Source organism: Muntiacus reevesi, chromosome X, assembly GCF_963930625.1.
Source record: "Muntiacus reevesi chromosome X, mMunRee1.1, whole genome shotgun sequence".
In the NCBI taxonomy this organism is placed as follows: Eukaryota; Metazoa; Chordata; class Mammalia; order Artiodactyla; family Cervidae; genus Muntiacus; species Muntiacus reevesi.
The window spans coordinates 50,394,415-50,682,772 of NC_089271.1; the positions used below are offsets into that span (position 1 = coordinate 50,394,415).

The 288,358-nt window shown below is 44.1% G+C and overlaps 6 protein-coding genes and 1 pseudogene across 23 annotated transcripts; 2 read left to right on the plus strand and 5 right to left on the minus strand.

Moving 5' to 3' along the window:
- Positions 1-47,199: 47,199 nt before the first annotated feature.
- On the minus strand, positions 47,200-48,026 carry LOC136153936 (small ribosomal subunit protein uS2 pseudogene; annotated as a pseudogene).
- A 1,233-nt stretch (positions 48,027-49,259) lies between these two features.
- Positions 49,260-126,067, plus strand: IQSEC2 (IQ motif and Sec7 domain ArfGEF 2). 6 transcript variants are annotated; one of them, XM_065915735.1, is made up of 15 exons: positions 49,260-50,200; positions 72,374-72,403; positions 106,611-106,872; positions 107,711-108,112; positions 110,480-111,375; positions 112,725-112,886; positions 113,543-113,665; positions 114,639-114,805; positions 117,288-117,427; positions 118,198-118,323; positions 120,146-120,245; positions 120,807-120,968; positions 122,559-122,732; positions 123,219-123,268; positions 123,868-126,067. In XM_065915735.1, the coding sequence occupies exons 1-15, from the start codon at positions 49,494-49,496 to the stop codon at positions 124,831-124,833; spliced, it is 4,467 nt and encodes a 1,488-aa protein (XP_065771807.1). In that variant the 5' UTR covers positions 49,260-49,493; the 3' UTR covers positions 124,834-126,067. The 6 variants fall into 6 exon arrangements, with proteins under 6 accessions (XP_065771807.1, XP_065771802.1, XP_065771803.1 ...); XM_065915730.1 differs by lacking the exon at positions 123,219-123,268 and adding an exon at positions 85,386-85,481 and having other exon boundaries at positions 123,868-124,020; XM_065915731.1 differs by lacking the exon at positions 123,219-123,268 and having other exon boundaries at positions 123,868-124,020.
- Positions 126,068-133,757: 7,690 nt separating this feature from the next.
- Positions 133,758-165,512, plus strand: KDM5C (lysine demethylase 5C). Of its 6 annotated transcripts, none has more exons than XM_065916926.1 (26): positions 133,758-134,385; positions 138,252-138,329; positions 140,573-140,695; positions 140,988-141,158; positions 141,548-141,679; positions 142,404-142,527; positions 142,634-142,815; positions 143,851-144,009; positions 145,785-145,904; positions 146,031-146,189; positions 146,821-147,002; positions 147,089-147,251; positions 153,199-153,318; positions 153,430-153,624; positions 157,886-158,067; positions 158,157-158,281; positions 158,409-158,556; positions 159,166-159,271; positions 160,211-160,569; positions 161,163-161,301; positions 161,775-161,954; positions 162,100-162,237; positions 162,421-163,020; positions 163,297-163,375; positions 163,512-163,711; positions 163,820-165,512. In XM_065916926.1, exons 1-26 carry the CDS (start codon positions 134,236-134,238, stop codon positions 164,177-164,179), a joined length of 4,674 nt encoding a protein of 1,557 aa, XP_065772998.1. In that variant the 5' UTR covers positions 133,758-134,235; the 3' UTR covers positions 164,180-165,512. The 6 variants fall into 6 exon arrangements, with proteins under 6 accessions (XP_065772998.1, XP_065773001.1, XP_065772997.1 ...); XM_065916925.1 differs by having other exon boundaries at positions 133,759-134,385; positions 141,545-141,679; XM_065916928.1 differs by having other exon boundaries at positions 133,761-134,385; positions 163,297-163,366.
- A 14,888-nt stretch (positions 165,513-180,400) lies between these two features.
- On the minus strand, positions 180,401-181,214 carry LOC136154088 (palmitoyltransferase ZDHHC3-like). Its single transcript, XM_065916322.1, has one exon. It carries the CDS (start codon positions 181,212-181,214, stop codon positions 180,432-180,434), a length of 783 nt encoding a protein of 260 aa, XP_065772394.1. The 3' UTR covers positions 180,401-180,431.
- A 31,931-nt stretch (positions 181,215-213,145) lies between these two features.
- Positions 213,146-236,728, minus strand: KANTR (KANTR integral membrane protein). Its single transcript, XM_065916337.1, has 3 exons — positions 236,524-236,728; positions 236,337-236,410; positions 213,146-216,892 (listed from the first exon to the last, which is right to left on the minus strand). Exon 3 carries the CDS (start codon positions 216,074-216,076, stop codon positions 215,846-215,848), a length of 231 nt encoding a protein of 76 aa, XP_065772409.1. The 5' UTR covers positions 216,077-216,892; positions 236,337-236,410; positions 236,524-236,728; the 3' UTR covers positions 213,146-215,845.
- A 4,672-nt stretch (positions 236,729-241,400) lies between these two features.
- Positions 241,401-248,409, minus strand: TSPYL2 (TSPY like 2). Its single transcript, XM_065915244.1, has 7 exons — positions 247,470-248,409; positions 246,146-246,223; positions 245,907-246,018; positions 245,680-245,825; positions 245,460-245,557; positions 244,381-245,123; positions 241,401-242,093 (listed from the first exon to the last, which is right to left on the minus strand). Exons 1-7 carry the CDS (start codon positions 248,268-248,270, stop codon positions 241,948-241,950), a joined length of 2,124 nt encoding a protein of 707 aa, XP_065771316.1. The 5' UTR covers positions 248,271-248,409; the 3' UTR covers positions 241,401-241,947.
- A 1,138-nt stretch (positions 248,410-249,547) lies between these two features.
- On the minus strand, positions 249,548-273,328 carry GPR173 (G protein-coupled receptor 173). 8 transcript variants are annotated; one of them, XM_065914835.1, is made up of 3 exons: positions 272,668-273,328; positions 272,022-272,109; positions 249,548-253,585 (listed from the first exon to the last, which is right to left on the minus strand). In XM_065914835.1, the coding sequence occupies exon 3, from the start codon at positions 253,486-253,488 to the stop codon at positions 252,367-252,369; it is 1,122 nt and encodes a 373-aa protein (XP_065770907.1). In that variant the 5' UTR covers positions 253,489-253,585; positions 272,022-272,109; positions 272,668-273,328; the 3' UTR covers positions 249,548-252,366. The 8 variants fall into 8 exon arrangements, with proteins under 8 accessions (XP_065770907.1, XP_065770904.1, XP_065770906.1 ...); XM_065914832.1 differs by lacking the exon at positions 272,022-272,109; XM_065914834.1 differs by lacking the exon at positions 272,022-272,109 and having other exon boundaries at positions 249,548-254,125.
- Between the last annotated feature and the right edge of the window lie 15,030 nt (positions 273,329-288,358).

A 288,358-nucleotide genomic window follows, 5' to 3' on the forward strand; every position in this document is an offset into this window, starting at 1 on the left:
TGGTTAGACTTCCTCTCCCTGCCCACCAGGCGGCAAGGACCTAATACTCTATTCATAGTTTTGAATCCAGTGTGAACAACACAAAGGAGACAGGAATATATAAGATTAACAAGTGGATGACATATTAGGAGAATATGTTTGTAGTATGTAAAACTGACAAAAGATTAATAACTAGAAAAAGAAGATAGTAAATCCCAGAGGAAAATGGGAAAAGGAAATGAAGAGTAATTAACAGAAGGAAAAACTTGAATTAACACAAGGGGAAACTTGAATACATTAAGAGATTTTCAACTCTGCAAATAGAGAAATGAAAATTAAAATAACATTGAGAAATCACTACAAGAATGGCAACATGGAGAAAGTGAGATATCATCAAAGCCCTGATGATGAGAGGAAAAGAAAACTGTGGGTGGAGTGTAAAATGGTACAGGTATTCCAGAGAGTAGTTTGGCAGTACCTCCTGTAGAGTATATGTATACCCTACAACCCAGCAATTGCATTCCTGAGTATATATTCCTGAGAATACTTAACACAGGTCACTAGGGAAATATAGTTGAGGTGGTTTGTTGCAGCATTGTTTATGCTTGCTTGCTTACTTAGTCACTCAGTCACATCCAACTCCTTGCAACCCATGGACTGTAGTCTGCCAGGCTCCTCTGTGCATGGGACTTCCCAGGCAAAAATACTAGAGTGGGTTGTCATTTCCTTCTCCAGAGGATCTTCCCAACCCAGGAATCGAACTGCGTCTGTTGTGTCTCCTGCATTGCAGGAGGACTCTACCACCAAGCTATCGAGGAAACCAGCATTGTTTATTGTAGTGAAGAATTGGAAGCAATCCAGGTAATCATCACCATGGGACTGAATAAGCAAACTGATATATTCACAGGATGGAATAAATAAAACAATGAAAAGAAAATTGTTGAATTTACATGTAGCCACATAGGTCTCTAAAACCTAGTGTTGAATGGAGAAGATAAAAAAGAGAATGAGGTTTATAGCACAAATTTACCATTTGTGTAAATGTAAAACAACACTATAATATCATGATGTGCATATATGTAAGTAGATCTATGGAAGATGAGTTGGAAGTGTGTATACATGACATACACTAGAGTCACTGAGGTGGGCAGGAGAGTGGGGGCAGGGGTGGGAAGTGACAGGGAAAAATAATACTACAATGAAATCAAGCAAAAGAGGGACCTTGAATGGACTGATGAAAATAATGCCATGGACTGAAGAACATGATTAACACAATCCTAAAGTTGACCACAAATAAATGAGAACAGACAGATGATTAGAGTTTGTCTTCAGTGGCATGTGATGATAGGATGATGTCCAGGGGTCAGAGCAGTGGGGCTTGCTTGCAGTGCCCATAGCATTTGGATTCAGTTGTCCCCACAGTGTGGCCTTAGCTATGGCATCTCCTGCCTGATTCTCCAGACTTCTGTGAGCTAGAAAAATGACCTGGCAATAAGTCCCTCTTCTGCTTAAGTTAACTAGAGGCAGCTTCTGTGACTTGCACTTAACAGTCCTGACTGATACATCACATTCTCTTGGAAGACATTCTCAAGTAACTTCCTAAGAAGGTAAATTTTGTGGTCTTGGCGTATCTGAAAATGTAGCGTTATTTTACCTTTATATTTGAATGATACTTTGCCTTTAGAATTCTGTATTAAAAAACAGTGCCTCTGAATTTTGTAAGTACTGCTTTTAGCATGCAGTGTTGTTAACTGGAAGTCGGGTTCTCAATTTTTGTTGACAACTTGTTTTCCCTAACTCTGGAAGCTTATGTTTTTTTCCTTCATACCTTTTTTTTTTTTGGAAAACACTTTTATACAAAACATTACAAAAATATTCTTTAAATTAACATTAATTTTAGAATCTACACATACTAATACAAATGCTCTAGTTTATTCATATGAATTGCCACACAGAATTCCACAGACATTCAGGTTGTTTATAGGTTTTTACTACTATAAATAATGCTGCAGTAAGCATTCTTGTATATGACTCTTCGTATACATGAAGAATTTACTAAGAAACATACTTAGAAGTGGGATTTCTGGGCTGCAGAGTATGCATAGCCTCTGTTTTACTTTGTGTGTGTGTGTATATTGTAACAACACAACATGAGATCAACCCTCTTGATAAATTTTGAGGTATATATTATTGTTGACTATAAGTACAGTATTGTATAACCACATCTCTAGAGCTTATTTCTCTTACTTGACTGAAACTTTTATGCCCATTGATTAATAATTTCCTGTTTACTCCCATCCCACCAGTCCCTGAAAACCATCATTCCACTCTTTGTTTTTATGCATTTGAGTATTTCTGATACTCATATAAGTAGAATTGTGCAGTATTTGTTTTTCTGTAATGGCTTATTTCACTTAGCATTATGTTCTCAAGGCTCATCTATGCTGTCACATATTTCAGATTTACCTTTTTAAGGTTGGATAGTATTCACTGTATGTATATGCACCATTTTCTTTATTGGCTTATCTGTCAATGGACATTTAGGTTGTTTCCATATCTTGGCTATTGTGAATAGTGCTACAGTGAATGCTGGAGTGCCAATATTTATTCAATATGTTGACTGAAGTTCTTTGGACAAATACCTGGTAGTGAGATTGCCGGATCATATAATAATTCTATTTTGAAATTTTTGAGGACTGTCCATACTGTTTCCCATAGTAGCTATACCATTTTGCATTCCCATCAGCAGTGTGCACGAGTTCCAATTTCTCCAACGACATTTGTTCCCTTTGATTTTGTTTTGTTTTTGATAATTTGGATGTGCTCCTTCTTCTTCTGTTTTTTGGAACTGTTTGAGATATATTGACTTGTTTTTTAAATATTGGTAGAAATCATCATTGGAGCCATGTTCTATGTTTTATATGTTGGGAGGTTTTTGATTACTGATTCAGTCTTCTCAATAGTTACAGATCTGTTCAGAATTTCTATTTCTTTAAGATCTAATCTTGGTAGGTTATATGTTTCTAGGAATTTATTCATTTTTTCTATGTTAAGCTATTTTTTGGCATATAATTGCTTATAATTGTCTTTTGATCTTTTTTATAAATTAATTAATTTATTTTAATTGGAGGCGAATTACTTTACAATATTGTAGTGGTCTTTGCCATACATTGACGTGAATCAGCCATTGGTGTACATATGTCCTCCATCCTGAACCCCCCCTCCTATCTCCCTCCCCATCCCATCCCTCAGGGTCATCCCAGTGCACCATCCCTGAGCGCCCTGTCTCATGCATCAAACCTGGACTGGTGATCTGTTTCACATATGGTAGTATACATGTTTCAATGCTATCTCTCAAATCATCCCACCCTCACCTTCTCCCACAGAATCCAAAATTCTTTACATCTGTGTCTCTTTTGCTGTCTCACATATAGGGTCATCATTAGTGTTTTGAAATATTGCAATGATAACCCCCAAAGTGTGTTTTTCCCCCGTCTGTTTTACTGGGCACCTGGTGGTTGGGCCTTTTCAACCTGAAGACTCATATGCCCCCTCCTCCAAGAAATCAGTTTTATTTCTTTGCAAATTTTCTCTCATCTATTTTCCCTATTCCCTTCCTAGATGTCCTGTTAGTTGGATTTTGGACCTCCTGGGTCATTTTCTTTGTCTTTTTATTTTCTCTCATATTTTCAGTGTCTTTCCTTTTTTGTTCTGCATTCTGAGATATTTTCATGACTTTATCTTCTATTGAACTTTTAAATTTTTGGCAGTCATTTAAAATTTCTAAGTACTCTTTCTTAGTCTCCAAAGATGCCTTTTTCATAGTATCTTTTTTAAAAATGGATGCAATATCTTCTCTGTTATGTGTGCTTAATAGAACTTTATTGGAATCTTGGGAATAACAGATTACAATTACCAGGCCAGAAAGGAAAACTAAATGGATACCAGATATTACCTCTTCAAAAGAATGTCACCTACACCCCTCAGGAGGGAGCCACTTATTGGATGTCCCTACCTGATACCACGTGTGGGAAAGATGATCCACCAACTGGATGATTTTTGGCCATATGCTCCCTACCTGGAGTCCAGATCTCCAGCTCTCACCTTGACATCAGAGAGAGGAGGTCATTGTTCTGTTCCCCACTCCCAGGTCAACTGTACTTCCTGTGCCAGCATAGCACTCCCCATATCCTTTTTCTTTATGGAACATTCTCACACCTACTTCCTGCAGTGGTGACCTGATCCATGTGGCCTATACAAGGCAGTCACAGTAGTCAGCAGCACATTTCACAGGATGGGTTGTTTTTAAAGTTAAATAACAATATATGTAGTGGAAATATTTGAGCCTAGTTCTTTTTTACCATCTTTCTTCCAACAGGAGCCAACAGCAATCCAAGCCTGAACAGTTCTTGATGGTTCATACTACATATCTTCTGTGAGCAAAGGCTATGCACACACATCTCTCAGGAACAAATAGTAATTTTCATGGATAGTCCAGTCGAAGCCCATGAATAGGATAAAAAAATAAACTCAGTAGAAGCATAATACTGTTAAAGTACACCCAAATTATGTCACTGCTCAGAACACTTAACATTTGTATCACAGTAGATAACATTTGCTGAGTGCTTACTCAGTACCAGGCTCTTGAATTACCTTCATTTCATAAAGAAGGAAAGTGAGTTTCCCAGGTGTCTATTGCACAGGGTCACAAAGCTAATAAATGGCAGACAGGAAATTGCACCAGGACTGTCTAACCACAGTCAACCCATGTAACTGCTACATAGTGCTGTCGTGGTTTCCAAAAGCCACATTCAGGTTAATAGTGATGGCACAATTTTCTGTCAGATCAGTGAGTGGACACCCAAGGTACCTTAGTCCAAAAAAGAGCCAATTCTGGCTCGTTAGCTCCTAAAGCTAATTGCTCTCCTTTTCTCTCTGGAAGCAGAAAGCAATTACCAGCTTTTATTTCTCAAATGTTTTTGTTTTACAGAAATCATAACGTTTCATTTCTAAATTTTTATTTTCATCAAAGTAATATTAATACTTTACATAGTTAAAAAATAAAGATCTCATAAAAAAACCCCAGCAATATCCTGTCCCACTCCTTCCTACTTCAAGTCCTGCTCCCTAGAGGTAACTACTTTACCAGTCTTTGGCTTTTCCTTCTGGCATTTACCACTCCAAACCTCTCTTCTCCCTTGTCATCTCCCATTCAAAGGCTGAAGAGGAAGATAATTTCTTAGCCTCCCCTGCAGCTAGAGAGGTGGCCATGTGTCCCAGTTATGGCCATGACATATTTGCTGGCGGCCTTTTAAAAGGCGCTTGTTTTCCTGAGACACACAATGTCCCCTTCTTTTTTCTGCCTTGAATATAATCGTGCTGCTTGAAGCTGTGACAGCAGTCTTGTGATCATGAAGGGATGAACATGAGAATGTAGACACCACACATTAAGTAAGAAAAAGTTAGAAAGAGCCTGGATCCTTGAGGGCATCATTGAGCAGCTGAACCCTGGCATGGCACTTCTGTTAATAATAAGTTGACTTCTTTAAAAATAAATAAATAGGAACTTTTCTGGTGGTCCAGTGGCTAAGACTCTGCACTCCCAATGCAGGGGGCCAGGAACTAGATTCCACATGTCCCAACTAAGAGTTCACATGCCATAGCTAAAGATCCCTCATGCTACAACTAAGATGTGGCATAGCCAAATAAATAAGTGAAAATACTAAAAAAAATTAATGTATTTGTTTAAGCCACTATAAGTTGGGTTTTTTGTTACTTGTAGCTGAAAGGATTTTTAACTGAATGACCACCATGTTTTTAAGGAAGGTACTTATGCTACTATTTTTTAAAAATTTAATTGGAAAAAAAAATTTAATTGGAGAATAATTGCTTTATAGTGTTATGTTGATTTCTGCCAAACAACAACTCAAATCAGCCATAATTACACATATATCCCCTCCCTTTTGAGCCTTCCTCCTCCACCCCCATCCTTCCCCTCTAGGTCATCACAGAACACCAGGCTAGGCTCCTTGTATTGTATGCTAATAGCAACTTCCTACTAGCTACCTATTTTACACACAATTATGTATATATTTCAATGCTACTCTCTTAATTTGTCCCACTCCTTCCCCCACTGTGTCCACAAGTCTGTTCTCTATGTCTGTGTCTCCATTGCTGCCCTGCAGATAGGTTCATCTGTACAATTTTTCTAGGTTCTATCTATATGCATTAATATATGGTATTTATATTTCTGAGTTACTTCACTCTGTATAACAGGCTCTAGGTTCATCCAACTCAGTTCAACTGATTCTAATTTGTTCCTTTTTATGGCTGAGTAGTAATCCATTGTATATACCACAACTTGTTTATCCATTCATCTATTGATGGGCATCTAAGTTGCTTCCATGTCCTGGCTATTGTAAATAGTGCTGCAATGAACATTGGGATACATGTGTCTTTTTCAATTATGGTTTTATCAGGGTATTTGCCCAGTAGTAGGATTGCTGGATCACATGGTAGTTTTATTCCTAGGTTTTTAAGAAATCTTCATACTCTTCTCCATAGTGGTTGTATCAACTTACACTCCTACCAACAGGGCAAGGGGGTTCTCTTTTCTCCACACCCTCTCCAGTACTTGTTTGTAGTTTTTTGATGATGGCCATTCTGACTGGTGTGAGGTGATACCTCATTGTAGTTTTGATTTCATTTCTCTAATAATATGCTACTATTTCTTAGCAATTTGAGACATCACCTCTTGACATCCCGTTATAGTAGAAAAGGATTTTATCCCTCTCCACACATACATTCATACTTTCCCTCCCTTCCAATGTGTTTGTATCCTGATTCCTAGTAAATCCATAGTTGCTACAGAGCCAAGAAATGTACTATAATTACCTGGATTATTTTGGCCTTTTTTGTGTTCCTATATTTAATTGCTTAGGTTTTTTGTTCACTTGAAAAGCTCCCAGCCTTAATATTTGCTACATCAGTTCATTCATAAATCTATTAGCATATTTCCCTAAACCTCTGAGTCCATAGATTTAAGATGAAACCAGTAAAACATTGATTGGTTGGGAGCCCATGGAAGGGGTAGGGTTTTGTCAAGTCTGCTATTAAATTTCTCCTTAAGGCGCCTGAATGGGGACCAACACAACCTATGTTGTGAAAGTAGGAGTCCATAAAGTGGAGGCTTTGCTCTGGGACTGTTTGATTTCTTTGGGGGACTCTCTGTATTCTGCTTGAGTGTACATGTTTGGCTCTTGTGCTTTCTACCCATGAGCACAGGGAAGGTGAGAGGGAGAGTGGGGGAGTCAACTATTCCAACACATACTTTCAATTCTCCCCTTAATGGGGGTCTTTGCACCTCACTCGCACTGTCAGGATAACTTTTCTGCACCAGAGTCTCACCAGAATTTTGCAAGATAGACCAACATTCTCTTCATGGATGCCCCCCCACCAACGTGTGGATTTTGCTTCACCTCTGCCTGCCCTGCTTTCTCACTGTCACTCTTCCAGCCCCTTTCTGCTTGCCAGAAACTTGTTACAATATCTCCTTGATTGATGGAAAATTCTCCAGTTTTCTTTGGAGATGTGGGTTTATACACTTAATTCCTTTACTCTTATTTTATGAGGTCTCAGAAGTTAGAGGAGACAAATGTGTTCCACCACCTTCTTGAACAGAAGTTAGAATCTGAATTTGTAAACTGTCTCAGATTATTTGAATATGCCCCCAAGTGGGTAGACCAACATTTGTGAAACACTGGCAATGAAAAAAGCCCAGGTTTGGAAATCTGATGGATTTGAGTTTGAATTCTGACTCACTGACCTCCTTACTCAAGTCATATTTGTGAGCCTCAATTTTCTCCTCTATAAAACAGGAATAATAATGTTTATCTGATAGAATTATGGGAAGATTTTCTTAGCTACAGTATGTAAAGCATCCAACACAAGGATTGGCAGGCAGACAGTAGGTGCTCAAAAAATGGGAGTGACCCCTTTTTAATGGGAGCAAGTGGGAAATGTAATTGGAAGGATTAGAATCAGGTTCCAGGAGGGCCTCAAGATGCCAGGACTTAACCGCATGACACTGAGGAGCCTTGGCAGGCTTGTGAGCAGGTGAGTAATTTGATCCCAAAGAATTCATCAGATTGTTCCCTTGGTCTGATGTGGAGAGAGAGGACGAAACCATTGGCCCAGCAGTTCTTGGGTTAAAATCTTTGTCTGCATCTGAGTTATTTGTAACCTGTTGTCATAGCAACAAGTTTGGGAATCGAGCCAGTGCTGCGAGCTCCTGACAGTAGGCAGGGGAGGGCAGTGGGAGAAGACGGAAGATTTGGACCTCGCTTTCCTCTGATTTGTCTGAAGCGTTCAGCTGGAGAAGATGATGAGCATCCTCTAGGGAGAATCATTGGATGTTAGAGACTCTCTTACCCAATCTCCTGATATTCCAGATGTGAAAATAGGCACAGAGAGGTCCAGAAGCTGGCTCAAGGCCACACAGTAAGTCAGCGATGGAGACAGGGCTAGACCTTTTAAAAAAGGATTCAGCGTCATAGAACTGAAGCATAACAAATCTCGACAAGACCTTTGAACACACTCCATCCACCGCTCCACCAACACACATATGCTTTTGTTATTTTTCATGTGGGAAACCTGGGACACAAAGTGGGTTAGAACTGACTCGGGGTCACACTGCAACTCAGGTGATGACTTGAGATCAGAACCCAGAGGCCTTGGTTTGAGTATTTCCTGAGGAAGTGGCATTCTGGGGTTCACTGTTCAGAGAAGTCCCTCACTCCTGACTGTCAAGATATGGCCTCCCAGGGTGAGAGTGACTTGACTGTCTTGGTTTTGTTTGTTTGTTTGTTTTCGATTTTTTGGCCACAACATGTAGCATGTGGCGATCTTAGTTCCCCAACCAGGGATCACATCTGTGCCCCCTGCAGTGGATGTGCAGAGTCCTAACCACTGGACCACCAGGGAAGTCACTGCCTTGGCTTTTCATGCCCTCAAATCCAACACACACGTGTTCAGGTCACATATCTCCTCCCCATATACATCTTGTAAGTAACTGTTTCCCCCTGCCAGTGGCAGTGATATTGCACAAATGGTAGCCCAGCCCCACCTCTGGAGCAAACACACCTGCCCCACAAATCTCCCCCTCCAAATCACCCACAGGACTTGGCACCTCCTGGACATTTTTTTTTTACTGCACTAGGTCTTCATTGCTGTCTCTAGTTACAGACAGCGGGGAACCACTCGTTGTGCTGGTGATGTGGTGTGTGGGCTTCTCATTGTGGTGGCTTCTCGTTGCAGAGAAGCTCTGGGCACGTAGGCTCAGGAGTTGTGGCACTCAGGCTTAGTTGCTCTGAGACACATGGGATCTTCCTGGACCAGGGATTGAACATGTGTCCCCTGCATTAGCAGGCAGATTCTTAACCACTGGACCACCAGGGAAGCCCTGGACATTCTTTTATGTGATTTACTCCTCACAATGGTCATTCTCTGTCTCTCAAAGTTTAGCAGGTGGGGACCTAAAGGACCAAAGGAAGATAAAGTGAGTGGTCCAAGGATACACAGTGAGTCTTAGCCTGAATCCCTCCCCCAGAAAGGTATTTCTGCCCTTGATATCCCACACTGAATTCTCAGCCATTAGAGTCCCTCCCACCATGATCTAATCACTCCCTGGCACATGTGCTATACGTTTCCTCTGTATTCTCTGCTTTATGTGCAGCCCAAACTCCCCTTCTCTCCTCATAGCCAGTCCCTCACCAAGTCCTGCTGATTCTTCCTTCTGTCTCCCAAATACTCCACCCTTTTTCCTCATCCTCTGCCACTGCCTTGATCCAGCCTCAACATCTCTCATATGAATGACCCCAAGTCTACTCCCTGGCCTCACTGCTTCCAGACTGGTTGTCTTTAACCTTCTATTCTGGACACCAGCAGTGAGAACGTATGGGTTTAGAAGTTAAAACATTGCTTCCTTCTGTGACACCCATCTCCACATACGGATAAAGTTCTAGCTCCTTTTTGGGCAATTAAGGCCACCCATAGCCCCCTGCCAAGCCTCTGGAGCCTCATCTCTTGCTACCATGGCCTCACACATTGTGCTCTGGCCACTGAACTAACAAGTGGGTGCTTCAATGTACCAGGCTCTCCCTTAGGTATCTTTACAGTGTCTTCTGCATGTAAGACAATGACTCTCCAAATCTAATGAACTCACCTCAAGTGTCACTTCATCCAAGTAGCCTGCCTTGATTCTCGAGCTGGATTGGATCCTGTCCTCTGGGCTCCCACAGCCCTTGGAGCTCCCCTCTCCCCTGCCCCGTGTGGAATTGATACCTGGGGTTTTCTTGCCTATGTGTCAGAAGCTCCACGAGGGCAGCTGACTCTGTCTCCGGCAAAGCCCAGAATCTGGCTGGTCCGAGTGGAATTGTCAGCAAATATTCATCGCATGCATTCAGGTGCATGAATGGTTGAATGATGAACAAAATTTGGGTTCAGCTCTGTGGTTGTTCAGTCCTTCCCCAAAGGGCTTGCATGTCACTCTTTTCTGGCCAATTCTTCTCTCATCTCCTGGGTGTTGTTGCTCTGGGATGGGGCGTGGCTTGGTTCATCAGCTGGTGCAGGGTGAGACCAAACCAGCCAAGTGATCAGGGAGGTGAGGTGTGGTGGGAGAGAAGGGGTGCAGTGCGGATAGAAAGTGAAGACACCCACTGAGATAGGTGCTATTATTTCCCCTCCCCCTTATAGGTAAGTACAGTGAGGCACAGGGAGACTTAGGTGACTTGCCAAAGCCACACGGCTAAGAACAGCAATGGTGAGACTCCAAGTCTGATGAAGTCCAAGTCACTTCCACATTGTTCCCAACATCCCCTTTAGACAACAGCTTTGCAGTAGTTAGTGGTGGAGTCATGCCTCAAACTGGCACCTTAGAGAAACAATTGTCAAGGCAGAAGAAAGAGAAGAAATCATACCCTGAACACCTACAGTGACCTTGGTACCACCAAGATGTATGGAGGAGGATGCAGAAGAAGGGTAGAGGAGATGGAGCATCAACACTGAGCTTCTATTACTTACTCGAGTCTCTATGTGTGTGTGTTTGTGTGTTAGTCGCTTAGTCGTGTCTGACTCTTTGCTACCCCATGCACTGTAGCCCACCAAGCTCCTCTGTTCATGGAATTCTCCAGGCAAGAATACTGGAGTGGGTTGCCATTCCCTTCTCCAGGGGATCTTCCCAAGGGATTGAACCCAGGTCTTGTGCGTTGCAGGCAGATGTTTTACCATCAGAGCCACCAGAGAAGCCCAAATCTCTCTATGCATAACCTCTTAACAGTCACAGCAGCCCCTTTATGTGAAAACTATTAATACCTTGGTTCATCTCTGAAGAACTTGAGGCTCCTAGAGAGGCAGTTACTTACATAAGTTTAGGCACCTAATCAACAGCAAGGGCAGGACTTGCATAGGAATGTCAGGCTCTACAGTGAGGGGAGATGAGAAAGTTGAGAAGCAAAGTGGATCATAGCTTCAGCAAGGGGCAAGATAAGAGTGATTGGATTGAAAGGGGCCTGGTTGGTAGAAGGGAGAGGTGGTTGAGGGCTGTGCTTTGAAAGTAAGGATGGAGTGTGGCCTTGGAGGGTCCGGAGCTAGAATACTGGGCCCAGACTGGGCACTTTCCATTAAAAAAATAAAAAATATATTTTTATATATTAATATATTAAAAATCACATAATATATAAAATATGTATTCTTTCTCTCACAACCTCTGCTCAGAAGTCCCCAAATAATAAAATGAATACCAGTCTCTCCAACAGTAATATATATTTTTTGATGAAAATATGGGGAAAAAACACATCCTACTGCTTGAACAAAACCAGTATTAGAATTTTGGTGCATTTAGGCTGTATTCTAGGCCTGAAAGACTTATTTGAGTCAGGCTGTATAGTCAATTATACTTTGCTATTTTTACACAAATGTTTCCCCATTAAAATTCTTTATAAACGTCATTCAAATGGCTACACAATATTCCACTGAATGGATATGCTTATGGAATTCCTTTCTGCATGGGTTTTGGCATTTCTTTCATTACTTTTCTTTCCTCCTTTAGAATTGTTTGATTTTTTTCTGTGTCTTAATTTGAGAAATAATATAAGAGAGATCATTGTTTGAGTGAAGTTAGGAAAAGCAAGGTAGGCTTGTTGGAAACAGTATTTGAGGGGAACGTTAGATTAAACACGCATAGGATAAAAACCTTAAATGACACATGAAGGTATACAGTGGAAAATAAGTCTCTTTCTCATCCCCACCCTCAGTTCCCCAGTTATATACTCGGCTCTCAACTGTTAGCACTTCCCTGTGTGTCCTTTGTGTGCATAGCTATGTTTTTATTTTTTAACAGCTTTATTGAGATACAATTTACACACTAGAAAATTTATCCGTTTAGTGTATAATTCAGTGACTTCTAGTATATCCAGAGTTTTGTAACCATCACCACAATCAATTTTAGAATAGTTTCATTCCCCCCCCCCAAAAAAAACCTATACCCATTTGCTGTCATCCCAAAGCCCCCATCTCCCAATCCCTAGGAAACCACTGTCTGTCTCTACAGATTTGCCTATTCTGAATGTTTCATATAAATAGGATCATGCAGGGACTTCCCTGATGGTCCAGTGGTTCAGAATTTGCTTTATAATACAGAAGATGCGGGTTCAGCCTCTAGTTAGGGAACTAAGATCCCACATGCCATGGGGCAATTAAGCTGCACATCACAACTAGAGAGCCCGTGAGCCACAACTACTGAGCTCGTGTGCTCTAGAGCCCATGCTCTGCAACAAGAGACGTCTGTGAGCTGCAACTGGAGAAAGCCTGTGAACCACAACAGAGTCCAAGCACCACAACAAAGACCCCCACATAGCTAAAATAAAATAAATAATTAAAATAAATGGGATCATACAGTATGTGGCCTTCTGCGACTATGCTAAGTCTTTCACTTAGCATAATGGTTTCAAGTTTCATCCATATTGTAATATGTATCCATACTTCATTCCTTTTTTTAAAAGAAGTATTTATTTGTCTGCATTGGGTCTGAGTTGTGGCACATAGGATCTTCGTTGCAACATGCAGGTCACTGCTGGCACACAAACTCTAGTTGTGGCTCATAAGCTCAGTAGTTGTGGTGCCCGGGCTTAGTCGGCCCATGGCATGTGGAATCTTAGTTTCCTGACCAGGGATTGAACCCACATCCCTTGCATTGCAAGGCAGATTCTTAACTGCTGGAACACCAGGGAAGTCCCAGCTTTAGGTTTACCCAAGAATTGAATGGAAAGTGCAAGAAAGTTTCCATATACCCCCTTACCCAAGCCAGTCTCCCTTATTATTAACATCTTGCATTAGTGTGATACATTTGTTACAATTGATGAACCAGTAATAATAACAATTTTTCTCTTTTTCCAGCTTTATTGACATATAATTGACTTATATGTTATTATTAACTAAGGTCCATAGTTTATATTAAGGTTCACTCTTGTGTTGTACATTCTAGGGGTTTTGAAAAATATATTATGACATGATCCACCACTACAATGTCATACAGAGTAGTTTCGTTACCCTAAAATTCCCTGTTCCACCCATTTACCCCTTTCTTCCTCTCCCTGAACCCCTGATCTCTTTACTGTCTCCATTCTTTTGCCTTCTCCAGAATGTCATATAATTGGGACCATGTGTAGTCTTTTCACATTGGCTTTTTTCCCTTAGTAATATGCATTTAAGGTTTCCCTGTGTCTTTTCATGGCTTGATAGCCCACTTCTTTTTATTGCTGAATGATATTTTGTTGTCTGGATGTACCACAGTTTATTTATTCACTCACATACTAAGGATATTTTGGTTGCTTCCAAGTTTTGTCAGATATGAATAAATAAATTTGCTATAAACATACATGTGCATGTTTTCGTGTGGACCTAATTATTCAGCTCATTTGAGTAAATACCAAGGAGTACAGTTGCTTAACTGTGTTAAAGCAGTGGACAGATGAGCCCCGTCCCACCCCAAGGTAAAGTAATAGGAGATTTCATTGCTTGGGCTGAAACTCCAAGGGAAGAATAGCAGGGCAGTGAAGACAGAAGACTGACCCCTGCCCAGACCACATATTTCTCATTCTCAAAGTCGGGAGACCTCCCCAACCACACATGTGCAGACAGGCTCCTTGGAGGTCAAAGGGAAGTGATGCTAACTGATGCTAAGCTACCCATTGGCCTCTTCAGTTGAATCCATCTTGGCTAAGAGATGCATGCACACACATGGGAGGACCCTGAGATATACCAAATAGGGGCTGTGAACCAGGCAAATCAAAATGATTGTCCAAAGGAAACCTGGAAGAAATGGCCCAAAAAACTAATTCAAACAGCGATGAGGGCTTGACTTAGGGACTCTACCTCTGAGTCTGCCCATGTGTCTATCTATGCATACTGTACTCTTTTTCTTCCTAATAAACACTTTACTTATTTCACTACTTTCTATCTTTGTGGGAATTCTTTTCTGCAAAGCTGAAGGGCCAGGGCCTGGTCACTGACCACTGGTCTAGTGGCTAGGATTTAGTGCTCTCACCACCATGACCCAGCCTCAGTCTCTGGCTGGGAAACTGAAGCCCTGTTTCAAGCTGCTGCAGACTGAGCCCACCTGAGATTAGTATGGTAAGAGTATGTTTAATTTTTTAAGAAACTGCAAAACTGTCTACCAAAGTGGCTGTACTATGTTGCATTCCCACCTGCAATGAATGAGCATTCCTGTCACTCTACCTCCTCACCAGCACTTGATGGTGTTATTTTGGATTCTAGCCATTCTCATAGGTCTATGATGGTATTTTATTGTTGTTTTAATTTGCATTTCCCTAATGACATAGATGTTGAACATCTTTTCATGTGCTTATTTGCAATGTGTACATCTTCTTCAGTTAAGTGTCTGTTGAGATCTTTTGCCCATTTGTAAATTGGATTGTTTTTCTTTCTTTTTTCTTTTGTCTTGAGTTCTTTGCATATTCTGATTACCAACCTTTTATTAAATACGTGTTGTTGTTTTTTTTAATTTACTTTTGCCTGTACTGGGTCTTTGTTGCTGCCTGAGCCTTTCTCTAGTTTCAATGAGCGAGGGCTACACTTCATTGCAGTGCATGGGCTTCTCATTGTGGGCTGTAGGGTGCTTGGGCTTCAGTGGTTGTGGTTCCCAGACTCTAGTGCACAGGCTCAATAGTTGTGGTGCATGGGTTTGGTTGCTCTGCAGCATGTGGGATCTTCCCAACCAAGGACTGAACCTGGGTCTCCTGCACTGGCAGCTGGATTCATCACCACTGACTCACCAAGGAAGCCCCCAGATATGTGTTTTGAAAATATTTTCATCTATTCTCTGACTTGTCTTTTCATTCTTTGTGTCTTCTACCGATGATGAAACTCAATTTATTGATTTATGTCTTCCATGGGTTGTGCATTTGGTGTTGTTTTTAGTCATTGCCAAACAATGACTAAATACTCCAGTACTCCAATACTTTGGCCACCTGATGTGAAGAGCCAACTCATTAAAAAAGACCCTGATGCTGGGAAAGATTGAAGGCAGAAAGAGAAGGGGATGACAGAGGATGAGATGGTTGGGTGACATCACCAACTCAATGGGCATGAGTTTGAGCAAATAGATGATGAAGGACAGGGAAGCCTGGGGGTTGCAAAGAGTCGGATACGACTGAGCAACTGAACAACAACAAAATTCAAGGTTGCATAGATTATCTTCTGTGTTATCTTCTAGGAATTCTATAGTTTTACGTCTTACACAAAGGCCTATAATCCATTTTGAGTTGACTTTTGTAAAGGGGTTAAATTCTTTGTCTAGATTACTGTTTTTGCATGTGGATATTCAGTTGTTTCAGCACTATTTGTTGAAAAGACTGTCCTTTCTCCATTGAATTGCTTTTGCTCCTTTGTCAAAGATTAGTTGACTTGGGACTTCCCTGGTGGTCCAGTGGCTAAGACTCTGTGACCCCAATGCAGGAGGCCCAGGTTTGATTGCTGGTCAGGGAACTAGATCCCACATGCCATAACTAAAAAAATCCCATGTGCCACAACTAAGACCCAGCACGGCCAAAGAAATAAAATAAATATTTTTTAAAAAGATTAGCTGACTGTATTTTTGTGGATCTATTTCTAGGCTCTGTATGCTGTTCCATTCATCTATTTGTCTATTATTTCACCAGTACCATATTTGTCTTGATTACTGTAAGTTTATATCAATAGGAAATCTCAAAGTCAGGTAGTGTCAGTCCTCAAACTTTCTTTTTTAATATTGTGTTGGCTATTCTGGGTTTTTCGCATTTACAGATGAACTTTAGAATTAGTTTTTCAGTATCCACAAAATAAGTTGGTGGGATTTTGCTTGGTATTGCATTGAATCTATAGATCAAGTTGGGGAGAACCGACGTCTTGATAATACTGTCTTTCTATCCATGTACATGGAATATGTCTCCATTTATCCTCTTTGATTTATCAGAGTTTTATAATTTTCCTTATATAGATCTTGTACATATTTTGTTAACTTTATACCTAAGTATTTAGTTTTTTGGTGCTAATGTAAGTGGTATTATGCTTTTTTTTTTAAATTCCAATTGTTCATTGCTGGCATATAAGAAAGCAATTGGCTTTTGTATAATAACCTTGTACCTTGCAGCCTTGCTCTAATTGTTTATTAGTTCCAGTCATCTTTTTGTTGATTCTTTGGGATTTTCTACATAGACAATTATGTCATCTGTGAACAAAGACAGTTTTATTTCTTCCTTCCCAATCTATATACCTTTTATTTCCTTTTCCTGCCTATAGCACTTGCAAGGACTTCCAATATGATGTTAAAAAGGAATAATAAGAGCAGAAATCCTTGCCTTGTTCCTGATCTTATAGGGAAAAAAGTCTAGTTTCTCACCATTAAGTATGATACTAGCTCTATTTTTTTGTAAGTTTTTCAACTTATGAATTGTTTCTCTTAAATTTTTATTTAGACTATTTCAGACTTAACAAGAGTTCCAAGAATAGTACAAAGAAAACTGCTGTATACTCAATCCAGATTCCTTAAACATTAACATTTTACTACACTTATCTTACTCTATTTTTCCCTCTGTCTCATATATATATTTTTTTTTTTCCTGTGGACTAATTCATAGTCACTTGCAGACGTGATGCCTCTTTACTCCAAAATACTTCACTGTTTTTCCAAAAACAAATTATCTTGCATAAACACAGAGCAATTATCAAAATCAGGAAATTCACATTGATACAATACTATTATAATCTACAGAACTCATTCGGAACTCACCAGTTTCCTCAAAAATGTCCTTTATGGCAAAAGAAAACTGAATCATGTGCATTCACTTGTCATATCTCTTTAGTCCCCTTTAACAGCAAAGAGTACTTCAGTCTTTGTGTCTTCTGACACTGACATTTTTGAAGATTTCAGGTTAGTTATTTTTAGACTATCCCTCAATTTTGTTTTTTCTGACATCCCCTCATGATTAGATTTTGTTATGCATTTTGGTAGGAATATCACAGAAGGGATGCTGTGTCCTTTTCAGTGCATTATAAAAGGAGGCACATGATGACTAGTTGTGTTTCTCCACTATAAAGTTACTATTTTCCCCTTTGTCATCAGTTAATATTTTTGGGGGAGATACATTGAGATTATATATATATATATATATCCTGATCTCAAACTTTCACCCATCAGTTTTAGATTTCATGGGTGATCCTTGAGGTTGCCAGATGGTGACTGTCCAGTGCCATCATTCTTTGGACTTGTTTTAGTTGGCTCTCCAGTGTAAGGGAGAGCTTTCCTTTCTCCTACGTTTATGTATCTATATCCTCATGGACCTGTGGTTGTCTATCATATTCAGTGGGTTAGTACCATTCTTTATTTTAATGTCCAAATGTCCCAGATTTGGCCAGCAGAAAGATGATTCCTATGTCTTTTTGGCAGGTCTCCATCTTTTCTTCAGCACTTCCTTATTTTCTGACACCACAAGATGCTCCAGGCTCATCTCGCACTTTCCCTGCCTCAGTCCTGGAATCAGTCATTTTCCCCAAGGAGACTTGATCCTTTTTAGTTGAGAATGGCATTTAGGAATGAAGATTTGAGCGTTAGGTATTATACCCATATTTTAAGAGTTTGGTTTTTCTATTGATGGGGAAAGAAGGCTGAATCTACACCAGTCAGTCAGTTAGTTGTTCCGTCATGTCCGACTCTTTGTGACCTCAGGAACTGCAGCACATGAGGCTTCCCTGTCCATCACCAACTCCCAGAGCTTGCTCAAATTCTTTTCCATTGAGTTGGTGATGCCATCCAACCATCTCATCCTCTGTCATCCTCTTCTCCTCCTGCCTTCAATCTTTCCCAGCATCAGGGTCTTTTCCAAGGAGTCAGTTCTTCCCATCAGGTGGCCAAAGTATTGGAGCTTCAGCTTCAGCATCAGTCCTTCCAATGAACATTCAGGACTGATTTCCTTTAGGATTGACTGGTTTGATCTCTTTGTAGTCCAAGGGACTCTCAAGAGTCTTCTCCAACACCATAGTTCAAAAGCATCAATTCTTCAGTGCTCAGCTTTCTTTATAGTCCAACTCTTACATCCATACACGACTACTGGAAAAACCATAGCTTTGACTAGATGGACATTTGTCAACCAAATAATATCTCAGCTTTTTAATATGTGGTCTAGGTTGGTTATAGCTTTTCTTCCAAGGAGCAAGTGTCTTTTAATTTCATGGCTGCAGTCACCATCTGCAATGATTTTGGAGCCCAAGAAAATAAAGTCTGCAGTGTTACCATTGTTTCCCCATCTATTTGCCATGAAGTGATGGGACCAGATGCTATGATCTTAGTTTTTTGAATGTTGAGTTTTAAGCCAACATTTTCACTCTCCTCTTTCACTTCCATCAAGAGACTCTTTAGTTCTTCTTCGCTTTCTGTCATAAGGATGGTGTCATCTGGATATCTGAGGTTATTGATCTTTCTCCTGCAATCTTGATTCCACCTTGTGCTTCATCCAGCACGGCATTTCGCATGATGTACTCTGCATTTAAGTTAAATAAGCAGGGTGACAACATACATCCTTGACATGTTCCTTTCCCAATTTGGAACCAATCCATTGTTTCATTTCTGGTTCTAACTATTGTTCTTGACCTGCATACAGATTCCTCAGGAGGCAGGTAAGGTGGTCTGGTATTCCCATCTCTTAAGAATTTTCCACAGTTTGTTGTGATCCATACAGTTAAAGGCTTTGGCATAAAACAGAAGTAGATGTTTTTCTGGAATTCTCTTGCTTTTTCGATGATCAAACAAATGTTTGATCTCTGGTTCCTCTGCCTTTTCTAAATCTAGCTTGAACTTCTCGAAGTTCTCAGTTCACATATTGTTGAAGCCTGGCTTGGAGAATTTTGAGCATTACTTTGATAGCGCGTGAGATGAGTGCAATTGTGCGGTAGTTTGAACATTCTTTGGCATTGCCTTTCTTTTGGAATTGGAATGAAAACTGACCTTTTCCAGTCTCATGGCCATTGCTGAATTTTCCAAATTTGCTGGTATATTGAGTGCAGCACTTTATCAGCATCATCTTTGAGGACCTAAAATAGGTCAACTGGAATTCTATCACCTCCACTAGCTTTGTTCTTAGAGATGCTTCCTAAAGCCTGCTTGGCTTCGCATTCCAGAATGTGTGGCTGTAGGTGAGTGATCATACCATCATGGTTATCTGGGTCATGAAGATCTTTTTTGTATAGTTCTTCTGTGTATTATTGCACCTCATTTTAATATCTTCTGCTTGTGTTAGGTGCATACCATTTCTGTCCTTTATTGCACCCATCTTTGCATGAAATGTTCCCTTGGTATCTCTAATTTTCTTGAAGAGATCTCTAGTCTTTCCCATTCTGTTGTTTTCCTCTATTTCTTTGCATTGATCACTGAGGAAGGCTTTCTTATCTCTCCTTGCTATTCTTTGGAGCTCTGCATTCAAATGGGTATATTTTTACTTTTCTCCTTTGCCTTTAGCTTCTCTTCTTTGCTCAGCTATTTGTAAGGCTTCCTCAGACAACCATTTTGCCTTTTTGCATTGCTTTTTCTTGGGGATGGTGTTGCTCACTGCCTCCTGTAAAATGTCATTAACCTCAATCCATAGTTCTTCAGGCACTCTTTCTATCAGATCTCATCCCTTGAATCTATTTGTCACTTCCAGTGTATAATCCTCAGGGATCTGATTTAGGTCATACCTGAATGGTCTAGTGGTTTTCCCTACTTTCTTCAATTTAAGTCTGAATTTGGCAATAAGGAGTTCATGATCTGAGTCACAGTCAGCTCCTGGTCTTGTTTTTGCTGATTGTATAGAGCTTCTCCATCTTTGACTGCAAAGAATATAATCAGTCTGATTTTGGTATTGACCATCTGGTGCTGTCCATGTGTAGAGTATTCTCTTGTGCTGTTGGAAGAGGGTGTTTGCTATGACCAGTGCGTTCTTTTGGCAAAACTCTGTTAGCCTTTGCCCTGCTTCATTTTGTACTCCAAGGCCAAACTTGCCTGTTACTCCAAATATCTCTTGACTTCCTAGTTTTGCATTCCAGCCCCTATGATGAAAAGGACATCTTCTTTGGATGTTAGTTCTAGAAGGTATTGTAGGTCTTCATAGAACCATTCAACTTCCACTTCTTCAGTATTACTGCTTGGGGCATAGACTTGGATTACTGTGATATTGAATGGGTTGCCTTGGAAACAAACAGAGATCATTCAGTCATTTTTGACACTGCACCCAAGAATTGCATTTCAGACTCTTTTGTTGACTATGAGGGCTACTCAATTTTTTCTAAGTGATTCTTGCCCACAGTAGTAGATATAATGGTCATTTGAATTAAATTCGCCCATTCCAGTCCATTTTAGTTCACTGATTCCTAAAATGTCGACGTTCACTCTTGCCATCTCCTGTTTGACCACTTCTAATTTACCTTGATTCATGGACCTAACATTCCAGGTTCCTATGCAATATTGTTGTTTACAGCATCGAACTTTACTTCCATCACCAGTTACATCCACACCTGGGCGTTGTTTTCGCTTTGATTCCGTCCCTTCATTTTTTCTGGAGTTATTTCTCCAACTCTTCTCCAGTAGCATATTGGCCACCTACTAACCTGGAGAGTTCATCTTTCAGTATCATATTTTTTGCCTTTTCATACTGTTCATGGGGTTGTCAAGGCAAAAGTACTGAAGTGGTTTGCCATTCCCTTCTTCAGTGGACCACGTGTTATCACCTCCTACTGCACTTAAAATAGAAATCCCCAAACAGCAATGTTCCCAACTTCTTGCCACAAACTACCTGCAAACTCATGAGATTCTAACCTGACCTATCCCTGCTCTTTCCCTTCTGTCACACTGGGAATGGTGTCATTTATCATGCTGACTGATCCTTCCACTGATGCTCTGTGCCCCATTCCCCACTCAGGAAAACCTTGATATTTCAGTTTCCTCTCTCCCTCTTTTATCTTTCATATCTCCCTCTCTATCAACTCATCCTTTAAACATGTTCAGGTCACTTATAACATAAAAAGAAATTGGCCTATTTACAATAGCATCAAAAGGAATAAAATACAGATGAATAAATTTAACCAATGAGACGGAAGACTTGCATGCTGAAAACTACAAAAGATTTGTCGTTTGTTGTTTAGTTGCTAAGTTGTGTCTGACTCTTTTGCAACCTCATGGACTGTAGCCTGCCAGGCTCCTCTGTCCATAGGATTTCCCAGACAAGAATACTAGAGTGGGTTGCCATTTTCTTCTCCAAGGGCTCTTGGACCCACGGGTATATAACCTGTGTCTCCTGCATTGGCAGATTCTATGCTGAAGGAAATTAAAGAAGACCTAAATAAATGGAAAGATATCCCATGTCCATGGATTGAAAGTTTTAACATTTTTAAGATGGCAATACTACCCAGAGCCATCTACATGTTGAGTTTAATTTCTATCAAAATCCCACTGACCTTTTCTTCAGAAAAAGAAAAGTTGAGCCTAATATTCATATAGAATTGCAAGGAACCTCACATAGCCAAAATAGCCTTGAAAGAGGAAAGCAAAGTTGGGGGACTCACATTCCTCAGTTTTGAAACTTACTACAGTAATTGAAACAGTGTGGTACTGGCATAAAGACAAACATATAGATCAATGGAATAGAACTTGGAGTCCAAAATAAACCCAAATACCTATGGTCAATTGATTTTCAACATGGATGCCAGCATCATTCAATGGGGCAAAGAACAGCCTCATCACAGTTGTTGTGGGATAACTGGTTAACCACATGCAAACCTTACACCATCTATAAAAATTAACTGAAAACAAATCAAATACCTAAATGTAAGAGCTAAAACAATAGAACTTCTATATGAAAACATAAGTGTAAATCTTTGTAAACTTTGATTTGGCCATTAAAAGCACAGTCAACAAAAGAAAAAAAAAGATGAATTGGACTTCATTAAAAAAAAACTTTTGTACATCAAGGAACACCATCAAGAAAGTGAAAAGATAACCTACAGAGTAGGAGAAACAGACAAAGGATTAATCTCAAAAATATACAAGCAACTCCTGAAGCTCAATTCCAGAAAAATAAACGACCCAATCAAAAAATGGGCCAAAGAACTAAACAGACATTTCTCCAAAGAAGACATACAGATGGCTAACAAACACATGAAAAGATGCTCAACATCACTCATCATCAGAGAAATGCAAATCAAAACCACAATGAGGTACCATTACACGCCAGTCAGGATGGCTGCTATCCAAAAGTCTACAAGCAATAAATGCTGGAGAGGGTGTGGAGAAAAGGGAACCCTCTTACACTGTTGGTGGGAATGCAAACTAGTACAGCCACTATGGAAAACAGTGTGGAGATTTCTTAAAAAACTGGAAATAGAACTGCCATATGACCCAGCAATACCACTTCTGGGCATACACACTGAGGAATCCAGATCTGAAAGAGACACGTGCACCCCAATGTTCATCGCAGCACTGTTTATAATAGCCAGGACATGGAAGCAACCTAGATGCCCATCAGCAGATGAATGGATAAGGAAGCTGTGGTACATATACACCATGGAATATTACTCAGCCGTTAAAAAGAATTCATTTGAATCAGTTCTAATGAGATGGATGAAACTGGAGCCCATTATACAGAGTGAAGTAAGTCAGAAAGATAAAGAACATTACAGTATACTAACACATATATACGGAATTTAGATAGATGGTGGCGATAACCCTATATGCAAAACAGAAAAAGAGACACAGAAATACAGAACAGACTTTTGAACTCTGGGGGAGAACGTGAGGGTGGGATGTTTTGAAAGAACAGCATATATATTATCTATGGTGAAACGGACCACCAGCCCAGGTGGGATACATGAGTCAGGTGCTCGGGCCTGGTGCACTGGGAGGACCCTGAGGAGTCGGGTGGGGAGGGAGGTGGGAGGGGGGATCGGGATGGGGAATACATGTAACTATATGGCTGATTCATGTCAATGTATGACAAAACCCACTGAAATGTTGTAAAGTGATTGGCCTCCAACTAATAAAATAATATTAAAAAAAAAAAATAAAATAAAAAAAAATAAAAAAGAAAAAAAAAAAAAAAAAAAAAAAAAAAAAAAAAAAAAAAAAAAAAAAAAAAAAGAGAAATTATTTTCAAATCATACATCTGATAAGGGACTTGTATCTAGAATACAGAAAGAATTTTTACAACTCAACAAAAACAGCACAATTGAAAAATGGGAAAAGGACTTGAGCAGAAATTTCTCCAAAGAAGATATACAAATGACCATGAAACTCATGGAAAAAAATGCCCACTATCAATCATCAGGGGAATGCAAATCAAAACTACAATGAGATACCACTTTACACCCACTAGGATGGCTCTAATAAAATAAAGGAAAATAAGTTCTGGCAAGGATTTAAAGAAACTGGAACTTTGTACATTGCTCATGGGAATGTAAAATGGTGTAGCTGCTGTGGAAATCAGTTTGGCACTTTTTCTAAGAATGGCATTGAAACATGTAAATTATCATATATCCAGGTTCGATGCATGATACAAGGTGCTCGGGACTGGTGCACTGGGATGACCCAGAGGGATGGGATGGGGAGGGAGGTGGGAGGGGGGTTCAGGATGGGGAACACATGTACACCCATGGTGGATTCATGTCAATGTATGGCAAAACCAATACAAAATTGCAAAGTAAAAAAAATAAATAAAACTGAGAAAAAAAAAAAAAAGGTCAAAAAAAAAAAAAAAAAAAAGAAGATAAACATAGAACATCCACATGACCCAGCAATTCCACTAAGGTATATATCCAATATAATTGAAAAAAGATATTTAAACAAATACTTGTATATAAATGTTCATAATAGTACTATTCACAATATCCAAAAGGTAGGAACAACCCAAATGTTCATAAACTGATGAATGGATAAAACAAAACGGTGGTATACCCATATGATGGAATATTATTTAATCATAAAAAGGAATGAAGTACCAATACATGCTACAGTGTGGATGAACCTTAAAAACATTATGTAAGTGAAAGAAGTCAGACACAATAGACCACATATTATATGATTCCAGTTACATGAAATGTCCAGTAAAGGTAAATTCTTATAGACAGCAGATTGTTTCCCAGGGTTGGGCACAAGGAGGGAATGGGGAGTGATTGGCTAATGGGTACATGGTTTCCATTTGGGATGATGAAAATATTGTGTAGATAGATAAAAGTAATAGTTGCACAACATCATCTATGTATTTTCACTGAATTGTACACTTTAAAATTGTTAGTTTTATGTTTTATACATTTTACCTCAATTTAAAATATAATTGCCTCCATTTTTTAAAAAAAGTTAAACATAAATTTACCATGTGACCCAGAAACTCTACTCTTAGGTATCTACCTAAAAGAAATGAAAACATATGTCTGCATGAAAAATTGTACTTGGATGTTCAAAGCATTATTTATAATAACCAAAAGGTGGAAAGAACCCAAATGTTCACCAACTGGTGAATGCATGAACAAAGTGATATATCCATACCATTTGGCAATAAAAATAAAAAATGAATCTTAAAAACCTTTTGCTCAAAACAAACAAAAAACCATTTTGCTCAATGAAAGAAGCCATACACACACACACAAAACCTCACATATTATGAGTCCATTACTATGAAATTTCCAAAAGTTGCAAATCTATAGAGACAGAAAGTAGATTAGTGGTTGCCTGGATCTGGGGGCATGGATGGAGAGTGACTATAAATGAGCATGAGGGATCTTTCTGGGGAGATAGAAATGTCCTAAAAGTAGACTGTAGTGATAAGTGTACAATTCTGTAAATATGCTAAAATTAATAGAATTATAGAATTAAAGCAGGTGAATTTTATGCTTTATACCCTAATAAAGCTGTTTTTAAAAACAACAACAACAACACAAGAACACTCTATCCAAGAGAAGTGGAATACATTTTCTACTCAAATACACATAGAACATTTCCCATGTTAAGTCGTATGTTAGGTCATAGAAAAATAATAATAAATTTAAGATGACTGAAGCATCATATCAAGCATCTTTTCCAACCACATGGTATGAAACTAGAGATCAATTACAAGGAAAAAAACTAGAAAATTCACAAATACATGGAGATTAAACAACATGCTACTTAACAACCAATGACTCAAAAGAGAAATTGAAAGATAAAATTATTCATTTATTTGACTGCACCAGGTCTTAACTGTGGCACATGGGATCTTCAAGCATTGTTGCAGCATGCAGGATCTCTTAGTTGCTGCATATGGGATCTTCAGTTGTGACATGTAGAATCTAGTTCTCTGACCAGGGATCAAACCCAGGACCCCTGCATTGGAAGTGTGGAATCTTAGCCACTGGACCACCAGGGAATTCCCTGAGATGCAGCAGTTCTAAAAAAGAAGTTCATAATGATGAACACCTACAATGAGAATGAAAATCTTAAATAAAAATTCTAACTTTACAATTCAAGGAATAGAAAAAGAATAAAATAAGCCCAAAGTTAATAGAAGGAAGGAAAGAAAGATCAGAGTGGAAATAAATGAAATAGAAAGAAAACAGAAAAGATCAATGAAACTAAGAGATTAAAAAAAAAGATAAAATAGACAAATCTACACATCTTCAACTAGACTTAAAAAGAAATAGAAGACCTAAATCAATAAAATTAGAAATGAAAAAGGAGTTGTTACTTATTTACCACGGACATGCATAGACTCATAAGAGAATACCACGAGCAATTAAATGTCAACAAATTGGGCAACCAAGAAGAAAAGGATAAATTCCTGGAAACATACAACTTACCAAGACTGAATCATGAAGAAATAGAAAATCTGAACAGACTAGTTACCAATAAGGTGGTTGAGTCAGTAATCAAAGCCCTTCCAACAAATAAAAGCCCTGAACCAGATGGCTCCACTGGTAAATTCTACCAAACGTTAAAAGAAGAATAAATGACAATCCTTCTCAAACTCTTCCCCAAAATAGGAGGAAACACTTCCAGTCTCATTTTATGAGGCTAGCATTACCCAGATACCAAAACCATGTAAGAGCACTAGAAGAAAAGAAAATTATAGGTCAATATCCTGTATTCAATACCACATTAAAAGGATAATACAACATGATCCAGTGGGATTTATTTCAGGGATGCCAGGATGATTATCCACAAGCCAATAAATGTGATACACTGCATTAACAAAATGAAGGATATAAATCATATGATTATCCTAATAGATGCAGAAAAAACCTTTGACAAAATTCAACATCCATTCATAAATAAAAACTTTCAACAAACTGAATATAGTGAGAGAATGTACCTCAGCATAATAAAGGTCATATATGGCAAGCTTCCCTGGTGGCTCAGATGGTAAAGAATCTGCCTGCAATGCAACAGACCCAGTTTCAATCCCTGGATCAAAAAGATCCCCTGGAGAAAGGGATGGCAACCCACTCCAGTATTCACGGAGAATTCCATAGACATCTGAGCCCTGAGGGCTACAGTCCATGGGGTCGCAAAGAATCAGACACGACTGAGTGACTAACGCGCATGGCCATACTGTCTAAAGCAATGTACAGATAACATCATACTCAATGGTGAAAAGCTGAAAGCTTATCTTCTAGGATGAAGAAGGAGATAAGCATGCCCACTTTCACTACTTTTGTTCCACATAGTACTAGAAGTTGTAGCCAGAGCAATTAGGCAAGAGAAAGAAATAAAAGGAATCTATATTGGAATGGAAGAATTAAAACTGCCTCTATTTGCAGATGACATAATATTATATATAGAAAATCCTGAACACTCCACAAAAAAATTAACCAACAAATTCAGTAAAGTCTCAGGATACAAAATCAATATACAAAAAAAAATCAATGTACAAAAAAATCAATTGCATTTCTACATACTAACAATGAACTATCAGAAAGAGAAATTAAGGGACTTTCATGGTGGTCCAGTGGTTAAGACTATGTGCTCCCATTGCATGGGGCCCAGGTTCAAGCCCTGGTCAGGGAACTAGATCCCACATGTCACAACTGAGACCCAGCACAAATAAATAGTTTTTTTTAAAGAAAGAGAAATTAAGAAAACAATCACATTTACAATTGCATCAAAAATAATAAAATACATAGGAATAAATTTAACCAAGGAAGTGAAAGATCAGTATCTTGAAAACTCTAAGACATTGATGAAAGAACTAGAAGACACACAAAAAATGGAAATATCCTCCATGTTCATGGATTGGAAGAATTAATATTAAAATGGTCATACTGTCTAAAGCAATGTACAGATTCAAAGCAGTCCTTATCAAAATTCCAATAAATTTTTTTCACAGAAACAAACCATACTAAAATTGTTGGAACCACAAAAGACCCCCAAATAGCCAAAGCAATCTTGAGAAAGAAAGACAAAGCTGGAAACATCATAGTTCCTAATTGCAAGCTATAGTAATCAAAACAGCATGTTATTAGACCCTAAAAGTACTCATTACAAGGAAGAAAAAAACTTTGTAACTATATGAAGTGATGGATGTTAACTAAACGTTTTGTGGTAATCATTTCACAATATTTGTATGTCAAGTCATTAGGTTGTACACCTTAAGCTTATACAATGCTGTATGTAAATTATATCTCAATTAAACTGGAAGAAAAACAGTATGTTATTGGCATGAAAGCAGACATGTTGATCAATGGAAGAGAATAGGGAGCCTAGAAATAAACCCATGCATATATTGGTCAATTTATTTGTGACAGAGGACTCAAGAATACACAATGGGGGAAGGATAATTTCTTCAATAAATGGTGCTGACAAAACAGGACAGACACATGCAAAGAATGAAACTGGACCCTTATCTTACAACAAACACAAGAATAAGCTAAAAATGAATTAACGACTTGAATGTTAGACCCAAAACCATATAACTCCTAGAAGAAAACGTAAGGTATAAGGTCCTTGACATTGGTCTTGGCAATGATTTTTTGGATTTGATACCAAAAGCAAAGGCAACAAAAGCAAAAACAAGCAAGTGAACTAAAAACTTCTGCACAGCAATGGAGTGAAAAGGCAGCCTACAGAATGGGTAAAATATTTGCAAGTAATATGTCTGATAAGAGTTAATATTTAAAATACAGAAAGAACTCATGCAACTCAATAGTGAAAAAACCCAAAGAGAAAGTGAAGTCACTCAGTCGTGTCTGACTCTTTGCAACCCCATGGACTGTAGCCTACCAGGTTCCTCCATCCATGGAATTTTCCAGGCAAGAATACTGGAGTGGGTTGCCATTTCAAACAATATGATTATAAAACAGGCAGAGGAACTGAATAGACATTTTCCCAAAGAAGACATAAAAATTGTCAACTGGTTAACAGGTACATGAAAGGTGCTCAGCATCACTAATCATCAGGAAAAGCATATCAAAACTACAGCTATAACTTTATACTTGTTAGAATGACTGTAATTAAAAAAAGACAAGAGATAACAAATGGCAGCAAAGATATGGAGAAAAAGGAATCCTTGTGCTCTGTTGCTGGAAATGTAAATTGGTGCAGCCACTATAGAAAACAGCATGTAGGTTCCTCAAAAAATTAAAACTAGAACTACACTATGATCCAACAATTCCATTTCTGTATATATATCCAAATGAAATGAAAACAGGATCTCAAAAGATATCAGCACTCCCATGTTCACCCAGCATTATTCATAAAAGCCAGGATATGGAAGCAACCTAAGTGTCCATCAATGAAAGAAAAAAATGTAATACACACACACACACACACACACACACACAAATGGAATATTATTCAGCCACAAAAAGAAGGAAATCCTACCATTTGCTACAACATGGATGAAACTTGAGGGCATTATATTAAGTGATATAAGCCAAAAAGAAAAAGAGAAATATTGCATGGTATTCCTTATATGTGGAATCTTTAGGAAAAAAGAGAGAGAGAGTTAAACTCATAGAAACAGACAGTAGAAAAGTGGTTGCCAAAGACTGGGAGTTGGTGGGGGGAATGGGGAGAGGTTGATAAAAAGGTAGAAACTTTCAGGTATATGATAAATAAGGTCTAAGAATCTAATGAGATTTGTGAGAATCTAACATGATGACTAGAGTTGATAACACTGTATTGTGTAATTGAAATTGGCTAAGAGAGTAGAACTTAAACGTTCTCACCACACACACAAAAAGGATAACAAGTGCCTCAGAGCCTAATCAGTGTATCTCTGTCTCTGTCAGGGGTGAACAGGTTGAGAACATTATTTATACTCCTGTCCATACTTCTTGTTCACTGTTTTCCTTTTTTTTATCTTTTTTCCTTTAGTTAGTTCAGTCGCACAGTCGTGTCTGACTCTTTGCGACCCCATGAATCGCAGCACCCAAACCCATGATCATCGAGTCAGTGATACCATCCAGCCACCTCCTTCTCCCTCCTGCCCCCAATCCTTCCCAGCAATAGGGTCTTTTCCAATGAGTCAACTCTTCACATGAGGTGGCCAAAGTATTGGAGTTTCAGCTCCAACATCAGTCTTTCCAATGAACACCCAGGACTGATTTTTAGGATGGACTGGTTGGATCTCTTTGCAGTCCAAGGGACTCTCAAGAGTCTTCTCCAACACCATAGTTCAAAAGCATCAATTCTTCGGCGCTCAGCTTTCTTCACCGTCCAAATCTCATATCCAAACATGACTACTGGAAAAACCATAGCCTTGACTAGACAGACCTTTGTTGGCAAAGTAATGTCTCTGCTTTTAAATATGCTATCCAGGTTGGTCATAACTTTCCTTCCAAGGAGTAAGCGTTTTTTAATTTCATGGCTGCAGTCACCATCTGCAGTGATTTTGGAGCCCAAAAAAATAAAGTCTGACACTGTTTCCACTGTCTCCCCATCTATTTCCCATGAAGTGATGGGACCAGATGCCATGATCTTAGTTTTCTGAATGTTGAGCTTTAAGCCAACTTTTCCACTCTCCTCTTTCACTTTCATCAAGAGGCTTTTCAGTTCCTCTTCACTTTCTGCCATAAGGGTGGTGTCATCTGCATATCTGAGGTTATTGATATTCCTTCCAGCAATCTTGATTCCAGCTCATGCTTCTTCCAGCCCAGCATTTCTCATAATGTACTCTACATATAGGTTAAATAATCAGGGTGACAATATACAGCCTTGACGTACTCCTTTTCCTATTTGGAACCAGTCTGTTGTTCCATGTCCAGTTCTAACTGTTGCTTCCTGACCTGCATACAGGTTTCTCAAGAGGCAGGTCAGGTGGTCTGGTATTCCCATCACTTAAGAATTTTCCACAGTTTATTGTGATCCAGACAGTCAGAGGCTTTGGCATAGTCAATAAAGCAGAAATAGATGTTTTTCTGGAACTCTCTTGCTTTTTCAATGATCCAGCGGATATTGGCAATTTGATTTCTAGTTCCACTGCCTTTTCTAAAACCAGCTTGAACATCTGGAAGTTCACGGTTCACGTATTGCTGAAGCCTGGCTTGGAGAATTTTGAGTATTACTTTACTAGCGTGTGAGATGAGTGCAATTATACCTCTTAACCCATTACATTTTGGCCTCCACTTCTTCCTTCTTAACCCATTGTAATTTGCCATCCACCCCCACCACGCCATGTTCTCTGCAAGGCTACCAGTGATCTTATTGCTAAATCTAGTGGTTGGTTTCCAGGCTTTGTTTTGTGTAATATTTGGCATGTTAACCATTCCTCCTATTTTGGAAGATGATTTGCCATTGGTTTCTCTGACACTACACTCTCCTGGTTCTACTTTTTACTCTGTGTCAGTGAATTGCTCCATCATCCAGCCAGTCACTTAAGTCATAAATCCAGGCTTCTTCCCTGACTCACTCTGTTAACTACCACATGAAATCCATTCACTAAACATGCTGATTTTTACCTCGTCAATATTCTCTTCTTCAGAATTCTATCAGGGGTTCATGGATCCTGGAAGCTTTCAGAGAATCCATGAATGCATATGCCGTATTGAAGGCAAAATTTGGTATGATTGTGTGTATTAGCATTTTTCTGGGGAGAATGTATAAGCCATAGCTTTCATTATATTCTCAGACAGGTCTGTGACTCAAAATAAAGTATAACACCATTGATCTAACTCCATCCATTTATTGATATTTTCATCACCTCCTCCCTCCTCCCCCCATCCCACCTACTCTGACCAGATATAGTTACTACAAAGACCCATTTCTCCATATAACAGTCTCTCTGCAAGACAGCAAAGAGATCAAACCAGTCAATCCTAAAGGAAATCAACCCTGATTATTCATTAGAAGGACTGATGCTGAAGCTGAAGCTCCAATACTTTGGCCACCTGATGTGAAGAGCCAACTCATTGGAAAAGACCCTGATGTTGGGAAAGATTGAAAGCAAAAGGGGAAGTGGGCAGCAGAGGATGAGATGGCTAGATAGCATCACCAACTCAGTGGACATGAGTTTGAGAAAACACCGGGAGATAGTGAAGGACAGGCAAGCCTGGTCCTTTGCTGCAGTCCATGGGGTCGCAAAGAGTCAGACACAACTGAGCGACTGAACAACAACTTTCTCGTAGGGCCATAAATAAGGAAGGGCTATTGCTGAGGACATGGACTGAGGCTAGCAGGGCTAGATGCATTCTGCCTCAGGAGGCTACTGTGTGGCACCATGGCCTGCTCCTCTCCCCTCTTTCTGCCAACAGATAATTTATTCTTTCATTTTCCTTCCTCTCCCATCTCTCCTTCTTCAACTTCTCCTTTTCTCTTTTCCTCATTCTCCTTCTCTGCTTCTTTTTCTTCCTCAGCTTCTCCTTCATGCTTTATTAACACATTAATTATAGGGTAATCAGACTTTGACCATGGAGCTTGAAACCTCTTAAAATCAAGATTAGAGGCAGCATTCACCTTGCTCATTGGCTCTTACTTGCAGAGTCTCCAGGACACCCTCCACAGAAGAGAAAAGGGGAGGGAATGGGCCTGAGCTTGGAGGTATGGAGTCAATAACTAGGGAAATCCCAGCCCCAAGTATAACCGTAATGAGTTAGAAGAAATACGTGAGTCAGGTCAAGAAATCATAGATCTTACAACTTTTTATTAAAACAAAGTTTGGAAGAAATTTTAAAAGGTATCTAACTCAATCTTCCTCCCTTGTCATCCTTCTTGATTCCTTTCTGTTCTTCACCCCATACATAACATCAACAAGATTTTTAGCTCTACCTTAAAATTTATTCCATTCCACTATTTTGTGTACTATAGCTTCTGGTACTGTAGCTATCTTGAAATTGGATAGTATCCTCCAACTTTCTTCTTCAATGTTGTTTTGGTGGACTAGATCTTTTCTTTTCCATATGAACTTTTGAATCACTTTGTCTATATCTAGAGAATAGTTTAGCAGGGTTTTGACTGAATCTATGTTGAATCTATAGATCAATTTGGGAAGAACTGATATTTTAACGATATTGAGACTTCCTATTCATGGGCTTCCCAGGTGGCTCAGTGATAGAGCATCCGCCTGCTATGCCGCAGATGTGGATTTGATCCCTGGGTCAGGAAGATCCTCTGGAAAAGGAAACGGCAACCCACTTCAGTATTCTTGCCTGGAGAATCTCATGGACAGAGAAGCCTAGTGGTCTACAGTCTATGGAGTTGCAAAAGAGTCAGACATGATTTAGAGACTAAACAACAACAACAACGACTCATGAACATGGACTATCTCTCCATTTATTTAGATATTCTTTGATTTCTTTCATTAGTGTTTTTTAATTTTCCACATTCAGATCCTGTACATATTTTTTTATATTTATACTTAATTCATTATTTTGCAGCTATTATAAATAGTACCATTTTCTTAAAATTTCAAACTCTAATTTTTACTACTGGCATATAAGAAAGCAGCTGATGTTTGTGTATTGACCTTGTATTCTGTATACACTCTTATTAGTTCCAGAAAAGGCTTTTTTTTTTTTTTTTTGTAGATTGTTCAGGATTTTCCATAATCCTCCAAATTTTCATAAATTGTATTTTTCACTTTCATTTAACTCAAAATATTTAAAATTTTCTCTTGAGACTTCTTCTTTGACACATATGTTATTTATAAGTATATTGTTTAATTTATAAACATTTGGGGATTTTCTGAAAATTTTTCTGTTACTGGTTTCTAGTTTAATTCCATTGTAGTCTGAGAACATATTTTGTATGATTTCTGTTCTTTTAAATTTGTTAAGATGTGTTTTATGGCCCAGAATATGGTCTATCTTGATGAGCATTTGTTGCAAACTTGAAAAAATGTATACTCTGCTGTTGTCAGGAGTACTCTGTAAGTGCCAATGAGATCAAGTTGACTGATACTGCTGTAAATTAATTAAAAAAAAAAGAATGGTTCACAGATTTAAAAAAAAAGAAACAAACCTGAATTTTACATTTTAAAAAATCCAGAAAGCTTAGTTAAAAATAAAATTATTTTTTAAATCTTACTTTTAAAAAAATAGGTAAAAATAGATCCAAAATCTTTACACTTATCTTTCTTCATCATCATTCTCCTAGCCTAAGCTATTATGGTCTCCTGCTTAGACCTTCTGACTGGTCTCATCACTAGCCTCCTAACTGGTCTACCTGTTTTCAGTTTTGCTCCCACTATAATCCATTTCCCACATATCAGACAGAATGATCATAGACATGTCAATCCCAACTCAAAACCCTCTAGTGGCTTGTCATTGTACCTGGAATAAACATCTTTGTATGGCTGGCATGGTCGTACACAGGCTTGCTTCAGAATTTCTCTCCTACTTCATTTAGTACCAATCAGACTTCTTCTGATTGGTAATCCCTTAAATACCCCAAGTTCATTCCCACTCTATGGCTTTCACCCTTGTGTTTCACCCTGCTTGGGAAGCCATGTCTCTGGATCTTCCTAAAATGATCATTTTCTTGTCATTCAATCTCGCCTCAACTTTCCCTCCTATGAGAGACTTTCCCTCACTAATCTTGTAGTCTATAAGCGACAATGTGGTCAAGTTGATTGATAGTGCTGTTTAGGTAAAAATATATCCCAAATCTGTCCAGAGACCTTTACTGACTATTTAATCTTGTTCCCCAGATCTACCCAGTCACATTACCTTTGTACAGTATTTTCAAAACACTTTTACTTTCTGAAATGATCCTGTTCCTATATTTGTTGGTTGTTTATATCTGTCATCCCTTCTCTAAAATGTGACCACCAGGAGAGCAGGGATCCTCTTCATCACTGAATTGTCAGCACCTAGAGCAGAGTTGGCACCTAAATATTTATTGAGTGTCTACACTTCTGTGTGAACATTCCCAGTCACTTGGAGCTGACTGCTTTGATCCAGAAAGCAGCCAATGCCTCTTTGAATGCTTTTTTTTGTGTGTGTTAGAAATTTCACCTTTCACTTGAGCTTAGCACTGCATTCTTGACCATATAAACAGATTAAAAGAGAAAAAATAACTTACAATCATTATGAAAGATGCTGAGACTTTGATAAAACTTAACACCTGTTAGTGACAAAAAAATGTTCTAAGCATGTTAGGAATAAAAGGGAACTTCCTTAAACCGATGAAAAGCATCCTCCAAAATTCCACAGGGAATATAATGGTTGAACACTGAAAATTTTCCCTTTAAGATAAGTAACAAGATAGGGATGCCCATTATCACTCCTTTTGTTCAGCACTAAATTGGAGATCCTGCACCATAAGGGAAGGAAGTGAAATAACAGGAATAGGGATTTGGAAGGAAGAAACAAAACTGTCATTTAAATCTATTTTCTAATATCTTTCACCACTGGTTCTCCTTCAGTTTTCTGGAGGCCCACAGACCAAAGCTGTCCCTTCTCCATGACAGTTCAGGTCTTCTTTCATCTCTGGGTCTCAGTCACCTTAACTAGAAAATGAAGGATTGGACGAGGTAATCCAAAAATCTCCTTGTGGTTCCATCTTCCCATAATTTTTTGAGCCCAAATAATCTCTCCTGCAGGCTAAACATCTCTGTTTTCCTTGGTAGTTCTTAATAGTGATGACCAGAGCCCTCCTTTCCTAGCAACACATTCCACTTTAAAAAAAAAATGTGGCTTCCAGAACTGGGGCAGAAGGTGAAGAAAGGATAGGGTATGAAAAGATTTGAGTAGAGGGAGTTAGACCAAAAACAGAGTTTAGACATGAAATGGTAGAGAGAGGCAGCAGAGGTTTCAATGGGCAGGAGTATCTGAGGGAGAGGTTGCCTGGTGGGTAAGAACTCCTTGACTTCGTCCCTGGGGTGAGAAGAGGGTCTCCTGCATGGTTTGGGGGAACAGTGATGGAAACTGAGTTTGTAGCTGGCTCCAAGCATTTGGTGGCTCTGCCAGTCCTTCCTTCCAGCTCTCCTACCCTGGGCTCCAGGACCTTCCCTCCCCATAGCTGAGATGGAGGGAGGGGGATTGACAAAAGCCAACGCAGGGTGGGAAGGGGGACTGCACAGAGCTAGGCCCCTGTCCAGGAGGCAGGAGCAGCCGCCACAGTAGGAGGGAGCAGCAAGCCAACAGCTGAGTGAGACAAGGCCTGGGTTATTTTTTTTTTCCAGTTTGTTGGCATGTGGGTGGATTTTTCTCCTTTTTTCTTCTCTCCTGCTCTCTGCCGTTTCCACAGAGATGTGGGAGTTTGCAAATTTGTCTCAGTGGAGGGGAGAGGCAAAAGCTGATTTGGGGGGTCCTTGTCAGGAACCAGGGAAGCAGAGAAGGACACTGCAATTCTGGTAGCAAGAAAACTAGAACCCATCCCCTGATGATATCACTGGGGCAAGGAAGGCTTCACTCTCTTTCCTTTCCCCCAAGGCTGCAGAGGGATGCATTCTCACCTCTGTTCAACTCTTTGCTCTCAAATCCATCCCACCTGGTGATTGCAAAAGGCTTTCTCTGATTCTTTCCTTGCTCTGCAATGCCAAATGCACTTTCCTCAGGTCCCTGAACAAACTATGGACACCCTGAGACTATTCCATCCAGAGGTTGCTTTCCTCTCCAGTATGGCTTGGGGTTGGGGGTGAGGGGCTGAGGAGCTTTCCTTTTCTTCTAGCTATACATGTAAAGGATTTAAAAAAAAAAAAAACCAAAACAGTACTTATAGCACATGCTAAGTGCCAAATGAGTATTTCAGGCTTTCAGAGGGGGAAGCTTTCTGTAAGAATTAAGGGGTGAGTAATTTACAGAAGTCTTCCTGGAGGATGCAGAGCAGAGACAAACTGACAGAGTAGGTAAGGGCATGCCAGGCAGAGGCACACAGCACGGAGCTGTGGGTCTGGACACCTAGATGCTGATCCTCGTTCTGCCATTTTGTAATGTGAAGTTGAAAAAGGAAGTTACTTCCCTTCTCTTCGGCCATCTATTCTCGTTGGGAAAACAGGCTGAATCTCTAAAAGCTCTGCAGATTTGTGGAGCTGAATCCTGATTCCTGGCCGTGGGGGTTATGAGCCATCTAATGAGATGATATGTATCCAGAGTGTGTTGAACACCATCAAGGGATTAGATGACAAACTGTACCATTTTGCCTGGGACTGAGAGGTTCCCTGGGAAGCAGAATTTCAGCGCTCAAACAAACTATCTTGAGCAAAGTGGGATAGTTGGTCACCCTAGCAAGGCACACATCCCCTACTTATTATTATCACTATCATTATCATTATTATTACCACTAGAGGGCAACATGCTCTTATGCCTCAGAGTATGTCTAAACCTCCACCGGCCCAAAACGTAAGCAAGTGTCCCGTCATTCCAGGACCGACCAATCCTCTCAGTCTTTCTCCTGTAGAGAACCCTGAGGAACAGAAAGATCTGTGTACCTTGAATTCCAGGAGCTTCCTTTTGGCCTTGCCAGCCCTACGTGGTCTGATTTTGCCAGCTGTGCCCAAACCCCGATCGGCACTCACTTGCCTAGTCTGCCCCACTATGGCAGAACTGCCTTTTTCTCAGGGGACTGGGGACATACAGGGATGCTGACACATAGCTTTGGTTTGTCTGAATGCAACAGGCACTTTCACAAGGATTTTCTGCTCTCATGCTTTGACTTTCCGGCAGTATATACATTCTACAAGGGCCTCCCAGGTGGCGCTAGTGGTAAAGAACCTGCCAGTCAATGCAGCGGAGGTAAAGAAACCTGGGTTTGATCCCACCCTTGGGTCGGGAAGATCCCCTAGAGGAGGGCATGGCAACCCACTCCAGTATTCTTGTCTGGAGAATTCCCATGGACAGAGGAGCCTGGTGGGCTACAGTCCATAGGGTCACAAAGAGTCAGACATGACTGAAGCTACTGATACATTCTACACGGCAGCATTGATACAGGAGCTGGCTTTCTCTTTCCCAAAGAGTTGATTTCTGTATTACCTTATTGCTGTCATCACATCAAATTGTAGTTATAATTTATCTATCTATATATCCCATTAGATGGTTGATTCATGTATTCAACAAACATAGATTGCTTATTGTTTACCTACCATGTCCCAGGCTTTTTGCCAGACTTGTGGTACAGTGGGTGGGGGGGGGGGCGCAAAACAGACGGAATATCTGCCCTTGTAGAGCTAACAGTCTAGAGAGGGAGGTGGGAGGGAAGCAAACAAAGAATCACACAAATCAATATGTAATTACACACTTGCTAAGTTCAAGGAAGGAGAAGGACTACCGAAAGCATATACCAGAGGGTTCTGCCTCATCTGGGAGTGAGAGAAGGAGCTGCTGATGGACTGACATTTGAACTGAGATCTGAAGAATGAATAGGCAGTAAGTAGGCAAAGGCAACTGAAAACAGCTTTCTATGGCAAAGGAACAGCAGGTGTGCAGGGCCTGAGAGGGGAAGAGCCCAGCTCCCAGGAGGAGTTGTTTGCTTCTTGAGGGCACAGCCTGCTTCTTGTTCATTTTTGCTATAGCTCCAAGCCTGGCATACAGAAATGCCAAATAAAATGTCCAGGGAATTGAACTGAATGAAATTTGGTCATGGAAATTATCATAGGTTGGAGGTCAAAAGACCTAACTTCTGATTCCAGCCCTCCTGGACATTTCGATTTTCCAACTGGTTACCGTGCACACATCATGTGCAAGGACCTGGGGTCAGACTGGTCTTGGGGAAAGGTAAACGAAACAAAAGTCTCTGCCCTTCAGCAGCATAGGGTTGGGTGAAGTGGCTGACAGATACAGAGGCTCCTTACACTCTCTGGGCCTCATTCTCTTTGGTTCTAAAATGAAAGGTTGGGGTTACAAAATCCCTCAGGCCCCTTCTAGCTTTAAAAGTCTTGTCCTGCTCTTCCTTGAATACCAGCCGGTTAGGGCAGTGGGAACAGTGGAGTGATTGCTTCCATTTCTCCTGCCTTCTAGGCTTCACAAAGAATAGGCATGGGGAAGTGCAGACTTGAACTCTAGTTTTGGACAGTTTTCCCTTTTACAAGAGTCTCAGGAGCAGTTAGGGTTCACTGCTTTTGGGGAAAATGTTTCAGAATTCCGTGAACCTTTGTTTCTTTCTTTCCCATCTCCTCTCCCCACCTGCCCCTCCCCAATCTTCTTGTCTACATCTAGAATTGTGTTTGCATATATTAGGGCTACAAAGAACCTTTAACGTCATCATATCCAACACTTCCATCCAGTGTTTACATTTCCTATGCAATAGACCCTTCAAGTGAGGCCGTCTGGCCACTATTTGAAGACTTCCACTGATGGTTAACTCACTCTTTCCACTAGGCTTCACCTATGAGACACCACTTCCCTCTGGGAATCTGTCTCCCTGTAATTTTCACCCATTGCTTCTGGCTATGTCCTTTGGGGCTAAGCAGAATAATTCCACTACATTGCCCCCTGACAGCCTATTGGGTATTCAAAGCCAGGAATCACATCTTCATAAGCCTGCTCTCCTCCAGGCCTAATATCATCTGTTCCTTCAAATACTCTTCATTGGTTCAAATCTCCTTAGCATCTGTAAACACAGTTTAGTTTATGTAAGATTTATATTCTGCCTACTTTAAAGAGGATATTAGGCAACTCATCAGTTACAACATGAAAGAAAGACAATTAGGGATAAAAATGGGGAATAAAACAGACCAGAGACCATGTAAAGGAAGCCTGAATAGATGTTGCCAGGTACCTAAAATGAACTGGATTATAATTGGACTCTGAATTTGGCTCGAAGTTTTATGGAAGCTAGGACAAAATTGGAAACACATTGGATTATGTGGTTTTATGTTCTGACAGAATCATGCTTACAAATCATCTTCAGAGAGAAAATTTTTCCTAAAACAAAACCCAGACTAGTCTATTAGGATTGCTTTCTGTGAGACTGTTCAAGACTGACAGGTACTTCACATACATCTTGGCCCCTTCCCCCACTAGTGGGAAAGGGGCCAGAAGGATAATTAATTAATTAGCAAAATGCTGTCTCAGTTTTAAGCACTGCTATCTCTTTAGGGATCTCCACAGGGATGAGTCTTCCTTTTCTGTTCCTTTTTCTTTCTTCTCTGTGCCTCACAGATCATCACTTTCCCACTGTCGTGCTCTTTACAGTCTTCAATCTCAAGACTCTTTGGAATAGCAGACCTCAGGAAATAGCCCAAGTAAGGAGTTATAACCTACTGATCACACAGCAATTATATGCAAATCATTTCTCTCTGGTCCTCAGCGATCTCATCTGAAAAATGAGTTAATCTCTAAGCTCCAGCTTAAACATTCTGCAGTATAAAACTGAAGGAAAAGACTGATGATTTAAAAAAATTTTTTTTTTAATTTTCCCATCTCATGTCTGGCAGCTAACAGCGTAGAAGATCTGCTCGTGGTAGAGCTATGAGAACCCAATAGGAAAAACCAATTTGAACAGATGCCACCTTCGAATCTGAGGAAAATATTTCATGGCTCTCATCATCATGATGAGTTCTTGTTGACTGGGTACTGGCAGTGGTTAGATGTGGTTTTCAGGGTTCTTTCTTGCTTTAGCTCTGCATTCCTTGGCAAAGCTGGCACTGGGGTAAGGAGAACTGGAGCAATCACACCAGGGATCGAGGCTTCTGGGAAATGACTCCGGAGGCAGCAGGCAGGAAAAGAAGGTAGTGCCACAGTCTCTGCTGAACGACAACAATGAGCCAATTAAAAAAAAAAAAAAACCCTTTTGGGCTTCCCTGGTGGTCCAGTGGTTAAGAATCTGCCTTGCAATGCAGGAAACATGGGTTAAATCCCTGGTCCCAGAAGATCCCATATGCCACAGAGCAACAAAGCCCGTGTGCCACAGCTACTGAGCCTGTGCTCTGGAGCCCTTAAACTACAACTTCTGAGGCCCATGCACACTAAAGACTGTGAGAGACAATGAGACTGTGAGAGACAATGAGAGAAGCCACCACTATGAGAAGCCTGCACACTGCAACTAGAGAAAGCCTGTGCACAGTAAGAAAGACTCAGCCAAAAACGAATAGATTAGTTTTAAAAAACTGTTTGTAGTGTGTAATATTCAGTACACATAACATCCATGTGGAACCCCTTCCCTCCTAGCCTGTTACTCTCCTGCTCAAAAAACTTTCCATGACTTTTCATTGCCTATAACAGAAGGTCCAAATGCTCTTGTTTGGCTTTGGAATCTTCTCCAAGAGGAATCAAGCCATGTCTTCTGATCTCCTCCTGTCTCTTACAACACATGTGCACGCACACACACTTGTGCTTCTATTTCTCTCTTCAATCAAATTATGCATGGTTCCCTAAACACAGTTTTCCTGACTCTGTTCCTTTCCTTCCATGGCACGGGACTCCAACAGGTGTTTCTCAGCTCTACCACCTCCACCTGTTGAAATCCTCAGCCCAGCTCAAATACATAAAGACCTCCCAATATCCTAGTCCTGGTGACTCCACTCTTGTGCTTTGCACATTGCATTTTGTTACTCCTTTTTGGGACATAGGATTGATTGTAGTTCTCTGACTAGACTGGGAGCTCCCTTAGGGCGCAGGCTATGTTTAATTCACCCAGAGCTCTCCATCATCCTTCCTTGCTTTGCCTTTCTCCAGAGCACCATCTGGGGTCATTTCCTGGGGCTGCCGTAACAAAGTACCACAAACCGGGTGGCTTGAAACAGCTGACATTTATTCTTTCTCAGTTCTGGGGACTAGAAGTCTGAAATGGGACTTCTTCATAGAGTGCAGGGCCATGCTCTCTACGAAGGCTGGAGGGAATAATCCTTCCATGCCTCTTCTAGCTTCTGGTGGTTGCCAACAATCCTTTGTGTTCCCTAGCGTGAAGACTCCAAGCTCTACCCTCATCTTCACATGATATTCTGTGTGTGTGTATCAACGTCCAAATTTCCCTCTTCTTTTAAGGACACCGGTCATTAGATGGAGTGAAAGTGAAAGTCGCTCAGTTCAGTTCAGTTCAGTTCAGTCGCTCAGTCGTGTCCGACTCTTTGTGACCCCGTGAATCGCAGCACGCCAGGCCTCCCTGTCCATCACCAACTCCCGGAATTTCCTCAAACTCATGCCCATCGAGTCGGTGATGCCATCCAGCCATCTCATCCTCTGTCGTCTCCTTCTCCTCCTGCCCCCAATCCCTCCCAGCATCAGGGTCTTTTCCAATGAGTCAACTCTTTTCATGAGGTGGCCAAAGTATTGATTGGAGTTTCAGCTTCAGCATCAGTCCTGACAATGAACACCCAGGACTAATCTCCTTTAGAATGGACTAGTTGGATCTCCCCTTGCAGTCCAAGGGACTCTCAAGAGTCTTCTCCAACACCACCGTTCAAAAGCATCAATTTTTCGGCTCTCAGCTTTCTTCACAGTCCAACTCTCACATCCATACATGGCCACTGGAAAAACCATAGCCTTGACCAGACGGACCTTTGTTGGCAAAGTAATGTTTCTGCTTTTTAATGTGCTGTCTAGGTTAGTCATAACTTTCCTTCCAATTAGTAAGCATCTTTTAATTTCATGGCTACAGTCACCATCTGCAGTGATTTTGGAGCCCAAAAAAATAAAGTCTGACACTGTTTCCACTGTCTCCCCATCTATTTGCCATGAAGTGATGGGACCAGATGCCATGATCTTAGTTTTCTGAATGTTGAGCTTTAAGCCAACTTTTTCACTCTCCTCTTTCACTTTCATCAAGAGGCTTTTCAGTTCCTCTTCACTTTCTGCCATAAGGGTGGTGTCATCTGCATATCTGAGGTTATTGATATTCCTTCCAGCAATCTTGATTCCAGCTTGTGCTTCTTCCAGCCCAGCGTTTCTCATGATGTACTCTGCATATAAGTTAAATAAGCAGGGTGACCATATACAGCCTTGACGTACTCCTTTTCCTATTTGGAACCAGTCTGTTGTTCCATGTCCAGTTCTAACTGTTGCTTCCTGACCTGCATACAGGTTTCTCAAGAGGCAGGTCAGCTGGTCTGGTATTCCCATCTCTTAAGAATTTTCCACAGTTTATTGTGATCCACACAGTCGAAGGCTTTGGCATAGTCAATAAAGCAGAAATAGATGTTTTTCTGGAACTCTCTTGCTTTTTCAATGATCCAGCGGATATTGGCAATTTGATCTCTGGTTCCTCTGCCTTTTCTAAAACCAGCTTGAACATCTGGAAGTTCACGGTTCACGTATTGCTGAAGCCTGGCTTGGAGAATTTTGAGCATTACTTTACTAGCGTGTGAGATGAGTGCAATTGTGCGGCAGTTTGAGCATTCTTTGGGATTGCCTTTCTTAGGGACCGGAATGAAAACTGACCTTTTCCAGTCCTGTGGCCACTGCTGAGTTTTCCAAATTTGCTCACATATTGAGTGCAGCACTTTCACAGCATCATCTTTCAGGATTTGAATAAGGTCAAACTAGAATTCCATCATATCCACTAGCTTTGTTCATAGTGATGCTTTCTAAGGCCCACTTGACTTCACATACCAGGATGTCTGGCTCTAGGTGAGTGATCACATCATTGTGATTATCTGGCTTGTGAAGATCTTTTTTATACAGTTCTTCTGTGTATTCTTGCCACCTCTTCCTAATATCTTCTGCTTCTGTTAGGTCCATACCATTTCTGTCCTTTATCAAACCCATCTTTGCCTGAAATGTTCCCTTGATATCTCTAATTTTCTTGAAGAGATCTCTAGCCTTTCCCATTCTGTTGTTTTCCTCTATTTCTTTGCATTGATCACTGAGGAAGGCTTTCTTATCTCTCCTGGCTATTCTTTGGAACTCTGCATTCAAATGGGACTATCTTTCCTTTTCTCCTTTGCTTTTCGCTTCTCTTCTTTTCACAGCTATTTGTAAGGCCTCCTCAGACAACCATTTTGCCTTTTTGCATTTGTTTTCCTTGGGGATGGTCTTGATCCCTGTCTCCTGTACAATGTCACGAACCTCCGTCCATAGTTCATCAGGCTCTCTGTCTATCAGATCTAGTCCCTTAAATCTATTTCTCACTTCCCATAAGGGATTTGATTTAGGTCATACCTGAATGGTCGCTCAGTCATGTCTAACTCTTTTCAACCCCATGGACTGTATTCCGTGGAATTCTCCAGGCCAGAATACTGGAGTGGGTGGCCTTTCCCTTCTCCAGGGGATCTTCCTAACCCATTAGACAAGACCCGTGCCAATAGAATATGACTTTACCTTAAGTACATCTGCAAAGATCCGAATTTCCAAAAAATATCACATTCACAGGGTGGACATCAAGTTTGGGGGCATACTATTCAACTCAGTACACCATCTGACATGCTCTATGTATTCTAGTTCTTTATTGTCTCTCTCCCCCAGTACAATGTCAGCTCTGAGGTTAGGAACTGTCATCTATTTGGTTCTTTGCTATATCCTCAGTGTCTAGAATACTGCTTGACACATAGACAATAAATATTTTGTGACTGAAACTTTGTACCCATCTGCCTGCTGCCTCACAATCTGAATGAGAGAAACAGGGACAGGAAAAAGGAACACAAGACAGGAATGCTCTGTAAATACTCTGTAAATATTTGCTGGAAATAGAAGTATTTGATACCTATATTAATTTAACTCTTATGGAGCACCTATTTTGTACAAGGTATGAAGGAAAGATACAGAGATGTGAAAAAGAAACATCTGAGCTTCCTGGCTATGCTTCTGTGTGACCCTGGGTGAGTCATTCAACCTCTGGGTTTCACTTTCCCCATCCATGACATGGAGGTAATAACATCATCCACCTCACAGGATTATCATGCAGATTGAGTTCGTGCATGTAGAGTACTTAGCACAGGGCCTGCCACATGGTAAGCACCATAGATGTGTTGTTTTTTTTAACTGTAGCTGCTGTTTGTTATATGCTAGACTCTGTGCAAAGTGTTTTTAAAAAGCAGTTTTTATCAAGATACAGTTCACATACCATAAGATTCTCCCTTTTATTTAATTTTTTTTTAAGATTCTCCCTTTTAAAATGTACAGTTCAATGATTTTGAATTAACAGGGTTGTGCAACCATCACCACCATCTAATTTTAGAAAATTTTCATTCTCCCTCCCCAAAACCCCATAGCAGTCACTCCTCTTTCCCCAACCCATGCCCTCGCCCTTAACAACCATTACTCTACTCTCTGTCTCTATGGATTTGCCTGTTCTGGAATTTTATCTAAATGGAATCATGCAATATGTGGACTTTTGTGTCTCTTTTAGCATAATTTAGCATAATGTAGCATAATGTTTTCAAGGTTCATCCATGTTTTAGCATGTATTAGTACTTCATCCCTCCTTTAAAAATTGAAGTATAGTTGATTTACAATATTATATAAGTTTCAGGTGTACAATATAGTGATTCACAATTTTTAAAGGTTAGCCTCAATTTATAGTTATTGTAAAAATTGGCTATATTCCCTGTGCCGTACAATATATCCTTATAGCTTATTTATTCTTAAAAAACTTTTTATTTTGTATTGGGAGTATAGCAATCAGGAGAAGGCAATGGCATCCCACTCCAGTACTCTTGCCTGGAAAATCCCATGGACAGAGGAGCCTGGTAGGCTGCAGTCCTTGAGGTCGCTGAGTCGGACACAACTGAGCGATTTCACTTTCACTTTTCACTTTCATGCATTGGAGAAGGAAATGGCAACCCACTCCAGTGTTCTTGCCTGGAGAATCCCAGGGACGGGGGAGCCTGGTGGACTGCCGTCTATGGGGTCGCACAGAGTCGGACACAACTGAAGTGACTTAGCAGCAGCAGCATAGCCAATCAATTATGTTACGATAGTTTCGGGTGGTTGACAAAGCAACTCAGCCATGGGGGAGAATGCGTATCCATTCTCCCCCAAATTGCTCTCCCTTTCAGACTGCCACATAACATTCAGAAGAGTTCCCTGTGCTATACAGTAGGTCCTTGTTGGTTATCCATTTTAACTATTGGCTTACTTATTTTATAGACAGTAGTCCCCCTACCCCTCTATTGTCTCTCTCCCCTTCCCTCTCCCCACTGGTAACCACTGATTTGTTTTCTGTAATTGTAAGTCTGTTTCTGTTTGGTCATACTCATTAGTTTGTTTTATTTTTTACATTCCACATATAAATGATATCATACAGTATTTGTCTTTCACTGTCTGACTTATTTCACTTAGCATAATACCCTCCAAGTCCATCCATATTGTTTTAAATGGCAAAATTTCGTTCTTTTTATGGATGCACAGTATTCCATCTTGTACATATACCACACCTTCTTTATCCATTCCTCTGTTAATATTGGCATGCATATATCTTTTTGAAGTAATGTTTTCATTTTCTTTGGATATATACCTAGGAGTAGAATTGCTGGCTCATATGGCAATTCTATTTTTAGGTTTTTGTGAGGAAACTCCATACTGCTTTCCACAATGGCTGAACCAATTTACATTCCTACCAACAGTGTACTAGGGTTCCCTTTTCTTCACATCCTCATCATCATTTGTTATTTGTGGTCTTTTGATGATAGACATTCTGGCAGACGTGAGGTGATATCTCACTGTGGTTTTGATTTGCATTTCTCTGATAATTAGTAATGTTGAGCATCTTTTCATGGGCCTGTTGGCCACCTGTACATCTTCTTTGGGAAAAAGTCTATTCAGCTCTTCTGCCCATTTTAAAAATCAGGTTGTTCTTTTTATATATAGAGAGAGAGAGTTGGATGAGCTGTTTATATATTTTGGAACTCCAGTCATTTTTATGGCTGAATAATATTCCTCCATGTGGATATACCACATTTTGTTTACCCATTCATCAACAGATGAACATTTAATTGTTTTCACTTTTGGGCTATTATGAATAATGCTCCTATGATCATTCATGTACAAGTTTTCATGTAAACATGTTTTCATTTCCCTTGGGTATATTCCTGGGAGTGGATTCCTGGGTCATATGGTAATCCTATATTTAATAATTTGAGAAACTTCCAAATGGTTTTCCAAAGCAACCACACCATTTTACATTTCCAGCAGTAACGACTGAGTGTTCCAATCATTTTACATGCTCAACCAACACTACTCCCTGTCTGTCCCTTTTATTTCAGTTATCATAGTGTATGTGAAGTGGTATCTGTATATGTGTGTTTTAAGAAACTAATGTTTATTTTTCAACAGCTTTATTTCCGTTTTCTGTTCAAGAGCCTGTGGAGAACAGCTTAATACTACCCAATGGTCGCTCTTACCAATTCACTGGCCTGAGCATTGGGATCAGTCTTCAGTGGTGGGTTGAGTGCTCCGATCTTTGGCAGAGAACTGCTCGATAGGTGCAGAGAGCACCAACATGCTTTCAGTCCAGCCTGTGACCTCGGGTTGAGTAGCAGTAAACTCAGGAACTAGAGCAGTCCATTCGGTCTGAAATTCCTTCTTGGTCACAGCCTTTCCATCAGTGACCTATTTATTCTTTTCGATCTCTACAGGGTCTCTGTAGAAACAGAGATCAGGTATGATGTCCCATGAGTGCTCATGGAAGATGGTGTCATGTATGCATTGTACTTCCCAGGACAGTATTCACATCAGACCCACGGAGTGGGCTCCGTTGTTGTTGCCTGGGGTGGCAATGTCCACCTGGAGCAGAGGAGAATCTGTGTCATGCAGAGCAATGGCGGGCAGCTTAACATAAGATGCCTCTGTGAGAGGCTGGTGGTCAGCTATGGGATCAGTGACCACTGGAAGTTATGGCTCATGGAAGGCTGCCTGGATTTCATTAACAAAAGATTCCAGGAGTGAAGAAGCCAGCCATAGGAGTGGCTCCAGTGGCAGCAGCAAACTTCAGTCCAGCTTGGTGGCCAGTATTCCTGGAGGATGTGACACTGACATCAGCTGGGTTTTCAATGGCACAAGTCACCAACAGAAACTTCTCTCAGGTTCTCTTCAGATTTATGATGTAGATGTTATCACCGCATTCTGTAGATGTACGGTTCCATTTGGAAGTCAAGGTTGGTGCCACCTAAGTGGGTTCCTGCTGCAAGGAATTTAAGGATATCCTCCTCCTTCATCAGTAGGGTGTTAAGGGCTCTGGACATTGTGAAAGTTTCCTTTTACATTAGGAAAAAAAGTTCACTGTGGTTTTTATCTCCATTCCCCTGATGGCTAATAATGTTGAGTATCTTTTCATGTGCTTAATGGTCATTTGTATATCTTTGAAGAAGTATCTATTCAAGTACTTTGCCCGTTTAAAAAAAATGGGTTGTCTTTTTGCTGTTGAACTGTAAGAGTTCTTTACATATTCAGATATATCATTTGCAAATATTTTCTTTCATTCTCTGCATTGTCTTTTCTGTGCCAAATGATTTTGCATGCTTTTCCCAAGACCACCCCCTGTGAGGTAGGTGTTACTGAGAGGGAAAAGGAAGTTCAGAGAGATGAGATTTAAATCCAGTTCTGTACGACTGTAAAACTCAAGTTTTCTCTTCTATCCCAGCCTGCTCACAAAGATGAATGAAGACATGTTTCTGGCTTTAAGGAGCTTGGTCTGGTAGAGGACATGCAACAAGAATAAAAACAAATGGGCTGTAAAGCAGAGGTCCACAAGTGTCACAAAAGAAGTGTGGAGGAAGTGAGCACTTCTGGCTGGGGAGATCAGGGCTGGCTTCAATGAAGTGGTGTTTGTCTTGCAGGATGGGTACAGTTTCATTGGATGGAGGTGATGGAGTAAATGGAGATGAGCATTTCCAAAGGAGAGTAGAAAATGAGGGCTGAATGAATGAATGGAACTTTGAGCCCAAGACTAGTTGTGATGGGGAGTCCCAGGGCTTGTTGAGGTGGGAGATCCTGGAGACTTCCCATGATATGGGCTAGAGAGAGGTCTCCAGAGATAGGAGGTCCAGGGGTTAGATGGGATAGGAACACTGACACTTGGGATTGGCAGACCCAGGGGATGGGGAGTCTGAGGGATTCCTGGACCTGGGGGCTGCCTGGGATGGAGGTTCCTGGAAGGTCTTAGATGAGGATCTTGGGCCTGTTGGAACCGAGGACGTTGGAACGGACTGGGATGGAGGGCTTCTTTAGGCTGCATTAAGCGAGGACCCTGGGACCGGTGAAAAGGAGAGATCTCCGGCAGCTTGTGATGGGGCTGGCCCGTGGGGCCCTTGGGGCAGGTCCAGCTTCGGGCGCCTGCGGCGGCTGCAGGTGGGACGCGCGGGGGCGGGCCGGGCGCGCGGGGTGGGGGCAGGGGCGGGGGGCGGGCCGGCGGCCGGGGCGGTCCCGCGCGGCCGCGCTGCGCAGTGACTCCGCAGCGGGCGGAGCGCCGCGGGCCGCGTCCTCGGGAGCCGTGGCGGCGGCGGCGGCGGCGGCGGCGGCGGCGGTAGCCTCAGCTCCTGCTCCCCGTGCCGCCGGCCCCAGCGCTGTCTCCCGGGCCCCCCCGGGCCCCCGGGCCCTCGAGCCCGGTGCGCGCCCTCGCGTCTCGCCGGCCCCCTCCCCCGGCTGGGCCCGGGGGAGGGTGGCGCCGTGAGCGAGCTGGGATCGGGCTCTCCTGCCCCTTCCCCTGCCCCTGGGCCGCCAGGATGGAGGCGGGGTCGGGTCCCCCGGGCGGCCCGGGATCCGAGAGCCCCAACCGGGCGGTGGAGTACCTGCTGGAGCTGAACAACATCATCGAGAGCCAGCAGCAGCTGCTGGAGACTCAGCGGCGGCGCATCGAAGAGCTGGAGGGCCAGCTGGACCAGCTCACCCAGGAGAACCGCGATCTGAGGGAGGAGAGCCAGCTGCACCGCGGGGAGCTGCACCGGGACCCCCACGGCGCGCGGGATAGCCCGAGCCGCGAGAGCCAGTACCAGAACCTGCGCGAGACCCAGTTCCACCACCGCGAGCTGCGGGAGAGCCAGTTCCACCAGGCGGCCCGGGACGTGGGCTACCCGAACCGGGACGGCGCCTACCAGAACCGGGAGGCTGTGTATCGGGACAAGGAGCGGGACGCCTCCTACCCACTCCAGGACACTGCTGCTTACTCTGCCCGCGAGCGCGACGTGGCCCAGTGCCACCTGCACCACGAGAACCCAGCCCTGAGCCGCGAGCGTGGCGGGAGGGAGGCTGGGCCGGCGCACCCGGGCCGCGAGAAGGAAGCCGGCTATTCGGCGGCGGTGGGCGTGGGGCCCCGGCCACCGCGGGAGCGGGGCCAGCTGAGCCGCGGCGCATCCAGGAGCTCCAGCCCCGGGGCCGGCGGCGGCCACAGCACCAGTACCAGCACCAGCCCGGCCACAACCCTCCAGAGAAAGTAAGGAACGCGTGTTTGTCTTCCCCGGTTCTTCCCCGCTAGTTCCCTCTTCAACTTGAACGGCTAGTAAAGTAAGAAGCCAGTGCCTGATTCCGTGTCTTCTCCTGTCCCAACCTGTCGGGAAAAGCTGGGCGCCCCCTCAGGCAGCCGATACCCCTTCTCTAGCTACCCCAGAGTGGGTTGGCCCGATGAGTGCAGGCATCCCTTATTTCTCAAAACCGTGGCCAGTGAGAGCTTGGAGCAGTCCTCACCCCATCCACTTCTTCACCCCCTCCCTGTATCCTTGCCAGAGGATGGCTTTTCATTTCTTTATTTATTCTATTTGGATGTGCCGGTTGGGATATTTATTGTCTGTCACGATGTCAGCTCACAGCCGCAGGGTAACGAAAGCCCTCCCCCCCCCACCCCCGGCCGCGACTCCCCCCACCATTCGGGTCTCCTCTGCAGGTCCTGAGCGCAGGCCTGATCTTTTCTCCTCTGGCAGCCTCAGCTCCATCCTTTCCCAGAGAGGCAGGTGGGGACCAGAATGGCAGCTAGAGGCTGAGACGTCCCTCTGAGGGGGAACTGCAGCACATCCTGGCCAGGGGAGCAAAGATGGAGGCCCGGCCCTTGGCTAGTTCCTCAAAGACCACCCCCTCTCCACCCTTAAGAAAAACACCGCCCAATTGAAGAGCATACCAGCAAAGGAAGTCTACAGATCTTCCCTCTTGTTGGATCAGTGCCAGTGTCTGTGCTGGGGTCGTGTGTCTGCTTATTTGGGACACCTTGGCAACATCTCTTGGGTTGGTGGGGCATGGGCTGGGTCCATTTCTCCATGCAGATATCATGGTGAGCTGGTTGGGATAAATGTCAAGCTGAAGGAGCCAAGGGTGTGCAGGATCACAGGGCAGCCTTAAAGGCTCCCTGATTTTTCTTCTGCTGGACTGGAAAGAATACTGAACTGGGAGTTAGAAAACCCAGGTTCCCCTTCCAGCTCTGCTGCAGATTGGCTTTGTGACCTTGACTGAGTCCCTTCCTCTCTCAGGGCATCAGTTCCCCTATATCTTTATAAAAGGCAGGATCTGCCTTGAATGCTCTTGAATGGCCCCTCCAGCTTAGATTTGATGGTTCTGTGACTAATCCAGTCACCACTACAGACCAAGTCTGAAGTCCTCTAGCAAATGGACAGCTTTCCTCCTCCTCTCACGGCTCAGCTGGTCCTACCATGTGCCACAACCAGCGGAGTGTCTCTTGGAGGCTGGGCTGGGGGTGGGGAAGCCTTCTGCCTCAGGAAATCTGCCGGGAGACAGCTCTCTGCAACTCCCCCGTGGTGAGGCAGCAGGCTGGGGTGCTGGGTTGAGATGGCTGGGCCCCAGGAGCAGCAGCTGCAGCTCAAGGACTCGGCTGGGCTTCACTGCAGTGCACCCTCAGCTGAGGTTTGGTGTGGGCTGCCCCAGAGGGAGACGGGCTCTTCTGCCTGGGGGAGGGGAGGGGGGACTGCTTGGAGCCCATTCCAGGAGGACTGACTGTGTGCAGCTTGGGGCCCCACACTGGAGGGAGGGGCCAGGTCAACCAAGCAAGACCCTTTCAGGAGAGGACCGTGGTAGGGTGAGGGCACAGGGAGACTAGATGGGCATTGTGGTCCCTGAGCCTGCCTGCGGAAGACTTCCAGAGTGGTCAAGCCTGTGACAGGGGAGGCAGCCTCGTTATGTGTGCTCCAGGTAGCAGAACCAGGAGCAATGGGAAAATTGGGGATAAATCAGGAAGAACTTTCCAACCTGGTCTGGTGATGCAGTGGACTGCCTCAAGGGGATCAGGAAGGGCTAGAGAAAACATAATTCCTGAACTGGTGGAAAGCCCTGTGAAATGACCAAGGCTTTCCCCAATTCTAGGATTCAGTTCCCCTCCTATTCTCCACCCTGCAGATGTGGGTTTGGAAGCCTGTTTGCTCTTGAGCTCTGGGCTTCTGCCATCTGGGCAGGCTTGCCTCTCAGTCCTTCCCTCTGTGTAGCCTCCAGGCTGTTCGTTGGATTTCACATTTTGTGAAACACATTTGTGTTTGTTGCTTCACATTTCCTAATGGGTTAATAAGGGAATTTTAGATGGTACTTCAAATTTCTCCTAACCATAAATATTTGCACATCCATTATTACCTCTTTTGGTCCTCGCAACAGACCCTGTGCAGTGAGCACTAGCAGCTCCATTTTAGAGATGGGGAAACTGAGGCTCCAAAAAATGAAGGGACCTTGCTCAAGGTTACACTGCCAGTTCTTAATAGAGCTAGGGCTATAACCCGAGTCCGCCTGTCTCCAAGGCCTGTTATTTTTCCACTGGAGCTTTCTGGAGCCTCAAGACCTGACCAGGTCACAAACTGGAAGAGGCCAAGAGAGTCTGAGGTCTCTGGAGGATTCGAGCAGGGGGAGATGGCTCTGGAATGAGTGATGAGAGAGGGAGTTGATGGGGGAGGGCAGAAGGCCTTGTCTCCCTCCTTTCCACTCTCCCTCCCTCCCTCTCGGCCAGGTGACAGGAGGGCCTGTTGATGCAGTAGCCGTTGTCGTCGCCACAGCTGCTGCAAGCTACTCCCCTGCCAGGCCTCCTCTGGGTTTGTAAGGAGTGGGTGAGAGGCTGCTGCTGGAAGCCAGGGCAGGCAGGGTGGGAGTTGAGCAGCAGAGGCTGCAGCACTGGGGGAGGCTAGGTAGAGCTGGTACAAGCGGGGTGCTCCTGGTCCCCCTGCTCCCTCTGGTGGAGAAAGAGGAGAGAGAGGGGCCTGGGCCCAGCATGGAAGGGCCCCTTGCCCAGGGGCATATTCAGTCCTCCCAGCTACCCTGTGCATATGTCACCACAACCCACGTTTTCCAGCCAAAGAAACCGAGGGCTCAGAGAAGTGAAGCAACACTCCAGAGGTCACAGAGCCACGAGGCAGACTCCCAAGCCTGGGAACTTGTCCTCTACTGCAGTTGATAGCAGCTGTTATGTCCACCCCCACCCATGTCATCCCCCCAGGATCCCCACACCCTCCCGCACTGTCTCTTCTGGACGGGTTCCCAGATGCCAGTCTGCCTTCTGCTGTGCTCTGGGTGTGGCCTTCCTAGTGCAGCATAGCGCATGAGAAGGCCCGACCTCCTTCTGGCCTCTGGGCCTTTGTATGTGAAGTCTTTGCTTGCTTTTGTTTGTCTGTCTGTTCAGCAGCTGCTGATATCCACCACGCTCAGGTCTTTCCCCCTGGAATTGCCACCCTTCCCCCCCACCCCCGTCATGATTAGAGAAGATCTCTGTTTTTGTTGTCGATCATGGCCTGGGCCCCCTTGCCATCCTGGCACCTGGAATGATTTACAGCCGTGCTGGGGGCCACTGCTGAATCCTCCACGCTGAAGAGAGCTGCATTTCCCACTCTTTTTGCCTGGGCCCAGCTCTGGCTTTGCCGTAGGCAGTGGTGGGCTGAAGCCTGTTTGGTGGTAACTCTCCATCCTCTGCCCCCCCCACCCTGCCCACCCAGCAAGCTGGCTTGCACTGGGGGACAGCAGACAGCAGGGCCAGCCTGGTGTTCTTGTCAGCCAGGGCAGTGCTGGTTTAGGCACTGCTGTGGCGTCTCCTGTGTGCAGTGGATTGACAATGTGCTCCCCGCAGGGGATGTGGATGCTGGGGGGGGAGGGAGGGAGCCCAGGGAGGGGTCCTAGGGAAGTCTGTCTCCTTTGGGGTCTTGGGCACTTTTCCCAGGGGGGGTCCTCTCCTTCTTCTCAGGAGGGAATACCATTTCTTTCCCCGCCACTGTGTTGGGAGCAATATAGTTGTGTGGGAGGCAATGATAATGTCGAATTGAATGAGAATTAGAGGAATCTTGCTTCTCTGTCTAGATCTGGGGCGAGAATGGGGCTGTTGTCATCCACAAACATTTCTTGGCTGTGTGCAGAGAGCAGGAGGGGCCTCCAGGCTGAGCAAACACCACATTCTCTGTTCTTGAGATCCCCCCACCCCCTCCCCTGGCCAAAGACACAGGGGACCAGACCTGACCCATCATAGTGCCGGTGCTTAGGACAAAATGAGTAGCACAGGCAGTGAGGAGTGGAGGCTAGGACCTGGGGCAGAGGGAGCTTTGAAGAGAGTGGATATCACCTGGTGTTGGGTGGATGGGTAAGGGGAAGAAGACCAAATCCAGGCTTGCCCTCTGCTACTCTTTCATCTGTCCCACCTCTGCCTCACATGGCCTCTGAATTTTCTGGGAGCACAGAAGAGGCCTGGGACATGGAGAAGGGGCCACACATGTGCTGAGTGAGCCTCAATTCCATGTGCCAGGCACCACCCTGTGTGGTTTTATGTAACAGTAGCCAACATTGTTTTAACCTGCATTTACTGTATGCCAAGCACTGTTTGTTCCAAGTGCTTTCCGTATATTAATTCATTTGATCACCACACGAATCCCTTGATGTATTATTGATAGATACTGTTATTAAGTCCACTTCACAGATGAGGAAATTGAGGCCCAGAAAGGTTGGATCACTTCCCCAAGGTCACTCAGTGCATATATGACAGAACTAAGAAGGAGCTAGGAGTCTGGGTGGCTGGACTCGAGAGTCTATCCACATCATTCTCACCCACCATTCCGTGCTGCTGCTTATCTCATTCACAGTCTGTGCCAGGTGGGTGTTCGTGTTATCCTCATTTTTCAGACAGGGAAATGGGAGATCAGAGAGGTACGGTGACCTCCCCAAGGTTACACAACTGCATGGGGCCCAGAACTATCTGGCTACTGAGTCTTTGGTCTACCATTGCCTCCTGCAGGTGAGCATGAAGATGGTTTAACATGTTCTGGCTGTAGCTCTGGGCTTCTACCCGCAGAGCTCCTGGGCTGCTTGAGTCAAGCTCCCTCTCCTGGTAGCCTCTTGGATTTTGACCACAGACTCCTAATCGATGCCCTCCTGCTCTTGTTCCCTTGGGCCCCTGATGAGGTAGTCAGACCAAGCTTTCTGTGGGGCTCCAGCAGTTTCCTGCTGTCCTGGCCTTTAGGAGAAGGTTTCAGACAGCTCTGCTTGCCATGCATGGGCCCTTTAGGATCTTACCTTTCTCCTCTCATCTTTTTATAGTCCCCCTCACACAGACTGTTACAGCCAGCCTGGCCTGTGTGCCCCATTGTCAGCGCACTCAGCCCCCTGAGAGCCTCTGAGTCTTTGTTATTATTATTTTGGCCACACCTGCAGCATGCAGGAGCTTAGTTCTCCAACCAGGGATAGAACCCGAGACTCCCCTGCATTGGAAGTGCAGAGTCTTAACCACTGGACCACCAGGGAAGTCCAAGCCTCTGGGTCTTTGCTCATGCTGTTCCCTTCTCCCGGGCTGTTCCATCCAGTGCCCAGGCTGCACTCCGCTGCTGTCACCTCTCCCACGTTTGTTCACTGATCTATCCCTGACCCTTGAAATGAGCACTTTGTCTTTCTTTATCTGTTTATTTGTTTATATCTTGTATCATCTCTACTAGCTTGAGAGCTCCTTCAGATTGAGATTTCATAGATATATATCACATGTATGTTGTGTCAGTCCCTCTGCTAGGTGTTGTGGGTATAACTGAAGGAGCTAGAAGCTTGGAAATGCATGGCGGACCACATAGTAGCTGCTCAGTAAATGCTGAGCAGACAAATGGATATCAGGTTAAGTCCTGGGACACTAACAGCCAGGGGTGGCTAAGGTGTTCTTCCTTTCAGGACTCCTGTAGAGAGAGATGACTCAACTCCAGAGTTCTCTTGGCTCCTGTGTGGCTTTTTCCTCACACTCCCTGGAGCTGTTTGGCCTCTGCCCTCTGTGTTCTTTCCCCTTACCAATTTCCCAGTTCATAGGATGTCGGGGTAGCGGAGTCAGATGAGACTTTAGAGACATTTAAGCCAATCTGCTCACCATTACCTGTCCTTCCCATACCATGGCTGTGTCATACCATGGTCTTCTCCCTCAATGTGAGACCTTCTGTCCTGAAAGGAGCAAAGAGGCCTGTATAGGACTATGTACCATCTGCCTCATCCAGTGCGAAGTTACTTATTTAGTCATCAAATCTTTATTGGGCTCTGACCCTGGGCTGGGCACAGTGTCTTAGAGTCAGGATAAGACAGACCTTCTAGCTCATTCTCTGCTATGTTCCCTGGCAGAAGAATCAACACTGGTCACAGGGAAGAATGGTGAGTAAATGACTTATTCCTCTTTTGCAGTAAGCCATTTAGGGCAAGATCATTTGCCAGTTACCCTCACTTCCTTGTAGTATTGGGTCTCTCTCCAGGCATCCATGTTGAAAAGCACTCATGCAAAGATGCCTGTTTTATTGTTTGGGTTTTTTTGGTTTGTTTTTAGGTTTTTGGTTTTTTTTTTGGCCACACCGTGTGGCATGTAGGATGTTAGTTCCTCAACCGGGGGTTGAATCCGTGCCCCCTGCATTGGGAAAACAGAGTCTTAGACACTGGACCATCAGGGAAGTCCCAGGGTGCCTGTTCTTAAGCACTTAAGAGCTGAAGTTCCCTGGGACCTTTGAATTTAGAAAATGTGGTGTTGTGGGAATGAGGACTTCACGTGACTTAAGGAAAGTCACTTAACTTTCAGAGCCTTCTTTTTCTCAAGTAGTAAATGGGGATAAAACTGTATTTTCTGATGGGTGAGATTCCCATTGCCCCTGGCCTCCTGCCCCACAAAAATGTACCAGAAAGTTTCCTGACTGTCTAGCACACTCAGCAAGGTCCTGATCAGGATGGAAAACTGAGGAATAAGGATGGAAAATAATATGTGAGCCTGCCCTGCCCTCTAGAGGTGGAGTGTTGCAAACAAAACAACCCAGCCAAGATTGTCTCATCATATCCTTTTCAAAACAAAGATGACCACCAAGGGCTACATGACAGATCAGGATGATTCCTCTAACATCTTAGAGGGAAATTTATCACAATCATCACCTGATATGTACCATTTTACTAATGTCAAATGTATTTGTAACTGTGATATATATGTGTATGTGTGTGTATATGTATATGTTTGTATGTATATATATATATATTTCACTAATGTCAAATGTATTTGTAGCTGTGATATATATGTGTATGTGTGTGTGTGTATGTGTGTGTGTATATATATATATTAAGGGATAATAAGACTGCATATCTGGATGAGGCTTGTAATTTCCTGATGGATTCCAGATGCAGTTTAGTGTATTCACCTGAAGAAAACCTATATTTTCCTCTATAGAACCACTTTAAAATTATTGTCATTGTATCTGTGCTAAAAAAATAGTGCATAATTTCTTCCTTCCCTCAAATTCCTTTATAAAACTGGGAGGCATCTGTCACAACTGTACACCTGCTATGCTAGGCAATTCATAAATGACCCATTTTGTGATTGTTGTGAGAATTCAGTGAGATGACAGATACAGAAGTGTTCAGCAAAGAGTGTGTGTTTACTCAGCCATAGGCATTTTTATTATTAATAATAATAACTTTGCAAAATTCTGTGCCATGGAAAGGCATGGGGAGAGGCCATGGGGGAGCTCACCACATTTCTGAGAGAAGGAGAGGGCCGTCCAGTGAATATTATACACCAGGGATATGCCACAGCTTGTGCTGTTGCAAGCAAGGGAATTCCATCATGGATAGTATACTCTTCTTGGCTTCAGGGAGCTCACAGTCGGGTGGAAAAGACAAGTGTAATGTGGGTCTTGTGTGCTATGCCAGAGGGGAACACAGGAGGCCATGGGTGCCCAAAAGGAGGGACATCTACCCAGACTGATGGAGAGGGTTTCCTGATGCCTGCTCTGAGGCTTGGAGGATGTGCAGGGGTTACCTGGGTGAAGCAGGATGGCATCTCAGTCAGTGGGAATTGGGAGCCAAAGGGTGGTTAAGGCAGAGGCCCAGCAGGGTATATGGAGGTGGGGAGGGGAGCACATTTACCAGGTCAGTACAACCTAGAGCCAAACTGGGAAGATCCAGAGAAGAGTCTGATGACTTGGCTGGCCCAGATCTGGAGGACACTTGAGTAGCAGCATGAGGAACTTTATTGTTAGGAATTGGGAGCCAACATGGAGTTCTAAGCTGAGGGAAGAGGTGTGTATTGCAGAGTATGGGGTGGCTGTTGAGAGCCGTGTTTTGAAGAGAGCTCTGCCAGATCTCTGCACTTTGAGAGGTAGACTAGAGGGCGTCCAGTGATAAGGCTGCTGTGACAGGCTAGATGAGAGGTGACAAGGCCTGAACTTGGGAACTTGGGTGGTAGGAGTAGAGATAATCTACTGGGGGAGAAAGACAGTGACAGCACCTTGATAAATGCTGTGACATAGGAGAGTTTAAGCCATTCATGACCAGCAGGGTTTTAATAATATCGGAATCACTCAGCTCAGGCTGTTCATTTTACAGATGAGAAGACTGAGGCTGACAGAGAGAGAAAGGACTTAATAGGAGGCCACTCCATGTGTGTGAGCAGAAGAGCTCTGATTAGAAATGCCACTCTAGTGTTAATGCCAGTGTTTAAAACATCATTCCTTAAATGTGCTATTTTCTGCCTTGAAATCCCGTGAAGGTGGTAGGGATCATTATCTTTGTCCCGCAGATGAGAAAGCCGGGCCTCCAGGGGGCTGGGTGATTTGTTTGGGGAGGAAGCAATAAAGATGATGCCATCACCTGAATAAAGGATCTCTTGCTTCAGTGGGAGACAGACCCTGTGCTCTGGTTCAGCCCCTCAGAAGTCAGATTGGTTAGATTTATAGCTGGGGTCTGTGGTTTCCTTCTAGAAGCACTAGGCCCAACCTTCTTTCTGATTTGGAAGTCCTCATTTAATGTGACTGAGGCAGCTCAGAGGCAGTTTCTGGCTTGGCAGCAAGGCCTGTAATCCCCCCTTCTCTGTTTTAATGGACTAGGATTGGCCTGTGTCACCACTGTGTCCCCATTGCCTTGGGCAGGGTATCTCTAGCCTTGGGGGCCTTGGTTTTGAGGCCCCCCCCCGGTATGAAACATAAAGAATGAGCTTTGGTTTGACAGAAAACATCAAAATTCTGTAAAACAATTATCCTTCAATTAAAAAATAAATAAAGTGGAAAAAAAAACCAAGAACGAGCTTTGGAGACAGGCGGACCTAAGTTTGAATCTCGGCTCTGCCCCAACCAACTGGGTTGGGGTCATTTCACCTTCTCTGACCTATAGTTTCCTCATATGGAAAATGAGATGACAATGCCCATCTCTCAGGATTGACCAAGATCATTTGAATGGCATTCCCTGATACTTGTATGTGCTCAATAAATAGTCATTTCCAGGGGAAGAAAACCAATGACATAATTCTCGATTATGCCAAAACATGCTCATATATACTTCATTTCATAATCATGATATTACTTAAGATTCTTCAGTTTTTATAGGAGATATGTCATCCAAATACCTGGAGAGCAAATCATTCAAATAGGACAACTTAAAGTTTAACAAAACTAAACCGAAACAAATCAAAAACAGTCATTTCCTTTTCCCTCATGAAATCTCCCATGGACAATGACTTGAAGAATTCAGTGCTTGGCAAAGGTTTGCTTCCCCTGAAAATGGCTGTATTTCCTCCTTCCTAATATGAGGCTGTCATGGCTCATTTTATCTTGCTTTCTGCCTCAGCTACCAGTTAATTTGAAGTACAACTCTAGCATCTTTGTTGATCTCTTTTTCTGAGTTCTTATTTTCTAGTTCAATTTTTATTCTTTCCTTATCTGTGTTATTAGAGTAAGCCACCTCAAATCCTTTATGACTCAGGCAGGTATAAATAACTAATGGTTGTAAACAGTTGAATGAATGGAAGACTGGCGAGGCTGGACTAGTGATGGTGGGATTTGAAGGAGACCAGAGGGTGGTGCAGGCTGGGGCAACTGAGAAGGCATCTGTAAAGGATGATTGTGATACTGTGAGGAGTTGAGGGGTTAGTTAGGAAAGAATCAGTCTTTCACTCACCTGTCTTGCTTCTGCTCTAGAAAGAAGCATAGATTTTGGAGAACAAGACCTCACATCACCTTGAGTCATCAACCTCACCACTTTGTATGGACTGTGTGGGAGACTGCAGTCCAAAGAAAGAAGAGGGACTTGTTTTTTAAAAATTAAATCAAAGCAGGACATATACACAATTTTAAAATTATATTTATTTATTCACAGCTGTGCTGGGTCTTCATTGCTTTGTAGGCTTTTCTCTAGTTGAGGCACGTGGGGGACTAGTTGTGGTGTGCAGATTTCTTATTGCAGTGGCTTCTCTTGCTGTGGAGCACAGGCTCTAGGGCTTCAGTAGTTGCCACACATGGACTCAGTAGTTCTGGCCCACAGGTTTAGTTGCCCTACAGCATGTGGAATCTTCCCAGATCAGGGATCGAACCCATGTCTCCTGTATTGGTAGATGGATTCTTTACCACTGAGCCATTAGAGAAGCCCCATATACGTAATTTTTAAAGGGCAGATAGTACACAAGGACATATATAGTAAAAAACCAATGTCTCCCTGTCCCCCACTTCCCAACCTCCTGAGTAGAAGTGTTAGTCACTCAGTCATGTCCAGCTCTTTGTGCCCCATGGACTATAGCCCTCCAGTCTCCTCTGTCCATGGACTTCTCCAGGCAAGGATACTGGAGTGGGTTGCCATTCCCTTCTCCAGAGGATCTTCCCGACCCAGGGACTGAACCTAGGTCTCTTGCATTGCAGGCAAATTCTTTACTGTTGAGTCACCAAGGACCCAACCCCCAGAGGTGACCACTTCTACCATTCAGGTTTTCTGGTGGTAACTTCATATCTCTAAATAAACATGCTTTGATGCTAATTTCTTCATTTATCAACTTCAAACATCATATCATCTACTGACTTCTTCCTTGGATGACATCACTGACTCGATGGACATGTGTTTGAGAAAGCTCTGGGAGTTGGTGATGGACAGGCAAGTCTGGTGTGCTGTAGTCCATGGGGTCACAAAGAGTCAGACATGACTGAACTACTATGACAAGTGAGGATTTAGCTTATTTACAACATCTGACTTTTATCTCCCCCTCCCAAACTTTAATAGTCATATTACTATTTTGGTCCTCTATTAGTTACCTTTGTAACTTTGTTAGGTACAATTTAGACTTATTTCTTGTTCCATCATTTTGCCACAGTATCTCTTGACCACTCAGTTTATAAGATAGACCTATTAGTGCCCCATTCTTCCCTCCATCTCTCCTCTATCTTTCTACCTCCCACTTTCTGTATTCTGTACTTTCACATCCAGCAAGATTGATTACATTTGCATTCTATTCTATAACAGTAATTATGTCTTCAGTGCTTTTCTGGACAGATGAACTTTAAAAGTTGACCACCAATACACTGTGTTTATGTGATTATCACTATGTCATATTATTCATTGCAGGGTCAAATAGTGTACTATAATTACACCTCACTTCTCATGGGTCCACTGTTCCAACTTCTGTACTCCTAGGAAAATTTTCCTAGCATCAAGATCAAATGAATTTTCCTTTCTTATGCGCTATGAATTGCTCGAAGTCGTGCCACTTTTTACATTGTTTCATATCTGGACTGGGATTTTCCACTTTATAAGTCTATTTATTTATGTGCTTACTTAAACTTACTGTTGTATGGGGTTCCTTGAAACCATAGGATAATCATAGCACATCTTCTGTGGACATTTTACTTGCAGATTTTTTAGGAGGTTTTTTTTTTTTTTAACTTCTTACTGAAATATATGTATACAGAAAAGTGCTCATATCACAAATGAATAGCTTGGTCAGTTTTTTTGCAAGCCAAGCCAGTGTAACCAACACTCAGCTCAAGGTCTGTTTTTCATTCATGCTACCTGGTACTCAGTGAGCCCTTTCAACTTGCTGCACCTTGTCTTTTCTTACATAATTTATTTGGTAGTTTTCTCCTCTTCATTTTCTCCATTTTCTCTTTCTGAAGTGTCTGTTAGTTGGATGTTGAACTTCCTGGATTGATCTTCTAGGCTGCTTACCTTTTCTCTCATAGTTTCTATTTTATAGTTTGCGAATGAGTTGATACAAAGCTGAGTGAGATGTCTGTGTATCCAACTGTCTTGTTCACTCCCCGACTTTATTTTAGGTGAGCCACCAGGAGCTGACAGCTGTAATGGGTGACCTCCAAATGCCAGAATGTAAAGCACTTTATTCTGGGAGCAACAACATGCCACTAGGTGCCTAAGTAATACCACAGAGTCTAATTCCTTTAACCAGGAGTTCTCTGATATTTTACCTAGGGATGAATGCCCAGCAGCTTGTGTTTTGGATCTGGGAGTTTGGGGGAGGGCATGGGGGAGGATTTCATGTATTTACCTTCAGTTTATGCCCCCATTTTCAGCCCCCAATCACACCTACTCTCCTTCATACCTACCATCTTCGAGTTTGGGTTCTCTCTGGGCCTCTGCTGGCCTGATTGACTCCCTCTCCGGCTGCAACCCCCTGAGTGGTGTTGCTGGCTCTCCTTCAACTATAAACACTCTCCTCTTTGTTTTTTGCTCCCAGAAATTTGTTGAAATCCCTCACCTATTGATATCACCTTCTTCCATCCTCTTCACTGTTATGATTTCATACCTTATTTTATTCCTTCTCATTCTTTTTAGCAGGGTCCTGACAGAAGAAAGAGATAAAGATTTATGCTTTTGAGGTGCAAACTAAGGCTAATGCGACTTTTAAATATGGTTGTTTTGCTTTCTCAATCCAGATTGAGATGGAAAATACTTAGTCAACCCCCAAAATACCCAACTCTGTAAGCCTCATTTTGGCATGTGTTGCCTCTGGCTCTAGACCTGTCATGAGCATTCCTGTGGCAGTCTCCTGAGCTCCTTTTCCTCAACCTCTGCCGTCTAGACCTTGCAGTCAAGAGAGCCCTCCACCAAGGGGCTGGAGATGTGGGTTCTGACCCCCACCCTGCCACTGCCTCCCTCTGAACCCCCAGGCCAGTCCCTCCACCTCTCAGGATGCCCTTACTGTGACTTAAGGGGGTCTGAGTCTGCTGTGAGCTGTGCTTTGGCAGGATTGGGTGGGTGCTTGGAGAACAGCCTGGCCTCCTTTGCTTAGGCAGTGGGAGCAGGTGGGCCAGCAATAGGCCCCAAATGCACAGGAGGGGGCTTTGAGGCTGAGCTGAGACTTCTGCAATAGCAGGCTGCTCTCACTGCCCTCCCTTCCACCCACTTTCTTTCCCATCATGGCTGAACCTCCGTCCTTCTGCCTCCAGCAGAGGGAAGGAAGAAGGGAGGGCTGGAGAGCCAGTTTCATTTTCATTCTCTCTCTCTTTTTGTCATAGTGCTAAGCTTCTTTGGGCTGCAGTACCTGTGCCTAACCCCACCTTCCCTTTTGGGTGCCCCCTTCCATCCTTGAAGTATTGTCTCTTTCAGAAGCACCCCCTGAATGCTCAATGTATGGAGGGGGTATCAGAGCCAGATGAGGGAGAGAGGCCAAGCTGGGGAAGACGAAGTGCTACCTAGCTCTGGCATGACAGAAGGAAGCCACAGCTGTAGCAATGAAAAGCACTGGTTTTGGAATCAGACAAACATAGACTTGAATCTCGACTCCACTACTTATTATTATTTGTGTGACTCTAGGTAAATCACATTACTGCTCTGAGCCCCAGTTTTCACACCTATACAATCAGAAGAATAATAATGAACTTGCACAGCTGTTATGAAGATAACACAAGTCCTGGGCCATTATAGGTGCTTAATAATCACTTTATCCTTTTTGGATTATTAGAAGGCAGAAATGCTAAAGACCAAATAAAGCCTGCTTCAGTGATTGAAAGGAGAGGGAGGTTAGAAAGGCAGCATTTGCCCTTGTCACTCCTTAGGCCGAGCCCCAGGGGCTCCCCTGCAATTATACAATGAAGTTCACACTCTTGTTCAGTGCTGTTTTTGTTGTAGTCTCTGCCTGTCTTTTTTTCTTTCTTTTTTTTGTCTTTTTTTCTTTAAAATAAAAAATGTAAAGTGATACTTGCCTCTTTATTTTCTGAAGAAGAAATTTGAATAGCGATAGGCAAATATTTCCTTTGAAGTACATAGCAATCTTTATCATCATCATCATTGTCATTTCAGGACTTTTCAGTGAGTAGTGGTAACAAATGACTAGAGGAAGAGTAATCATCAACAGAAAGATAACTGGCAACTGAAACACCATGGCTTTCATTTTGTTTCCACACCACCATTTTGGCCTGTGGATCACACGGATCCATCCAGTGTCATGTGGATCCATTGCTAAAAATGCTATCCAGCAAGGTTTCTGATTTGCCCTGAGGTTCATCTAATTGTTATTCTCTTTAAGTAATCTTACAAGATTTTCTTGCATATCACTATTATCTCCTCCATATGACTTCTATCCTTGCCTATTTGTCTTTTCTACGTCTGATTCCTGGCTCAGATTGCCCCTTAGAAAGGAGTCTTCCCTCCACCTGAACTATCTTTCAAAATGTTTTCACTTTGGCCTTCCACATCATCATGATTTAGATGACAGTTGAACTTGGAAGGCATCTTTGTCTCTCTGCTAGTGCTTTTCTACTTCCTGGCTGTGACAAGTTGGTTTTCACACCATTTGTGGTCTAGGAAAGCTCTCACGTGCTCCTTTGGGTCAGGCCACAGTCCCACTCATCTTTGTAACCACTCTGCTCCCTTCCTCACCCTGCATTCAAACTGTACCGAACTTGGCAAAGTGGACTGCTTTGTGGTTCCCTGCCTGTATTCTGGCTGTTCTCTTAGCTGAGAATACCTTATACCCATGTCTACATGGCGGATATCTACTCGACTATTGAGGAACATCTTCACTCTCTCACTGTTTCAGGCACTTGGAAACAGTGAACAAAACAGATTTCTGCCCTGCGGAGCTCACGTTCTAGTGTGTGAATGTAGGGGGTGGAGACAGAAAAGAAACAGACAAGAAGATACAAAACATGTCAAATAGTGGTAAGTGCTATGGAGAAAAATAAAGCTGGTCAGGAGGATGGGGGTGCAGAAGGCCCAGTCAGCCCTACTGTAGACAATCTTTGCATGCCCATTATTAAGCGACCTTTTCTCATTTGAGCATTTTCTAATGTTATTATGTATTCATTGCAACCACAATCCTTCCAACAACTTTATCAGTACTGTTATTATCTTTATCATATTGATAAACAAACTGTGTCTTAGAGATGTAAATCATATAGTTAGGAGGGGCAGAGCTAGGATTCAAACCTTGACCTGTCTGACCACAAAACCTGTACTCATAACCTCTAAGCCATTGTGCCCCCAGTAAGCCTTGCAACAACTCTCTGAGATTGGAATTAGTATACCTATTTTATAGTTGAGGAAGCTGAGGTTCAGAGAGGGGAATGGATTCACCCATGGTTGTACAGCAAATAAATAGATTTGAACCCAGATCTGTCTAAGACTCAAAGCTAGGCCCTTCTACCAACGTTGAGGCCTAGGGACCTATGGACTTGCCCGCTTCTGTTTATGTGGCCCATACAAGGTACCAGTTGAGGCCATTGGCCCTTTCCCCTTCTCTCACCACCTGTACCTCATCTGGAACCTTGAGATGTATATGGATATCCCAGCCCACATCTAAGCCCTGACTGTTTTCCTTTCCCATTGGCCACTCAATGGACCTGATGAACCTGAATAATAAGACCACACAATTCCTGCAACTCAGCTCAAGAAATATAGATGGAATTCTGGGTTCTGAGTACCTGAGTAAAGTCTAGAAGAAAAAGGCCAGAGATCCTAATGGGCATATTCCCTTGCCCCACAGACCGTTTACCTCACAGAAAGGGGCCTCTAAAGTGTGATATCCAGTGTAGTAACATCTGTTTCCCAGTACAGCTTATGATATTGCAATTTGTAATAAGCTGAACTCCATGATCCTCCTCCTTTGGCTTCCTGAACTAGGTCCTGCTTTGCAGTGGGGGCAGGGACTGGGCCTTCTGTGTCTCTGGTCAGTGAAGGCCAAAGCCTTCCTGGGTCCTCTTCACAATATTTTATTCATGAGTATCTCAGGATTCTTATCTTCATTTCTTAGTAAATTTAAAAAAGATTATACATTTAATGCATTCTTCCATTTGAAAATTTAGCAAAGTAGAGGAGAAAAACATCATCCATAATTACAACACACAGAGGCAGCTACTCTGAACATTTGATGTATTTCCCTTATTCTCTGCATTCTTTTCATATGGTTGAAATAATACAGCAGGTGCAATTTTTTCTTGCTTTGTTCATTTGAACATTTCCCCCATGTAATTGCATATTCTTTAGAAGCGTCATTTTTAATGGCAACCAATATACCATAATGTACTTAACCATCCTCTCAGTGCAGGGCATAGACACTGGGCCTGTTTTTTTCACTGGTTTAAATCATGCTGCAGTAGGCATCTTTGCACATAACAGTTTTTAGGGAACTTAGAGCTTTTAGGGAACTGGTCTTGTATAGGAACAATTGTATTCAGCTTATTTCCCTTTCTAGATGGTCCCTCTGGCTAGGTCTGATTCATACTTATAGTCATTCATTTATTCATTCATTCCATCCTCACATATTTACTGTGTACCCCTGTGGATCAGACCCTGGGAACTGGGGCACAGGCATGACTAAGACACGGCTCAGACTGCCAGGAGATCCCAGTATGCAAGGAGAGCCAGGCTTGGAAACGGACACTGTCAAAACAGTTCGATCAGGGCTGTGATAGAGTCAAGAAAAGGATCCTGTGGGAGAACAGAGGAGGGGTTCCTCATCCAGGAGGGGATATTAAGATAAGCTTCCTGGAGAAGGTCTTGCCTAAATGAGTCACGGAGGATGAATAAGAGTTGGCTGGAAGAAGAACGGGAACTTCCTGTTAAATACAACAAGTTGAATAAACTTATTTATCCGTGCTGCTTTCACAAATTCCACTGAAATATGAGTAAAGAAATAAAAAAGGTAGAAACATGAGGCCTGGGATGCTGACCAGAAGTAAACTATTCCACACAACGAGCCCCAGAAATGCTTGGGTATCAGAGGTACCATGAAACATGGAAAGTAGGATGAGGCATAGAACCAAAAACAGGGAGAATATTGAAAGACTGTGAACAGACCTTGTTGGCTCCTCCCCAACCCCATTCAGTCAGGGACACCCCCTGCCTCCACTGGCTCCATCTCTGCAGATGGAGGGTGATTCTTTGGCAAAATTGAAGTTATGAGCCTCTGGGCTTGGGGACACCAGGCACAGTGGAGGATGGGGTGAAACAGGGCTGCAAGCAAAGTGACCTGCACCCCCAAACAGTGGCACCCCAACCTCTTTCCATTTACCTACTTCAGGACACCAAAGTCAGGAGCACACAAGAGAAAAGGATTCTTCTCTGGGGAAACTGAAAGGCCTAGACAAAGGCCTCTTAAAGATGACATTTGGGATTCTTCCATCCAAAGAATAGGCTCTTAGTCCATTAACTCTGTAGTGAAGCCCATCACCTGGCCAGCTCCACCTACACACAGAGATTGTTAGTGTCATGGGAACTTATCACCAGGTCTCACCAGCTGAGGACCCTTAAAATAGGTATATTTCATTTTAATGTAAATTAAACCTTAATATAACTGACATTAAAAAAAAAAGGCTTAGGTAGCCAGAGATGATCAGGTAGTACAAAGCTATTTGAGGAAGACCATCAACCTGAAAGAATGACCCAAAAAGTAAACAAACCAAAAAAACTTGGAGCAGAGGTAATGAAGGGAGGAGAAGACACCTGGGAAATTTAAGATAACGAGAGCCAACTCAAAATTTCAGCCAAAGGATTAGAAAATAAAAGTTGAGGAAGTATCCTAGGAAGCAGGAAAACAGGACAAAGAGATGGACAACGGAAAAGATGAGAGCATGGGAAGATCAGCTGAGGAACTCCAACATCCAACAATAAGAGTTCTAGAAATAAATAGAGTATGGAGGAAACAGCAGGAAGGAAAGGATCAAAGAACTTGTCTCAGAGCCGAAGGAATGAAAATCCCACCGAGTAACCAGCAAAATAAATGCTAAAAAGACTCCCACCAAGGTACACTGCTGCACAATTTTGGAATAGCAGAGTAAAGAGAAGATTCTGAAAGTTTCCAAGGGACTCCAAGTGTCCCTTGGACAGCAAGGAGATCAAACTAGTCAATCCTAAAGGAAATCAACCCTGAATATTAATTGGAAGGACTGATGCTGAAACTCCAATACTTTGGCCACCTGATACAAAGAGCCAACTCATTGGAATAGACCCTGATGCTGGGAAAGATTGAGGGCAAAAGGAGAAAGGGGCAGCAGAGGGTGAGATGGTTCGATGATGTCACCAACTCAATGGACATGAGTTTGAGCTAATTCCAGGAGATGGTGAAGGACAGGGAAGCCTGGCATGCTGCAGCCCATGGGGTCACAAAGATTCCAACACGACTAAGCAACTGAACAGCAATAGCAACTAAAAACTTCCAGAGAAAAAACATATCATACACTAAGGATCAGGAAAAAGAATGGTATTGAACTTCTCAATAGCGGCACTGGAAGCTGGGAGACAATGGAGCAGCATTCTCAAAATTCTGAAGGACCATAATTTCCAACCTAGAAGCCTGTACAGAGTTGAATTATCAATCAAGGGTGAGAGCATAATAAAGACATTTTCAAACAGGAGATCTAAAGATTTTTATGTCCTAGGTCTCCTTTCTCAGGAAGCACTGGAGAGTGTGCTCCAGTAAAATGCAAGCATAAACTCAGAAAAAAAAGGCCAAGAAATTGAGGAAGCAGAAAATTAACACAGAAGAGAATTGAAGGGAATCCCAAAGTGATGGAGGAGATCTTAGGGCAACTTTGTGCAGGCCTGGAGAGCAATCAGTCTGGACCGCAGTGAGGACGATGTCTCAAAGGAAAAAAAAAGTGTGATGGATTATGGGATGTGTCAGATTACATTGAGAGGAGAAATGCACTTCTCACAGAGTTTGGGAAGAGTTGATTATACAACCAAAGAAAACTGGGCTTCCCAGGTGGCCCTAGTGGTAAAGAACCCCCCTGCCAATGCAGGAGACATAAGAAACTTGGGTTCAACCCCTGGGTTGGGAAGATCCCCTGGAGGAGGGCATGTCAATCCACTGCAGTCTTCTTGCCTGGAGAATCCAATGGACGGAGGATCCTGGCAGTCAACGGTCCATGGGGTCGCAAAGAGTCGGACATGACTGAAGCAACTTAGCACACATGCATGATTTGTGCTTGAGAGATGTTCCTTTGGCAGCCAGTGAGAGAAGGTGGTTGTCCATTGAAGAGACTTGCAATTAGGCAAGTTGATGTTTGGGAGTTGAGGTCGCTGTCTGTGCCAGGCCGGGTTCTTAGCTTTTAGAGATGCTTCTCTGGACCAGGGCACACCCCTTTCTTCTCAGGACGCTTCTGAGAGGAGCGCTGTACATAGTAGCTCCTCAAGTCTCCTTTAAAAATATGTACCTTCTCTTTGTGTCCAATCTCCTTTCTGTTGGACAACTGATCTTGTAGATATGTTGCCCAAATGCTGTGAAGAAACCATCTCTCTTTTTCAGGTAACTGCATATCTGGTTTCTGATGCATTTCTCATAGCTTTCAGAGGACAGCCTTGTTTATATAATTGTGGGTTGTTGGAAGAGAGGCACCTTATTTCTTCCCCAGGTACTTTTTATAGATGACTTGGAGGAGCAAGATGAGAGTCAGGGGATCCAAGAGACGAGAGCAGAAACCCCAGTATGGCATTTCAAAGGCTTATATTCTTTTCAGTTATTCTGCCCTGCTGTCCCTATACATCCCCCAAAGGTTCAAGACTGTCAATATTTTGCTATTTATTCTTCCATCTGCCTGATTGCCCCTTGTACCTGGAAGCAGCAAGGTCAAAATCCTTGGTCTCATTACATGCCTGAGTTTTAGGTTCAGTAGGGATTCCCTGGTGACTCAGATGGTCAAGAGTCTGCCTGTAATGTGGGAGACCTGGGTTTGATCCCTGGATCTGGAAGATCCCCTGGAGAAGGAAATGGCAACCCACTCCAGTATTCTTGCCTGGAAAATCCCATGGATGGAGGAACCTGGCAGGCTACAGTCCATGGGGTCACCAAGAATCAGACACGACTGAGCGACTTCACTTTCTTAAGGTTCAAAAAGTATGGTCACTATACTCATAGACTTCAGTCAGTTACTGTTTATTGAGCATCACTCTTGAGGATGGGAGTTAGTATAGCCAAGCCTTTTGAGAACTCTGGGGTCCAGGCCAGGCCCCCCTACTTGTGTGCTATGGGGCAACTCATTTCAAATTCTGTGAGTCTCAGTTTCATCATCTTAAAAGTGGATGAGTAATTCCCACTTTGCAGGATCAAAGGAGGCCATGTGTCAAAAGAGCCCGCCACCTTGCCTGGTACATAGTAGGTGCCCAGTGATTGTCCACATTTCAGTGCAGTTGACTATATATGTGGCTTATGCCCTAAAGTAGATTGAGGCAGGGGGCCAGTCTGTGAGCAACTTGAGGGCTTGTATTCCTGACTCGAGGCCTGGTATATAGTAGATTGAATATGTGTATGCTGGAGATTTTGGGGTGGAGTGGCAAGGAGACTAGCCTGCCCGGAGCAGAGGGTTCATATTAGGTAGAGACACTGAGGGGCTTAGCCTCCATTCTGTCGACAGTTGGGGAGTCATTGAATTAGGCCCATCCAACCCGATACCTGCAAAGGATTGAGCCAGGCCTCAGACGCAATCTTGTTGTGGCAGGGTGAGATGGAAGTTTTAATAAATGTGAAAAGGTGCTCCGTGGCCCTAATCCTCTGTCCCTTTAGGGGGCTGCAGAGGCTAAAGATTGGACCTACTGTTGTCTACTGTGCCAGGCTGAACCTCACAGCCACCCCACCCTCCTGCCCGCCTCCCTTCCCCTGTCATGTCATTTTACAAGTGAGAAAGCTGAGGCGGGACATCGGACAGTGCCTTCCCCGGGATTATATGGCTAGTAAGTAGCAGAACTGGAAGCACTGGCCTCACCCACTGTCTGTGCTCCTGCAACCAGATGCTTGCCTGCCCTACCTGCCGGTGGGTGCTCCATTCACTCTTCCAGCAGATACTCACGCTGAGCTCCATCTCCCTTCCCCACATGTCCCTCTCACTTTGCACTCAGTATAGATGGCTCTCCCCTGACTCGGGTCCTCACTATGGTTGCTTCTCGCTTTTGGTTCTTTCACCTGAGGACAGAGCCTGTGATGTGTTCATCTCTGTCTCCTCCGGGGTAGGGGTGGGGGTGGGGAGGGAGGGGAGAAAAGGAGGAAGAGGACAGACAGGGGACAAGGAAGTCACTTCACACACTCTCCCCACTTCTTCCTAGCACCCTGGTTCTTCTTCCTTCTCTACCCCACCCCTAATGACAGCCCCAGTGTCCCTCCCCTACACACACATACACACACACACACACACACACACACACACACACACACACCTTCTTTTAGGGAGGAATAGCCAGAGGGGTGTGGTTCTAATTTCACTCATTCTCTCAGTCCCCTCAAAGCTGTCCCCAATGCTATTCTCTTCTCTTGTCCTTCCTTTGCCTCTGAGGGGGCCTCACAATGAAGAAGGCAGACCAGTGTAGTAGAAAGGAGCCCAGCAGCTGACTCACTCACCCTCTCAGCCTCATTTTCTTCATCCGGAAAATAAGCAGGTTGGACCAGGCAATTGGCAAAGCCTTTTCTGTGTTGTTAATAATACCTGGCATTTGTCTGCTGGGTTCCAAAGGGCTTAATCATCCTACCAGCCCTGCGGGGATTGGCCTCATGTTACAAGTGGGGAGACTGAGGCTCAGATTCCAAGCAGGGAGGTAATTTGCCCAGGTCACAGGGCTGGTAAATGGCATAGCCAGTATCTGAGGCTCCATCTCTCTGGATTTAAACCTCGGACTCTGCCCCTGCCCGCAGCCACTCCAAGGAAGGCTCCTCACCATGACCCAGTAGGCTAGAACATTGTTGGTCTCTGGCACTTCCTTGACTTCACCTCCAACCGCTCTTCCCCTCACTCACTCCTTCCTTGCCACACATTCCTCCTCCTTATCCCAACAACTGGCCAGCCCCTCCTCCATCTCATGGCCTCTGCACTGGCTATTCTCTTTGCATGAAATGCCCCACCCCTCATTTTCATGATGCGTAGGAGGGGTCAAGGCCACTATGTAGAGCACAGGGAGGAAAGGAGTAGAGCATCTACTGACTGTTGTTGGTTTTTTTTCTCTGTTTCTCTTTCAGATCTGATGGTGAGAATTCCAGAACAGTCAGGTCAGTACCTCCTTTCTTTAGCAGTAGTTGGGAGATGGGGCAGGAACTGGGGTAGGGGCAGGGACTGGGGTGGGGGCCTCTGGTTTGTCACTTTGGGATCCATGGAAGGGTGGGCCAACTCCAGGGGTTTTGTCCCATTAGTATCAGGGGTGGGGATGGAATGGAGTGGGAGGGCCAGGGTGAATGTGGCAAGCATGCGGAGGGGATTGAAAACTCTTCCTTAGTCTTTCTGACCCTCACTGACTTGGGGGCTTGGCTGAACACTGGAGCGGCCCATGTGGGAAAGCTGGACCAGGGACCTTCTCCCTCTCTCCTCCCAGGAGAAGGGGACACAAGGGAAATGGAGCTTCCCTTGTCTGGCGTTTGTGCTGCACCCTGGCCTGCATTAGCCCTGAGTAGTGGGGTTTGGATGGACTTTTTGATGTGACACAATCTAGACATTAGAAATATACCTTATGGTAACCAGTGGACTTTTTTTTTTTGCACACTCGGTGAAAAAGGCTTAAAAGCATCACTGAGTTTTCAGGGTGTGATCAATCTGCCATTTGAGGAGGTGGGGGTCAAATTGGGATAGAGACAAGGACTATTAGTACATTTGCTTCACGCAAACACAAGTGTCAAGGATAGGGACCATGTGGGAATGATGGGGGACTCAGGATATGGCCCAGTTAGGCAGCATCCAGGCCAGAAGTGGGCCTCTGAAAGAAGATGGGTCCCAGCCGCAGAGGCATGAGACAGGTCACTCAGTTCCAGTCAGGGCTGAGACTAACATACATAGCACCTATGTGAAGAGAAGAATCCACTGAGTGGATCAGTTGGAGGAATGTTCCCTTTCCACTGGGCTCCTGCAGCCCCTCACCAGGGTTCCTGGCTCAGTGAGCAGAGCACAGGTTGAATTTCAGCCCCAACTCATGCCCTCTTGGTTGTAAAGCCTTGTGCAAGGCACAGCTTGTCCAACCATATGCAGCAGCCCAGGTTCTGGCATCCAGGCAGTGGATATGGGAGAGGCAGAGGATCCCAGCATTCAAATGGAGGTGCATTAATGAGACATGCTGTGTCCTAGCATCCCAAAAAGGGGGTACGGGGTGAACACACTGGTGTCCTGTGCCAAGGTAGAGGTTGTGGGATGGGAGCACACTTGGGCCAACAGGAAAGTGGGAAGTGTGATCGATGCAGTCAGGCCCAGTGTCCAGGCAAGGGGTATATGATGAGACACAATTAGTCCCAGCCTGCAGCCAAAGAATATGGCCCGAGCACAACCTGTCCTAGCATTTAGGAAGGCACTGGTCTAGCAAAGAACACTGATTCCAGTGCCCCACTGTGGGTTTGGAAGAAGACAACTTGGGCTGACTCTGAGCACAGGCCCCCAGGCATTCCCATTGATATGCCTTGTCAAGGAACCCTATGGAAGGCGTCTCTAGCTCTTCCCAGCATGGGTGTTCCGAGGACCTATAGCTCAGGGCATTTAATAGCATAATCATATATCATACGATAGTGTACGTTGGCCCTTTATGACTCACAGAAGTTGTCAGGGGCTTTCTTTCGTTTGATCCTCCCAGCGACACTGTAAGTGGAAGCTGGGTTGGCCTTATCATCATTCTTTTACAGTTGAGGAAACTGAGGCTCAGGCTGGTTATAGGTTTTGCCCACAGCTACGCAGCTAATTTATGGCTGAGCCACCACGGCAGGAGCTCTCAACAGCCTTGCAGATAATAATAGCCATCTCACCCTCATCCGAATATTAGTAGTCATAGCAGCTATCATTTGCTCCTCACCTACTAAGAACTCTGAACATGATCTTATTCAATGCTCACCACAGTCCCATTAGGCATGGATTGTTACAGATGAAGAAAATGAGGTTCCTCAAATGGTCAGCGTCTTGCCCAAGGAAATAAGAGCAATGGGGCAGGGCAGCATCACTCTGACTCACATTCTGGGCCGCCTGCTTCCAAAGCTGGCATTTATTTTACTAAGATGTGCTTCCTGACATCCACCCTGGACCTACAGCCAAGCAGACTACAGGGACCTTGAGGACTCAGCAACTGTGGAAGCAAGGGTTAAACTTGGACTGTGGAAGGGGCTGGCCTAGAATAGCACTTGTGGGGCAAAATCTTGTAAACATGGTGGGAAGATCCTTTAACTTGGAACCTGGGCTGGCTGGGGTCATCTGAGGATGCTCTCAGGCCCCATGTGGAAATTCTTGAGCTCACTTCAGTTAGGCATCAGGGAGAACTTCCTGGAGAAGACAGTGTCTGAGCTGGGTCATGGAGGACTGACACATGGACTTTGTGTAAGGAGGGCGTCCATGGAAAAGAAACCAGCAGGCATCAGAGGTGAGGGGGGCTGGGTGGGGCAGTCGGTCAGGCTAAAACAGATCTGGGCAGGAAAGGAGGTGTTAAAAGCTCCTTAACAAAGGACTAGTTTGGTTGGGGCTGGGTCACAGACACCTTCTGTCATCAGTGAGAGCCAGGGGAGGTTAGAGGAGGGAGGCTGGGATCTGCAACATAAGGGCAGCAACTGGATCTTGGCAAAGGGTTCCATTTATGGCCAGGTCGCCTTCTAGTTGTGTGACTTTGAACAGATATATTTCCCCCCAGGAGTCCCAGGGTCCTTCCTCATCTAATAAACATTGTGTATGTGTAGGGGAAACATTAGGAGGGTAGAAGAAAAACATCAAGGAGAGGAGTTAGACCTTGGCTGTTGTGAAAGGGGAACAGGAAGGAGTGAGTAGGGTCAGTGGATTGAAAACCCACTATGGTATGGCAGGGCCCCAGGCATGAGGGCTTTCAAGTATGGGGTGTCAGAGGAAGTGTGGAGTCTAATTAGAGCTGAACAGCTGGTGTTGTGAGAGGGATGTGGGCAGAAGAAGGTGCGTGGACTTCCTGTGGATCCATGAGAAGTTGTCAGACCTAGAGATACCTTAAATCCAGGTCCAGAAAGGGATGGGCAATGGCTCAAGGTCACAAACTAGTGCTCAGCAGAGCCTGCTTCCTAGCTGTGTGTTGTTTGCAAAGTCATTTACAGCTTCTCTGATCCTTACTTTCCTCATCTGTAAAATGAGGTCAATAATTCTGACTTCTTTGCGTTAATGAAAGAACTTAAAACAATGCTTAGCATAAAATGGTGGTACAACACATTGTAGCGCCCTTAGCCAACGCCTAACCCAATCCATTGTCATTTATGGGGTATTCAAGCTTGAGAAATGTGGAGCGTAGAACTTGAAAACAGAGGGACAGGAGGAGCTGATACCCCTGCTACCCAGAATGGGAGGGAGCCCAGGCCTAGAAGCACTGCCACTGCACTGAGGGTGAAGCTGGAACTTGGGGGCCCTGGGCACCAGGCTGGGGTTGCCAGGCACGCAAGGATGAGAGCCAGAGGAGGTGGCCTGTTGCTAGGGAAGGAGGGAGCGGGTGGGGGAGCTGTTGACACCCGCAGAGCCAGGGACGTCCCCATGGCAACGGAGCCACTGCTGTTGGGAGGAGAAGTGGGAGGAGGAGCCAGTGCTGGCTCTGTTCCCAGAGGAGGCCTCCCACTCTGGGCCTCAGTGCCCCCATCTATCCAACCGGAGCTTGGATTAGATAATTTCTAAAAGATTCTTCCTTGTTTTGACCTCCTGGCAATCTGGGGTGACTGAGACCTCACAGAGTTTCCATGGCTCCCCCACATGCCCAAGACACCACCAGACACCAGAGTGCCCCAGCTGCTTCCAAATCTTCCCTCCAGGCAGTCTCCGGTTCAGTGCAGCCTGGTCGCTGGCCCCACCCAGCTCTTTGTTGATACCACTTCCTTTGCCTGGAACCTTGTCGCTTACCGCCTGCTCAGTGCTCTCTGGTTCCGGTGGGCCCAACTCCAGCCCTGTGCACTCTGGGGAGCCTTCCCTGGCTGCCCTAGCCTGCCCAGACTGCTTGCTCCCTCCTGAGCTCCTTTGGCCACACAGGTCTATGCTTCTCCTGCTCTCCTTAGTAATTTGCTGCTGCATTGCTTTGAGCTGCTTCTGAGAGCTTGGGCTCCCCTTGACAGATTCAGATCTTTTCTGTAAGTTTATGGTGTCATATTGCGAATCCCCATTTTACATATGAGCCAGTGCTCTGAGAACTTATGTGGCTTGTCTGAGCTCCCCAGGTCCTATGTGGTGGAGCCAGGCTTGGAACTTAGCTCTGTGTAATTGCTGCTGCCCCAGACCCGAGGTAGGTTATGATTTATCAGCTGCAGCAGTGCTTACTAGGTGATAGCTAAAGTCTGTATATGCTGGCCACCATGCTGGGCACTTCACCTGTGTTTTCTCATTTCATCTTCACAATAATCTTATAGAGTTTATATTTTAGTCACTTTACAGGTGAGAAAACTAAGGCTTAGAAAGTTAAAATAATCTATCCCCCTCATAGAACTCAAATACAAATTCAGAGTTGTGGTCACCATTCTATACCAGAGTTAATCCAGTTGTATTCCAGAAGCACGTACAGAGCATTCCCTATGTACCAGTCTTGTGTTGGTTGATCCATGGTGGAGATGAAAGTGGGCTACAGACATAGATGAGCCAGCTCTGGCAAGTCAAAATGGGAGTTTGTTGATGAAAAGCCAGTTCTAAGGACAAGAGGCTGGAAGAGGTAGCACTTGACTCTGATAGTGGGATGGAGGAAGAGGGTAGGGGTGGGGAGGGAGATGGGTAATTTTCCCAAAGAACATACCTTTTCCCAAGAAGCTCACGAGGGGAAAGAAGAGGTAATGGGGTTCTCCCTCTCCTTCCTGTTTATGTTTCCCTGCCCCCTCTTGGCCCAGCCCCAGGAAGTGGGTGACCCCTAAGCTGGCTGCATGCCTGGTTGGCACCAAAATAAACTTGCCTTCTCTCTCTTCTCCTCCCCTTGTCTCCGTCCCCTCTGTCCTGGCTTTAATTAGCAGCCCTGGGGATGAGTCACTTGGCAGCTGGGGAGGGAGGCTGCTGAGAGCCCAGTTGAGCCTGAGTTCCTGGCCCTCACCTCACAGGCAACACTGCTGTGTTCTTGGTGTGGCTCCACGTCTGTGCGGGTGTGAGGAGTACAGGGACAGTGCTGCGTGCTGGCCAGTGTCCTTGTGTAGCAGGCTGTCTGTATAGAAGCAGATCTGGTTGCTGCTCGGTGTTCACTGAATGTCGATGTGTGTGTGTGCGGCTGTAGGACATATCTGTGGTCCCAAGTGTCAGGAAATGAGGGAGCTCTTGGGTAAACAAACACAAAAGCTTTGTAATTGTATTCACCCCTCCCTACCTAAGTGTTCTTTATGCGTTTTTGCTTATGCAGCCCTGCACTTATATCCCCAGTTTTCCCTTGTCTTAGTCTAGGTACACTTTGTTGCAGGAAACCGAAACCCACTCAAACATGCTCAAGAATAAGGGATGGGGAGGGGGAAGACTGTTGTGAGACTACATCTCACAGAATCTAAGAGCAGTAAATGACATATAGCCAGGCCTCATGCCAACTGGAAATGGGACCAAGAAGTCAAGGAGCAAGACTGTCCCCCCCCCACCCCCCTCTCTCTCTGCATCTTCTTGGCCCGTGCCTGTCTCTCTCCATCTTTCATGACTTGCCTGGTCCCTTTCATCTTTTTGTCACTGACTCCTCTCTCTGGAGTGCCTTCCTCTGCTCTCAGGTGACCTGATGTGGCCATCAACCTTGAAGTTATATGACCTTCCAGCTCTGGGGCCCACCCCCAGGTGACTGCAGAGTTTTTGTCCATCCTATGGTAAAATGAGGCAACAAGGGGTTGTAGATGTGAATGGATTCTCCTAGAGGTGGGTGAGTATGTGCCCGTACGTGCTCAGTTATGTCCAGCTCTTTGCAACCCCATGGACTGTAGCCTGCCAGGCTCCTCTGTCCATGGGATTTTACAGGCAGGAATACTGGAGTGGGTTTCTATTCCCTTCTCCAGGGGATCTTCCTGACCCAGGGATCAAACCCGAATTTCCTATGTCTCCTGCATTGGCAGGCAGATTCTTTACCACTGAGCCACCTGGGAAGCCCAGGAGTGGGTGAGGGTAGAGGTCAAATACTAAGGACTTGGTGTTTCTTCTATAGTGCCCACAGCTTTTATGTGTTCACAAGCGAGATCAGAGCCTGGGGAGCAATCTACTCAGAGGCCCACAATTGTCAGCTTGCTCATCCATCAAGGTTGTGGTTCATACTGTAATGCAAGTCGACCTTTGCTCACTATGCTTTCAAGTTCCACGCTCTTGAATCATAACATGCTATTTTATCTAAAAATTTCCCCTTATTTTGTGCCAAAACAGCCTTTAAGTGCATGGTGGGTATTACCATCACTCCCAGTGTACGGTGATTTTCATAGCCTCAGAATAACTGGCATAATACTACTACATAATAATGATACAACTGTTCTCAAGTTCTTCGTTGTTTCAGAAATTTTCACATTTTATTAGTACAGCAACTGAATTTATAGTTATCTGAAGTATATAACTACAAGCACACATTATCAATATTATCAGCTTGATGCTTGAGCTTTCTTTTCTATTAATACAAACCCTGCTGTTTTTACATTAATTACAGAGGGAATTAATGACCCCTTAGACAGGTTTTCACCTATGAGTAAGAAGTTTGGAACCAGCTGTGTGCATAATGATTGTTCTCCAGAAGCAGGCGCAATTCCCATGGCTCTGACCTCGGCCCTGGCCTCCCCCATCCTCTGGCTGAGACTGGAGGCTGCCCCCTACTTCCTTGGGGAGTGCCTACTTCAGGTCTGGCACAAATCAGGTGCTCTTGTTATTTTTAATAAAAATGATAGTTTTCTTATTGTTAAAGCTATCTTCCACACATAGATGGTAAACCTGAGTGGGAGAGATCATCCCAGGCTCAGGACAAAGCCTCTTTCAATCTAACAAATGCTTTGATTTAGAAAATGTGTACTATGTATCAGGCACTGTTAGGGAGCGTTCCACACACCTTTATCTTTAATCTTCCTGGCAGCTCTCCCAAGCAGGGGTGATTGGATCCACTTTACAGGGGGGGAAACTAAAATCTTGAGAGGTAAGATGACTTGCCCGACGTCATCCATCCATCTACCTATCCATCCATCTATCCATTTAGTCATTCATTCACTCAAAGATAGTTTCTGGAGTACCTACAACATGCTAGTTTAGTTTTGCATACAACATGTGTGAAACTAAATGCAGTTGATACAGTGATGCATAGTAGAATCCTGCTGTGAGAAAACTCACCCTCTGGTAGGAAAACAGAGAAGGAGACAGACAATTAACAGAGGAAGTGGGAGACTCTCAGAAGTATACCCAACCCAGCCTGAGGGTCAAAGAGTATTCTCCAAACTGACCTCTAAACTGAGACTTGGTGGATGAGTTGAAGTTAGCCTGGTTTTTCCAGTAGTCATGTATGGATGTGAGAGTTGGACTATAAAGACAGCTGAGTGCCAAAGAATTGATGCTTTTGAACTATGGTGTTGGAGAAGACTCTTGAGAGTCCCTTGGACTGCAAGGAGATCAAACCAGTCAATCTTAAAGGAAATCAACCCTAAATATTCATTGGAAGGACTGATGCTGAAGCTCCAATACTTTGTCCTCCTGATGTGAAGAATTAACTCATTGGAAAAGACCCTGATGCTGGAAAAGATTGAAGACAGGAGGAAAAGGGGATGACAGAGGATAAGATGGTTGGATAGCATCACCAACTCGATGGACATGAGTTTGAGCAGGCCCCAGGAGTTGGTGATGGACAGGGAGGCCTGGCTTGCTGCAGTCCATGGGGTCGCAGAGTCGGACACAACTGAGCGACTGAACTGGTGCAAGATGGAGGTGGGGTGAGGTGAGGAGCATTTTGCAGGCAGAACAAAAAAGTGTGCCAGGGCTGTGGGAGCAGTATTTGGTACCTGCATTTGTGAAGAACTATAGCTGTATCTGTGGAATCCCCAGGTGGCTCAAGTGGTAGAGAATCTACCTGCCAATGCAGGTGACGCAGGCTCAATTCGATTCCTGGGTCAGGAAGATGCTCTGGAGGAGGAAATGGCAACCCACTCAAGTATTCTTGCCTGGGAAGTCCCATGGACAGAGGAGCCTGGAGGCTTACAGTCTGTGGGGTCACAAAGAATTGGACATGACTTAGCAACTGAGCACATAGCTGTATCTGTAGTGGGATGGGGCTATCGTGAGAAATAGTTTGAAAAGGGGGTAGAAGGTATATTGGTAGACTGGGGCCGGGACCCTGGTCAGTCAGACCCAGAGCCAAGGAGCTTCAGGACCCAGAAGTAGAGTTTCCATGATTCCCTGCCTGCCTCTTCCCAGCACCAGCCTGGGTGGGCCTGTCCAGTGCCAGCAGCAGGCCAGGATTCCAGTGGCCACAGTGCCCTCTAGTGTCCAACAGCCTGTCTTGCAGTTTCCACCTCTGTGGTTTGTCTGTCTCCCAACACCAGCTGACCTTTATGACTAGGTGCCCTGTGCCGGATGCTGGGAACACTGTGATGAATAAGACATGGCCCCTGTCCCCACCAAGCTCCTGGCCAGAAGGGGAAACAGCATGTGAACAGACAGCGCTGGAGAAACACAGGGTGGGAAGGACACAGGGGAGTCAGGTTCCCAGAGGGCACCACTTCTGAGCAGACTCCATCTCTCACGAGGTGGAGAGATGGCAGTGGGGGCAGGGTGGTGGGGAAGAGTCTTCTGAGCAGAGACAAAGGTGAGGGCAGAGAGCAGAGTGTGGCAGACAGTTGCAGGCACTTTTGTCTGGGTGGAGCACAGGTTGAAGGTATGAGGGGAGGCTGAGACCACCTGGAGGTGGAGTGGGGGCAGCTCACAGAAGGTCCTGGGATGCCTGGCAGGCAGTTAGTGAATGGAATCATATAAGGAGTTTCCCTGCCCTTTTGGGATCACAGACTCATCTGAGGATCTGATAAAAGCAATGTTCTCCCAAGAAATGCACTCATACTCATGTTTTTCATACAACTTAAGGGACTTCAGAGACACTCTGCACTCCAGGCCTATCCACGAACCACAGGTTTCGAAATTCCTTTTAGTATAAATACTGAAACTTTATCATGGCCTCTGGACTCTGCGTGATTGGTCCCCCGCCTATATCCCTAATCTCCCCTTTGCTTTTTTCCAGTCAACCATCTTGGCCTCCTTGAAGTTCCTGGAAATACCACCTCAGGTCCTTTGCCCAGGTTGTTCCTCTTCCTGGAACACTCTCCCCCTAACACCTCCAATTTTGCCCAGTTTAATTCCACTAGTGGTTGAATAATGTCTGTCTCTTCTCATTTGGATATGAGCTCCATGAGATCAGGACATTGACTACCCTTAGTCACTACCATATCCGTTCCCCTGCCCGTGCCCTGTGATTGGGTTAGGCTCCTCACCCTTAATTCCTTTCCTTCAATCCCTAGAGGATTATCACATGAGATGCACCAACAGGCTCTGATATGTCTGAATTCTAAGAGTGGCCCAAATGAAAAGGTATCTTCCTAGAAATCTTCTCCTGCCTGAAACAAACAGGTTTCCCAAGAGTCTCCCCTACCTCCCTGGCAGAAGGACCATGCTCTCTCAGGCTCCAACTGAGACTTTTCAGCATGTGCCTATCTGTCTCACTGAAACTTCACAAAAACCTGTGAGAATGGAGTTGCCACTCACCTTTTACAGATGAACAAACCAAGCCTCAGAGGGGTTACCCAGTGGAAAAGTAGTAGAGCTGGGATTTGTACCTAGCTCTGCCAGGCACCAAAGTGTAAGCTCTTTGCCTCACCAGAGAGAGGAAGGGGCTTGCCCAAGGTCACACAGCATTGGCCTTAGGGCCAGAACTAGAATTTGTGTTTCTTGACTTCTGCCAGGCCAAGATGAATGTTTGGGCCACAGGTGCCACTTTTAAGACAGTAACTGCACATGGGCACAAGGTGTGGCTGCCACAGGGGCCAAGAGAGTTGCTGAGGGAGAGAGAGAGAGAAAAAAAAAGCAGGGGCTGAGACCAGAGCCTAAGGACCATGGGGCTTTAGGGGGTGGGCTAAGGAAGAAGAGGCCACGAAGGGCCCATGGATGCCAACTTTGTGGTGGTCCAGAGGGCCAATCTCTCTCAGCAGCTTTGGCTTTCTTGAGAGGAACCAGCTGCCCCAGCAGGAAGGCAGGAAGACTGGCCTGTGGCCTGTCAGCTCCTATTCCTTCTAGATCACTGGCCCCCTGGCCCCTCCCAGGGCCGCCTTCTGCTCAGAACAGCCAGGGGCCTGGGCTCTGGGGCTATGAAAGGACAGGAGCCCCCTGAGTTGGATCTGGGATACTCTTCAGGAACCTCACACCCTTCAAATCCTCCAAATTCTCTCCTTTCTCCAGCCCCCACATAAGGAGGAGAGAGAGGTTTACTGTGGTAGGTCAGTGGGGAGTCAGGCTACCTGGATTCTAGTCTGACAGGCAGTATGAACTTTAGTAAGACTATTCCCTTCTCCAGGCCTCAATTTCCCCCTCTGTAAAGTCAGGAGGGGCAATTTCTTTAGAACAACCTCTAGATTGTGAATGGCATTTCTTCTGATTTTTGTTTTTCTGTCCAGGGACCATTTCTCTTAGCCAGTCCAGAAAACAATGCAGAAGCAAGTGCGAGCTTATTGCAGTGATCAAGAATATTGGCTCAGGCCTCATCTTGATTTCCCAAAATGGGTGATTTGAATTTTACTTGATCTGGAACATCCTAGCATAACCACCACACAGAGTCTCTTTAAGTCTGTGGAAGATGAGAATGTTTGTGAAAAGCTTCTTTGGAAAGGTTTCCGTATTCACAGGGCAACTGTATGGCCAAGGGGATGGAGCCCTGATTTGGGAATGGCGAAAACAGGTCCTGACCTTGGGGTTCCGCTACTTACTAGCTCTATTACCTGTGCCGAGTTACTTAAATGTTTCTGCATCTCATTTTTCTCTTCAGGAAAATAGAGCTAATGACGTATACTTGACAGGGTGCTTGGGGAGATTCCAACAGAGGTGCATGTGGTGAGACCAGCCTGAGGTTTGGCCCAGGGGAGTCTCTTCAAGCTCTCAAAGCTGCTTCCTCTTACTAGGAGTTCCCAGCCCTCCTGGGGGAGCAGGGGAAGGAGCAAAGTTTCCAGTTGCAGTCTGGCCCCGAGCCCAGCCGGCCTGGCCCCGCCTCCTTGGTTCCTCCTTCTAGGGAAGGGCTGGGGAGGAGGGGGTGGTGACACAGTGGAGGCACCGCCCTGGCCAGGGGGCCTGCCCTCGGGACAGGTCCAGACCCATGGAGCCCCCCGAGAGGAGTAGCAGGTAGGAACCTGGCCCCCAGCCTCAGCCCTGCAGCCTGACCCCCTTCCTTCCTGCCCAGGCCTGGACCTGGTCCCTGGGCTGCTGATTCAGCAGCCTCCTGGCTTCCTGGTTCCTGGCTCCCCTCTTGGACTCTTGGAGGCCTTTGGCTTGGGGAGGGAGGCAGCTCGAGTGGGTGAGCGCAGGGGCATTTGGGTGCCCAGCTCTGTGAGGACCCTGGAGCCCTGAGCAGCACAGTCTGTGACCCAGGAGGAGTGTGATTGGTGGCTGTCCAGGCGCCTAGCCTGGCGCTGTGGAGCCGTCTGTAGCAGCTGAGACTGATACCAACATTCCAGCAGCCTGTGGGTCTCTGAGTCTCAGATTTAATGAGTCAAGGACTTGGGCCGGTAACTGGCACCTAAATGGTCCTTGAGAAACAGTCATTCTGCTGATGATTATTCCAGAGACTCTGGAAGAAGAGTATTGGATTCCAGGATTCTCTGTAAGGTTCTAAGATTTAGGCATCCTCTAATTTGCAGCAAGCGAGATAGTGGGCAGCTGGCCTGGCCTGCAGCTGCATCTCCTGGCCTTTACTTGGGCTTCTTGAATGGCCAGGCCCTGACTAAAACCAGCCTTCAAGGGCTCGTGGGGGACAGGGGCTGGCTGACTGGGGACTCACTCCTAGCATCTGCCCTGCACTGGGGAGGCCAGGGACCGGGCCCTTGGCCTCACTACCCTGCTGTCTCTCCTCCTCCTTCCCATTCTCTGGACTTTTCATCTTGGGAAGCAGGAGGCAGAGGGGCCTTTGGACCCCGCTCTAGGGGTGGGGGACAGCGCTGGGGGGCGGGGCTTGGGCCCTGCCCCAGGCTGGGGGTGCAGCACTGGCCTTGGAAGCAAAGAACCACCCTGTCCCCTGGCTCGCTGGGCCCCATCCTCCCACTCAGTCCTATCCTGTCACCAGGACCACTGAGACCTTGTCAGCTCTCCTCCGCCCTCACCTCTCCTGTCCTTTGCTCTGGCACTCTGCCTCTCCCCCGTCTTCTTTCTGTGTCTTTTGTCTCGCCCTTTCACTGTCTTCATCCTCTGTCTCTCTCCTTTTCTGTCTCACCCTTTTCTTGTCTCTTTCAGTTTCTCTCTGTCTCTTACCCTCTCCTCCTCCAGTGTCTCCCACACCCTCCCCCACCCTGCCCCAGCCTGGGTTCTTCACCCTCTTTGGACCCAGAGCCTCTTTTCTCCCCATCCTTCGCTCCCTTCTTGTGAGGGATCTTCTATAAGGGGGAATAACCCCCTCCCCACACACCTTTTCCCTTTCTCTTTCATCCACCCGTCCCCCTCCCCTCTTCCATCCCCGTGTGGCATCTGGTGTGAGGAGGGCCCCCTCCCCCTTCCCCACTGTGGTGTCCCAGTGTCTCCGTGGCTGAGGTCCCCACGGAGTCACCTGGAACACAGGAGGCCCAGCCCAGCTCTTTCGTCTCTGCTGCCCCCTGTTGTCGTTGTGTTCTGTTTGTGGTTCGAGTGCCGTCCTCTCTTTCTTGACTTTGTGGTTTTTTCTTTTTTTCTTCCTTCCTTCCTTCCTTCCCTCCCTCCCTCCCTGCCTCCTACCCCTCCTCTTCCAACCCCTATCCTCCACCACCCATTCCTCCCAGTCTTCCCCTTTCCCGTACCCCACTCACTTTCACCTCCTTGTCCCCATTCCCCACCCTGCCTCTCCCCTCCTTCCCTGTCTCTCTCTGTATCTCTTTCTCTCTGTCTCTCGCTGTCTCTCAGGTCCACAGCGTCTCATACTCTACACCAGTATTGCTGTCCTACTCAGGTCCTTGACTCCATGAAGCTTACCCCCTCAGGCAGGCTGGCAGAGAGCAGGTAAGAGCTAGACCCACCCTTCCCCCAATCCCTCACCCCTCCAGACAAATATGAATATCATTGCCAGCCCCTCCCCCATCTTCCTCTAGCCCCTGGAGTGATTGTGGAATGGGTGTCTGAGCGGATGAGGAGAGTGACTGGGGGACCAGGCCAGGAGACCAAAGAGGACATTCACAGCCTGTTTGTAGCTTGTCCTTCCTTAAAAATCCTTTTCTAGATACTTTCCCCCCAAAGTGGGAGTGGTTGGTCCTAGAATATGTAATATTTGAGCTGTTTTGTAGGATGAGTAAGAGTCTGCCAGTTGGATAGGATTGGTTAGGGTGTTTAGGCAGAGAAAACCATCTGCCTACACTTTTGTGGAAGGAGATTGTTTCCAAGATAATTTGAAATAAGTACATTTTACATTTTCTGATTATAATGTATAAAATGAAATCTTAATAGCAATGGCAAAAAAGGCTAGGTCCATTTGAAAGTTTAAAAATACTTGTGTTAAAGAGGAAACAAGAATGGAACTTATGGACTATTTAGAGTAAATGTCAATTGAGAATATTATAGAACAAAACCTATGGGATATGACCAAGGGGTTCCCAGAAGAAAGTTTGTAGTCTTAAATGCTTTTATTAGAGAACAAGACAGCTTAAATGAACTAGCTATTCCAATCAAGACTCTATAAAAAGGGCAACCAAAAGAAAGTAGAATTAAATAATTACTATAGATAAAACCAAAAATTGGGCTTCTCTCATGGTCCAGTGGTTAAGAATCAACCTTGTAATGCAAGGGACACTGGTTCAATCTCTGGTCCAGGAAGATCCCACATGCCGTGGGGCATCTAAGCCTGTGTGTAGCAATTACTGAAGCCTGAACGCCCTAGAGTCTGTGCTCTGCAAAAAGAGAAGCCATAGCAATGAGAAGCCCATACACCACAACTAGAGAGTAGCCTCCACTCGCCGCAACTAGAGAAAGCCTTTGCACAGCAACGGTGACCCAGTGCAGCCAAAATAAACAAATATATATTTTTAAGAAGACAGAAATTAATAAATAGAAAACAAAAGGTTTGATAAACTAAGAGATGTTTTTTGAAAAGACCAATAAACTAGACAGACCATGCTCTGGCAGATATGATTGAGAAAAAGGCAAAAAAAACATGACGTATGATGAAGGGGATTTAACCACAGATTCAGAAAATATTAAAAAAGTCATGAGAAAGTGCTTTGTATAGTTTTATACCAAAAAATGTGAAAATCTAGATGAAACAAGTGGTTTTCTAGGAAAATATAAATTACCAAAATCACTTAAGGAGTGGCAGAAAACCTGAATAGAATAGAACTGTGTAGAAGAAATTTAAAATATGGTCAAAGTTTTCTCCTCAGACATGGTAGTTCAGGTATGATGGAGGTTCTATCCAATCTTGATGATGCTAATAGGAAAAGATGGACAGCTTCCTATTTCATTCTACAAGGCTAGTATCACTGGACACGTTTAAAAAAAAAAAAGAAAACTATATAGCCTAACTTCACATATTAATAGAGAAACACATATTTTTAAATTACAGATTCTCCAACTGAACCCATCAGTGTATTAAAAGAAGGCTGTATCATGACAGGTGAAGGTCTGTCCCAGGAGTGCAGGGGTTGTTCAACATCAGGAAAGCTGTTATTATAATTGATTATACTAAATAGCTATACAATCTTTTCTTTTTACTCTGTCTACATAAATGCTGAAAAAATAATCTGACAAAATTACCCATCCATTCTTGATTTAAAAACCCTTAGTGCCTTAGTTATCTCTTGCTGCATTAGGACAATTTGTTAAACAACAATAGATAACTAGTACAGTAAGCAAGGAATGAGTGAAAACCTCCTTCACTTGGTAAGAATTTTTATCAGAGACCAAAATCAATCATCAAATGTAACAATGAAGTGCTAGATAAATTTCTATTCAATTCAAGAACAAAATAAGGATGACTCCTATCATTGTCACTAACCAATATTTCTCTGGAAGTTTTAATCATTGGGATTAAAAAAAAGAAGTGGTATAAATATCAGAAAGAGAATTAGCATTACTGGAAGATGATATGGTTGTCTACTTAGATAATCAAAGAGAATAAAAGGAAAAATTATTAGAACTAATAAGAAAATTCAGTAGATGGGTAGATACAAGATAAATATACGCCCAAACCATTAGCTTCTCTGAATACCATCAATAACTAATTAGAAGACATAATAGAAAAAGATTCCATTCACAATAGCAAAGAAAAAATAAAATTCCCACAAATTTATAAGAAATTTAAAATACTTCTTTGTAGAAAACTATAAAATTTCATCAAAGACTGTAAGGCTTGAATAAATTGAGAGTCATATCCTATTCTTGGATGGGAAGAATTCAATATGGTTTAAAATGACATTCCCCCTCCCCCCAATTTGATCAAAAGGTTCAATGTATTTCTCATTAAAATTTTAGTGATATTTTCTTTGGGGATTGGGCAATTGGATTTTAAAATTCATTTGGAAGAGTAAATGCCCATGAATTACTAAGAAAATTTTGAAAAAGAAGAACAATGAGGGGGGACTTGCCCTATTAGATTAAAAACTTACCATAAATATACAGAAATTAAAAATATATCATAAATAGAGGAATACATAAATTGAACAAAACAGAGAATTTAGAAACAAACTCATGTATTCATATGAGAATTCAATTTATGACAAAGAATACATTTCAAATCAGTGGGAAGTCAGTAAGTGTGATAGGATTTGGAAAAAATCCTACCATTTGGAAAAAATTTAAGGAACTTCCCTGGTGGTCCAGTAGTTAAGACCCCACACTTCCAGTGCAGGGGGCATGGGTTCAATCCCCGGTCTGGAAACTAGAATCCTGTCCTGCCGCACAGCATGGACAAAATTATAGAAGAAAAAAAATTTAAGTTAAATCCCTACCTTGCACAAAAACAAATGCAAAAATTAAAGCTGTAAAAGTATCAGAGCAAAATCCAGAATATTTTTATAATAGAGTGGAGAAGTCTTCCTGAGCAGGACTTAAAAACTCAGGAGCCATAAAGTTAAGAGCAATAATTTCAGCTACAATTAAAGTTAAGAACTTCTGTGTGGAAAAGATACTATACACAAAGTTAAAACAGAAATAACAGGCTTGAGGATAGTATTTGCTACATAGATATTAGGCAAGGGTTAATAACACTGTATCTATATCATCTCCTGGAAATCAATAAGAAAAGGTGCACAACTCATTTAAAGTGGAGAAACAATGTGATTTGACAATTCAGAGCAGTAGACAGCTAATGAATGAGAAAGGATGTTGAAGCTTACAAGTAACTAAAGAAATGTAACTAAAACAACAACAAAGTATAACTTTCAAGTACCAAAATTTAGAAGATTAAAAGTGTTGAAAAGAAACAATTGTGTATTCTTTGACTAGAGTACAAATTGTTTCCATTTTCTTGTGGGACCAATTTGTTACATGCCCCCAGAAACAAATTTACATATACTTCCAAGCTGAGAACTATGTATGTTTCAGAGCTAGATTTGTCTAGAGTTTCACTATTAGATAGACCCCAAGGTGGCCAGCTAGAGGCCTTTTCTAAATACCCCAACCCCAACTGCAAACAGAAGCCACACTGTGCAGCTCTTTATCACATGCCCTTTTGTAGGATAGCATTCTCAGCCAACTCTTAATGAAAAGGTTGCATGATGTATGCTTCTTAGATGAAGACAGGATTATGTGAGTAGGAATAATCTTTATTTTTAGCTGGTCTATAAAAATGTTAAAGCTACGAAAATAACTTTTATCTACATTTTAAACAAAATGTGCATTCTTTGCCCAGCAATTCATCTTTTAGAAATCCTTCAAAACTACTTTCAGATATATGCAAAGATGTTCAATGCAGCATTGTTTATAATAGCAAACAATTAAAATAACCTACCTGTCCATCAGTAGGATTTCTTTCATGATCCACCCATACTCTGTAGTAGATCAAAAGAAAATGATATATCTCTATATACTCACCTGAAAAGACCTCCAAGACTGATTATTCTATGAAAAAGCAATTTGCAGAACAGAGCTTATAGTATGATCCATTTTTGTAAGGAAAAGAAAACCCTCATAACAACAATGAAATAATGTTATACATACCCTGTCACAATTTTAAAATTACTGGCCTTTTTTCTTGGTCCCAATTCCTTGCCTTTACTAACTTGTTTCCTTCTTCCTCCATACCTTTCCCCTGTATCCACCTGTTCAGATGTTATTTTTCCTTTTAATAACTTGCTCAAATGCCACCTCATTCATTCAGCAAGCATTTGTCCTGCATGCTCTCAGGCCTTGTACTGAACCTTGGTGAGACATGGGGATGAGTTGTGTCTGATCCTACAGTCAGGGAGCTCAAGTCTAGAAGGGAGAGAGACCCATAGACAATGATAGGTTCAGAGTGCTGCCAGAGGAGGGGTACCTCACCTCACCTGTCCCCTACAGGAGTGGATGTGTACTAAGTCTTGAAAGAGTAATAGCTTTCCTTTATCCCCCAATCCTGCCAGAAATGGTTGCCTACGTTTTGCCTCTTCTAAGTAGCATGACCTAATGGAATATAGTTGGGTCAGTACCTTTATTCAAGTCCAAATTCTGCTACTTACCATCTTGACTCTCAGCAAGCCTCTGAGCTTTTATTTCCTCATCTGTGCAATGAGGATAATGCCTATTTACCTCTCAGGGCTGGTTTTAGGATTGGAGATGGTACATGTAAAACTCCTGGATGACTATCAACTCTTGAAGAGCAGGGGCTACCCATGTCTTGTTTTCCTCATAGACAGTGTGTAGCCTTGGATTGGATTGGATTAAAAGCTGTACATGTCTAGGGATGGTTCTGGGCAAAGGATGGACCTGACTATAGTGGGGTTTTGAGATGAGGAGGCTGAATGTAGTACATGGAAAGGGACTGGGGTTGCACTATAAAAGATGAGACCAGGGAATTCGTCCAGTGATAAGGACTTGGTGTTTTCACTGCTAGGGCTTGGGTTCAGTTCCTGGTCAAAGAACTAAGATCCTGCAAGCCATGTGGCATGTCCAAAAGAAAAAGAAAGAAGGAAAAAGAAGAGACAGAGCCAGGTCTCTGCTCTTGGCATAAAGGTGACACAGGAGGGAAAATAAATGTAGATGGCCCTGGGGAATGGAGCCCAGGCAGGGCATTCTGGCCCTAATTCATGGTCCTATTCTGCTACTGATGCCATCTCACAGTCTGGGCAGGGAAGCATGGTGGACCAATACTTGCAATGGTCTCAAATTTCAGTTCCACCTCTGGCACCCACTAACTGGGTGACTTTAAACAACCGACTTTACATCTCTGAGCCTAGTTCCTTATCTGTCAAAAAGAACCACCAGCATCATGGGGTTTATTTATTGAGGGGTAGAAGAGATCATAAATAGAATTCACCTTGTTCAGGGCCTGGCACATAATGAGTGCTCAAAAAAAAAAGTGTAGCTATCATTAATGTTCATTTCAATAGACACTTAGGGAATTCTGCTGTGGCCAGGGCCTATGCTGGGTAATGGTTCTTGCCTTCCACAAATTCCCAGTCAGCTGGGGAGACTGAGGAGGGCTATGACAAAGGAGAGCACAGGGTGGGAGGTACTGTGGAGTGGCTTCCACAGCAGTGAGAGATCTAGCCCTACCTAGGGCTGGTGCAGGTCATCTCAGCCTAAGAGCTGAGTCTTAGAGGATGACTCAGAGGCAGCCAGGGGAAAGGGTGAAGAGTGCCAGAATATTCCAGGCAGAAGGAATAGCATATGCACAAGAACCTGAATGCTGTTGGGTAGAGCCAGAGGTTTAAGAGCCTGGGTTGCACGGGTCCCAATGGCTTCAGGTGGCCTGGGAACCTCCTGAAATTGAATGCAAAATGTTGTGTTTATCTGGTTGTGTGGATTTGCTGTTGGGGAGATGGTTCCTGGCTTTCATTAAATGCATAAAGAGTTTTGTGTTCCTCCAGAAAAAGTTAAGAACCACTGTTGCTAGTGATGAAGTGTCATGTGAATGGATACTAATAGAAAAATTTGGTAAAATTTGTGTTTTAGAAACATCACATTAAGAGTCAGTATGAAAAATGGATCATATGCATGGAGGCCAGCTAGAAGGCCTAAACTGGGGTGTTGGCATTGAAGAAATGACTTGGAGCAGTGCTACTGTGTTGCTTTACTCCAATGGACACTGTTCGCAAAGAAGCATTTTAATTTCACCTTATGGAATCTAAATCCTTTGAGAGTTATTAATGAGATAGACCCAACAGCAGGTGAGAGAAAGGGAGAAGGCAAAGATGAGTCAGTGTTAGCAGAGGGCCCCAGAGACGTGAATCCAGGGTAATAGTGCAGGAGGCAAAGGGAACCTCTATTAATGCTCGCCCAGCACCCAAAGTCCACGGTCTCAGATATAATTGAATTGCCAACTACTGTCCTGGTTCTTGGAGATCCTGAGTGACACTGGAGACACTTATTTCTCTATGCATATTGGAGAGGAATTACTTCTGGTTTGTGAGTCACGTATTTATTTTCCTGAAGAAAGTAGTGTTTGAGCCAATCATCCAATGTCTGTAAAGATTTTGAGTGATAGAGATAGGAGAAGATGCTCTGAGAGTGAATGCCGACACCTAGAGGTGAGAAATAGTAAGGCTGTACACTGAGGTAGAAATTAGATATACCTCAGACAGCCGTTTGTGGAGTCCAGGCTCCTTTGTCATGGTAGGCAGCTGGAGAGCTACGAGCAGCTCTTGAAGAGGGAAGGTAACATGATCAAGTTAGCATTTTAGAAGGAAGGGAAACCAGGGAGGAGACTGTTCCAGTAATCCAAAAGAGGTAAGCTAAGGTAGGGCTTCCTGGGTAGCTCAGCTGGTGAAGAAACTGCCTGCAATGCAGGAGACCCTGGTTCAATTCCTAGGTTGGAAAGTTCCCCTGGACACTCCAGTATTCCTGGGCTTCCCTGGTGGCTCAGAGGGTAAAGAATCTGCCTGCAATGTGGGAGACCTGGGTTCGATCCCCGGGTTGGAAAGATCCCCTGAAGGAGGAAATGGCGACCCACTCCAATATTCTTGCCTGGAGAATCCCATGGACAGAGGAGCCTGGCAGGCTACAGTCATGGGGTCGCAAAAGGTCGGATACCACTGAGTGACTAAGCACAGCACAAGCACAACCAGCTAAGGCAGTGGCCATGTGGAGGGAGCAGAGGAAGTGGATTTGAGAGATGATTGGGAGGAAGAGAGAACTGGAGTCAGAGGCTGAACAGATAGTGGGGGTGGAGATAACCAAGATTGGAGTTCACGGTGAGCTGCCCGTGCTCAGGCCTGGCAGTGGATTCATTTATTTAAAAAAAAAAATTAAAAAAAAAATATTTATTGAGTGCTAGACAGTGTGTTGGGCATTAGAGATATAGCAGTAAACAAAACAGATGCCTGCCCTGATGGATCTTACAGTGGATGAGACAGATAATAAATAAGCAACTAAATATATATTAATAGCTTGTGTCTGGTGCCACACCTATCTGGGGAATGATGTTTCAGTGAGTGCAAAAGCCCTGAGGCAGGAGTGGGCTTGTTATGTTTGAGGGATGGCAGGGAGACCATTATGATTGGAGAAAGAGTGAGTGAGGGGCAAGAGGAGTCGATGATGAGTTATCAAGAGCCAGATCATGTGTAGTCTTTTAGAGCTATTTAGGGGGGTAGAATCAGCAGGACTTGGTGGCTGACTTGCTGAAGGGCTTCCCTGACAGTTCAGTTGGTAAAGAATCTGCTTGCAATGCAGCAGACCCTGGTTTGATTCCTGGGTCGAGAAGATTCCCTGGAGAAGGGATAGGCTTCCCACTCCAGTCTTCTTGGGCTTGCCTTGTGGCTCAGTTGGTAAAGAATCTGCCTGCAATGTGGGAGACCTGGGTTCAATCCCTGGGTTGGGAAGATCCCTTGGAGAAGGGAAAGGCTACCCACTCCAGTATTCTGGCCTAGAGAATTCCATAGACTGTATAGTCAATGAGGTCGCAAAGAGTCAGACACGATTGAGTGACTTTCACTTCACTTGCTAAAGGAACGGGAAGAATCTAGGCTTGGGCCACTGGATGGTGGCGCCCCTTCACGAAGGTGGGAAATGCAAGAGGATAGGTTTGCAGTGGTAAGATGCTGAGTGAGAGGTCCCTGTGAGCTCTGAAGGCCCTAAGGACCACCTTGGTGGAGCTTCCAGTAAGCATTAGGCTTGGTGGGTCTGGGACCCAGGAGAGAGGTCCATGCTAGAGAGAGACAGATGTGGGGGTCCTCAGCCATACCTGAAATTATGGAATGGAATGAGATCCCTGGACAGTGAGTGTGGAGTGAAAGAGAAGAGGACCAGAGCAGAACTGGAGAAGAGGTACCAACATATAAGGAATGGGGAGAGGAAGAGGAGCTGGGGGTGGTCCTGAGAAGTAGGAGGAAAACCAGCAGGGAGTGGGCTCATGGAAGCAGAGGAAGGGAAGAGCCGTCTGCGCACAGGAGGGGCTTGTTAAGAGTGGCAAATGTTATAGCTGGGAGAAGTAAGATGAGGGTGGGAGAAAGTCTATTGGCTTTAACCAGTGGGAGGTCCTGGGCGACCTTACTAAGAAGAGTTTCTGTGGCTCGGTGGGCACATGAGGCAGATTGCAGTGGGTTGAAGAACCCGTGGGAGGTATTGAAGTGGAGATGGCCAGTGTAGACGAATTTCTCAAGAAGCTTAGCTGTGAAGGGGAGAGAGGGACAGTGATTGCTTGAGGGAGATGTGGGGGCAGATAGAGGGTTTTTATTCCCAGATGGGAGAGACTTGAGCTTCTATAAATGTTGGTAGGAAGGAGGCAACAGAGAGGGAGAGGTTGAAATACTGGAGGGAGAGGGGATGATTGTTATGGAGGAGGTAGCAGGGGTGGGCTCCAGAGCCTGGGTGGAGAGACTAGCCTTAAATAGTATAGGTGTCCTCTCTTTCCCACAGGGAAGGAAAGCAGAGATAATGGTGGTGGGGGGAATACAAGGGCATTGAGGGGATTGGTGAAAGAAATGCCTTGGAAAAGTTCAAAGCAACAACATGGAGAGCATGGATGCTGGAGCTAGGAAGAAGCAAAGAATATTTCTGGTTGGAAGTCAGGGAGGACTTCCTGCAAGAAGCAGCAATTGAGCTGGGTTGTGAAGTTCAGGTAGGATTTCAATGGGCAAAGCTCTGTGCAGGAGGAAGAAACAGAGTCAGCAAAAGCATAGAGGCATGAAAAGGCTGCTTCATGCTGACAGAATAACGGACAAGCTAGTTTCATGAAGGCTGGCTGGAGTGAGCAGGATAACATTGATGCCACTGATGCTGATGGTCACAATAATAGTTACCATGTGTGAGGCACCTACCCTGTGGCAGGTGCTTTACATACTTGAATTCACTTACTCCCACCATAACCTACAGAATAGGTGTTTCCTCATTTTGCAGATAAGAAAAGTAAGTCCTAGAGAGGTGAAGAAATGGACTCAAGGTTACCTAGATAGTAGATGGTGGGGCTGATACTTAAACCCTGGTCTGTCTAATTCTAAAGCCTATGCTTCTTCCACCTGACAGGAAAGGCCAGGTGAGGCCATAGGGTGGGGAGCTTTGAATGTCAGGTTGAGGAATCTGAACTTTATGCAGGAAGCAAAGGGGAGCCGAGGTGGGTGTCTGAGCAGGAGATTCACACCTAAAGGTGGGATATAGGAAGCCTAAAGTGGTCCAGGAGAGTAGAGAAAGAAAATCAGGAGATGACTGCAGTGTCAGGTGAAGGGTAGCAGGGGCCTGGCTCGGATAGGAGGGGAGCGAGCTGGGGGACTGGAAGATCATTTGTTACTCGTGATAGCCTTGAGAAGTGTGGAGTTTCTGTCTCCTTTTATAGATGAGGAATGGGAGACTCTGAAAGGAGGAGCTGTTTGCCCAGGACTGGAGCCCTGGCTCATGTGGTTTTGCTGACTCAGTGAGTCTGTGGAACAATGTGTCAGAGGGAGCTCTGAGTATGAGGAGGGTGTGTGTGTGTGTGTGTGTGTGTGTGTGTGTGTGTACGCGCATGCGGGCACCCGTGCACCCTTGTCTGTCACGTGGACAGCAGTGCCTTCCCTTTGCCTATCCTCTTTCCTTCCCATGTCTTCCTGATCCTCCAGTACCCTGGATTCCATATTTCCTTCATCCCCCAAGCCAAGGGGTCTGGGAGTGGAGTAAGACTGTTTCATTCACTATCCTTAGGAGATCTGTCAGCCTTTTCACTCCCAAGACACCTGGTCCTGCCCCAGCTCCCCTGCCTGTCCATCCACCCCATGAAACTGTAGTCCAACTCCAGTGACTGGTCCCTGGTACTGTTCTGCAAGACCCGAGAAACATGTGCTTGTTCCTGCAATGATTCCTCCTACCACTGTGGTGCTTCTGTGTGAGTGCAAAGGGCTACCTTGTTAATTAGGTTCAGTTCCTGAACAGTTCATCACCATCACCATGTTCCTATTGCTCTTGTTTGCCAGGCACTTGACATGTATTCCAGTCCTTGCAACAATCCTGTAAGGTTGGCACCATAAGTCCCATTTTTACAGATGAGGAAACCAAGGCTCCAAGAGGGGCATTAACATGCCTGGGGCCACAGCCTAGAAGCACTTGTAGAGCTGGTCTCAGAACCCAGGTCTGTTTGCTTCCAAAGCTGTGGACTTCACACAGTTCATTTCTAAGCATCTCCCACATTCCAAACCCTGAAGCCTTCAGGAGATACAAATCATTGTCCTTCAAGGGCAGGATGGATTTCTGGAGATAGTACCAAGTCCACCCAAAGGACGTGCTGGGCAGAGTCTGAGACTTGGAGCTCCAAGAACTTCCAAGTTTAAATCCTGACTCTACCACTAATCCAGCTGTGTGACTTTGAGCAGTTATCTAATCTCTCAACTTCAATTCCTTCATCTTTAAAGTGTTGCAGAGTTGTTGCAGGGGTTAAATGAGATGATGCATGCAAAGTGCCAGCACAGAGCTGGTTGCTACTATTTATATTAAAATGAAGGTTGGGCACCAGTCTGATCAGAAAGGGAGTTTACTTACTCTGGGTGTAACCTTAAGTTGGAACCCAGCCTGAGTGTGGGGAGGGCCAGTCCCAGAGGGGGACTAGCAACAGGCTCCTCGGAGACTGAGATGGGTGTGGCCCTGTTGGTCACACTGGCCTTCCCATTTCCAACCCCCATCCTAGCCCCACCTCCCTGGTTCCAGTCCTTCTTGTATCTCCCCTGCTCTGCAAACTAATGCCTCTGCCTCTCTCTGTCACCCGCCGCCTGTGGCCTCTACCCTGCCCTTCCTGGCCCCAGGGAAGAGGAGGAGGAGGAGGAGACTGAGGAAGAGGAAGAGGAAGACGCTCATCAGTTCTGCTGTCCGGCCTCCGAGTGCAGTAGTCCCTCCTCTCGGTAACTGAGAGGACAAGGGTCATTTTCTATGCAGAAGCAAAAGCCTTAACCAGCCCCCACCCCCGCGATCCCCCATGGGACCCCGTCCCTGCTTCAGGAACCAGATGGGCAAGCATCCTGCCCCATCTTTGCCCACTCCCTTCTTGGAATTCCCACCCCTGCTGCTGTCTCCCCTGGACTCCAGCCCCCGAATTATAAAGGCTGGAGCCCTTGGTCTGACTAAAATGTGGGAGCAGCAGAGCTTGGAGCTTGAAACCTGGACCCTCCCGTACCCGCACCCCACTTCCCAGGCACCCTGGAGCCTGCCACTCCTGGAGAGGTCTCCAAATGACATCCCAAGGACCTACCTCTGTCCTCTGTGAGCACAAACAGAGATGCAGGGTGCCTAGGGCTTAGAGGACCAGAAGGGGTTGGGACCCAGCCTGCTCGTTCCCTCGCTGTGGCCATTGCTGCCATCTCTTCTGCTTGACGGTCTCATCCTGTGCCCCCTGCTGCTCCCATAGTGCTCTGTAAATGTGATCAGGAGGAAAAGGCCTTTCAGAGTGCGTGTCGCTGTGTACAAAAGAATTTCCATCAATAAAAGCTGATCTCTTCTCTCTGTCTGATGTATATTCCACCCTACCCCACTTCCCTCTTCCCATCTCCACTAGGGCCTTACCCTGTTTCCTATCCAGGGCTGGGAACAGGGACTCGAAAGAGAGTAGGGTTTGATTCCTGGTATTGTCAACACCCAGAAAGCACTCAATAAATGAATGAATGGTGTGGTGCTCTTGCCATGGGCAAGCCTAGAGCCTTCTTCAGCCTGAGGTGGCATGAGCTGGTCAACTTGGGACACGTGACTTGGCCTCTCTGCTACCCAGTTTCCCCATGTGTAAAAGGAGGAGGGGGAGTTGGACCAGAGGATCTCCAAGGGCTCCTCCAGCTCTGACATTCTATGAATCTGAGGTGGTACAATTTTAAAAAACTATGATTACATGAATTTAAGAGAGGGTAATTCAGTGACACATTCCATCCAATTCTGTGGTTTCTATTTCTATGATGCTGTGATTTGGGGATTCTACAATACGGTGGTTTTAAGATTTCATGATTCTACCATTTAAAAAATTCTGATGGTATGCTTTTAACATTCTGTGATGTTACGAGTCCTTGATTTTGTACTTTCAAGGTTCCGATTCTACAGCTTTAGGGATCTCGGAGTCTGAGGGAAAGCCACTGCCTCCAGATGCAATGACCCTAAATATTTCCTGCACCTGCCAGAGGCTGGTTCTAAGAATCCCCAGAGGCTGTTGGCAGGAAGGCAGAAGGTGCCGTCTGTGAGCTGTAGGACCTGCACCTTGCGTGATGAGTCTGTGTTAGGAGCAAAGTCAGGAGACTCCCAAGTGGGCTCGTTGCCCCTGCTTTCCCTTTCTGAGCCTTGCTTTTTTTTTTTTTTTTTTTTTGCATTAGACAAATCTGAGTTTACCTTATGGTTCTGCCACTTACTCTCTATATAACCTTGGGCAAATATTTTCTTCTCCTTGAGCTTCATTTTCTTCCTGAGTATAGTGAGAATAGATCTACCTCTGTGGGTTGTCATGAAGATTAGCAAGAAGAAACACAAGGAGCTCAGCATAGGGTCTAATGCATGGTTGGCAACTGCACAGTGATTGGTGGCTCCTATTTTGATTAAGGCCCAGGTGAGAGTCTCTCCTCTCCTTTCTTTCCCTCCTCCCTTCAACATACCCTTCACATGCTCCAGTAGTTTTCCAGAGGCTCCCCTCACTCTTCACTCATTGCTTAACTGACTTAGGCACTCAACTCAGCTCCTCATTCACTCATTCAAATTCTCATTTATTTCTCCCCTCCCCCTGTCCCTTCCTGTCTCCTTTATTTACTCTTCCAGAAGACATTGCTCAAATACCTACTGTGTGCAAGGCTTCAAGCTAAATACCATGAGAGACAGAAAGTAAGACAGTGACTGTGTTCTGCATAAGTTCTCCATCTCTCAGGGGAGATGCAAATTCCTTTGGGAAAGTAGGCAGGGTACTTTGCTGAAGGGCGGAAGTGATTGAGCAGATATGGCTTCAATAATGAGCAAAATATGTTCCTGGCCCAAAGAAGAGGGAGATGTCAGGATCATTTGGGGGTGGTGGTGTCCAAGGATTACTGGCAGAAGAGGGGCAAGAATGGGAAGGGTTTGAATAGATGGTTTGAGAGGTGAGGAGGCATTAGGGAGTCAGGTACAGCATGGACCAAAACCTGGTGGAGAGCTCCAGGGTTGTATTGGGGAATGGTATGTAGATTGCTCTGTTCAAGCTGGGTGTGTGAGTCTAGGTCACCTTTGGCTGTGGAGGGAGAGAACATTTTACCCTTCATTTGATTGGAGATGAAAGTTGGGGGGCACAGGGGCTCAACTGAAGATCAGATGGGTATCATGGGAGATATGGGGGTGTAGACTCCTGTGTAGGCAACTGAAGTTGGTGAGGGCCTATGGTATGGGAATGGGGAAGTTTTCTATCAGTTGTGAGGGAAATGTGTGTGCCTGTGCACATGTATGCATGAGGCCAGCAGGTGAAAGAAGAATGAGAGGTTGTACACTGTTGTGTATCTGAGGAAATGTGATTGTATGAGGCTGGGTGTGAGGGATTCTGGGTGTGTGAGGTCGGTTGTGTGAGATGGCAAATTTCTGTGCCTGGCAGTCTCTCTGTGTGTCCCGGGTGGAGATAATCATAAGAATATGTGTCAGTGGCTTTTGAGCATGTGGAGCTGTGACTTTCAGGGTGGCAGTTGTCAAGCTAGATGGTCACACACACATAACTGCCAGCTCTGGTCTTAGGGGACCAAGGTAGCTGCTGGCCTGAGCATAGGGAGGGTCCACAGCAGTAAATCAGACCAGGCCACCGCCCATGGGAAACAGGAACAGTGTAGGCAATGAACACTTCAACAGAGAATCTCAAGTTAGCCAGTGACAAGGACGGCCTATGACATGAGTGTGCACAAAACATAAAGGGATGTTATCTGATGGGGAGTGGGAGTGAGTCAGAACCAACTTCCTAGGAGGTCTGGCCTGCTCAGGGCGCCACAAAATGAGATGAGCTCAGCCAGATCAGTGAAGGTTGCAGGTGGAGGAGAGAGGGAGGACACCATGGACAGAAGCTAAAAGACTGGGCACAGGTGTGGCACTATGGATCAGCTTGCCATAGCCTGGGAAGTGCAAGAGGCCTGCTGTTGCCAACATCTAGGAGCTTCAAGGGGCTGGGTGTGGGGTGGGGACTAGACGGATTCAGCTAAAAAGCTGCAAGTGGGACACTGGCCTTGAAGATAGGGAATTGGGGTTCTCATCCTGTGTGACCCTGAGCAAGCAAGTCACTTTGACTTTGTGAGCCTTAATTTGGATCTCTGGAATTAGATGGTTCAAAAAGTCCATGCCGGATCTGAGCATCTTCTACCCTTGGCCAGGCAAACCAGTGAGTCATTGCTCTCAAAGGCAGGCACTTCTTCCATTTAACCTCAGTCTTTTCTGCTTTCTCCTGGGTCACTTTCTCACTCAAACACTCCACAAATATTTACTCAGCGTCTGGCCTTCTGTGTGCCACTGTGTGAAGGCACACAGTGAGAGGAGCTGGAGAATGGCTCCAGAGGGACTGCTCGGTGCTGAGTTGGTGGGTACAGGCATGAGCGATGATTTGATTCCTGGATCCTGCACTGCTGAACATTGAGACTTTGGGCAAATTACTTCATCTTTCTGCATCTCAGTTTCTTCATCTGTATTATCCCCTTCAAGGGAAACAACCCAGACCTTGCAGAGTTGCTGGGCCTAGCTAAAAGTAGGTCCTTAGTAAATGACAGCTATTATTTTTAGGACTGCAAAGGAAGCAGAGCTGAGATTCAAACCTGATCTCTGTGCTCCCAAGCCTACGTTGCCCGCTGGGTACTCAACGAGCCCTTGCAATGGCTTCCCCCTTCCCTGTGAGTCACTGTACCAAGCCGGGCTGGCCTCAGGTTTGGAGTCTCCATGGCGCTGGGATTGGGCAGCAGAAACAGCTTGCTGAAAAGCTGTCAGGGGAGAGGGAGGTGACAGCAGTCCCTCCGCCCCTCTGCCCCCAGGCCCTGCTGGGTCTGGTCTCCTTGCCCAGTCTTCCTCCAGAGCCCAACGCTTTCTAGGTGTGCTGACCTCCTTGTCATGTTTTCTTGTCTCTAACTTCTGGTCCCCCGCTTCAGCCCAAGTTGTCATGGGGATAGTCCTCAGCATCCCTAGCTTCCTCTTACCCTCATCTTATGGTATCCATAGCAACAGCCCCCATTCATTTCCATGGCAACTGCATCCTGATTCCATCCCCTGCTGGCTGCCTGGCTCTGGGCAGTGCCAATAAAGGGAAGGAGGGAGAGAGACCTCCCATTAGGGGCAGCAGCCGGAGTGGGTCAGTGCCCCTGCCATGGGCATGCTACCCCGAATCCCTATAGCCCATCCTGCCCCACTTCTCCCCATCATAGTGCCTTGGCTCCCAGGGTCCTTCACACCTCATCTCTACCAGCTCCTCCTAGGCAAGGCTCTATTCCATAGCTCCCCCACTCCACCCACTCCAGGAAGTCTTCAAGGCAGTAGGGGAACTAGCACAGGCTCTGGGCTTTGAATTCCTATTCTGCCACTTGCTAGTCCTGAGACCTTTGGCTTAACTTTTCCCCTTGGAGCCTTCTCCTCACCTGCAAAATCGAAATCCTAATTCTTCTTTCCCATTTGCCATGCAGTTAAAATACGTGCAGAAAATGCCTGACACAGGAAAGGTGCACTCTAAGTGAGAGTTTACTTTTATTCTGCTTAACCCCTGGCCCCCTCCCCAGCAAGAAAAATTTCTCCTGAGCTCCCCCAGCACTTCCTTCGTTCCCTAGTCCTGAGAACTTGCAGCTTAATACTGTGGTTGTTTGTGTAATGCACAGGTATATGTGTGTGTGTGTGTGTTTTCTTTGCTCCTGCTCCTGGCTGGGAGGAGTCTGGGGAGAGGTAGGTCTCCCAGGGCCTTTCTGAAGTCCAGGAATCCAAAAAGGGAATAGCATTTTGAACTCCACGAAGATGAGAAACTGAGGTGCATAGAGATAGAGACACACCCAGGCTCACACAGCGGATGGATGGCCATCAGGACCTGAACCTAAGTCCACCCAGCTTGTTACTGCACAACATGTTCTGTGTGTGTGTGTGTGTGTGTGCATGCGTGCGTGTGCATGTGCATGTGTGTGTGTGAGCGAGAAACAAGAGAGAATATGAGTCTATATAAGAGAGATTTTTCCACATTATTAGCATGTTCCTTGGTGTTCTAGGGGTTCTGAGTTAAGAGATCCCATGTCCCCAGGTCCCACTCCTTCAGCAATGTGTATGATGCCTTCAATCTCTGTTCTTTTTAGGAGGCTGTGTTGACAGCCTGACCTCCCTGTCACTATTACCTTTGCAACCAAAGCAGAAGAGAGAGCTCTCGAGGGGAGAACTGCCACTGAGTTGAAAGCCAGGGGCAGTGCGGGACCCGAAGTAGGGAGAGGCAACAAGATGTCATGAGAAGGCAGCCTGGGCTCTGGATTTGCATCCTGTGTGACCTCTAGCAAGTTTATGTGACCTCTTGCCTCAGTGTTCTCCTCTATAAAATGGGACTACTGGTGCCTGCCTCAGTAAATTGTAAGCCTTCAAGGGGCTTCCCAGGTGGCACTAGTGGTAAAGAACCCACCTGCCAATGCAGGAGACATATGAGATGCAGGTTTGATCCCTGGGTCAGGAAGATCCCCTGGAGGAGGACATGGCAACCCACCCCAGTATTCTTGCTTGGGAAATCCCATGGACAGAGGAGCCTGGTGGGCTACAGCCCATGGAGTTGCAAAGAGCTGGATACGACTAAGCACACACCCACACAATGAGCCAATTAATGCCCTTGCTCTAGGGATAGAGTTGACTATAGGGCCCTATGGCAGCACAGAAGAGGGGCCTGTAAGCCATCCTGTGTGAAGGGTTCAGGAAGACATTGAAGTTCACACCTTAGCTAAATGTTGAAGAGTGAGCAGGAGGTCGCCAGGTTGGGGTAAAGGGGCAGAGGGTGTATGAGGCAGAGGTCTGGTCAGGAGACCCATCCATGGTTATGGTGAGGTGAGGAAGCTAGAGGTTATCCTATGGATGATGATTCCTGTAAAACATAAGTTAGATCATGGTCCTTCTCTGCTTATCGCAATCATAGCAAACACCAATGTCTTTATCGTGGGTTCAGTGCCCTTCACAATTTGGCTCCCATTACCTCTCTGATCTCATCTCCCCTTGCTGACTCTGCTCTAGCTACACTGGCCTCCTGGCTGTTCCTCAAACATGCCAGGTACAGTTCTACCTCAGGGCCTTTGCACTGGCTCTACCCTCTGTATGGACTGCTCTTGCCTCATATAACCACACAGCTCACTCCCTCACTTCTCTGATTATATGCCATTTATTCAAAAAGCCCTTCTCTGACTACCACATCTAAAACAGCACCTTTTATCACCCTGCTGTATTTTCCTTCCTAGCACTTCTCCCTGCCTGAAATGATAGTATATATTTATAGTCTTCTTCTCCCACTAGAATGTCACCTCCCTGAGGGAACAAAACTCACACGTCTTGCTCATGATTATATTTCCAGCACCTAGCACTGTTCCTAGCATGTAGAAAGGGCTCAATTGTCATTTGTTGAGTGAGTTATGAGAAGCCATGGAAGGGTTTTAGTGGGGGAGCAGCATGGTCAGATTTCTACTTTGGAAAGCTCTCTCTAGCCACAGAATGGAGAATGGATTGGGAAGAGGAGACTGGAGTTGAGGTCAGAGTTCAGGTGAGAGGATTTATTAGCCCAGCCACCAGAGCTCATTCACTGGCTTCCTCCCTCCAGAAGCTTTTACTGAGCACCTACTCTGTTCCAGGCCTTGTGCTCTGTCCTAGCAGGGAGATTACCAAACTCTCTTCCTGTGCTGGGATTCTGGGAGTCAGGAACACAAATAGCTGTCACGCTTTGCCAAAGCTAACCTGCTACATAAAAAGAAGGATAGACATGTGCTGTGTGTGGGAGCCCTGAACAGGATCAGCCATCATTTCTGGCTGGAGGCGGGCTTCAGAAGGGCTTCTTAGTGGTGGCATATGACCTGACTCTTGATGGACTCTTGATGGTATGTGTGGGGGGTTCTCAGATTGCAGATGGCAGAAGATGATAGGGACAGCATTCCAGGTGGAAAGTACTGTATGAGCAGTTGGGAAGGTGGAAAAGACAGTGGGAGTATTGGGGAGAAACAGGATTTGGGCAAGGTTGGAGGGAAGAGTGGATGGGGTAGGGGGCTGGTAGCCAACTCTGCAGTGTGGCTTAATGTTTAAGAGTGTGAACTCTGGAGTCAGACTGCCTAGATTTGAATCCTGGCTCTATCATTAATAACTGTGTGACCATAGATATGTTATTAACCTTTCTGGGCCTCAGTTTCTTTATGTGTAAAATGAAGATGATTAATAATACCTACCTCATAGGGTTGTTTTGAAGAGTAAGCAAGTTATTAAATGTGAAGCAGTAAGAATAGTAGCCTTGGTGGCTCAGATGGTAAAGAATTTACCTGCAATGTGGGAGACCTGGGTTCGATCCCTGGTTGGGGAAGATCTCCTGGAGGAGGAAATGGCAACCCACTCCAGGATACTTGCCTGGAGAATCCCATGGAGAGAGGAGCCTGGTAGGCTACAGTCCATAGCTTTGCAAAGAGTCAGACATGACTGAGTGACTAAGCACAAGAATAGTGTCTTACTAAACAACAGAGGATAAGATGGTTGGATGGCATCACTGACTCAATGGACATGAGTTTGAGCAAACTCTGGGAGATAGTGAAGGACAGGCTTCCCTGCAGTCCATGGGATTGCAAAAAGTTGGACACAACTGAGTGACGGAACAACAACAAAACATTAGCTACTGTGTCTTGGAGAAGCCTCAAATGCCACAACAAGGACTTGGGCTATCTCTCTCTGTCTCTCTCTCTTTTTAATTGGAGGAATGCAAGTGGGAACCATGGATGGTTCGTAACAAAGGAGCCAGTTGATTAAAACTGGGAGGCATGTGCTAGGAGGGGAGAGGTTTGAGAGGCTGGTGGGTGGGATCCTGCAGTCCTGAGGGGGAGAGAGGTGCATCTTAGATGCCTGGGGGGCACTGGGCTGGGTCTGACCCTTGAAGGGGGGCTTCAAAGGCCCCAGAGGCCCAGGAGGAGAGATCATTTGGAGTTCAGGGAAGCCGCTCAGTCTGTTTCCACCTTACTCCTTACAGTGTTGCAGATTAACAGTTGGGAGGGTCGGGGATGAGCAGTGGGCAGGAGCCCTCATTAGTCCTGAGCCAGCACCAATGTACCCCACTGCCCCCAGCCCCTAAGCCCCCAGCCCAAAGTGCTCTTCTGTCAGGCTGGCAAGCCCATTGTAGCTCAAACTCCTGAAATGGCTGGGAGCCTCCCTACACCCACCCCAGCTTGCCCCCCATTCTGGTCCTGTGCCCTGCCCTCTGTCAGGTAGGGGCCAGAGAGTGGTCCCTTAACCCTTTCACTGGCCAAAAACTCCAGTGCCTACCCTAACCAGACCACTCTCTGGGCCTCAGTCACACCCATTCCCCCCCACAACCCCCTCCATACCTCTCCCTGCCTGTCCCCCCTCCCAAACCCCCTCCATTGTTCCCATCTCTGTGGCTCCTCACCGTGCCTGCCTGGGCTCAGGGCTCTGGGCTCTGTCGCCACCTGAGTTCCCTGGCAGCCTGGTTGCCATGGCACCATGGGAGCAGGTCTGGCAGAACAACAGCTCTGGGTAACCAGGGCGGGCAAGACCCAGTGCCCTGCTCCTACCACTCTTCGCCCTTGTTCCCCTCCCCCGAGCTGAGCAGAGGAGGCCATGAGGAGAAAAAGGAAGCTGCCCCGCAGGGCAGCTCTTTACCTGTGAGAATGCTGGTGGGAGGCACCTCCCACTGTCACTGAGCCTTCAGCCTGGCAGCCAGGGGACACTGAGAACTGGCCAGGCCTGGAGCCCAGGCCTCTGGGGGCAGAGGTGGGGCTGTCGGGGGCAGGGCTGGGTAAGCAGGGGAGAGCCTGGGTGTGTGGGGTGTAGGAGTAGGCTCAGGTCTAGGGACAGAGCTGATCTGGGATGGTGCTGGGGATCGGGCTGGGAGGGGAAGAGGTCTGGGGGGGGGTGGGGATATAAGGGAACTGGTCCCTCAGGGGAGGGGGGACTTGGGGACAGAGCTGTTAGGGGCTAAGATGATTAGAAAAAGGAACTTGAGGGGTAGAAGTGGAAGGAAACGGGTCCGAGGATAAGGCTGTGAGGGGACCTGGCCTTGAAGGGACCAGGCTGTAAGGGTAGAGTAGGGCTTGGGACAAGACAGTGAGAAGACCTGACTGGAGGGAAAGGAGTCTGAAAGGATGGAGCTATGAAGGGGTGGGGGTCCGTGAGGGGGGAGAGGGCATTTGAGGATGGAGCTGTGAGGGGACAGGGCTGAAGGGGAGGGGACGGGGCTGAAGGGGAAGGGATAGGACTATGAGGGGAATAAGAAGACAACTTTGGGGGTAGGGCTCTCCTCTGGCCTTTAAGTATTGGGGTCTCTGTTTCTGTGAGGAGGCTGGGGAGGATGGTGCTGTGGGAAGGGATCTGGTCCACCTACTCTCAGTCTGGCCCAGCAGGCCTGTCTCCTGTTCCCACATCCTGGCTCATCTTATCTCATCCCCACAGTGTGGAGGGTGATGCCCCAGGCAGTGACCTGAGCACAGCGGTTGATAGTCCTGGGAGCCAACCCCCCTACCGGCTGAGCCAGCTTCCCCCCACCAGCAGCCACATGGGGGGCCCCCCTGCTGGGGTGGGCCTTCCCTGGGCTCAGCGGGCGCGCCTCCAGCCAGCCAGTGTTGCCCTGAGGAAGCAGGAGGAGGAGGAGATAAAGCGCTCAAAGGCCCTGTCGGACAGCTATGAACTCTCCACAGACCTGCAGGACAAGAAGGTACCCAAGAGATGGCTCTGGTTGGGAATGGGGGTGCCGGTGGAGATGGGGGGGTGAGAGGACCAAGGGAGAAATTGGAATGTGGTGATCGAAGGTGGTATCCAGGGAGGGATGGTGAGACTGGAATGGAAGAAGAACCCTTCACCTGACTGGAACCTCACTGACCCATTCACCATCCATGCACTGAGTCTTGTATTCACTCAGCAAACATTTAGTGAGCTCCATGCTGGGCTGGAGATGTGTAGATAAAAGACCAAGTCCTCAATAATCTCAGTATAAGGGGAGAAGCACACATGTAAGTTGACAAATTCAGAACACTGTTTTCCAGTACATCACATGTATGACACAAGATATTGTTTAACCAAAAGGGGGGCACAAAATACTATGTACAGAAGTAAAAAAATTGGAAGGACATATCCCAAAATGTAATTGTGATTATGCCTAGGTGTTGGAAGTTTAGGTGAAGCAACTTTCTTTCCTTCCTTCCCTTCCTTCCTCCTTCCCTTTTTCCCTTCCTTCCTCTGTCTCTCTCTTCTCTTTCTCCTTCTTGCCTTCAATTTATGTCTTCCTTTCTTTCTTGTTTTAGCTCCTCTGTTTCTTTTCGTTTTTAATAGTGAACATCAACTTTTTGTAAATAAAAAAGAAAACTACAATTCAGTCCTGTGTGACATGTGCTATCTGATATTAAAGTGAGAACACCACACAGACCCCAGCCTGTTGCATCCAGGCAGCCGTAAGCAGTTAGCTATGACTCGGTCGGTGGTGTGGCTGAGGCCCAGGGAGATGAGGAGGCTGTCGTGAATTTCTGACTTTGTTCCCCTCCACCCTCCCCTGCCAGGTGGAAATGCTGGAGAGGAAGTATGGGGGCTCCTTCCTAAGCCGCAGGGCCGCCAGGACCATCCAGACGGCCTTCCGCCAGTACCGCATGAACAAGAACTTTGAGCGGCTCCGCAGCTCAGCTTCAGAGAGTCGCATGTCCCGCCGCATCATCCTTTCCAACATGCGGATGCAGTTCTCCTTTGAGGAATATGAGAAGGCACAGAACCCCGCGTACTTCGAGGGCAAGCCTGCCTCGCTGGACGAGGGTGCCATGGCTGGGGCCCGGAGCCACCGGCTTGAACGGGGGCTCCCATATGGCGGCTCCTGTGGAGGGGGCATCGATGGTGGGGGAAGCTCCGTCACCACATCTGGAGAGTTTTCTAACGACATCACGGAGCTTGAGGACTCCTTCTCCAAACAGGTCAGCATCCCTGAAAAGGGCCTTTCCTGTCCCTCTCCAAGCTCTGGCTACTACTACAACCTTTTACCTGTACTTCAAAGAAGTTGCCCAACAAGTTGTTGTTTTGATAACAACAAATAGCTACCATCTGAGTAGGGACTGTGAGGGTGATGAGAAAGGATTGGCAAGAGAAAAAATATATTGTTCAAACAAGCAAGTTCTCACTCTAGAACATGAGCCACTATCAGATTAAGGCCTAACTAACAGCTCCCACTCTATATCAGCCTTCGAGACTAGGGGTGCTATCCTGGTTTTACAGAGGAGGAAACTGAGACTCCACAACCCTGAGAGGTGATGTAACTTTTCCAAATTGGATTGGGACTCAGCTCTGTCTGGTCCCAAAACTTTCCCTTATACCACACGATCGAGGACCAGGCTCTGTGCTGGGTGCTGTGGGGGAGACAGATGAACTGGCCAGGATTCTTTTTCTCAAGGATCTCCCCAAGCAAGCAGGAAAAAGCAGGCACATGTGCACAGGACTGTTTCCTGAAAGAGTGTGCTCAGAGCCATGAGAAGAGATCCCATATAGTGCTGTGGGAACCCAGAGGAGGGAAAGGAAATTTTCGGGGAGGACGAGAGCAGGCTTCTTTGAGAAAACAGCACTGGAGCTGGGCCTTAGCAGGCAGCGAAGAGTTAGCAAGTTAGAGATAGTCAGAAGGGTGTTGCTTGCATAAGCATTGCATCAGCAAAAGCAGGGAAGTGTGGGAATGTAAGCAGCAGTGATAGTGGTGGGAGATCATTCTAGGCTTGGAGTGTGTCAGCACAGCTGATCAGGTGCAAATCCCAGTTCTGCCATTTCCCAACTATGTGACCGTGGGCAAATTGTTTAACTCCACTGAAACGTGATCAATAACGTGAAGATAAAACCATCTTTTTAGAGCTGTTTGGAAGGTTGAGTTCAACTCGGTAATATATCTGAAAGCACCTAGTATATGGCATTTGCTAAGTACATGTTAGTTTCCTTCCTAAAACCAAAAAGATATTTGGTAAAAATTGTTGAATGAATGAATGAAAGTGTATAAGAGAAGAAATCATTCTGCTCTAACCTCTGTGATCTGGCCCTGCCCTAAGCTTGGTCATGCTTCCCTGGAGTTAGTGATGGAGTTGGGAGAGGAGGCAGGTAGAAGACAGGAAAGAAGTATTAAAGGGAAGATCTAAATCACTCCTTTATGCATTCATATGACACATTTAATTGAACATCTCTTCTGTGTCAATCAGTCTGTCAAGCTGAGCTAAAAAGAGAGAAACCCAGCCTGGACCCATCCCTTAAGTACTGGCCTCATAATCTGGTGGGGAGATTGAGGAACCAGGCCTGGGCCTACCTCTCAGTGCTATTCAAGTCTAATGGGGAGGTATCTATTGCTGCATAACAAAGGATCCCAAAATTTAGTAGCTTAAAACTGAATGTAAAGACTGAGCTTAAACAATAGTTATTATCCCATATAGTTTCTGAGGGCCAGGAATCTTGGGGTGGCTTGACTGGTGGCTCTCACATAGGGTCTGTCATGAGGCTGTGATCAAGTTATAGGGTGGAACTGTAGTCTCTAAAGGCTTGACTGGGGTTGATGGGTCTGCTTCCAAGCTCACTCATTTGGCTGTTGGCAGGAGGATTCAGGGCTTTACCACATGGGCCTCTCTACAGGACTGCTCACAATGTGAGCAGAACGAGGGATCTGAGAAAGGGAGCACAAGCGAATCAGAGTACTCAGGATAGAAGCTGCAGTCTTTCTTAACCTAATCTCAGAAGTGACATCCCATCACATTTGCCAGATGCTACCGGTCCCACAGACCAACCCTGGGACACTATGGTACATGAGGGCGTGAATAGCAGGAGGCGTGGATCATTAGGGACCAGTTGGGAGGCTAGATACCAGAGTGAGGCCAGCTTCGGTCCAGATTCTCAAGGCTAAATATCATGAATTTCCTAAGAGAGAACCAGACAGAGGGCTCCGGGAGCCCAGAGGCAGCTGGGATTTTGGTTTACCCTAAGGAAAGGCAGAGGCAGGAATGTGGCTTGGGAGCAGTGAGGAGGCGGCATTTGGCTTGGGTCTATATGGACATGAAGAAGGTATTGGGATATCTGAGAAGGGAACTTGTGGGCATAAGTTCCAGCTCCTGTGAGCTCACAGTGGTTCCCTGGGAGTTATGTCCTGCAGAGAATCTGGGGAGGTGGGGGAGGGGAAGTCCTTTTATGGCTGCCTCACCAGGAAGAGTCCCCCACTTTTTCTTTCCCTCCCTTCCTTGTTCCCACCCTTTCACCATCCCACTGCCCTTCATCTTTCCCTCCTTTTTCTCCTTTCCCCTCCTCCCCCTCCCCCTCCACCTCAGGTAAAGTCTCTGGCTGAATCCATTGATGAGGCCTTGAATTGCCACCCATCGGGGCCCATGTCTGAGGAACCAGGGTCAGCCCAGCTGGAGAAGCGAGAGTCAAAGGAACAGCAAGAGGACAGCTCGGCCACATCCTTCAGTGACCTTCCCCTCTACTTGGATGACCCAGTTCCCCCACCATCCCCTGAACGACTGCCTAGCACAGAGCCCCCTGCCCAGGGCAGGCCTGAGTTCTGGGCACCAGCCCCTCTCCCTCCAGTTCCTCCACCAGTGCCAGCAGGGTCCCGGGAAGATGGTAGCCGTGAGGAAGGCACTCGCAGGGGTCCTGGGTGCTTGGAATGTCGGGATTTCCGGCTGCGGGCTGCCCACCTGCCCTTGCTTACCATTGAACCTCCCAGTGACAGCTCCGTGGACCTGAGTGACCGCTCAGATCGCGGCTCTGTCCACCGTCAGCTCGTGTATGAGGCTGATGGCTGCAGCCCCCATGGGACCCTGAAGCACAAGGGGCCACCAGGCAGGGCCCCAATCCCACACCGCCACTACCCGGCCCCAGAGGGCCCAGCCCCAGCCCCGCCAGGGCCCCTACCACCAGCCCCCAACAGTGGCACTGGGCCCAGTGGTGTGGCTGGGGGTCGGAGGTTGGGGAAGTGCGAGGCAGCAGGCGAGAACTCTGATGGTGGCGATAACGAGAGCCTTGAGAGCTCCAGCAATTCCAACGAGACCATCAACTGCAGCTCTGGCTCCTCTTCGCGGGACAGCCTGAGGGAGCCTCCAGCCACCGGCCTGTGCAAGCAGACCTACCAGCGGGAGACCAGGCACAGCTGGGACTCGCCAGCCTTCAACAACGATGTGGTACAGAGGCGGCACTACCGAATTGGCCTCAACCTGTTCAATAAGTACGTGTTCCCATTCCCACCTTGTTGCCCCTACCGACCCTGCTGCAGGCACTTAGACTCCTGGAGGCAGTGATCCTGCTGCTGCCATCCTTCCACTTTGTGGATGGCGTTTCTCTCTAGCTGTTCAGGGAAAAGAATTGGCAACAGGGTGACAAGAATGGAAAGCTGCCCCCACACCCATGAAAGGCAGTTGTGGTCCTGGTTCTGCTTCTGACTGTGTCGTCTTGGGCGAGATGCTTTCCTCTCTGGCCCTAGTTCTGTCTATATAGGATGGATTCTGAACCTTGGGTCTCCCACCTTCCCTTTTTGGTTAGGCTATCCCTTTGGGATAGCCGATGTTGTATATGAAGAACCCTGCTCTCAGAAACTGGAGACTTGGGCCAGACTCACTGGGTAGCCCTGAGCAAGGTGTGTCCCTTCCTTGAGCTTCAGTGTTTCTATCAATAAACTAGCAGTATATGGATGTTTGAGATGTTGGGGGCAGGGTGCTGTGCTGGACTAGTCAGTGACCAGGACTGAGTTCTTTCTAGGTACCTAGTCTTCTGCCAGGTGCTCAGCAGTGAAATACAAGTGTGACACTTGATTAGAAAACAAATGCCTTATATCTTTATAGCCTATTAGACATGGCCATCTGTATTTAGTTCTCATGATAACTCAGCAAGGTGGGTAGTCGTGTCCCTATTTTATAGAGAAGGAACTGAGGCTTGGAGAACTAAAGGGAATTGTCACAATTCATGCATGGTAAGTAATGGATCTGAGACTCCATCTGTGGCACCAAAGTCTCCCAAATTCTAGCCTCATGAGGCCCTAAGGCTCTGGGGTTCTGAATATGGGATAGCTCAGACCCAGATATGGAAAGTAGGGAGCAACTGATCTATAGAAACACTCACAGAGGCTTGGTGGTGCCTGCCTGAGTGGGATGTGGAAAAAGTAATCTTTTTACTGCTTTCCTACTCCGAGGGTCTGTGATGCGGAGAGAAGGACTTAGCCTGGAACTCAGGCCTTCTCCTAGGACTCCTCAGTGCCTGTGGAGAATATCAAAGCTCCTGGCACAAAACAGGCTCTCATCAGATCTTAATTTTCTTTCAACTGTAATGTGGTTCCAGTGAAGGAGGGAGTTGAGTTGAAGATACCTTGGAATTTTTGAATCTCTGTGAAATGGGAAACTGGCTTCTTTCCCTTGGGCCTCAGTTTTCTTATGTGTACCATGAAGGAGTGGACCACATGAAGGGAGTGGACCTTCTTGGCTCTCTGAGGCCATGGTTGGGCCCAAAATTAGTTCAAGATATAAGGCAGGGGGCAGAGTTCCAGGAGGATTGTCATCTCATCTCCCTCCCCTCTTTCTGCAGGAAGCCAGAGAAGGGTATCCAGTATCTGATTGAGCGGGGCTTCCTGTCAGACACGCCGGTGGGAGTGGCTCACTTCATCCTGGAACGGAAAGGCCTGAGCCGGCAGATGATAGGGGAATTCCTAGGGAACCGGCAGAAGCAGTTCAACAGAGATGTGTTGGAGTGAGGACCCCAGGCTGGGACAGACTAGGCCAGGGGTTCTTGGAAAAGGAGGGCAGGAGGGAGATAAACTGTGCAAAACAGGATGAATAGACCTCCTGCTCCCATACCTCTCCACCCTAAAGAGATCTGATCTCTCTTGGTGTTAGTCCTAAAATCTCTGGGTGGCCCCAGGCAAGACATGCTTGTCCTATGACCTGCTTTGAGCCTCAGTTTTCCCATCCCTGATATCAGTGGGTTGATGGAACAGACCCTTAGCAACCATGTGTCTTGCCTGAATTTTCTGGGATGGGTTCCATTTCAAACATTCTATCCTCGTCTGGGCTTCCCTGGTGGCTCATCTGGTAAAGAATCTGCCTGCGATGCGGGAGACCTGGGTTTGATCCTTGGGTTGGGAAGATCCCCTGGAGAAGGGGACAGCTACCCACTCCAGTATTCTGGCCTGGACAATTCCATGGATGTACACTCCATGGGGTTGCAAAGAGTCAGACATGACTGAGCAACTTCCACTTTCATCTTCATAAGTATTTGCTTGGGCCACAGGTTCAGATTTTGGAAGTCTATCAGTGGGGGATTTGGTTCATTGGAGCAGGTCAGGGTGGGTCAGAGGTTCTTTGCAGAGGAATTGAGAGTGCCACACCCCCTTCTCTGCTCCTCAGCTGTGTGGTGGATGAAATGGACTTCTCCTCCATGGATTTGGATGATGCGCTCCGGAAGTTCCAGTCCCACATCCGGGTTCAGGGTGAGGCCCAGAAAGTGGAACGACTCATCGAAGCCTTCAGGTGTGCCCACTTCCCAGTACTAAAGCTGCCTTTCTCTGCTTTGGGGGGCAGTGTAGGATGGGTCTATGAGTCATCTCTCTGAGCCTCATACTTTCTGAACTAGAAATTGGAAGTTATAAATTCTATATTGCAAGGCAGTTGTGACGATTAGAGGTAATGTACCTAAAGTATCCAGCTTAGCATCTGGGACATGGGCATCTAATAAGTGACAACAGCATCAGCAACAACAACTCATGTTCCCTGAGCTGATACCATACTCATCAGGTGTTGATTGGATTACTGAGTTGGACACTTTACATGATTATTTCAGTGAACATTCCCAACAACCTGGTGAGGTAGGTGCTTCTCTTATTAATCTCATTTTGCAGATGAGAAATCAGAAGTTTAGAGAGGCTGAGTAACTTGTCCAGAGTCATATGGTGAATAAGCAGTGGAACCAGAATTTCAACTCGTGTGTCTGATTCCATGACCCATGCTCTTAACTGTTATCTTCCTCCTTGAATGCTGCAGGGATCAGGCATCAGACCTGGTTATAAGCCCTGACTGTACCATTTGGGGGTATTTAGAAGAGAAATAGAAGAGTTACTGGGAACTTGTTTTCTGACATGGGAGGATTTGTTTTGTAGTCAGAAAGATCTAGATTTTCACCCTGGTTTCACCATTTATCAGCTCTATTATCCTAGACACTGAAGGCCACTTTGGACTTCAGTCATTTCATCTGTAAAATGGGGCTGCAAAACTATGATGGGATTACAGAAGATGACATACATAAATCCCCTGGCAAAGCTCCGTGAAAGGTAGCTGTTGTGATTTTTACATGCTAATCTTGAGGAAAGTCTGAAGAAAGAGGAGAGACCCAAAGGGTTTGGGAGTATGTCTTGGAGGAGAGAATTGGTGGTGCCAGATGGGAGGATGGTGGGTAGGCGGAGATTACTGGTGCCTGACCCTGGTCCTGACCCCTCCTGCCTTGCAGCCAGCGGTACTGTGTGTGTAACCCAGCCCTCGTGCGCCAGTTCCGGAATCCAGACACCATTTTCATCCTTGCTTTTGCCATCATCCTCCTCAATACTGACATGTACAGTCCCAGTGTCAAGGCTGAACGCAAGATGAAACTAGATGACTTCATCAAGAACCTGAGAGGTACCCCAGAGCTTCCCATCAGCTTTTCCTGTCTTTTACCTGGGAAGGGAAAGTGGGCCAGGTGGCAGGGGTGGGAAGGAAGAGGGAGATCACATCTACTCCCTGAAAATTTAACCTCACTTTCTGCCAAGGCTAGATGGTCCCACAGCATTTACTTGTTAAATCACTCAAATGGTCATTTGTCTGTCCATTCATCCCCACACTGAATATTGACTAAACAGGAGGCTCTGAACGGGAGGTAAAATCCATGACTTTTATGGAACTTACACTAATTCACTCGTTGCTCCCTGTTTCCCTCTCTTGTTTGCCCATAAAGACTTATTTATTTTAGGTACCCTTTCCTCCACTCATACATTCATTTATTCATTCATCAATCAGCCAGCCAGGCAGTTGACACTGAGTGCCTCATGTGTGCCAGTCCCTATGATAGGTGCTAAGGACCGTGGAGGGGCATCTGCCACAGTCCCTGCCCCAAGAGGGCTCCCAGTTTGTGCGCGAGAGATTGACTTTTAGTACCAGATACCCAGCACAAGACAGAAAATGAACTGTGATGTCAGACAGGCCAGAAGTATATTCAGAGCTCAGGGAAGAGAGATAATATGACCAGTGATAGAGGAGGCTTACCTAGCAGTAAGAATAACAGAGACACAGAAGTAGGAAAACAAAGTTGCTTGGAGAACAATCGAGAGGAGGTGGACAATCTAGTTAGGAAGGTCAGTTAGAACCTGTTTCCAGGGGCCTTGACGTGCCAGATGAAAGGTGTCCCCTTGACTTTTTTTCTTGGTTTATTGTATTGATGTCAAGCCCTGCCTCTCACCAAAGAGCAGCCTACTAGAAATGGCACAGATGTTAGGATTATTTAAACAAAAAGGAAAGAGGGAAGTATAATTGAGGAAAAACAAATAGACAAGACAGATTTGCTAACTGTCAGGGGTTTGCATCATTGGGCTCTTAAGCTGTCTGACTGCTGAGGTAAAAAGGCGGTGTGATGAAGGCTGTTTGTTTAGTACCTGGTGTCCAAGGAGGAGGCTTGGCATTTCCTAAGGAGAAAACATTTTCTTTAGCAGAAGGTTTTTGTCAGAGGAGTGAGTGGGTTTTGCTCAGCAGACAATCAGAAGGATGGTCGACTTCAAAGGAGGGAGTAAGACAGACCAAAGGCCATCTGGAGCTGTCTCCCAGGATCCTGCCATTAGTCATTCATTCGTTCGTTCACTCATTTCATCCATTCTCCCTTCTCCCCTCCTTGTCTGTGTGTATGTATATATATGTGTATATGTACATGTGTATATGTATATATGTATACACATGTACATATTTTATATGTGTACATATATATTATATATGTACAATATATATTTTATATGTACATATATTGTATATGTGTATATCTTCACCCTCCAATTATTAAATAAGCAAACGAAATGAAATTCCTGTTCATTCCAAAAATTTTAGAAATATAGAAGTTATTAAAAATTTTAACCATCCAAAATTCTGTCCCCTAGAGGCAACCATGGTTGATATTTTGGTGTATTCTAGTCTTTTTTTTCCTATGCACATGTAACTATGGGCTCCCCCAGTGGCTCAGTGGTAAAGAATTCGCCTGTAATGCAGGAGATGCGGGTTTGATTACTGAGTTGGGAAGATCATCTGGAGAAGGAAATGGCAACACACTCCAGTATTCTTGCCTGGAGAACCCCACGGACAGAGGAACCTGGTGGGCTACAGTCCATGGGGTTGTGAAAGAATGAGACACAACTTAGAGACTAAACAGTAACAGCAACAACAATTCATGAAAATGGATTATCTCTCCATTTATTTGACTTAGTGACTAAACAACAGCAACAAGTGTAACTATACAGTTAAGATCAGGTTGTACAAGCAATTTATTATCTTGCTTTTTTTTCACTTGCTATAGGAATTTTCTTATGATTTTTTTATAAATATCAAATTTTTAACATCTATAAATTATTTTATGAAATGGATATATTCAGCTTTTTCAGTATTCCTTGGCTGTTAGAACTTAGATTGTTTGAAATTTTTATCATAAGCTGCACTTATACACATATCTTTGCACATATTTCTGAGTAATTCCTTACAGTGGGTTCCTAGAAGAGGAATCACTGAATAGTGAGGCTTGCCAAATTACCTTCCAAACAGTTATGTTAGTATATATGCCCACTTCCATGAACTCTTACTCATACTGGATATTATCATTTAACATTATTTTTGTTAGTTAGAAAGGCCAAAAAAAGTGTCATTGTTTTAATCACACTGTGCTCTGAGTTGTTAGACAAAATTCCCGTCCTGGGGAAGAAAGCAACTGACTCTTCTGGCCTTATCCTGGCCAAGGGACGGAGGGTAACTGTTCCCTCCAGTCCTGGCCATTGTTACGGCCCACGCCTGGGTGTGGAGGGTTGTGGAAAATCCCTGCCACCCACTCCCCACATGTATACTATATATTCCTGTGTATTCCCTCCACCAGGGGTTGACAATGGTGAAGACATCCCCCGAGACCTCCTAGTGGGTATTTACCAGCGCATCCAGGGACGCGAACTGCGGACCAACGATGACCATGTGTCCCAAGTGCAGGCCGTGGAGCGCATGATTGTAGGCAAGAAACCGGTAAGTGCCTTGGGAGGCTGAAGAAGGGACAGGGTTGGGGAGGTGAGTCCATGCCCCTCTGAGCCCCAGGCTCCCCTCAGCTGCTGAATGGAGGGGGTGGTGATGCATTCCTCAGGAGTGATGGGCAGCTTGAGTGGAATGCTCTGTGGGAATGGATCTGGCGCATGGCAAGGCACATCGTGGATGCTGTGTAAATATTAACATGCTTCTCACCTCTGGTTTGGCTGGTCCATCCCAAGTGAGCAGCCAAGATAATAGCTGATGACTGAAGTCACCAACACACTCTAGTCTTTTAGTCAACAAACATTTACAGATGCCTTTCCACTGAGCCTAGCATTTCAGTTGGCACTGGGGACACAGGTACAAACAAGATATGGTCTCTGTCCTTGGAAGCACAGACCAAGGTGGGGAGATGTCAGACAAAAACTCAATACCTCCACCTTATAGTTAGGTTAATTTAAGGGGAGCACATGGGAGGGAGAGGTCATTTTCAGCCCAGTGAGATTAGGAATGGCTTCTTGGAAAAGAAAACACTGGAACTGGGGTTTGGAGGAGGGGTGGAATGTGGCCATAGGGAGCTGAGCAAGGAAAGCATTCCAGACAGAGGGAGCTACAGGGACAAAGATAAGCCTAGGCTTAGTTGCTTAGATTCCTTGTATCAGAGTGACAGTGATATATACCAGAAGTGAACTTACTCTTGCAGTTAATGTTAAGATGCCTGAAGCTGGTGGGCTGGCCTTGCAGACACCTATTTCTTCATGCCTATCTAGGTCCTATCTCTTCCTCACCGTCGACTGGTTTGCTGCTGCCAGCTCTATGAGGTGCCAGATCCAAACCGCCCACAGAGGCTAGGGTTGCATCAGCGGGAGGTCTTCCTCTTCAACGACCTCCTTGTGGTATGCGCATTGAGGGGAGGAGAAGGAGGGAAGTGGTGAGCTTGGACTCTGGGTGGGGTATAAACCATTAACATTGGTGGGTGGAGACATGGTGGGTAAGTAGCTCTGCCATGTGATCTGGGTGCCTCTGCCCCTCCTTTACCTCACCATTTGGAGGATCCATTTGGAGGTAGTGACAGCCACAGGGGGACAGAAAAGGTGAGGACCAGGGCAGATAACAGGCTTACAATCTGGGAAGTGGTAGAAAAAGTCCACGCCCACCTTAATAACCCAGTAGGTTGACTGGAGGAAGTGAACCTGTGACCCTGAAGTCGGTCTGAAACCTTCTGGTGGTTGGGATGCTTGAAGTAATTCTTAAAACCGAGCTCATCACCAGTGTAGACATACGTCTTTTAGAACTGGGACTCTTAGGACTCTGCAGATGGGAAGGGAAATTCAGGGTCCTGTCCAACCTCTTATCCCAGGCAAGAGTCAGATTCCCGCATGGTCCTCTGTTTGCGTGAGTGCGGCACAGAAGGCTGCCTTCCTCCAAGGGAGCCAGTTTTCTGTTCGGACAGCTCTGACTGCTAGAATCTGTCTCCCAATGGGTTTCCTCCAATAATCTTCACTCGACCCTTGGGATCCCAGAGAATGAGTGTTCTCCCTCTGCTCTGAGACAGCTCCTCAGGGGTTTGAAGACAGTGACCTGTCCTCCCTTCGTGTTCTCTCCTTTAGAACAGGTTTCTCAACCTTGGGACTGTGACATCTGGGGTGGATGTGGGATAACTCTATTGTGAGAACTCTCCTGTGCATTGTAGCATGTTTAGCGGCACCCCTGGTTTCTATCTACTAGATAGCAGTAGCACTCAAACTAAAAATGTCCTCTAGGGGGCAAAGTCACCTCTAGTTGAGTATTGCTGCTTTTGATAAAGCTCCTCCAGTGCCCTCTCTGAGCTTTTATTTCCTCTTCTGTGAAGTGGAGCTAATCCCCAGCTCAGGGTTGTCATGGGGGTGAAATAACACGTCAGATGTGGACTAGCCTAACCCAGAGGAGGGCCTCGCCCACATAGGTATTGAGTAAATGTTTCACCATCCATTGTGCACTGACACCTGTGGGTGCCCAGCCCCATACTAGGCACTGGGTTCCCAGAGATGAGGGAGACTCAGTCCTTGTTCTCTCACAATCCAAAGGGCTAAAAAGATGCTTTGCATAAGTGTGTACCGTAACCATCCTGAAATCAAATAATGTGCTTTTAAATGCCACTTGCAGATGGTCTGAGATGTTTCCAATCCATGTTAGCTGAGTCTAGAACACTCGAGTACTTGATAAAGACCTTGGGTTGTTAAGAAGACTCATTAACTCTACACATTGGTTTATTGTAGATTTCCAATGTGCATTGGGTCTGGCCCAGGTGGGCAAGATAGACTCCTCTTGGTGTTTCCAGTCCAGCAGTCACACACTCATAGCACTTTCCTCAAGCCTAATGGTGAAAGGCACTGAACCAGCACTCTAGACGCTCAGAAAATGGTGGGAGGGGGACTCTATGTGTGGTATTAGAAGAGGCTTCCTGGGGGGAGCAGCATTCAGTTAGTTCCTATAAAAATCGTGAATGCCTGTTGCGCATCATCATTACATCAGGAAATTGCATTTCTCTCCCGTCTCTCCTGTTCTGCTCCACCAAGCTTCAGTTCTCCCCAACTTGTGGGTATGTGTGTTTGTGTGTATATGTCTGTTAGTGGTGGTGGTGGTGGGGTAGGGGGTAGGCAGTAACAAGCAATAGATGCCATGGGAAATTCCCCACCCCAAACCCTGCCTCTTGTCTTTTTCCCACCCCTGCCAAAGGTCACCAAAATTTTCCAGAAGAAGAAGATCTTGGTGACATACAGTTTCCGTCAGTCCTTTCCCCTCGTGGAAATGCACATGCAGCTCTTCCAGAATTCATGTGAGTCCCTTCTTGGATCCCAGCATCCCAAGAGTCTTTGCCATGGCCGTCATGCTCATCCTTCCTCCACACCAGCCTCCAGTTTTGGGACTCCTTTACAACAGGGCTGAGGTCTCCAAAGCACTTCCTTGGTCCCAGGATGGAAGGCAGGGCAGGGTGGAGTATGACTTGGGTCTGTGCCCTGGGGAGCTCATAATCTGGCAGAGAACTGCAGCATGTATGTTTTCTGATGGGCTAAAGTGATGGTGATCATACCACGCATTGAAGGACTAAGCCAGAGGAGCTTTGATGGGTGGCTTCTGGGCATCGGAAGCAATGTGAGTAGAGTCAGAGAGGTGAAGGAAGGGGTTCTAGAGAACAGCCAGAGTTCAGCCTGCCTTTTCATCCTGGGGCATAGGCAATACCATGACTACCAGGAGTCTGGGGGCTTTGGAACAAAGGGGGCTCACTGATGATGCCCATGCAGAGAAGAGGCTGGGTCAGAGATGGACATGAGAAAAGTTATTTCACATATGAGCCACCTTGCCTCAGACAGGTGCCTGACCTTCCCCTTCCCAACAGATTACCAGTTTGGGATCAAGTTGCTGTCTGCAGTACCTGGTGGGGAGCGCAAAGTCCTCATCATCTTCAATGCCCCCAGCCTCCAGGACCGACTGCGCTTCACATCTGACCTCCGAGAATCCATCGCTGAGGTGCAGGAGATGGAGAAATACCGTGTGGAGTGTGAGTAACCCAGCCACATCTCCTTCCCCTACTAATACAGTGCCTTGCAGACACTAAGAATCCTGTCCTCTGAGAAACTCAGAGTTGGGGGTTAGCTTGTCCAAACTTCCTACCCTCATTCCAGGAACCCTTCAGCCTCTGCTTGAATACCTTCAGTGACAAGAGGCTCATTACCTCTCAACCTCATTAGTATTTCAAGCCCTAATTATGAGCCAGCACTTCCTTCTATTGAAAGGCAGCAGGGAGAAGAAGCAGGGTATTGGAGGTAGGACTCTAGTTTCAGATGCCAGGTATGCTACTTATTATCTGGGTAAACTAGGGAAAGGTACCTGACTCTCTGAGCCCCAGTTTCTTCATACATGAAATTGGGGTGGTGAAATTTTCACAGAGTTGTAATGATTCAATGAGATAAGGTGGAGAATGTGTCCTACATGTTCACAGGACATGAGTGTTGAATATCGTTAGTGTCCAACTGATGTTACTGCCCTTCCCAGCCTCTCCTTTCCTCTTCCCACATTCTCGTTCCTGAACTGAGTCCTGATGACCCATTCTCCTGGCCTCCAGGGGCCACATCAAGTCATTCTGATCATATATAATAGAAAATAGTGATTGCATCTCATTCCTCCCAATGCCCTCTAAGTTCTTTTCTCCAGGTTAAGTAACATGGTGTTAACTAGAAAGGCAGGCAGATAGACAGAGAGACAGAAAAAGAGATGTGGACTGTTCCTCAGTGAGGCCTTCACAGTTCTGGGGTCTGCTGTGCTCTTCAGCAAGGCAGGGTCATTCATTTAGCTCACCATATCCTTGAGATCCTGGGGATATTCAGAGAGAGGGTGAGCATGCCAGGAGGAGGGATGGGTGATCGATAGAAGTCTCTGTGACCTCCGCAGGGAGGTGGGAGTGTAAGGCTGGAGAACATGAGCTCTGGACTCAGGCAGACCTGCTTCCAGAATGTCAGCTCCCCCACTTCCAGACTTGCCCTGGGCAAGCTCTGTGACTTCTCAGATTCTCAGTTTCTTCCTCTGGAAACTGTGGCTGCTAATACTTAACCTCTGAACTGGTATAAGGATTGAGAGAGACTGAGTAAGCATAGCACCCAACACATGGCTGACACATAATAGAGAATTTTATTTCCGTTGGTTTCCTACTCCTGTCCTTGAAGGAGCCCTCTGCTCTGAAGCAAGGTATCTGAGAATGGAGCGGGCTCTGGAATGAGTGCCCTTCGCCATAGGCTCGAAGGGCCTTCCTGCCCCTCCTGGGAACAAAGCAGCCACTGTAAAGCTCTGTTTTGAAAGGTAGGGGTGGTTTGGGAGACCAGACAGGGGAGGGAGAAGCAAGGGGAGAGGAGCCAGAGGAGCAGGCGCTAAGAGGGACAAGGGAAGACTGAGCCAGAGGAAATTGTGCAAGACGGGCTGGGCGCTGCAGCACTTAGGAGATGTAGCTGAGGTGTGGCTGTCCAGGGGGCGAAGCAGGAGACCTGAGGACAGAGCAGGTGAGGAAGGGGAAGGCCCACAGAAGGCTGGGGTCAGTCAGGTGGCTTCTCACTCCTGTCCCTGACCTTTGCCCCCTGTCTCCCCCACTGCCACCCAGCGGAGCTGGAAAAGCAGAAAGGTATGATGCGGCCTAACACCTCACAGCCCGGAGGGGCCAAGGACTCGGTGAACGGCACACTGGCCCGAAGCAGCCTGGAGGACACTTATGGGGCAGGCGATGGGCTCAAACGGGGTGCACTCAGCAGTTCCCTGCGAGACCTCTCAGATGCAGGCAAGTCTCCCGGGGCCCCTGCCCTGGCTGGGGAGCCGTGGGACTGGGTGTCCTCTTCGCTTCCTATCACTGACTGCCAGCCTTCCTTGCACTCACCACACATGCACGCATCCTGCCTTCATCCAGAGTCCTAGGTGCCATGCCGCAGGGGACCTGGGAGCTGGGTCAGCACAGGCGGAGCCCAGAGTTTGGGCCAGGGAGTGCGAATGGGGCCACTCAGCCCCTGTCTTTCGCTGCTCCACTTCTCCTCTCTTTCCTCTTCTGTCTCTCAGGCACCACCTTTCCTCCTCCTCCTCCATCTTTTCCTCCTCTCGCTCCTCCTTCTCTACCTCTCCTCCTCCCGACCTCCCCCTCTCCAACGGGGGAAAGGGAATAGGGGTGTCTGTCCCTGGGAGGGGCCCAGACCTGGTGCCCAGCTCTGGAGCCCAGCCGGGTGGGGAGGGGGGGTTGCTGCTCTGACGCTGGGCTCCTTGCTTGTGGGCGCAGGGAAGCGGGGGCGGCGTAACAGCGTGGGATCGCTGGACAGCACCATCGAAGTAAGTGCCAGCTCCTGCCCCACTCTCTGCATGAGCCCTGCCCTGCCACCCTGGCGCCCCAGAGGAGGAGGGGACCTGTTGCTTCCCCCTCTTCCCTGCCGGGAACCCTGCGGCTGCCTCTCCCAGCCAACCACTCTCTCAATCTGTCCTCAACTCTCTCTGTCCTCACTCTGCCTGTCTCTCAGTCTGTCTTCCACTCTCCCGAGCCCCCTCTCAACCCCAGGGCCGATTCCAAGTAGTGATGCTCTTGGAGTTGGGCCGAGAGAAGCTCTTACTTCCAAGTCCTGCTCTTTGAGCCTGACCAAGTCACTCTGTCTCTCTGGGCCTAACATGCTCCCTGCCTGCAAAATGGGGATGAGGAGAAGGTACTGCTAAATCTTCCTCTCCCAGCTGAAGCTCAGATGAGATAGTGGATGTGACAGCAGAGCTCTGCAAGCTGGGGGCGCTCCATGTACAAGTACAGGACCATGACTTGGTTTCCATTATGCTGTGGAGGGGGGTCCTATCTCCCCAGCCCCCAGGGACCAGGGGGGTGGGGCTTAGGGTTGGGGGTTTAGGACATCTAGACCGGCCTGACTTCCACCCCTCCCCCCTTCCAGGGGTCTGTTATTAGCAGTCCACGCCCTCACCAGAGGATGCCACCTCCACCCCCACCCCCGCCGCCAGAGGAGTACAAGAGCCAGAGGCCCGTCTCCAACTCCTCATCCTTCCTGGGCTCCCTATTTGGAAGCAAGCGGGGCAAGGGGCCCTTCCAGATGCCACCGCCACCAACAGGCCAGGCCTCTGCCTCCTCTTCATCTGCTTCTTCCACCCACCACCACCACCACCACCACCACCACGGTCACAGCCATGGTGGCCTGGGGGTGCTGCCTGATGGGCAGTCCAAGCTCCAGGCCCTGCATGCCCAGTATTGCCAAGGACCAGGCCCGGCCCCGCCACCCTACCTGCCACCCCAGCAACCCCCTCTCCCCCCACCGCCTCAGCAGCCCCCACCCCTGCCGCAGCTGGGCTCCATTCCACCACCTCCCGCTTCAGCTCCTCCTGTGGGGCCGCATCGCCACTTCCATGCCCATGGCCCAGTCCCAGGCCCCCAGCACTATACCTTGGGCCGGCCAGGCAGAGCTCCCAGGCGGGGGGCCGGAGGACACCCTCAGTTTGCTCCACATGGCCGCCACCCCCTGCACCAACCCACCTCCCCCTTGCCCCTGTACAGTCCTGCCCCCCAGCACCCTCCAGCCCACAAACAGGGCCCCAAGCACTTCATCTTCAGCCACCACCCACAGATGATGCCAGCAGCGGGGGCCGCTGGGGGGCCTGGATCTCGGCCACCAGGGGGCTCCTACTCCCACCCCCACCACCCCCAGTCACCATTGTCACCGCACTCACCCATCCCACCCCACCCCTCCTACCCACCCCTGCCCCCACCCTCACCCCACACCCCACACTCGCCCCTGCCACCCACCTCCCCCCATGGCCCACTGCACGCCTCTGGGCCCCCCGGCACGGCCAACCCACCCACTGCAAACCCCAAGGCCAAGCCAAGCCGGATCAGCACCGTGGTCTGATGAATGGAGTGTGTGAGCTGGGGACTGGGAAGGTCTGGGGAAATCTGCAGGAGAGGGACCTCTCTGCTTCCTCAGTTTTTCCAAAATATACATGCACATAGAAATGTCCTCCTCCCCACTTCTTCCCTGCCTCGGGACCCCTTCTCTAACCCCCAACAGTCTCCTTGGGGTTTCCTTCCAGATTTGAGACTCCTTGCCACTTGCAGCCTGTATGCAGGGCTCTTGAGCTCTGGGGAGTGGTGAGGACCTTTCAGAGATCCTCGTCCTCTTTTTCCCTCTCTTCACCCTCCCACCTCCCTTTCCCCAGAGGTCTAGTTGGGTGGCCTCAGACCTCTGGGCCAGTGTGAGCTCCCTGTCAGCTCTGGCTGGTAGGGATGGGCAGATGTTGAGAGCAATGAGGGTGAAGGCTTCCCCAGGGCACCTCTGGCCAAGTGGGGCTAGGAGGGGGCTCTGCAGTGTTGTGGCCAAACCCCAGCTGGCTCAGCCCTCTCTCTGACCTCAGGGCCTGGCCACACACTTCCAGGTGTCTCTCCACCTGCTGGAGGATGTGGGGTGTCAGTGCACTTGCTGAGTGGGCCCCCACATATGCTGGTCCCCAGGTGGAGCAGTGCTTCCTCTTTGTAACTGATCTCTGCTCTCTGTCTAGTGGGCCCCAGCCCAGACCTCTTCAGCTTCAGGACCTTGCCTTTCCTTGCAACGTTCTTATCCTGATCAAAGTCCAGACAGGTTTGGGGCGGGGGTGCTGAGGTCTGGGATGAGAAGGGCGCAGCCCTCCCTCACCCATATTGCATGCCCCCCATTCCCTCACACCTACCCCACCTACAGCTGAAGACAGTGCACTTTACAGATACTGCCCACACACACCCCGCTGGGGCAGGGCACCCAGCATCAGCCCTGGGGAGAGGGGCTCTCAGAGGGCCACCATGAGCCCGAGATGTCCTTCCTGAGGCAGAGATTGAAGCCATCAGAGTGGGGGCTGGGAGCCAGGATGCCTGAGTCCTTCTGTCCGTCAAACTCTGCTGCCTCTCCAGCCCCTTTACAGCCCTGTTTATTTATTATAAATATATTTTTTACAAGCCCCAGCTCCTCTTCTTGCCCCGCATATCCAGCTCCTTTCTCAGCTCCTGCCTCCTCTCCCCTCTCCACCATGGGCTGCAGTACAAACAGACAGACAGACCCTGGCTGTATGAAGGGCCAGGGACCCCAGGGTTTGGGGGTGGGGGAGGGCAGCAGTGGGAGGGGCTGTATGGAGAGGACCTGGGGTTTAGGCATTGTCTTTTCTCCTTGTATATAAGAATGTATATTTGATGCCTCATAAAAGACCTTGTGCTCACCTCCCGCCTCTGCCTCCTACTTGTGTCCCCTCCCCCATGGTGGAGCCCCTGGGAGAGAGGCCTTAGCCCAGGGAGGTGAGGCGCTGATGGTAGAAGCTCAGGCCACTGGGTGGGTGAGAGGCTTTGGTTGGGTGGGAGGTAGGCGGTGAGGGAGGTTTTCCTGTTTGTTTCATTAACAGTTTGCATAACAGAGTGGCAAGGGTCTGGGCTTTGGAGTTGATACAGTTCAAACGATAAGCCATTGCCGCATGGGGCTGTGATGATGGCCTGAGGTAATGAGTGTCCGGCAGCCGGCATCGAGTAGGTGCTCAGCAAGTTAGTTCTCTTCCCTTCCTTTCACAGGTTGGATACTTCCTCTATGCCCATGACATCTATTCTCACCCTTCCTGGGACTGGCCTGGCTTTGCTCTGGAGCCTTCCTCCCTTCTCCACAGCGGGCTGCATTTCTGTCCTTGAGGGTGTGGGTGGAGGGTTACCTGGGTCAGGAAGCCAAGGCTAGATACATTCATTATAAGAACTCCGTGTATGTACTTGGGATGTTAGATGACAAATAGCAGGGCTCCCTTTAGTTTACCGAGGAGGGGTCAGGCCCAGAGAAGGGGAGGGTCTTTCCCAAGTCCGGATGGAGGATCCTGATTTCTAGTCCAGGCTCTTTTCCAGTCCCCAAAGCTGCCTCCCTATGAAATGGACATGTTTCCAGCACCACTGATCATGTCCTGGGGCTCAGCAGAGCCTAGGAAGAATGGGGGATGCTGGCTCTTGGTTAGGGTCGGCAAGGTCCCTGGAAGCAGCAGTCAATAAATATTTGGGGGACTTTCTTAGAGTGTGAAATGGCCACTAAGGGGGAGCAGTTTGGATGACCCCACATTTTCTTTTTGAGGCCTTATTTCCCCCACCTTATGGATGTCCCCACTCTTGAGTAGCTGAGATCAGTGTCTTTGTTTTCTTCCTCACATGCACATTTATACAAAAACAGCAGCTGGAGCCATCTAAGCATTTGGTACAGAATCAAATCCAATCAGACTTTTTTCGTTTCTTTTCTGGTGGACCAGGCTGGACTACCTTTGATTGTTCCCACTTCTCCCACCTTCAGCTTGATGCTCGTTTTTGTCCTCCCATAGCTCAGCTTTTAGCGGTCAGTCAGATTTGACTGTTGCCTTTGATGAAATAGGGATAATAATCTTGCAGGGCAATTGTTAATAGATGGGAGTGAAATGCCTGCCCCTTTGCCAGACACACAGTCAACTACTCTCGGCTGCCTACAGAAAAAAGTGCAAACCCCTTGCCTTGACTTTGGAACTCTCTGTAATCCACTCATTTCTCGTCTACACTTTGGTCATCCACTCACCATTTCCTGAAAAGACCTGTATGTAATTTCCAAACTCAGTATTTTACCTGGGCCTTCTCCCTGAAAGATGTACTCCCCCCACATCCCTGATGAAGGTTTTCTCACTCTTATGAGATGGTCTTAAAGAACCCATGCCTCACAAAGTATGCCCTTGATCACATTTTCTGGGATCCCTCACATCAGTATCTATATTCTCCACTAGACCATAACTGGCACAGGCGTGACGCTGATCTGAATCACCTCTGTCCAGAGCATTCCCCAGCACAGTGCTTGTCATAGCACAGATGACACTAAACTTTTTGTTGATTTGAATGAATAGTTCTTTCTAAGCTAAATGTTAAAGTATCTTTGCATTGGTTGATTTATTGATTGATGCGACCTGCAAGCTTTCAGGCCCCTCTGGAACCTCCTCGTGCTTCTCTCAGCTCTCTCCTATCTTCTCCTCCTCCTCCCTTCCTCCCCGCAGTCCCAGCACTGGGCTGTCCCTGCCCCACCCTCACCCTCACCCTGGAAGCTCACCATCCAGACTTTGGCTCCTCACCTCCCCACTTCCCTGAGGACCTGAAGACAAGGAGTTAATTGGCCATCCTCAAACATTTTACTGCCAGTCTTTTTGGAGATGTGGATGAGGAGGGATGACACATAACAAAAGACAAAGGTCCTAGAATCTCATGGAGTTCATGTCTTTACCCTAGACCAGTGGTAGCCTATAAGTCTTTCTGTGATGATGATAGAACTGTCCTATACCTGTGCTGTTCACTATGGTAACCCCTAGCCACATGTGGCTTCTGAGCACTTGAAATACGGCTAGTTGCAACTGAGGAACTGAATTTTAAAAAATACAAACAGCCACATGTGGATACTGGCTACCATATTGGACAGTGCAGGACAAGACTTTCAGAAGTAGACAGCCTGGGGGGATAATGCCAATACAACATAAGTGTGGGCCCAGAAGGAAGTACAGAATGTGTGGGGGTGCAAAGAAAGGGAAAACTCAACTTGGGGCAGGGGAGAGGGGTCAGGTGAGCATTTCTGGAACTGTTCCTTTAGCTAAGTCTTGAAAGGTGAGTAGGAATAAGCCCAGGAAAGAAAGGCATTTGCCAGAGGGAGCAGCATATGCCTGGAGGTGTGTGAGTATGTTAATGTTAGTGGAATGATGAGAAAGGAATGGGAGAGGACAGCCCAGGTGGTGGGCATGGCACATCCCAAAGGAGAGGTGGGCAGTCCCCATATCCTCTGTTGCCAACAGATTTTCTCACCCAGGCCTTGGGAGCTAAAGAAAGACCAGGTGACATGTTGGGCTACATAGCATCTCTGTTATAAAGCTATTATTTTTCCCTTTGTAAATAATGAATGATTATATTGAGGGGAGATGCATTAACATTATGTATTTGTCTTGTTACTCCTCAAACTTTCACCCACCAGTTTTAGTATTCACTGATGATTCTTGAGGTGGCCAAATGGTGACTGTCCAATGCCATCATTCTTTGAACTTCTATTAGTTGGCTCTCCAGTGTAAGGGAGAGCTTTCCCTTTTCCTACATTTATGTATCTATAGTCTCATGGACTCATGGTTGTCTATCATTTCGGTGAGTTATAACACATTAATGTCATTCTTTATCTCGATGTTCAAAATGTCCCATATTTAGCCTGCAGGAAGACGACTCCTGTGTCCTTTTGACAGCTCTCCATCTTTCCTGAGCACTTCCTTATTTTCTGGTACCACAAGATGCTCCAGACTCATCTTATATTTTCCCTGACCCAGTCTTGGAATCAACCACTTTTTCCAAGGAGCTCTGGTTCTTTTTGGTTGAGAATGGCATTTAGAAACCAAGATTTGGGCACTAGGTGTTATATTAATAGCTTTGTTTTCAGGATTTGCTTTTTTATTTGGGAAAACTTTGAGCATCTATTGATGATTTTCTAACTCCATCATTCTTTGAAGGAAAAGTTTTTCCCTTTCCCTCATTTTATTTATTTATATCAGTATGGAGTCATGGATTTTTATTTTACTCGAGTTATAAACCACTACTATCATAATTCATTTGGCATTATCATTGTTTTGAATGTATCATTTTTATTGTTATGCATATATATTGAGCACATAATATACATCTCCCTCTCTATCTATAAATCTCCACGAACTCACACAGAGACCTTGATATCTTTTTTTTTTTTTTAGACCTTGATATCTTAAGGAGGCTCTTTTAATAACCTAGGATAGAAACAGTCAATGGCTCTCTTGGGGAGTAGAAGATTAGAAAAAGGCATGGGGAAGAGGGGATAAATTTCAGAGCTACTTAGGATTTAGAACTTGCAGCTCATACCTACTTTAGAATAGGAAGGGACCCTGTTTTAAAATCAAGAAAATGATGCACAAAGTCACTATGCAGTTCATCCAGAAAACATGGATGGAGTGAGTGTGGTCAAGAACAGAGCCAAGCATTCCAATCACTGCTCTGTACCAGTTCCATACCAGACCCTCTCTCCCAGGTGCATGGTTGAGGTCAACCCAACCCCCAGTTCAGGGTGAGTTCCCTGCCACTTCTCAGTTCTTAACTCTGCAGGGCCCAGACTCAGGCTGGTCCCAAGCAAGATCCAAAGATTGAGAAAGGATCCCATTTCCTGAGCACCTGTTTTGCGAGGGGCACCATTTGAGACTTTTACAGGCAGAATTGCATAACAGTCAGACAGACTTGGACAGTTTGTACTCTGCTACTTACTAGGCATGTAACTGGGTTAAGTTTACACTACTCTGAATTTCAACCTCCTCATCTGTTATATAGGGATAACAATACCTATTTCATACTGGCCTTTGAGCAATGGCAGTTATCATGATCTCTAATCTTCATAACCACCTTGTGTGGAAGGGATTATATAGTCTCATTGGACAAATGAGAAAATCGAGGTTCAGGGAGGTGAGGTACATGGTAGATCTCAGTGGGTGAACGTCAACTGCAGGAAAGCAGAGACCATGTCTGTCTTGGTCACCATTATATTCCCAAGGCCCAGAAAAGTACCTGGTGCATAGTAGGAATTTGATGTGTTCATGAATGAATGAATTGGGACTGACTGGGCTTCAAAGAGTCTATGCAGTTTCCATTTGCCCTTCCAGGATGGTGGGTGGTGTCTGGGCTAAGAACCTTAGAGAAGACTTTGGGAAGGGTAGGCTGTGCTGAGACCCCAAACCTGGTAACCTGACTCCTAATTTGTGCTCTTTGCCCTTCACTGAGCAGCCTCAAGATAGAAAGGCCAAACTTCTTTCAACCTAGGATTTGGCATATTCTTTTATCTTCTTTGTTCTCATCACCTTCTCCTGCCTAGTTCTACTATGGTGGGAGCAAATGACAAGAACATTTGACCAAGAGTCAGCAACTTCCTGTGTAACAATGGGCAAGTTGTTTAATCTGTCTGGAACTTGGTTCCTCATCTACAGGTTGGGTAAATTGATCTACATCTTTCCCAAGACTGTTGCAAAGATTAGGGGAAGTAATTGGTATGAAAGAGCTATGTGGGCTGTTAAATGCTTACACATGTGAGAGACTAGTGATTTTTTTTTTTTTTAAACTGTTATTAGCATTACCTTGCCTAGCTTTGTTTCCTGTCCATACAGTTGTCTAGCTGGGTCACTCACCTGTGTTTCTGGTGGAGAAGGGTTGAGGTTTCCCTGATACCTAGAAAGCTAGAAAGGAGATGTCACTTACTATATGTATTACTTGGGACAAGTTTCCTCACAAGGCAAGTAGGGGATAAAGATTCCAAGCATTCAAGGCAATCTAAGGGTTCAAGTGATAAAAAATCTGAAATCACTAGGCACAGTGCCTGGCACAAAGGAGATTCTTAATGAGTTTTAACATACTGTTTGTTGACTCTCAGGAGTGAAAATAACAGTTAACAGATACTGAAGGCCTTCTATATGCTAGGTAGTATACAACAATCCTTCAAGGTAGGTATTATCATCCCCATACAACATCACTCAGTTTCAGAACCTGGGACTTACCTAAGGCCACATAACTAGAAAATGGCAGAGCTGGTGGGACTAGAAGTCAGGCCTCTCTGACTACAGGGTGTGAGTTCCTACCAGTGTTCCCCACTCCTTTAGAGAGGATGCCCTTAGCTCAGCAGGCAGAATGAATATACTTAACTGGGACATGGTATGTGATTGCTGCTGCTGCTGCTGCTGCTGCTAAGTCACTTCAGTCGTGTCCGACTGTGCAACCCCATAGATGGCAGCCCATCAGGCTCCCCTGTCCCTGGGATTCTCCAGGCAAGAACACTGGAGTGGGCTGCCATTCCCTTCTCCAATGCATGAAAGGAAAAGTGAAAGTGAAGTCGCTCAGTTGTGTCCGACTCTTAGCGAACCCATGGACTGCAGCCTACCAGGCTCCTCCATCCATGGGATTTTCCAGGCAACACTACTGGAGTGGGGTGCCATTGCCTTCTCTGGATATGTGATTAGAAACTGTTAACTGAAGGAATGACACTCTCCATCCCCTTCAAACATACTCAAGCTTACAGCAGATGCTTAATATATCCAGGAAATGTTTGCCAAGAGTATATATTATTTTTAGTGAATATATATTAAGGCTGCTCAAAAATATACATTTATTTTTCTGTTTACTCAGCATTTATTTACTGCTTACCATGCCAGGTGCTAAGGATGTATAAGATCACAAGGTCCCTACCCTTAAGGAATTCACAGTCTGATGGAGGAACACAAAATAAGCACTTAAGCAGCATGTGGTGAAGGTGAAAGTTGCTCAGTCATGTCCCACTCTTTGCAACCCCATGGACCATGGAATTCTCCAGGCCCAATACAAGAATGGGTAGCCTTTCCCTTCTCCAGGGGATCTTCCCAACCCAGGGATCTGAACCCAGGTCTCCCACACTGCAGGGGGATTCTTTACCAGCTGAGCCACCAGGGAAGCCCAAGAATACTGGAGTGGGTAGCCTATCCCTTCTTCAGGGGACCTTCCCAACCAGGAATCCAACCAGGGTCTCCTTCATTGCAGGCGGATTCTTTACCAACTGAGCTATCAGGTAAGCCCAATCAGCATGTAGAGAAGTATTCTAAAATGTGCACAGTAGGTTTTTGAACTATTTATGCGTTAGGCCTACAACTGATGAGTAACTTAGAGCTCCTCAAATGCAGTAGATGCCTGATCTATGGGCAAAGTATTGGTTTGATAGTCAAAGCATTGCAATACACCTATTCAGAAACTGCTTACAAACATGCACACAATAGGAGCAGAGGTACACATGGTAGATACTCAAATATAAGGAGGGGGCTATACACAATAAATACAATCCATGCACACAAATACATAAGTACACTGTAGGCTCACAAGTGGGCACAGAGTAGGTACTTCAAATGGTGGGCACTGGTAGGTGATATATATGCTGTTGTTAAAATCCGACAGTTAAAATATATATACACTCAGGCTTATTTTGTTAGGGGTGCATGCCACAAATGAAAGTGGAAGTCACTCAGTCGTGTCCGACTCTCTGCGACCCCATGGACTATACAATCCATGAAATTCTCTAGGCCAGAATACTGGAGTGGGTATCCTTTCCCTTCTCCAGGGGATCTTCCTAACCCAGGGATCAAACCCAAGTCTCCCGCATTGTAGGCGAATTCTTTACCAGTTGAGTCACAAGGGAAGCCCACATGCCACAAATAAGGACACGAAAAAAGTGTTCATTAAAATGCTGACTGACAATAACTCTTTGGAGTTAAGGATGGAAGCCCCATCTCTGAGAGGCCTCTACACGAAAACTTGGACAAAATAAATACTTCCTTCCTCTCCTTGGGGCCCAGGGTTCTAAAAATCCGCAATCCTCGAGAAGGGAGCAGCATCCCGGCTTCCTTTTTTCAAAGCCCCAGAGGTGTCAGAACCTAGACCTGGGAGCTATGTATGTTTCTCGTAATCTGCGGGCCTGCAAAAAGGTCCCTTGCAATCACGGACTCGAAGCCGCCTTCTGTGGCCCACACCGGAAAGACCCGGGAGGAGAGAATGTTGGGGCGGGGCTCGCGCCAGAGTTGAGGTCATCGAGTGGGTGCCAGTTCAGACCCACCACCACCCACCAACGCCAACTCCTCTTCCGGTCTCCCTCCGTAACGCGCATGCGCAGCACTGGCCTTTAAACGTGCACCGCCGGTCCGTCCGGAAAGAGGGATCGGTTTGCTAATTTCAACTTTGTTCCTCCGCCGCTGAGGCGGACTATTTGCTCTCAGTCTGGGAAGCAGTTTTAAGTTCCCGCTTCCTGATAAGGGGATCCACGCCTGCCGATTCAGCTCAGTCCCCACGGGATGATGGCTTCCTAGGGCTTGGCCTCACGCAAGGCATACGAGGCTCAGAGGGACATCCCGCGGAGGGATCCGGTTTGTTGTGGTGAAGGGAGGGGGGGAGACGGTGAGAAACCAAGATGGCGGCGGCGGCACTAAAGGCCGCGGCGGTTGGGAGGTAACTGTGGTGGTGAAGGCTGCGGTAGTTGGGAGGCAGCGGCAGAGTTTGGAACGAACGGAGCGGGTCGAAGAGGCGATAGAGTAGTGTCAGCCTGAGCCTCTCAGAGCGCGGCAGCTACACGTCCCCTGGGCCCTCGGCGGGCGGCGGCCGCCCCGCTTAGGGCCTAGTCTCCGAGCAGTGCCTCGGCTTCGTACAGCGGCGTCCGCCATGAGTCCTTAAGGGCGGTCCGAGCCCTCCAGTCCTAGGGCGCACCATGGAGCCGGGGTCTGACGACTTCCTACCGCCGCCGGAGTGCCCGGTGTTCGAGCCTAGCTGGGCGGAGTTCCGAGACCCTCTTGGCTACATTGCGAAAATCAGGCCCATCGCCGAGAAGTCGGGCATTTGCAAGATCCGCCCACCCGCGGTAAGGCCCTGGGCCGGTTGTCGCCGGGGATGAAGAACTAGGGTAGCGGGCGGAGAGGTCCAGATCAGAGGGCAGCTCGAGGTGTGGGGATATGGGGTGGCTGGCACTGTTGTGGATGCGGCGCGGGTCGGAGAAAGGGTGCTGGGGGCAAGGGGTCTTTCGTGGTGGCCCTAAGTCGGAGACCCACTCCCACTCCGCCCTTCAGAATCACTCTTAGTAAGATTCAAGAAAGGGATGCCTAGTGGCCCCGGGGAGAGTTCACAGAGAGGCACTCCAAACATCTCTTGGTTACCCCGAACCACCTAGGTCAAGGCTGCTCTAAAGGTCTTTTTTCCCATTTACTGGCATCACTTCTCTTAAGGCACGCAGTGTGGTGTAATGGAAAGATCACAGCTCTGAAGGGAGTTAAACCTTCAGAACTCCACTCTGCAGTTTACCAGCTGTGTGACCTTGGTCAAGTAACGTGATTTCTCTGAGCCTGTGAAATGGGTTCCATGAATGGTTATTTCGAGAATTGGATTAAACTAGGTAGCGTCTGTGTGTAGTAGGTACTAGGTAAGTGGTAATTATTGTGACTGCGAAAGTGTTTGATGTGGTCATTGGTTTGCTTCTATGTGGGTTGACTCATATTTACTCATAGCCTGCCAGGCCAATACATTTATGATAATATTCTGGGCTGGTAGACCAGTCAGGAAATCAGTCTCACAGGGAATGCTCTGTCTGGCTCCCCTGAGATGGGTTCAGTGAATTGTCCTCTTTTCCTAGTTGAAGGCAATATCTGGGCCTTTTCTGCCCATCACTACCCAGGCTTGACTTCTATAAAGAGTCTTGGACCAGTCAGCTTGGTGTGGGGTATGAGTCCTTCTTAGAAGATTTCTCCTCTGATCTGTCCCAGGATGTAGGAGGTGCCAGATGATACGATATTCTTGAACCCTCAGAAACAGAATGGTTGGATGGATGGAAGTATGCCTCCTTTGGAACCCTTGATTCCCAGAGGTCAGAGACAAAGGGCGGTGTATCTTTACTCCTAGGCCTGGCTTCAGGCCAGGAGAAGTCCCCCAAGCGCTAGGATACGTTGCCACCTTGCTAGCATCAAAGGGACATGATGATATATGTTGTTCAGTCACCACTTGGGATTCAAAGGGCAGGAATTGAGTTTGGGTGTTTTTGAACGGGTGTCTCCTGGCTGAAACCAAGTGAGAAACCTCGCTGCCACCTGAGGAGGGCATCACAGGCCTCCTTATTTAACTTGGTGCTTTCTGGTGCTCAGCCATAGATCTAGGCTGGTTTCAAACGGATCCTTTGGGAGGTGTTGGGTAAGCTGATTTCTTCCTTATTGGAGCCTGGCCACATATCTCTGAGGTATCCTTGTCCATGGTGGGGGAGTGGCAGTGGGTAGTGAGAGGTCAGAAAGGCCAGCAGAAAGGAGAAGCTGAAGTCCTGGGCAGCCTCAGGGAGGCATTCCCTGAAGTGACTTGGCAGGCTTGTGGGAAAGAGGCATATCTGACATACGGGGTAGTTGAGCCTTGAGTTTTCTATCCTGTTTTTCTGTCTTGGACTTCTCAGGGCAGACTGGCGTTGTGCAGGTATTGTTACCCTTCCTTGGGACACCAGGAGTAGGAAATGTGACATGGTGACATGTCGTGTGTGTGTGTGTGTGTGTGTGTGTATGTGTGTGTGTGTTTGTCTGTCTCCTGCAGGGGGCCTTCCTTTGTTAGGCTTCTCTTCCCTACCCCAATACTGTACTTCCCTCTAACCCAGGAGATCTGGCTCTCTCTGGTTTTATTCGGTTTTCCCCTCCTGTAGAGCTGCTCCTAGGCCTCCTAGCGGGACTTCTGGCTGGAATTTAAAGCACTCACCCAAGTGGTGCTTGGACCCAGAGTTGGAACGTTTGTAGGGGTGGGTGCTTGGAAATTGGAGGTTTGCCTAAGGAAGGGCAGGGGAAGGGTAATTTGGATTCTGAGTTGCTAGGCGAGTGGCTGCCACTCTTGAAGAAGATGAGTGCAAGGAGAGTGTTGGTATTCTGGAGTATACCCAGGGGAGCTTGGAAGGGCCTTGCTTCCTGCTTCAGGTGGCCAACCATTTTATCACCATCTTGCCAATACTGACATACTGAGTATTTGACACATGAGAATATGGGACTGAAGGCAGGATGAGGGAGCTTGTAGGTCCCAGGGAGAGCCAGGCAGGGGAGACCACTGAACCTTCCTCAGCTATCTGTTGTATGTACAGCTTTTGCTCTAGGATTTCAGTTCTGCCATTGTCAGGTTGCTTGATGTTGCACTTATTCTTATCTCGAACTTGATTTAGGAGGAAAGAAGGGTGCCTGGAGTTCTGGGTTTGAGCACCTTCCTACCTGGGTTACCTGCGCTGAGGGGAATGCCCTACTGATGGGAGGCAAGGGAGCATGGGGAGCCTGTCTGAACTTGAGCCATATCTTTTTAGTTTGAGTTTTTTTGTTGTTAGTTTTGTTTGTTTTTGCCCCTACATTGAGTCCCATGTGTTTGCTACCTGCTTTGCAGGGGGTGGGGTTGGGGATTATGTATGCATGTAAGTATGAGTCCTGTGGCCCCTTTTCTAAAAGTGTGTGTACAGAAGAGGCCAGCAGCTTTTTCTTCTCTTTAACTGCCCCTCCCCTTTCCCATGTGTATGCATGTGTGGGTGAATACTGTTATCCTGGTGTAGTGTAAAGAGCCTTGGACCAGAGGTCAGAAGACAGGGGTTCTGGTCTTGACTTTACCAGTAACTCAGCATGTTATTTTGGAGAAATCACATTTCTTTTCTGGGCCTCATTTTCCCCATTGGTTAAATGAAGGCACTGGTCTAGGTTACTCCAGGTTCTTTTCACCATCCCAGCAGGAGGCAGGGTTCTAAGAAGGACTGCTGGGAGGGTGGAGGGAGGAAGGAGCATGGGGAGGAGGTTCTTCACAGCTGCCCTTTGGGCAGGACACAACAAGCTCCAACTTGGCAGATCAGTCTCCTTTACTTTTGTTATCTTTCCTAACTTCTCTCCTCCTCCCTAAATCCTCCCAATCTTTGCTACCACAGTCAGTGGTACATTTCAGCACTTAGGACACCCTTCCCTCCTTCCTACTTCTTCCCCTGCCTCTTCCTGGTACTGGGCAGGTGTTTGAGAGAGGACACATAGGAAGCCTTTCTGACCAGGTGAGTATTGCAAATTCTTGCTCCTTGCTCTTCCCTGCAGTGTCTATCTCACTGAGAGAACAAACATTAAAGGCTCAAACCTTGAAATAGCCCAAATTGGAGCTGAGCTACTCTGTATATGTATTGGGTAGTGAGGTCACTCTTAGATGTCAAGTCTTAATGATGATTCCTTTGAAAAGAAAACCAGTTTAATTTTTCATATCAGTCTTATGAGGAAACCAGGACAAGAGTTCATATTGCCACCTTACAGTTAAGGAAACAGATTCAGAAAGGTAAAAATCCCGTAACTAGTAAGTAGTAGAGCTAAAATGTGAACCCACGTCTTCTGACTTCGGATCCTGTATGCTTTCCAGTACAGCACATGCCTAAGGGATATGTGCATAGCATAGGGAGAGTTTGAAGTCAGCTGTTTTGGACCTCATTTTTCTATTTCTTAAAATTGTACCACTGTACTGTTGGGAGGGAATCAGGAGACATTTCCCAGGGTATGTGCATGGGATGTTGAGTATGGACTTGAGGCACTTCTAAAGCTCTGTTGTGAGTTGTGTTTGTATGGGTTGGGTGTTTGCCAGGTTAAAAGTTCTGGGGTGGCTAGAGGTCTGGGAAGCCGTGAATGGGGTGCTGAGTTGCTTTTGGTGCCCAGACTGGTCTTGCAGTATGCTGGAATAACCCAACTCCCTTTCTCCTCCTTACCCACTCAGGACTGGCAGCCACCCTTTGCTGTTGAAGTGGACAACTTCAGGTTTACTCCCCGAATCCAGAGACTGAATGAACTAGAGGTAAGAAGACCAACAGCTGGTGGTGGGGTTGGGAGAATGGATACCTGAGCTCTGATCCTACTTCCCTCCTACCTTCTCTGGCTGAGGTACTTTACCTAACTAGGCCTTTATTCTATCTTCTGTGAAGTTGCCTGGAGGGCATGGAGAAGCTTTAGAGCTCTGAATATAAACCAGAGCAAGGGCTTTTAGTCTCCCAGATCTGATAACCCCAAGGCTGGGGATTGTGCTTTTCCCACAAACATTTGGTACTTCTGAAACTCCCCTGTCAACCAACCCACCCTACTTAGGTCAGCAAAAGAGAAATATGGGGCTAACTGAGACCCTTTCTTGCTTGGCCAGCTGAATATATCCTCACCTGTCCAATCCATCTACAGCCCTGTTCTTCCTACCTTCCTTCCATGGTGCTTGGTAAGGTGGGAGGTGAGGTGGATGGGCAGGAACAACAAAAGAACTGGTCTCTGTGGAAGCTGGAATGGTTACAAACTTGGACAGAAGGTCAGGCAAGTAGGCTTTTCCCTCTCCGTTTTGTTCTGTACAGGAAATCTAGACCCTTCACATGGATAAGGTGAGGTTCTCCATGAAAGACTTGAGAATGCCCTAGAGCAATGAGAGTAGATGCCCTTAAGCCAGTTCCAAGTAAAATCCTGGAGTTTCCCTTGGAAGATGTAGATTAGAAGTATGCTATACTCCTCTCCCTCATTTTTATGTATTTTCAAGCCTTAATAGGTGTCTAAGGGTATGGGGCTGACGATTAGGCCCAACCAGATACCCGTAACCTAAAAGGTTACTTGTCTTCTAGACTGCAGATCCTCAGCCTTGGCACTATTGACAATTTGGGCCAGGTAATTTATTGTCATGGAGGGCTGTCCTGTGCATTGTAGGATGTCTTGTCAGCCTATTAGATACTAGAACATATTACCCTCTCCCAGTTATGGCAACCGAAAAATGTCTCTAGACATTACTTAAATGTCCTCTGGAAGGCAAAATTGCCACTTATTGAGAATCACTGTTCTAGAGTCAGTCTAGGTACTCTTCTGGTCAGGGCAAAAATCATCTTTTGTATGTGATACAAGTTCCTTAGAGAAATGGATCTGACCAGGTCTGTTGTTGTATAGGTAGGGCAAGGTGTAGCCTACCGTAGGATAGAGGCAGGTTTTCTAGAGAGAGAGCTGGCATATGGCGGGCGGGGGTCAGGCATGAGGCCAAGGTTGGAAAGCTAAGGGGTTGAAGTGGAAGGGTTAGGGTTCCTGGCCCCTTAGGGATTCTCATAGCAAGGGAACCATAGGATATTCCTTTCTGTGGATAAACTACTTTTCCTCATCTATGAAAGAACTGTCCCTGTTTCCGCCTAATGGGATCAGAGCAAGATAATGAATGGTAAGGACTTAACCTAATTCTCCCTAAAACTAGGCCCTCTGACTAGGGTGAGGTAGTTAAAGACTTGGGGTGCCCTTCCTGGATCACACATTTCAGGAACGCATGGCACATGCCTTGTTCCTAGGATCTTTTGCCCACATTGGGTCCTGATTAGGTCGGGTGCCAGTGCTGCTTTGGTACACCATCTCAGTTCTTTAGGCCATTTTGTCTTTAGTATGCACTCTTACCCTTTGGCCACCATGGAACAAATTTCATGGTGCATGTGAAAAGGTGAATGTTCTCTTTTGGAGGCTTCATTCTCTGAAACATGCCTAGAGTTTAGATATAATTCTGTAGTTTCCAGAGGGCATTCACTGTTCCTCTCATAAGTCTACTCTTCTGGGGTGAGTGGACTGGGCAGTTATTTTATTTCCCTCCTAATCAGAAAACAGGGGTCCAGAGAGTAGAAGTGATTTACTCAAGACCATACAGCAGATTATTAGCAGAAGAAGAGCAAAAACTTATTTGACACTCAGATTTCTTGGTACCTGCTGTATGACTTGAGGAAGCAGAGGCTCTGTAAGAGGTGATGATACTCACACAGCCCTGTCAAGGAGACTGAGAAAGAATATATGTAAAGCTTTGGCTGTTGTGACTCAGCCTGCTCTGTTTTGGGACCTTGGGCTTCTCCTGTTGACTGGAAGGTGGCAAAGATAACAGAGGTGGGTGAGGTGCTACCTAGAGTTGAGGATCCAGTTCACTGGGAGAGGCCTGCTGCTCTGTAGATGAAGTGGGCTGCTCTGTATCCCTTCTCCTGCCCTAAGATTAGGCCAGAAGATGGTCAGGTAGAGGGGGAGGCCAGCCTCTCTGAGCCATTTCTTCTCCAGGCCCAGACGAGAGTGAAACTGAACTACTTGGATCAGATTGCCAAATTCTGGGAAATCCAGGGCTCTTCCTTAAAGATTCCCAATGTAGAACGGCGGATCTTGGACCTCTACAGCCTCAGCAAAGTAAGAACAGGTTTTTCTCAAACCCCTCCCCACCCCACGCCTTAATATCCTTGGTATTCTGGGGGCCACCTTGGTTTGGATATTGGATCTCTAGGCTATGGTGGAAGGGGCACAGCCTGGTAGCATACAAGCTGTCATCAGAACTTCTTGGCATCCCTTGGCTACAGTTTGAGTCTGAGTGGTGGAGGTAGGAGGGGGTAGCCTCCAGTGAAGTAAGGGGCTGAAGTTGTCCTCATTGTTCTTTCTATACCTACACATAGCAAATCACGTCCCTTCCTGCTTGTCCTTACAGATCGTGGTGGAGGAAGGTGGCTATGAAGCCATCTGCAAGGACCGTCGATGGGCTCGGGTGGCCCAGCGCCTCAACTACCCACCAGGCAAAAACATTGGCTCCCTGCTGCGCTCCCACTATGAACGCATCGTTTACCCCTATGAGATGTACCAGTCTGGAGCCAACCTGGTGGTAAGGATGCCAAGCCAAGGTGGGAGTAGGCTTTCCTCTGCCAGATGCAGATTTCCACACTTGCTCTTAATGGAACTGGTTCAGTAGAGTGGACTGGACACCTGGAGAGGTCTGGAAAGAGATGAAGTCTGGTTGTTGGAGAGATTTTTGGAAGGTATAAGCAAAAGCATGTTTAAGATATTAGGATGGTATAAGCAAAAGCATGAGAAGAATTCCCGGAGTGTGTGCTGGTGTCAGTGGTAAAGACCAGTTAGGCAGGGCCTGTTGGCAGGGGAGAGGGGATGAAACCACAACTTTAGTTGCCATTGTGGGGAGGGTAGAGGGAAGTCCTTGCTGTTGGGGGCTGGGGCCCCATGCCCTGACCCTTACCCTTTACCTATTCCTAGCAGTGCAACACACGTCCATTTGATAATGAGGAGAAGGACAAGGAATATAAACCTCACAGTATCCCACTTCGACAGTCTGTGCAGCCCTCCAAGTTCAACAGCTATGGTCGGCGAGCCAAGAGACTGCAGCCTGATGTGAGTGCTTCCCTACTTCTAACAGAGCTTTAGGGGTGAAGAGAGTCCTCTCCCTCTGACCAAGACTCTCTTCCCTGTTCCACTCTCCCTTCTCTCGGTTCTCTGAATTCTGAAAAGTAGTGTGCCCCTTTCTGGCTTCACTCTTGCTTTTCCTCTACTCTCAACTGAGCTTCTGAACTGGGTTTTGATCTCTTCGTGTAATATCTTCCCTGTGTCTGCTATTCTTGCCTGCCTTGTTCCTTTCCTGACTCCGCTTATAGGGGAAGAACTCTCTTTCTCCTTACACCTATATTCTGGCCTCAGAAAGAAGCTTATGTGCCAGCATTCTTCTGGGCACTGGGGCTACAGCAGAAAAGAAGATGGACACTGTCCCTGGGCTCACCAAAGCATGTAATATACCAGATCATGTTAGTCTCTGCCATTTATTGGTAGTGTCAGATACTTAGATTTCTTTATATATATCTTTCTCAAGCTCCTTGTAACTGTGAGATAGGAGTTAATATTCTCATTTTACAGTTGGAAAAACTGAGATCCATCTTAATTCCATTCCAGGAGAGGAATGAAGAGGGAGCTCACTTACCCTCAGTCTGCAAAAAGCAATCTAAATTCTTGCCTTGGCCCACCTGTGCTTCAGGCCTGACATGAACTCATGTGATATAGCCCAGGCTATTCTTTTAGGATGGAGCAACCTGCAATCTTGATTCATTTCCTTCTTTCCTCCTAGCCGGAACCCACAGAGGAAGACATTGAAAAGAATCCTGAGCTAAAGAAGCTTCAGATCTATGGGGCAGGCCCCAAGATGATGGGCCTAGGCCTCATGGCCAAGGATAAGACTCTGCGGAAGAAAGGTGAGGCCTGACAGGCTGGGGAATTGTGAAGAATGGCCTTACCTGGGGAGAGGAGGCGGGGCCCTAACTGTTCAGACTTGTACTTTAGAGCCATTCTCTCTCCCAGATAAGGAAGGGCCCGAGTGTCCCCCTACTGTAGTGGTGAAGGAGGAGTCAGGCGGGGACATGAAGGTGGAGTCAACCTCACCCAAGACCTTCCTGGAGAGCAAGGAGGAGCTGAGTCACAGCCCAGAGCCCTGCACCAAGATGACCATGAGGCTCAGGAGGAACCACAGCAATGCCCAGTTTGTAAGGACCCAGCCCTGACTTCCTAATGCTCTGCTTCTCATCCCTTCAACGAGCATTTCCCCAGCATGGCACTGGACCAGGTTGCATTAAACAGAAAAGTGGGCCTGGTGGGCCTTGCCCTCAGGTAGCTCACTTAATTGGGGAAACAAGGCCAGCTCACATGGAACAACGAATAGGAAAGGGTGATCAAGTGCTGTCAACATGAAGTGCTGGAAGGGTGCAGAGAAGGAGACTCCCTCTCCATTCAGGATAAAGGCTAGGCTCCTTATTACCATGCATGATCCAGTCCCAGCAGACCTCTAGCCTCATTCCCCAGCACTGCCCACGTTACTTCTCTACTATAGCCACACTGAACTACTTGTAGGTATGTTTGTTTTTTCCTGGAGATGTGCCATGCTTTCTTGCCCCATCCTTTGCACATACTGTTTCTTCTGCCTGGAAGAGTTTCCCCCTGTTCTCTGTGCCATTGCCAAATCTCAGTTTGCCTTCAGATTTCAGTTAGTTTCAAGTGTCACCTTTTCAGTGAAGTTCTTCCTCAAGGCTGTTCCTCATCTCCAGCTGATTTGTGTGCTTCCTCCTCTAGGTTTCCATAGTACCCTTTTATGGGGAGCTATTGGCAGTTTCTATACTGCCTTTTAATTTTTATGAACTTGTGCTTCTGGACTATTGTATGCCTTTAGAAGGAGGATACCACGTCTTATTTATCACCGTACCGTAGAGTCTGGCATAATGTTGAACACACAAGTGTTCAGTAAATGTTTATTGAATGAGTAAAAATGGAGAATTCAGCACTGAATGATAAAGGCTCTGCTCTCACAGCTCTACCAGTTAGTTTATTTGGGGAGATTATTTCTTGCAGTTTAACTCCTGAGCAAGCATGACTAACCTGTACAAGGCCATGAATGATCCAGCCATCAAGCACAGTGGGTTTCTAACAGAGATCTCTGTGGACTGGGATACTGTCTGGAGGAGTCTTATGTTTGAAAGGCTGGACAGGGCTTGGGTTGATGAACTGTTGCCTCCCTCCCCTGGCAGATTGAGTCATATGTGTGCCGAATGTGTTCCCGAGGGGATGAGGATGACAAGCTCCTGCTGTGTGATGGCTGTGATGACAACTACCACATCTTCTGCTTGTTGCCTCCTTTGCCTGAGATTCCCAAGGGTGTCTGGCGGTGTCCAAAGTGTGTCATGGCGGTAAGGACTTCCCAGCCCCAAACTGTGTCTGCCTCATAGGCTGTCCTTGCCTTCCTTCATCTGGTCTTATTGAAAGCAGCCTCCTAGCTCAGCCACAGTCTTATGTTTTGGGTCCCTGAGGTTGGGCTAGGTTGGGCAGAGCTTTGGGAGAAAGAAGAGGAGGACATTCAGCCTGTGTTCTCTGGAAGCTGTCAGACCACCTGGGGAGGTGAGATTTATAATTAGATTGTACATGATGACATATAATCAAGTGTTAAATTGTGTGTTTAGAAATTCAGATGTAGAAGTTCAGAGGAGAGGAAAGTGACTAAGAGTAGTAATCAAGGAAGGTGTCAGCAATGAGATTTGGAGGACAGGAATATGAAGAAAAAATGTTCTTTCAATTTCCAAGTTTTTTAGTTTTTCTTTTGGAAAGCTTGGAAAATAGACAAATTACCTATCTCACCACCTAGAGATAACCACTGTTAGTAGCCTGGTGCATTTTCTTCTCATCTTTTCGTTGTTGTGTATATATAACTGTCTTTAACAGGTTTGGGATCATATTGTGTATTTTCATTTGTTACTTTATAATCATTTTTCTGTATTATTATATTTATTCATGGTATGATTTCTTTTCTTGTAAGGGGTTCATCATGTGGGTATAATATTTATTAGTTATTTTCCTTCTGTTGTGATAATTAAATTGGTTTGTACTGTTGTAGACTTCAATTACAAGCGTTGGGCAGACTTTCTATACTGGGGGATAGAGGAGTTCAGGAGTAAGGATGTGTGGGGATAACGTACCTAGTGCAAGAGAGGCAGTGAGAACACCTGAAGCAGCAGTGAGGGCTAAGAGGCCTGGTAAGTCTGCCAGTTTCTTTTCATGAGCCTTTTACCTTGATCCAAATTCTGGGTTGCTTGTCTACATCTTTCCCTGGGTTTCTGGGAGAGTAGATGTTGATAGTCTCTTGCCCTGTCAGCTGTGGTCATAGAGTCCAGGTATGCATGTGCATGCGGACACACACACACACACACACACACACACATATGAGGAAAGAGACCGGAGCAGTGTAATGCCTTGGTAGTGGTGGGGATTCCTTTAGGAAGGAGTTTGAATACCAACAGTATCATAGACAACAAAGATTGTCAGGTCTACTTAGCTGTCTTCTTTAAGTGGTCTTGGGCCGGTGAACCAGGTTGACATTTAGATTTCAGACATGAGCAGAAGGTGCGTCTGACTCAGGGGTGCATACAACTCTCATCTAAAACCATGAACATAAGTAGAAAATGAGTTAGACATATGTCCTGTCTTCTGAGACAGTCTAAAGAACAGAAATAGTGTGGAGTTTGACGCTAAGGGTTGGTGCCTTTGTTTCCCATCCTCTGAGCTACTGGAATATTCAATGTTGTTTTCCCAGGGCTATAGTTCCAGTCTCGGCATAAAAAAGTTTCTTTAAGCATCCTGTTTAAACCCACATTTTGTCTTGAAAGAAAGAAAGTGACAGAAGAGCATGGGGTAGCATATTAAATCAGAGCCCATGGTTTAGATAGTCAAGTCCTGAAGGAAGAGAAGATAAAAGCATGGTAGAAGTGCATGTGAGGAATGACGAGACTAACTGCACTGAAGTGCTAGGAGAAAAAGATAGAGCTATGATGTGAGACCTGCCTCAGGGGCCTTCAGTAAAAATCTAGGCCTGTTCTCCCTCCCGATTCCTGCCCCATATTCCAGCTCAACTTTTGGGGATTCTCCACCTCTTTGCCTCTGCCTTGGTGACATGTTCTCCTTTGGGTTTCAGGAGTGTAAGCGCCCCCCTGAAGCCTTTGGCTTTGAGCAGGCTACCCGGGAATACACTCTGCAGAGCTTTGGCGAGATGGCTGACTCCTTTAAAGCCGATTACTTCAACATGCCCGTACACGTAGGTGATGGAGGGCTGGGGTAGTGTCAGGGCTAGGGTCATAGGCGCCTGATGGTCTATAGCTTGCCTGGGTCAATGGGGCCAGGATATGATGAGCCACAGTCATCAGCTACCCCTGTTCCTTAGATGGTACCCACAGAACTTGTGGAGAAGGAATTCTGGCGGCTGGTGAATAGCATTGAGGAAGATGTAACTGTTGAGTATGGGGCTGACATCCATTCCAAAGAATTTGGTAGCGGGTTCCCTGTCAGTGACAGTAAGCGGCACCTAACCCCTGAGGAGGAGGTGAGTAGATGATTCATGGTTATATTCAGCTGTGTGACTTAGGCAAGTACTTCAGTATCTGAAAGACTCAGTATCTCTATAGGAAGGGGGCTATTATGCCTGCCTTAGGTGTTGCTATGAGATTTAGATGGGATGATGTGTGTAAAGAGCACAGCCTAGTATCTGGCATGACTTCTCCAGCCATGAGATTGACTATTTTTTGTCTGTAGAATGGGAATAGTATCCATTTCGCAAATTTTATAAGAATTAAATGAGAAGGTATTTGAAGTACCTGTCAGAGTATCTGGCTCATTCATAAGAAGTGTTCTGGGACTGGGATTATAAGTGCAAGAAATAAAGAGGCCCTAGGCCTATATCACAAGAAGGGTACATTTTGGTCCAGAGCAGGGGCTTTTAACTTGCAGATACTTCTGTGAGTGGGCACATCTATAAACTTTCCTAAAACTGAAGTAAAGTGAAGTGAATTGAAATGTTGTCTATGCATTTGAGGGAGGCAAGGGGAAGAACATCTGTAATATTTTTTAGACATTTCAGAAAGGTCTATGACCTCAAAATTAAGGTTCTCTGGGCTAAAGAACTCAGCACCTTAGCAAAACTCTCATCTCTTTTCCACAAATACCTGACCTATCAGGAGTATGCTACGAGTGGTTGGAACCTGAATGTGATGCCAGTGTTGGAACAGTCTGTACTGTGCCACATCAATGCAGATATCTCTGGCATGAAGGTGCCCTGGCTCTATGTGGGCATGGTCTTCTCAGCCTTTTGTTGGCATATTGAGGATCACTGGAGTTACTCCATTAACTACCTCCACTGGTGAGTGGGGTCCTGGGCAGCAAAGGAAGCATTCAGGGTGGGCTCTTTGAGTGCCCACTCTACGTGTCCCCTTTCTTTTTGGCCAGGGGTGAGCCGAAGACCTGGTATGGGGTACCCTCACTTGCAGCAGAACATTTGGAAGAGGTGATGAAGAAGCTGACACCTGAGCTCTTTGATAGCCAGCCTGACCTTCTGCACCAACTTGTTACCCTCATGAATCCCAACACCCTCATGTCCCATGGTGTGCCGGTGAGTGCCTAGGAAATGGGCAAGGAATAGGAATGAGTTAGTGATGTCCTGTGTGGTGGTGGTGGTGGTCATTGTCTAGAATATATCCCAATGCCTTTCTCATTCTTAATCTATCTTAATCAGACTGTAGGTTTGATGGAAATAATAGTGGTTAGAGATACAGTGTGATGGTGAGCCCTCTGGGCCAGATGTTTCGGGGCAACACCTTAGGGGTGGATTCCATCAGTAGAAGAGGGAAATGAAGGAAGGACTAGGCAAGACAAGTCTTCTTACTGTTAAGGGCACACATCATTTTCATTCACCTCCTATTAGTCATAACTTAGTCACATGGCCACATCTAGTTGTGAGAAAAACTGGAAAATCTGATTTTTATTAAGGATGGTCATGTACCAGCCACAAATTGGAGGTCATGTTATTATTATTATGGAAGAGGGTGAGGATGGATATAGGGGGACAACTAGCAGTCACTGTTATACTTTCCATATTGTGACCCATCTTGGAGAAGTGAGTAGGTCTGTTTACTTATTTAACAGGTCAGAGTTCTGTGGTGGTAATTACTTTGCAAATACATAAGTGTATCTCATCAAAATGTTGTGCACCAACAGGTTATATGTCAGCTGTATCTCAGTAAAGTTGGTGGGGAGTGGGGGGAATTAACCTAAAAAAAAAAAGCCAATATCTTTCAGCATTTAAAAAAAAAAAAACTGAACTCAGAGTCCTGGCTTGTCCTATTCTCCTTCTCTGTAGTCTTCTTTCCCACTCTGGGTATACATCCTGGCTTACCTCTAAGCGGCTTTATATTCCTGGGAATTTCTAATGTTGATTAGCATCAGCCAGTTTTCTGGTATGGGTCTTAAAATAATCTGATCAGTAGTCCTATAGGAATAGTATTGAGTACATCTTCCACCTCTGCTTCAGTCTTGCTCATTCTGTGGTTATACTTCTCCCCACTCCCTTCAACTCACCACTTCCTCTACACACATCCCCCCACACCCCAGCCTTAGCTACCCTGCCACTTAGTCTTATGTATGGGACATGGTAGACAGTCAGTACATACTGAATTAATCTCCTTGAAATTCCTGGTCACCTGAACAGCAGGTCTTTGGACTAGGTCAGTGGTTCTCACCAGAATTTCTTGCCTTCAGCTTGTTTTACTATACTATATAATCTGCGAGTAATACTTTTACATGTTTAAGTGGTACTTAACTAAGGATTGAGATACCTAGGGAATTAGAGGAAGCAAATTCTGCAACAGTTCAGGTCACCGTCTTCCACTTGGGGAAGGTGGGGGGGTTACATTTTCCCTCTCTGCCTCACCCCATTTGAAAATGACTGAGCTCAAGGTATGGAAATGATCAAGGGCCCTTCAAGTTATGCTCTTCGCAAGTAGACATTGAGTCTGACCTTTCCTCAGACTACTTCCTGATTCATAGCATCCTTTCTTTCCCACAATGTCAAGGAGAATTTTAAGAGTAGGAGAGGATTCTCATTAAGGATTCAGACAGCTTATAGCTATTCAGTCCTTGCCTGTTTTTTTTAAAAAAGTCTTATCACTGATTCTTAAATATGTGCTTTTTGCATCCACCTCCACAGCATTTCTCCTGCTCATGGCTCCCCAGCTTCTCTGGCCAGCTGCTGTTTCACCACCACCTCACCCTCTGTCTGCCCTGCCACTCCTATAGGTAGTTCCCAGAATCTCCAGGCTCTTTAGACTTGGCAGTATCCCCTCCATCCAAGACATCTGATTTTTCATATTCACATGTTGGCAGACTGCAATTTAGCCAGCTGGAGCTCCCTCAGCCATCTTTGGCTGCCCCCACCCCTACCCACCACCACCTTACCCATCTTCTTCCCCTTTGGTGAGAGAAGGCCATTTCCTTTTATAGATAAAAGATACATAGTATAAGTATTTTTATTATAAAAGAAAGCCCCCCCTTCAAGAAAAAAAGGAAATACAAAGGTCACCTCTATTTTCCTCCACATTTTGTTGTTTCCACCTGTTTTTTATGTAAATTTTGACATAACAGTAATCAGTGTATGGATTTTTATAATCTCTTTTGTTAAGTTTGATCATCTAGAATGGCATTGTCCAACTTGATAGCCACTAGCCACATGTGGCTGTTGAGCACTTGAAACATGACTAGTCATAACTGAAATGTATTTAAAGTATAAAGCACATGTTGGATTTCAAGGTGTAATATAAAGCAGTATAAAATATCTCACTAATACTTCTGTATACCAGTTACACATTAAAATGATATTGTGGATATATTAAATAAAATACATTGAAGTTAATTTTATTTTTTTAATGTGGCTATTAGAGAATTTGAAAAGGATATATGTGGCTGGCATATTTCTGTTGGACAGTGCTGGTTTAGAATGATTTTTGCTTCCTCACCATGAACTATTTATACCATCTTTTTTGAAAAACAACTTTATTGCAGTGTAATTTACATACCATAAAAATCATGCATTTTAAATCCACGATTCAGTGAATTTACAAAGTTGTGCTACCATTACTATAATCCAGTTTTAAAACATTTCCATCACCCCAAAAGGATCCTGTGTACCATTTTGCAGACACTCTCCATTTCAACCCCTAGTCTCAAGCAACCACTAATTAACTGACTCTAAAAATTTGCTTTTTCTAGACAGTTCATATAAATGGAATAATATGTGGTCTTTGTATATCTGGCTTTTCATTTAGCATAATGTTTTTGAGGTTCATCTGTGTTAGAGCTTGTTTCAGAACTTCCTTTTTAAGATGAAATAATATTATATTGTATGGCTACACTAAATTTTGTTTGTCTATTCACCAGTTGATGGACTTTGGAGTCATTTTTTTAATAGCTGCAGAATGTGAGTTGCAGAATACAGTTTTAATAGCTGCAGAATAGCTGCAGAACTGTATGGGAAGGAAATAGTAAAGTGACATTGCCAAAATGAGGGTACAGGAGCATTAGATTTTATTTCTGGCTCTGCTCCTTGAGGCTTTTCTAGAGCTCAGTTTTCACATCTATAAAATCAAGGCTGGGACTAGATCATTCAACAGGTATTGCTAGAACTCCCTGTTTGCAAGGCCTCTGGTCAACACCCTGAAAGCAAATAAACCAATCCCTGCCTTTGGTCGTGTGTAGTTGAGTAGAGGACAGAGATGAGTAAGCAACTGGAATAAAATATTATTAGAGGTGTTACAGGAGAACAACAGACTGGGTCATTAGGAAGTTGAGGGGGAGGGGTCAGGAAAGTATTTGTAGAAGTGGCGACACTTGAAGGAAGAGTAAGAGTTTGTCTACTGGGGCGACACTTGAAGGAAGAGTAAGAGTTTGTCTACTGGGGCCATGGCTTTATCATGTAGATATGAGGATTTGAGTGAGGGGTTCTCAACAGGGACATTATGTGATCAGATTTGCGTTTTGGTTGGGGAAGACAATTCTGGTTGATAATGGGGGCCAGTGCGGTAGTACAAGCAGTAAATATTGATACTGTCTCTAAGTAGGAGTAGATTTGAGAGGAAAATGTATTGGAGGTGGGAGCTGATACATGACCTGAATAAATCTGGAGATTCAATATTGTTAGGATGCTGATTCTCTCCACATTAATTTAGAATCCTAGCAGAGGAACTATTGTGTTGAAGGCTATTAACATTTTAGGTACTTAGTATATATTAGCAATTTTGCTTTCTAGAGAGAAGTTAATTGGTCCCCATACCTGCACTGTACTGATTTCACTGTGTCTTCATCAGTGTTAAATGTTCGTCTTAAAAAACTTTGTAGGACTTCTTGGTAATGGTGGCAAACTAAACATACACATGGCTACTTCCTTTCCTTATTGAAACTTCACTAAAATGATACAAAGTGATTTTTTTTAAGGTCAAAAAATCACAATGATGGGAAAAACAGGAAAAGAGACAATGAAAAAATTCTTGAAACTAGGAAACAAGAAAACTGAAACTTAGTATGTGGAACATCTGAGAATCAATCTGAAAGCTGTGGGAACCTCACCCACACTAGGTAGCGGGAAATGTGTCCCTCCCTCTCTCTAGTAAAAGATTGTGAGGTGAACTTTTGAAATTGATCTCTGGATTGAGGTCTTTTAGGTACAGCTGAGGTATAGTGAAACTACTAGAATTCATTGTATACTTACTGAATGTTGAGGTTCCCAGCCATCTTCCTCCACTTGACTCTTAGAACACTGGTACCCAGACCTTTTTTCTTCAGGCATGGAAAATGGGAGAGTTTTCTCTGGGAACTCTTAACTGGCTCAAAAGGAAAAACCTAGAGTTTCCCAAACTAAGTGGCTTTACCCTACAGTGAAGCTCACAGTTGACAAACTTCACCTCAGTACTCAGAACTTCTATTCAGTTTTTTGCTTTCTTACTTTTGAATATAAGTAGATAACCGAGAAAACTCTAGAACAAAGTAGAACCAAATGGTAAAAAAGCAGTTTGAACAGAGGCTGGGCTGGGAGAAGTAAAGTTGAAAAAGAAAAGGGAAGACACCTCATTAAAACTTTCAGAGATGAGCATATGTTGCAATCATAAAATAAGAACAAGATGCTATTTTAAAAGAACATGCTAAGAACAAAAAAGAGCTCTTGGAAATTAAAATTAATGATAGCAAAAGTGGAAAACTAAATAAAAAACATAGAAGATAAACAGTTAAGGCTATCTCCCAGAAAATAAAATAAAAAGTTAAAGGTAGAAAAAGCTAGAGAAAATCAGGTAGTTCAATATTCAATAATTCTCTCTAAAAAGAGAATAAATGAAAACTGAAAGGATCAAATTATTAATGAAATTGTTGAAGAAAATTTCCCTCAACTACATGAGTTTCCAGAATCAAAGGGCCTACCTAGTACATGCATGAGAATAGATCCACACCAAGGTATATCTGGTGAATTTTCATATCAAACACTGGGACCAGAAAACTCATACAAGCTTTCTGAGAGAGAAAACTGGTTTCATTCAAAGCATTACAAATCAGAATGGCTTCAAACTTTCAAAGCACCATTGGAATCCAGAACACTAGAACCATACCTTCAAAATGATTTTCAACTTAGAATTTTATATGTGCAGTCAAATTATCAAGTGTGAGAGTAGAATAGAGATATTTTTCTAAATTCTTCCCACTGTTTCTCAGGAAGCTGTTGGATGATGTGCTTAATTAAGCACAGCAAAGGAGCAAACCAAGAAAGAGGAAGACATGGGATCTAGGAAACAGGAAATCTCTCCTGGGAGAGTGAAAATCCAGGGAGGGCAGCTGGTCCCAGTTGTAACAGATCATAAGGTTCTATGAGAGACTGCTACAGAAAGGTGAAAAGTGATAAGAGTTTTACATTTGTCAAAAAGGTTGGGATTAAATTACTAATACATGCATAGAAAACTAAGCAAATTGAGAAATAGAAGGCTATTTTTAGTATAGTCTTGAGGCATGATATTTAGAATTGTTAAGGTGAATGCCAAAATAATCAGAAGAGGTGAAAACCAATGGCTCTAGGAAATGGAGAATGGCAGGGCCTGCTGATTTTATAACAGATCTTGTAGAACCACTTGGTGTGAAACTGTTTACATGACTGGTAACAAAAATTGTTACTGAGAAAGGAATGGCCAGCTTAAGGGAAAGTTACATTTTGAATTTTTATAAAAATCATTAAGGAAGTTGAAATATTTTGGTATATTTCCTGCTTTTGACTCAAATTCTCTTTTTTTTAAATTAATTTATTTATTTTAATTGGAGGCTAATTACTTTACAATATTTCCTGTCGTCACAAATCAAAACCTTGAGAACAGAGACCAGTGGTCCTCTCTGTTGGAGTTGGTGGGTCTGGGAATCTGTTGTCAGACTGTTCCCTGAGACTTTCCTTCCTCTCCTTGAGGACTCTGCACTTAGATGAGGTTTCTATAGACTATGGAAAACTTATCTCCGCAATCTTGGCTTTTCTTCCTCAGGTTGTCCGCACAAACCAGTGTGCAGGAGAATTTGTCATTACCTTCCCTCGTGCTTACCACAGTGGCTTTAACCAAGGCTACAACTTTGCTGAGGCTGTCAACTTTTGCACTGCTGACTGGGTGAGTCTGGAGTGTGATGGGGGGTGGCAAGGAGAAGCAGGAGGGTGGTAGGGAAGCTGAGGCACCATTGCCTCCAGACTTGGCTATACTCAGCCTTGAACCTGTCCACAGCTGCCAGCTGGTCGCCAGTGCATTGAGCACTACCGCCGACTCCGAAGATATTGTGTCTTCTCCCATGAGGAGCTCATCTGCAAGATGGCTGCTTGTCCAGAGAAGCTGGACCTGAACCTAGCAGCAGCTGTGCATAAGGAGATGTTCATCATGGTGCAGGAGGAGCGGCGTCTGCGAAAGGCCTTGCTGGAGAAGGTGGGCGGTGGGGATAGTGCACAGGATTGGGTACCCTAGTCTGGCAGAGGTAGGGAGAGGAAGAAGTAGTAGTAGTAGCCTCTACTCTTGGGAAGTACTGAAAAGAAGTAGACACATCTAAGTTGGAAACTACATTCTATTCTTTACTATTTACTAATAACTGTTGGCAAGTTAATTTACCTGACTGAGCATCAGCATTCCCATCTGAAAAAAAAATGGAGATTATAATAGTGCTTATCTTTTTGGATAGTTGAGTGGATTTAAGATGTTAAGTGGGCTTCCCAGGTGACTCAGATGGTGAAGTATCTGCCTGCAATGAGAGAGACCCAGGTTCGATCCCTGGGTCAGGAAGATGCCCTGGAGAAGGAAATGGCAACCCACTCCAGTACTCTTGCCTGGAAAATTCCATGGATGGAGGAGCCTGGTAGCTACAGTCTATGTGATCACAAAGAGTCGGGCATGACTGAGCAACTTCACTTTCACTTTCTTTTCTTTCAAGGTGTTAAGTAAGTGACCCATAGAAGGTGCTGGTATAGCTGCTATTCATGATTATTTAAATAACCCAAGATCAACTGACATAACAAAACCCCCACTTGCTGATACGCTGGACAACCTTTTCAGGTTACCTAACCTCTCATAGTCTCACTCTCACACTCTATAAAATGGGAATAAATAACTTGCGAAGTGGTTGTAAAGCTTGAGTAAGGTGATTTATGTCAAAGCATCTATTACTGCACTTGCAGTGTAGCAGCTGCTATTATTGATAATAATACATGAACAAAATAATTGAAATATGGAATATTAAGAAATGCCATTGTATTGCAATTCAAATGGTTTAGCAGTTCAGATTGGGTTAGTGTTACTGAGTAGAAGGCAGGTAGATTCCTCATAACATATCAGTTTTGTTTGAAGGTGAATGGGACTGCTGTTCATGTACTTTGGCTGCCTTCTTAAAGCTCCAAACTTGCTCAGTTAGGGAATTGACTTAGTGAGAGTGCTCCATAGGATGACAGAAGAATGCTGGTCCTGAGGAATCCCATGCTGGATCTCTTTTCTTAAAATAAGGAAATTTAGGCTAGTATTTTCTTATTTTAAAACTCATTTATAACTTTCCTATGAGCATGGGCTGTAAGAATTGCAGCTTTGGTAAGTGTTGGAAGTCTAGGGCCTATCAGTCTGTGGTATTAGTTGATGGGCTTTTCTAACCATCATTTTTTCTCTCTGTTCAGTGCTGTTATTAAATGATGACTTTGGGGCTCTGCTAGGCTACAGGAAGGAGCCAAAGCAAGGTGGGAAAAGTAGATGTTCCCATACTAACACTCAGAATTCTCTACATTTGGCCCTTACCTAAGAGAAGAATTCTGGAACCCCTAGTCTCAAAATTCTGTAAAAGATTGTGTGTGTGTGTCCTTTTCTAGCGAGAGGGCTCAAATTCTATAAAAGATTGTGTGTGTGTGTGTGTGTGTGTGTGTGTATGTATGTTTGTATATGTGTTTGAGTCCTTTTCTAGCAAGAGGAGTCATAGCTTACATCCAGTTCTCTAAGGAGTCCATGATCCAAGAATACTTAGGGGCTTCATCCTAAGAGCAGCATTCTCTAGCTTCGGATTCAAAATAGGCTGTAGTCAGATTTTCACTTTGTGCAAGTTACTCTAAGACTTTGAGATAGGCCTGTGAAATATGTGTCTTTATCTGCAAATTAGCTAATATCAGTAAATATTTGTTGAGTGCCTATTTTTCTCCCTCCTATAGTCATCATGTTATACATTAGACTCCCCCAAATCTATCTATTTTCTAACTGGAAGTTTGTGTCCTTTGACCAACATCTTCCTTTTTTCCCTACCTCCCTAGCCCTTGGCCACCACCATTCTACTCTGTTTCTTTTTTGTTTTGTTTGGCCGTGCTGCTGCAAGCCGGCTTGCAGGATCTCAGTCCCCCAACCAGGGGTTGAACCCAGGGCATGGCAGTGAAAGTCTGGAATTCTAACCACTAGGCCACCAGGGAACTCCTACTACTCTGTTTTTAGGAGTTTGGGTTTTTTAGATTCCATATATAAGTGATACCCTGTGATATTTGTCTTTTTTGTCTGATTTGTTTGACTTAGTATAATGCCTTCAAGGTCCATCTGTGTTGTCACAAATGGCAAGATTGCTGTCTTCCTTATGACTGAGTAATACATATTCCATTATATGTATATGTACATATACACATACATATACCACATCACCTTTATCCATTCATCCATTTATGGACTCTTAGGTTATTTCTGTATCTTGGCTATTGTGAATAATGCTGTAGTGAACATGGGAGTGCAGATATCTTTTTGAGATCCCAGTTTCATTTCCTTTGGAGTATACCCAGAAGAGGGATTGCTAGATCATATGATAATTCTATTTTTAATTTTTTGAGAAACCTTCATACTGTTTTCCAAAGTGGCTGTACCAGTTTGCATTCCTACCACAGTGCACAAAGTTTCCCTGGTCTCCACCTCCATATTCTCTCCAACATGTATCTCTTTTCTTTTTGATGATAAGCCATTCTGACAGGTGGGAGGTGATATTATGGTTTTGATTTGCATTTTCCTGATGGTTAGTGATGTTGTACATTTTTTCGTGTACCTATTTAGCCATTTGTATGTCTTTGTTGGAAAAACATCTTTTCAGGTCCTCTGCCCAGTTCTTATTTGGGTGTTTGGGGTTTTGCTGTTGAGTTGTATGAGTCCTTTATATACTTTGGATGTTAACCATTTATCAGATAGACAGTTTGCAAATATTTTCTCCCATTCCATGGGTTGCCTTTTCATTTTGTTGATGATTTCTTTTGCTGTGCAGATGCTTTTTAGTTTGATATAGTTCCACTTATTTATTTTTGCTTTTGTCGCTTGTGCTTTTTAAAGATACCATGTACAAGAAATCATTGCCCACACCAATGTCCAGGAACATTTTCCCTATATTTTCTTCTAGGAGTTTTATGGTTTCAGTTCTTACGTTTAAGTTTTTAATCTACTTCAAGTTAATTTTCATGAGTGATATAAGATAAAGGTCCAGTTTCATTTTTCTGCATGTGATTATCCAGTTTTCCCAGCACCATTTATTGAAGAGACTATCTTTTCCTCACTGAGTATTCTTGACTCCCTTGTCAAATATTAGTTGAGTGTATGTATGAGAGTTTATTTTTGGGCTTACCATTGGTTTATGTGTCTGTTTTTAATGTCATTACCATACTGTTTTGATTACTACAGCTTTGTAATATAGTTTGAAATCAAGAAGAAACTTGATACTCCAGCTTTGTTTTTCTTTCTCAAGGTTACTTTGACTGTTGAGGGCCTTTTGTGGTTCCACTATTCTAAGTGCTAAGATACTTTTCTAAGTCCTTAGTGACTTTACCTTTGTTAATCCTCATAACAACCCAATGAGGATAGTACCGTAGTCTCCATTTTACAAAATAGGGAAACTGAAACCCAGAGAGGTTTAAATAATTTACTGTTTATCAACACAGCTAGATTTGTAATGTGCAGTGGACTCATGAGCAGGGTTTGTAATGTGCAGAGCACATTTGTGGCAGGGTGGGATTTGTAATGTGCAATGGACTTACACAGAAGTTAGGTCAGTACAGAAGACAAAAACTGTTAGAATCAAAATTTCTCTCTAAAATCCCCCAAATTGCCCATAATGTATAGCATTATATTGTCTTTCAGTTAACTCCAAGATAACTGGCTTTTCCTCCATTTTTGGAGTGGATTGCTTTTTTTTCATCCAATCAACAGATAAAGTCATTGGCTTAGGTTTGGAACTTTAAACACTGGATACAAGCACATAGAGTTTATTTCTCTTAAGTTATAGATGTGTATGCAGTGTGCTGCTAAAGCACCCAGCACAGTGCCTAGAGCACAGTGGGCTCTGAGTGCCTGGAAGCTAGCATTATTCCCCAGTACACGACACTTGTCTTGACCCCTTCCACATATTGCCGTCTCTCTGGTGCCTTGGTCCACATTTTCCTCACCTTCTTTCACCCCTAAGGCCCTTTCTGCTAATCTGAAATTTACCTGATTTTTCTTCCTCTCAACCTACATTGATCTTACCCTGCTTCATATGCTTACCCAGCTTTGAAAGTCTGGACTTCACAGAGGCAGTGTGATCTGTGCAGTTTTGTCTCCTTCATAGCTCTTAGCACAGATTTGAGTCTTTAACATGGAGCTCAGTGGTGGCTGAGTTAGGGATTTCTGCAGCCCTGTTCTGGTTCTATATAATGAACACCCCCAGGGCATCACTGAAGCTGAGCGAGAAGCTTTTGAGCTGCTCCCGGATGATGAACGCCAGTGCATCAAGTGCAAGACCACGTGCTTTCTATCAGCCCTAGCCTGCTATGACTGCCCTGACGGCCTTGTCTGCCTTTCCCACATCAATGATCTCTGCAAGTGCTCCAGTAGCCGGCAGTACTTGAGGTGAGCAGGGGGCCTACCTGGAGGAAGTGGGCTAAGGAGGAGGATGTAGAACTGGGCCAGATGTGCTCTTCCCTGCCCTCTTCCTGTAGGTATCGGTACACCTTGGATGAGCTCCCTGCCATGCTCCATAAGCTGAAGGTCCGGGCTGAGTCCTTTGACACGTGGGCCAACAAAGTGCGAGTGGCCTTGGAGGTGGAGGATGGGCGGAAGCGCAGTGAGTGATGGGGGGACGGAGGGACTCCACAGGCAAGTTCTATTCCCTTTTCTTCTGTACCCTCCACCCCCTTCCTCTGCCTTTACTCAATACTGCCTACTCCTTGCTGCTCTTATTCTCTCTCCAGGCCTTGAAGAGCTGAGGGCACTAGAGTCAGAGGCCCGTGAGCGGAGGTTTCCTAACAGTGAGCTGCTGCAGCGACTAAAGAACTGTCTGAGTGAGGCAGAGGCTTGCGTGTCCCGGGCTCTGGGGCTGGTCAGCGGCCAGGAAGCTGGGTATGGCAGCGTGAGGCATTGGGCACAGATAGCCTGCTGAGGAATGAGCACCTTAGGAAAAGGACTATTGGCGGGGGGTGGTGGTGAACTCTGAGTACCTTTAGCAGGTGACATCAGCAGGAAGCTGACAAGCACTGCCATTGGAGGAAGTGGGGAGGCAAGAAGGCCAGGCAGCTAGAACAGTGGGGAGTACCTCAGTGCTAGGAAAGCTAGGATTGTTTCTTTTTATCAGTACCTGAAGGTACTGATTTCAGACAGGCTGAGGTCAGGGAGTTGTGGGAGGTTTAGGGATAAGAAAAGGACACAGAAGCATACACTTAATCTGAGTTCACAGTAGAATATGGATTATAATTGTCCAGCTTCTGTTGCCATCAATTTCTAAGCTTTCCCCACCAAATAAATCCTATATTCCTCTCTTCTAATTCTTTCCCCTCATCATATGAATATGCATGTATCTTAAAACTCTCCCTCTAACCTGGGCATTTGCAGGGAACTGTGAAGTATGAGAGGTCAGGGTGGGCATGTATGAGGAAAGGTGTTGGGCCTTAGTACAGAGATTGAGGGAGGGGACTGGGTTGGACTTGAAACCCTACATGTGAAACTCCATAGCCCCCACAGGATGACTGGTCTGCAGATGACCCTTGCTGAGCTCCGGGCCTTTCTGGAGCAGATGAACAACTTGCCTTGTGCCATGCACCAGATTGGGGATGTCAAGGTGAGGAGGGGTGAACTTGGGGTGCTGCTGAGGGTTTGGGGGAGGGGGAGGGACCTGAGCAGCAGGCCACTCTTGACTTCTTTCAAAAGTGGCAAGTATTTGGGCAAGACAGGATGCACCTGTGAGTGATGGAGGTAGGAGGCAAAGGGTTTAGCAAACTGCCTGTTAGAAATGGGATTTGAGGGGCAAGTGGCAAGGGTACAGATACAGGATGCTTAGTCAAAGAAAGGTTTCCTCTTCAAGGTAGAAGAGGAGAAAGGAAGTAACAAGGGTGTTTGTGGGCCTGGAAAGCAGAGTCAAGTTCAGGAAGGTACAGAAAAAGGATGGAAAGAGCAGTGGACACCAGTGTGAGTGTAGATTGTGATAAGGCCAAGCATAACAACATTTTTAAGACAGAGGGTCTCCTGATGATATATATCAGGATCCTTTGGGCACTTAAATAAAGCATAGATTCCTACTGCTGCTGCTTAGTCACTTCAGTCCTGTCTGACTTTGTGCAACCCTGTGGACTGTAGCCTGCCAGACTCCTCTATCCATAGAATTCTCCAGTCGGAAGTACTGGAGTGGGTTGCAGTTGCCATGCCCTCCTCCAGGGGATCTTCCCAACCCAGGGATCAAACTTGGGTCTCCTGCGTTGCAGGTAGATTCTTTACCACTGAACCACCAGGGAAGCCCTTTAGACTCCTGACCAATCCCTATTAAGAATCTCAAGGAGTGGACCCAGAGATCTGCATTTTAACAAATGTCCCAGGATATTTAGTGGGCAGTGAGTGTTAGGAACCACTGCTTAGGGCCTGGTGAAGGAAGAGTGCCTAGACCATGCTAGGTTCTCTTCCCAAATACTGAAGGGTAAGAAGGTAAGTAGGGCAGAGGTATGTGGTGGTGGGACCTCTGTGTGGGCTCTACTGAGAAGTTTGTTTTTTGTTTGTGTCCTGGTAGGGTATTCTGGAACAGGTGGAAGCCTACCAAGCTGAGGCCTGTGAGGCTCTGGCCTCATTGCCATCCAGTCCAGGGCTCCTGCATTCCCTGCTGGAGAGAGGGCGGCAGCTTGGCGTGGAGGTACCTGAAGCCCAGCAGCTCCAGCGGCAGGTGGAACAGGCACAATGGCTGGATGAGGTTAAACGCACACTGGCCCCCTCAGCCCGAAGAGGCACCCTGGCTGTCATGCGGGGACTGTTGGTAGCAGGTGCCAGTGTGGCCCCTAGCCCTGCTGTGGACAAGGCCCAAGCCGAACTGCAGGAGCTACTGACCATTGCCGAACGCTGGGAGGAGAAGGCCCATCTCTGCCTGGAGGCCAGGTAGGTCCAGCTTCTTCCCCTCCCTGCTCTACTGCATCCTTCAGAGTTTAGCAGAGAAGCTGAAGATGATTCCCATGGGTGACCTTGGGCACCAGATTCCTGTATTGGTGTATTGACTATCCTATCCTCCCCTTTTTTGTTTAACTCTGTATTACACGTAGAGGCAGAGATAGTCTTACAGAGAAACAGAAATGGACAAATACAGAGCTATATAGAGGACTAGCTCCACAGGCTGACGTGTGCACACACTCATGAGAAGTACCAACAAGCAGATGAACACCTGTTAGTAGAAAGACCCCACACATGGAACAGTCTGACAAACTGCAATTCCCAGATTAATACTACAGGTTGTGTGTGTAGGCACTGCCAGCAGGCGGACAGACTGGTGGACAAGCAGAGCATGGGGATACGGCAGAAATTTGGTGCGTGCGATCTGGAACAAGCAGAGACTGACAGCCACTTGTAGGCAGAATACAAGCAAGTAGGCCCAAGTGGCAGCCACAGGAGCTCATACTGCTATACCTGAAAGTCAGACTGGGCTTCTGGTCATGGAGACCATCCCAGACTGAGCCCTCTTTTTTCCCTACCTTTAGGCAGAAGCATCCACCAGCCACGCTTGAGGCCATAATTCATGAGGCAGAAAACATCCCTGTTCACCTGCCCAACATCCAGGCTCTCAAGGAGGCTCTTGCTAAGGCCCGGGCTTGGATTGCTGATGTGGACGAGATTCAAGTGAGGACCCTGTTGCCCCACCCCCACTTCACCCCAGATCTCCAGTCTAGATGGGAGAGATGTCATACACTGTGTTGTACTGGGTTGAGTTGGGTTGGCTAGAGCGAGGAAGGGGGTATAGCATATTTTGAGGAGGCAGAATGTGCTTGGTGAGCAATGTGAAGAAGGGTTGCGAGGCTGGCCTGAGGGCTGGTTAAGATGAGAATGGTAGGGGCAGGGAGGCTAAAAGAGGCCAACCACAGCAATGTAACTGGTCTGGTGGTGCTGGGGACTGCCTGGATATCTGGAGGCTGAGCCAGTGGATGTAGGAGTTGGAGGAGAGAGCCAGGTAGGCATACCTTCCTTAGGATGAGCCTGTTTTCTTCTGGCTCAAGACTGTGAGTCCAGTCTATCTTCCCAATTCAGGGCCAGGGACAGAGTAGCATCAGTAGATGTTGGCGAGTTAAATTGAGCTTTCTCTTGCCCTGTCCCAGAATGGTGATCACTACCCCTGCCTGGATGACTTGGAGGGTCTGGTGGCTGTGGGCCGGGACCTACCTGTGGGGTTGGAGGAACTGAGACAGCTAGAGCTGCAGGTACTGACAGCGCACTCCTGGAGGGAGAAGGCCTCCAAGACCTTCCTCAAGAAGAATTCTTGCTACACTCTGCTGGAGGTGAGGCCTGGGATCCTGACCCACAGCCTCTCCTGCCTCTGGCCCAGATGTTGTGAGACAGCTCATGTGAGAACATGGGTTTGGGGCCTTTGGGCATTGGAAGGAGGGGAAGCCCAGACAGTCCCCCTCTGTCTGCCTGCCTCAGGTGCTCTGCCCGTGTGCAGATGCCGGCTCAGACAGCACCAAGCGCAGCCGTTGGATGGAGAAGGAGCTGGGGTTGTACAAATCTGACACAGAGCTGCTGGGGCTGTCTGCGCAGGACCTCAGGGACCCAGGCTCTGTGGTAAGGAGCTTAGGCCCAGATGGGGAGAAGAGTCTGGCAATGATAGTGTCTGAGCCTGGTGACCATAGGCAGACCGCTTGCTCCCTGTGCGTCAGTTCTCCTGGTTTGGGAGTGGGGTGTTCATGGTGCCAGAGAAGGAGGGTTGGGGTGCTGACCTCTCCTCCCCTGTCCTGGGCACGGCAGATCGTGGCCTTCAAGGAGGGGGAACAGAAGGAGAAGGAGGGAATCCTGCAGCTACGTCGCACCAACTCCACCAAACCCAGTCCACTGGCATCATCGACCACAGCTTCCTCTGCAACCTCCATCTGTGTGTGTGGGCAGGTGCCAGCCGGGGTGGGAGCTCTGCAGTGTGACCTGTGTCAGGACTGGTTCCATGGGCGATGTGTGTCGGTACCCCGCCTCCTCAGTTCCCTAAGGCCCAGTCCCACCCCATCCCCACTGCTGGCCTGGTGGGAGTGGGACACCAAATTCTTGTGTCCGCTGTGCATGCGCTCACGGCGCCCACGCCTGGAGACCATCTTGGCACTGCTGGTAGCACTGCAGAGACTGCCTGTGCGGCTGCCTGAGGGTGAGGCCCTACAGTGCCTCACAGAGAGGGCCATCAGCTGGCAAGGCCGTGCAAGGCAGGCTCTGGCCTCTGAGGATGTGACTGCTCTGTTGGGACGGCTGGCTGAGCTTCGCCAGCGGCTGCAGGCTGAACCCAGGCCCGAGGAGCCCCCTACCTACCCTTCAGCCCCTGCCTCTGACCCTCTCAGAGAAGGCAGTGGCAAGGATATGCCTAAGGTGAGCTGTGCAGCCCAGCTCTTTTCACCCTCAAATTCCTGTCTCCTAGCCCTCACCCTTAGGCTCCAGCCCTACCCCTGATCTCTGACTTTTGGTCTCCTTTGGCCTGGCCTTCTTGCCCCATTCTGCCTCCTCTCCAGATCCCTGTAATGCTCAATGCTGGCAGCCTGTGTCTGCCCATCTCCAGGAGGTGGAGGGTCCCAAGTCTGAAGTTGGTGGGCAGCAGTAGGACCAGGTTCTTCAGTTACCACTACCTTCTCTTCATCTCTTTGGCAGGTGCAGGGGTTGCTAGAGAATGGAGACAGCATGACCAGTCCTGAGAAGGTAGCCCCGGGGGAGGGCTCAGGTAAGAGAGGTAGGTCTAAGTGTGGGTAGGCTGTTAGTGAATCTCACCAGAGTGATCCCTGTGGTCCTTAGCTCTGTCATGGTAGGGGGCAGGGGTATAACCAGGAGAGTAGCCTCTAACCCAACCTGTCCCGGCAACTCCCCAGACCTGGAGCTGCTGTCCTCGCTGTTGCCACAGTTGACTGGCCCTGTGTTGGAGCTGCCTCAGGCAACCCGGGCCCCTCTAGAGGAGCTCATGTTGGAGGGGGACTTGCTTGAGGTGACCCTGGATGAGAACCAGAGCATCTGGCAGCTGCTGCAGGCTGGGCAGCCTCCAGACGTGGAGCGGATCCGCACACTTCTGGAGGTAAGGAGAGGACAGGTCATGTGCAGGGCTGGGAGGTCAGGTGGAGCAGGCAAGGAGCCCAGGCCTGACCACTTGTGCTGCACCTCTTTTTGCCTGTTGTGATCACAGCTGGAGAAGGCAGAGCGCCATGGGAGCCGAGCACGGGGCCGGGCACTGGAGAGGCGGCGGCGGCGGAAAGCAGATCGGGGTGGGGAGGGTGATGACCCAGCCCGAGAGGAGCTAGAGCCAAAGAGGGTACGGAGCTCAGGGCCAGAGGCCGACGAGGCCCAGGAGGAGGAGGAGCTGGAGGAGGAGACTGGGGGTGAGGGCCCACCCCCACCCCTGCCCACCACTGACAGCCCCAGCACCCAGGAGAATGGCTTGGAGCCTGCACTAGGGGCCAGTTCAGGCTCCTCGGGCCCTTTTCCCACTTTGACTCCCCGGCTGCATGTGCCCTGCCCACAGCAGCCGCCTCAGCAACAGTTGTGACAGTGGCTGAGCCTAGCACAGACCCCAACAGAGACCCCTTGGCCTCAAGGATCCTCTTTCTGACCATCAAGCCTGCTTCTTGGGAGGTGGGCGAGTAGGGGGGATGACCACCCCAGCCCACCCCTGAGTCCCTTGACTTTTATATTCTGACTCCAAGGTATTGTTCAGACCTCAGCTCCTGGGGGCTGGCCCCTGGAGTCCCCCTCCCTGGTAGCCTCTAACCAGCATTCCTAGACACCTGAGGCAGATAGACGGATGGGCAGGTGGCAGGGGGGTGGCTGGGACTGGGCCAGCACCATTCCAGAGAGACAGCCAGTGCATATGCAAACTGGGGGAATCTCCTCTCCCTTTTCTCCCCAGTTGTGGCCCTGGCCAGGCCATGCTACACTAACCTCACCTCCCCCTCTCACTCTTCCTCCTTCTTCCCCCCTTCTCCTGCCTCCGTCCCTCCCCTCACCTCCTTCTCCCTTCCCCTGACTTCCACCCAGGAGGAGGAAACTTCACATAGCTGTGCTCACAGTTTATTATTTTAAATAAATTTGGTTGGGGAGCTGAGAAGGGCTCCCTGAGATCTGAAGAAAGCTTTTGGTGCTTGTCCTCATTACCACCTTGACCTTCCCTCCATGTCCTACCCTGTCTCCTTTCCTCCTCCTGGGTTCATGTTGTAATAAAAGAAGATTGTTGGTGTGTAATTAATTTGTTCAAAAGAAAAAAGGCAAAACAAGAAACTTGGTTCCAACTGAAGCCTATTTTAATTTTATTTTATTATTTTCCTCTTGTTAGAAATAAAACCCTTAGCAACATTTTTTTGAAACATGTTTCTGAAGTGCATTTCTCTTCGGAAGGTCTCCATCACCTGTCAGTGGAGGAGCTGCAGTGCTGGTGGAACACGAGGGCTGAAGTCAGGGAGCTCTGAGTTCTGAAACGAGTTCTACCAGGTTCTCCTTAACCATGGGCAAGACATCCCAATTCTCCCCCCCACTCCACCCCCAAGCCAGTTTTAGCCATCTCCCAAGAGATAGGCCCTGGCACGTAACTCCTGCCACAGCCTTCTCCAACTTTATGCCCTCCTGTCTACCCTCTTCGAGCCCCTAGAGGGATGGTTTGGGGGCAGGGCTTTACTGAGGTATAATTTACACACAAAATTTACCTGTTTTAAATGTACAGTTCAGTGATTCAAAGGGATGTTTCTATCCTGCTTAAAACCATCCATGATGCGTCATTGCCCTTAAGATACACACAGACACACGGTTGACCCTTAAACAATGGGTTTGAACTGAGGGTCCACTTAAACTCAGATTCTTTCCAATAAATATGTATTGACACTACTGTACTATATACCATGTGTCAAATCCGCAGATGATATGGAAGACTGGCTTTAAAGTGACATGCCGATTTTCAACTGTACAGGGGTTGGTGCTCCCTAACACACACATGTATACATACACCCGTGTAATCTCATTCTGAAATGCTTTCCTGTCAGACCCATATGCTGGGTCTTTCAGGGGCCCTTCCCTGGTTTTTCTCTACCCTAAAGGGTTTTTCCTACGTCTGTGAAAGAGGACTCAAGTTAGGTCATTTACAGTCACCAAGTTCACTTTTTTAAAAACAGCATTACTGTAATAGATTTTACATACTACACAGGTTTCACGCACTAAAATATACAATTCAGTGGCTTTGAGTATATTCTAGTTGTATAATCATCACTGCACAAGGTTTTAGAACATTTTTGTCATTCCAGAAAGAAACTCTACACTCCTTATGCATCACCCTTCTCCCTAGGCCCCACTCCTAGGCTACCACTTAATCTATAAGGGTTTGTCTATTTTGGACATATATAAGTGGGATCATAAAATACGTGATTCCTTGTGAATGTTCTTCGATTTAGCATAATGATTTCAAGGTGAGTTAACTTTAAAATATAGATTATTAATGGTGACTTTATATTGGGTAGATTTTTTTTCCCCTCCTGGGCCCCAAAGTCTTTAAAATGAGGGTGACTAAGGCTCTAAAATCAGAGACCATCACTGGAGTTAGTTAACATGTTTTTAATGGGGGTTTTCTTGCATCTATTATACTGGCAAGAAGATAAACCACGTTGCATCAGATTCACAAAGGGATCCTAATCCTAGTCCCTCCAAAGGCTAGAACCGCTCTCTCTAGTCCTTGATACTGTGTTCAGAGTCTGCCCATGATGGAAGAATATGGAGGAGGAAGCAAGAGCACCATCCTGACTAAGCCAGCCCATCAGCATCCCATCATGCCTGGCTCTGCAAGGGCTTTTCTTTCAATGTACTGCACAGAGGGCTTAAAAGTTAATGGGCAGGCTTTGGTGCTTAGCCCGGGAACCCAGAACACTGCCACTCTGCCGTTTCTCATCTGAATGCTCGGTGGGTTCATTTTGCTTCTCTTCCCCTTCAAAGATTTCCAGTTGATAGTAACCCAGTGATGAGTTGAGAAAGCCCACCCACTTCTAACAGCTTTGATTGGTTGGGGCTTTGATTTGATATCTGCCTCAGCCCTGCCTCCAGTCTTCCAGCCAGGAGATGGTGGGCTGTGCAAGTAAGGGGAGGCATGGGCCAGTGGACACCTCTAATTTGGGCTCATTTTGATCCCAGTCCACGGGGAAAGCCTGGTCTTTTGTTTGCCCACTTATATGGAATTGAGCATGAAAAGTGGAGACCACCTGAGAGGAGACGTATGTGAAAGCTGGGACAGGGACAGGAAGGGCTCAGTCTCAACACCACTCCCAGTGCTAGCTGTAAGACCCAAATCAAATATGACCTCTTCCAGAGAGCTTGCTCTGGGTGCAGATGTGTCCCCCTTTTCCAGACTCACCTGGAAAGGAGTGACTGCCCTGGGAGATCCCAGATGAGTGGCAGATGGGGAGAGAGAGCACTGGGGAGCACAGTATCTTCACTCAAGGTCATTTTCTTCTGAAGAGACCACTGCAGACAGATGCAGTTTCCAGGGGCTGCCAAATCCCTCAGAATGGCTCGTGAGTCCGCAATGACAGGGATGGGAAGGGACATCATTTCTACTAAGGACTTTTTCCAACCCCTTCCCCCTCTCTAGTGCCCCCACTGTGCTTTAGGTGGTGCCTGAAACACTCTTCCCACCCCCAAGTCCCCTGTACTGGGAGTTCCTAGAGGGAAGGCAAGTCCCAAGCCTGAGACCTCTGCTCCCACTTTCAGTCAGGGCTCAGAAGAAGAGGGAGACAGGAACAGCACTTGGAGGCTAATTCTGTTCTCTGCAGTGCATAAAGCTCCTTGGTAAGGGTGCTACCCCACAGGAGTGGGGCCTGGAGTCTGAGGTCCATGATCACTGAGACCCTGAAGGGATAGACACTGACCATGCTTCCCAGAAGCCCTGAAATTGTGATGATGGGAAAAGAGCGATTTGGAGAAAGAAATGCATTCCCTGCCTCTGGGGCACTCACCTTTCAGGAAAGGGAAGGGAACTGCCTCTTATGAACTCCTTTCTGGGTGCCAAGCTACATGTGAGATATTTCACAAAGTCTTTGTCATATACACAGGAAACAGGTGGTATCAGCTGGGATTCCCACTGAATCTCTGAACCTACAGCTTGTGTTGCATGAGAGCAGGGATCCAAAGTAATCAGCCTGCCCCTGGGAAAGAGTTCATAGCTGGGGTTCAGTGTTGCTCTCTACTATTGGCAGATGGAACCTCAGCAGTGCTAAGAGCCAGATTGTCTTTGGTAGGTAGAAGTTCACATGCTGAACTTGTACATAACCTCCATGCCTTCCTGTATTGGTTATGTATTACTGCATATGTGTGGTAAGTCACTTCAGTTGTGTCTGCCTCTTTGTGACCCCATGGACTATAGCTCACCAGGCTCCTGTCCATGGGATTCTACAGGCAAGAATACTGGCATGGGTTGCCATGCCCTTCTCCAGGGGATCTTCCCAACCCAGGGATCGAACCCATGTCTCTTATGTCTCCCGCATTGGCAGGCGGGTTCTTTACCACTGAGCCACCAGGGAAACCCCTATTACTGCATATGTATTACTGCAAATTACTTCAAAAACAGTGGCTTAAAACAACATGTTAGTATCAACATATGTACACTACCATGTGTAAAGTAGATAGCTGGTGAGAAGTTGCTATATAACATGGGGAACCCAGCCTGGAGCTCTGTGATGACCTAGAGGTGTGGGACAGGGGGAAGGGAGGGGAGGGAGGTTCAAGAGTGAGGGGATATATGTTTAATTATGGCTGATTCACATTGCTGTATGGCAGAAACCAACACAACATTGTAAAAAATTTTTTTAAAATGCTGAAGAAAAAACCTAAATAAAACAATGACATTTATCTCAGTTCCTGTAGATCAGAAATCTGGGCACAACTTAGCTGGGTTTTTATTTCAGAATCTCTCACAGGCTACAATCAAGGTGTCAGATGGGGCTGCAGTCATCCCAAGGCTCGACTGGGGAAGGATCTGCTTCCAAGCTCAATGTATGGCTGTTGGCAGGACTTAGTTCCTTGTGGGCTGTTAGACTAAGTGCTTCAATTTCTTGCCAACTTTTGGTGGAAGCCATCCTCAAATTCCTTGCTGTATGGACATTCCCACAGACCAACTCACAACATGGCTGCTTATTTCAACAGGGTGATCAAGTGAGATGAGAGCAGCATGAGGGGACATGGGGAGAACATTGCACACGCAAGATGGAAGTCACAGTTTTTATAACCTAGTCTCAGAAGTGACCTCCTACCACTTTTACAATATTCCACCCAGTAGAAGTAAGTCATTAGGTCCAGGCCACACTCTCAGGGAGGGGGTTATACAAGGATGTAAATACCAGGAGGTGAGGATCATTGGCAGCCATCTTGGAGACTACTACAGTTTGTCCTCAGGCCCCGATGATTTATGTCCCTTCCACATGCAAAATACATTTACCCCTTCCCAAGGTCTGTAAAAGTCTCATTTCATTAGAACATTGTCTCAAAGTCCAGAATCTCATCTAAATCAGGTCCAAGTGTGAAGGGCTCCTTTGGTATATTCCTTAAGTATAACTCCTTAAGTACTATTCCCTCCTCCCCTCCTACCGGTAGATCTGTGAAATTTAGAGACAAGTTATCTGTCCCCAACACACCCCAACATAAAATGGTGGAACAGACACAGGATACTGCTACAGACATTCCATCTCAAAAAGGGGAAATGGGAGACACAAAGGAGTCACTAGCCTATAGCAATTGTGAAATCCCACTGGGCACATGGAAGTTCCTGGATTAGGTTTCAAGACCTGGAAATAATTCTCTAGGGTTTCTGGGCTCTGCTTGACTCTGCTTTCTGGGCTCTTGGGCCCATCCTCTGTGCCTTCCTTCCTTTTTCATGAAAGGTAGCACATATTTGCAGGTGAGTAGTTTCCCCAGTCTGCTTCCTACCAGTAAAGTGTTGGGGGTTCAAATGGTTTCTTTTCATTTTGTACTCTGCCTGTAATTAGCTGCCACTGAGAAATGATTCCAATAGTGGGACTTGGTGTGCCCCTGCTGTTGGTAGGTTGGGTACTCAACAGTTGCTATAGCCAGACTGGCCTTGGTGAAAGTCTATATTGTAGAGCTTGTGTCTAAATTCCATGCATGCCACCACGGCCATTTTGTTCAGGAGTTCATCGGATAAGAAACTGAGGTTGACTGGCATCCACAGGACAGGACATCTTATCCATCTGATTGAGATCTTCCTCAACGGTTGATTCTCTCTGGTCCTCATTTATGTGGGATATGAATACCTTCACACCCATTCCAAAAGGGACATCCATATGCCTCTTCCCCAGACCTCCCCCTTGAACAATATTTCAATCCTGTTCTAAGTCCTGGACCACCTAGCCAAGTCATTACTAACTGCTCACAAATGAGTGGCTATCTAAACCTCTGACCATTTGTGTGACCAGTCACTGAAAAGTTCCCTTCCCATTGTCCCCAGGATCAACCCTAAGTGGAGCTTTAACACTGCAGCTAGCCATGTCCAGCTGGTGCCAAAATACTGTGCAAAACAATCTGTGAACCAAGCTTGACTATTGTGCCTCTGAGTCATCTGGTCACAGGAAACACCCCATGAGACTCAGGTGTGAGAAGGGGATGGCAGTGCAGCCAGTGGGACTGTGAGCCACCTGCTCAGACAGCTTACTTTTTTTTTTTTAATTGGAAGCTAATTACAATATTGTGGTGGTTTTTGTCATACATTCACATGAATCAGTCATGGGTGTACATCTGTTCCCCATGCTGAACCCCCCTCTCACCTCCCTCTCCATCCCATCCCTCAGGGTCATCCCAGTGCACCCTGTCCCATGCATCGAACCTGGACTGGTGATCTATTTCACATATGATAATATACCTGTTTCAATGCTATTCTCTCAAATCATCTCACCTTCGCCTTCTCCCACAGAGTCCAACAGTCTGTTCTTTACATCTGTGTCTCTTTTGCTGTCTCGCATATAGGGACATCGTTACCATCTTTCTAAATTCCATATATATGTGTTAACATACTATATTGGTGTTTTTCTTTCTGACTTACTTCGCTCTGTATAATAGGCTCCAGTTTCATCCACCTCATTAGAACTGATTCAAATGCATTCTTTTTAATAGCTGAGTAATATTCCATTGTGTATATGTACCACAGCTTTCTTATCCATTCATCTGCCGATGGACATCTAGGTTGCTTCCATGTCCTGGCTATTGTAAACAGTGCTGCGATGAACATTGGGGTACATGTGTCTCTTTCAATTCTGGTTTCCTTGGTGTGTACGCCCAGCAATGGGATTGCTGGGTTGTATGGCAGTTCTATTTCCAGTTTTTTAAGGAATCTCCACACTGTTCTCCAAAGTGGCTGTACTAGTTTGCATTCCCACCAACAATGTAGAGGGTTCCCTTTTCTTCTCACCATCTCCAGCATTTATTGTTTGTAGACTTTTGGATAGCAGCCATTCTGACTGGCGTGAAATGGTACCTCATTGTGGTTTTGATTTGCATTTCTCTGATAATGAGTGATGTTGAGCATCTTTTCATATGTTTGTTAGCTATTTGTATATCTTCTTTGGAGAAATGTCTGTCTAGTTCTTTGGCCCACTTTTTGATTGGGTCGTTTATTTTTCTGGAATTGAGCTGCAGGAGTGGCTTGTTTATTTTTGAGGTTAATTTTTTGGCAGTTGCTTCGTTTGCTATTATTTTCTCCCATTCTGAAGGCTGTCTTTTCACCTTGCTTATAGCTTCCTTCATTGTGCAAAAGCTTTTAAGTTTCATTAGGTCCCATTTGTTTATTTTTGCTTTTATTTCCATTATTCTGGGAGGTAGGTCATAGAGGATCCTGCTATGATTTATGTCAGAGTGTGTTGCCTATGTTCTCCCCTAGGAGTTTTATAGTTTCTGGTCTTATATTTAGATCTTTAATCCATTTTGAGTTTATTTTTGTGTGTGGTGTTAGAAAGTGTTCTAGTTTCATTCTTTTACAAGTGATTGACCAGTTTTCCCAGCACCACTTGTTAAAGATATTGTCTTTTCCCCATTGTATATTCTTGCCTCCTTTGTCAAAGATAAGGTGTTCATAGGTGCATAGATTTATCTCTGGGCTTTCTATTTTGTTCCATTGATCTATATTTCTGTCTTTGTGGCAGTACCATACTGTCTTGATGACTGTAGCTTTGTAGTATAGCCTGAAGCCAGGCAGGTTGATTCCTCCAGTTCCATTCTTCTTTCTCAAGACTGCTTTGGCTATTCAAGGTTTTTTGTATTTCCATTCAAATTGTGAAATAATTTGTTCTAGTTCTGTGAAAAATACTGTTGGTAGCTTGAGAGGGATTGCACTGAATCTATAGATTACTTTGGGTAGTATACTCATTTTCACTATATTGATTCTTCTGATCCATGAACATGGTATATTTCTCCATCTATTTGTGTCTTCTTTGATTTCTTTCATGAGTGTTTTATAGTTTTCTACATATAGGTCTTTTGTTTCTTTAGGTAGATTTATTCCTAAGTATTTTATTCTTTTCATTGAAATGGTGAATGGAATTGTTTCCTTAATTTCTCTTTCTGTTTTCTCATTGTTAATGTATAGGAATGCAAGGGACTTCTGTGTGTTAATTTTATATCCTGCAACTTTACTATATTCATTGATTAGCTCTAGTAATTTTCTGGTGGAGTCTTTAGGGTTTTCTATGTAGAGGATCATGTCACCTGCAAACAGTGAGAGTTTTACTTCTTCTTTTCTAATCTGAATTCCTTTTACTTCTTTCACTTCTCTGATTGCTGTGGCTAAAACTTCCAAAACTATGTTGAATAATAGTGGTGAGAGTGGGCATCCTTGTCAGATAGCTTACTTAATTGTATTAGGTGGCAAATGCTCCTGCACACAGACAACCTCATGACTTGATGGGACTGTTAGCATGTCACCATGGCAGCTCAGCTTACACAGGTCACATGGTGTCCTGTGCCCAGGCATTCATTCACAAAACAGATTGGTTTTTCCATTTTTATCTTTCTCTGTGTCTGGGACTCCTATTATCATAATGTGGCCCCTTCTCATTTTACCCCCCCCCCCACTTCTTTAGTTTTTTTTTTAATCTCTTCATTTATTTATCTCTTTATTCTTTTTTGTTGATTTCCAGAGAGATCCTCAATCTGATCTTTCCACTCAAAACTTTGTTCTCCATATTTAGCTCTCCTACCCTTTATGCCATCTGCATCGTGTGTATTCCCATAGCATGTCCAGGAACCAGCAAACCACAGAATGGTATTTGGGAACCCCTGGGCCCAATATGAGGACTCAGGCTGAATCTTCATGTATGACCTTATACTTCTCTGACTGGTGGACCATCATGATAGTCTAGGTCATGGGGGAATAATTCAGAACCAGTATCCATTATATTTCAAAAGGTCTGGGTATTTCCCTGTCCCCAAGGCACAATTATGTCGGCTGCAGGTTCCTGTGGGAAAAGCAAGGAGGGAGAGTTCACAATACACCCTTGTGAAAAGTGTAGCAAGTATTACTTCAAGTAGACCCTTCCCTTCATTCAAAGGGCTCCAGTCTATGAACTGGGGGGAGAGGCAGGGACTCTACATTTTGGGGACTAGATCAAGCCTCCGTTTGCTAGACTAGATTCTTTTTTTGTTGTTGTTGTTACACGAATCAAGTAGGACCTTATTAGGCTGTCCATCTATTTGGCACTAGGGTAACCACATTTAATTAGCCACCATTACACATCCCCACAGGTCAAATCACCATTCTGATTTCTGCTGTGGTTCTGCTGTCCATTATAAGGATCAGACCAGACTTGTCTCTAAAGGTGAGCCTATCAACCCCATTGAAATCAGGGGGCCCGTCTCTTATCATGAATCCAAATAACGGGAAAAAACACTACAATGTTTTTAACGAGGCTGATGCTTACTTGTATTTGTTAAGGTAAAGTTAGCTTCTGAGACAGAGAAAAAATCTGTGAAATTTAAGACAATAACATTTACTTCTTGCTCCTGCAATCTTCCAAAACAACGGTTAATAGCTGGACTGCCTTTTTCTAAGTGGTGATTCAGGGTCCTAGGCATCTTCTGCGTAGATAATCTGCCACCTTCAAAATGTGGTCACCATTGTACTATTGTCATCTCCATCCCAGCCAAATAAAAGAAGATAAGACCATGTGGGAGGTTTTTAGACTGTAGTGTACAGCACTTCTACTCACATTCCATTAGCTAGAACTCAGACAGCGGTCACATTCAACTGCAAGGGATGCTGGAAGATATAATCTGAATTTGTCTCAAAAAGGAAAAATAAAAACAGGCCTAGTGACCACCTAGCTAGTCTCTGCCACATCTCATAATGTATGTTTTGAAGACTTTGTGAAAAGAGTGTCCACATAGTTAGAGGGTGAGTTAAGTGGGTTACACAGAATGAATTGATTCCAGCACTCTGATTTTTTTTTTTTTTGAAAAATTTTACTGCGTTTGGTTTCCATGTGGAAGCACTGCCAGAACTGAAAAGAGGCAGCATGTTCCACTTACTTTTCTGAAAGATCACATAGCTAGATGAAATCTCCCCCCACCCAGGGCTGATTAAACCTCACCCCAAAACCACCCCAAGCAAAAGATTAAAACAAAGGTTTGTGGTGATCATTTAAAAACAATAACACGTGTGAGATGGTCGGCATTTGGATTTTTGTGACTTCTGCATTTGATGTGTGCTCCTTGTCCTCTTACTTGCATCCATCCCCCCCTGCTCCCCCCACCCCGTCTTCAGGCCCTTCCTCCTTCAACTAAGACTCAACACACAAGTGTGCAAGTGGAAACGCTACTCAGTCTCAGTACTGCAGGCTTAGGTGTCTGCCAATTCCAGTGGATGGACGGTTATCTCTCAACTTTGTAATGTTGCCCTTGCATCACGGTCAGCTAACGCAGGTCTACTGTCTCTCAAGTTGAAATACAGACAAGATATGGGTACATACACATTTATGGGTCTAAAATATCAGTAAGTAAACCCACTGCGAAAATTTACAAAATGAGGAAGAGGGGGGTCGATGGGTGGTGGTGTGGGGCCTGTGGCTGTTTCACTTAGGCAGTAACACTGCTGAATGGACACTGTGCTAGGAGAGGGAGGGAGGTTGGATACTCAGACAGTAAGCAGAAGAAACAAAGGAAACAGCTTGCCTGAAGCTACATCATTTTCTTCTTGTGATTGTGTAAGGCATTTTAAACTGGAAAAACTTCTTTCCTTCACATTGTTCCAAATAATCATTTGGAATATAACTTGTGATTCAGAATACAAATAAGACCACTTTCATCTCCACCCTCCACCTCCAAAATCATTCTACACATCCAGGGCCCATAAAGTACAAGGCAGGCAATTGATTTCATGAATCAGGAGGCAATGTGCTCACATGGGGCATAAGGCCACTGTGTCAAGGATGCTTTTTAGAGCTTTAGCCCTGATCCCAGCCCTCTCAGGCCACAAGGGGTAAGAATCCATCTTCAGTGAGGATTTAAGTCCCAGATCCTTAGAAAAGTTAAATCTTCCAAGACTGAACCAGAAAGAAATAGAAATTATGAACAACCCAATTAAAAGCACTGAAATAGAAACTGTGATTTAAACCCCCCGCCCCCCCCCCCCCAAAAAAAAAAACAAAAGCCCGGGACCAGATGGCTTCACAGGTGAATTCTATCTAACATTTTGAGAAGAGCTACTGTCTATCCATCTAAAACTCTTTCAAAAAATTGCAGAGGAAGGAACATTTCCTAACTCATTCATGAGGTCACCATCACCCTGATACCCAAACCAGACAAAGACAACACACAAAAAGAAAACTGCAGGCCAATATCATTGATGAACATAGATGCAAAAATCCTCAACAAAATTCTAGCAAACAGAATTCAATAACACATTAAAAAGCTCATACACCATGATCAAGTTGGGTTTATTCCAGGGATGCAAGGATTCTTCAATATACACAAATCAATCAATGTGATACACCATATTAACAAATTGAAAGATAAAAACCATATGATCATCTCAATAGATGCAGGAAAAGCCTTTGACAAAAATTCAACACCCATTTATGATTAAAACTCTTCAAAAAATGGGCACAGAAGGAACTTACCTCAACATAGTGAAGGCCATATATGATAAGCCTACAGCAAACATTATTCTCAATGATGATAAACTGCAGCATTCCCCCTAAGATCAGGAACAAGACAAAGGTGTCCAATCTCATGACTATCATTCAACATAGTTTTGGAAGTCCTAGCTACAGCCATCAGAGAAGAAAAATAAAAGGAATCCAGATCGGAAAAGAAGAAGTCAAGCTCTCACTGTTTGCGGATGACATGATACTATACATAGAAAACCCTAAAGGTACTACCAGAAAATTACTAGAGCTAATCAGTGAATTTAGCAAAGTTGCAGGATACAAAATCAATACATAGAAAAATCACTTGCATTCCTATATACTAACAATGAAAAATCAGAAAAAGAAATTAAGGACTCAATCCTGTTCACCATTGCAACAAAAAGAATAAAATATCTAGGAACAAACCTACCTAAGGAGATAAAAGACCTGTATACAGAAAATTATAAGACACTGATGAAAGATATCAAAGATGACATAACAGATGGAGAGATATTCCATGTTCCTGGGTAGGAAGAATCAATATTGTGAAATGACTATACTACCAAATGCAATCTACAGATTCAATAAGATTCCTATCAAATTACCAATGGCATTTTTCACAGAACTAGAACAAAAAAATTCACAATTCATATGGAAACACAAAAGACCTAGAATAGCCAAAGCAGTCCTGAGAAAGAAGAATGGAGCTGGAGGAATCAAACTTCCTGACTTCAGATTATACTACAAAACTACAGTCATCAAGACACGAAACTGCTGGCACAAAAACAGAAATATAGACCAATGGAACAAAATAGAAAGTCCAGAAATAAACCCATGCACCTATGGGTACTTTCTTTTTGACAAAGGAGGCAAGAATATACAATGGGGCAAAGACAGCCTCTTCAATAAGTGGTGCTGGGAAAACTGGACAGCTACATGTAAAAGAATGAAATTAGAACACTTCCTAACCTGTACACAAAGATAAACTCAAAATGGATTAAAGACCTAAATGTAAGATCAAAAACTATAAAACTCTTAGAGGAAAACATAGGCAGAACACTTGATGACATGGATCAAAGCAAGATCCTATATGACCCACCTCCTAAAGTAATGGAAATAAAAACAAAAGTAAACAAGTGGGACCTAATTAAACTTAAAAGCTTTTGCACAGCAAAGGAAACTATAAACAAGGTGAAAAGACAACCCTCAGAATGGGAGAAAATAATAGCAAATGAAACAACTGACAAAGGATTGATTTCCAAAATATACAAGCAACTCATACAAAATACCAGAAAAACAAACAACCCAATCAAAAAGTGGGCAGAAGATCTAAACAAACATTTCTCCAAAGAAGACATACAGATGGCTAACAAACACATAAAAGATGCTCAACATTGTTCATTATTAGAGAAATGCAAATCGAAACTGCAATGAGATATCACCTCACACCGGTCAGAATAGCCATCATCAAAAAGTCTACAAACGGGAATTCCCTTGTGGCCCAGTGGCTAAGACTCTGTGCTCCTGATATAGGGAGGCTGGGTTCGATCCCTGGTTAGGGAACTAGATCCCACATGCCACAACTAAGACTCTATACAGCCAAATAAGAAAAAATAAATGTTTTTTTTTTTTTTTAAAGTCTCCAAACAATAAATGCTGGAGAGGGTGTGGAGAAAAAGGAATGCTCTTGCACTGTTGGTGGGAATGGAAACTGATACAGCTACTATGGATGATGGTACAGAGATTCCTTAAAAAAGTAGGAATAAGGGGGAGGGGGGGGAGAAAAAAGTAGGAATAAAACCACCATATGACCCAGCAATCCCACTCCTAGGCAGATACCCTGAGGAAACCAAAATTGAAAAAGACACTTGTACCCCAATGTTCATTGCAGCACTATTTACAATAGCTAGAACATGGAAGCAGCCTAGATGTCCATCAACAGATGAATGGATAAAGAAGTTGTGGTACATATACACAATGTAATATTACTCAGCCATAAAAAGGAACACATTTGAGTCAGTTCCAATGAGGCAGATGAACCTAGAGCCTATGATACAGAGTGAAGTAAGTCAGAAAGAGATAAATATCATATACTAACACATATATATGGAATCTAGAAAGATAGTATGGGAGAATTTATTTTCAGGGCAGCAGTGGAGAAACAGACATAGAGAACAGACTTATGGACACAGGAAGAGGGGAGGAGAGAGTGAGATGTATGGAGAGAGTAAAATGGAAACTTACACTACCATATATAAAATAGATAGCCAATGTGAATTTGCTGTATGTCTCTGGGAACTCAAATAGGGGCTCTGTATCAACCTAGAGGGGTGGGATGGGGAGGGAGATGGGAGGGAGGTTCAAGAGGGAGCGGACATATGTATACTTATGGCTGATTCATGTTGAGGTTTGACAGAAAACAACAAAATTCTGTAAAGCAATTATCCGTCACTTAAAAAATAAATAAATTAAAAAAATCTCCTATTAAGAATTATTTATTTAAATTGGAGGATAACTACTTTACAATATTGTGATGGTTTTTGCCATCATGAATCAGCCATAGGTATACATGTGTCTGCTTCGTCTGAAGCCCCCTCCCACCTCCCTCTCCAGTCTATCTCTCCAGGTTGTCACAGAGCACCAGCTTTGGGTGCCCCGCATCATACATCAAACTCTCACTGGCTATCTATTCTACATATGGTAATGTATATGTTTCAATGTTATTCTCTCAAATCATCCCACCCTCTCCTTCTTTGACTGATTCCAAAAGTTTGTTCTTTATGTCTGTGTCTCCTTTGCTGCCCTGCATGTAGGATTGTCAGTACCATAATTCTACATTCCACATATATGCGTTAATATACGGTACCTGTCTTTTTCTTTCTGCCTTACTCTCTACAATATTACACTGTATAATAGGCTATAGTAGGTTCATCTACCTCATTAGAACTGACTCAAATGGGATCCTTTTTATAGCTGAGTAATATTCCATTGTGTGTATGTAAGGAAACTATAAGCAAGGTGAAGAGACAACTTTCACAATGGGGGGAAAACAATAGCAAATGAAACAACTGACAAAGAATTAATTTCCAAAATATACATGCAGCTCAAGTAGTTCAATACCAGAAAAACAAACAACCCAATAAAAAAGTGGGCAGAAGATTTAAGCAAACATTTCTCCAAAGAAGACATACAGATGGCTAATAAACAAATGAAAAGTAGTTCAATACCAGAAAAACAAATAACCCAATAAAAAAGTGGGCAGAAGATTTAAACAAACATTTCTCCAAAGAAGACAAACAGATGGCTAATAAACAAATGAAAAGATGCTCATTACTACAGAAATGCAAATCAAAATCACAATGAGGTATCATCTCACACCAGTCAGAATGGCCATCATCAAAAAGTATACAAACAATAAATGCTGGAGAGGGTGTGGAAAATAGGGAACCCTCTTACACTGTTGGTGGGAATGCAAATGGATACAACCACTATGGAGAAGAGTATGGACATTCCTTTAAAACTAGAAATAAAACTACCATATGACCCAGCAATCCCACTACTGGGCATATATCCCGAGGAAACCAGAATTGAAAAAGACAGATGTACCCCAATGTTCATTGTAGCAATATTTACAATAGCTAGGACACAGAAGCAACCTAGATGTCCATGAGCACATGAATGGGTAACAAATGATTTTATTTTTTTATTTTTTTTAAGAGAAAAATTTTACTGAAAAATAGTAAAACCATTGACATAAGGGATTTTGAAAGCACAGAGCATGTATTTAACCATTAGCTTTACTTTAATAGGTAAATATTCACTACCTTTATTCTCTATCACATATCATAATATTTATAATAAACCTGTCCACCTTATGGATATTGTCAATGCAAAGTTAAGCTTCTAATATCACTAACTTTTATTTTATTTTTTTGATTTTTTTTCCACTTATTTTTATTAGTTGGAGGCTAATTACTTTACAATATTGTAGTGGTTTTTACCATACATTGACATGAATCAGCCATGGATTTACATGTGTTCCCCATCCTGAACCCCCCTCCCACCTCCCTTCCCAACAAATGATTTTAAAAAGTAAAAAAGAGGGCTCCCCTGGTGGCTCAGTGGTAAAGACTCCACCTGCCAATGCAGGAGACAAGGGTCCGATCCCTAGTACAGGAAGATCCCACATGCCATGGAGCAACTAAACCCATGTGCCACAACTGTTGAGCTTGTGCTCTGGAGCCAGTGAGCCGAAACTAAGCCAGCAGGCCCTAGAGCCTGTGGTCTGCAACAACAGAAGCCACCGCAATGAGAAGCTGCAGCACAACTACAGAGTAGCCCTGTTCACAGCAACTAGAGAAAAACCTGCATGCACCAATGAACACCCAGCCCAGCCAAAAATAAATAAAATTATTATATTTTTTAAAAGGAAAAAAGAAAAGCAGAAAGGATGATCTTTTAAAAACAAAACACGGAGACATTTTTTTTTTCCTGCAATGTTCTGCCATTTTACTTAAGACGTTAAACAAAAAATGTTTTATTTAGAGTTGTGTTGGTTTTTCGGTTTGGACATTCATAAGACCCAATCCAAGGGTAATGCTGGGATGTGGTTTGTGTCTGAGTGGCAATGCTGGTCAGGGTCTTTCAGATCATATGCTGGTACTGGTCTGCCTTCCCTTGGTCTGGCACGACAAAGGGGCTGGCCCAGCCTAGAGAGAAGGGGTGGCCAAAAACGGCTTTCAGGTTCACCCATGTTGTTTTCTTGACCCATCTTCTGTCTTCCTTTTTCAGTTGTTCTATTGTTGTCTCATCTGTGCAGATGGAGAGCATCTGGGTCCCGAACATGGCCGATGTGAAAATGAGGAAGAGCAGCCCCTCCAAGCCGAGGAGGATGAGGAGAGTCATCGTGGTGGGCGGGGAGGAGCTGCAGTCTTCTTCAAAGCAATGCAGGAAGTGGAATCCCACCAAGATGAGGGCGTGCAAGGAAATGAGAGCTACATACATTGTAAACAGGACGAAATACTTCTGGTTCTTCTCGCCGACACAGTTGTTGATCCAGGGACAATGGTGGTCCATCTTCCGAATGCACCTCTTACAAACCCTGCAGTGGTGGGCTCGGTCGGGTTTGATGCTGCAGCATTTGGGACAGTTGTACAGCACCTGACCAGACTTCAGCTGTAAACTCTCGATGAATTCTTTAGTGGCATTTCCTTTGGGCACAGCTCCAGGGTCGGTCAACATGGCGCGGCAGTGGGAAGCCAGGGCCAAGAAGGCCAGCAGGCTGAACACGATTCCGTTAATGGCGCTGTACATGTAGTCCCCGGATGGAATCAGTATGATGAAGAGGACCACGAACTCCGCATAGAAGACCAGAAACCAGGTGACAATGGCACATAAAATGCCACAGCCATCAGGGATGAACCACATGGTGCCCGTCGGATAGGGGTGGGAAGGTGGGACGCCCTTCTCTGACTGGAGGCACTCTGGTTTCCACTCAAGGTCTCAGAAGCGGTGGGTGGAGATAAACATTCTAAGCTATTCTGTCCATACTGGCCTTGTGAAGCTGCAGGTAGTTCCTCAGTCCCAGACTCGTGGTGTGGCTCTGATTGCCGCCACCGTCGTCGCTCCTCAGGCACCCTCTGACCTGCGACCCGACCTCAGGCTGCGGCGACGGCTCCCCCGGCAGGAGGCGCCGCAGCTTCCTGGATTCGGCCAGTCACGCAGAGGCGCGCCCATCAAGCGCCCCTCAGTGGGGTGGCGGCGGCTGCAGGAGCCGGCGCCGCCCAGCGCTCTTATTGCCCTAAACCTTTGGAAAGCAGTTATGCTCACCAGTATACCACAGATGTCACTAACATTTGGATTCCTCCCTCTACACTGTACAGCTGTACAATTAACATAGGCTGCTGTTGAGTTCAGGTTTCCCTGTTCTGGTGGCTCAGACGGTAAAGAAGCTGCCGGCAATGCGGGAGACCCAGGTTCGATCCCTGGGTCAGGAAGATTCTCTGGCGAAGGGAACGGCAACCCACTCCAGTATTCTTGCCTGGAGAATTCCATGGGCAGAGGAGCCTGGCGGGCCCCAGTCCACAGGGTCAAAAAGAGTCAGACACAGCTGAGCGACTAACACTGTTGAGTCCAGGTTTCAATCAGTAGGACTAATCCTAGAAATATTGCTAGCTGCTTTAGCTAACACAGTACATACATCCGGGCATGCTAAGTGCACCCATACTGAAAAGTCTGGCCCTACCCAAACCAAAGATATCACAAGAAAATTACAGACCAATATCCCCTATGAATACAGATGCAAAAATCCTCAACAAAATACTAGCAAACAGAATCCAACAGCATATTGAAAGGATTATACATCATGATCTAGTGGAATTTGTTCCAGGAATGCAAGAGTGGTTCAACATCAGAAAATCAATCAAGGTTATAAATACATCACATTAATAGAACAAGGGAAAAAATAACCTACATGATCATCTCAACTGGTGCAGAAAGGGCATTTCAGATGCAGAAAAGGCCTAGATCTAATAAATTCAGCAAAGCTGCAAGGAACAAGATCAACACATAAAAATCAGTTGTGTTTTAAAATGAAATGAAGAGCAATTTCATTTACAATACCATCTAAAAGATATCTGTAGGGTACTTTCTTGGTGGTCCAGTGGCTAAGACTCTGCACTCTCAATGCTGGAGGCCTGAGTTCGATCTCTGGTCAGGGAACTAGATCCCACATGCCACAACTAAAGATGTCACATGCCACAACTAAAGATGCCACACGCCATAAGGAAGGTTGATTTTTTTTTTTTAACCCCATAGAATGTGGGATCTTAGTTCCCTGACCAGGGATCGAACTCACACCCCCTGCATTAGAAGCCTGGAGTCTTAATCACTGGACTGTCAGGGAAGTCCCCAGATTGGAAGATTTTATATTAAGATGTTACTAATACCCAAGGCAACCTACAGATTCAACAAAATCCCTATCAAAGTTTCAACAGCCTTTTTGCAGAAATGTGGAGATGCCAATCCTCAAATTCATATGGAATTTCAAGGGGCCTTGAATAGTCAAAACAATCTTGAAAAAGACAAATCAAATGACCAAGTGGTTTTTGACGAGAGTGCCAAGTCCATTCAGTGGGGTAAGGATAGTCTCTTCAACAGAGGGTGCTGGTGCAACTGGATTTTTATATGCAAAAGAATGATGTTGGACCCATACCTCATACCTATACTATTCATTCAAAATGGATCAACAACCTAAATATAAGAGTTAAAACCACAAAACTCTTAGAAGAAAACACAGGGGTAAATCTTCATGACCTTGGATTTGGCAACAGGTTCTTTTTTAAAATTTATTTTTAGTTGGAGGATAATTGCTTTACAATGCTGTGTTGGCTTCTGCCGTACAACAACATAAATCAGTCATAAGTATACATATATCCCCTCCCTGTTGAACTTCCCCCAGTCCCACCTCTCTAGGTCATCACAGAGCATGAGCCTTGAATATATTATTCTAAGGGAAATAATCCAAACATAAAAGGGCAAATATTGTAAGATTCCAGTTATATGAAATATCTAGAATTGGTAAATGTGTAGGGACAGAAAGTAGGTTAAAGGTTACCAGGAACTAGGGGCAGAGTGGAATGGGCTTTATTGCTTAATGGGTGCAGAACTTCTGTTTGGGATGATTAAAAAAAAAGTTTTGGAATTAGGTAATGGTGATGGCCGCAAAACATTTGAATGTAACTAACGCCACCTGACTGTATACTACAAAGTGGTTAAAATGGCAAATTAAAAAAAAATGTTTTAATTGGAGGCTAATTACTTTACAATATTGTAGTGGTTTTTGCCATACATTCACATGAATCAGCCATGGGTGCACATGTGTTCCCCATCCAGACCCTCCCTCCCACCTCCCTCCCCATCCCATCCCTCAGGGTCATCCCAGTGCACCAGCCCTGAGCACCCTGCCTCATGCATCGAACCCGGACTAGCGATCTATTTCACATATGATAATATACCTGTTTCAATGCTATTCTCTAAAATCATCCCACCCTCGCCTTCTCCCACAGAATCCAACAGTCTGTTTTCTACATCTGTGTCTCTTTTGCTGTCTCGCATATAGGGACATCGTTACCATCTTTCTAAATTCTATATATATGCGTTAATATACTATATTGGTGTTTTTCTTTCTGACTTACTTCGCTCTGTATAATAGGCTCATTTCATCCACCTCATTAGAACTGATTCAAATGCATTCTTTTTAATAGCTGAGTAATATCCCATGGTGTATATGTACCACAGCTTTCTTATCCATTCATCTGCCGATGGACATCTAGGTTGCTTCCATGTCCTGGCTATTGTAAACAGTGCTGCGATGAACATTGGGGTACATGTGTCTCTTTCAATTCTGGTTTCCTCAGTGTGTATGCCCAGCAATGGGATTGCTGGGTTGTATGGCAGTTCTATTTCCAGTTTTTTAAGGAATCTCCACACTGTTCTCCATAGTGGCTGTACTAGTTTGCATTCCCACCAACAGTGTAAGAAGGTTCCCTTTTCTTCTCACCGTCTCCAGCATTTATTGTTTGTAGACTTTTGGATAGCAGCCATTCTGACTGACGTGAAATGGTACCTCATTGTGGTTTTGATTTGCATTTCTCTGATAATAAGTGATGTTGAACATCTTTTCATGTGTTTGTTAGCCATTTGTATATCTTCTCTGGAGAAATGTCTGCTTAGTTCTTTGGCCCATGAAATGGCAAATTTTATGTTATATATATTTTACCACAATTAAAAGTGTTTGGCCCAATCTAAAATTGTATTTATTTCCCTCTGATCTATCATGCATAGAATCAATTCCCACATATATTATTGAGGTTTCTGCCAACATAAATTAGGCTTTCTTCTCACAGGTCTGACATACAGGAGTCTGAATCCAGTAATGGAGATGGAGGCACCAAAAGGTGATATGAATGGATCTTGAGAAAGATCAGCCAAATCATTGGAGGATCCCCGAGTCACTCAGGTCCAGTCCCATTAGACTGGGGAGGAAGGACTGCCTCTGCCACCAAGGGAGACTCAGTGGAAACTGGTGTTTAGGGATCGCTCAGGTTAATGCAAATCAACTTTGGTGTTCCAATTTCAATTCCCAAGGTCCCATTCTTCCATCAACCAGCAGACTTTAGGTTTCACAAAAGAGACCTGGAGATATGGTGAATTCAGGCTGTGGTATAATTCAATAACCTGTGGTATTTGGCTTTATGACTGATTTCAGGCTACATCAGTCTGGTGACTAGAAGAGATACAGAGGGTTCTTGTTTGTTTTTTAATATAGGCTTTATTTTTCAGAGAAACTTTTAGTTTCAGGCCCTGTTGTCTGTCCCATGTCAGTACCATCTATATTGTCAGTTTTTAATTTTTGCCAATCTGAGAAGCATAGTATCTCATATGGTTTAAACTGGCATTTCCCTGAAAACTAATGAAATTGAGTACCTTTTTGTGGACACTTACTGGCTATTGGATCGTCTCCTGTGAAATGTTCATTCAAAATTTCAAATATTTTTTAATTAAAAAAATTTATTGACCACGGCTTGTGGGATGTTGAGTTTCCCGACCAGGGATCGGATCTGGGCCCTTGACAGTCAAAGTATGGAGTCCTGTCAACTGGACTGCCAGGGAATTCCCTGTCGAATATTTTTCTATTGATTATAGATCTTTTGTTGAACTGTAAAATTTCATTTTATAATTTGGATATGAAATCTTTGATGGTTTTAAATGATGAAAATATATCTTTTCCCATTCTGTAATTTACCTTTGCACAGTTTATGGTATTTCTAGGTGAAAATAAGTGAAAGTCATTCAGTTGTATCTGACTCTTTGCAACCCCATGGACTATACAGTCCATGGAATTATCCAGGTCAGAATATTGGAGCAGGTAGCCTTTCCCTTCTCCAGGGGCTCTACCCAACCCAGGCATCGAACCCAGGTGTCCCGCATTGCAGGCGGATTCTTTACCAGCTGAACCACAAGGGAAGCCCAGGTGAAAATTAGTTATTATTTTTAATGTAGTCCATCTTATCAATCCCTTCCTTTTATCATTAGTAATTTTGGTGTCTTGTTTAAGAAATCTTTTACTACCCCAAAGTCAAAAATATATTCTCCTATGTTATATTCTTTGCTTTTCACATTTAGGTTTATAACTATTTGTGAATTACTGATTTTTTAGATATGTGAGGTAAACATTCAATTTAAGTGTTTTTGTTTGTTTGCTTGTTTTCTTATTTGGACACCCAATTGTCTCAACATCATTTACTAAAAAAAAAAAAAATTGCCCTGGTACTACTGTTCTCCAGTGTTACATTTTTGTTAAATCACATGTGCAATTATACATGGTTCTTTTTCTGAGTGGTTTGTTCCACTAGGCTAGTTTTCTATTCTTGTGCAATACTATGGGACGTCCCCAGTAGTCAGTGGTAAAGAATCCACCTGCCAATGCAGGAGACGCAGGAAATGCAGTTTCGATCCCTGGATCAAGAAAATCACCCAGAGGAGGAAATGGCAACCCACTTTAGTATTCTTGTCTGGGAAATACCATGGACAGAGGAGTTTGGTGGGTTACCATCCATGGGGTCACAAGAGTTGGGTACGACTGAAGCGACTTAGCATGCATGCACTCCAATACTATGGTTGGAGTTATTGTAACTTTATTTTAAAAATCTGATCATCTGATAGAACAAAACTTCTCTATTTTTCTTCAGGAGTAATGTGTATTTTTGGCCTTTTTCATTTCTATATAAATTTTGGAAGTAGTCAAGTTCCACAAAACAATGACTGCCCATTAAGGCTTTATTTGGATTTATATTAAATCTGTAAATCAATTTGAAGAGAACCGACATCCTTGTAATATTGAGTTCATCAGCTTGTGAATATAGTATATCACTTCGTTTGTTTACATCTTCTTTAATCTCTCTTTAAAAAGTTAGATAGTTTTCTCCACAAAGGACTTACATGTCCTTTTAAGATATATTTCTAAATAATTGATTTTTAAATGCCATTTAAGTGTTAATTAAAACATTTTATTTTCTAACTGCATCTGCTTATATGCAGAAGTACAGTTGATGTTCATAAAGTGATTTTATATTCAGTAAACTTTAATCCTGGGATATTTACCTCCATTCTTTAAGTATTTTCTCCTCTCATTTTTTTACTCTTTTTCTGAGACTACTATCAAGGCTTTTCTATTTTCCATTTCTCTTAGTTTTTTAACTTAATATTTTCTACATTTTTATTCTTCTGCTTTCTGAAAGAATTCTTCAATCTAATCTTCCAATTCCCTTATTCATTCTTCATCTGTATTCAACCTATTTTACTCTTCTATTGTGTTCTCTATTTCAACTCTATATATTCTTCACAACTTAATATTTCCACTTTTCTGTAGCCTGAGGGAAAGGGTAAGGGAAGATCCCAGAGAAGGTGGTGATTAGCTGTCTGGAGTGATGAGTTAGGGGGTGCCTGATTATAAAGAGAGAGAGGAGAATCCACCTAAGGGTGCAGCAGTATCTAAGGCCTAGAGACCAGACAGCAGGGCCCTGCTGGGAATGGCTGGAGCAATGAGATGGGAGTAGGGTGGGAGGGAGATGACGTGGGAAACTGCAGGGCTTTAAACTTCACAGGGCCTTAGTCACTGAGAGCCTTCACTTGTGAGCCCTGAAGACTACGGTGACATGCAGAAAGATGGCAGCTTCAAGACAGTGTTGGAGGACACCCAACCCTTTGAGGTGAAGAGAGTCCTCTCCACTTCATGCTCTGGTTCTCTTGCACACCTGCCAGAAGGTCCCTCGTTGTAAGGGGAGACAAAGAAGGAGACTTGGACCCAGAAAAGGCACCCTAGAGAACCTATGATTATATCTGGATTTTGTGGGATGCTGAGGTTGGGGGTAGAGAGAGGGAAGTGGTTCAAGTAAGGATAGGAGTAGAGGGAGGCAGCCACAATAAAGGTGGTAGTCTGTGGGTGAGAAAAAGATGGTGGGGAGGTGCCAAGAGTCTACTTTGGAACAGGGCATAATCTGGAAGGATTTATGAGCTAAGGCTGGTGAGGGAGGGGCCTGGGCTTGGAGGTGCCTGAAGGCCATAGCCATCATTTCTCAAAAGTCACTGAAGGTCATACGTATCTCTCTCCCTGTCCTGGCTGCCCCAGTGCCTCCTTCCTAGTGGTTTCCTGGCACTCAGGTCTCAGGCTCTTCTAAAGTTCTTCCATCTTCCATGCACCCTTGCCTCTTTGAGGAGAGGGTACCCCATGTTTTATCCTCATGATCTGCTCCAGATAGGTAGTTCAGGGCCTTGACAAGAGTGAAACCTCCTGGATGATAGCTTCTATGGCGCCTCCTCCCCCTGAGAGGACCCCACACAGCATCCCTTCAGGAGATTTTGGACAGTGGAGTGTCCTTGGAGTTTTCTGATAAAAGGTTATATAGCTTTGGGGAGGGAAAGATAGCTTGTGGACACATACAGGGCTGAGTGGAAGTGTGTGGAAAGCACAGGAGTTGCATCCTAAGGGTCAGTAGGGAGGCATGAATGTGACTCCACCACCATGGTCTTGATACACAGGGAGACTTTGAAAAGAAGAGGGTGCTAAGGACCAGAGTTCGAGAAGTTTGTTCAGACAGGTCAAGAAATCAGAGAGAGAGGCATCTGTGAGTGCCCCACGGTACAGAGTATAGAATCCCTGGTTGACATTCAGGTTTCCCACAGGATTGGGATCAGCAGTGTAGACCACACAGAAGGGAAACCTTTGGAGAGGACTTCAGATGCAAACAGGTCTACAAAGAATATGAAAAGGAAAGCAAGTCATAAGGCTAACAGGCCCATGAACAAATGCTCAAACTAAGCAGCCAACAGATAAACAGAAATTAAAACAAAATTAAAGGGGCTTCCCTGGAGGTACAGTGGTTAAGACTCTGTGTTTCCATTGCAGGGGGCGCAGGTTCAACCCCTGGTTGGGAAACTAAGATCCTACATGCTGCATGGCCCAAAATAACAACAAAGACTAATGTAGATATATTGTTATACGTATTAGACTGGTGAAAAAAAATTTTAAAGCTGAATAAGACCAAGTGTTGGGGTGTGTGTGTGAGGCTATAAGTTCAGGTCAGTTCAGTCACTCAGTCGTGTCTGACTCTTTGTGACCCCATGAACCACAGCATGCCAGGCCTCCCTGTCCAACACTAACTCCCAGAGTCCACCCAAACCCATGTCCATTGAGTCAGTGATGCCTTCCAACCATCTAATCTTCTGTCGTCCCCTTCTCCTCCTGCCCTCAATCTTTCCCAGCATCAGGGTCTTTACAAATGAGTCAGTTCTTCCCATCAGGTGGCCAAAGTACTGGAGTTTCAGCTTCAATATCTGTTCTTCCAATGAACACCCAGGACTGATCTCCTTTAGGATGGACTGGTTGGATCTCCTTGCAGTCCAAGGGACTCTCAAGAGTCTTCTCCAACACCACAGTTCAAAAGCATCAATTCTTTGGTGCTCAGCTTTCTTCACAGTCCAACTCTCACATCCATACATGACCACTGGAAAAACCATAGCCTTGACTAGATGGACCTTTGTTGACAAAGTAATGTCTCTGCTTTTTAATGTGCTGTCTGGGTTGGTCATAACTTTCCTTCCAAGGAGTAAGCATCTTTTAATTTCATGGCTGAAATCACCATCTGCAGTGATTTTTGAGCCCAAAAAAATAAAGTCAGCCACTGTTTCCACTGTTTCCCCATCTATTTGCCATGAAGTGATAGGACCAGATGCCATGATCTTAGTTTCCTGAAGGTTGAGCTTTAAGCCAACTTTTTCACTCTCCTCTTTCACTTTCATCAAGAGGCTCTTTATTTCTTCTTCACTTTCTGCCATAAGGGTGGTGTCATCTGCATATTTGAGGTTATTGATATTTCTCCCGGCAATCTTGATTCCAGCTTGTCCTTCATCCAGCCCAACGTTTCTCATGATGTACTCTGCATATAAGGTAAATAAGCAGGGTAACAATATACAGTCTTAATGTACTCCTTTTCCTATTTGGAACCACTCTGTTGTTCCATGTCCAGTTCTAACAGTTGCTTCCTGACCTGCATACAGGTTTCTCAAGAGGCAGGTCAGGTGGTCTGGTATTCCATCTCTTTCAGAATTTTCCACAGTTTATTGTGATCCACACAGTCAAAGGCTTTGGAGTAGTCAATAAAGCAGAAATAGATGTTTTTCTGGAACTCTCTTGCTTTTTCGATGATCCTTGTAAATGGCTGATAGGAGTGAAGATGGAGCAGCCCTTTTGGAGGACTCCAGTCAAGTTAAGAACATACCCTATGTAATTCCACACCTTGACACACACCTCAAAGAAATTCTCTCAAATGTTCATGAGGAAACATATTTGAGGGTGCTCATCACCTCAAAATTTGTGATGGCAAAGAATTAGAAGCAATCTGGGTGTCCATTCTTGCTGAGTAGACAGGAAAAATAGGGATTTTGTACACCATAATGCTGTAAAGCAGCTGAGGTTGCTTTATGTCTTACATGTAAGAATATGTCTTACAATATATTGCTGCCACTACTTATTATAGACCAAAAGTGGAACAAACCCAAATGTCTATAACAGATGAATGGATAAATAAAATGTGGTATATCCATACAATGGAATATTGTTTGCAATAAAAATAGGTGATGTACGGACCCATGCTAAAACATGGACAAACCTTGAAAACATTATGCTAAATGAGAGAAACCAGAAACAAAAGATACATGTTGTATGATTCCATTTATATGAAATGTCCAGACTAGGAAGTCTATAGAAACAGAAAGTAGTGGTTGCCTACATGCTAAGTTCCTTCAATCGTGTCTGACTTTTTATGACCCTATGAACTGTAGCCCTCCAGGCTCCTCTGTCCATGGAATTCTCCAGGCAAGAATACTGAAGTAGGTTGCCATTTCCTCCTCCAGGGGATCTTCCGGACCCAGGGATCGAACCCGCCACTCTTATGTCTCCTGCATTGGCAGGTGGGTTCTTTACCACTAGGGCCACCTGGAAAGCCCTAACTATTGCCTAGGGACGTGGCAGATGGAGGCTGAAGGGAAATGACAACTAGCAGGTACAGATTTTCCTTTTGGGGCCGATGAAAATGTTATAGGCTTAAATGTTGATGATGGTCAAACAACTCTGAATATGCTAAAAGACACTGAACTGTACATTTAAATGGGTGAATTGTGTGATATGTGAATTGTATTTCAATAATGGTGTTATACTTAGTATGTATATTTTAGACAATTATATCTCAATAAAACTGATATATAGATATACTGCTGATACATAAAGCATCTATCTATTTATTTGGTCTTCCCCAGTGGCTCAGTGGTAAAGAATTGGCCTGCAATGCAGGAGACATGGGTTCAGTCCTTGGTCGGGAAGATCTCTTGGAGAAGGAAATGGCAACCTACTCCAGTAACCTGCCAGGAGAATCCTATGGACAGAAGAGCCTGGGGGCTCCAGTCCATAGGGTTGCAAAGAATTGGACATGACTGAGCAACTGAACATGCACACATTTATATATTTATCTATCTATAATCTATCTAAACATACTAGAGACATGGATGATTTCAGGGCTGTGACCAGAGAGTTAAGATGGGCTTAAAATGAAAGAAACATGTCAAAAGCACACAAAAGCCAACTTAAAGGATCTCCCAATGCCCAAATCTGGGACAATTTGAGCAACAAAATAAATAAAGAGTGTAATGAATCATAATGCAGAAAATAAAATAAGAACTCATGAGTCCCTACAGATGTAAACAAATGAATGAATGAATGAACTAACCTCTGTCCATGGGATTCTCCAGGCAAGAATACTGGAGTGGGTTGCCATTTCCTTCTCCAGGGGATCTTCCCCACCCAGGGATCAAACCTGAGTCTCCTGTGTCTCCTGCATTGCAGGTGAATTCTTTACCACTAGAGCCACCTGGGAAGCCCAATAAATAGGGGAGAAAGCAAAGTCTTTAACACAAGAGAAGTCTAACTAATAAACGTTTAAAAAGTGCAGAAGGAACAACTGAAATAGAACAATCACTATCTGGCAAACACTACAGTAACAACTGTATCAGGCATGAATCATTAGTGGATGCTAAAATTAGTGGGTGAAACCTTGGTGAAACACAGAATATTTGTGAAGATATTTTGAGTGAATTGTCACAAGTTAGTTATTAATTACAAAGGCGAAAATAGCCACCTTACAGTGGAAGACACCACCTTAATCAAGTGATAAAAGTTAATATCACCAATAATATGATATATGAACATCCCATACCCCCTGTCATGATGGACTGGGGAGACTGCATCACTTCTGAGGTCTTTACCAAAAATCCATACATTTAATCTAATCTAATCTAATCCTAAATCTAATCATGCAAGAATATCAGAAAAACCCAATTGAGGGACATTCTATAAACTGACCAGTACTCTTCAAAAGTGTCAATGTCATGAAAGATTGGGACAGACCGAGGAACTATGGTAATTTAGAGGAGACCAGAGAGACATAATAATGATAACTAATTGTATTGAGGGATCCAAGAACAGAAAAAGGATATTAGGTGAAAAACTGGTAAAATCTGAATAAAGTTCAAGGTGAAATATGAATAGATTAATAGTATTGTATCAGTGTTGATTTCCAGGTTTTGATAGTTGTGCTGTGATCATGTAAAATGGTAACATTGGGGAAGGTGGGTGAAGAGTATTTGAGAATTCTTTGTATTGGGTTTGTAACATTTATAAGTCTGAAATTATAAAACAAAAAGTTTAAAAAATTAAAAGCACATATTGCTGTGTAAACAGGAAACAGAATGAAATATACAACATAACACCCTTAGATACATTACAACTACATGTACACACAACAATATATTTTACCAGGACACACAAACAAAAGGCTATATAACATTAAATATTAGCTTGATTCCCTGAGAATGGTAACTAGGAAAAGAAAAAGAAATCAAACAATTCATCAGGAAAGGGAACTTAACTTGGACTCTAGAAGTTTTTTGGAGGGGGAAGGATTGGATTTAGACCTTGCAGGATGGATGGAGAGACTTGGGAGAGGTAAGGGGTGGTCTGAAACCAAGATAGTGGCAAAATGTGGAAGACAGAGCTAGATGGGATTTGGAGGCCTGCTTTGAGCGAAAGGACATAGTCCAAAGTGGCTGGGAGTTGCAGCTGGCTAGAGGGACTCAAGCTCTGGAGATGCCTTGAGGGCCAGCCTCCTCTCTGGCCATTTCATCCCCTCAACTACTGCCAGGACGTGCCACAGGGATTGAGCCCTTTCCTGCCCTTTACCTGGTATTCAAGCCTCATTCTCTTCTAAAGACCTCCTTGCTAGCATATCTCTGTCCTCTGGATGTTGGCATACACTGTGTTGCCTCATGATCTGGTCCAGACTGGAGTGTAGGTGAAAGTCCAGGCCTTTTCCCCAGACTGGGGCTTAGTGACAGGTTTGATCAGGGGCTGGTGCCTCCATTACTTCCTGATTCCTCCTAACTGTAGACCTCAGTGGCCCCAGCTGGGCCTGTCCTACTGTGTGGTAGGACAGGCCTGACATCAACCCCTCTATACAACCAACCACTGCAGATGAAAAGCTGAGGCCCAGTAGTGAAGGAGAATTACACAGCTCAAAATAGCCTGGAGTTAAAACTACACTCCGGGTCCTCTCCACCATTCTATGTAAAACAAAGAACTCCCTCACCCGAAGAAAAAAAATGGACGTTAAGGTTGATTATGCCCAGCTCCCAGCCGGTCCCAGCCTCTGGCTGATCTCTAGAATTCCTTGCCCTAGCCATTTAAGAGATAACTAATCCGAACAACCTTGGAGAAGAACAGGCCCCCTTAAGACAATAGATTTCCACATATATGCCTATATATATACTCACTCTTTTCTTGGGTTAGGGCAGCAGCTCACTAATCTGACTGCTGCCCCTTCTTGCCTCATTAAAGGTGATCTGTTCCTGTAAAGTGCCGGTCTCATTCTTTTTCCGAACCTATCGTTCTCTAACTCCTTTACCCTACATGCAGGGAGCAGAAAGGGGCCCAGAAGGAGCAGGTACACTGGGTACCCAGAGGGGAGGAGCCACCCACTCAGAGGCTACTGAACTGCTTTGGTGTAAATCCTGCCTACATGGATTACTGGCTGTGTAAATTTTGGCAAATAACTTAATCTCTTATAGTCTAGATCCCATATCTTTCTAATGAAGGAGAATAGTAGAATAATAATACCTACCACAGAGGGTTACTGTGAGAACTAAAAAGATTATGTATTTAGTAGTTAAATAAGATAATTAAATAAGATTATGTATTTAGTATGTCTTCCCTGGTGGCTCAGTAAAGAATCTGCCTGCAATGCAGGCAGGAGACTGGTGTTCCATCTCTGGGTTGGGAAGATCCCCCGGAGAAGGGAATGGCTACCCACTCCAGCATTCTTGCCTGGAGAATTCCATGGGCAGAGGAAGCTGGTGGGCCACAAAGACTAAGACACGACTGAATGACTTTCACTTTCACTTCTTTTCCTGTATTTAGTGTCCAGCATAAATCAAGTCCTCAGTAACTGTTAGCTGCCATTATTATCATTAGATGTTTTCAGTCCTGATGCTTGGGCTCCCAGAGCTGGAGCAAGACTATAGCTCAGAGGAAACATCACCTTGGCTGTGGCTCCGATTCGGAGGAGGTATGGGGGTGCAGAGATAGGGGTGGGAAGAGAGCTTGGTGAAAACATGTGCTACTTTGGTTTTTTGTTTTGTTTTTTTGGTTGTGCTGCAAGTCATGTGTGGTCTTAGTTCCCCGACCAGAGATAGAAGGGATAGTAGGTTCCTCCCCCTACCTCTGTGCAGCGCAAATGCTGGGTCACTTCCTCTGGACCACCAGGGAAGTCCCTCTATTTATTTTATATAGTTATGACAAAAATAAACTATACAGTATTAGAGGAGGTAGTAAATCTTTCATTTGTATAAATATGGAAATAAACTATTTTCACATTTTAATGACACATTCGATCATCTTTTTTGGAATATACATTTTACGTAAGGTTTTATGCTGGAAATGGCTACACACAATTCCTGATCAGGACTTTTTACTCATAATCTCTTCAAAATCTTGATTGTGGCTATTAATGAGAATTTTTTTTCTCAAGTAGGCAGTGGTAAATGGAAAGGAAAAATTTACGAGTTTTCCCCACCATTAGCCAGAATTTCTATTTCATTATTGAAATCATTTAAATCCAGTTGAACATTAATGGTTTTTAAATGATGATTCTTTCCCTGAAGTTATTTACATTATTCTACTCTATTAAAATTTTTGTCTTTATGATTCATATTATAACAGCAACATTACCAAGGGAATAACTTTTAACCTCACTTTCCCAAAGCTCCAAAAACTTTCCAGAGTTTTTGCTTTGAACCCCCCAAACTCTGTCAGTTCACATTAACCTCTTTTCACATGATCCTTACAAATTTCTATAAACTATATTCAGGGACCAAAAAATTCAGCTAATCTTTCCACAAATCTGTCAGGTATGAATTGACCATGGAAAAAACCTTTCAATTTTTATTATGGCTCACAAACTTTTGAAAATATTCTTCCTCTGACTCAGCTCATACACTTATGAAACAACAGAGAAGAATGTTCTGAGCCCTTGTCTTTACACAAAGTTGAAAACAGGGGAGAGGCTAGAACCTTGTATTTCATTTCACCATACTGATAGTACCATTTCCCATGGAAATCAGATCAAAAGGCAAACTCTTACAGATGAAGGCTCCTCTGTATAAAACAATATATAAAACAATGTATTACTTAAATCTCAGGTTTTCAGGACATCTTCCTGTCACCATGGCCTCACTCACTACACAGACTTGTTTCAAAATGCTCATAAAAATGCAATTCATGACCCTGGATTGAGTCCTTTTGCTATAAATTATAGGTTATTATTAAGATAACTGGTGAAATCTGGATGGGATCTGAGAATTAGGTGATAGTGATGGATCGACATTAATTTCATGACATTGATGGGTGAATTGTGGTTACATAGGAAAATATTCTTGTTTGTAGAAAAGCACATTGAAATATTCAGAAGTGATGGGGCACTAGGTCTGCAACTTGCTCTCAAATGGTTAGGAGAAAAAATCTCTGTACTGTTCTTGCAACTTGTCTTTGTGATTGCTCTAAAATAAAAAGTAATTCATGAAATATTTGTTGGAAAAAAAAAGAAATATTTGTTGGAATAGTTTAACATAGAATCATCTGTTTGGTACTGGTGCTTCTCTCAAACATTTTGTATACAAATCAGACATTTAAGCTGAGGATTGAGGGCTGTTGGGCATTCAAATCCAAATTTGAGATGATCCTCATGATGTAAGGCTTCCCTGGTGGCTCAGTGGTTAAGAATCCGCCTACAATGCAGGAGACCCAGGTTTGATCCCTGGGTCAGGAAGATCCCCTGGAGAAGGAAATGGCAACCCACTCCAGTATTCTTGCCTGGACAATTCCGAGGACAGAGGAGCCTGGTGGGCTACAATCCACCAGGTCACAAAGAGTCAGACATCACTGAATGACTAACACTCATGATGTGAACACCATTCATGGATGTGGAGCTGGTTTTGGAGATATGATAACATTGCATCTTTACCCCAAAAGTCCATTATGATATTGTGATGGTTAATTTTATTTGTCTATTTATTTATTTTTTGCTGTGCTGCATGGCTTGCAGGATCTTAATTCCCCTCAGCAGTGAAAGTGCCCAGTTCTAATCACTGGATCTCCAAAGTATTACCTTGTGATGGTTAATTTTATGTGTAAATCTTACTGAGCCATAGGATGCCTAGATATTTGTACATTGTTCCAGGTGTGTATGTGAGAGTGTTTTTGGATGAGATTAACATTTAAATTAGCAGACTGAAAAAAGCAGATTGCACTCTCTGATTGAGTGGGCCTCATTCAATCTGTAGAAGGCCTGAATAGAACAAAAAGGTAAAAAAAAAAATCCTTCCTGCCTAACTGCCTTCTAACTGGGACAGCAGCTTTTTCCTGCCTTTAAACTCAAATGAAACAATGGCTCTTCCTGGGTCAGTTGGCATTTGGGCTGGAATTACACCATTGATTCTCATGAGTCTCCCACTTGCCAACTCACCCTGCAGATCTTGGGGCTTGTTAGCCTCCATAGTTTTATGAGCCAATTCTTTCTAAAAGAAATCTCTTTATCTATATATACACATCCTGTTGCTTCTGTTTCTCTGCAGAGCCCTAATCCTGATTTTGATAATGAAAGCAGTCTAAAGGAACAGAATTTTAAGAATGAGTTTCTGAATTGGTTCTGGGGTTTCTTGAATTGGCTTTGTAATCTGATTAGTGTTTTGAGACTGGTGGATACTTCCCTCGTGTCTCAGATGGTAAAGAATCTGCCTGCAATGTGGGAGACTGGGGTTCAATCCCTTGATCAGGAAGATCCCCTGGAGAAGGAAATGGCAACACACTTCAGTATTCTTGCCTGGAGAATCCCGTGGACAGAGGAGCCTGGCGGGCTATAGTCCATGGGGCTGCAAAGAGTTGGACACGACTGAGCGACTAACACACACAATAACTATCCCAGTAGTAAAGACAGCACTGATATTCCATGGCATGAATTGCTCATACAGATACACAAACTATTACCAGTGGATACTCCTAATCAACTACTCATAAGAAGCAAGGATGTATATATTTTTGAACATCTTTCTTAAATTAATGAATATAATGAGATTGTCTGGTTGCTTCTAAGATTGATCTACAAAGTGGGGAAAGTAAAGAACGAGCTCAAGAATTTGAAATTCCAGCACAAGAGGCACACAAATGACCTGAGAGCTTCTAGCTGTGCCCTGGAGGTCCTTATCTCCTGTAGTTCCAGGACTGAGATTGCTAAAAATCAAACCCAGATTCTTATCCTGCAACTGGTTGAATTTCAACACAAGTTGAACTCCTGGTCTTACAAGGTGTCCCCTGTTAAAGTGAGAGAGAACTGATTGGTAAGGAATAGGATCCTGAAAGTTGGAATGGTGAGGCCAGGTCTCCTACAGGAACACTGCCAAAAGTTCATACTGTTAATCTTTCTCTCAGCCTCCACAAAAGGACCTAGAGCTTTTACTAGGGTAACTGTGCATTGAGTAACAGGGAATAATCAGATCTCTGGGGGGACTACCAGACACTGACTCTGAACGGACATTATTTCTAGGAGACCACTGTGGCCCACCAGTCAGAGTATGGGCTTATGGAGGTCAGGGGATCAATGTAGTTTTAGCTCAGATCTGTCTCATAGTGGGCCGCATGGGTTCTCAAACCCATTTTATGGTTCTTTCCCCAGTCACAGAATGCATACTTGCAGTAGATCTACTCAGCAGCTGGCAGAATCTCTACATTGTTTCCCTGACCTATGAAGTGAGGGTGATCCTGGTGGGAAATGCCAAGAGGAAGCCAATAGAACCACCTCTACCTGGGAAAATAGTAAACCAAATGCAGTACTGCATTTCTGAGGGATTGCAGAGATTAGTGTCACCATTAAGGCTTTAAAAGATGCAGGGGTAGTGATTCCCATCACATCCACTTTCAGCTTTCCTATTTGGCCTGTGCAGAAGACAGATGGATCTTGGAGAATGATAGCAGATTATTACAAGCTTGAGTGAGTGGTAGTTGCTCAGTTGTGTCTGACTCCTTGTGACCCTATGGACTGTAGCCTGCCAGGCTCCTCCGTTCATGGAATTCTCCAGGCAAGAATACTGGAGTGGGCTGCCATCTCCTTGCAAGCTTAACCAGGTGGTAACTTGGGTTGTAGCTGCTGTACCAATGTGATTTCATTGTTTGAGCAATTTAACATATCCCCTGGTTCCTGGTATGTAGTTATTCACGTAGAAAATCATAATATTTAAGTCACGGGATGTCAAAGAGAAGAGGAGACATCATACAAGGACTTTACCTCCTCTGCTGGGGAAGGGGTTAATTCACTTTTGCTGTACATAGGACAGCCGTATCATGTTAAGCAGAAGGATAACCTTTGTATTATCTTCATTTGGAAATTAAGTATAATTTAAGGAGATGCCTATGAGTGTCAAGTTGACAGGGGGTAAACTTGTGATGGTTAATTCTATGTGTCGACTTGACTAGGTCACAGACTGCCAGCTATTTGGCCAAACATTATCCTGGGTGTTCCTCTGAGGGTCCTTTGGGATGAGATTAACATGTGAATTGGTAAACTGAGTAAAGCAGATTGCCCTCCCCATTGTGTGTGGGCCCCATCCAATCTGTTGAAGGCCTGAATAGAACAAAATGTCAGGCTTTCCCCAGAATAAGGGAGAATTCTTTGTGCCTGACTGTCTTTGTACTGGAACATCAAGCTTTTTTCTGCTTCTCAATTTAAAATGAAACACTGGCTCTTCCTGCTTGCCCACTCACCCTACAGATCTTGGGGCTTGTCAGCCTCCATAACTGTGTGACCTAATTCCTTAGGTCTATTGCTTTTGTTTCTCTAGAGAACCCAAATACAGATTTGGAAACAAATATTTTTTTATAAATTAAATCTATTTATATGTAAGGTTCTCAAAATTGATATTTAATAATAGGATGCATTAAGAATACTTAAAATGAACTTCACAAACACTTAAAAATCTACATATGGTAAGTGAAATATTAATTTCTGGTTAATTTGATAACAAAAATTCTAAAAATTATAAATATTCAAAATAAATATTATACTCACATAGGAACATATTTTGAATAACAGTGTTTTTAAAGTGACATGCATGCTAAGTTGCTTCAGTCATGTCCGACTGTTGGTGACCCCATGGACTGTGTAGCCCATCAGGCTCCTCTGTCCATGGGATTCTCCAGGCAAGAATACTGGAGTGGGTTGCCATTTCCTCCTCCAGGGGATCTTCCCAAACCAGTGATCCAACCGTGTCTTGTCTGTCTCTTGGCAGATGGGTTCTTTACCACTAGCGCCACCTGGGAAGCCCTTTAAAGAGGCAAAGGCCTAAAATCAGCCCACTCTAACTTAATTATATGATACCATTATTACGTTTTAATATTTTTCTAAAAGTAGAAGATAACTCAGAATAAAATTCCATCAAAAATCAGCATATGGTTCACTGTTAAATGCATATTTCATTTGGCAAGGTACTGCCAGACAACCCTTCAGAATGGCTGCCCAAATCTACACTCCCAGCAGCCATGCAGGTGGGTCTGTAGGTCCTTACAGCCTCATCAGCACTGGGCATTATCCTGTTTTCTAATTTTGTCAGTCTCATAAATGTGAAGTCATATCTCACTGTTACATTAACTTCTCAGATTTCCAATTATCTTGAATACCTCGTCATATACCCTCTTGGATTTTCAAATTTCTTCTTTGGTAAACTGTCTATTCTGTGCTTTGCCCAACTAGTGGTGGTGTTTTTTTGTTGATTCACAGGAAGTCCTTGGATGTTCTAGATATTAAATCCTTTGTTGATTTAGACATTGCAAATATCTTCTCCCAATCTGTAGATTATCTTTTACCTTTGTCCATAGTGTCTTTCATCAAGCATAAATCCTTTAATTTGATGTAATCAAATCAATCAACTTTTTACCACATGAATTATAGTCTTGCACTTTTATCTAATAAGTCATTCCAAGCCCCTAGGTCACAAAGATATCCTCCTATAATTCCTCTTATTAACATTAGAGTTTTATCTTTCACATATAGGTCCTCTATCTAGAGTCCTTTTTTTGTATGTGGTATGAGGTAGGGGTCTGTTTTTGTTTTTCTCCAAGTCATGAGTCAGGTTTTTAAACACCTTCAACAAAGCAACTGTCCTTTCTCCATTGATCTGTTATATGCTAGGTTCCTTTATATCCACAGGTCTGCATTTATGCTGTTCTATTGGTCTACTTTTCCATTTTTGTGCTAACGCCACAGTTTATATTACTGAATTCAAAGAAATAAGAAAGAAACAATGGTAAGGCAGAAATAAATGCCATAGAGAACAGAAAATGTCTTTGAAAAGATTCATAAGGGAGACAAACCTCTGACAAAGAGTAATTAAAAAAAGGGAGTGGGGGAAGAAAATGACAAAAACAAGATGTAGAATGAAGTTCTTTTAAAAGAAGAATGATGAATAATATGCCAATGAATTTGAAAACCTGGATGAAAAGGATACATTCCAAGAAAAATGTAACATGTTAAAATAGACACAAAAGTGAGGTCTTGAATAGGCCAGTGAGTATTGAGGAAACCAAAGTGGTAGTCAAGGAACTCTCCTCCAAAACACTACTTGATTTTGTAGGTGAACAGTAGCAAACTTTCAAGTTTCTGATCTTATGCATAATAACAAAAGAGTGAAACTTATCCATTTAATTTTTTGAGCTTAGTGCAACCTAGATTGAAAAACCAGATAAGAACCCATGAAAAGAAAATTCTAGGGCTGTTTCATTTATGAAATGAAAATCCCCAATAAAATGTTAGCTAACAGACATTAACAGTGTATTCAAAAATATAGATTATTACTAGGTAGAGTTTACCCCAGGAACTGTTGGTCCTTTAATGGACCGGAACCTGGTGGTCCGGAGAGTAAGAGAGAAAAAGAGGCTGATATCTCCTGGTTTACGTGGAAAGTCAATAGAGTCCTGTTCTTAGGGCTCGCACTGCTGCACGTAGGCACCAGGTGCCCTCTCGAGTGGGTGAAGGCGCAGTGTGTCTTCTCGAGGGGGTTTTAGAAGCCCAGGCAAAAAAGTGAGCTCAGCGGGCCTCTGCACTCCAAGGAATTAACCAGAAAGAGACAGAGAGAGAGAGGACACGTGGACCAAAGCTCTGATGGAGCAAAGGTGTTTTAATCAACATGTGTGGGCCTACATACTGTAATCTCAGCAAAGATAAAGATTAAAATTCCAGACTTACAAAACAGAAGATGATCCCTATCAAAGAGAGAGTTGCAAACAATCACCTTTTACCATATGGCTCATAAAAAGGAAGAGAGTAGGGAGGTGGGAGGGGGGATCGGGATGGGGAATACATGTAACTATATGGCTGATTCATGTCAATGTATGACAAAACCCACTGAAATGTTGTAAAGTGATTGGCCTCCAACTAATAAAATAATATTAAAAAAAAAAAAAAAAAAAGGAAGAGAGTACTTATCACCGCAATGAGAAATGCCTGGATTCCTCAGCCCCGGGGAAGGCGTGCCTCTCCTCTTAATTCCTAAATATTCAGGAATCAATAAGGGCCAGAGGGTTCCTGACAGATCCTAAACAGCACACAGGAAGCCTCTTGTTAAATGCTTCCTGACAAGGAACATCAAACATTACCATATAAATGGTCTAAAGGACAAAAGCTTTTAGATTTTTCTGCATCAATTGAATTAAGCATAAGATTATCTCAATTGATGCAGAAAATCATTTGATATATTCCTTTTATGTTGAAGTTAGTTCATTATCTTGATTTTTAAGAACTGTGTAGGTGGGTTCCATTAGTAGCAAATTTCATTTCAGGAAAGTAGGAGGTACATTGGGTCTGATGAGTTGAGACTTCCTGCTCTCAGATTGTTGCAGGAAGGGGGACCCCTTCCAGGGCCCGCAACTGGGCTCTTGTCTAACACTCCGAGGAGACACATGTGCTGACAAAGCAAGAGATTTTATTGGGAAGGGCACCCAGGTGGAGAGCAGGAGAGTAAGGGTGTCCAGGAGAACTGCTCTGCCGCGTGGCTCAGTCTTGGGTTTTATGGTGATGGGAATTGTTTTCAGGTGGTCTTTGGCCAATCATTCTAATTCAGAGTCTTTCCTGGTGGCGCACGCATTGCTCATGGATGGATGCTAGCAAGAGGGATTCTGGGAAGTGGACGGACGGGCAGTGTCTCCTCTCGACCTTTCCCGAACTCTTCCAGCTGGTGGTGGCTTATTAGTTCCGTATTCCTTATCAGGATCTCCTGCCATAAAACAACTCATGCAAATGGTTACTATGGTGCCTGGCCAGGGTGAGCGGTTTCAATCTGTGCTTCCCCTAACAAGATGACACTGAGGCATACTGAGGACTAACAGAACAGTCTAGTTTCCTTACAGATGCTGAGGCCTGGGAAGGGACAGTCTAAGTTATTAGTTGTTGATGGTGGGTGAAGGCAGTTTTGGGGAACTGGAGTGTCCTGAAACAAGAGAAACAAAGAGATGCTCAGATCAATCTCAAATGAGTTTAAGATAGATGCATGGAGAAAATGAAGTGGGTTCAGAACTCTGAGATGAAAGGGGTGACATATTCATTAAAGTGATGTGGGTTTGTAATGTTGTGGCAGACCTGTTGGCTCTTAGGAATAAACTGCCTTTTTACTGGGAGGACAAGGCTATTGCATAGATTCTGAGTTGGTATTAAGATGCCATGTTTGAGTGGATAATAAAAAGGTCCTACTGTACAGCACAGGGAACTATACTCATTATCCTATGATAAACCATAATGGAAAAGAATATTAAAGAATGTGATATATATAAATATATATGTATATATATACATATATATATATGGATGAGATGGTTGGATAGCATCACTGATTCAATCGACATGAACTTGGGCAAACTCCAGGAGATGGTGAGGGTGAGGGACAGGGAAGCCTGGTGTGCTGCAGTCCATGGGGTCTTGAGGAGTTGGACACACCTGGTGACTGAACAACAACATACATATATGTATCTGAATCACTTTGCTGTACAGCAGAAATTAACACTGTAAATCAACTATAATTTTAAAAAAGATGCCATGGGCATGGATTGGTGGGGGTGGGCTTGGGGAGAATGGCTGAGTCCCTTCGCTGTTCACCTGAAACTGCCACAACATTGTTAATTGGCTATATTCCAATACAAAATAAAAAGTTCAAAAGAAAAATAAGATGCCATGTTTGAGGAGAACATTGATGACAGGCTCTTTGGGACAGAAAGGTAATTATATGCTGTGTGATTCTTTTAAAAAAATATTTATTTGACTGCATCGAGTCTTAGTTGCAGCAGGGAAGACCTTTTGTTGTGGTGCATGACCTTTCTAGTTGTGGTTGGCAGGCTCAGTTTTGTTGCAGCTCGCGGGCTTAGCTGCTCCCTGGCACGTGAAATTTTCCCAGACCAGGGATTGAACTCATGTCCCCTGCATTGGCAGGTGGATTCTTATCTGCTGTACCGCTAGAGAAGTCTGCAAGGAATATTTCTAGTTGATATGTTAGTAGACACATGGGTTAAGGCAGGAAGGCACATAACAGAGTAATAGGGAGCCATTTCATAAGATTAGAGATAATTGGCTTTATCTCAATTTCAATTCCAGTAAACAACAAGTTTAATGAGCAAACTGAGCATGGGGAGATTAGGTGGAACAGGTGGCCTTAAAATTGAGGGGGAAATGAGGATTTGCCCATCAGTGGAGATGGGGATGCTAGGATTGGGAGCCAAAATGAGATATTGTGGCCAGGAGTGAGCTGAGTAGACTCGGTGTTACCCTCATGATTCTTCTCCAGGCTGAGGATGGCTGAGGTTTACACAAGCACTCATTTTCCCAACTGCCAGGTTTTGTTTCTTGTTTTTAAAACTATAGAGGCAATTTCTTTCCCCTCTTTTGCTCTTATAAGAACATGACCTTAATCGCTTGCTTTCTCCACCGGTGTTTTGAGTTTTATTGTGAAATGGGCTGATGCACCAAGGGTCGCGTTGGAGTCCTTCAGGAACACTGGGCAGGAGTCCACAAATCAAACCTTGGAGAGATGACCATTCAGAGGGGCCTTCAAAACCTTCCACCTTGGGAAACCTTCTGTAGCAACCCTTTATTATAATAATCTTCATGTGATTTGACTTTGCACCTGTTGATTTTGAAGAGATTTGTAAGACCCAGCTGCTTTATCATATTCAATATTCAGGGGCAGAAGGTAAAGGAAACTGTTATTATTTTTGACCACTAGACTGGATGTCTTTTTATTTATTTATTCATGCATCCCATTTTCTCTTCATTCTCCATTTACATTTCCAACCCTCTGCCTCCATAGGCAAATATTCTAATTTGTTCATTGTGATTCTCTTTGATTCTATGTGTTCTGTCAGGTGTAAATGTTATTGTGGTTGAAAACTGTGCTTCTTCAAAAATTTTAACTGCATTCAACATATAGAAAAGCTTCTCAAACTTATTTGTACTGTTTGTTGTGTTGTTTAGTTGCTAAGTCGTGTCCGACTCTTTGCAACCCCATGGACTGTAGTCCGCCAGGCTCCTCTGTCCATAAGATTTTCCAGGCAAGACTACTGGAGTGGGTTGCCATTTCCTCTTCCAGGTGATCTTCCTGACTCAGGGATCAAATCTGCGTCTCCTGCACTGGCAGGTGTATCCTTTACCACTGAGCCACCAGGGAAGCCATTGTACAGTTTAAGAAAGAGTAATAAACTATCCAAGACTCAGAACTGGAACTTTACAGTATTTTAGAAGCCGCTTTGTATCTTCCTTCCCCAAAGGGAACCATTATCTTGACCTTTATGTTCTCATTCTCTTGCTTTCCTTGAAAGTTTTGCCCTAGACAATATATTGTTTTGTTTTGATGGTTGTGGCCAGCACACACCTAGCTGGTTACTGAAGTTACTGTTGGGTGAAGATGCCCAAAAGCGGGTAAGCTGAACAGAGTCTCTTGGTCATAGTCTGGCTTCAGCTTTCCTAAAATTTAATGAGAGCTAAGTCTGGGAAGGTCAGAGGGTAAGGTCACATGTGAGTCCAGGGAAACACACATGGCTCACCACAGTCAGGGCACCAGCAGGCTGCTGTGGAAACCAGAAAAATTAGTTGTCTGGTAACAATATGTTTTGACAGGAAGTGGGTCCCTCTAACTTTTCTACTTCTCATCTCCCCGTGACCTGCCCCCATTTACCAGCAGGGGCAAGAGTAGAAGACAGCAGATAACTTCTGTCCGGCGGAATGTATGTCCACATCTGCTTCAGGCTATGCAATGCTTGGAGGGAGGATGTGCAGGAGCTTCGGCAGCATGTGGTCAAATTAACACAGATAAAGTACAGATACTCTGAGTCAGGTTCCCCTAGGCATTCTGTCTCCAGGTTAACAGAGGACAGGTGGGGCTGTTTCCTCCTTAGTGAAGAGGAGATGCTAAAGGATGAACACCACAGAGAGTAGGTAAACTAAGACAAAGGAAGAATGCTGTTTATTTTTTTCCTTTCTCCCTTGCTTGTTTTGTTTATTCCCTATTATCCACACTCCCATTCTATGCCAAATCCTGCCTCACAAGCATCTCTTCGAATGTGTTTAACTTATATCCTTTTAAGGGGCTTCCCTGGTGGCTCAGATGATAAGAATCTGCCTGCAGTGCAGGAGACCCAGGTTCGATCCCGGGGTTGGGAAGATCCCCTGGAGAAGGGAATGGCAACTCACTCCAGTATTCTTGCCTGGAGAATCATAAGGATAGAAGAGCCTGGCAGGGTACAGTCCATGGGCTCGCAAAGAGTTGGACACGACTGAGTGACTAACACATACCACATAATATACCCTTTTGAGTTTTTTTAAGATGTATATTTGGTATATATGTGCATGCATTTGTAACTTATGAGAATAGTGTTTTGTTTTATGGCATATTATTTTTCATCCAGTGCTATGTATAGAAGATCACCAGTATTGCTCTGTGTATGTCTAACTCACTGATCTAACTGCTGAAAGACCAACTATGGAGTGTATCCCCTGGTAACAACCAGAACGACCCCAACTCCCCACTGTTGCAAATCACACTATAACAAACTTTCTCCTACCTGACCTGTTATGGATCTGTGTGAGAATTTCTTCAGGTGGCACATGAGGATATTGACTGGATTATGTATTGCCACATTCATCTCTGGGATGGCTGCCCAAGTCCCTTCTATCACTAGAATTGCATGAGGGTCCTTAACCTTACATCCCGATTATAGGACATGGCATGATTGTTGTTCAGTTGCCAAGTTGTGTCTGACTATGCAACCCCATGGGCTGCAGCGTGCCAGGCTTCCCTGTCCTTCACTTTCCCTGAGTTTGCTCAAACTCGTGTCCATTGAGTCAGTGATGCCATCCAACCACCTTATCCTCTGTTGCTCTCTTCTCCTCTTGCCCTCAATCGTTCCCAGCATCAGGGTCTTTTCCAGTGAATCGGCTCTTCACATCAGGTGGCCAAAATATTGGAGCTTCAGTTTCAGCATCAGTCTTTTCAATGAATATTTAGGGTTGATTTCCTTTAGGATTTACTGGTTTGATCTTCTTGCTGTCCAAGGGACTCTCTAGAGTCTTCTCTAGCACCACAGTTGGCATGATTGAGCTTTCTAAAATTTGGCCATCTATGAGATCTAAAGTGAAATCTCATAATTTCATCTTGTACTTTTTTTATGATAACCAATGCATTTGCACATCTTTTCTTAAGCCTGTTAGTTTTTTCAGTTTTCTACTTCAGCAAATCGTTTGTTTGTATCCTGTGGAGGCCCCTCTACTGTTTTTCCTATGGTGGTTCTATCGATAGCACTGTTCCTGTAGGAAGGCTGGACCCTTACCAAAGCTTCTGTACTCTGTTTCAGGTTCTGCAGTGCCTTTATATTTCTATATGAATTTAATTAAAAAAAAATTTTTTTTTAATTTTATTGGTTGCATGGCATGCAAGATCTTAGTTCCCTGACCAGGGATCAAATCTGTGCCCCTTGCAGTGGGAAGTCTTAATCATGGGCCACCAGGGAAGTCCCTCCATATGAATTTTAAAATCACCTTGTCCAATTCTGCAGGAAAAAAAGCCTGCTCAGACTTTTATAGGGATTATGTTGAATGTACAAATTGGTTTGGGAAGAATGGACATCTTAACAATTCTTAGTTTTCTGACCCATGAACAAGGTGTATCTTTCCATTTAATTTGGTCTTCTTTTAGCAATATAGGTGTACAGGTCTTTCTGTCAGATATATTCCTAATTCATATTTTTAGATGTTATTATGCTGAAATTTTAAAAATGTCTATGTCCAATTGTTCACTGCTATATACAGTTGGTATATACAATTGTATATACAAGATGTTATTATGCTGAAATTTTAAAAATGTCTATGTCCAATTGTTCACTGCTATATACAGTTGGTATATACTGATCTTGTATCTTGCAACTTGGGGAATTATTAGTTCTAGTAGTTTGTTGTTATTTGATAAATTCAATTGGATTTTCTACACAGATAGTCACATCTTCTATAAAAAATATAGTTTTATATAACTATAAAAATATAGTTTAACTTCCTCCTTTCCCATCTGAATGTCTTGCCTTTTCTTCTCTTTTTTTCTTTTCTTACCTGATTGCACTGGCAAGAACCTCCAGTACAATGCCGAACAGAAGTGATGAAACCAGACATCCTTGTGTCATCTCTGATGTTGGAGGGTAAAACTTTCAGTCTTTCACCACTAAACGTAGTGTCAGCTGTGGATTTTTTGTAAATGCTCCATGTCAGGTTGAGAGGTTCCCTTACATTCCTAGTTTGCCAGTGGTTTTCTTTTTAAATCAGGAATGGATATTGGATTTTGTCAAATGTTTTTCTGCATGTATTGCAATAATCATATAGGGTTTGGAGGGGGGTTGTTAACATGGTGAATTGCAATGACTGATTTTCTAATGTTAAGTCAGCCCTGCATTCCTGAGATAAATTCTACTTGGTTATCTTTCAAAATATATTGTTGGATTTGATTGGATAAAATCCTGTTTACAATTTTTGCATTTCTTGAACTTTCACTTTTGACACTTTCCTCAAATATGCCTCCCCACCAAGCACTTAATTTCAGTATGACTCACTCCTCCTGTTCATATCCTCTAGATTTCTAGTGTCTGAGATAGTTACTAAGGCTGGGAATTTCCCTAAACTCAGAGGGGGGCCCATAAGAATTTAGAACAAAAACTGAAAGCATTTCTGATGTGGTCAGTCCTACCTCTGAGAGTGTGATTCAACTCCTGACAGTAAACTTGCTTTCCAACAGATTCATGTCCTCAACCTGAAGAGCCATCACACCCTTTAAAAAGCCTCTCAGTACCTGACAGCTTAGTTCCAAAAGAGAATTATTAAATGCTTAGGAAATCCCTTACCCTAGATTGCCTCCCCTGGTGGCTCAAACAGTAAGGAAGCTGCCTGCAATGCAGGAGACCCGGGCTAGATACCTAGGTCAGAAAGATCCGTGGGAGAACAGAATGGCAACCTACTCCAATACTCTTGCCTGGAGAATTCCATGGACAGAGGAATCTGGCGGGCTATAGACTATGGGGTCGCAAAGAGTCAGACACGACTGAGCGACTAACACTTACTTACTTACTTACCCTAGATTAATCCTTAGTATCAGTGCTCCCCCATTTGGTATTGTTCTGGTCCAATGAGGAAATAGCCAATGTGGGTCACCTCTCAAGAGAGGTTTACCCTTAAAGCCTGCTTCCTGTTTTCCCATTGAAGAATCCTAAACCATTCTGACTGCCTAACGAACTTGATATCCCACAGCCTAAAGTACCCAAATAACTCCTCTAAATTCCCAAATTTGTGTTTTTTGAGAATGGTTTTTGTTTCTAAGAGTGCTTACTACCTGCCAGTCTCTATTCTAAACACATTAGATATATTTACTCATTTAATACCCTCAATAACTCTGTGAAGTAAGTACTATTAATATCCACATTTTTTTTAATACCCACATTTTTATAGAAGATAAAACTAAAGAATATAGAGGTTAAATGACTTGTCCAGCTATGAAATGGCAGATCTAGGATTTGAACCCAGGCAGTCTGGCTTCAGAGTACACTGCACTACCATGCTATCAAGTGACAACTGCGGCACTGACGCATGCTTGCACAGTAATGGAGCCCCTCCCTCGGTATCATATAAACTCTAAGTCTTCAGAATATGTTATGTCTTTGGTATCTGTGATGCCTCTGGCCACATCTGGTAGCCAGTAAGTTTCTCACTGATACCCAAATACATATACTTAGAAACAAAAACTATGCAAGGAAAAGAACACTTTTTTTGAAAGACACTATTATTTAATGTCCTCAGAGTGACAAGAAAAAAATACTGCATTCATGAAGCAAGATCAAGAAGCTATACAAAGAAACATTCAAAGAACAACAACGATGAAAAGCCCTTAGAGTTACGCAACAATCAAAGAAGGATCTTCCAAACAGCCAGAGAAAAAGAACACCTGAAAAAAAATGCAAACTGACAACAGACTTCTCAACAGCAACAGTTGGAACCAGAAGACAGTGCCATAATATTTTATAAGTGTTAAGAGAAACAGAGGTAATTCGGAACTGGGGACCAGCAAAACTTATCTTTCAAGAAGAATAAAATATAATAAACACATTTACAGATAAATACAGATTCAGATAGCTTCCTGTTAAGAGATCTGCACTAAAGGATCTAAAGTATGTATTTCAAGATGGAAACTTATCCCCAAAAAGGAGATCTGAGGTTTAAGAAGGAGGGTGAGCAAATAAAATAGTAAATAATTATTTAAACACTGACTGCACAAAATAATATTGTTAATGTCCATCTAGTATACATCTTCCTTAGAAAAGAAAGAACTAAAATAGTAGACAAACATAACATGTAAATTGGGAGACATTAGTATTTGATAAAATCCTTGAATTGTTTGGGGTGGGGGATTAGGATACTGTTTAGACTTTACACTGAACATTTATGGTAAATTTTCTAGACTAACCACTAGAAAATCTCTGGAGGGACTAATCAAGAAAGAGAGAAAAGGCACAAATAAATAATATGAACAACATAAAAGATAAAGCAGAAATTACACAACAAGAGGATACAATTAATTTGAGAAATTAGATGAACTGGACCAACTAATTTATTTACTGGATGAGCCCTCTAATAACTTTGACCAGACAAATATGGTGGATGACCAAAGGTGCAAAAATCTTAAAGAATTTATTAGCAAAACAAATCTAGTATGAGTAAAAAAAGATTTAACGTAAGATTAAAATGTTGGGTTCATTCCAGAAATGCAACAGCCAATTAACATTAGAAAGCTCCTATAACAAGGTAGCCCTGTGGCTCTGAGGGGCCAGCTCAGTCCTCTTTGTTAGCCTTAGAGAGGGGGAAGCTAAAGGTAGGTCCCCCTGGTAAGGGGGGGAGTCTCTTGAGAGGGCAGGCTGGGGAGGGGTCCAAGGTTTGTGAAGGCTCCCACCTCGCACATATATCCTGCTACAAGAACATACTCTGAGGTAGGTGCAGTAACTTCATTTTACTAAGGCTTTTTAAAAGGTTAGGAAACTTGACCAAGGTCCCAATGTTTGTAAGTAGTTGAGCTATAATCCAAATCCAGGTTGGTCTGGATCTTCAGCTCATGTTCTTAATCACTAGGCCATTCTCCCTTTAATACTGGTGTTCAATAAATGGTGGTCAGCTGCCAAGTACCTCACATATGCTTTAACACCCACAACTATTCAAGGTGAGTATTCAACTCATTTTACTTATGAGTAAACTGACACTTAAAGAGAGGACAGGTGACATGGCTAAGGTCACACAACCAAGATATGGGGGCTCCATACTTTGAAACTGGGCTTGCCAGACTCTACAACCAACTTGTCCTAGATTATTAGAGGTATGAATTAATCCTAGAGGAGGTTAACCCTAATGTCCGAGAACAAGACAGGCAGGCAGGCCCTGTCCATTCCCTGAAAGATGAATAGTCTTTATGCCATGGTTGATATCAGGAGTCAGAAAAATTCCTCTCCACGAGATCTTTATACAAGTTGTTGAGGGAGACTCCATAACCTCCAGGACAGTGGGACTGACCCCAACCCCAGGGGAGGTACAAAGGAAGCAGGTAATATAAACACTATCATCTATTTAAGGAATACATGAACATTGGAAGCTGGTATGGACAAGTTTGAGGACAGTCATGTCCAACCAACTTTTCATTGCTTTTCTGGAGTAAACAGATAAGCACAAACTCCTCATGTCAGAATTTTGGTCTCCTCGAATGATCTCATAGAAAAAAAGGTGAACAGTGAATGCAATTATGTTGGTGTACAGCACATTGTTTCCCATCTTTGGGCCTTTGCCCATGCTGTACCTTTCGCCTGGACTGCCTTCCTCTCCTCTTGCTAGTCATCTAGAAGATTCCTACTCATCTTTTTTAGAGTCAGTTCACATACCACCTCTTCCAATGAAACCTTCCTTGGTACCCTGAGCTGGGTTGTTGTGTTCGATAGGGTCTCTCACAGTCTCCTGTATCATCGCTATTACTGTATTGACCACTGCCCTGAGATGATGGTTCTGTGTCTGAGAACACACCTGTTCATCTCTGTGTCCTCAATGCGGGACAGGAGGCCTGATACGTACTAGGTGTCCTGTCAACTTTGCTGCAGTGAACTTATAACTAGTTGACTGGTTAAAACCAGTGTGACAATGATTAATGAACTGATGTTGGCCCAGAGAGGATGTCTCTAGGGGTATGCCACAGGGACCTGTGTGTATTGACAGCATTCTGATGAAATCAGTGCATTACAAAAAGCCAGGGAAGTAGGCTACACATTAAACAGAATTAGTATCTAAAGAGTCATGGGTAGACAAAAACACTGCAGCCATGCTGGCCCACAAGGGGGTTAGGGGAAAAGCCAGGATTAAAACCTCACAAACTGTTGTAGCCTTTACAATGGAAAAAAATTTTCTGAACTGAAACTTACCTCCCTGAAGTGTCCACCATTATGACAGCACTTACTATGTTCCAGGCTTTATACCAGCTGCTGTACCACCACCCCCAACCTAAGTACTACAGAAAAAGTCTAATGGAGGTGATCTGCTTGGCCTGAGAACCAAGAAACAGTTTCTCACAGGCTGGAGAAAGGAGGATCCTAGCTGGGACCAAAAGACCTAATCAGAGCAGGGGCTTTGGTTTTCACCAAGTAAACAGGTAGGCATGACAACACAGCAGTTTGAGGGCTGTTTGAGAAAGAGGCTGGTTTACCTTCAAGAGCCCATGGTATAGAGCCAGTCATAAAGATGGGGTTTTGTTACTACCCTATCAACTCTGAACTTTCTTCTCAAAAGAATCCAGGAGCTATCCTCACTGCTTTTTTACAGCCCCTATCCTTCTGAACAATAACACTCAAGCTCCTTTGCATGACACGAAAGGCCTTCATGCCTAGTTGAGTTCTCAATGCATTTCTCCCTTTATCCTCCACATTAATTCATTCATTAATTCACTCAGTTTATTCCAAAAATATTTATTGAATGTCTATTAAATATGACTATGCACTATTCTTAACACTAGAGAGACAACTATGGACAAAACAACAGTCCTTGCTTTGTGCAGCTTACAGTCTATTGTGGAGAGACAAACACTGATCACAGTAAATAAATATAATATACCAGTTGGTCATCTGTGATTTGTAGAAAAATATAACAAAGAGGAGGATAAGGGGATAGAAAGTGCTGGTGAATGGGATTATTTTAGATATGTCAGTCAGGGAATGCTTCTCTAGGGAGGTGACATTTGAGCATACTGGAAGTGGGTGGGTAAGTCATCAGATTATCTGGGAAGAAGAGTATTCTAGATGTGAGGCTAGCAAGTACAAAGGCTCTGAAGTTGGTGAGGGGAGATACCTGACATGCTTAAGGAATACAATGTGGCTGGAGAACAGTGAGTGATGGGGAGAGTGGAGGATCAGAGAGGTGATGGGGACCAGGTTGTGTAAAGACTTTTGGGCCATGGTGAGGGCTTTGGCTTTTATTCTAAGGGAGCTGGGAGCTATGGGAGAATTTAGAGCAAAGGAGAGACATGATCTGATATGAATTTTAAAAAGAATTTCAGAGAAGAACTAGTAATGGTATTAGAACACTAGGCAAAAGAAAAAAAACCTCAGTTACTAAGAAAACAAAAAGGCATACAACAGAGGATATGTAATCCAACTGTACTATGTAGTTGGATGTGAACAATATTTATAATGCCATACTTAGACAAACAATGATTACTGGTTGAATAATAACTGTACAAAATGTTTAAAGAAATAATAAATGCAATCACAAAGATGAGCAAGCAACAAGAGACTATTAAGGATGACTGGGAAGATTAGAAAGTGAAATATATGAAGTTTGCATAAGTGAAAAATATAATTCTTGAAATAAAAAACTCAGTGGACAGATTAAATAGCAGATCAGACAGAGTTGAAGAGAGAATCAATAAGCTAAAAGACATAGCTAAAGAAATTGCCTAGAATGAAGTTCAGGAAGACAAGACAATAGAAAATATCAATGAGACATTATGAGATATGGAAGATAGAATGAGGAGGTCCAAAATATGACCAACTGAATTCTGAGAAAGAAAATATAGAAAGAATGGAAGACAGGCAATATTTGGAGACAAGGCTGAGAATTTCCCAGAAATTATGAAAAACATAAACCCAGAGGCATGAAGAACATCTCCAAAGTATAATAATAAAAAAGAAAAACATATGTAAACACTGATAGAATGAAACTGCAGAATCCCATGAATATCCACCCCCCAAGAAAAGAGAAAAAATAGCAATTAGACAGATAGTGGACTTCTAATATTACCTATAACAAACTATCTTTTAAGAATGAGAATAGATAAATTCACATATAATAACGACTAGGAGAATTTAACACCAACAGACATGTACTGTAAGAGCAGTTAAACACTGTAATCATAATGAAGGAAAATGATCCCAGAATGATGTCTGAGATGCAAGAATGTATGCATATAAATCTGAACACATACTATCTATGTAAAATATACTAATGATGTTATATTAGTGAGGTTAGGGGAGAAAAAGGAACAAACAAACATACTCAAAAAAATAACATGTAGTTAAGATAGGAATGACTAGAGTTGAAGGCTTCAAAGATTCCTGAATTCTTCAAGAGGGAGGTTAAAATACTGTTCAACTTTAAACCTTGTAAGTTAAACATGCATGGTAAAATTTCAAGGATAACCACAGAAAGAATGGGAAAAAATAGGCAAATTCTAAAGAGCAGGGAGGAAAAAAAAATCAAAAAAACAAACAAACAAATTTCAAAACTAAAAAAGCAGGCAAAAAAAGGAGAAAAATGAAGCATCAAAAAGGTGGTAGTAGGAAATAGAGGTTAAAAAGTATGGTGGTAGAAACAAGTCAAAATATATCACAATAAATGTAAACAGACTAAAGTCATCATTAAAAAAGAGATCATTAGATCAGACTTCTTAAAAAGTCCAGCTATATGCTATTCCCAAGAGATATAATTAAAGTATAAAGGCGTGAAAATGTTGAAGAGTAAAAGGATGGAAAATTATATACCATACAAATCCTAACAAGAAGAAAAAATTGTGTTGCTATATTAATGTGAGATAAAACAGGAAGAATGCATTATTAAGAATAGAGAGGGTCATTACATGCTTACCAGGAATATATAACAATTCTTAATTTGAATGTTCCTAATAAAATACTCTCAAAAAATAACTAAAAGAAAAAAAGAACTACAAGGAGAAATAAACAAATCACCATCATAATTGCATATTAATACACCTTACAATTATCGGTATATTATGACCAAAAATTCAGTTTATATATAGAAAATGTGAATAATACAATGAACAAATTTAACAGACTTATATAGAACTCTGTATTCAACAATTAGAGAACATACATTCTTATAAAGCACATAGGAAACATTCAAAAATATTGATCACTACTAAGCCATAAAACAAGTCTCAATAAATATCAGTTTTTAATCACACAGATCACATCCTGACTATAATGCAATTAAGACAGACTTCAGTAACACAGAGATAAATTTTAAAATCTCCAAATATTTAGAAACACAGTTCTAAATAACTCACAAGTCAAAAAAGTAACCATGATGGAAATGCCAAAGTACTTGGAACCAAACAGTAACAAAATATGACATGTCTGAACTTGTAGAAAAGCAGTAATTAGAGGGAAAGTTATGTCCTTAAATGTGCAAATAAGAAAACAAGCAAGGCTGAAAATTAATGAGCTCAGTGTCAAATTTAAGAAATTAGAAAAATAACAACAAAATAAATCCAAAAAATGTGGAAGGAAGGAGATCAAAAAAGATAAGAGCAGAAATTAAAGAAATAGAAAACAAAGACAAAATAGAGAGGAGCAACAAAGCCAAAAGCTGGTTCTTTGAAAAGACTAATAAAATAGACAAACCTCTGGTGAGATTAATCAAGAAAAAAAGTGAGAAGGCACAAATTACCAATATTAGCAATGAAAAAGGAGACATAATTACAGATTGTATACAGCAGAAAATAAAAAAAAAATAAGGAAACTTAATGCTAATAAACTTGAGAAGGCAGAAAAAATGGACCAATTCCCAGAAAACTATAACTTAGTAGAATAGATTCAAGATGAAAAAGAAATCCTGACTAGTCCTCTAACTACTAAAGGAATTGAAGCAATAGATTAAAACTCTTCCTACTAAAAAACAAACACAAGAACAAAAAATAATAGGAGACAAAATTTCCCAGTTGATAAGTGGATGACAGGTAGGTGAAAAAATACTAATCCCCTTAGATCTGGAGTGTCCACATAGGACCTAAGGCAGTGGAGACCCTAGGCAGGCCACTTCTCTCTATGGACAGCCTCCTGTTGAGATCCTTAGAGGGTGGCCCTTAGTGAAATGGGGTCTGACAAATCCCTTTGCAGTCCCTAAAGGTGGTGAGCATGAATGACTAACATCCAGCACTCAGTTACAGCACTGTGCTAAGCAGGGCCAATGAGGAGCTCTAAGACTTGGATGGCCTCTTCAGTAGCCAGCTTCTGGAGTCTTCTGCTCACTGAGGGCAAGGGGCCTGTGGAGCTGCTGGAGAAGTCTATGTTCCAGTTGCCAAGAAATACCACACACGACCCAAGTTGTGACTGGATGGAGTGGGGCTGGGTGCAGGGAGGCCAAGCAGGGGCTTCTGGAGAATGTAGCTCCAAGGAGAAGCCCTGAAACTGTCTTCAGATATCAGATACTTCTATCCGTTTGCAGCTGATGAGCCCTTTTACTGGTGTCCAAGCTAGCTGCAGGGTGATGGTTCTAACAATGATGCATGTTCTGCAAATAAGAGCTTCATCATTATTTTGAAACAGTTAATACAAAAGAGTTCAATTGGATTGGAAATCTAATCACATTATCACAAGAAATTTTAAAAAATATATTTGTCAGTGAAACAAAAGTTGCTAGATATCATTTCACTTATTAAACATTTTTAAACAACTTAAAAGTTGGTTTTAAATACTTTATCACCTAATTGTACAAAAAAAGATTTTTATTGGTGACTGTTAAGAATTTGAAGAACACTTCATTAAAAAGTCTTGATCAGGATTTGTGTGTAGTCATTTCAAGCATAAAACTTGATATAAAATAAACATGTTAAGGAAGCAAATTTCAAGTTTTTAATTAAAAAATTTGAAAATATTTAAAGTTTAATATTCACTTAATATTAATAATGAAAACACCAGACAAAAGTGGTTTCACAGGAGAGTTCTACCAAACAGATCATTCCAATAGCATCTTCCAGAATATTGTAAACGAGGGAACACTGACTCATTCTATGATGCAAGCAGGACTTGATGCCAAAAGCAAATAAAAACAGCCTGAGGAAGGAAAATCAAAGACTGATTTAACTCATGAACACAGATACAGAAATCCTAAACAAAATATTAACAAACCGAATCTAGTATCATATAAAAAGGAAAAGATCATGACCAAGTTGTATTTACACCAGAAATGCAAATGTAGTCTAACATGCAGAAAATCTATAAATGTCATTTATCACATCATTGGATTATTGGAGGGAAAAAAATATAATCATCCTAAGAAACAGAAAATGTATTGGATAAAGATTACAATACACTTTCATGATTTAAAAACAATAACAAAAACTTCTTATCATAGATGAACAGTATGGAACTTGTTTAATCTAATAAAACCTGTAGGAGTCTACAGCAAATATCATTCTTACTATGGAAAAGTTAGTGGTGTTTCCTCTAAAATAGCCAACAAGTCAAGGAAGCCCATGGCCATCTTTTCTATTTGCCATTGTACTGGTGGTCCTGGGCATCTCAGTAACACAAGAAAAATAAAAGCATAAAGACTGGAAAGGAAAAAACAAAACTGTCATTATTAATAGCTGATATGGCAGTCAACACAGAAAACACAAAAGAATATACAGATATCTCAAAAGGAAGCAGGGCTCTTTGAGAAATGGTCAATTCTGGGGTTGGGGTTGGGGTTGGGGCAGGAAGATAAAAGATAGGTAGAGAGTATCTTGTAGAGCTGGCAAATAAGGAAGTACTTAAAAACAAAAGGATGGGGGCCATGTCAAAGGGACACAGAAGCCAAACTAAAAGAGCCTCCAGTGGCTAAAGCTGGAACAATTTGAGCCACGGGACAAATAACAGTATTGGATTTATAACTCAAATTATTAAACAAATATATATTAGTTCATACTGATACAAGCAAGCAACTGAATAAATAGGTAAGCAAACAAAGGAAAAGAAATAAATCTTTTTTAAAATTTTTTTTTTAGAAATAAATCTTTTTTACAGAATTCCAGATACTATATGTAATTACACCCCCTTCCAGAGGTGCAGCTTAATTTATTCCCTTCTCCTTGATGGTGAGCTAAATTCTTTCAAAGAAAAGAGAGTGAAAAGGGAAAAAAATAGCAACTTTATAGTGGAGAAATCTGGCAAACACTACCTTAACTAAGTGGTGAAAGTCAACATCATCAGGGATGTCATAGGGATATCACATACTCCTGATATGATGTGATGGAAATGGCACTTCAACTCTGTGGTATTCTTTCCAAGACCAACCCCAGTCTAATTACGAGGAAAACTTCAGACAAATCCAAATTGAGGGATATTCTATAGTACATCTCAAAACTGTCAAGGTTATAAAAAACAAGGAGAGTAAGAAACTATCATAAACCAGAAGACACAAAAGAGACAATGACAATTTAAATGCATGGTGGTATTTGGAACTGGATCCTAGAACAGAAAAAGGACAATAGTGGGAAGACTCAGATATCTATATAAAGTCTGAAGTTTAGTTTATAGTCATATACCAAAGCTGTTTTCTTAGTTTTGATAAACATATCACGGTGAAGAGTATACAGGAACTCTCCATACTGTCTCTTTATTTACTTTTCTATAAATAAAATTCTTCTAAAATTAAAAGTTTGCTTAAAGGTAATGAAAGTTTAGCAAAATGAATGGCTATAATAACAATATAAAAATCAACTTCATTTCTATACACCTGCAAAAGAGATAAAACACATTAAATAACATGATCTCATTTAGAGCAGCAGATTAGAAATGAGATTTATAAACAGATCTCATCTATAAAAGTCATAAATAACAAGGAAAAAAACTAATACAAATATGCAAAACCCTATATAGAGAATTATAAAGCTCTACCAAAAGACATTCAGCAATTTATTTAAAATGAAAGGATATATCATGTGTAGTGCTAGGAAGAGTTACCATGATACACATAGCATTTTTCTTCAAACTGATCTATAGATTTACTCCAATTCCAATGTTTTTGTAGAACATGACAAGCTAATTCTGAAATGTGTTTGAAATAACAAAGGACTATGAATATATAATACTACTAGAGAAAATTAGGATGGGAAAATTTTGTTCCATTAAATACTAAGATTCTTTATGAAGCTAAATAATTAAAGGTAGTGTAGTACTGATTCAGGGGCAAAAAGTCGGCCAAGTCAGAGATCCCAGAAATAGACCTACATAAATGTGAAGCTTTGATGCATGACGGAAGTGGCGCTTCAGATCATAATGCTATCCATGGGGACAATAACACAGCTGGCTTTCTGCCCTATGACTTGTACCACACAAATATCGATTCCAGTTAGACTGAGGACTTAAAAGTGAAAGGTATACCTTTAACTTTTTATTAGAAGAAAATAAAGAATATCTTTATGACTATAGGTTAGGGAAGACAACACACAAAAAGAACTGGCTACAGAGAAAAAAATGAATTGTTTAACTCACTTAAAATTAGGAATTTCTGATCATGCAAAGACACCATAAAGAAAAAAAGGCCACAAACTGAGAGAAGAAATTCAAAATATGTAACTGACAAATGATTGAGTAGTATCCATGGAATTCTCCAGGCCAGAATACTAGAGTGGGTAGCCTTTCCCTTCTCCAGGGGATCTTCCCAACCCAGGGGTTGAACCCAGGTCTCCCGCATTGCAAGCGGATTCTTTACCAGCTGAGCCATAAGGGAAGCCCAAGAATACTGGAGTGGGTTGCCTATCCCTTCTCCAGCAGATCTTCCCAACCCACAAATTGAACCAGGATCTCCTGCATTGCAGGCGGATTCTTTACCAGCTGAGCTATGAGGGAAGCCAAATAACTAAAACTTTTCTGTAATTCAATAAAAATGATAAAAATATCCATTTGTAAAATGGGCCAAAGATATTAATAGTCGTTGCACAGAAGAAGAAACATGTATGACCAATAAACATGAAAAGGTGCTCTATCACATTAGTAATTTGAAAAATGCTAATTATGTCCACAAAGACTCACTATAATGACAAAAATATAAAAGTGGGACAATATCAAATATTGATAGGGTGTGTGTGAATGAATGGGACCTCTTATAAATTGCTGAAAGGTGTGTAAATTGATAATAACAGTTTAAAATACATTTTGGCATAATCTTGTCAAGATGAATATTTATATGTCTTATTAACCAGCAATTCCATACATAGGTATATAACTTGGAAAAGTGAGTGTGCAAGTGTACCAGGAGACATGTACAAGAATGTTCATACTAGCACTTTCTATAAGAGCAAAAGCTAGAAATGATCCAAATGTCCCTCAACATGCAAATAGATGAATAGTTTGTTTTAGGGTCACCCAATGAAATATTATACAGCATTGAGAATGAACAAGTTACAGCTACATGCAAAACAGGTAAATCTTGGAAATAGAATAGTGAGTGAAAAAAGTAAGTCACAGAAGACCACATATAGTATGATACTAGTTTTTTATGGCTCTCACAACCAAGCCAAATAAACAACATATTGGTTACACATCTCCAAAAATATGAATTAAAAAATAAAAAAGAGGGAGATGGGAGGGAGGTTCAAAAGGAAGGGGATAAATGTATACCTATGGCTGATTCATGTTGAGGTTTGACAGAAAACAACAAAATTCTGTAAAACAATTATCCTTCAATAAAAAAATAAATTAAAAAAATATAAAGAGCAAGCAAAGAGTAGCCCCCACTTGCTGCTAGATAGAAAACACACAGCAATGAAGATCCAGCACAGCCAAAAAAAATACATAAATAAAAAATTTTTTTAAAAGAAAAAAAATCTGGAGTTGAAAGGTATAGTAACTAAAATAATTTCACCTAGAGGGGCTCAACAATACCTTGAGCTGGCAGAAGAGGGAAAGGATAAATGATAGGTCAAATAGAGATTATCCATTTTTGAAAAGCAGAAAGAAAAAAGAATGGAAAAAAAGAAACAACCTCACACACCTGTGGGACACTATCAAGTGTACCAACATACACATAATAGGAAATCTTGGAAGGAAAAGAGAATGAGAAAGGGGCAAAACATCACAAATTTGAAAGACATCAATCTATATATGTTCAAGAAACTCAAGTAGAATAAACTTGAAGAGATACACACATACAGAAACTGATAAAAGTCGAAGACAAGAGAATCTTGAATGTAGCAAGAGAAAAATGACTTAATGCATATAAGGGATTATCAATAAGATTAATAGCTGATTTATCATTAGAAACCATGGAGGCCAGAAGACAGTATACATCTTCAAAATGTTGAAAGAAACAGATGGAGAATTCTTTATCTAGCAAAACTGTCCAACAAACATGAAAAAAGTAACAAAAACTGAAAGAATTTGTTACTAGTAGAATTATCTACAAGAAATACTAATTTAAAGCTGAAATGAAAGGACACTAAATGTTAACTTGAAGGTAACTACATAGGTATTATGACACAAAGTATTTCTGTTTGAAACACTTTTACTGACTTATCCTACAAGAAATACTAATTTAAAGCTGAAATGAAAGGACACTAAATGTTAACTTGAAGGTAACTACACAGGTATTATGACACAAAGTATTTCTGTTTGTAACACTTTTACTGACTTATCCTACAAGAAATACTAATTTAAAGCTGAAATGAAAGGACACTAAATGTTAACTTGAAGGTAACTACACAGGTATTATGACACAAAGGATTTCTGTTTGAAACACTTTTACTGACTTATCCTACAAGAAATACTAATTTAAAGCTGAAATGAAAGGACACTAAATGTTAACTTGAAGGTAACTACACAGGTATTATGACACAAAGTATTTTTGTTTGTAACACTTTTATTTTCCTATCTGTTTTAAAAGACAACTACAAAAGACAAAGACAACTACACAGACCAATAATAAAACTGTGTTGGCAGGCTTAAAGTGTATAAAGAGGTAATCTGTATGATAATGATACTATGAAGGAGGGAAGAGGAAACAGAGGTATACTGGAGCAAAGTTTTTACATACTATTGAAATTAAGTTAGATTTAACCCAAAGTAGATTGTTTCAAGTTAAGACGCAATCCCCAGGGCAACCACTAAGAACTTAACTCAAAAATAAATAGTTAACAAGGAAATTAAAAATTTATAATAGAAAACATCTACTAGATACATAAGAAGAGAGAAATTGAAGAACAAAGGAACAGAGAAGACATAAGACACACACAAAGCAAGTATCAATCCTTCACAAACTCTTCTAAAAAACAGGAGGAAACACTTCCCAATCCATTTTATACAACCTGTATTATCCTGATACCAAAATCAAACAAAAACAAGAAAATTACATCCCTTACGAATACTGATGTAAAAATCCTCAACCAAACACTAGCAAACCAAGTTCAGATACACATAAAAAGTGTTACATAACATGACCAATGAGGATTTATTTCAGGAATGCAAAGTTAGTATACTACCTGAAAATTGATCAATGTAATGTACCATATTAGTAGAACAGACATAAACTCCACAGGAACATCTCAGTAGATGCAGAAAAAGCATTTGACAAAATCCAACATCCATTTGGATCATTTGCAGAATGATCTCTGTTCGTTTCCAAGGCAAACCATTCAATATCATGGTAAACCAAGTCTATGCCCCGACCAGTAATGCTGAAGAAGCTGAAGTTGAACGGTTCTATGAAGACCTACAAGACCGTCTAGAACTAACACCCAAAAAAGATGTCCTTTTCATTATAGGGGACTGGAATGCAAAAGTAGGAAGTCAGGAAACACCTGGAGTAACAGGCAAATTTGGCCTTGGAGTAGGGAATGAAGCAGGGCAAAGGCTAATAGAGTTGTGTCAAGAGAACGCACTGGTCATAGCAAACACCCTCTTCCAACAACACAAGAGAAGACTCCACACATGGACATCACCAGATGGTCAACACTGAAATAAGATTGATTATATTCTTTGCAGACAAAGATGGAGAAAGTCTATACAGTCAGCAAAAACAAGACCGGGAGCCAACTGTGGCTCAGATCATGAACTCCTTATTGCCAAATTCAGACCTAAATTGAAGAAAGTGGGAAAAACCACTAAACCATTCAGGTATGACCTAAATCAAATCCCTTATGATTATACAGTAGAAGTGACAAATAGATTTAAGGGACTAGATCTGACAGGCAGATTGCCTGATGAACTATGAACAGAGGTTCGTGACACTGTACAGGAGACAGGGATCAAGACCATCGCCAGGAGACAAAAATGCAAAAAAAGCAAAATGGCTGTCTGAAGAGGCCTTACAAATAGCTGTAAAAAGAAGAGAAGTAAAAAAAGAGAGAGAGAGAGAGAAGTGAAAAGCGAAGGAGAAAAGGAAAGATATACCAATTTGAACATAGAGTTCCAAAGAACAGAAACGAGAGATAAGAAAGCCTTTCTCAGAGATAAATGCAAATAAATAGAGGAAAACAATAGAATGGGAAAGACTAGAGATCTCTTCAAGAAAATTAGAGACACCAAGGGAACATTTCATGCAAAGATGGGCTCAATAAAGGACAGAAATGGTATGGACCTAACAGAAGCAGAAGATATTAAGAAGAGGAGGCAAGAATACACAGAACTGTGCAAAAAAGATCTTCACAACCCAGTTAATTACGATGGTGTGATCATTCACCTAGAGTCAGACATCCTGGAATGTGAAGTCAAGTGGGCCTTAGGAAGCATCACTATGAACAAAGCTAGTGGAGGTGATGGAATTCCAGTTGAGCTATTTCAAATCCTAAAAGATGATGCTGTGAAAGTGCTGCACTCAATATGTCAAATTTGGAAAACTCAGCAGTGGCCACAGGACTGGAAAAGGTCAGTTTTCATTCCAATCCCAAAGAAAGGCAATGCCAAATAATGCTCAGACTACCACACAATTGCACTCATCTCACACGCTAGTAAAGTAATGCTCCAAATTCTCCAAGCCAGGCTTCAGCAATATGTGAACCGTGAACTTCCAGATGTTCAAGCTGGGTTTAGAAAAGGCAGAGGAACCAGAGATTAAGTTGCCAACATCCAACGGATCCTAGAAAAAGCAAGAGAGTTCCAGAAAAACATCTATTTCTGCTTTATTGACTATGCCAAAGCCTTCGACTGTGTGGATCACAATAAACTGTGGAAAATTCTGAAAGAGATGGGAATACCAGACCACCTGACCTGCCTCTTGAGAAACCTGTATGCAGGTCAGGAAGCAACAGTTAGAACTGGACATGGAACAACAGATTGGTACCAAATAGGAAAAGGAGTACGTCAAGTCTGTATATTGTCATCCTGCTTATTTACCTTATATGCAGAGTACATCATGAGAAAAGCTGGGCTGGATGAAGCACAAGCTGGAATCAAGATTGCAGGGAGAAATATCAATAACCTCAGATATGCAGATGACACCACTCTTATGGCAGAAAGTGAAGAAGAACTAAAGAGCCTCTTGATGAAAGTAAAAGAGGAGAGTGAAAAAGCTGGCTTAAAGCTCAACATTCAGAAAACTAAGATCATGGCATCTGGTCCCATCACTTCATGGCAAATAGATGGGGCAACAGTGGAAACAGTGACTGACTTTATTTTTTTGGCTCCAAAATCACTGCAGATGGTGACTGCAGCCATGAAATTAAAAGATGCTTACTCCTTGGAAGGAAATTTATGACCAACCTAGACAACATATTAAAAAGCAGAGACATTACTTTGCCAGTAAAGGTCCGTCTAGTCAAGGCTATGGTTTTTCCAGTGTCATGTATGGATGTGAGAGTTGGACTATAAAGAAAGTTGAGCACCGAAGAATTGATGCTTTTGAACTGTGGTGTTGGAGAAGACTCTTGAGAGTCCCTTGGACTGCAAGGAGATCCAACCAGTCCATTCTAAAGGAGATCAGTCCTGGGTGTTCATTGGAAGAATTGATGTTGAAGCTGAAACTCCAATACTTTGGCCACCTGATGCGAAGAGCTGACTCATTTGAAAAGACCCTGATGCTGGGAAAGATTGAGGGCAAGAGGAGAAGGGGATGACAGAGGATGAGATGGTTGGAAGGCATCACCGACTCAATGGACATGAGCTTGGGTAAACTCCGGTAGTTGGTGTTGGACAGGGAGACCTGGCGTGCTGCGGTTCATGGGGTCGCAAAGAGTCGGACAGGACTGAGAGACTGAGCAACTGAACTGAACTGAACATCCATTTGTGGCAAAAACACTCAGGGAACTAGGAGAAGAGACTTTCCTTAAGTGCTAACAACATGCTTATTGGAGAAAGACTCAATACTTTCCCCCTAAGACCAGGACTAAGATAAGGATGTCTGCTCTTGTTGTTTCTAGTCTAATACTATAACTCTAGTCAGGGTAATTGATCAAGAAAAAATAAATACAAGGCAACCAGATGGGAAAATAAAAGTAAAACTACCTCTATTTGTAGATGATATGATCTTATACATAGAAACTCCAAAGGAATCCAGTAAAAAAAAAACTATTTGAATAAGTTCAGAAATGTGACCAGATAGAAATCAATAAACAAGTCAATTGTATTGTACACACTAACACTAAACAATCAGCAAGTGAAAGTAAGAAAACAACCCCATTCATAATAGTAGCAAAAAGAATAAAATATCTAGGATAAGTTTAACAAAATAAGTGCAAGACTTGTACACTGAAAATACAAAACACTTCTGAAAGAAAGAAGGCATGGATTGGATGACTTAATACTGTTAAATGGAAATACTTCCCCAATTAATATACAGATTCAACACAATCTCTGTAAAAATTTTAGCTGATTTTCTGCAGGAATTGACAAGATGATTCTAAAATTCATATGGAAATGCAAAGGACTTATAGCCAAAACAATCTTGAAAAAGAAGAACAAAGTTGGGGGACTCGTATTTCCTGATTTAAAAATTGACTACATAGCTAATTTAATCAAAACAGTGTGGTCTGGCATAGTGACAAACATGTAATTCAATGGAATAGAATTGAGAGTTCAAAAATTAACCTTTATATTTATGATTTATGGTCAACTGGTTTTTCCCAAGGTTGTCAAGACAATTCAATGAGGGAAAGAATACTTTTCAACAACAGGTCCTGGGACAACTAGATATCCACAAGTAGAAGAAAGAAATTTGGACTCCCACCTCACAGCAAGCACAAAAATTAATTCAAAATGGATCACTGGCTTAAATTTAAGAGCTAAAACCATGCAATTCCTAGAAGAAAACAAAGGAATAAATCTTTGTGGTCTTGGTTTATGGAATGATTTCTTGTATATGACACAGAAAGCTCAAGTAAGAAAAGAAAAAAACAGATAAACTGAACTTCATCAAAATTAAAAGCTTTTGTGAATCAAAGGACACCACCAAGAAAGTGAAAAACTAGCCCAAAGAATGGGAGGAAAGATTTGCAATTCATGTATCTGACAAGAGACATACTTAAAATATATAAAGAATTCTTACAATCCAACAGTAAAAAGATAAATAATCTAATTTTAAAAGGGCTAATGATTTAAGTAGACATTTCTCTAAGAACGATGTACAAATAGCCAATAAACACACGGAAAGATGTTCAACAGCATTATTAGGGAAATGCAAATAACCACAATGAGACACCATTTCATACTCATTAGGATGGTTATAACAAAAAAGACAGACAATAAAATAAAAAGTGTTGGTTAGGATATGAAGAAACTGGAACCCTTAAACATTGCTGATTGAATGTAAAATGATGCAGTCTCCCCCTTTTCCTATTTTTTGCCATGCCTCAAGGCATGTGAGATCTTAGTTTCCTGACCAGGGACAGAACTCATGCCCCCCTTTCTGTGGAATAACAGTGGTTTGACCGCTGTACTGCCAGGGAAATCTAGTGCAGCCACTTTTGTGAACAGTTTGACAGTTCCTCAAAAAGTTAAACACAGAGTTGCCGTATGACCAAGCAGTCCCACTCCTAGGTATCTACCCAAGAGAAAAGAAAACATATTCTAAGTGAAAGAAGCCACTCATAAAGGCCAATATACTGTATGATCCCATTTATATGAGATGTCTAGACAAGACAAATCAATAGAAACAGAAAGTAGATTAGTGGTTGCCTAGGGTTGTGGGGGGAGAAGGCAATGGCACCCCACTCCAGTACTCTTGCCTGGAAAATCCCATGGATGGAGGAGCCTGGTAGACTGCAGTCCATGGGGTCGCAAAGAGTCGGACATGACTGAGCGACTTCACTTTCACTTTTCACTTTTATGCGTTGGAGAAGGAAATGGCAACCCACTCCAATGTTCTTGCCCGGAGAATCCCAGGGATGGGGTCGCACAGAGTCGGACACGACTGAAGTGACTTAGCAGCAGGGTAGGGGGGAGGGGGAGTCGTGGGGATTAACTGCTAATGAGTATGAAGCTTCTTTTTGGAGGGAATAAAAATGTTCTAAAATTGATTGTAGTGATGGCTGCACAATGCTATGAATATACTAAAGACCACCGAATAGTACCCTTTAAAAGGGTGAGTTTTATGGTATGTGAAATATATCTCAATAAAGCTGTAACAAAGAAATGGAAGTAATAACAGGATGTCTGTGTGCTAGTGGGAATAATCTTGTAGAGAGGGGGAAATTGAGGCAGGAGAGAGGGAGAAATTGCTGAAGCAATATCCTCATGTAGGTAAGAGAATAAGATCTAGTGCCAAAGTGGAAGAACAGGATTTTGATGACAGTATGGACAATTTTTCCATAATAACAAAAAATAAGGCAGAGTATGTGAGTACAGATGCTGTTTGGTAGTTGGCTGTAGCAATGGGAATCTGTGGAGGTTTTCTTCTGACGGTTTAAAATTGTCAATCAAGTGGGCAGCCTGAGCCTAGGATGGGAGAGGAGGTGTTGGAGATTTGAGAAGAGAAGGCATCAAATAGTCATCTAGAAGGGTAGGACAGTGAATGGTCTAGGGAAGTACAATGGAGCTGGCAGAGTCGGATTTAAGCAGGGCTGGTGTTTTGCCTGATAAGTATGCTATAGTGACAGAGGGCAAGGGAAGTGAGGATGTATGCAAGGAAATGATTATTTTGATTGACCACGGAATCTAAGCTGATTAAAGGAAGAACATGGGAACCTGGAGAAAGTAAAGGGCAGTGAAAACATTCAATCCCAGTGGCATTGAAGGACTGCTGGAATTGGGGTGCTGGAAGGAGTGAGCTAGAACGATTGTTACTGGTTGGAGAGCAGGATGCCTGAAACAGATTATGAAGGTGATGCAGTCACAAGTAACTGATAAGATGGGGAAGACTATCAGGGTGCACGCCTGAGGTGTGGCTGAAGGCAAGAATACCATAGAAAAACAGACTATAGAACTGAGACACAAGAACACTGGAAGGGTAATCTAAGAGGATATTAAAATCCAGTCCTAAGAAGTAGGACTGGGAGTAGTGTTACAGAGAGTGACAGTGAGCTGGTAGCTAAATTTTTCTAGGAATGGGGCATGAGGCATGAGGCACGTACATGTGTATGTCTGTACCTGACTATAACAGACAGATAGGTGATGGTATAGTTTGATGACCTGAGATTTAAAACAAAGTGGTTGATACTCATATATAATCTTAATGTAACTCTCCATAAATTACTCATTAATTACAAAGGAAAAAAGGGTACAATGGAGAAACCTGGAGACATCAACTTAAAGTAAATGTGAACAAAACCAGTATTGATAAACTGACATCATGTGCCTCCTGATATAAAGCACTGAAGGCACATCTCTTCTGTGGCATCCTTGCCAAAATTATATAACTTAACTATAATCACAAGGAAATATCAGACAAACCCGAATTTTATAAAATCACTGCCTAGGACTCCTCAAAAGTATCAAAGGCATGCAAGACCAAGAAAGACTAAAGAACTGTACCAGATTAAAAGTGTCTAAGGAGAAAAAAAAAATAAAAGTGTCTAAGGAGAGAGTACCATTCAAGATGGCGAAGTAGAAGGATGTGTGCTCATTTTCTCCTGAGAGCACCAAAATCACAACTAGTTGTTGAACAAACATCGATAGGAGGATGCTTGTTGTTGTTTAGTCAGTCACTAAGTCATATCCTACTCTTTGTGACTCCATAGACTGTAGCCTGCCAGATTCCTTTGTCCATGGGATTTCCCAGGCAAGAATACTAGAGTGGGTTGCCATTTACTTCTCCAGGGGAACTTCTTGACCCAGGGATCGAACTTGGGTCTCCTGCATTGCAGGCAGATTCTTTACCACTGAGCCACTAGGGAAACCCAAGGATTCTGGAACACACCAAAAAAGTTACCCCATTTCCAAAGACAAAGGAGAAGCTGCAACAAGACAGTAGGAGGGGTGCAATCATGATAAAATCAAAGCCCACATCTATTGAGTGGGCAACCCACAAACTGGAGAAAAATAATACCAAAGATGTTCTCCCACTGTTGTGAAGGTTTTGAGCCCCAGGTCAGACTTCCCAGCATGGGGAGCCAGCATAGGAACTAGGAATCTCCAGGGAATCTGACTTTGAAGGCCAGCAGGATTTGATTATAGGACTTCCACAGGACTGGGAGAAACAGAGACTCCACTCTTGGAGGGCACAAACAAAATCTTGCGTGTACCAGGACCCATAGGAAAAAGAGCAGTGACCCTACAGGAATCTGAACCAGACCTAGCTGCTCGTGTGGGAGGGTCTCCTGCAGAGCCATGGGTCAGAAGTGGCTCATCACAGAGATGGGGGCGCTGGCAGCAGCAGTCCTGTGCCTTGGCCTAGGCCCATGGAGCCTGTAGATTCCAGGGCTGGGTTACCTCAAGCCAAACAACTAACAGGGAGGAAGCGCAGCCCCACCATCAGTAGACAATTGGATTAAAGTGTTACTGAGCATGGCCTGCCCACCAGAGCAAGATTCAGGTTTTCCCACTGCCAGTCCCACCTATCAGGAAGCTTATACAAGCCTCTTATCTTAGCCACCAGGAGGCAGGCAGAAGCAAGCCTTTTGTTCCAACACCTGCTGGAACAAAAACCAACCACATCACAGAAAGTTAATCCGGATGAAAAAGCAGAAAGTTATGTCAAAGGGATGAGATAAAACCCCAGAAAACTAAATGAATTGGAGATAGGCACCTTCCAGAAAAAGAATTCAGAATAATCATGGAAAAGATGCAAGAAATGTTTGCCAAAGATCTATAGGAACTAAAGAACAAACAGAGATGAATAATACACTAGAAGGAATCAATAGCAGAATAACTGTGGCAGAAGAATGGATAAATGACCTGGAGGACAAAATACTGGAAACCATGGTCGCAGAACACAATCTAGAAAAAAGAATGAAAAGAAATGAAGACAGCCTAAGAGACCTCCGGGACATTAAATGCACCAACATTCTCATTATAGGGGTCCAGAAGGAGAAGAAAGGAAGAATCTGGGAAAATATTTGAAGAGATAATAGCTGAAAATGTCCCTAACATGGAAAAGGAAATAGTCAACCAAGTCCAGGAAGCACAGAGTCCCAAGCAGGATAAAACCAAGGAGAAAAACACTGAGACACATAGTAATCAAACTGACAAAAATTAAAGACAAAGATAAAATTTTAAAAGCAACAAGGGAAAAAGAATAAATAGCATAAAAGGGAACTCCCATAAGGTTATCAGCTGATTTCTCAACAGAAAATCTACCAGCCAGAATGGAATGGCATGATATATTTAAAGTGATAAAAGGGAAGAAACTATAACCAAGAACACTCTACCCGCAAGACTCTTGTTCAGATTTAATGGAGAAATTAAATGCCTTCCAGATAAGTAAAAGTTAAGAGAATCCAGCACCACCAAACCAGCTTTACAACAAATGCTAAAGGACTTCTCTAGGCAGGAAACACAAGAGAAGGAAAAGACCTACAAAAAATAAACTCAAAACAATTATGAAAATGGTAATAGGATCATACATATCAACAATTTCCTTAAATGTAAATGGATTAAATGAACCAAACAAAAAAAAATGAAGAAGAATAAATGCACCAAACAAAAGACATAGGCTGGCTGGGTGGATGAAAACACATGTGCACATATGCACTTCCACTTACCACATCCTTCTGCTTAATCCCCCAAATTGTATGTGATTATTTTATATTGTTAGGTTAATCATGTTCCCATTATGGCTAGCAATTGTAATTATCTTTTATTTTTTGTCCATTGATTGTGAAAACTGATAAACATCTTTTACTATTGTGATTATATAACTACTATTCATTTAAAACCATTGTATCATATGTAACTATTATTCATTCAAAACCATTGTATCATGATTGGTCAACAGAAAATAATAGAATTCTATATTATAAAACTACCATTTAATAGAAAAACCTGCAATCAATTTTTAAAATCCAAATGCATATCAGAATTATCTTGGAATTGTATGAAAAACACAAATGCCAAGGTTTTGCTTTTTTCTCCAAAGCTTAAATCCAGATGTGCTTCTAATAAGCAGACGTGTTTAAAAACAATTGGACTATATGATGGTCTTTTACTTTTATCTAGTTTGTTTCACTTTTTCTATTTCATATCCAGTGCTCGCATTTCATTTAGTTTATGTTTTTCCAGTTTCTCAGTCTCGGTTTTCGTTGTTCTTTCTCAAGCTTTTATCAAGTGTAGAAAAGCTTTTGTATACATATATAGTATGTATAATACAATATAGTATGTATAATATGTATATTTTAGAAAGTTTACAACTTTTTGCATATCCAAAAAAACATGACATTTTGATTCCACTTGTTTGACTAAGTATGAACAGAATGCTAGATTTCTAATTTATATTCACTCAAAACTTTGATATCATTCCATTTATTCTGACATCTAGTATTACTGCTAAAAGTCTAGAAAGCTTATTACCTTAGTGATTTAAAAAAAACAAGTTGAACAAGGCTTGAAATTTCTAATCCAATTCTGAGAATATAACGAAATACTATGTTGAAAAAAGTCCAGTAAATTAACATATGATACATATTATAAACTAAAGTGTAGATTTTGCTCAAATTTCACAAAATATTGTTAGTGTCCATTATCTGTTTTCATACCTTAGTCAAGATTCTATAGTATTTAGTTGCATTGAGCAGCTTCAGCTGCATGCAACAAATTCTGATAAATTCTCTTTTCATTTTTATTGTTATATTTTCTAATTTTTCTTGTTATGGCTTATTACACTCATAATTTAAAAGTAGACATTTAATTTCCAAATACATGCTTTTTTAAAAGTATTTTTTATTTTTTTTAAAGTATCTCTGATATTAATTTCTCATTTAAATGCTTTCTTCTCTGCAATCACCCTCTGTTTTTTCAGTGTTTTAACTTTACCGAGGCTTTCAACGGCTAAGTCAAAAGTCTCTCTTGGTAAATGTCACATTGCACTTGAAAATACGCGGTTTATTTTTGAATATCTTTTGATATTGATTTCTAACATAATTCCACAGGGATAAGAGAACAGACTCTGCATGATTTCAATACTTTCAGACCATGAAGTTTTTGCACCTTGTTTTTGGATATGTTCCAGTGTCACTCAGTTGGTAAAGAATCTGCTTACAATGCAGGAGACCCAGGTTTGATCCCCGGGTTGATATGTTCCAGCATCTCCTAGTTTATAGTCTATGGGAACTTGAATAGAATTTGTATCCTGCTGTTGTGTGAAAATTGTATAAGTCTTAATTACGTTGAATTGGTTCACAGTACTTTTCAGGTCTACTATATCCTTATACTTCTCTGTTTATTCATTCCATTAATTTTTGAGAGTTTGATATTGAAACTCCAACTAAAAATCTTATTTTATCTACTTAAAAAAGTAGCTGTACTTACTATATAGTGGAACTATATGTAAATTTGTTCTGTATTTTCTAAGTCTCCTGTAAATGTGTTATCAATTTTCATAATTTAAAAAAGAAAAAAGTACATAGTGATGTATTATTGGAGATAATCTAACTAAGTACATGTTTGATTGAAGAAATAATTGCATTGACACATGCTAATTTCTCATTGTTGAATATAACAATAAAAATTTTCATGTATTCTCATGGACAAATTATATTCATAGAAATGTGTAATATATATGTTGGGCTTTTCTTCTCTACAGGTTTGTAAACTGAAATTAAAAAAAAATAATGTATAGTTGATCTACAATATTGTGTTAGTTTCAGATGTATAGCATAGGGATTAAGTTTCCTGTTTTTGTTTTATGGATTTTTTTTGCAAATTATATTCCGCTATAGGTTATGACAATATATTGGGTATAATCCCATGTTATACAATAAATTTGTGTTGTTTATCTAAAAAAAAGTGCCTAAGGCGATATGACAGCTAAACACAATGTGGAATCCTGAATCTGATCCTAGAATAGAAAAATTATAGTAGTGGAAAAAATGATGAAATTCAAATAGATTCTATACTTTCATTAAGAGTATTGTACCATTGTTCATTTCCTAATTTTGATAATTGAAATGTAGTTGTATAATTTCTTAACATTTGGGGAATCTAAGTGAAGGATATATGGGGATTCTTTGTATTGTTTTTATAACTTTTAAAAAGTCTGAAGTTATTTAAAAATAAGAAGGTTTTAATTCTAAAAAAACAGAATGTTTAAGGAGGAGGGAGAGAAAATGTCTGGGAAGGACATATAGAGTGAGGACACCTACTCTCATGTCCTAATCTCCTGGCAGGAGGGGTATGAGGGGGCTGCTGGGGGAGCAGAGTGCTCAGGGAAAAGCCAGATTTCTATTCAAGCAGTTGTTCTCAGTGAGGGATTGAACAGACAGGCAAGGGGTGTTTGGGGAGCATTTGACTGTCACAATAATTGGAGATTACTTGTGACATTCATTCAGTGGGCACTGACCAGGGATGCTCAGCATTCTGCAGTGCACAAGACAGCTCCACACGGCTAACAATCATAATGAGTCCCATACAACTTTAGAATGTTCCATCAGACAATCACATAGGTGAAAAACCATTTTGTTCATTCATTCATTCAATCAACATTTATTGAGAGAGACTACTATGTTCAAGCACGGTTTCAGGATACATCAGGGATACATCAGGACACAAAACAAACAAACCATGTCTGCCCTTCTGGAGTTTACAATTGAGTGGGAGAGTCAGACAATAAACAACAAACATAATAAAGATGTAAGCTATGTTATGTAAGAGGGTGAGAAGCACTATGGAAAAAACAGAGCAGGGTATGTGCTAGAGCAGTGCTACAATTTTAAATATGAAGGTCAGGGTAGGCCTCGTTGAGAAAGTGACATCTGAGAAGAGGCCTGAAGGTGAGGGCATGAGCTTTGTGGATATTGGAGGGGGGCGCATTCTAGGTACAAGGGATGGCCCAGTTCAACTTCCTGAGGTGGATGTGTGCCTAATATGTTCAAGTAGCCTAGAGGAGGTCAGGATGGGTGAAAGAGAGGGAGTAAGTGGCGAAAGTCATTGGAGATAAGATCAGAGAGGTTATGGGAGCCAGATCATGGATTTTAATATATAATGACTTTTCCAGTAATTCAACAACCATATAAATTGAGGGAAGATTGCACTTTGTTTTGTTTAGAACCTTATGAAGAACTGCTCATCATCTAGCAAAATCACGTCACCCTATCCATGGTTTGTGAGTCACAGTGTAGCTGTCACACTCCCAGGTACAAGCATTATATGTTCAAGACCACTCCATTATGTTCAAAATCACCCCATTATGTTCAAGACCACTCCATTATGTCTTCCGGTGGAATTACATCCCAGGCTTTACATATAGAAATATATATTTTAAAAGAAAAAAAGATAAGGAAATATATATTGTTTTATTATAAATTATTTTTCCTTTACTTCTCACTTATACCCAATTAGGACATTATATTGGTTTTGAGGGGAATTATGTGTGTAGACAGATTCTTTTATCTATGCATTTCAGTTCAGAACAGTGAAGGAGATATTTCAAAATGTACATTATAAAAATGGAGTGCTGTGTCCAAAAGGTATGAGAACCACTAAGGCACGGCAAAAAAACCAACAGGACTATTCAGAAACCAGGGTGAGAATGAAAGGGATTTTGCTGATGACTGAAGGTGAGTTCCAGACTCTTGATCAACTCCCGGGTTGTAATGAGAAGACCCCTGGTCTCTGGTCTTCTTGTGGTAACTAACATGATACAGGATAGGAGCCTGATTCACTTTTTCATCTAAGCTGCTCCCCACCCTAGGGGGGTAGGTCTCACGTGTTTAACACAGTAGCTGGGGAACAAAGAGGGTTGTCTCCTCAATGATGCCAGAAGCAGCCTAAGAACAGGCTCCGTTTTTTTACCCACAGAACAGACAAGAGCCCCAGACTAAGCTGATAGGCACTCTTAAGCCAAGCTCATGGCTATAAACAATGTATCTCTAACCTTCTAACCTATTTCGGGATGGGAAAGAGACAGAAAGAGGAAAAGCAATAACAAAGAAGCATTCAGAAAGAAGAACCAATTGGGGTGGGGGGAGGGTCATAGACAGGGAAAAATAAAGGCAAAGGCCAAGAGAGACTATATTCTTTTCAATCATAACAGTTATTATTTATTGACACTTTTCTAGGGGCCAGGCAGCAGGGCAAAGTGAGGCACATGTATTGTCTCAGGAAATTATTAGACTCCCATTTGACAGATGAGAAAACTGAGGCCCAGCTGGGTGAGGCTCAAGGTTTTACAGCTAGTTTTTACTGGTTGGATCAGGATTCAGCCTTGTAGGTCTGGAAGGTCTCCTATGTCTCAGAGAGGGAGCTAGACAGAAAGGTAAAGGCAGACAGAAAGGTGGGGATAGACACAGAGGAAGGGGGAGTGGAGTGGGTAGAGAGAGACGGAGACTTTCAGACAAGCAAGCAGACAGACAATCACGTGAGCTGCAGACCTGCAAAGTACACCGTTTACCAAGAGACAAAAATGAGGGGAGCTCTGAGGGCGGGCATGGGGGTGGGCTCCGCAGGGTACTCACCTGGTTGCTGTTTGGGGCCGCAGGAGCACTCGCCCTTCTTTTGCTACCCGCACGATCCTCCGCAACCTGCTGACCTAGGGTTGAGAGGCCGCCCAGATAAAAGCTCGCCCAGGTCCAACCTCTCACGCGCTCCGGCTGGGCATCTTTCCCCCCGCGTTCCCCACCCCCAGTCTTTACAGAGTCTCACCGGAAACCTCGGGCCGTCGGTGCCGCCACTGCCTCGCGCAAGCAGATTCCAGGTACCGGCAACTGGATCTCGCGAATGCACCGGATGCGTCCCTCCCGCCTGCCAAAGCGCTAGGGGTGGTCGCAGGCCGCCACTGCTACCGACGGCTCCAGGGTCCTATTGGAGGAGTGCCCTCCTGTCTTCCCTGGGATTGGCTGGAGGTGGAAACACTTTATTTTTATCCCCCCCCCCCCGCCCCCAGCTAGGATGCAAGTCCAGGAAAACCCGCCCCTCTGGGGGTCTTTGATTGGTTTATGAGCCAAGCCCATCCTTTAGTAGGATTGGCCAGGAGGAGGATCGTCATCGCTCTTTGCCAGTCGGTTCGATAGGTCTTCGGGCGGTTGGCTGGGAGCACGCAGGCGCGAAGCCTAAAGTGAGGCCTGGCGCGAGTCACTGGACAATCTGAGATGCGCAGCTTCTTGACGTTTTATTCTCCGTAAACCACCGCTCCGCTAAGAGACACCATTCTGCCCCCAGTTTCCCATAGGTTACCCCCGCCTGCAGGCATCTCGGAGCCAGGTTTCTCTCGCTCAAAGTGAACGCAGTTCCCAGTTTTATCCCTGGAGGATGAGGTGGTTATAGGCGTCTGGCTAGTCACCCACCAGCCCCTGCTTCTTACTGATTAAGACATTGGTCAAGTGACAACCTCACTCAGAGCCTCAGCTTAACCATCTGTGAAATGGAAAGATAACTTTTAAAATCTTACCTGAAAATGCTATCCATTCAATAGGGGATTCAATGAGAGAACATAAATTAGTTGCCTGGAACATAAATAATTAAGGTCTCCCCTCCCAATTCTTGCCTTTGCCATTGTTTCAGATTTAGGGAACTATGGCTCAGAGAGGCAAACTGATTGACTTAAGGTCACACAGCAGTACGACCCAGCATAAAACCCCGGCTTCTGTCTTCCAGACGAAAAGGGTTTAAGAAGGAAGGAGATACAGGAAGGCCCTTCCTATTATCAGGGTTTCTTAGTTTGGGTTCTCATACCTCACATCAGTCCAGCTGGGACAGGGTTTAGAGGGGTTCCTAAATTTGGATGGGGGAAAAATGTTTTTTTTCCACTCTCCTGTAATTGAAATTTAGCATCTTTTCAGCAAAGAATATAACTCACCATAGTAGTAATAGTACCTGTGACTCTATCACTAATAGAAATCACAGAGATTTTCATGTCATGTTCTAGATGTTTCACATTTCTTGAAATATACAATCTCATCTCTGTCTCAAAAGCATGTTTGTCATTAGACTGTCCATTAGATCTTGTGACTGAATGGGTTAACAAGGAGCAAATATATTACTATAACACATATTTGTTTTTCCATATTTTAATAACAATATTTAAATATACTCAATATTTTATGGCTCTAATTATTTTATTTTATGCATTGAAAAGATATTGTTTTCTGAGAAAAGATGCATAGGCTTCACCAGGTCACCAAGCAGGTCCATAGCACACAAAAAATGTTATGAACACTTGTTTCAACTCTGTGCTCCAGGGGGACAAAAACTTGGTCTATTCATGTTCCCTTGCTGTATTCCTATCACTGAGTTTCTATCAGGCACACAGCATGTGCTCAATAAATGTTTATGGAATGAAAAATAGGATGCTTCCCTAACCACCCTCCACTTCCCCAGCCACGGGAGTCACTGATGGCCTTTTTGGTCACCAAAGAAGGTGGAATCTAGTTTCCTGAATCTAGTTTTGTCACTGCCAATCTACTTTTAGTCACAGAAGTGGGTGGCACTTTAAAGGTCTGGTCCTAGGAAGTCCTGGGAACCTCACCCTAAGGAGGTTGCTCCAGGCTTCAGGGGAGTGGGGTGAGTTGTGGAGGATATAAAGACAAGTAGCTTCAGCATGGGAACGGGCTCTGGGGCACATTGGATCTACAGTTTCTCACTCTCCTCCTGGTTTCTGTTTGGGGTCCCAGCAGATGGGCCTGTCTTCGTTGGTCTTCAGCAAAGACTATATTCTGGAGTTGGATGTGACCTTAAGGACTTCTAGAACAGTCCTCCCTTTTGGAGGACCAGACTGGGCAGAACTGAAGCCACACCACACACTGAGGAGTGAGAACACAGGGAAAAGATGTCACCCTAGACAAAGAACATTTTCTTCTCCCATGCCTCAGTCCAGGACATGAGCATCCTGGCCAAGTATATTAGAATCCCATAATTGGGTCCTAACAGTGTCCCTGAAGTCAGAGTCCCTCTCTGACAGGGTGGGTGAAGAGGAGCCAGGATGAGAGGCTAGGGATTTGATTAGAGAGATAGAGAGGAATCAGGGAAGAGCAGGATGAAGGCCAGACTTCAAAGGTTTGCTTTAAGGTTAGACTCCATTTGGGATCTTAGGCTGGTTGCTTCTCCTGGGCTGATCCCCCAGCATGATTAGTCTGTTTGTAGATGGGAAAGCTGAGACCCTCTAAAGAGGGTTAGGGAGTCATGTTGTGCACCAGAGTAGACTCAGGCAAGGATACCCAGGCTATCTTTCTCCAGATCCTTTGCCCCTGCTGCTTTCCCCTCCCCTCCACTTCATCATGTGCTCATTAGGACTGACTCCAGATACTGCACATAGGTGTTTCTTTCCTTTGCACAAGATGCCTTGACTCAGCATCCTGTACTCTCAGCTTTGGCCCTGGGGCAAGATGTTCTCCTTTTGGGCCAGGGTCTCTTCTACCCACTTCTGATAGTGTGGTCCCAGCTTAGAACCAGAGGCATCCAAGCTTCCATGCTTTCCCCAAAACATTTATCAGAATCTGGAGTATATCCAAGATCTGGTATTCTAACTATTTCACAGGAGGTCCCACAGCAACCTAGCAGTCATCTCTGACTTCTCTCAATTCCTCTTTTTCTATACTTAGAGCCTGTTGATTCTAGCATCTTAAAAGCACTCATAGAATACACACTTTTCTTGTGCAGGAGAATTTCAATTAATTTATGTAGATACTTCCCCATCAAGGAGTTGGAGGATAACTCCCCACTCCCTAAGCACGGGCTATGCTTAGTGACTTCCTTCCAGAGAGTACAGTATGGAAGGTGGGGGAATGGAGTGACTTTACAGTGGAAAAACCTGAAATACACTACCTCAGCCAGGTGATCAAGTTAACATCAACAGTGATAACGCATATTTATAGCATGTACCTTTGATATGATACAAAGAGTATGGTACTTTATTTCTGCGGTCCTCCTTTCCCAAACCCATAACTCCTGTCTAATCATGAGGAAAATACTAGACAAATCCCAATTGAGGGACATCCTGCAAAATACCTGACTAGTATTCCTCAAATGTTGATGACTCCAGGTCATCAAAAATGAGAAAAATCTGAAAAACTGTCATAGCCAAGAAGAGTCTATGGAGACATGATGACTAAATGTAATGTGTCCTAAATGGCATCCTGGAACAGAAAAAGAAAATTTAGTGAAAACTAAGGAAATATGGACTTTCACTAATAATGTTTTGATATTTGTTCATTAATTGTGACAGACATATCATACAAATGTAAGATGTTAACAATAGGGGAAACTGGTAAGGTATACTGGTAGGGTATAGGTACACTCTCTGTATCATCTTTGCAATTATTTTGTAAATCTAAAACTTACAAAAGATAGTATTTTAAAAACCTCCTTTATCCTTCCCCATCACGCCATTCTCACCTTAGGTATAGCATCAACTTCCTCACTGCTCTCCCTCTCTCGAATCAATGCTCCTGGCAGCCAGCAGAGGGCATTATGTAAAACACAAATCAAACTGTCTGAAGCCTTCCCCAAAATAAGAGCATCGGATGGAAAGTTTGGGAGGTATATTGCAGAAGACATACTCGGATGTCTGGGATCTGTGTGTAAATTATTATGATTCATAAAGAAACTGGGAGGTTTCTGTGGTGTTCGTGGAAATAAAGTTACTGTATCCAAAACGTAAAGCCACTGGGCCTTTCCTCAGCTATCTCCCAGATAAAGCCTGTCTTTCAGACGCCCAACTCCTGACCGTTCCCGCCCTGCCCCCACAGCTACATAGTAATTTTCCTTTTCTCTAACTTTGAAAAGTAGTGAAAGTGTCAGTCGCTCAGTCGTGTCCGACCCTTTCCGACCCCATGAACTGTAGCCCACCAAGCTCCTCCGTCCATGGAATTCTCCAAGTAAGAATATTGGAGTGGGTAGCCATTCCGTTCTCCAGGGGATCTTCCCCACCCAGGGATCCAACCTGGTCTCCCGCATAGCAGGCAGATTTTTCACCGACTGAGCCACCAGAAAGCCCTGCTTTTCCTTTATCTCTATGCAAACTCCCCAGTCAGGGCTCTTTTCTTGCCTTCTCTCCCAGGTCCAGCCCCAGAGATCATGCACCCTCTTCCTGAGAAAGCGCTTATGCATTACTGGATTAAGTCCTAACTGGTAACATTTTTATTTCACTACATGCGAACGAAAAAAATGGATTCCTCTAGCGCCCCCTCTCCCAGCCTATACTAGGCCGGAGGAAAGGTTTGACGCACGATAAATAAAAAGATAACTGAATAAAATATTCCAGGGCGCAGGGCATCTCTGTGCGCATGCGCGGAGGGGAAGGCGTGGGAAGCCGTTAGCTACCTGCCTGGGTCTACTGCGGTCTCTGGGAGAGGGAGGGGCTCCCTCAGCCTCGCCCTGCCATTGGTCAGGATGGTCCGCATTGACCTGACGCAACATCTCTGCGGTCGGGAGGAGCTCGCCCCTAGCCAGGCACCCCCACCCCCAGCAACTACCATCTTCCTGGCCCCTGCATAGACGAGGCGCCTACTTGCGGGCCTGTGGGAACGGAGACTGGCTGTTGGGGTCCGCGCACCAAGTGGGACGGAAGACTCGAAACAGCACTCTGAATTTGCTCACACTTTTATTAGGATTACCAGGGTCCAGAGGGAAAGAGGTGGGACTTCTGGGGGAGGGGCACAGGAATACCGCAATGGCGAAGCGGCCTTGCATAGACACCGAGGCGGGCTAGCGGGCGCAGCTGGTAAAGGCGACGGGTGGAGGAAAAGCGAGGGACTTGGGAGAACAGGGTGGCAGCAGAGCCCCCCAAGGCCACAGCAGCCCTCCCCGCTTCAGGATCAAGGGTGTCCACTCCACACAGCACGAGGAGGGGGATAGAGGGGCCCTGACCAAGGCATCACAATAAATACGTTTAGCAGCACACAGAAGCCTGCAGGGGAGGAGGGCTAAAAGGAAGGGGAAAGCCCCCATTCCCTCCCCCCAAAATAAGAACTTCTCAATTACTAAACCATAAAAATAAACTTTAAACCCGTGTACGAAGTCAGTCACCCCCCAGAAGTGCAATGCGGGGCCGCTCGGCCCTAGCTGATAGGGAGGGCAAATGGGGCAGGGGGAGGAGGATATAGAGAAGCAGCCCCTGAAAGGGTAAGACGTTTATCCCATTTTGCCCCTCTTTCCCGGGATGGCCCAAGGGTTTTGGACCTGAAGCACCTTCTCCATGTCGGAGTCTTCTGAGTCTTCCTCTCCTGAGTCGTCTTCGATTCCTTCCTCATCATTACTGTTCTCACCTTGCTCACTGCCTGCACAGGACAGAGAATCAAGGGGGGTAAAATGGAAGAGGGTGGTTAGATGGACAGGTAGATGTCACTCTTCATAGGGAACAGAGCCCACAGTCAAGTTTTGGGGGGCCTGGGACCACTCATCAAGCACCTCTGCTTGGAACAAGCAGCCAAGTATGTGTGTGAACTCAAGCTAAGAGAGTAAGGGGCAGTGGGAGGAAAGCAGGAAGGCAGGGTGGGCTGCCCCTGTCCTAATTAATACACCTCTGAAAGTAGCTTTTTCTCCCAGTGTATGCAGTGTGCATGTCTCTTCCTGAGCTCTGACTTCAGCTGAATAAACCTTCTATTCATCCAGAGGCTGCTCCCTCTTTTTCCTTGGTGTGATTCAAATAGGCCTAGGTCTGTCTCCTTTGGCCCAATTCCCCACCCCTGCTCCCGTACTAGGGTTGTGTGGATAACTCTGCCTCCCCTTTTCTGAAAGGAGATGCCACTGAGTAGGAGGGGATGAGGCCACCAATTCCCTCAGTTTCCCTACCTAAAAATATGTCTAGATTGAATCTGCTTGCTCATTCAACTCCTCCTTTCTCGGTGCCCTCTATGGAAGTTTGCCAGGGATACCATGGGCAAAACTCCCAGGAGTGGTTGGTCCTCCTGCTCCTTCCACTTATGGGGCTGCCTCTCCTTTATTTGCCTGCCTACAGCCAGGCTCAAACATACCCCTTGTCTGCCTTCTTAGCCAAAGTTTGACTCTATTACCTTAACCCCTGCTCATCCCTCCCCCTCCCTACTGTGGTCTGGTTCTACCCCCACCAAGCCACTGAAACTACTCTTCCCAAGGTCACAGATGATCTATTCAGCCGCTAATACAATGAACACATCCCGGCCCTCATTTTACTTGCCCTTTCAGGACCACTGGACACTGCTGACAATTCCTTCCTTCTCAGAATGTTCCATGACCTAGTTCTCCTCCTAACTCTTCCCTTTCAGAGTCTCAGTTTCCCCATCTATAAAATGAGGATAATAGTACCTACTTCTTAAGAGTTGCTGTGAGAATTAAATTACTTAAAGCAAGAAAACCCTTAGTACAATGTCTGGTACATAGTAAACACTTCATTAATGTTAATTGGACCCAATTAACATTAACTAGCCCCAGAATCCAGATAGAGGATTCTACCCTGGCTTGTTACCTCCTTTCTTTACAATTTCTGACTTCCCAGACATACCACTAACCACTTGCCTCTCAGACACCTGTACCTGTGTCCAACAAGCCCTTCCAACTCCATGTTCCTCTCTGCATCCCACTGCCATGCCCTTCCCCATCTCATGAAATGGTGCCTCCTTTGGCCAGTCATCCAGGCCAGAACCAAACATGACAGTTACCTTAATTACTGCTTTCCCCCTCAACCGTCCATGTGCAACCCTTCCTCAGCATTTCCCAAAATGCTTTTTTTGGTGGACAGTGAACAATGGCTTCTGTGATCAACGTTTGGGAAATGCTGACTTCTACAATGTTTAAATAGGTTTCTTAGAGCAGGATTTATCAGTCTTTCAGGTGCCAATGTACATGTGACTCTACATAAAGACATTATTGTATGCAGTATTTCCCCAACATATTTGACCACTGAACCTTTTTGTGAGAACCTTTTGGTGAAGGGTCTTTAGAAGACAACCTGGGAAACCCTAACAGACAGACTATGCATTTTCACCCTTCTAGGTTCTTTTTCATGTGATCCCTTCCACCAAGAATGCCCCATAATGCTCCTTAATGTGAAGGCAGCCTCCAATTCAAATGTCACTTTCTTTCTCTAGTTCTCCCCTTCCTGATTCTGGAGATAGAATTAGCTCCTCCCTCCTCTGGGATCACTGAGTACACTGTTCACTTCACCCCCAGGTCCCCAAGCAAGCCTGGGAGTTCCCAGAAGGCCAGGGTTGGATACAGAGTGTGCTGAATTGCAATGTGTTTGCCACTTTTTTTCTTCTGTGTGTGAACCTGTCTTAGTTTACCAACCCCTGTCTCCTATCTTTTCTCTGCTTCATTTGTCTTGTGTTCTGTTACAACCTATCTGCCTATCACCAAGAACTGAAATTTGTTTCTTTGTTTTGTTATGTTTGCAAATTTGTTTCCTGGCCTTGCTTCATTTAAAAACTTACTGAGAATGCTTTTTTCTTTTCTCCACAAGAGCAGATTGTGCTCTTGCCTTGATACTCTGACCCCGGCCAGATTTTCTGACAGAAGATAAAGGAGGTAAGACAAAAGGTGAGGGTCTAAAGAAAAAAACAAAACAAAAAAGGTGAGGGTCCAGCTCACCTTCCTCACTGTCCTCCTCCTCTTCCTCCACTGACGACTCTTCTTCAGAGATGTTCTCTACTTCGTCCTCATAGTCATCCTGGTTGGTGGTGTTATGGTGATCCTTGTCAGAGTCTTCAAGGTAATTCTCGTAGTCTTCAATGTCTCTGTCGTCATCATCGCTGCCTTCATTGTCACCTTCGTTGCCATCATCATCACTACCTTCATTGTCACCTTCGTTGCCATCATTATCTTCAATATCACTGCCATCATTGTCTCCTTCATTGTCACTGTCACTGCTGTCCTGGTTGTTGCCATTGCTGCTTTGGTTGCCACCTTTGGGGTTCTCATCATCACCATTGGGGTTCTCATCAGCATTCTCATCGTTGTCATCAGGGTTCTCTTCGTTCTCATCAGTGTTGTCATCTTCAGGGTTCTCAGTGTTGTCATCGGTACTCTCCTTGTCATCAGCACTCTCATTGTTATCAGTGGTTTCACTGTCATTGGGGCTTTCGTTGTTGTCGGTGGTCTCATTGTGGCCAGGGCACTCGCTGTCACAGAGGCTCTCACTGATGTCAGTTATCTCATTGTCAGTGGTCTCGAAGCAGTCAGTAGTCTCCATGAAGTCAGAGATCTTGACGTCATGAATGGTCTCATTGTCGGTGATACCATCACTGTCTGAGGTCTCTCCAATAATGTCTTCCATGATGTGATAGTCATCAGAGTCTTCCACGATCACCACTTCATATTCATCCTTGTTTTTACTGTGGAGAAGTCTGGGGTTCAGTATAGGGTTGGTGGGAGGTGATGTACCCAGAGCAGATAAACACTGAAAGGTGGTAAGTAACACGGGAGGCAGTAGGCTACAAGGATTCCCAGGTATGAGGCTAGGTGGGGAGAGTCCCATTTCTGCCCCTGACAGCATAACCTCAGCCAATCACACCCCATTTCTGGGCAATATGTTTTACCCACTTGTAAAACATATTGGATTGGATCATCTCAAAGGTCCCTTTTGGCTCTATGAATACTGTGTGACACTAGCCTAGTCTTTGCCCCACCCCTAACAAACCACCTCTCAGTCATCAACCCTCCACCATCACCTTTCTTCTTTTTCTTGCTTCTTTCTGCTTGTTCTGTAGCCCCCTTCTCCCATCATGTAGTAACGCACAGGGTTAACCCACAGGTCATTCTTGATAATCTGTTGAAAGAGACAGGGGAAGGGAGCTATGAGCACAAGTCCCAGAGCCTACTCCCAATCTCCCAGGCATCCAAGGGCAAGCCTAGCAAGGTCTTCCCTGGCAATGCCAGGAGGGGCCCCACCTCAGCAATCCTGTCAGCTTCTGGGAGGCTATGGTTGGAGAACCAGCTGAAGAAGCTGTGGCTGGCATCCTGGTTCCCATGCCTGTGGGCCTGAGGTTCCTGGCCCCGGTGCCAGCGAATTGGGGTGGAGTGAGACACCAGCCGGCCTGGGGGAAAAGGAAGCTATAGAGAGGGCACTGGACAAGGTTAGATGGGGGGGATGAATTTGCTCTAGGGCTACCTCTTACCTGAGCGGTTGCGCTGGAACTCCTTGACAATCACCATATTTGTGAAGTAGGGGTTTGTCTGGAAGTACAGCTTCATTTTGTAGCCCATGGAGATATGTCTGAGATCCTGTACCTGCTCAGGGTGGGGGTAATGGTGGAATTCCCACCACACTGTGGCCCCTCCCACCCAATCCCCCCTCACCTCCAAGGACCAGATTCCTCGCCCAGTCCTAGTAGAAAAGATCTCTCTTTGGTCTGACCTGCAGGTTGGTCAAGTAGCGGAAAATGTCTTCATCGCGTTGGTTGATCAAGATTGAAATTTTGGGGTGGTTGAGGAACTGATGGAGGGAGCAGTTTAGGTCAAGGAGTGACTGTTCAATGAGAAGGAGGGAAGGAAGGCCAGACAGGGATATGCAGGGTGGAACAAAAGAGAGGCTGGAGCAGAATTCCTTCTGTGCTCATGTGATGTATGTGGAGCAAGTAGGTCATACGACAAGACCCATACTTTTATTCCCATGATACCATGTGGTGAGCGCCTGTGTTTAAAAATATCAAACCTCTATATTAGGTGGCCCTGCCATGGCTCATATTTGCTGTGTGTTTGGGTGCTGGGAGTCTATACCTAAGTGATTTTGTATCTCTGAGTGTTCACAAGACAAGACATTGTGTGTCTGGGGGCTAAAAGCCCATGTCCAAATGATGCTATATCTGGTTGCTGATGGCCTGTTGTCACATGATGTTATATATTCGGGTGTTATGGGTATGTGTCCACATAATGTTGTGTGTCTGTGTCTGAGGGCTTGTGTCCAGCTGATGGTGTGGTCTGGGTGCTGAGGACCTGTGGCCACATGATACTGTGCCTGGGTACTGGGGGTCTGTGATCATGTGATATGTATGTATGACAGTGTCAAGTGTCTGTGTCCATGTAATTCTATTAGGATGTTAACCCCAGGTGTTCCTAACATGCTACATGGTCCCCCAGAGATAAGCTTATCACCAACAGTGAATTACTGTTATTTCCTTCATTTAACTTCTTAATCTCTAGATACTCCTTCTCCTGATCCTTCAGGGCTCTGGCCCCCTCCTCTCCAGCCAGGATTGGGGTCTCCCTAGAATCTAAGTAGAGACCTAGGTATGCACAGCCATGTGTGACTTGGGTACCCTTTCTGGGCCAATTCTCTGCTGTATGCCCTTCCCCTCCCTCTTCACTGTCTCTGAGTCAGTTTATCTTCCATGTCCCCCTCTCCCCACTCCTCGTTTTACCATCTCTGGTCTAATTTTTCTGCTGTGTGTCTCTGTCCTCCCCCTTTCACTGTCTGTGATCGATTTATTTTTTAATGCTATGCTCCTTCTCTCTCCCTTTCCCATTTGTGATCCAGTTTTAATGGGCCCCCTCCCCCTTCCCCAGCCCAGCTTCTCTGATGTTTTGCCACACTCCTTCCATCCCTTCTCCACCAGACTTCCTCATTCTTCCAACAGGGTCCCGCCCCCACACCCTTTCACCCAGTCTGTCCCTCCTCCCACCGCCCCCCACCCAATTCTGGTCATGGGCTCCTGGCCCATGAGTATAGATGACAAGGATACTGCTTTGACCCAGAAGCCTGGGATATGCTGGATGATAAGATCTCTGCGCTCCAGGAAGGGTCTCCGCATCTGGATGAACTTGCGCTTGAGACGGAGGAAGGCCTTGCCTGCCTTGATATTCACCGCCTCCAGGTCTAGTTGAATGTTTTCCAGAGCCTGCAGGATGCACTCTATCTTCTCGGCATTCTTCTCTGGGCTTTCCCTCTTCACCTTCCTGGGCTTCCTCTTCCTCCTCCTCCTCCTCTTCCTCACGCTTTCCTTTTCATCCTCGTCGTCGTCTTCCACGATGATGACAGTCTCCTCTCTCCCCCTTGGACCGGCTAACCTCTGGTACCCCCGCCCCCCTGCGCTACAGGTTTCTAGGGCCTTCTCTCCTGCAAAGCTGCTGGGCTCCGTCACCTGGAAGTCAATCTCCAGGCTTCCCCCAGAAACCTCTGAGGGAGAGAGCGTTTCTAGGCTCTCCGCGGGAGGGGACGACCCCCCGTACCCTGACTCGACTGCGGGCTCCCAGCCGGGACCCCCAGCCCCCAGGGTGAAGTATGCGCGGATACCCCCCTCCTCGAGAATGACATAGGGCGGAGGCGGGGGCAGAGCGGGGCCCAGTCCCACCCCCCTCATGTCAGCCAGCACCTGTGCCGCCTCGGTTTCCTCCTGGAGCCTCGGGCGCTGCTGAGGTGGAGGCAGGGGCAGGCGCAGGAGAGGAGGAGGCGGCGGCGGCGGCGCCGGCAGCTCGCTCTGAGGGGGCTCGGAGCCACTAAGGCGGCGGGCCTTGGCCGGAGGCCCTTCATCTGGGCGGTCCATGGTGACCGCGTTCGCACAGCTTGGTCCTTCGCGCTCGGCCGGGCCGCCGCTGCTCGTCACACCTGAAGCGAAGCTGCCGAGCCTCACGCGACCAGCTCTGCTCTCAGCCTCGCTGTGGTGCTACCGCCCACAGCTCCGGCCGTACTCCCTCCGCGCCAACAGTCAGGCCCAGCCCCCTCGTGACGCCAGGGGCTGTACCACATCGCCATTGGCTGCAAGCCGTGGCGGCGGCCCTTGCACCCCCTAGCTCCCCACTTTCTCGCACGCAATCTGCTTGCCAACACCGCACCTCATCACTTTCCCATTGGCTTCCCTCAGGCCCGCCAATCACCCGGCTGACTCTCTCAGCGACCGTCTAGACTGTGCAGGGCGATTGGCCGCAGAGAGATCTGAGGGGAAGAAGCCCTTCTCGCCGACGTTTTATCCAATGGGAAAAGTACCAGTGGTTCTGAAGACCCAAACGCAAAACAGAAAAACAAGCGCAAGCAGTGAGCAGGATGTGCTCAGATAGACTCGAGAGCCTCGCCGTCATTCTCTCCCTCCCCCCGCCTCCCCATCAGCAACTACGCACTTCTTAAATCTGCCCCTTCCCCTCGGCCTTGCTTTCGCCCCTGCAGCGGCGAACTCGGGGCTCGGGTGGCCCTGAAGGAGCCTGGGGTTTAGAAATCGAAGGTCTTTCGTTTGGGGCCAGGTTTTGACGTGGCGTTTCCCATTTCTGCAAAATGGCTCTAGCAATAATAATCACACCAAAAAACTAACTTCCTCTGCGTCATGAAAATTATTGTGATTCAGTTCATCTGCTAGATCTTTCTAGGATTTTCTATTTCTTCATCAACTCCATACTTCTTTCCACCTTTTCCTCTCAATTTCCTCAGTGTATGCTGCTTTTAATTGTATTTTAGATTTGGGGGGGGGGGTGGCAAATGGATGGTCTCTCATGAGGCACAGTGGTGGGGTTCTGACTTCCGTCTGGGATTCGTGCCACAGGTATGCTTCTCACTTTTAAACCCTGACAAAATCACTGCCTCTTTCTGAGCTTGTTTCCTCTCCTCTTAATAAGGTGTCACTAAAAAGACATTTAGAAAACTGCCCATTGCAGTCTTGTCGTGGTAGCAGAGAATTGGAGACACCTACAGACACATCATCCAGGAGAATGAATAAGAAAAATGTGATATATGTATAAGATGGACCACTAGAATGAATTAGGTGTAAACACGGCAACATGGCTGGATATCTCAAAAAACACAATGTTTTGTGAAGAAAGAAACGGAACAAGATTTATAGTACAATACTGTTTATGTAAATTAAAACACATAACAATACCATACATTTCCCACATGTACACGTATATGTAAATAAAACACATGAATGGTGGATGGGAAAAACACACGTTAAATACACAAGAGTGGGGTGCCTGTGTGGGAGGGGGGATGGGATTAGGGATGGGTGATGAAGTGGACAAAACAAAACAAAAAAGAATATAAGGGCTTCATATGGACCAGTGATGATACAGTGTGCCAAGAACTGAGGAGTATGGTCAACTCAATTCTGTGCATCTCATAGAGTAAAGTAATTGAGCGCCCAGGGAACAGGCTGACTGGGGAGACTCCCAGGCTTGTTTTTTTTTTCCCCCTGTGACATCCATCCTTCTGAATTTAATCAAAGCTTACCAAAATCCCAGCTGTATACAATGGATCCTTCTGAAGGGCTCCTATCCCAGACTGAGCAGTCCCTCCATAAGCCATTACTTTGTGTGTGTGTGGGGGGGGGGGCATTACCTAACCCAACAGTTCCCCCAAGTTTGATCCCCAATTACCAGTCCCCATTCTCCATGGTGGTCCACTTTCAGGAACACCTTATCTGGGCTTTTGAGAGGAGACTCATACAGGAGTTGGGAGTGGTACCTGGGGGCTCCAGACTTTTGGAAGAGATGGGATTCTCAAGTATCCTGTCCCCCATGTTCAGAGCCTGGGCCAGGGGAGGAAGATCTTTTGAGATGGGAGTCTACCCTCTTGCTACATCCATACATATAATTTTCAAGTTCCACCTCTCTAACCACTCTGCTTCCTGCTGCAGGCACATACTGTTTTGTCTTCTTTCAATTAGGTGCATATGTGCATGTGTGTGCTCACATGCACTGTATATGTCTCCACATACAGGCATTTGCTCACATATGTGCCCCAGGCCAGAGTGCGCCCCAACAAAGTCACACAGACACACTGTCTCACTTGACCATACCTCCCTACATGTGGCCATGGCAGATAGGGCACACACCCACCCCCACACACAGACAGAAAGAGAAAACATCCAATATAGCATTGTTCATTTCAGTTTTCCATTTACAAAATCCAGTGGTGAATCCAGGCAGTTAGAAAAAAGAAATAGAGGAAAATCCTCCTGAATGTACCCTATGTACCCCCACCCCACTCCCTGGGAAAGGCACCCCCATCACTATCACTGAGAGAACAGGTAACCCCCTGTATACCAGTCTCTCAGCCACTCTGGCCTGCCTTTCCAGGGCCACTCCATAACCAGGCTCATTAATGTCTCTCCTGCCTAGAGTGCCTTCTCCATTCCTCTTGCTTAAGTCGAGGCTTGCCCAGTTCCGGAGCTGTCTTAGGGTAAGGAGGGAGTATAGGACAAGGGCTTCTATAGGGGAGAGAAAGGGGGTGGAAAAATACAGATCTCCCCCTCTCCCAGGAGATAAGAGGGGGACAGAGAACTTGGGAAAGACCAGGCAAAGAATGCCAGTTTGGCTTACCAGTCCATAAGACTTGATGTGAACCCAGAGTGGCCTCTGCCCTGGGAAGGAGGCTTTGGATCTCCCAACTGGGAAATCTGGCTGCATTCTGCTCCACTTGGGGTGGAAGTGATGGTGGAGGGAAGAAGAGGGGGAAGGGCTGTTCAGAGCAAGGAAGGTGGGGGCTAAGGGCCCAGAAGGCCAAGGGTTACCACAGAGGGGCCTGAGGCCCCTGAGGCTTTAAGAGACAAAAGAGGTCAGAGAGGAATGGACTCAAGTCCACAGTGCCTTGGAGGTTATACCACAATGGCTTACCAAGGCCCTCAAAGAATTTTCATCTTCAGGAGATAGCATGAACTCAGGAGACAATTCTGGGGTTCAACTCTGCTCTGACCCCAGGCTTTGGGATTCAGCCATTCTGGGGAGTTTGACTTTCTCCCTACACTTCCCTGGAGTGCTTCCCTACAGCACCCCCTGGAGGGGTGCTACTCCTGCCTGTATGGCACCCATCGACTTCAGTGGGGTTGGAGTGGATTTCCATCCTCAGGAAGAAGAGGTGTAGGATGGGGATCCTGGAGGCAGCTTGAGAGAATGCAGCCAAGCTGAGGTCTCTTCAGCTCAAGGCATGTTGCTCACATCCTGCTCTTCACCTAACCTGGGTTCATCCCTGAGGCCCTTCTCCCTCCCCTCCTTGTTTCTCAAACAGATGCTCAAGAAACACTTGGGAGGTCTGGACATGGTAGGGATGGATAAAAGATTGGCCTTGGGACCAGGGTTAGCCTAAAACAACATTGCACACAACATAGCAATTAAACCTTGCTCCCTGGGGACCGAGCACCCACTTTGGTCCCTCTCATCAGCAGATCAATTTCATTCAGGCCTTGCTAAAGGACTTGGAAGGAGAGGGTGCATGGGAGCAGAGGGGACAATAAGAGCTCTAGAAGTCTATTTTACAGGACAAATTTCCCCCTTCTGGACAATGTCAGAGGAGAGACATTAAAGCAAGAAAGCCTGTCTCCTCAGCTATGAGTAGGAAAACCTGCATTTTCAGTTTTTTTTTTTTTTCTGAATTGTCACTTCTGAGAGAGAGAGAGAAAGAGGAGAGAGACTGTAGAAGTGGAGAAGGAGGAGGTGGAGACAGGCCCCATAGGACTAGAAATGCATCTTTCCCAGTCCCCACTCAGTCCCCAGCCCTGGGGAGGTGTTGGCAAAGGTGCCTAGATTCCAGGTTGTTCCAGGGTCTGGGGCTGGAGCTCAGAAAGAAAGGCTCCTGTGTGGAGCCCTACCTCTTCCCTTCTGTTGACTCCATCGTGGGGGCCACGACCTTCTCCCTGCCTGTCTGCCTACCAGCCTGCTTCACATCACACAGTAGGGTTCTCTAGGAGCTGGGGCACCTCCTGTGCCCCAGCAGGGGGCGTGAGTCCTCAGGCACTTCTTGAGGTCCTTGTTGAGCAGAAAGCAGACGATTGGGTTGACGGCAGCCTGGGCGAAGCTCATCCAAACAGCAGTGGCCAGGTAACGGTGGGGCACGGTGCAGGCTTTCACAAACACTCGCCAGTAGCAGGCCACGATGTAGGGTGACCAGAGGAGCAGGAAGAGCAGTGTGATTGCGTAGAACATACGGCCCAACTGCTTTTCACCCTTGACCTCGTCCATGCCCAGCAGCCGCCGGCTGGCTGCATGCCCATTCTGCCGGATACCCAGTAGGGTTGGTGGCATGGGCCCTCGGCCAAAGCCAGCGATCCAATTGGCAGCAGCCTGGCCAGTGGCCCCAGGGCCATGGAATGTCCAGTTCTGACTGATGGCTGGCACCATCTGCACAGGCTTCATCTTGCGGTGACGATACTCAAAGAGGAGCAGCTTGCCATAGACAGCATGTGTGGCTGCCATAAGCACAGCCAACATAAGCATGAAGCCCAGCGTGTCATTGGCCTTGAAGTAGCGATGCTCAAAGATACACTGGTCCTCCTCACGGATGAACTTGTAGGTGCCCACGTCGAAGACAGGTGGGAAGGCCATGGCCACAGACAGGGTCCAGGCCATGCAGATGACGGCTGCGCATGTCCAGAGTGTCATGCGCTTGGCATAGAAGCGGTGGTGGGCGATGGCCATGTAGCGTGTGACGCTGATGCAGAACAGCATGAAGGCCGCATGGAAGCAAAAGAGCACAGCCATAAAGGCCACAATCTTGCAGCTGAGCGCACTGAAGGTCCATGAGGAGCCGTGGCGCACAGAAGCCAGCACAAAGGGGAAGCAGACGGCAGAGCGTATGCCGTCAGCCAGGCACAGGTCCAGCAGAAAGTAGTAAGGAGCCTTGTGCAGGGCACGGTCCTTGAGCACCAGCAGGGACAAGATGGCGTTGCCCGCCAGGCTCACGCACATGATCAGTCCCAGCAGCACCAGCTTCACGTAAGCCGCTGCTGATGGTGGAGACAGTGCACCGCTCACCTCCTCGGGCTCTCCAGTGGTGTTGGCCATACTGAGGGACAGGGGCTGCTCCCAACCCTATGGGGTCAGCCAGTCCAGTACTCGATGGGCCCCAGGGGACTCCATCAGTTGTTCTGCCGGGCTGCACCTGTAAATGAGGATAATGGGGGAGACACAGACACAGATAGACAGAGGTATGAGGGCAGGAGAGCGTGAAAACACACACACAGGGGTGGAGAGAGTGAGAAAGGACAGAACAAAGAGAAAATGGACACAAATTGAGACAGAAATGGAGGGGATGAGAAAGAGTTAGAAAAAAATAGGGAGACAGAGCCAGAGAGACAAGAAGAGGGGGAAAGAAGGAGAGAGTAGGGAGGGAGAGAGAGAAACACAAGAAAAAGAAACAGTGAGAAACAGATGGAAAGGAAAGGTGAGGAAGAAAGAGAAAGGGCAGTGTTAGTGTGTCTACGCGGCCTCCCCTCTTACTCCCAGCTGGTGTCAGGCCCTGCCCCTGGCCCACTGCTGCTCCTCCTCCCTCCTTGCTGAGTGAGGGGTGCTTCATCTCTCTGGATGTCCTCGGTTACCTCTTTCCTCCATTGGTGGGTCTGTGGGATGGGGATGGGGATGTGGGTGCGGCTCTTCTCTCCCTTTGTAAAGCCCAAAGGTTGTGTTCTTCAAACTTTTAAAACTGCCACCCATAATAAGAAATACATTTTACATCACAACCTGATACACATACACACATGTGCACATAGAGCTGAACCCAAAGTTTCACAAAACAGTACAGATCCTATATGTAATGTACCTCATTAGCTTTTATTCTATTTCACAGTGGTTTTATTTTTTTCTTTTTGGTTAACACTAGTAGCCACTCATGAAATAGGTTTCTTTATTCATAATCAAGAACGTGTTTAGCACACTCATGGAACAGTAGGAAGATCAGTGTGGTTGAAACAGGGCAGGCAAGAGAGACAGTGGAAAGTTAATTCACAGAGGGGTCTGGGGCCAGATTGTGCAGGGCTGTGGGCCATGACAAAGACTTGGGTTTTTACTTTAAATGAAGTGGAAAGTATGTGTGAACATAAAGATATAGGTATGCTTGTATGTACTCATTTCTTGAAAAACTATTTATTGAGCATCTACTGTGTGCCAGGCACTGGTGACACAGATGTGAAATAAACAGACAAAGGTCTCTGCTCTTGTGAAGTTGACATTGTAGATAATAAAGAAGATACATAGATGAAATATAGTAGGTCAGATGATGATAAGTTCCTAAATTTAAGGAGGGAAGGGGGATAGGAAGTGCCAGGGGTGGAGGAAGTACAGTTTTGTTTATTTATTTTTGGAAGTACAGTTTTAAATGAGGTGGACAGGGGAAGCTTCATGGAAGAGGTGACATCTGAGCAAAAATATGAAGGAGGTGAGCGAGCCATGTGGATATCTGGGAGAAGAGAAGTCTAGGCAGAGGGAATAGCCAGAACAAAGGTTCTGAGGTGAGACTGCACGTGGTACATTTGAGGAAGAGTAAGGAGGTAGGTGGGATGGAATGAGCAAGGGGAAAGTGGTAGGAGAAGAGCTCAGCAAGGTGGTGAGGCCAGATCACATAGGTCACATTGAGGACTCTTGACTTTTACTCTGAGTGAGATGGGCGCCATGGGAGAGTTTTGCACAGAGATAAGATGTGATATGACTCAGGATTGAATGGGATCCTGCTTGCTGTTGTGAGGAACATAGATGGCGAAGGTAGAAGTAGGGATACTACTTAGGAGGCTCCTGTAGTAATCTGGGTGAGAAAACAGCATCCTTGTGCCCCCCTGCCCTGCTTTATTTCTCTTCCTGGAATTTCTCTCTTCTGATGCACTACATAATTTACCTTTTTTTTTTATAGTTGTTTTAATTTATTTATTTATATTGTCATATAGTTGATGTAAGTATTATATAAGTCACAGATAGTGATTCACAGTTTTAAAGATTATACCTCATTTATGGTTAGTATAAAATATTCACTTTTAAATTTGCCCCTCCCTATTAGAAGGAAAGCTCCACAAGGGTAGGGATTATTGACTCACACACTCTAAAAGAGCAGTGCAGAGCCCACCGTAGACTCTCAGTCAAAAGCTGTCAAATCAATTGGTTGAGGGACTGGGGGACTAGTGGCTCAGGGAGGGCCACCTAGAGGCATCCAGGTCGGATTTGCTGAGAAAGCAGTCTGGGCAGTGTGTGAATGGGAGGGCGCAGGAAAGCTTGGGGGTAGGTAGGAGAGCTCCTAGTGTATGAGGGCTGGGTGGGGGATATAGGGTGTGATAGGATAGCAGGGCAGGTTTCCCAGGAGAGGCAGTAAAGCAGAAGCCAGAGAAGCTCAGAGCTCCTGCTGGGGCTGGGATGGGATTGAGGTTGGAAGATGTGGGGCTGGAGTGGATGTCTTTCTGCCCCCTCCCTCCCTGGAAAATGGCTCCCCTCTGCACTGTTTCTCAGCTCAATCCAACTGAGCCTGCCACAGCCACCTGGGGCCAAACTTTTCTCATGGTGCCCCCAAAGTCTCAGAGCCAGTGCCAGTGGACCAAGAGAAGGTGCTAGGGCAGGGGCTTGAGATAAGTGGAGTTGGTGGGCCCCTTCAGCCCCTCAAGGCCTCACAGCTCCCACAGATCTGTGGACTAGCTGATAGCTGGGTGTGTGTAAATATGCACACACATATACACACACACACTCCTTAGCCTTGAGGAGTGGCAGGGGGAAGTGATAGAGACAGAAATTGAATGTAAGACAGAGTCAGACACACAAGTGACAGAGAAAGAGAGAGGAGCAGAAAGAGAAAGATGGAGACATAGGAACATGGCAGGGAGGGGTGGGAGAAATAAACAGAGAAAGGAAAGAGGTTTACATAGAGAAGAGGAGACAGAAAGAGGAAGAAGAAAGGAAGCCAAAAAAAGACAGACAGACAGACACAGAGAAACAAAGACAGTGCAAGAGACCAACAAGGGAGAAATATAGAGACAGAAAGGGGAAAATAGATGAGAGTGGGAGAGAGAGACAGAGAGAAAAAATAGAGAGAGAGAGAGAGAGGGAAGGAGGGAGGGAGACAGAGACAAAGAGATAGAAGGACAGGGATAATGCCAGGAAATGGAGAAAGATGTAGAGAAATAAAGAGACAGGGTTGGGGAGTGAGAGACAGATACAGAGAGGTGATGGAGATAGAGGCAGAAATAAAGATGGATACAGAGATAGGGAGACACAGAGAGACAAACTAAGACCAAGAAAGTGGATAATGTGTAGCTCAGAGTCTCAGTGAAAACAAAACAAACACTAAAACAGAATAAACAAAACAAAAAACCATAAAACAATACCAGCAAACAAACAAAACCCTGGTGTTGCCTGGAAAGCTGGGGTGATAATATAAAAAATGAGGAGAGGGTCTGAGCATGGATGGGCAGCCACAGCCTGGGACCATCCGAGACTAAGGATGCATGTGCATATGCGTAACATGTACACACCTGCTTGTGCCCAGATGCCCTTAGACAGAGATACACAGACACCAACACACACACTCAGAATCACATAGGCTACTTCTATAGAGACCAACGGACAGCAACCAGCTCACATATAGGGGCACTGGTGTGCATGCGAGGTGTGCATACACACACACATACACACACACACACACACACACACACACACACACACACCCTGTATATTGTGTATGCTGCCTCATTCACACGGCACAGTGTACCCCTGCTTAAACACTGGCGCTTTGTTCTCAATAAAGGTATTACTGCCCCCTAGGGGAAATTTTGGAAATTTATAGGCGCATTTTTTGGTTTCCACAGTGCTGGGTGTGTCCCTCTAACATTTTTGGAGTCCGTGAGGATGTTGGTTGTCCGGAGGCCTGTAGGGCAATTCCACACAATCAACATATGTCTCATATCCCATAGAATTTTGGACTTGGCATGAACTGAACCTAGACTCTAATTCTATTTCACTGATAAACACAGTTGTTTCTTTGATTAAATATATCCTGAATTATCCAGGAATGTGGCTGTCATGTTAAGTCTAGAGACTATGCTTTGTTTTGTGGAGTACTTTCTTTGAGTAGTTCACTATTTCGGAAACTCACATCCCTAGACCTTTGCCTGTCATTTTCCTGCACTTTGTACAAAGGGCAGCTTCTGATTTTTCCCCTTCTCTAAACCCATGTTTACCTGTTATGTTACAAGCCTTAATTCACTGAATCTCTTAGGGAGTGTCATGTTCAAACATTTCTGTATTGAAATACAAATTATTTTCTTATAAATCACTTTTATTTCTTATTTATTTATATTAAAGTTAATACAATGTGGATATGGTATAAAATACTATATGTCTTCTTTTGAAATTATATATGCAGAGAGGTTATATTATCTAAGAACTTAATGTCCAGATGGTAAAGGGGTGTTACAAAATGTGTTACATAAAAGAGGGTGTTGTGTACGGGAGGGCTAAGAATTGCTCATAAGCACAGACACAACCAGACACAAACGTACATACACATACATGTGCAGTGGCCCACAAACCCATTAATTACAACTCCCCTAAAACACACACAAATTTTTAAATCCTGAGAGATACACACACATAAACCTACTCATTGTCACTCACACTCAGGCTCATATATACCCTTTGTCCCAGTGTACCTGATTATTCAAATCTTCTCATGTATTCAAACTCTTGCAACATAGGTATGAAAACAGTGGCATATCTATATTATCACATATACAATCATGGTTACACACGTTAACACTCAGTTACATACACCAGCATGCTCACATGCGCTTGAACCCTGACACACACATATATACACACACAAACACACATATGTATGTGGATACAGACAGACTGCCTCTCGGATACCAACAGAAGAAACAAACTAGTTAAAAACTACTCATATATACACACATGTACATACTCTAACACACAGAGACCAACTGATCCAAGATGTCTCACACAGATTAGTTACACTCACCAACACAGATGTGTATACCCTAGCACAGGTACACACAGTTGCCCATTCATGTACATTATGCAAAGAAGTAGACCAGCTCCAATGAACACACACACACACACACCCCTTAGCAAAATGCAAGCACAAGCAAACACAAAGAGAAAAGCCAGATATAGTATATACAGATACACTCTCACACACAGATGTCTATACACACATAATCTTGCTCACAACCCAGATATACTTACTTGACATATACATCCTGCAACAGGTACATATCAAGAGACAAACCTGTGCAAGTGCACAGAGCAGCCAACTCTGGAACATACAGGTGGAAACATTAGCAGAGCTGCCCCAGGCTGGAGCAAGATGGGGCTCAAGGGGACCACGTGAGAAGGAAGGTTGTAAATGTCTGGACTGCTTCCTGTAGGAACATCCCAGAGAGTTGGATTATTACTTTGATTGTCACTTTTTGTTCATAATCAGTGAGGCTTTTTGCTTTTGCCCATACATGTACAATGTTTGTTTTTCTTTTAATTTTATCTCATTCTTATTTTGGGGCAATTTTTTTTCTACAAAAAAAGAAGGGCTATATGATTGTAGCTGTTATTACTATCATATAGCATCATGTGCTCAGTTGCTCAATTGTGTCCGACTCTTTGCAACCCCATGGACTGTAGCCTGCCAGGCTCCTCTGTCCATGTGATTTTCCAGGCCAGAATACTGCAGAAGGTTGCCATTTCCACTTCCAGGGAATCTTCCTGACCCAGGGATTGAACCTGCGTCTCTTGCATCTCCTGCATTGGCAGGTGGATTCTTTACCCCTGTGCCACCTGGGAAGCCCTATGTAGTATTAGGTGTTCCTAGAGAGAATATATCTATTTTGTTAATTTCCTTGATTATTGCTTCTTTTGGGAAGCCCTATATAGTATTAGGTGTCCTAAAGAGAATACACCTATTTTGTTAATTTCCTTGATTATTATAAGCTTCTTTATTAAAAAAAAAATGCTTTCTTCTAGAACATTTCAAACAGAAATGTAAAAGAATCCTGTAACGAACCTCTGTGCATCCACTGCCCAGCTTCACCAACAGTCAACTCATAGGGTCTTGTTTCGCCTATAATCTCACCCAGTTCTCCCGCTTTCAGAGTATTCTGAAGCTTGTATATTATGCCATTTCATCCATAAGAATTTCAGTAATTATTTCTAAAAGATAAGAGCTCTTTAAAAAATATTAGAACATTTTTATTATTTCTTTGCTTATTGATTGATTTGTTACTGGCTTTTAATATTTAAAATTTGGCAAATATGATTCTTGGCAGGATTTCATAATTGATTTCACAATTAATTTTTATCTTTTTTTTTAGTTCTACCACTTTATGGCTACCAACCCATCTCCCTCCACCCTCGTGCACACATGGTCAGTCATGTAACCCCATGGACTGCAGCCTGCCAGGCTCCACTGTCCATGGACTTTTCTAGGCAAGAATACTGGAGTGGGTTGCCATTTCCTTCTCCAAATTTTTATCTTTTATTATACAAAAAATTTGTCAATAAACAAGTGCAGCCTGACTACAGTTGAATTGATTCATTAAAGAGAACTCTAAGCCTTTCTGAGTGCTGCTTAAAAATATAGAAGACCTAGAACTTGATTTTGGGGAAAAAAATCAATTTTCAGAAGTCACAAAGGTCTGCTGACCCCTTCAATGGTTCATATTCAAGTAGATTTAATTTTTAAGATATTTCTTTCCTCATCAAATTGGACTTTTTGATCAAAGCTGGAAAATCAGGAGACTCATAAGACAAATGCAGTAGTCTCCCCTACAAAATAATCCAGGATATTCCTAATTAAAACAATTTAATGAGGATTGTCTCAGACTTGAGTTCAGCTGCCAATTAGCCCTCTTTACCTCAGCCTAAGCATCCAATTTGCATGGAAAAGTTTTGAACAGAAACTTTCCCAGTAGGCTATGTTGGTCAACAGACCATAAAACAATCTATTGCACAGAGAAAGATATGGACCTTTTGAAGCATCTAGAAGAGCAAATTAAGAAACTGGGCTCTTTTTTGAGATGAGTTAGAACATTCTTAGATGGAGCTCAACCAGCTAGTAACAAGGTTATGCAATTAACCTGTAAAGCTAAGATGCCTGCCCAGTAGAATCTTTTATGTTAGCAGTCTGCTGGGAAATTGTCCACACATTTGAGACCAAATAAAAAAGGGGACACTTTCAATGATTTCCATTAGGAGACACACTGATGACAGGTCAAGGGATATCAAGATAACACTAACCCAGAAGATCACTGAATTAAAGAAGTTTTCATTTTATATTGATATATCTCAGGATGTTGATTAACTGTTATTGGTTTATAGTACTGGTCAGAAAGCCTTAAGAGAAATGCCAGAAGCACCAAAAAAACTAAGGTTGAAGTATTCAAAGTGATAGATAAATATTTTGAAATATTGTGGAAACTCTGCACAAGTCTGTGGACTGATGCTGCTGTTGTGATGGCAGAAAGTTTACAGTTGGAATTTGTTCTGAAAATGCTGAGAGTCATCCATGGAGGAGCCTTAACCTATAAAAGTTTGCCCAAAGGTCTAACTTCTACTGTAAATGATGCCAGGTGAATTTAATTAGATCCAAGGCATTACCCACCCACTTATCAGCTTTCTCTGGAGCACTGGAATCAGTATACCTTTCTCTATTGTTTTAAACCTAAGTGTGTAGGATATTATAAAGGAGTTATGAGCTAAAAGAAAAATTTCAGCATTCCTTTGTGAATGATTCTCCCTTTGCAGATTGGATGCTTACTGGTTTCAACACATGGCTCTTTGAGCATGTGAATAAAATATATCAAAAATTTTCGACACTCAAAGATACATGAAAGTATACTGACAAGGTTTATGGATTTGAAGCCAAATGTCACCTTGGAAGAAGTCAAGTGAAGTATGGTTCCTTGGGTGATGCTTAGTTACCGTTACAAGGTAATACTAAAGAAGACTTATTATGAATAGAACAAGGTCTACTTAAGGGAAAACTTCATTATTTTTAAATACTCAAAATGAAAATTTTCTGTTGGATTCAAAATTCATGACCATTTGTTACAAGAAATTTCAACATCACATTTGATTGAAAGAAAAGAAAGAGGGGTTAGATTTCAAGAAGGAGCTCACCTTTGAAGCACAAAATTCAAAGGCTAAGAATTATTGATTATTGATGAGAAAAGTTTTAACCAATTAAAAAATACCCTCTATTTGCTACCACTTACTTATGCAAATGGTTTCCTCTTGACAGTCATTACTAAGAGACAGAAGAGGTTATGTAGCTATTCCCAACATAAAACCTGGCTCTCTGCCTGGCCATGGCAAGAATGAGTGAATTATAAAAGGGAGGTGAAAAAGGGAAGTGTGCTCAAGAGTTGCTTCATTTCGTAAGAAAGGTTGGTAAGATGTGAAAGCACCAGCCATATTCAACATAAGAAACTGCGCCTGATGCTTCAGAGAAACCAAAATGATACCTGATGACCCCAAAACTCATGCTTTTAAGTGAGTTTTCTGAACTATGCTGCTACATTTCATATATCCAAGCTAATTATGAGGGCATTAGGTCAAACTATGCGTAAACAACCTCCATGGAATGGGTTTTACCTTTTGACATCAAGAAGAGACAGGCCACAATGGAAATTTATATCCGGGTCAAAAGTACCAATGGTTAGTTGCTTTATTTGTTTTGTTTGGGTTTTTACCAAGATGTACAATAATTATATAAATTATCTATGCTCAGCACTAAGTGATTTACCCAATCATGATGAAAATGACCATAAAATAAATCAAGACAGTCATGACTGAAGATGCAGAAGTGGGCATGAATGTTGACCACTACAGATTTGCATGAGTGAATTAAAAAGTTAAGTTTACAGAAGTGAGCTCAAGTGTGCCATGAAAAAAACTGGAAAAGATTTCATTGAAAAGTTGTATACAGGGACTTCTCAGAAGTACCGTGGTTGAGAATCTGACTGCCAATGCAGAGGACACGGGTTTGATCACTTGTCTGGGAAGATTCTATGTGCCATGGGGCAACTAAGCCTGTGTGCCAAAACTACTGACCCCACGCTCCACAACGACTGAAGCCCACATGCCCTAGATCCTGCGCTCCACAACAAGAGAAGACACTGCAATGAGAAACCCATGCATCACAATGAAGAGTAGCCCCGCTTGATGCAACTAGAGAAAGCCCACGCACAGCAACAAAGACCCAGTGCAGCCAAAAATGAATAAATAAATAATTTAAAAAATTGCATACAAATCCAACACTAAATAACTTCTAAAACTTGGCATTTTAATTTCCTTATCACAATTTTTATAACATAAAGAAAATGTAAGGAATTTCTTTTCCTCAAACCCCAGTACCCCAAAATCCCCTTAAAGTTTACTATGGTGTGCCATACAAATATTTCACCTTCTCTGTGTGCTTGACACATTCACAGCTAGTCATATTGCATAGACACTTGCAGACGCAAACAGATACACAGCACACAGGCAAAGGTGTACATGGAGATTCAAATATGCACTCACATCCAGACTTACTGCGTCTGATAAGTGCAATTGGATGCTCACACACGTACCTCCTTTCCTACACAGAAAGAGTTAGGCATGTGTGTAGGTGTCCACCTACCAGCAAATCATGCAAAGATTTATATAACACACATATAACCACCCTTCTATAGAAATACAGCCCTAGGCACTGATACATTTGCCATTCACATGGGCACGTGCAGACACACACACCTACAGACCAAATCGTATGGACTTATATGCTTTCAGACACAGTCATACATGCACGGATGTAAGATCTGACATTCAGACACAGGGTACATCCTGCTCACATCCTACAGATCTAAGCCCTTCCCCACCCCCAGGCTTTTACACTAAGAGATTTAAACCTACTCTCTTATATAAATCCTACCCTGGCACACATACATATATACACATACAGACACATGGCTCAGGCTCACTGCTACGTACACAGAGGCAGATAGGCATGTGGAGCAATGCAGACTCATGTATACACACACGTAGCCACTGCTGCTTATAAACATAAACAGACACAATGATTCACACCTACACATGCATTCACATGACACAGAACACATATCTTAGTACATGAGCATAAGGCATGTACTCTTCACACATCCACATCAACCCACATCATCACATATAAACCTGAATACCAACCTTCTTACATTTACAGACACTCACAACATGCATACATTTACACTCTGACCATTTAAAAACCCATTTACAGTTAAAAACACACTGTGTACTGCCACAGATACAGGTATATGCACTCATACACTCAGATGTGTGTATGCTGGGAAACATACACACAGGGCCAAACCCCCTCCATCAACCTCCCAGAACCATGCTTTCATTCTCATATACCCATGGCTTTATACACACACTGGGACACATATAAGTACAAACCCACTTTTATGTACAAACACACTCTCACATACAGCCAGGATGAGCAAATACATGTGGATACTGATAATGTGGCAAATATGCATATAGAAACTACCCCATTCACACTTACAAATAGGCACATGTGACAATTATAGTACTGGGTAACGCCATATAAGGTGCCAAACACAGTCCAAAGCACTTTTTGAATATTAACTCATCCAATTTTCATCCTATAAAATAGGCAGTATTATTACCCTACTTTACAGATAAGAAATTAGGGTATAGAACAGACTTTTGGACTCTGTGGGAGAAGGCGAGGGTGGGATGATCTGAGAGGATAGCATTGAAACATGTATATTATCAAGTGTGAAACAGATCGCCAGTCCAGGTTGGATGCATGAGACAAGTGCTCGGGGCTGGTGCACTGGGATGACCCAGAGGGATGGGATGGAGAGGGAGGTGGGAGGGGGGATCGGGATGGGGAACACATGTAAATCCATGGCTGATTCATATCAATGTATGGCAAAAACCACTACAATATTGTAAAATAATTAGCCTCCAACTAATATAAATAAATGAAAAAAAAAGAAATTAGGGCATATTTGAGGTTACGTGACTTTCCCAAAGTCACATAGCTAATAAAGGCAGAACTAGGATGCAAACTCAGATCCTGGCTTGAAACCTTACAGATTCAACTTACTCACATGTAGAAACACACTCACCTCATACACATATACAGATACACACTACTCTATCACAAGCACATGTACACACAAGCCATGTACTCAGGCTCAGGAACATACATAAAAACTCCATACATATACACATACATATATATGTCTGTATACACATACACAGACAACCCAGCAGAGGTGTATTTTGCCCCAGGAAAGATATACACATTCACACACATTCCCCAAATCATGCACCCCACCAAGACACACCCACACTATCAAACACACACACATACCACCAACACACCATCTAGATAAATCCACATCACATACAGATGTACCCACATCCATAGATACATACATCCATAGATACACTCCCTACCCAGATATAATAAACTGTGGAAAATTCTGAAAGAGATGGGAATACAGACCACCTGATTTGCCTCCTGAGAAATCTGTATGCAGGTTAGGAAGCAACAGTTAGAACTGGACATGGAACAACAGACTGGTTCCAAATAGGGAAAGGAGAACGTCAAGGCTGTATATTGTCACCATGTTTATTTAAATTATATGCAGTGTATATCATGAGAAATGCTGGGCTGGATGAAGCATAAGCTGGAATCAAGATTGCAGGGAGAAATATCAATAACCTCAGATATGCAGATGACACCACCCTTATGGCAAAAAGTGAAGAAGAACTAAAGAACCTCTTGATGAAAGTGAAAGAAGAGAGTGAAAAAGTTGGCTTAAAACTCAATATTCAGAAAACAAAGATCATGGCATCCAGTCCCATCACTTCATGGCAAATAGATGGAGAAACAGTGGAAACAGTGGCAGACTTTATTTTGGGGGGCTCCAAAATCACTGCAGATGGTGACTGCAGCCATGAAATTAAAAGATGCTTGCTCCTTGGAAGAAAAGTTATGACTAACCTAGACAGCATATTAAAAAGCAGAGAGAGATGTTACTTTGCCAATAAAGGTCCATCTAGTCAAGGCTATAGTTTTTCCAGTAGTCATATATGGATGTGAGAGTTGGACTATAAAGAAAGCTGAGTGCTGAAGAATTGATGCTTTCAAACTGTGGTGTTGAAGAAGACTCTTGAGAGTCCCTTGGACTGCAAGGAGATCCAACCAGTCCATCCTAAAGGAAAGCAGTCCTGAATAGGCATTGGAAGGACTGATGTTGAAGCTGAAACTCCAATACTTTGGCCACCTGATGCGAAGAGCTGACTCATTTGAAAAGACCCTGATGCTAGGAAAGATTGAAGGTGGGAGAAAAGGGGACGACAGAGGATGAGATGGTTGGATGGCATGACCAAATCAATGGGCATGAGTTTGAGTAAACTCTGGGAGTTGGTGATGGACAGGGAGGCCTGGCGTGCTGCAGTCCGTGGGGTCGCAAAGAATCAGACACAACTGAGCAACTGAACTGAACTGAACCCAGATATACCCAAACATTCTCACACACTATCCACATATTTCACATGCACACACATCACTCAGATATACTTTATCTCTCTCCCATACACCATCCAGAGAAAACCTCATACATCCTACTTAGATATACTCATTCCCATATGCCCCACCCCAAGTGGGTACACTATTCTTTTTCTCACACACTATTTAGATGCACCCACTCTCTCACACACACACAATACTAACACACTCTCTCTCACACACACCATCTAGATACACCTCATACATATATACCTCAAATACATCTACATTCAGAGGCACTCCACCCAGATACAGCCACACTTACACAAATTCCCAACTCAGTATACCCACACTCTCACATACCACATTCAGATACACCCAAACTTGCATTCCCAATCTAGAGCCCTCATACCCAATCCAGGCACACCTACAGTCTCTTTCACATGTGGTATTAAGACACACCCACAATGATACACACACCATTCAAAAATATTATACTTACAAACACCTTACCCAGATACACTCACCTAACTCAAATACATCCAAATGCACATAATCCAGAGACACCCTACACATGATCCAGAGACACCTACACATAATCCAGAGACACCCACTCACACACAAATCCTATCCATACACACCCACACTTCTCTGTCTCTCTATCTCTCTCACACATAAACACACAGAACCCCACTTACACAGCCCCAGCCAGATACATCCTCTCATACATATACGCAATATCCAGATTCATCCCCTGTGGACCACTAAGACACATTCACATCCACATGCATCATCTAGATATGCTCCACTACCATCTAGAAACGTCTGCAAATTCACACATACACATCCACCCAAATATATTCAACTTTCACACATACTGTCCAGGTGCACTTCCCCACACACTCCACTGACCAGATACACCCAATGTTCTTGTCCTCTCCACACCACCCAGATGCACCCACATTCCAAACTCATACTTCCTACCCAGCAATGTCCCCCAAACACTCTCTTCCACACACCTCATCCGATTATATACATACTAACACACATACTCAAGTATATATACACCCAGATACACAATCAAAGCTTTAACAACACACCATCCAGATATACCTTAATACACCACCCAAATACACCTGTGCTCTCACCCACCCACCATCGAGATACATTCACATTCAAACACACTCCATCCACACAGTTTCACAAACAGCCTATATATACCACACTCTCTCACACATCATCCAGATATACCCACTGACACCCCAACACACATTCACTCCCTAACACACTCACATTCACTCCCTGACCCAATCAAACCCAAACACTTCTACCCCATCCAGATACACCTACCCACTCCTCCTACTGGATCCATTCATGCTCTCACACTCCCATCACACTCAGAAACACCTACACACTCTCTTACACACACACACACACACACACACACACATAATCTAGCTCCCCCTCTCTTAATCACCATCATCCAGAATACCCACCCGCCACACACACCATGAGAATAAAGTCATGCTCTCTCACATACACCACGCACACCTCACTCACATATACCCCTCACAGCATCCATAGATACTCCCAATTATATACACACTCACACTTCACCCTCACTCAGATGTGCCCAAGTTCTCTCTTACACATACACACACACACATACACCATATTGATATACTCCATACACACTTCCAGTGCCTAGATACACTTGCGCTCTCACCCACCTACACACCATCCAAATTTACCCACATTGAATGCCCCAGTCCAATGCACCCATACTCCCTCATACACTTACTCTACTCAGAAACACTCATACTCCCTCTTATACATATAACATAGATAGGTCCACAATGTAAAACAGACATCTAGATAGCCCCTCACTCTCTCTTGCACCACCCAGATACACTCATACCCACATATCCCTAAAATATATACATTCTCACATATCTTCCCACATAGCTACACCCAGAGTGTCACTCATATCATCCTCCACCCAATAGGCCAATGGTCTCATAGTGCCTCACAAATGCATCATTCACATACACCCACATCCACACTCATCACCCTCAAATACACCCAAATGTCTCACATACAAACCCTATCAGAAACACGCAGGGTCTTTCTTACATACACACAAACTAGATCCTTCTCTCTCTCTCATCAAATATAGAACCTCTTCCACACACATCCTACTCTACCTGAATGTACCTTCCCTTTTCACTTATACATACACATTTAGATCTAGAATTCTGCCTGGATAGCACAATTTGGGTGCTGTGTGTAAAAGCCATTTGCCAACCTTTGATACCACACAATGCCATTTTGTTCTGTGCCTTTGGTGGTGGCAGGAAGGATGGGAAAAGAGGTCTTTGTGTTTCAAGAAATCCTTTTCTAAAGGGGCCATAGGCCCCATTCCCTCGTAGGACATCAGTCATTATTGGTTTCACTTCCTGAGTGTGAAGATGACAGGAATTATCCTGAGACCCATACAAGAGCCCAGCATATGGTCAAGGCCAGAGAAACCCCAGAAGGTGGTTATGGATTGCTGAAGTGTTATGGCTTCTATTCTCTAGGATTTCTACACAATTAAAGCCAGACATGATCTAGCAGGGTACCACTGACCCTCAGACATGCACATAAATACATGCCGGGGTACACAGAGCATAATGCAGACTCACAAGTATCCTCCCTTATCTTCCCCTTCAATGATCAGATCTATCTGTACAAGCCCAAGGCCAAATCTCTTTCCCTGAGACATGCACATGCACAAATACCTACCCTCATCCCCACACATAGGTACTCCCATGACAGCAAACACTCATACTGCACTTGGTACTGCATATGCACATCCATTTATCCTCAAACACAGACATATAGGCATAGCATATATTCACATGACAATGCCCATGAAGGGCATACATTCAGTCACAAACACAAGTGTATACACAGGCAAATTTATGCATATGTCCATAGACAGGCAGACTCTGTATCACACCCAGTAAGACAATGACCAACTCACAGAAGTGAGTTCCCAAATATATACATGTACAGTCCCAGACATTACCACATACGCATATTCATACATATGCACACAAAGATGTACTCACACACACAAACACCCAGATGTGCACATGCTTATAATTTAGATGGTGTACTCATACATGGCATTCTAACACACACAGACATACACACAACTGGGCATGTACACCTATAAGCATATTCACATGAACTTAGGCTTGTACATCATTCCTCCATGCAAGAAATCAGACATGAAGACACAAATTACTTACAAAACATGCTCACTCACAATTACGCATACCATGTATGTATGTTGAGACATGTTCATACAACCATATGAGAAACCATGCAAACAAAAGAAGATTCATGCACATGTGGAAGAATAGTCACATATTCTCACAAACTTGTACACCTGCACAAGAAGAATTGCTAACACTCATCACAGACACACTCATGCAGAGACATCCTCACACACACACACACTCAAATGCACTTACAGGTCAAGAGGGGTGTATATATATACTCACTTATACTGTTCTACAACATACACTCCAAAATAAACAATGGTATACACAAATACACATATACAAATAATTAGAACTGTACAAACTGGTACAGTTTGGACATCTGTACATTCAGACAGACACACACATGGGCATATTTACACACACATACACTAAGATGTGTGTGAATACACAGGCAAATATACAGACATGTTCACTCAAGTGCACACACAGCTAATATTCACACATACTAGCATACACACATGCATTCAGTCACTCACAGGCATTTCCACACTCACACATTCAAACTCAGAAATTCAAACAAAACACATAATGAGACATGTGCATCCAAGAATTATGAGAAGTAGTTGCTCATGCAAACAACACTCAGAAATGCACTTGCACACAAAAGTGTACCCACAAACACAAGTAGATGTATACATGAATGTAGCCATTTACCTATGCACACAGCCTTTTGTGCATATATTTAAAGTTGTATAGCCCTCAGTCATATCCATATATTCAAATGTGCACACACAGGCAAACCCACAAGATATACTTTCATGCACAAAACATGTACATTCACATACTCTCCCCTTCCCACACAATTAATTCTTTTTATACTAGTGTGACCATCTACACTAACATTCCCCTAATCAGATGTGGACCCAACGGTCTGTCTACAGACAATATGTTTTCAAACATGTACACACAGACATAGACATACTTCAAAATGTTGCAGAATCCACAAAGACATTCACACACAGGCCTACTCATACATATACATGACAGGCACACCTATGCAGAAGCGTGTTCACACACACATACCCTCCCATACATGCACACAAGCCCGTTCACTTAGAAATACATCATTAGATGCACCTATACTCATATGCACACATGGGTACACACAAATATACACAATCAGATATACCCAGGCAATCACCTAATAGGATATGCACACCTAGGCATTCTGAAACCCTCATACTCATACACATACAATCAGACATGTACATTCAAAGACAAATGGATACCACACACATATAACACAGCCAGACATTCAACAGGCCTATTGGCTCAGAGAAACAACACCCTCACTCAGGCTTAGGATCAAACATGCCCATTTGCTCACCCAGACAGATATGCAAAGTCATACCCACTCCCTACTCAGGCACCTACACACTTGAACACCATCATGTGACCTGCTCATACACACAGACTCATACACATTCATAGTACCCATGAACAGATACACACACACAGCCATATGTTTTCAGTTGCATATATATACCCATGCTCAGGCCTAGATGCCTCTGGACCACGTGTGGGAGTCTCTCCCTTCTGTACCAAATGCTTCTTTAGAAAAGTCTAGTCTGTACCCCAGAACGCCACCCCCCTGCCCCTACAGAGGAGGTTTTCTGGGCCTCAGTGTTTCCCCTCCCTCTACTCCCCTGGCTTTGACAACTGTCCTCCAGCCATTGACCCCTCACGCAGTGGTCCACCACATCTCTACATTCAGAAACCAGCCAGTGGACTCAACTGTCCCTCCAGCCCAAGCTCTATGTTGGGAACTCCCTGGGACCTGTCCCCCACAGCTCTGGCTGCTACATGGGCCACACCCGAAGCCCTGTGATCTCAGAAGCTTCAGCCTTGTCACCAAACTCTTGCCAAGTCTCCCCTCAACAGGGAGATGCATATATCACCAGTCAGCAATGCTGCAGGCTATAAGCCAGGTCTCTGCTAGCTCATGGGGGCTCAAGCATCTATATGTGTGTGCACAGACAGGGGAAAGTGTAGGGAAGGATCCTAGAGGAGGGTGGGGGCAGGAGGCTCTGCCTACAGCCACCACATATTCCTCCTTAGATGAACAGTCACAACACAGAATTGCTCCTGCCTCCCTCCCTTCCATGCCCCTCCCCCATTTACCTACCTGCTGACCACCCCCCAGATCTCAGCAAAGACCCTGGAGAAGAGGGGCCACTCCTTCCTCCAAATAAATAATGACAATATTAACCATGAACAATCACCAACAATATTGACCATGAGCTTTGCTGACATTGCTTCAGGGTCACTTCTACAAACATCCTTTACTTACATGCACCAACTCATTTTGTCACTACACACACCCATGAAGGAAAGGTTACCAGTCTCTTTGACAGATGAGAAAACTGAGGTTCAGTAAGTTCCACTTTCACTGTAAGCTGCAGAGTCAGTAGTTGAGGGAGGTCTCCCTGGAGAATCCATGTTCTCCGTGTACCAGGCTTTCTTGCCTCTTCAGGCAGAGGGACGAGTGGCCAACAGCATGCAAGGCCACAATATCTGGGGAGTCCCAGACACAATGTGGACGTATGAAACAGACTGAGAGCCTTGGATTAAGGCTAGGGCTCACACTGTGGAGGCAACCATGTTGTGTCTGGCCCCTACAGGGTGTTGCATGGCATGGTCCTTGCCCCCACCACAGCATCTGGCAGTCTAGGGCCTGGAAGTGCTTCTCACCCCCACCTCACCTTCCTTTTAGCCCTACAGTGGCTTCCAACCCCTAGCTGGAAATCACAGCAGTATCTTCCATAGTGAGTGAGCAAAAGTCTTTGCTACCTGTAGGGAGAGACAGGGGAAGGAAGGAAAGAAGGAAGAAAGGAGTGGGGGGTGGTCTGGGCTGGGAGCAGCTTCTCTACCCATCTGCCAGCTCATACACATGGGCAGACACACATACACAGACACACGCTGCATGCTGGCCAAGGAACCTGGCTGAGAGTGGAGAAGGGAGAGCAGGAAGCTGCAGGAGGCTGAGCCTGCCCAGGGTGCAGGCACTGTGAGGGGAGCACAGTCGGGCCCCAGACATGCCTTCCACAGATAGCACACAAGGAAATATTAACACAGCCTCGTGCTCAAAGGCAACCATAATTATAAAAATAGACCCTGTACAGGGAAACAGGTGGTGGTTCCCTTCCTCATGGGACATTTGGGATCGAGGAAGATAGGGAGGGCTAGGGGACTCTCCAGGCTTGGGTGCCCAAGTAGTCCTTGTGATGGAGCAGAAAGAGAGACACAGTCAGAGAGAGAGAGCATGTCAGTGATAGAGACTCTGGAATATGTGTGGGGGGACAGAAGTCCCAGCCCCCCATCCTCGATGGAGGGATGTTGCCTACTTACCTAGGTTCTCTCAGCAGGGCTGTTCTTGAAATCCAGGAAGGGGGCTGAAGCTGTCTCACTCAGGATAAATCACAGCCCAGGCCACATTGTGGGACCCTCAGTGATCTGGCAGCCACTGACACTCCTGCTTCTGTTGCCGTGGATACAGCCGGGCTGGTCTAAATCGAAGACATCAGGGGAAGCAGGCACTGGAGGAGTGCACTGGGCAGAGCTGGGGGTGATGGGGAACACCAGGTGGGCAGCACACAGCCTTGAGGTGCCCGGCTAGCTGGCAGGTGGGGGTCCGGGCAGGTGCTTCCCCAACTACACACTCCCTCCCCCATCTTCATGCCTCCGCCAAGCTGGGAGGGGGGCCAACACTGGCCCCTGCTACCCGTCTGCCCGTCTGCCCGCCTGGCTGCCGGTCTCCCCCTTCCCCCTTCCTGTCTGCCTGCTGGCCGCGCCTTTTGTCCTCAGAAGACACGGTCCTTATGGGGCCTCTGCCAAGCCTCTAGCAGATGCTCAGGGTCCCGGGCTCCTCCCTGGAAGCACCCGGGCCATGGCCTGGGAGAGCCCCAGGTTGGGGGAGCTCTCATCCAGGCTCAGCCCGCTCCCCAGGCCTTCAGGGATGGGGAAGAGGTGCAGGTCCACAGCCAGAGGCAGCAGCAGAGGTGGAGTTGAGAAGGGGATGGACGCCAGAAAGAGGGGGTGGGGTGGAGAGAGAGGCTGGCCTGATAGCTGTGTCCTGGGTTTTAGATCCGGGTTGAGGAGGGTGGCTCAGAGCATCCGAGGGGGGTCCTGATGCAAAACAGGGGCACTATGAGCCTGCCGGAGGGACCCTCCAGGCCTGGGAACCACCCCAGCTCACACAAATGTAGGTCCCAAGATGCTGGGGACTCCCAACCTGGATAGGGCATTGGCGGGGAGCCCAGGGCACTAAGCTGGACCCCATTTGGCCTGTCCGTCCCCCCTCTCCTCGATTTGCACGGTCCCTGCCTCAGGGGCGGGCGGAGGAGGGAGGGAGACAGGGAGGGAGAGGGAGGGAAGGAGGGAGGCAGAACAAGCAGGGAGACTCCCAGCTGCCAGCCTGGTCCTCCCTGGGGTGGGGCAGGGAGGGAGGGCTGGGGAGTCCGGCGAGCAGCCGGCTGGCTGGCTGGCCGACTGGGTGGGGATGGCTGGCGAGGTGGCTGTGCTGCCAGGACAATAGCTGGCTGGGGAATTCAGACTCCAGTCTTTCTGAGATGCTGAAGAGAGGCACGCATGAAGGTGTGGAGAGGTAGCTAAGAGGCCGCTCAGAGAACAACTCAACACGGGCTACAAAGTTCAGAGGAGGCAGGGGTAGGAGGGATCTGTGGTTGGGGTCAGGGCAGAAAGGTCTGTGGAAGTTTCTCAAAAGTTTTCATATGGGAGGGATGCTTAAAGCTCTGAGAGGTAGGACAGACAATCTTATTTAGAATGGGTTCTATGGGCATTTTCCCAGGAAGGCCTGCAGGTGGGCAGGTGTGGGGGGGAGGGCGGGGCTGGGAGCGCTGCCCATCTCTGAACAACCCTTCTCAGGACGTCATCTCCTGTGCCACCCCTACTTTCTCTGGGCCAGTAGACAGACACGCACCCATGACAGCAGAATGGGACAGGTGAGGAGGAAGCCTTGTAGGCAGAGGTTTGAAGGCAAGGAAAAAAATATTTCTGTCCTGAATAGATTAAATTGAGACCAAATGATGCTATAGTGGTTCCCCTAATTTATAGCATTTAAGAATTCCAGTTCTCTTCATATATGCAATTTTCTTCTATTTCTCTTCTTCCCTCATTCACTGGTTCACTCGTTTATTAAACATGGCTGTATGCTAGGTTCAGGGTGCTTGTGTGTGCTCAGTTGTGTCCAACTCTTTGCGACGCCATGGACTGTAATCCACCAGTCTCCTCTGTCCATGGCACTCTCCAGGCAAGAATACCAGAGTGGGTTTGGGTGAATCAGATTTGCTCTCTGCCCTTAGGAAACCCTTCCTCCATTACCAAGTTGTGGTCCTGCAATCCACCTGCATCTAAAACCTCATAAAGTCTGTGAAATGTGGATCCCCAGGTACACCTACCCAAAATACTAATTTAGGAGGTTTGAAATGAAGCTCCAACATGTGTATTTTGACACGGCCATCAGATGGTTATTGTTATGTTTGGGCATCATGTTTTGGAGAGGGAAGAAAACCCATGAGTCAAATATAAAGTCACAATGGAAATTAGAAAATATTTTGAACTGAGTGATAATGAAAATATTATATCTGAAATTCTGTGGGATGCTGCTAAGGCTATGCTTAGAGAGAAATTTATAGCCTTAAACATATATATTTTTTAAAAGGCTGAAAATCCATCTCATGGTATGCTTACCAAAAGGCATATACAATAATGTGCATTTCATAAAGGCAGTATTTTTAATAGTTCAAACTCGAAACGACCTAAATGTCATTAAGAATGATAAATAAAGTGTCTTATATTCACACGATTCAATACTACACATTGATGGGAAGAAATGCCCCATAACCACATACAACAATATGGATGGTGTGCATATGTGTGAGTGCTCATGCTCAGTCATGTCTAACTCTTGGATTGTAATCTGCCAGGCTCCTCTGTTCATGGAATTTTCCAGGCCAGAATACTGGAGTGGGTTGCCATTTCCTACTCCAGGGGATCTTCCCAACCCAGGGATTGAACTTGTATCTCTTGTGTCTCCTGCATTGGCAGGCAGATTCTTTACCACTGAGCCACCTGGGAAGCCCACAACAATATGGATAGATTCTGCAAACATTATGCTGAGGAGAATAAACCAGACACAAAGAGCAAATGTGCATTTGGTTCTATTTATATGAAGTTCTAAAGCAGGTGAAACTCATCTATGGTGCTAGAAGTCAGAATCTTGATTGCCTTTGGGCTCTGAGTAGGAGGTCCAAGGAGACTTTTATAGGTACTGAGAAGGTTCTATTTCTTGATTTCCCTGTTGATTACATGGATTGTTACTTAGTAACAATTCATTGAAAGCTGTATATTTATGCCTCTAGTACTTTTCTTTATGAGTGTTATATATTTCCATTTTTTAAAAAGGTTTTAAAAATGAAAAACTAAAACTAGCAGTCAGGATGTTTCATCATAATGGGAGGCAAAGGTGGGAATTGGGAGCTGTGGGAGAGGGGCAGTGTGGGGAGGGGTGGTTGATAGCCAGAATAAGTGTGGAAGAAGTAGAAGTGAATTGGAAGAAGTTTGAGAGCCAACACAGTGTGGTGGCTAAGAGCACTGACTCTGGTTCCAGGCTGCTGGGGTTTGAATCTGTGCCTCTTAACCTTCCTTGCACCTCAAGTTCCTTATCTGTTAAATGAGGTAGTAATAGTGCTTACAAAATAAGGTTGTGAAGATAAATGAGATACTATTTGTAGAGTGTTCATAATAAAGTCAAGACATAAAATCATTAATAGTACCATGCACATCTTGATTAAATTAAAATGGTGCCTAGGCGGGTTCCAGAAGGTAAGATACATTTGAAGCATGGCAGAAACAATTTGTTGTGGCCTAGGTGAATGATGGTCCTCCGGCACAGGCCAGATCCTGAATGCCACACTAAGGCTCTTAGACTTTCTCTTGATCACAGAGATATTGACCTGGGCTTCTGCTATGTTGATTTGCCATCGTTGACCTCCAAGTCATACCTTTTAAGGCTCTCAGGAGAAAGGATTGTTCTGTTGAGGTCATGGGAGATGGCAAGGAACCATGATGAGGAAAGAAGGGTTTGCAAAGGAGGGTGGGAGAGGTCAGCTGGACTTAAGCCCGACACCCTACACTCCACCCTGAAGTAACTTTCCTCCCTTAGCAAGGGGGAGAAAAAGTTCTCCAAAAAAGGCATGTCCCCTATGAGATAAGCGCACAACATCCAACAGGCAGAGCTGCAGTTTGAGGAGGCAGGGGAAACTGTGTCATATACTAGCCACAGTCCTCCATTTTTAATCAACTCCAACATTCCAGGAATGGGAGAACCCTGGCTGCCTTCTGCCTGTGCCCTTCTGTTTACACTCCCTGAGCAGGTGAGGAGATAAGCACGTTTTCGAGGATTTTAAAAGTTCCTCATTTCTTCCCATTCCTTTCTCTGAAATAACAGTACTCCACTTCCAGGTGGGCAAAAGCACCTTAGTGGATTGCTGTGGCCTGCTTAACAAGTCCAGGTTACCTTGAATTGGGAGAAAGAGTGCTATGTTTTACCATTCAATCATGATTTTAAAAATATAACATTTTATCAGAAAACTAAGATCATGGTATCTGGTCCCGTCACTTCATGGCAAATAGATGGGGAACCAGTGGAAACAGTGGATGATTTTATTTCTCTGGGCTCCAGAATCACTGCAGATGGTGATTGTAGCCATGAAATTAAAAGATGCTTACTCCTTGGAAGGAAAATTATGACCAACCTAGACAGCATATTAAAAAGCAGAGACATCACTTTGCCAGCAAAGGTCCGTCTAGTCAAGGCTATGGTTTTTCCAATGGTCACGTATGGATGTGAGAGTTGGACTATAAAGAAAGCTGAGCACTGAAGAATTGATGTTTTTGAACTGTGCTGTTGGAGAAGGCTCTTGAGAGTCCCTCGGACTGCAAGGAGATCCAATTGGTCCATCCTAAAGGAGATCAGTCCTGGGTGTTCATTGGAAGGACTGATGTTGAAGCTGAAACTCCAATACTTTGGCCACCTGATGCAAAGAGCTGACTCATCTGAAAAGACCCTGATGCTGGGAAGGATTGAGGGCAGGAGGAGAAGGGGACAACAGAGGATGAGATGGTTGGATGGCATCACCAACTTGATGGACGTTGGTTTGGGTGGACTCCGGGAGTGGGTGATGGACAGGGAGGCCTGGCATGCTGCAGTTCATGGGTTTGTGAAGAGTCAGATACGACTGAGCGACTGACCTGAACTGAACTGAAAGTGTGAAATGTAATATACAGATAGAAATGTGCATGAGATGTATTAACAAACAGTAATAAAGTGAACACTCATGTAACTTATCACTGCTCAGCTCAAGAAATAGAACATTAACAATATCTAGAAGCTCCTGTTGTTGTTGTCCAGGCGCTAAGTTGTGTCCGACTCTTTGTGACCCCCATGGACTGTAGCATGCCAGGCATTCTGTCCTTCATTATCTCCCAGAGTTTGTTCAAACTCATGTCCAGTGAGTCGGTGATGCCATCCAAGCATCTCATCCTCTGTCGCCCCCTTCTCCTCCTGCCCTCAATCTTTCCCAGCACTAGGGTCTTTTGCAATGAGTCAGCTCTTCACATCAGGTGGCCCAAGTATTGGAGCTTCAGCTTCAGCATCAGTCCTTCCAGTGAATATTCAGGGTTGATTTTCCTTAGGATTGACTCGATGGACATGAGTTTGAGCAAGCTCCGGGAGTTGGTCATGGACAGGGAAGCCTGGCGTGCTGCAGTCCATGGGGTTGCAAAGAGTTGGACATGACTGAGCGACTGAACTGAATTGATCCCAGGGTTAATGGTGACCTCCAAGAGGGCTTATGCCAGGGAGGACCTTCCAGGACTGCTGCTGCCAGTGCCCCTCTCCCTGTGGTGAGCCTCTGCCAACCCAAGCCTCAACAGGAGACCCTCCAACACTAGCACGGAGTTTTGGTTCAGTTTCCTGTGTGGTCACTGCTCCTTTTCTCTGGGTCTTGGTGCATGCAAGATTTTGTTTGTGCCCTCCAAGAGTGGAGTCTCTGTTTCTCCCAGTCCTGTGGAAGTCCTATAATCAAATCCTGCTGGCCTTCAAGGTCACATTCCCTGAAGAGTCCCAGGCCCTTTGTCAAATCCCCAGGCTAGGAAGCCTGACGTGGCGTTCAGAATCTTCACAACAGTGGGAGAACTTCTTTGGTGTTACTGTTCTCTAGTTTGTGGGTCACCCACCAGTGGGTATGGGACTTGATTTTATCATGATTGTGTCCCTCCTACTGCCTCACTGCAGCTTCTTCTTTGTCTTTGGATGTGTGGTATCTTTTTTGGTGGGTTCCAGCATTCTCCTGCTGATGGTTGTTCAGTAGCTAATTGTGATTTTGGTGCTCTCGTAGGATGAGATGAGCGCATGTCCTTCTATTCCACCATCTTGAATCAGCAGCCTACTCCTTTCCCAATTTTGAACCAGTCTGTTGTTCCATGTCTGGTTCTAACTGTTGCTTCTTGACTGGCATACAGATTTCTTAGGAAACAGGCAAGGTAGTCTGGTATACCCAATTTCTTTAAGAATTTTCCACAGCCTTTTAAAAAAATAATAAATCACATACTTGTCATAAAGAATGTTCTACTTGGTGTCAAAACAGTTGGCAATTGTTTGGTACATTTCTCACCCATGTTTAACTGTCCTAGTCACTGAACCTAAACAAGTCTTTTACCCCGGCTTGAATAAAAATACTTCTTTCCAACTTATTCTAGAATTTTCCTTAGGGCCCTCTTTCATTTTCTCGACAAACTTTATCTTTTTTATTATGAACATTTCAAACACAGACAGTAGTAGCATAAACACACATGCAATCATGATTGAATAATGAATATTCTACCATATATGTTTAATCTATTTCATTTTTTTCTTTTGCTGGAGTATTTAAAAGCAAATCTCAGACATTGAATTGTACCCATATATACTTCAGTATGCATTTCTAAAAAAGGAGATAATTTAATAAACCACTATTCCATTATTACACTTAAGCATAGCAATAATTCCTTGGAATGTCTAACAATAAGCAAGCCCACCATTACCCAATTGTCTTTATAATCAAATGTCTTTTTACAGTAGGCTTGTTCTATTCAGAGCACATTGCACTGTTTGATGTGGCTCTTTAGTGTCCCTTAATCTGGAACATTTTGCCCCTTAACCTCTTTTTGCACTTTTTTTGTCATGCCTTTGACTTATTGCAGTTGTGTTGTAGCACAACAAAAGGATCCCCAGCATTTTTGGCACCAGAGACCAGTTTTGTGGAAGACAATTTTTCATGGACTGCGAGGGGGTGGTGGTTTCAGGGTGATTTAAGCGCATTACATTTGCTGTGCACTTTATTTCTAGTCTAATATTGCTGCTGGTTTGACAGGAGTTACGAGCCACAGCCTGGAGGTTGGAAATCGCTCCTGTAGAAGGACTCATCTTCTGAATTTGTCTTTTTGCTCCCTTGTGGTGTCATTTAACATGTTATCTACTTCCCATTATTCCTGGAGATGGTCTTAGCTCTGAGGACTCTATTGCATTCAGGTTATTAAGAACACTTCATAGGTGGTGCTGTGAGATTCCTATTTCATCATACCAGGAGGCATATAATATATGGTGGTCCTGCTTTTAATGATGTTAAGATTCATCAGTGAGTTAAGGTGGTAATAGTGACTTAGCAGCAGCAGCAGCCTGATACCTCCCTAGGAAATTTCCCCATCAACCTTTCATTTAATGATTTCATCTATTTAATATTTCATCTATTGCTCTTCCCAGGTGGTGCAGTGGTTAAGAATCCACCTGCCAATGCAGGAGATGCAAGAGACGCAAGAGATACGGGTTCATTCCCTGGGTCAGGAAGATCCCCTGGAGCAGAAAATGGCAATTCACTCCAGTATTCTTGTCTGGAGAATCCCATGGACAGAGGAGCCTGGCGGGCTACAGTCCATGGGGGTGAAAATAGTTGGACATGACTGAGCACACACATTGATGATGGTTGCTTGGTTCAGTTATTTTTTAAGATTTTCAGAGTGGCCATTTTTCTAAAATTCTATCATTTTTCTATATTTATTAACTGGCATTTTTATATAAGTGAAAAGTATCCTTCATTAACTCAGGCTATTGGATTGCACAAAATACAATTAATACAGGAAAGATAACATAAAGATGTAATTCTGTCATTAAGGAATACTAATTTTAGAGCAAGGAGTTGATTCCCTATTGGACCATACTGATATTTCCAATTCAAAATGAATAGTCCAAGGTGTTTATGCAATTTTTAAAATTTTGCACTTCAAAAGTGGCACTTTTATATGGAAGATCTTGGTTCCTAACAACATTTATATAATGGCTTCTTTGCAGTAAAGTAACAAAACCAGTATTTCTACCAGCAATTAGACTCCTGAAAGAAGTCTAAACTTTCTTAGCAGATCTATATGTCCTTGGAATATATTCCGTTAAGGGCATGCATTCAAAACACGGTGTTGCAAAGTTGTTGGAAATAATATATTGTCTTTGGAAGCTATGTCATGAATGTGATATAGTGAGATTTTTTTCAGCTCCATTTGTTTTCATTTTTTAGAGATTAAATTTTAATCAAATTTCAATTTTTGAATATGTAAAACGTTTTTATGTTTTCAGTATATAGTCTAAACTACATAACTTCCATCCTGTCCCTGCACCCTGTTATGCCCTGCCTATCATAAGTCACTTTTTAAAAATGAGTTTTTGGTTTATTCTTCCAGTGTTGCTCTTTGAAAATATAAGTATTAATATCTACCTATATGCTTATATATGTATATCTATATATACTTATATATCATACTTTGCATTCCCCACTTTCTTATGCAAAGATAGTGACTGAATATGCTTTTTACACCTTATGCAAATTTCTACTGGGTGCTTGTTATAGTCTCAGCACAGTGCTGAGGTACTCAGGCAAGAGTGATCCCACCATGTTCTAGTGTATTTTTTCAGTTTTACAGTTAATTAGACTTGCTGCTCTTATCTCTGTCTCTCAGGAGACAGTGCTCCTGGGTACTGCCTCAGTGCTACTTATTTATGTCCCAGTATCTTGCAGCAAGCACTGACAGTGACAAACACGTGTCCCTCAGCATGTCAAAAGAATAAACATATTTTTAATTATACAAGTGATGCATGGGAACATGCACACTGTGAGACGAACAACACAGCAGTATATGGAATAACAAGCCATGGTTTTCCCTCACACTCACATCCATATGTACTTGGCTGAAACAATTATTCCTATGGTGGCTGCCAAATGGTGATTTTCTAATTCTATTATTATTCCTTCTACATTTGTTAGTTCATATTCTACAATAAGGAAGAGCTCTCTCTCTTTTCCTTCCTTTCTTCCTTCTTTGTTCATTCATTTAGTTTTGTCATATGGATTTGTGGATTCTTATTTTCTTCAATGCATTATAAACTGCTACATTCATTATTTATTTTGATGCCCAAATTGCCCCAGAATTTGACAAGGAGAATCCTTTCAAGCTTGCTTTTGTGTCCTTTTGATATGTCCATTATCCTTTGAACATTCCCTTACTTTCTGGAACATCAAGGCATTCTAGGCTCATCTTATACTTGTTCTGCCCCAGCTCTGGAATCAGCCATTTCCTCAAGAAACCAGTCTTGTTCCTTTTGGAAGAGATACCAAAATATGGGCATGAAGTGTGCCCATTGTTGCAACTAGGAGTCATTGCTTACAGTCCATCTCAGTGGACAGAGCTGGTGTGTATATATATATTCCTAAACACACACACACACATTATCTATCATCTATCAACCATATGCCTATAACTATCTATCTATGAAATCTCTGTATCATCTTAAAATCATTAATTCATACTGGCACTCCAATTGTAATCTCAAACCAGAAGATTCATTCTAGCTGTACCCCCTTTCCATATCTCTAACTCCTTTCTTGGACAGTGAGAAATCTGGTTCTCAATATCCACAATATATTTACTTATTTGTTCAATCCTAGGATATGCATATAGTTGTTTTAGAACTGCCAAGTCACTACTGTGGAAAATAAAGCTGCTAACTAGTACTTAATATTTGTTTACAGTTTTTTTTGTTTGTTTCCCCCCTTTGTTGTAGTTTCATTATTCATTTGAAATAGACTTATTTGTTTCTGTTTGTATTTCATTTTGTTTTTCCCTTTTCTTTGTTGATTAAATAGAAAATCAACATAAATTAAAAACATAAAATTTATAATGTATTAGTTTCAGGTGTATGCAAAGTGGTTCAGTTATACATATATATATATATACCTGTCATTTTTCAGATTCTTTTCTATTAAAGAGTCTCTGGATGAGAGAGAAAGAGGAGAGTGAAAAAGCTGGCTTAAAACTCAATATTCAAAAAAAACCTCAATATTCATGTATGGCAAAAACCACTACAATATTGTAAAGCAATTAGCCTCCAATTAATAAAAGTAAATGGAAAAAAAATAAAATAAACAGACCATTGCTCTCCCAATTAAAAAAAACCTCAATATTCAAAAAAACTAAGATCATGACATCTGGTCTCATCACTTCATGGCAAATAAATGAGGAAATAGTGGAAACAGTGACAGATTTTATTTTCTTGGGCTCCAAAATCACTGTGGTTGGTGACTGCAGCCATGAGATTGAAAGACACTTGCTGTTTGGAAAGAAAGCTATGACAAACCTAGACAGCATGTTAAAACCAGAGGAATCGGGTGGAGAGGGAGGTGGGAGGGGGGATCGGGATGGGGAATACATGTAAATCCATGGCTGATTCATGTTAATGTATGACAAAAACCACTACAATATTGTAAAGTAATTAGCCTCCAACTAATAAAAATAAATGGAAAAAAAATCAGAGACATCACTTTTCCGACAAAGATCCGTCTAGTCAAAGCTATGGTTCTTCCAGTAGCCATGTACAGATGTAAGAGTTGGACCATAAACAAGGCTGAGTGCCAAAGAATTGATGCTTTCGAATTGTGGTGCTGGAGAAGACTCTTGAGAGTCTCTTGGACAGCAAGGAAATCAAACCACTCAATCCTTAAGGAAATCAAACCACTCAATCCTTAAGGAAATCAACCCTGAGTATTCATTGGAAGGACTGATGCTGAAGCTAAAGCTCTAATACTTTGGTCACCTGATGTGAAGAGCTGACTCATTGGAAAAGACCCTGATGCTAGAAAAGATTGAGGGCAGGAGGAGAAGGGGGCAACAGAGGATGAGATGGTTGGATCTCACTGACTCAGTGTGAGTTTGAGCAAACCCCAGGAGATGGTGAAGGACAGGGAAGCCTGGTGTGCTGCAGTCCATGGGGTTGCTCTGAGCCAGACACAACTTTGTGACTGAACAACAGTAACATATTGAATACAATTCCCTGTACTATATGGTAAGTCATTGTTGTTTATCTATTTTCTATGTAGTAGTGTGTATCTACTTTTTGTAAATAAGTTCATTTGTATCATTTAAAAAATTATACGTATAAGAGCTATCACATGATATTTGTCTTTCTGTGTGTGACTTACTTTGGGCTACCCAGGTGGCTCAGCAGTAAAGAATCTGCCTGCCAATGCAGGAGGCGCAGGACACATGAATTCAATTCTGGTTTCGGGAAGATCCCCTGAAGGAGGAAATGGCAACCCACTCCAGTATTCTTGCCCGGAGCATCCTGTGGACAGAGGAAGCTGGCAGGCTACAGTCCATGGGGTTGCAAAGAATCAAACACAATTGAATGACTGAGCACACATGCACAGCTGACTTACTTTACTTAGTATGATTATCTCTAGGTCCATTAGTGTTGCTGCAAATGGCATTTTAAATTCTTTTTTATGACTGAGTAATATTCTGTTGTATATGTATACCACTTCTTCTTTGTCCATTCATCTGTCTATGGACATTTAAGTTGCTTCCATGTCTTAACTATTGCGAATTGTGCTTCTATGAACATTGGGGTGCATTTTTGAATTAGGTTTTTCATTTCTTCTAGATATACGCCCAGGAGTGGGACTGCAGAATCATATGGTACTATAGGTATATTTTTAGTTTTTTAAGGAGCCTCCATACTATTCTCCATAGTGGCTGCGACAGTTTACAAACCCATCAACAGTGTAGAAGGGTAATGTGGTTTTTAAAGTCAAAGCCATGAAAAAACTTATGCCCAGAGGTGTCACTCTCCTATCTCCTGTACCCCATTCCATCCTCCCATCCTTTTCATCCTATTCCTGCTCATCCCATGTAGGTAATAAATCCCACTAGCTTCTGATTTATACTTACTATATTTCTTTTTTGTACAAATGAACAGTGTATTTTTTTCATTTCTGCTTCTTTCTTACATAAAAGCTAGCATTATTATAGGCACTCCATTGTACTTTGTTTTTATTTTGCATTATTTGCTTTACAAAATATATCCTGAAAATGTATGCACTTATAGAACTATTTTAATGATAAAGTATATTACCCAAACAGAAAAGTTCAGAAAACATATGTCCACTTTTTAAGAATATTTATAATTCAAACACCTGTGTAAACACCACACAGGTTAAGAAACAGAACATTGTACACCTTAGAAGTTCACTGGGTGACTTTTACCAATCATAGCTCCCCCTCTCTCACCCTGAATCTTATGCAATTTACTTCCTTGTTTTTCATTATGGTTAATCACCTTAGTTAGTTTTGTTTTTATTCATGTATAACAATATACCAAAGTGCACAAAAATTATGGACAACTTGATGAGTTTTCACAAACATGCCTGAGTCAAGAAACAGATCATGACTAGCACCCCAGGAGGCACATCTGTACCCCCTCCTAGTCACTTCTACCTCAGGATAGCCACTATTTTGATTTCTAAGGGCATGGTTTGGTTTTTCACTTTATATAAATGGAAAAATAATACAGTATATGCTTCTTTTATTTAATTATGCTTGGGCAATTTCTCCATTCTGTTGACTGAACAAGAGTTCATTTTCTATGGCTGAATGGCATCCCACTGTATGAATATGTCAAAATTTCAGAAATATATTTCACTGGTATTGCTGGAAACTTGAGTTGTATACATATAGCTTATAAAAGAGGAGGGGAAATAACCTGAAGATCATAGCCCTGAGGGTGAGACATAAGCTTTCCGTGCGAGTGATACATGTGGAGTTATGGATAGATGGACTTTGAGATGTTGAGGAAAGTTTTGAAGGATGAGAAGATATAATGAGCTTAAGAGGGAATGGGAAGGGGGGAGGGAGGGAGAGATTCCAGGCAGGAAGGATCTAGGAGCTGGTACCATTTTGGGAAGGCTGGGTCAGATGGCACTGCATTAAAGGTGGAGGGGAGAAATGAGGTTACAGGTAAGTTGGTGAGGCAAAGAACATGTCACAAAAATCCTAGGGTGCTGGATTAAGAAGATGAGACTTTATCTCTCAGGGGACTGGGATGCTGCTACTGAAAATGTTTTTCTCTTCTCCTCCTTAGTTTCCTTCTTTATTTTTTAAGCAGGGGCATTATATGGTCAATTTTTGCACTTTAGAAGGATTCTGCCAGCCGTGGGCAGGAAAGATAGATTGGAGGGTTAAGAGCAGGAAACAAAGGAGACCTGTGAGGAAGTCATAGCAACATTCATGGAGTGATACATGCTGGTGGTTATGCCTGAAAGCCCTCGAGTCAGGCTTCCAAATTTTCTCCAACCCAGTTCTCTCTTATCGCCAGTCTCTCACATCCAACTTTCTATACAACATCCCCACTTAGATGTCTAATAGGCACTCTCAAACTCAACACAACCAAAACTGAATTCCTGACCTTACCCCTAAAACCAGCTCCTCCTGCAGTCTTTCTCTTATCATGTTGGCAATTTCATCCTTCTGGTTCCTCAGACCTCATTCTTAGAGTTTTTCTTCACTGCTCCCTCTCTTTCACATTCCACATCCTAAAGTCTACTAATCTATTCATTTGTACTTCTTAGATTTCATATAAATGGAATAATACAATATGTATTCCTTTTTTTCTTTTGGTCTAACTCCTTTCACTCAGCATAATTAGTTTCAGATTCCTCCTTGCAGTTGTGTGTGTGTCAATAGATCATTCCTTTTAGTGCTGAGTAGTATTCTATTGTATTTATATACCACAATTTCTTTATCCATTCACCCAGTGATGGATGTTTGGTTTGTTTCCAGTTTTTGTCTATTATAAATAAAGCTGCTATGAATATTTGTGCACATGTCTTTGTATGGACATATGCTTTCATTTATCTTAGGTAAATATATAGGAATGGGAAGTTTAGATTGTATAGAAAGTGTATGTTTAACTTTGTAAGAAACTGCTAAACTGTTCCAAAATAGCCATAACATTCCATTTTTCGTATCTGCTCAGGTCTTTTGCCCATTTAAAAAACTGGTTTGTTTGAGTGCTTATTATTGAGTTTACAGAGTCCTTTACATATTCTGCGTACAAGTCCTTTATTAGACATACTTTTAAAAAATCTTCCTTTCAGTCTGTGGCTTGCCTTTTTATTTTCACAATAGTCTCTCTTTTGAAGAAAAATGTCTAGTTTTGATAAAGTCCAAGTTATCAATGTTTTTATATCCATGGATTTTGAGTCCTAGTTAGGAAATATTTGCCAACCCAAAGGTGACTAAGATTTCCTTTTAAGCTTCTTTAATGTATTTTTGTAGGTTTCAGTTTTACATTTAGGTCTATGATCCAACTTGCATTCATTTTGTACATGTTGTGAGGTAATGGTCAAAGTTCAATTTTTTGCATATGGCTATTCATATATTGAAAATATTATTCTTTCTCTCACTGAATTGCATTTATACCTTTGTTGAAAATCAATTAGCCATGTATGTATGAGCCTAGTTCTTGATTCTCTTTTTTTTCACTGCTGTTTACTCCAATACCACATTTGTCTTGATTATTAAAGCTTGAAATCAGGTAGTGTAAGTCCTCTAACTTTATTCTGTTTAAAAATTATTTTGGCTGTTCTAGGTCCTTTGCACTTCCATATAAATTTTAGAATTGGCTTGTCAATTTATGCATCTTAGCAATATTGAATCATCTAGTCTGTGAACACAAGGTATCTTTCTGTTTATTTAGATCTTTTATTGCTGTTAGTAATATTTTGTAATTTTCAGTGTACAGGCCTTGTACTTCCTTTGTCAAACTTATCCCTAAGTATCTTATATATTGTGATGCTATTATAAATGGTATTTTGATTTCAAATTTCAATTGTTAATTGTTAGCATATAGAAATGCACTTATTTTGAATACTGACCTTTTATCTTGCAACTTGCTAAACTTTTTTGTAGTCTTTTGGTATATTTCTTAGGATTTTCTATATACATATATGTATATTTTCTATATATATGCAAAAGGATAGATTTATTTATTTCTTTACAATGTGGGTATATTTTATTTTTTTCTTACCACACTGCCAGGGCTAGAACCTATATTACAAGGTTGAATAGAAGTGAGGTCAGATATTCTTGCCTTCTTGCTGATTTCAAAGAGAAAACATGAAATCTTTCCTCTGCACAGTATGATGTTAGCTGTAGGTTTCCTGAAGATGCACAACATCATTAATTATAAGGGAAATGCAAATCAAAACCACAAGAAGCTATCACCTCATACCTGTTAGGACATCTACTATTTTAAAAATACAAGAGGTAATGCGTGCTGGTGAGGTTGTGGAAAAAGGGGAATACTTGTACACTGCTGATGGGAATGTAAACTGGTGCAGCCACTATGGAAGAGTATGGAGGTTCCTCAATAAATTAAAAATAGAACTACCATATGATCTAGCAATCCTACTTTTGGGTATGTACCCAAAGGAAATGAAATCACTTTCTCAAAGAGTTAATCTGTATGCTCATGTTCATTGCAGCATTGTTCACAATAGCCAAGGTATGGAAACAACCTAAGTGTCTATCAACAGATAGATGGACAAAGAAAGCATGGTGTGTGTGTGTGTGCACATACACAATGAAGTATTATTCAGCC

Excerpts from the sequence above, each read along its gene's own strand:
- TSPYL2 (XM_065915244.1), bottom strand. The coding sequence starts at position 248,270 with ATGGACCGCCCAGATGAAGGGCCTCCGGCCAAGGCCCGCCGCCTTAGT. Across the intron at positions 245,826-245,906 it reads GTTCCAGCGCAACCGCTCAG|GCCGGCTGGTGTCTCACTCC; the intron begins GTAAGAGGTAGC and ends CTTTTCCCCCAG. Across the intron at positions 245,124-245,459 it reads AAGCAAGAAAAAGAAGAAAG|TAAAAACAAGGATGAATATG; the intron begins GTGATGGTGGAG and ends ACTTCTCCACAG.
- GPR173 (XM_065914832.1), bottom strand. The coding sequence starts at position 253,488 with ATGGCCAACACCACTGGAGAGCCCGAGGAGGTGAGCGGTGCACTGTCT.
- KANTR (XM_065916337.1), bottom strand. The coding sequence starts at position 216,076 with ATGTCTCCTTTTTCATTGCTAATATTGGTAATTTGTGCCTTCTCACTT.
- IQSEC2 (XM_065915735.1), top strand. The coding sequence starts at position 49,494 with ATGGAGGCGGGGTCGGGTCCCCCGGGCGGCCCGGGATCCGAGAGCCCC. Across the intron at positions 111,376-112,724 it reads GGCCTCAACCTGTTCAATAA|GAAGCCAGAGAAGGGTATCC; the intron begins GTACGTGTTCCC and ends CTCTTTCTGCAG. Across the intron at positions 123,269-123,867 it reads CGCTGGACAGCACCATCGAA|GGGTCTGTTATTAGCAGTCC; the intron begins GTAAGTGCCAGC and ends CCCCCCTTCCAG.
- LOC136154088 (XM_065916322.1), bottom strand. The coding sequence starts at position 181,214 with ATGTGGTTCATCCCTGATGGCTGTGGCATTTTATGTGCCATTGTCACC.
- KDM5C (XM_065916925.1), top strand. The coding sequence starts at position 134,236 with ATGGAGCCGGGGTCTGACGACTTCCTACCGCCGCCGGAGTGCCCGGTG. Across the intron at positions 159,272-160,210 it reads ACCAGATTGGGGATGTCAAG|GGTATTCTGGAACAGGTGGA; the intron begins GTGAGGAGGGGT and ends GTGTCCTGGTAG. Across the intron at positions 163,712-163,819 it reads GGATCCGCACACTTCTGGAG|CTGGAGAAGGCAGAGCGCCA; the intron begins GTAAGGAGAGGA and ends TTGTGATCACAG.